This window comes from Sus scrofa, chromosome 14 (assembly GCF_054392235.1).
Source record: "Sus scrofa isolate SSC_HxYL_T2T_F1_AM1 chromosome 14, Sscrofa_HxYL_maternal_Yorkshire_Landrace_v2.0, whole genome shotgun sequence".
NCBI lineage: Eukaryota > Metazoa > Chordata > Mammalia > Artiodactyla > Suidae > Sus > Sus scrofa.
This window is the reverse complement of record NC_139396.1, coordinates 139,452,121-139,740,478: the sequence shown is the minus strand read 5'-3', so window position 1 is coordinate 139,740,478 and position 288,358 is coordinate 139,452,121. Positions and strand designations below refer to the sequence as shown.

Below are 288,358 nucleotides of genomic sequence, written 5' to 3'. Positions count from 1 at the left end.
AGGTAAACTGGATCCTCATTTTAAAACACTCAAAGTTTTTTTCTTATTTAAAACACTAAAATAATTTGTTAAAGATAGACTTTTGAAATGCTTAATATTCAGTTTACTAGTTTTGTTTCTTCCTCAGATTCTCCTCCAAGGGAGGAAATACTACATTGGAATTTGTTTCATTTAATCAGTTAATGATGCAGAATCATTCTTTTCCCCAAAGTGGATCTTAACAGTTTGTGAATCTCTTCTCTGCTACTTTCTGGTTGGCATGACTAAAAAAGTTTCTAAGGATCTGGGGGATGGGACTGACGTAGGGAGCACAGAGATAAATAGGCCCCTAAGAATTTAAGTGAGTACTAACTTAAATCAGGCATGTCACTTTGCTGGGTTTATTGTCTTTATCTATTAAAGAAGTGTCTTGATCTAGGATAATCTCTTCCAGTTCTAAAATCCTGTCCTCTCCTTGCAGCTTGAGGCTCTTTCTACCCACAGTTCTCCCTGCTCTTGAACCATCACCACATATAGACATAGAGGAAACCTCCAACTGCAGGGAAACCACTGGGCCCAAGATACAGAAGCATGATCACACAGAGATGTTGGGCTGCTGCATCTGCACGCAGGTTTTGGTGCCATGGGGATCTCACATGTCCACACCTCTCATGGGAATGCAAGATTCTCAAATACTGGCATGTTTCCAGAGTGTCTGTGTAAGGGGATTGGGTGAGAGAGAGAGGGAGTGATATATGGTAGGAAAGGAAAAATAGAAGGGTAGGATACAGTTGGATAGTTAGCATTCTTTAATATAGTAGTTCTTTTTTTTTTTTTTTTCATCTTTTGTCTTTTTAGGGCTGCACCTGCAGCATATGGAGGTTCCCAGGCTAGGGGTCTAATTGGAGCTGTAGCCACTGGCCTGCGCCAGAGCCACAGCAATGCCAGATCTGAGCCATGTCTGTGACCTACACCACAGCCCACGGCAATGCCGGATCCTTAATCCACTGAGCGAGTCCAGGGATTGAACCCGCAACCCCATGGTCCTAGTCAGATTTGTTAACCACTGAGCCATGATGGGAACTCCTAACCTAGTAGTTCTTAAATCCTTACAATATACCAGTTACTGTGCCATGAGCTTTCAATTCCAAATTTAACCATTAGAAGAAAACTTTGTGGAGTTCCTGTCCTGGCTCAGTGATTAACGAATCTGACTAAGAACCATGAGGTTGTGGGTTCGATCCCTGGCCTCACTCAGTGGGTTGGGGATCCAGTGTTGCCATGAGCTGTGGTGTGGGTCGCAGACATGGCTTAGATTCCGAGTTGCTGTGGCTCTGGGATAGGCAGGCGACTACAGCTCCGACTGGACCCCTGGTCTGGGAACCTCCATATGCTACAGGTGCGGCCCAGAAAAGACAAAAAAGAAAAAACAAAACAAAACAAAAAAAGAAAAAGCCTTTGTTTTAAGTACTATTTTAGGTCCCTTGTACATACAAATGGAGAAATTGAGGCACAGGGAAGGGAAATAACTTGCCAAGTTTATACATTTTAAGTGGTGTGAACGGTAGGCTCAGGCAGTCTGACTCCAGGAGCTAAGTTCATAATCACTAACCTAGAGAGAAAGAGTGTCTCACATTTGCTAGTTAAAAACAGTCAAAATTCAGTAAGAGAAGAGGATCTGAAAGTTTCCTACAGACTCAACCTGAGCAGCAAGACCTGTTTCCAAGAAGTTTTGTCTCCCTGGTTATTGGGGCAGTGCATCCACCTGAGGAAAGCCCTGGTGTGAGAATGCAGGATCGGCTCCAAAATATAGGTCAGAGAACTTGAAAAAGCAACAAACAATAAGATACAATTTCCAGTATGCTGGTTAATAAACATTCTAATATAATTGAAATAAAAGAGACTTCTACAGAAGCATAATTTTAAAACATCGATTTCTCAGTGATCCCTATGATGTATAAAACATCTCCTTCCCTTTGTTGTTACAGGAATTTTCAAATACTTTCTCTATAATTTGATACCTTCATTAATTTTATTGAATGTTTTGTATGGATCAGGCAGGTTAGCTTAATGTGATCATATAGGTGAACATTTAGTACTGTGCCTGACACATAGCAGATGTTCATTTAATGATAGCCATTATGCTAATGAGCTATATACCATTTAGGATTTAGCTTCAAAACAACCAGGGGTATGATTCAGGAGCTATGGGGTAGAAGTGGAATGGTCTATATAAGAAAGGCTTTTCTAGCTGAGGGATCTGGAGACACACTTATAGGGCAGTTGCCAGGTATAAGAATGTGTGCCTATCCATCCTGATTCTGTCTCCACTCTGTTGTCACATGGACTTTATCCCTCTGTGCTGGTGTGCCTTCACAGACCTCCTTATAAGGACACCAGGCATTGAACTTCAGGTTCATCCTAATCCAGTGCAACCTCATCTTAACTAATCCTATCTGCCAAGACACTATCCCCCCAAATAGGGTCACATTTACTGGAACTGGAGGTAAGGGCTTCAGCTTATCTTTTTGGGGAATATAATTTAACCAAGAATGCTACCATCCCATTTTTCTTTATTAGGCATGCTTCTCTAAGAAATTATGTTTGAGTTACCTCTCTCTTGACAAATTATTATAATTCATGTAGGATGCAAAAGGGGACAATACAAATTAAATAAATTAGTGAATAGGATGCAATTTTCATTGTCTCATATTTCTTTAGGCTGTCCTTTAAGAAAATGTATGCTCTGTTTACAAAAAAAGGGCAGCAGAGAGAGGTTTATTGTGTACAACTGTATTCCACTATTGGAGAAGGAAAGAAAAAAAAATAAAATTATATATAATTTTGAGAGGGTAATACAGTGTTACTACTTAATGATTGTTAAATGAACTAGGGCCAGCCTGTCTTTGGAAAGTCTTGACATAGCGTGAAGAAGCCTGAGAAATATCATATCATGTCACCATTTCATTTGTAAGTTTCTATTCATTTATTTATAATCTGCCTTGTTCCAGCAAATATTTAAAGTGATATAAAACACAGTAAAAAAAAAACATATAATACATGTAAACTAAGGAAGAAAATGAGGGGACTTAGGCAGCAATATTTTGGGGATTGAGTCCTCCAAAAGAGATGTGATTTTCTCCCTTTAATCATTTTTGTGTCACATTATTAGTAAAAAAAAAAAAGTATATTTTAAAGCTAGAGTAGACTGATATAACTTGAAGATTGTGTATCTATCCAGGTACTACTAGGAATGCTTTAAAGGGAGTAATGCATTCTAAAAGGATTTATGATTCATTTTTGCCTAGACACCCTCAATTTTAAATGCTAGGCTACTTGCAAAGAAAGAGCTGGTCCTCAGAAAGTGAGAGCCCTGTGGTCGTCTCTCCAGGGCAACAATAGGATGGGCTCCTATCTATTGTAGACAACCACCATCCATCTTTTGAACTCTGCTGTTTCTCTTGTAGTTACACAGGTCAAGATCCAGCTTCCTTGGTGACCAAAAAGCAGAAAGCCATTAGTCTTCCTCCTTCATTGTCAACATTTGCCATACCTCTTCTACTATGGTGAAAATCTCTTAGTTGAGGATCTTTCTCCTTCTTCCTGCTTGGTTTAGGGAAAATAATAGAGCACTAACATTTTTTTATTTCTTTTTTTTCTCTTATTTTTCCAAAAAAAGTGTTGTCTTTTTCATTGAGAAAAAGAATAGTGCCTCAAAGAAAATTATTCATTACTGTGATAGAACCATAGGCATAAACCAGGATTGTCCCAAACAAACCAGAGTAGATACTTCATGTAAGGGTCAGTAAACGTAGGTTTATAGGATCATAGCAAAATATCATTCAGTAAAAGTAGTTCTCTGGTGAGCAGATGAGAGGGGTGATACGGACAGTGTAATACACCTTACGTTTGCTTCTCAGCTAGTCCAATTTAATAGAAAGGTACATTTCAAAGAGTCCTGTCTACATTTAGAGAACAAACTAGTTGTTACCAGTGGGGAGAGGGAAGTGGTTTGGGAAGGCAAGATAGGGTTATGTGTTTAAGATATATACACTACTATGTATAAAATAAATAAGAAGGATATATTGTAAATCACAGGAAAATATAGTCATTATTTTACATTACCTTTCAATGGAGTGTAATCTATAAAATATCGAATCACTCTATTGTTTACCTAAAACTAATATAATGTTATAAATCAACTATACTTCACAAAATTAAAGAATCCTGTCCAGTCAACAGGCAGTGTATCCTTCAGGCAGCCCTCTGTCAATACTTTCTTTCTGTTGAGTTTAATAGCTGAGCTACTGGGAGTTTGAGGTTATATTTATTAAAAAACTGTTTGTATTGAGGCTATTCTAGATTCACTGTGAAATGCAGTATCTTACTCTTGAGTACCAAAATGTGATAAAGTACAAATTGACATTTTTAAAAGAAACATAGGGATACTAACATATCAGGATAGGAGGTTATGTGCTCCCATATGTGCTGAAGGTGAACCACAATTTCTTCTGCATTGCAAGCAGTGAAATATTTCAGCTTTTTGGTAGCACACTTGTCTACTTGTTTATTAGGGTGCTGAACAGTGTCTGTCTGTAATGTATATATGAGATAGTCCATCATCTTTCTATAATTGTCATTAAAATGTGGCTGGTGACTCAGCTTTCAATGCTGATAGCAGACCTGCCTGATGGAACACCTATCCTCTTAGTCACCATTGGCTCTTTGTACACTGACTTCCTTTTTTGTTAATATCATTAGAGAGTCCATCCCATCCACACTATACCAACAAATTTTCTAGTTTGGAGTAATATCAGGGTTCATTGAGCTCACATATTTTTCCTTAAAAAAAAAAAAAAGACTTAGAGAAATTTGAGTGTAGAGGTCATACGAGCTCTTGGTAGCAAAGCCAGTTATAGAATCTAGGCATCTTGACTTCTAGTTTAATCTATTTTATGTTTTCGTGAATTTCAGGTGATTTTCCTGAAGAGATTTGAAGGACTCAATCCATGTATCTTGCTTACATATCTTTTTAATGGGTTCATTTCTGTCATTAAAAAATTCTTTCCTGTGTCTCCCCAAAGGTATCAAGAGCAAGCAAATTCAGGTGAAAATTTCATTTGGTTTTTAATTGATTCACACAGATATGACTTATTGACCAGATTAGATAATACCTGAGATAGTATATCATTCAAGAATTTGTAATGCACCTGTCACCACCTGTTAAAGCCAGACTCTGTCCAGCAGCCAAATAACCAAGTACACAAATGTGCTACAATAAGCTAAAATATTTCACTGCTTGAAAAGCAGATCCCCTCTAATCTGAGAGTTTTGATAAACAAAAGTCCTTGAGCCAAATCTGGTTGTCTGCCTGTTTTTGTAAATAGTATTATGAGCCAGACTCATTTGTTTGGACAGGCTGCTTTCACACTACTAGAATGGAGTTGAGTAGCTCAGACAGAGGATGTTTGGCTTGCACGGTTTGAAATACTTAGAACCTTTACCAAGAAAGTTGGCCAGTTCTGCTAGGGAAACTAGAAACATTACTTTTTATAATCAAGATTATGCTGGTTAGGTTTTCTTTCTTTCCTACTGGTCTACCAGAAAAGCATTAGGTAACTATAGATTCATTCTAAAATTTTTAAATAGATGACTTATTCCATGCCTTCCAGAACAATCAATGACGTTTTTGTTGCATGGATGATTCTTCCTATGTCCTTGAATATTCATTTTTTCTTGAAAGCCGACAGGTAATTGTAAGTGAAATGACATATCCTACATAAACCTGGATGCATTTTTCCTTTTAAAGTAAGAACCTGAAAATACAAATGTGTCTTTGATTTGTAAACTGACATTTTCAGTCTTTTAATGAATTATCTATGAGAAGAATATAGGAGAAATCAGCATCTACTTTCAAATTACTCTTGCCTTTTTGTGCAAGCTCCTGTTCTTAGTGGAGATGCTGAAGTGATAGATTTTTTTTGGGGGGGGGGTTCATGGATATAGTCATAGAATTAGCTTTGTAGTAAATTGAAAAATCTGAGTTTTTTTTTTTTTTTTTTTTTTTTTTAGAAATCTCCAAACAAATCCAATAAATATCCTGGCATCATTTGTAAAGTTGACTTAACTATCTTAACTTAGGTTCATTTCAACACTTTGCCTAATCATGTTCTAAACAAGTGATAACTATCTAAAAATTGTTCACTTAGTCCTTTTCAATTTTGTCTGGGAACACTGATGAGTATTTATTTCAATGACTTTTGTTTTTGTAATTTTTCTTGTATCGTCATCATGTTATAAACTTCTATGATGATTAATCACTATCATTGTGAAACAGTATTTCACCATACTCATGACTAAAAGATATAATCATGTATTTAAAAAGCTCTATTCCATATGACTATAAATTCCACAAAGTTAGCTATAAACTATATACTATTTAGCATTGTATCCGCATAGTAATAATTTATTTATTCACAATATATTACTGGTAGCTACTAATACCATAAATATGTTAACCCTGAAAATGATCAGTATGAAACAATCATATCATAAGCTACCCAGAACTTAAAGTTTAGCTCCTAGAACAGAAGTGAGCACATATAAATTGTGGAGGGATATTAATCTAAGTAATGAATTAATAAAGATTATTAATGTTTAGTACCAAGTCATTGAGAATTTCTTTTATTTCATAGCTATCTGCCTCTAATCTTGACAAGTAAGGCTGTTAGGAATAAAGAAACCAACATGAGAAATAGTGGATGATTCAACACCCCCCCCCCACTCCTGTAAAATTACACCTAACAAGTTAACTACAGTGAGTGCCAAAGAAAAGATGAACTTCAATTTAATTGGGATTTTTTTAAAGTGCAAATATGGACTTACTGAGTCTTAAATGCAAAGCCCTTTACCCTGGCCTCCTGGGACCCCTACAAGCAGGCTCCTCTAGAAGTGGGATCCATGTCCTACTTCTTTCCTCTTTTTTCATCCTACTCCAGCCACGTTGCTCTTTTGGTTTTTCAGTTATGTCAGGTGTGCCTCTGCCTCTGAATCCACCCTCCTCCCCCCTGCCCCTGGCTGAAGCATTTTTCTTTAAGGGATCTAGGTGGCTTTCTCAGCTCCTTTTGCAAGACCTTATTTTACTCAGGCTACTTTTTCAAAGACAATTTCTCTGACTTTCTCCTTTTTCTCTCTCTTATTTTCCCTTTCTTTTCTTTGCTTATTTCTCTTTCTTTCTCATTCATACATTCATTCATTACTGAGTTATTCATTCACTTTCTTTACTCAATGACACTACAGAGTTAAGAAGATGCATTTTAATATATAATAAGAATGAAATTTATAACAACAGGGGTAAAGCAATGGAGAATACTCGGCAAAGCACAGGTGTAATGGTACTTATATTTATAAAAGATGGGGACTATGGAATATCTCAGAAATAATAGTTCTGGTCTCTGTTTCTTAGGAAAGAACTACTGTGAATGAAAGTTAGTGACTCCTGAAGTCTATACAGACAGGTTTTGTAAATACTTGTTGACGTACTTCTATACAATAGTTTAGCAATGCTACATGCAAATGACTTGTGTGCTTTTTAGATTTCCCTAAGGCGTAACCTTTTAACCTGATTTCAAAATTTCAATTGGTTATTCTCATTTCAGTATTGTCCAAGTTTGAAACATGTAAAAGTGAGCATATTCAGTGCTTTAGCTTGTCCTATCTCAATGTAGGAATCACTACGAGCATCTTTTATAATTTATTAACTCAAGAACCAACACTTCTGCCATACCCATGGCAAATGTTTTGAAAATCCTTTACCCTCAGAGCCAATGTCATCAGTTTTAGGACTAACAACTCAGGCATTCATGTAAGAAAGCTTGTTGCCTCTTAGAATTAAACATTGTAGTACATAAATCTCAATATTTATGTGGAGTCATGTGACTTTCATTGAGTAACTAAGGTTACAGTTTCAAAATTCAAAAACACTGCTTTGTCAATGATAAAAATTACATTAGAGGAAGCAAGTTACATGAATACAACTAGGACCCCCTCCAAAAATTGCCCTGTGATCTTCAGGGCAGAGGAGCTTCTTGACTCTCAGTTCATGAGAAAATACAGTATTCAACAGTTGAAGGAAAATTTGACTTTATCGTAAGAAATTAGCCATTTAGAAAAAAAATAGTACTGATAACGAAGGATTGTAACATTTGTCCAGGAACACGTTTTCTCTCTCTCTCTTTTTTTAAAGGGTGCACCCAGAGCATTTGGAGGTTCCCAGGCTATTGGTCCAATTGGAGCTGTAGCTGCTGGCCTACACCACAGCCACAGCAACACAGGATCCAAGCCATGTCTGTGACCTACACCACAGCTCACAGAAATGCTGGATCCTTAACCCACTGATTGAGGCCAGGGATTGAACCTGTAACCTCATGGTTCCTGGTCGGATTTGTTTCTTCTGTGCCACTATAGGAACTCCAGGAACACCTTTTGAATAAAAAGAAATATTGTTGGCAGAAGTGAAGTATTCAAAATTTATGAAAAGTATACAATGTTTTTGTTTGTTTTAAGAAAGTAAAACCTTAAGAATTTACTTGCCAATTGAGATTTTTGTCTCTGGAATTATGAGCCTATTTTGGAGGTATATTGATTATAAAGGCAGATTTCCTCTTCAGTATGTATGTATGTGTGTGTATATATGTGTGTACACACACATATATGTACATACACATACTAACCCCACTGTGTGTGTATATATATATATGGGGGGGAGAGATGGTTTTCATATATATTAGATTTTTTTTGTATAGAAAATAATCTAATATTCACATATATTAATCCTTGCTTATTTTCATGCATAAAACTGAGAGTACAGTGCAACTTCTGAACGTGCCATGGAACATTTTCCTTTCCAAATCTAGCTGCTATGTCTTTTTTTTTTTTTTTTTTGTCTTTTTGCCATTTCTTGGGCCACTCCCACGGCATATGGAGCTTCCCATGCTAGGGGTCAAATTGGAGCTGCAGCTGCCGGCCTACGCCAGAGCCACAGCAATGCAAGATCCGAGCCACGCCTGCAACCTACACCACAGCTCACGGCAATGCAAGATCCTTAATCCACTGAAGAAGGGCAGGGATCGAACCCGCAACCTCATGGTTCCTAGTCGGATTCATTAACCACTGCACCACGACGGGAACTCCTGTTATGTCTTTTAATCTCCATCTCAACCATCCCATGTTCTCTTTGGTTGCTGTTCTCTTAGATTGGTGCCACAGTCTGTGGCCATAGACTCCATTCTCTAGGGAATGTAGAACATGCCCTATCTCAGAGGACTATTGTTCACAGGTATAAGCAGAACAGGTTTCCTTAAGCTTCTTAAAGGGCTTTATGATAGGGAGGAAGTTAAGGGGGGTGATGTGGGCAGAGAGTCCAGCGATTTGCAGCTCCCCAGTCCTAGTGTTGAGAATGTATCAGTCACCGAGGTCCCCAAGGGCAGCTTGTTGCTATGTCTAGTCTTTCAGCTCTGTCATAATATGTTTTCTACTCTAAGTTTAAAAACCTAATTGAATTAATTTCTGCTTTCCCTGTTTATAAATTGCCAGCAATTTGTCTTTCATCTTAATACTAACTTTCTTCATCAAACAAATATGTAATTTTACTTTGCTAAAAGCTATAAACTTCTTCAGTGACCTGTATTTTGCCTTGGATTGTAATAATCGGTATCTTATTAGAAATCTTAGCATTTTACCTAAAGATACATTGAAGACTTAGGACCTAATTAGTCCAGAACTTGCAACTAATGATTAAGCCAACAGAGATGGCAGAGTCATGTCAGTTACATAATCAGAAAATTTACGGTAAATTGATCTCTCATCCTTGATCTTAGACTTAGCACTAGCCCCATTGTTTTTATTTCACAGCGACAGTCTGTTTCACTGTCCTTGATCTTTTCTTCAGGATCATGCAAAAATTTTATAGATAAACTCAGCAATCTCTGAAGATTTTGATCAGGAGGCACAAACATTCCTCTCCCATGTTATTGTCATTAGATTTATTATGAAAATCATTGAGATTGTGGAAGCAAAACAAACATGTCATCCCTTCATGAATACATTATTAATAGGAAGTCAAGTTCCTGGGTTTAGTCTTGAGAAAATACTGCAAAAAGATGAAGCTAATGCTTTATTATCTGGAAGATGTTTCTACAAATCATCTCCTCTTCTGTTTCTAGAGCTCAGGAATACACCCAACATAGCTCCAAATTGCCATGCCTAAAACAGAGAACTGAAGCACAGGAAAACCGCAGGCTAACTAATATTGACTTAGGTGAAACACATGCTATCTCAATAGCTTTCTCCTATATGCTGAGTTTTAAGTGACAATAGATAATACAGTAAATAAAATCAGAAATTTCATTTTGAGCAAAGAGCACCTTTGTAGCAATAGGAACAGAATCATTATAGCTATAGTAACAGCAAAGTAAGGCTTCTTGTATTATGTCCCATGGCAGTGTTTTCTTTATTCCTCTGGAAAATAGGATCAATAAGGAACCACCAGAATTATACTCTAAGTTGAGTTAGAGCTCACCTCATATTCTTGAGCCATTTGAATAGACTAGGGCAAGTAGAAAATAGAAAAATGTGCTAGTCTAAATTGAAGGCACTCTTGGAAGCCTGATTTGTGGGCAATGCAGAAACATGAAACCATCATCCCATTGTATACAAACACATTTTTTGAGTACGTTGTGTGAAGGGAGGCTAACTACATATACATCTTATATCCTGAGAATTCATAATTCTGTCCTAATTTGTGATACTGAGTACCAAAAAAAGTTTAGTCTTCCCCTGTGACCTGATGCAAGATGCAGAGAATGCAAACATGGTCATGTTCAAGTGTTGACAGCCAAGTATATCCTTTAGGTACCTTATCATCAATCATGACCTCCTATCTCAGCACAAAAGGGGCAGAATTTGGATAACTAGCTAGTGTGGGTAAATTAATTTTGTTGAGAATGTGGAGTTTCAGAGACTCTTCCTCCTATTCTTTCATCTTACAACCCCTAAGTCTATCCCTTATTCTTATGTTTATCACCACCTTAACAGAGAGGATAAGAAATGAATTTACTGCATTCATTCCCTATGGGCTGATACATAGCTGAAATTAGAGGTAGAAAGAATGAAATATGATGATATTAGTGCACGGGATTTGAAAGGAAATGCTTCTGTTTGAGGGTTTGGAAAGATATTCGGTAGTCTTAGAATGTAATGCAAGGTATGTTTTTTACATGTAATACAAGGCAAGTATCTTCATAGATCAATGTTACTTAGCATCCCTGGGAAAACAAAAGTTAGGACTACAGAGCAACAACAATAACAATCTCTAAGTAAAAGGATTGTTTTTAATCAGTTAATACATCTGCTATATCCTTCTACCTATCTCTCAAGGTCAGTGGTTGCCTTATTTAATCTGAAATAACCAGAGATTCTGAAAATTTTCAAAGACCATAAAGAGGTAAACCAATGAATAATTTTGATTGTATTTTTACTGTAAAGAGCCAGATTAAGAGAAACAAGAAGATTGAAAGGAAATGAAAGCATTAAGAAATCAACATAAAATTGTAAGAGCTTCTCAGTAAGTCTGCCATTCAAAGAGTGAAACGTTCTCTACAACATCGTATCAATATGTGGCAAACAATATCTTGAAATTTATGTACAGGTTGTTCTCACTTGACTCTAACCTGTTCTTTGAAATCATTAGGCGTGATGTTAACTACAGTTTTTGTTGTATTTTTCTTTTCAAACTGTTAGGCATCATTAGTAAATACATGGATAAAGATGAAAAGAATTTATGATTATTAACTGAGTGTAGAAGTCACATATATACGTTGTTTTTTAATTAACTCTATTTATATCAATTAGAAAATCATGGACTTGAAGAATAAACTTGTGGTTGCTCAGGGGGAGGGGGAGGACGTGGGAAGGATTGGGAGCTTGGAGTTAAGGGATGCAAACGATTGCTTTTGACCGGATTAACAATGAGATCTTCCTGTGCAGCAAATGAGAACTGTGTCTAGATACTTACAATGCAGCATGACAATGGAAGAAAAAATTATGTATACATGTATGTGTAACTGGGTCCCCAGGCTGTACAGTGAAAAAAAAAAAGTGTGTTGGGGAAATAACAATAAAAATAAATTTTAAAAAAGTTATTTATAAACAGTTCTTCTGTGGAACATCAAGCCTGAAATATGGCTTAAAACAAAACAAATATTCTGTGAGTCAATGAGTTTTAGAAGAACTGCATTTCTGAAATAAGGACTCGTGATGGGATTAGGATTTGGTGATAGTGGAATTAGAGTTACAGATCTCTTTGGGTCGAGAGATGTGTGGTTGGGGATCAGAGCTAATTTATTTTTTACAGGAAACCTTGAAATGAAAAGTTAAAGGGATAACATAATTTCCAGGGTGGTAGTTAAAGGGGTTGCTTAAGGATCACCATAAATCCTGTTCAATTGATTTAACTAAGAATTTAATATATAATTTAAAAAAACCCAAACATTATGAGGGGAAAGTGTAGATTACTTAATGAATTATGTGAAGAAAACTGGCTAAATATTAAAAAAACAACAAACCAATACAACAAATGGACATCAACACACTCCAAAATGATTTAGACACAGATTCCTAAACATCACCCCTCAAAATGAAAAAAAAATGTAAAAAATGATAAACTACAGCATTATTTGATTTTAATTTTTAGAATAGACTTTTGGGGAAGAATTTTAGATGATAGAAAAGTTGAGAAATTAGTAACAGAATTTCCACATACTCTTGTTTTCCCTATTGTTAATCACTGACATTCATATGCTAAATCTGCTACAATTAATCTGAACCAATATTGATACATTATTATTATTTAGCACTCATAGATCATATTTGCTTAGTTTTTTATTCAGTTACCCTTTTCTGTTCCAGGATTCCATAAAGACACCATATTATACTTAGATGTCAAAGACTCCTTAGCCTCTTTGGCTGAGACAGCTTCTCAGATTTTTCATGTTTTTGATGACTTTGGTAGTTTTCAGGAGTCCTGGTCAGGTATTTTGTAGGATGATCATCTGCTGGGACTTGTTTGATGTTTTTCTCACAATTAGACTATGGTCATAAGTACTTTTTGGAGGAAAACTATAGATGTATGTGCCATCGCAACATTATATCAAGGGTACAACAGCATCAGTGCTGACGTTGATCTTCATCGCCTGGATAGGGCAGTGTTGTTCAGATTTCTCCAGTGTAGAGTTTATGTTTTACCTCTTTTCCATCCTAAAATGTTTGGAAGTTTGTCACTATGCACAGTCCATGCTTAAGGAGTGAAGAGCTATCTTTTTCCCCTTTAGGGTGAAGTATCTACTTAAGATATTTGAAATTATTCGGCATGGGAGATTGTCTTTTCTCACCCACTAATTGATTTATTCAATCATTTATGTATGTCACTATATATATTAGTATGGACTCAAAGATACTTATTTTATACTTTTCATAGTAATTCAATACTACTTTACTGATTTTGTTGCTCAAATTACTCTAGTTTTGTCCAGTGGGAGCTCTTTTAGTTGGCTCCTATGTCCCTTTAACATTCCCCCATCAGGTGGGGGTTTTCTTTTAGCACTTCCTTACTTTCTGGTATTATAAGATGCTCTAGCTCAACAGGTCTATTTCATGCCCTAGCACAAAAATCAGCCCGTTTCTCCAAGTAGCCCTTTCTCCTTTTGTTAGATCATGGTATTTGAAACCAAAATCTGGATAATAGGTGTGCTTTTATTTGTTTGTTTTAATCCATTAGAGAGCAATGGATGTAAAGAAATCTAAAAAGCCAAATTCAAAAGAGGTGATAGCTCTTCCTAGATGAGATGAGAAGTATACCACCTTCCTTTGCAGGCAATTGTCTATCCTTGGCATAGATGGGCAAAGTGTTCTGCTGAAGCAAAGAAACATGAGCATATATTTTTTTAAATTTTTATTATGATTGATTTACATGTTCTGTATATTTCTGCTCTGCAGCAAAATGACCCAGTCATACATATATATACATTCTTTTTCTTGCATTATCTTCCATCATCTTCCATCATGTTCCATCACAAGTGATTAGATATATAGTTCCCCTGTGCTATACAGCAGGATCCCATTGCCCATCCATGACAAATGCAAAAGTTTTTATCTACTAATCCAGACTCCTAATCCATCCCATTGTCCCCCACCCCCAGCAAACATATGTCTGTCCTACATGTCCATGATCTTTTCTGTCCTGTAGGTAGATCAGGTGTGCCATATTTTAGACTAAATATATAAGTGATATCATATGGTATTTGCCTTTCTCTTTATGACTTACTTCACTTAGTATGAGAGTCTCTAGTTCCATCCACGTTGCTGCAAATGGTGTTATTTCATCCTTTTTATGGCTGAGTAGTATTCCATTAGATATATGTACCACATCTTCCTAATCCATGTATCTGTCAATGGGCATTTATGTTGTCTCCATGTCTTGGCTATTGTGAATAGTGCTGCGATGAACATAAAGGTGCATATATCTTTGTCAATGGAAATTTTGTCTGGATATAAGTTCAGGAGTGTGATTTCTGGGTCATATGATAGTTCTATGTTTAGTTTTCTGAGGTACCTCCATATGTTTTTCCATAGTGGTTGTACCAGTTTACCTTCCCACCAACTGTGAAAGAGGGTTCCCATTTCTCCACATCCTCTGCAGCATTTGTTGTTTGTTGATTTGTTAATGATAGCCACTCTTAACTAGTGTGAGGTGGTATCTCATAGTAGTTTTGATTTGCATTGCTCTAATAATTAGTGATGTTGAACATTTTCTCATATGCCTTCTGGCCATCTGTATGTCTTCTTTGGAGAAATGTCTATTTAGGTCTCCTGCCAGTTTTTTACTTGGGTTTTTTTTCTCTTTAGTCATAAGAGTTGTTTGTATATTTTGGAGATTTATCTTTATCAGTTGAGTCATTTGCAAAAATTTTCTCCCGTTCTGTAGGTTGTCTTTTCATTTTTAATGGTTTCTTTTGCTGTGAAGAAGCTTTTGAGTTTAATTAGGTCCCATTGGTTTATTTGTATCTTGATTGTCTTTATTCTATGAGGTGAATCAAACAAGATGTTGCTGTGATTTATGTCAAAGAGCATTCTGCTTATGTTTTCCCCTCAGAGTTTTATAGTATCTGGCCTTACATTTAGGTCTTTAAACCATTCTGAGTTTATTTTTGTGAATGTTCATAGAAAATGTTCTAAATTCATTCTCTTACATGTGGTTGTCCAGTTTTCCCAGCACCATTTATTAAAGAGACTATCTTTTTTCTTCACTGTTTGTTCTTGACTGCTTTGTCATAGATTAATTGACCATAGGTGTTTGAGTTTATTTCTGGGCTTTTTATCCTATTTCATTGAGCAATATTTCTGTTTTTGTGCCTGTACCATATTGTTTTGATAGCCATATTTTTGTAGTATTGCCTGAAATCAGCAAGCCTGATTCCTCCATTCTTGTTTTTTTTTTTTTTTTTTCATGTTCAATATTTCTTTGGCTACTCAGGGTCTCTTGTGTTTCTACACAAATTTTAAATATTTTGTTCTAGTTCTGTGAAGAATGTCCTTGTTAATTTGATAGGGATTGCTGTGAATTTGTAGATTGCCTTTGAGTAGTATATTCATTTTGACAATATTGATTCTGCCAATCCAAGAGCATGATATGTATTTCCATCTATTTGTGTCTTCCTTGATTTATTTCATCAGTATCTTATAGTTTTCAGAGTACAGGTCTTTTTTCTCTTTAGGTAGGTTTATTCCTAGGTATTTTATTCTTTTTAATGCAATAGTAAATGGGATTGTTTCCCTACTATGTCTTTCTGCTCTTTCATTGTTAGTATATAGAAATGCCATTGATTTCTGTGTATTAATTTTGTATTCTGTGAATTTACCAAATTCATTGATGAGATGATGAGCTGTAATAGTTTTCTGGTGTTGTCTTTAGGATTTTCTAGGTATAGAATCACAACATCTGCAAACCGTGATAGTTTTACTTCTTCTCTTCCAATTTGGATTCCTTTCATTTGTTTTCTTCTCTGATAGCCATGGCTAGGACTTCCAAAACAATATTGAATTAACATTGATGAAAGAGGACATCCTGTCTTGTTCCTGATCTTAGTGCAAATGCTTTCAGTTTGTCACCATTCAGAATGATGTTAGCCATGTGTTTGTCATAAATGGCTTTTATTGTATTGAGGTAGTTCCCTTCTGTATCCATTCTCTGGAGAGTTTTTATCAGGAAGGTGTGTTGAATTTTGTCAGAATCTTTTTCTTCACCTGTTGAGATGATGCAGAATATGCTTTTTATTTTTAAGTTTGTTAATGTGGTGTATCACGTTGATAGATTTGTGGATAATGAAGAATCCTTGTTTCCCTGGGATAAATCCTACTTGCTCATGGTGGATGACCTTTTAAATGCATATTTGTATGTGGCTTCCTCATATTTTGTGGATGATTTTTGCATCTATGTTCATCAGTGATATTGACCTGTAATTTTCTTTTTTGTGTGGTATCTTTGTCTGGTTTTGGTATCAGGGTAATGGTGGCTTCATAAAATAAGCTTGGGAGTATTCCCTTCTCTGTAATTTTCTGGAAAAGTTTCAGAAGAAGAGGTGTTAACTCTTTTGGTAGAACTCAGCTTTGAAACTGTCAGGTCCTGGACTTTGGTTTTTTGGAAGTTTCTAAATCGCATTTTCAATTTTAGCGCTTGTAATCGGTCTATTCATATTTTCTGTTTCTTCTGGGTTCAGTCTCGGTAGGTGGTACCTTTTTAAGAATCTGCATTTCTTCTAAGTTGTCTGTTTTACTGGCATACATCTGCTCATAGTAGTCTCACATGATTGCATTTCTGCAGTGTCAGTTGTAACTTTTCCTTTTTCATTTCTAATTTTATTGATTTGAAACCTCTCCCTTTCTTTTTCTTGATGAGTCTGGCTAATGGTTTATCAATTTTTGGGGGGATCTTTTCAAAGAAGCCACTTTTGGTTTCATTGATCTTCTCAATTGTTTTCTTTGTCTCTGTTATTAATTTCTGCTCTAATCTTTATGTTTTCTTTCTCTCTACTAATTTTGGGCTTTGTTCTTCCTTCTCTAGATGTTTAAGGTGTAAGGTTAGGTTGTTTATTTGAGGTTTTTTGCTCCTTTCCTGAGATAAGCTTGTATTTCTGTAAATTCCCTCTAAGGACTGCTTTTTCTGTGTTCCATAGGTTTTGGATTGTTGTATCTTCATTGTCATTTGTCTCTACATATCTTTTAATTACCTCTTTGATCTCTTCAATGATCCATTGGTTGTTTCGTAGCATATTGTTTAGCTTCTAAGAGTTTGTGTTTTTTGCTGTTTTTTTTTTTCCTTGTAGTTGGTATACAGTCTCATGGCATTGTGATCAGGGAAAATGCTTCAAATAATTTCAATTTTTAAAAATTTACCCAAGGCATGATCTGTGGCCCAAGATGTGATCTATTCTGTTCTGTGTGCACTTAAGAAGAAAGTATATTCTACCACTTTGGTGTGAAAAGTTCTTTAGATATCAATAAAGTCTATTTGGTCTAGTGTATCATTTAAGGCCTGTGTTTCCTTGTTCATTTTCTGTCTGGATGATCTGTCCATTGCTGTAAGTGGGGTGTTAAATTCCCCCACTATTACTGTGTTACTGTCAATTTCCCCTTTTATAGCTGTTCATAGTTGCCTTATATATTGCGATGCTTCTATGTTGGGTGCATATATATTTGCAATTGTTAATTCTTGTTCTTGTATGGATCCTTCGATTGTTATGTAATATCCTTCTTTGTCTCTTGTGACCTTTATTTTAAAATCTATTTTGTCTGATATGAGTATGGCTATTCCTGCTCTTCTATAATTTTCATTTCTGTGCAATATTTTCTTCCATCCCCTCATTTTAAGTCTATATGTGTCCTTAGATCTGAGGTGGGTCTACTATATATAGACAGCATATAGATGGGTCTTGTTTTGAATCCATTTAGCTAGACTTTTTCTTTTGGTTGGAGTATTTAATCTGTTTACATTCAATGTAATTATGGATAAGTATGTACTTACCATTATTTACTTAGTTTTTTTTGGATTGTTTTTTTAGTTCTTTTTTCTTCCCTTCCTCTTTTTGTTGTCTTCTCTTGCTATTTGTTTCCCATATTTAATGTCATGTTTGGCTTGTTTTTTCTTTTTTATGCATGTGACCATTATAGTTATTTCATTTGTGGTTCCCCTCATATTTTGATATATCCATCTCTATGTGTGCAGAATTATTTCTGCTTGTTGGTCTCTTAGTTTCAAATGAATTTTCAATGTTCTACATTTGTCCTCTCTTCTTCTCCTGCTTGCTAGTTTAGATATCATATTTGTCAATAGGTGATTTCCTAATTTTAAATTATCTTTGCCTTTACCAGTGAGTTTTTCATTTAGTATTCTTTTTTCAAATTGTGGTTTTGCCTTTTCTGCGTCAGGAAGTTCGTTTAGTAATTGCAGAGTTGGTTTGGAGGTGCTGAATTCTCTTAGCTTTTACTTGTCTATAAAGCTTTTGATCTCTCCCTCAAATCTGAATGAAAGCTTTGCTGGGTATTCTTGGTTCTAGGTTTCTCCTCTTCATCACCTCAAATATATTTTGCCACTCCCTCCTGGCTTGTAGAGTTTCTGCTGAAAGCTCAGCTGTTATTCTTTTTTTTTTTTTTTTTTTTTTTTTTTTGATTTGTCCTTCGTATTTTTAGGGCTTCACCCCTGGAATATGGAAGCTTCAAGGCTAGGTGCTGAATTGGAGCTACAGCTGCTGGCCTACACTTCAGACACAGCAATGTGGGATCCGAGCTGCATCTGTGACCTACCCCATAGCTCATGGCAATGCCAGATTCTCAACCCACTGCACAAGGCCAGGGATCAAATCTGAGTCCTCATGGACACTAGTTGGGTTAGTTAACCTCTGAGCCATGACTGGAATTTCAATCAGCTGTTATTTTTATGGGGGAGTCCCTTATATGTCATTTGCTGCTTTTCCCGGGTGGATCTGAATATTTTTTCTTTGAACTTAATTTTTGTCAATTTGATTCGTATGTATCTTGCTGTATTTCTTCTTGGGTTTATTTTGTATGGAATTCTCTGTACTTTTTCCACTTGAGTGACTGTTTCCTTGCCCATATTTGGGAAATTTTCAGTTATAATCTCTTCAAATATTTTCTCTGGCCCTTTCTCTATCTCTTCTCCTGGAACCCCTGTGATGAGAATTTTGGTATATTTAATGTTGTCCCAGAGGTCTATTAGACTCTCTTCAGTTTTTTTCATTCTTTTTTCTTTATTCTTTTCTGTAGCAGTGATTTACACCACTCTCTCTTCCACTTCATTTATTTGTCCTTCTGCCTCCAGTAATCTATTATTTGTTCCTTCTAGGTTACTTTTCATTTCAGCTATTGAACTCTTCATCTTTCTCTTTAAATCCTCTAGATCTTAATTAAACATTCATTTTAAGTTCTCCATCTGTGTCTCCATTCTTTTTCCAAGATCTAGGATCATTTTTATAATCATCACTCTGAATTCTTTTTCAGGTAAATTTCCTGTCTCCTCATTATTTAGGGGTTTTTGTGGGTTTCTGTCTTGTTCCTTTGTCTGAAAGCTACTTCTTTGTCATCTCCTAGTGTCTACCTTTCTGTTAATCATCCCCTTGACAGTTGGTATGTGGATGTTGAAGAAGGTGCCCAGTAATGGAGTTCTCAGGGGTGGAGAAGTTCGCATGTACCCAGAGCATGTGTTAGGAACAACTGTATCACACTTCTTCTCCTCTAGCTAGGGGGCTGCTAAGGATAGGGATAGGTTCTGTGAGGCAGATGGCAGTATTTCACCATTCACAAGATTGCTTTTGTAGCTTGCAGGAGTAGCAGTGTCTCTTACAGGCCATCCTGCTACCAGGTAGGTTTGAGGGCTATTTTTTGTAGCTTACAACATCAGCAGTTTCCTCTGCTTCCTCTCCCTTTATGGGGTAGGCTCTAAGGACTGCTCTCTATAGGTACAGGAACAGGTACTGCTGTTCTGCCAGCTTTCCCCTTTCTTGGCCACTCTAGGGATCTCTCTCTACAGCCTCAAAGGATGGAGTCCTTCTCCCCTAATTGTTGCTCACAGGCTCTCTCTGAAGCTAAAAAATGTGTTTCTGGTGGTCCCGACCCCCACCTTACTTGTGGTATGAGTACTCTCTGTAGCCCTGCAGATTGGAATGTGGGTTAATCGGCCTCCCCTGGCTCCCTTGGTGTGGAACAAGTGCCGCTGATGTGAACCTTCACAGGGCTGCTGGTAGGAGCCCTGTATCTTGGGCTTTTCTCTCATTGGGCAGCCCACAGCTCTGTTAGGGAGTGGGCACCAGTAGCCCTTTCATGGGAATGGGTGCTGCCACCAGCTTCTCTTCTGGTGCTGATGGGGTGCCACAGGCACAAGCCTCTGCAGATTCTCTGGGTAGAGCTAAAGCACCTGTGTGCTTTCTCTGATGGATAGGGAGTGGGCACGCCTAGCCCTCTCACAGGAATTGGCATTTCCACCAGCAGCTCTTCTGGTGTTGCTTTGCTGGTGTGAGCCTCTGCAGATTCTCTGGGTTGAGCTAAGGTGCCTGTGTTTTCCCTAATTGACAGGGACTGGGCACTGGGAGCCCTCTTGTGGGAATGGCTGCTGCCACCGGCAGCTCTTCTGGAGCTGATCAGGTGACCCTGGCGTGAGACTGTGCAGATTCTCTGGGTAGAGCCATGATCCCTGTGCTTTCCCTGATCTCTTGGGGTATGGGCAACACCACCACCAGCAGCTCTTCTGGCACAGGTTGGGCTCCACTAGCACGGGGGCCCCTGCCAGCAGGAACCAGGAACTTGTGTTATTCCTCCAGGCAGTTAACTCCACCTGCTCCAAGAAAGCTGTACCCCTATAGGAAGGGCTCTGCTTCCCAGCTACTGCCAGGCAGCCACTATGGCCAAGTGGTTCCCTAAGCTGGGGTAGGCAGTGTCCTTCAGCTTGAAAAGTGGGCACAGGAAACAAGGCTGTAGGGGTAGATCCCACCCTTCCTTCCAGCACCCCTAAGCAATGGCGCCTAGTTTCTAAGCCCAACTGGGTCGCCTCTGCTTAGATGTTCTCCACTGTGGTCACCTTAGACTCTAGCCTTCCCAGGCTATTTCTGTACGGCCAACCCCCTATTCCCCCCACATAGCTGGCCCCAGCTCCATCTTTGAATCTGATCTCTAAAGCCAAAGTTTTAGTTCCCAATACCTGTTGGCACCTACCTACTGTTGCCTCTTGCCCAGAACACTGGAGGTTTATGGAGGACTGACTCCTATTTAACTGCTTCATAACATTTGTCTAGAGTTCCTCCTCCATTTTTGGCTGATCTCATCACTGGTGGAACTTTCTGAGGTGCAGGAGCTATTGCTCTTTCCAGTTCCCTCCTGGGAGACAAGGTCCTGTCTCATTTACTCTCATTTCTTTTTCTCTTGTTCTTCTTCTTTCTTATGTCCTATCTGGTTTTGTAATGTTTTTCTTGTTCTATCATAATCTTGAGGTGTTTTGTCAGGTTTTTGCAAATTTTCTGTGCAAATAGTTCCACATATAGTTGTATTTTCAGTATATTTGTGGGAGTAGGTGAATCTTATGTCCTACTCCTCTACCATCTTAGAGCTCCCCACTCTGAGCATATTTTTTTTTTTTTTTGGCTGGGTATGAGTCATCCTAAAGAATGTATCCAATAATACTACATACAGGGCTAGGTTCCTGCCTGTTGATTTGATTCTTTCCAAGAGATTTATACTGAATGTTGGACAGCATGGGAAATTGAGAACATTACTCCAGATCCTGCCGTCATTGAAAGAACTGTAAGGTTATTATGAAAAACTTCATGCCAATAAACATACCAGTATCAATTTGATAAAAATTGATATTGTGTTTTGCAAAATATAACATAATAAAAGCTATAAAAGAAGAGATAAAGAATTGCAGAGTTCCCATTGTGGTTTAGTGGGTTAAGGACATGGTGTTATCTCTTTGAGGGTGTGGGTTCCATCCCTGGCCTCTGTCAATGGGTTAAGGATCTGGTATTGCCTCAATCTGTGGCACAGGCTGTAGATGCAGCTTGGATCTGATATTGCCATGACTGTGGCATAGGCCACAGCTCCAGCTCCAGTGCCACCCCTAGCCCCAGAACTTCCATATGCCTTAGGCACAGTCATAAAAAAGAAAACAAAAAAAGCCAAATATCTGTTAAAAGCAATAAAATCATAATTTAAAAACATGTCACAAAAAAATGTAACACCGATATCTTTATGGTGAGCAAAACATTTAGAGTGATTTAAAAGAAAAGTCAAAAAGAAATTTTTTTTTGTTTTGTTTTTTTGCCATTTCTTGGGCCGCTCCCACAGCATATGTAGGTTCCCAGGCTAGGGGTCCAATTGGAGCTGTAGCCACCAGCCTATGCCAGAGCCACAGCAATGTGGGATCCAAGCCATGTCTGCACCCTACCCCACAGCTCACGGCAATGCCAGATCCTTAACCCACTGAGCAAGGCCAGGGACTGAACTCTCAACCTCGTGGTTCCTAGTCAGATTCATTAACCACTGCGCCACAACGGGAACTCCAAGAATTTTTTTTCTTATTTGATAAGCAATCACAATTATTCATAATACCACCTAGATAGTTCATAGTAAGTAAAGAAAATTCTCTTTCAGGATCATGAACTCAGAAATGTTAAACAAGATGTTAGCAAATTGAATCTTGTAATATACGGTATCATCAAGTGGAATTTATCTCAGTTAAGAGAATTCGGTTTCATATTAAACAATTTATTATCAAGAAAAATAGATTTTTCGCATTGAATAAAGAAGAAAGCACTTAATAGAGTTAAACAAAAGTACATGGTAAACATTTTCAATGTAGCTGGAAACTTTCTTAATATGATAAAGTGTTTCAACACAAAAGCATTAGATAACATTATTCTTCCTAGTTAAGAAAATGTTAAACACTGAGTTTGGGAAAGAAACAAGGATATCTACTTTTTTGTGCTGGGTTCATTCATTTGGCATGATGATTTTTAGATTCATGTACATTGTTTTGTGTCAATAATTAATTCTTTTATTGGTGAATGCTAGTTCATTGCGTGGATAAGGCATAATTTGACTATATATTCACCTGTTGATGGAAATTTTGATTGTTTCCAGTTCCTTTTCATTTTTAATTTTAATTTTAATTTTTTACTAATATGAGTATAGATGCTATATGCATTTTCAAGTGTCTTGCATGGAAATGTTTCATTTCTCTTAGCTAAATATCTAGGTATGGAATTATTGGGCAGCGTAGTGTTCAGCTTCATGGGAAACTGACAAACTCTTCCAAAGTGGTTATACCATTTTTATGTGACAGTTTTATCCATTTATCACTAAAACACTGCTTTAACAGCATCCCCCAAATTTTGATAAGTTGTATTTTAACTTTCATTCAGTTGAAAATATTTCCTAATTTCCTTTGAAATTTTCTCTTTGTCCCATGGGTCATTTAGAAGTGTCTTGTTTAATTCCACTTGTTTGGATATTTACATATAATCTTTATGTTGTTGATTTATACTTTAGTTCCATTATGGTCATTGAACCTGTTTTGTATGATTTCAATTCTTTGATATTAAGACTTGTTTTAAAAATCAGAGTAGGGTTGTGTTGGTTAATATTGCATGCATACTTAAAAACAATGTATTTTGTGGATTGGGGTGGAGTATTCTATGAATATCTGTTAGAACCTGTTGGTTGATGATATAGTTCAGTTTTTTTATATCTTTGCTGAGTTTGTCTACTAGTTCTCTTTATGACTAATAAGAAATCCACAGCTATAATTGGGATTTTTTTTTAACTTCATTTTTTTTTCAGTTATTATTTCATGTTCTGAGGTTCTCTTCTGTTCACGTACATTTAAGGCTGTTATGGCTTCTTGATAGAGTTAACCTTTTTCCATTATGTAATTTTCTTTGCTCTGAAGTCAGTTTCGGTATTAAGGTACTCATTCTAGCTTTCTCTTGATTAATGTTTTTATGCTAAGTAGATTTCCATCCATTTAATTTTAAACTGACATGGGCGTCTTGTAGATACCATGAAGCTGAGTAAATTTTTCAAACCCATTTTTTTCAATCTCTCTTTCTGTTAGTGTTTGTAGGTCATTTAGAGCCAGTTAGTCCATTAGCAACTGAATGGGCATGCAGTCCCTTGCTTCTCCCTCTCCAAAATTTCCCTAGTACTTTCTGGTTCCTTGGTATTTCCCCTTTTCTGTCCTCTGGCCTGAAAGATGGAGCTTTAGCCACTCTGCCTACCATGATCTTCCCATGACTATACCAGCATCATGGGCATGGCAGGATACAATCAGAAAACCTCCAGCTTTCTGATTAGGGGGAAGACAGAGAAAACACCACTGAGGTTTTCTTCAACCTCCTTGGACCACAGATCCTCCAATCAGAGAGAAAAGGTTTCCTCTCTCTAAGTTGAGGTGTTCCAGGGTATCTACATTTGTGTAGACATTTTGAAGGATGTTATGCCCGACAGTTTCTAGTAAACATGAGGATGAACAGTCCTGCAATTCTGCTTTTCATCATATACCCTAAAGAACCTCTTCAATGTTTGCAAAAAGAGGCAAACACAGGTGATCATTCTATATTTTTATACTAGCAGAAAATTAAAATTAACCTAAATTTTCATCAGCAAGAAAGCGAGTGTTTTCCTTTGTCACTTGATTCATGTCTCTGCTTTAAAGTAGCCTCTTCAGAAAGGCCTTTCTTGATCACCTTCTTAGAGTGATTCAGGCCTCCAACCCCAATCTCTCTCCATCTCCTATCCTGTTTTAGTCCTTTAATAGTTATTATTATCTGATACTCTACTGTGCTACTGGTTTATCTCCCACTGATCTTTCTCACTAGAATTCCATAAGAATGTGTATTATTTATTGTTCATATCATTACCTCATAGTACATATTTGTTTGTTAAAAATATTTGTTTATCCTCTCTTTCCCACTAGAATATAAGTGCCATGAAGCTTAGACAATTTTAATCACTGCTGTATCATCACTATCTGGGAAAGTGTGTTATTCAGTAAGTGCTCAAAATATTTGCAGAATACGTAAATGTATGGATTATGTAAACCTGAGTAAATAATGCAAGATGTTTAATAACTGTCTTTTTTACTATTTTTTATATTTTATAAATGGTTATATTATAAATTATTTTATGCTTGTTTTATTTTTCAAAATTTATTTGGACACACTTTATTTTATAAGTAGACTAATAGCTATTTATACTAGTAATATTGTATTTTTAAATATGGTAACAACTACTTTGCTTAGCATTCAAGACCTGTTTCATTTTACATTTACTCTTCTGGAAACCTGCATTTTTAGCCAACTATTTACTACTCATGAACAATTTTCTTCATTCAAGATAATATTATGCTCTCTGCTTACTTGTATAGATCCTGACTCTGTGCAAGTGCTATTTTCATTTGGAAAGACAAACCATAGTTCGATTTCATGGTAACTAAATTTTTTGGAAGACCGTGTTTAGAAAAATTTAAATAGATTATTTTAATTGCAGATCTGTTGAACACATTTTATTTGCTAATGTGCATTATGAATCTTCCAGAGGGATCTACAATATACAGATTCAACTCGTTTGCTCATAGATCTCCTTTTTAAAATTTAATGTTTTCCCTCTAAGCATTTCTTTGAATAAGTGTTTCATAATGTGGGCTATTGCATCCTGATATATTTCATACTTTCTTCAGGGAAATAACTCTTTTTACCTTCGAAATCCCCTCCCCCACAATTGATTCACATATTAGATAATATATAAGCATTAGATGAACACATAAGCACTCTCTATTAGAAACTATTTAGAAACTTGAGTTTAGCACTTTAGTACTTTGTCTAATGTGGCCCTTTAAGTATAATAATCTTTTTTAAAAAACCTCTTGAAAATGAAATCCAGCTTGTTAAATGGACTCCCACTCAAATTCTTTTCTACTGTCCAAAGTGAGGAGTGAGTTGATAGGGCATCTGTGAAAACTTTGTCATCTCTTATTACAGCTGAATAGCTTACTGTGTTCTGTACATGTGAGTCAAAATCAACTTGACAGGTAGAAGTTGCCTTCAAACTTTTGATGGGAATGAGATGAGAGAAAGCAACCTGAATTTTTCTTTGCCCTTTCAATGTTTTTTGTTTGTTTGTTTGTTTGTTTGTTTGTTTTGCTTTTTAGGGCCACACCTGCAGCATATGGGAGTTCCCAGGCTAGGGGTCAAACAGGGGCTGCAGCTGCCAACATATGCCACAGCCACAGCAATACAAGACTCAAGCTGTGTCTGTGACCTACATGGCAGCTCACGGTAATGCAGGATCCTTAACCCACTGAACAAGCAGGGATCAAACCCACATTCTCATGGATGCTAGATGGGTTTGTTAGTTCTGAGCCATAATGAGAACGCCAACAAATCAATTTTTAAAGATTAAGACTCAGAGATGGTGGTTTTAGAGAAGGAAGGTGTTGGAATTTCACTTGGTTTCATGAGCAAACAAATTGACTCATTTGGATTAAGGCTGAGTTCTGAATATAGGCTAAATGTGCTCTCATAGAATTTCAGTGTTCCGTCCCCTTCAAGATGTAGTCAGAGAATGAACCAGTGTCACTCTATGTGTTTGACTTTTGAGAAGTGTAATCCTTTTAGAAAGATTTCAGCTGAAATTATTTATTAACTATGAAAAAAAGCTCTCTTTGAGCTCTATAATATATATCATTGACAAATTCCCAAATCTTGAAATGTCTTTTTGTGATTCTCTCTGCCAATTGACATAACAATTTTTTGATGATTGAGGAATGTTTTCAAATTATGCAGTGATATTATTGTATATAAAACCTACTTTGTACTAAGTACTTATTAAGTACTAGGGATAATTCTAAGTATTTTATATATGTAGTTTCACTCAGTCATCCTGATAGTTCTATAAAATTTATAGGAATGTTATACTCTTTATTATCTCCTACCAATAAGAAACTGGAAATGACAAGAAAATAAATTACTTTGTTCTAGGACACAGAGATAGCAATGGTCCAGCCTAAGCTGCAAACCCACATAGTCTTTGTTCAGACCCTGGATATCTAATTATGGCTGAACAGTACACAAGTAAATTTAAAAGTATAGGGTCTGCAGTAAAAGGCACCCCAAATTCCAGGCTTTACTCTCTATTAGTTGTTTGGCCTTGAGTAAATTGCTTAATCTCTTTAAACCTCAGTGCCCTTAAATGTAAATCAAGGATAAAATAGGTACACATCTCATCTTGGAAAGATTAAGGTGTTTATGCATGTGCAGGGTAGAATCAGGTAAACCATTAGTAATTGTTACCTGTTATTCTAACATCTTACACTGTTATTCTATGTTGGGAAAGTTTCTCCAAATAAATTGGTTGGTTTCCCCATGGAAAGTTTTATCAAAGGCTTAGCTGGAAAAAAATGTACCCATACAGTAAAAGTTTTGTGTGTTTCTATCACAGACAAGATTTCCTGCAAGAACACACTATTTTAAATCACTCTTGAATTAATCTTTCCCTTTTCAAAAGGATAGCCATTCAATACCATCATCATAAGCTTCATCATCACCAACCATCATATTCATGATCAATAAAGGCATAAAATAGTGTTTTAAAATGTGCTCTTATCAGCAAAGAAATAGCCACCCTGCCCTCTCTCTTGACTGCAGGGAGTCTTACTGACAGATTCTTCCTTCAATTTTCTACCTAGTTCTAAGCAGCTTCACAATCCATAACATCGAATCAAGAGTTTTACTTGTGTAATGGATTGTCTGATTAGTGAGAAGAAAATGTATGCATTGGCTTACCTTTCATTAACAGACACAAAGCAGATTTACCTTCATAAGAGACCTGGGAAATAATAAATTCCTAATGAATATTCTGAATTTAATTCATTCACTAAATCTACTGTATTAAAAAGTATACTTCTATTCTAAACAAGTTCGTAAATTCTGTTCATTTATCACAGTTCTTTGTAGTCTATGTACGCACACACACACATATATATATAAATGGATTTCTAATTAAAATTTAGATTTAGTGATAATCTGTTTAAACCTTTGACCTAAGTTGCTGTGTTCTTCAGGTCATTTTCTAGCTTTACAGGTGAATCACCCTTGGTAGAATTTTGTAGCGTAAAATACATTACTGCACATTACAGTCTCTGTCTGTAATTCCCTTTTTCCTTCAGTACCTAAGTATAGGGTTTACTACAGTACCTAAACCCTTCAGTTTATATCCCCTTATTGAATTGTCTGTTTTTGTCCCCTTCCTTTTTAGACGTAAATTGTCTTGCTTATCCAAGTTATCCATGAGATTTCATCCTTCTAAGAAGAAAAAGTTCACATATTATCAAACCATGTCCTACTCTACCCTCCTATTCTCTCTTTAGCCATCAGCCAAGAGGGTTTTGGAGGCTCCAGATACCACCCAGATACCTTAACAATGTTAAGCAGTCAGCTACAACATATATTGTTTGCATTTTTTTTTGCTTGCTGATTTTTTTAATGGGACAAGGAGTATCTGGATTAATCTTCTTGATGCTGTGAATATGATTGAGAAAAATAGATACCTTCTAACAAGTATCTCCACTTTCTGGTCCATCTTCTTTATTTCCCAACACCTTTCGTTTCCTCCATTTTATTCCCACCCCTAACTAAACGGCTCTTTTCAGTTGTCAGATCCAATGGCCATTTCTCCTTATCTTGCTTAACTTCTCAGCATTTAACACAGTTCTTTGTGGCACTGGACAAGTTCTCTCTCTTGCTCTAGCATCGCAAACCTCTCTTAGGTTGTAGGATCATTCAATTCATTCTCAAATATTTCTTCTCTCTCCTTTCATAGTTGTTCCTTCTCTATGTGCCTTGTGAATATTGGAAAGTTGTCTTCTTTTTTGATACACTGTATATATTTCTAAGCATCTCATTTAGTTCCAAAGCTGGAAATACTCTGTATGCTGATGACTCTCAGATTTGAAGGAAGTCATGTAGTTTCCCTGGAGCTCTGGAGTTATCAATTAAAATGTAGAAAAACCTGATAACATATTTTAACATCTCAAATCAATATGTCCTCCAGTTTTTTATAGAAGTATGTTTCTCTACGCTTCCTCATCTCAGTGAATGAGTTCACATTCTGCTCCATTTTTTTCACTTCAAAATATAGGTAGTTATTCTTAATTTCTTTCTATATTTTAGAGACCATGGAGAGTTAATTTTGATCAGACTCAGGTTTTTACGGAAAAATATTAAGGGGAAACTGAATATAATCTTCTATCTGGCTTAAGTCTTCTTTATTCGCTTAGCTTGGGTGTCATTTTATTATCCTATCAAGGAGGCTTAGGGATTCTTAATTTTTATTACATTTTTATATTGCATGCTTAATATTGGGACCATGCATAGAAGATAATGGTGTTCAAAAATGTGTCTAAAACATAAATAGCGGAAGGAATAAGAGAACATTTCCAGATTTACAACATCCCTCTTCAAAGAACTCTTTTCATTTAAAAATCATTATAGTACTGACTGCCATTTTTGTTTAAGAGTTGTCAGTTGACACCATAGCATCAGGCTCACTGACAACCATCCTGAGAGGGTGAGGTCAAAGGTAAAATGACTGATTAAGTCTGCCCATGGAATCAGAGGAAAAACATTTTTATCACAACCATTTTGTTCTTTTTTTCCAAACTTAGAAATTGATTCACTTTTATGTAAGAATATGAAATAATGATGTATGGAATACCAGATATCTTTGTAAATAAAGTAATATATTTAGAGTCAACAAAATTCCAAAGTGGAAGTGAGTAAGCTATTCCTAACTCGAAATTTTAATACAATTTTGATCTTAGAAAAAAGAAAATCATGGACTTGGAGAGCAGACTTGTGGTTGCCAAGAGGGAGGGGGAAGGAGTGGAATGGATTGGGAGCTCAGGGTTAATAGATGCAGACTATTGCCTTTGGAATGGATTAGCAATGAGATCCTACTGTGTAGCACTGGGAACTATGTCTGGTTACTTATGATGGAGCATGATAATATGAGAAAAAAGAATGTATACATGTATGTATGTGTAACTGGGTCACCATGCTATAAAGTAGAAAAAAAATAATGTATTTGGGAAATTAAAAAAAATTAAAAAAAGAAAAAAGAAATAAAAGGTTTGAAAAGCAAAAGGTTCCTATAAATGAGTGCTTGAGAGAAAAATAAAAAAAAACTTTTGGCATGTCTAGAATCATACACCTCTGAATAAAGGATGGATTCTGGAATTCCTGTCATGGTTCAGTAGAAAAGAATATAACTAGCATCCATGAGGACACAGGTTCCATTCTTGGCCTTGCTCAGTGGGTTAAGGGTCTGGCGTTGCCATGAGCTGTGGTGTAGGTTGCAGATGTGGCTCAGATCCCACGTTGCTGTGGCTGTGGCATTGGCCAGCAGCTACAGCTCTAATTTGATCCCTGGCCTGGGAACCTCCATTTGCCATGGGTACAGCCCCCAAAAGACCAAAAAAAGAATGGATTCTGACCAAGGCAACTTCTGGCTTCTTAGGGGTTGGCAAGTGCAGGGTGCAAAGGCAGGGTTCTTGACAAGCTTCACCTAACTCTGGAAGAGAGCCTGTCACAACTTTTGAGGACAGAGGTCAAGTATAAGTACCCGTAAAAAAACAAAGAGTTACTATAAAATTTCATTGAAGTACTTACAGAAGAAGGCTATGTTCTATATTAAATGTAAGATTCCTTCTGGAAAAGTATATGTTTACAAAGCTACACTGGGAAAAAAAGAAAAGAAAAATAAATGTCTGGTTATAAGGCAGCAGAGGAAAGACTGTTCTTCCTCTCTTCTTCCTTTTCCTCCTCCTCTAACTTTATCAGACATCCCATGCTCTTCACTTTCCTTCTGTATTAAAAAATATAAGATGATTTAAAAAAGGAAAAAGTACTCCATTCTCCATGTATCGTCTGAAGACTTCCAATGCACTTATAGATATTCAAAAGAAAACGGCATTTTTGGAGGCAGATATATTTACTTTGAATGAAGTTACTTAAACTAGGGTTTGACAGTTTTTTCTTCAAAGGGCCAGCTAGTAAACATTTTAGGTTGCGTGTGCCATATGGTTTCTGTTACAGCTGTGTAACTCTGACAGGGTTAGAGCATTCATAGGGTGGAAGCATTCATAGACTATATGTAAACAAATGGATATGGCCATGTTCCAATAAAACTTTATTACAGAAACAGGTGGAGGGCCAGATTTGGCCTGCAAGCCTTTTACTGCTGATTCCTGCCTTCAACAATTGAATAATGTAAGTGTATGCTTAGCAGAAAAGTGGGCAGATATTTAGCACAATGTTTACTCGACCTCTAGTTTAAGGAGCCTCACTCAGGTGTTTGGTTCATGTAAAAATAACAAAAACCAAACATACAAACATTTCTAATGTAATTTTAGTTTTCAGTTGTAAATTAAAATATAAAAATGCATATTAAAACATGATGAGTTATTTACATCAATTGGGGGAATGGTAAATAGACTTTCAAGATCTGAACCTCAGGTTTTAGAGCTGCACTGAAAGGAAATAAAGAGTACTTAAATGGCTATTTGCTATGATCTTCTTGGAACAAATTGAGTTATAAATCTGGCATTCTTCCAGTCAATCTTCTGCTGAAAGAGTAAGGCTCATTTCTAAACCTGCTGAGAATTCTTGGGTCATGTATGAAACCCTAAAAGTTTTATGTTCAAAGGCTGGGGTAGCTGAATTTGGGGAACAATTGAAATGTTTACTCATTTACTCAGTATTTCCCAGCAGCCCTGTAATAACATCCTTGCCTGTTATGGTCATTATATTCTAAAATGTCATTCACCAAAGAATCAGCTTGGTAGTCATTGTAGATTGGACAGGGAAAGATGTGAAAATCAGTCTGTCATTAGCAATGTTAAGGCATACACAAAGTTCACAGAGTTCCCATTATGGCACAGCGGAAATGAATCCAACTAGTATCCATGAGGATGTGGGTTTGATCCCTGGTCTCATTCAATGGGTCAGGGATCTGGCGTTGATGTGTGCTGTGATGTAGGTCACAGACGTGGCTCAGATCTGGTGTTGCTATAGCTCTGGCGTAGGCAGCAGCTGCAGCTCCATTTGACCCCTAGCCTGGGAACTTCCACATACTTGGGTATGGCACTACAAGAAAAAAAAAAAAAAGTTGTGATGCAAATTTTAAGCATATAATAACAAGAATGTTGTTTTGAAGAAACAGGGCCAAGGCTCTGTTTCAGAGGAATTAAAACTTTAAACATGCCATAAAATTGACTCTCATCTTGAGGAGTTGATTAGATTTTAATTTAAAAATAATGATTTGTGAGGTGAAATGTATATAACCAAGGAATCACCAGTGCCATTAGCTTTTGTGAACAGAGTATGGCTCTAGATTGTAAGCGAGAAAGTAAAACCATTGTAAGACTGTAATATGCTGGATGAAAGATTTATGTATAGAGTGTGGGATTTTTTATAATCTGAAAATTGGAGGATTTTAAAACTATCTTCTGTACATGTAGAAAAAAAGGCACTCTTTGGCTTTAGAATTCAAGCCATTTTTTTAACCTCTGCAGGTGTGTAAAATAAAGTCGTCCATAAAGCTATAGATCCTATATGAATAAAAAGCCCCAATGATTTGAAAAGATATCTGAAAGAGATTGTTTTGTTTTATTTCATTTGAAAGTTCTATTTTCTCACTGTGGAAGCATGAACATGGGTGGCCCCCTAAGGAAAAACATCATGATCTTAAGAATGTAAAGTCTAATTATTTTCTCATTAGGGTTTGGAGAAATAGAAGTAAAAATTCGTTTTAAGTTAGGGTCGGGCAGCTCTTAAATGTTCACCTGGAGTCTATAGGATGGTTTCAATTAGTCACTAAATCCTAGCTCCAATCCCCTTACCAACTGTCTAAAACACACATATGTAACCCACACAGCACCACAGTAGCTGCACATGATTCTAAGTTATGCACTATGGCTTGAAAATCCTTTGTGTCTTGCTTCCTATAGCAACCTTAGTGAGGATAAAAGAGTGCCTTTTTATAATACATACTGTGATGTGCATAATGTTTCCTCTCAAGTCGCTACATTGTAGACGGTGCTTTTACAGTGACATATAGCATACGATGTAAATGAGCTGTGGAGTAACAAACAGCTTTTATAGAATCCTCTAATTACTATTTATGGCTCCCCAGGTACTTCCTAAACTGGCTACTATGAAAATAATTACAAGTTCTTCAATGAGAGTGGGGGGTGTGCATAGTTGACTTACAGCAGATGCAGGGAATAGCGTGATTTATTATTAAGGGAAATCCATAAAAGTAGTTTTTTGTTTGTTTTTGTTTTAATCTGTCATACTCTTTCTGTGCATTGCCTGGCAGACAGAAAAAGGGCGTTTTTAAAAATGGTGGCCTATTTCAGCCCTGCAGCTGTTCTTCTTGGATGAGGACTCCTCAACCCGGCCGTATTTCTTTAGCACACAATATCAATATTATAAAAAAGTGAATAGTTATGCTCCTTAGTCATCAGTAACTTAAGCATCATAAAATTTGCATTGCATTTGTACATATACAATCAATATATTTATTTAGACCTACCACTAGGCGAAGCACTATACTGCTGTCTTGTTATAAAAGTCATTAAAATTGACCTCAAGGGAGTCATAATTTGGTACATTCATCTTTGTAATACCATTTCCTAAAATGATAAAATTGTACAAATTTGTAATCCAATATTTATTGAGTCCTTACTGCTTGTCAGCTATTGGTTAGACTCGGGTACAAAAATTAATGTCCTGGCCTCTACATGTTTATCATCTAGTAGAGGACAGAGAAAGCTACACAAATAGCCCTGCTGAATGGCAGAGAGGGATAAGTCATCTGATTTCAAATCCATATGTTATGAGAATAAGGAGGTGGGAGATTAATTCTGAGTGGAACTGATGGAAAGACATCTGGGATAAGGTGAAAGATGAACTTGCTTGAAAGAACATCTAAGACTTTAGCCTGACATGAAAAAAAAGAAAAACACTTGCATGTAATGTCTTGATTTGAAAAAGAAGCATACAAAATATTCAAAAAGATGAAAGTGGCAGAAACAAAGTTTACAGAAGAGGAAATCAAACACATGTATTGTTTAGACTTCTGTTTGATGGGATGCTATAGAGGTAAAATTAAAAGAAAAAGGATAATTATTATTTTTATACTGCTTACAGTCTCTCTGGAGAGTGAGAGCATCTACTTTGCAGGATCAGATTTGTTTACACATTTTGGTATAATTGCAAAAACTCAGATTTTGAAGCACAACTATCGTACCTAGTCTAACTCTTAGAGATTGTGTGGGTGTAAAGAACACACTTGCAATTGCTTTACAAATTCTAAAACTTTAAAGAAATGTCACTGTTCTGAAATGACTTAAGGTAGACAGACACATAAGTTTAGGTACTACTTCTCCCCAAATATCACACAATTGACTTCCTTACATCCCCAAAAGCTGCACTGGATGGAGAAGACACTACTGTCCTTTTGAACTTGACTACAAGTGACAAAACAATGTCAATGATGCTGCCTCTTTGGAATCCAGGTGGCATCATGTTTCACCATGCCGTGAAACTTGTTTTTGCAGCTGGTGATCGAGAAGTCCAGAAAAATAAAAAAAGTTGATAGTGTCATGTATTGAGATTGTCCATGCAGGTTGGGCAGCCTAGCTCTACCTCCATCAGAAAGCTGAGAGACTTGGAATGTATCTGCAAACACAGCAATTGTGGAAATCATAGCAGCAGCAACAGCACAAATGGGCAAGAATCCCAGGCTTGTGTAGATTCCTGGGTAAGACCTAGTGCCATTCTTGACTTGAACCCCAGACTTTGAGTGGTAGTTATAGCACTCTCTGATACTATAATGTATCCCACTATTGGTGAGTCCAGGCTGAGTACAGCCAACTAGTAAACCCTCTGAAATGTGGGATTATAAGAGGAAGAATGCACCCAGGAGATAAGGAAAGTATTAATTTGTAGAGTGGAACTTGAGGTCAACCTTAATTGATGATGTAAAAGTTGGCTCCTTCATATGCAGCCCAGGCTAGTGTTCCAAATTTCTCTTTCACTCACCCTCACCACCCACATTTTATTTTGTAAAAAAATATAAATTTTACTTTTTATATCAATCATAATATAACTACGTGTACCCTTTAGCCATTACACTGTTTGAAAAGTAGATGAGCCCTCTATTTGATCACTTAGTCACCTCACATCATTTTCCCATCCCTTCTCATGTCTTAGACTCCATAAGTATTTGGGTTCTTTGTTTAATGCTACCATATGGCTTTTCTCATTTGTCTGGATTTTCATTCCCCATCTTTGCACAGATAAACCCAGTGTTTGTATTTTACCATTACACAGTATTTATAAAATCAGTAACTATGAAGACCCCTGACATTTACTGTAACAGACTTCTCTATTGGCAGTCGTCATAACCTAGGGAACAAGGAGGGGCATGAGAAGGAGACTATTCTCTCATACTTGGAGTTCACTCAAAGCCCCAGTTGATTCTATGTTCTTAAAAAATTGTCAGTGTGTCCTGTACATTGTCATCTCTTCTTACTCTCCAGACAGAATTTATCCAAATTGATGCATTAGTGTCTAAAGAGGATGAACAAAGTCTCCAATGAGACAGGAACACATAACTCATTTACCCAGTTTGTAATACTGGAAGACTGGTGAATAGTATTTCAAAACTTACATCCAAATGCCTTTACCCAAAGTTGAAAATGATTCAAATATTCATATAATTGGAAATTCCTATTATTCCACTTTGCTGTATGCATAGCAGAAGGTCTCTAAGACCTAATGAAAATCTTTCTATTTGTGCAAGTTAAAAGATTCTGCATTTTCCCATTTTCCATGATGGTGTACATACTTTAAACACCAAAAGATTAAGAAGCTTAGAAAAATTGTATAGGGGTGACCTGAATAGATAAATAAAAGTGTTAATCTGTGAGAAGAAAGTTTGAATTAGAAATTGGCTCATTAGAAGTGATGGTATTATGGAACACGTAAGTAGATAAGGATGGAAGATTAGGTCCACCGACAGCAGAGTCTTAATAATTTGCCATACTATCACATTGATCAACTTAGTGCCTACAAATTGTGTATTCTTAGTGGAAAATGTAGAAAGTCTATCAGTAATGTGTAAAATAGAAAAGCAAACTAGCACTTTACTTGGTACAATATAATGGGGCCAATGACCAATGAACCATGATAGTAGAAACCACATTTTAAAATTAATAAATGAAAGAATTGCATACCCTTTAAATGACCCACGTGTCTTTTTTTTTATTATTATTACTTTCATGGCTCTTTACATCCAAGCATTTGCTCATTTTTCACAGTTTTAATAATGAGTACTAGTCAGCATTGCTTAATTTGTGCACAGGGGAGGCAATACTTACAGCAAAGCAATAAGGGAAACAATTCCTGTTTTTGTCATGGCTCCTTTTTCGTGAGGTCTAGGAGCAAATTGAGGATCATAATTCTTTTGGAATGGATAAAATAATATTTTAGCATCTTTTACTCTCAAATGCCAGATGTGATTATTCTGTCTAGTAGGAATGGGGTATTCTTGGCTTTATCTAATTATATTGTTCATATTGAAAAATACACCAAATTATTTTTTAGATATTGCCACTACTCTAAAAAGACCTCATTCTCTCTCTCTCTCTCATTGGCAGTTTTTTCCTTTTGATTCCTTTTGATTTCTCTATTCTGTTCCAAACTACTTAGAGACCCTAATAGACATTGCTTTTCTTTGTCACAATGGAGTGAAATTTATATTTCATTAATCTTTTATTTTCCAAATCCTTGATAAACAAAAGCTTTTCCAAAAATATTTAAATGATTCTCAAGGGTTATGTGTGTTCTATGGCTATACCAGAGAACTTTTTGACTCTCATTCAAATAAAATTCCAGTTTGGGTGGATGCTTTTTTATTCTGTTTTCCATGACTTGAATTAAAGTTACTGAAATGTTGATCCTAAAATAAGCATTAAAAAAGTTCTGTGTCATCTGGTCGATTTAATAGTAGTGAAAGGCACTGTCCCTGTTAGGATCTGGGCTATTGTGTCTTACCCTAGGTGACTTGTCTTATAAAGACAAATAGAGATGACACTCTCTGCCTGGTTCCTTATACCTGAGGGTAAGGCTTGCAAAAATGAGAAAATATCTGTGAAGTGTTTTGAGATCTCTAGGTAAAAAGAAATCTATAGGTGAAAGCCATCCTTGTTATTATAAATGGAAATATAAAAGATACCAGGGAGGTAATTATAGAATCCAGATCATTTTCCAAAAACATGGCAGTGCCCTTTCCCTCCCACCACCTACAAGAAAAGAGAAAACTCTGCTTTGAACCACTAAAGTGGGTGTAGGGAACACTCCTTAAACATCTGTGCTTTGGATAATATTATTACAGACATCAATAGATTTCCCCACTGGCTTTATATAAATGAACATTTACTTTGACAGGTCATTCAATATGCTCCATGCTGTCCAGCCAACATACACTATGGGATGAAATTAGAGAGCAGTCAGTTTTTGTCAGCAGGAATATATAATTACGATGTGTACCAAGTGTCTACCTGGGAGCTCCATTAAATTACTGTGTAATTAAAAGGCAGTTTGTTTCTTACTCAAGCTACTACTTTTCTCAGAGTATATGGAACATTCCTACGGCAGTTATAGGAATCCTGATATTTTATAGAGGAGTCCAGAACACGATGAATAACCTCAAGGTATATAGATGCCTGTTGCCTTCATTAACCATTCATTGAGGGTCAATTAATTCTCACCTATTTTTATTTATTTATTTTCTTTTTTGGCTACCCCTTGGCATATGGAGTTCCTGGGCCATTGTTCAGACCCGAGCCACAGTTGCAGCCTTTGCCACAGCTGTGGCAAGGAAGGATACTTTAACCCACTGTTCCTGACAAGGGATCTAACCTGTGTCCTGATGCTGCAGAGACACCATCCATACTATTTCGTCACAGCAGGAACTCCAATTCCCATATAATTTGTTTTGCTATTTCAAATAAAAAATGCTTTGCTCTTTCTAGTGGCCAAACACTTAGAATTGGATAACATAGCAAATAGTTTATCACATTTATAAAAATGATACAACATCCTGCCTCCACTTTTTCATTTAGTGAAAAGTACAGTGCCTTTTGGAAAATGTGCTCCTGAAAATGCCAGGCTTACAGTCGATGTTGGATCCTGTTCCACCTCAGAGACTCCAGCTTCAGTGATAAAAGCACAGCAGCAAATTGTCAGATTTGTTATTTATTTATTCATTTGTTGGTCTTGCCTTTGGAACATGTAAGTTCCTAGACCAGTGATGGAACTTGAACCATAGCAGTTACCTGAGCCACAGCAGTGATAACACTGGCTTTTTAATCACTAGGCCACCAGGGAACTCTCTTGTTATGCATTTAAATAAACAGATATTAAGTAGATAATTGATAAATAGTGACAAAAGAGCATTCAGTAATAGTTTTTTTTATTTTATAATGATTTTTATTTTTTCCACAGTAATAAAATCTAGCCAAAGTTTTTTAATGTTTTCTTCACATTTGGTTATAACTATAAGGCAGGGACTACAAAGATCTTGACTGTGCTTCAAAGTGCATATGACTAAGGACAATACTTTTCAATTGGAGATGCTTATATAGTCCAAATTTCAAGTCACCCTAGAAAATATTAAGGGGAAACAAATGGCTGCAGCAGAAATTTGCAATTCAAATAGTGCCATTTTCTCTCTTGTGCAGCAAATTCTTCTTTCATTAAAAAAGGGGAAAAAAAGGAGAAAATAACCTCATGCTGTGAAAACCTACCATACAGATTAAGGTTGTAATAGGTGTTAATTGCTTTATCATAGAACTATTGTTTTTCATGTAATTTTATCAATACTTCTCAGAGTTCAGTTTATGTTTTAAAATATTTTGCATTTAATCATAATTACCTGCACTTTTCTCATACCCTTTTGCAATTCTGGTTATTAAGGTCCTCTGTGTAATGAAATATGTGTGTTAACATTTATTGGGTATTGCTTTTTATCTTTTCTGCATTTATACTTGAGCCTTCAGTAAAGCAGTGCAGGGGTACAGCCTCATGAAATTTCCTCATGGGGATTTTTTGTCCTTCAAGAAAATTTTAAGATTTACATTGTTAATTTTTCTATCAAAGCATATATCAAAATGTCACATGTAGATCTTGCTACAGTGCCCCAAGTCAGCTGAATAAGAGGTGAGTTCAGCCACCTAAAAGACATAAAGAGATGGGTGCAAAAGGGAGGAAATCATGGAAGGTAATTTTACAGTTCTGCAAAAGAGAGCTAAGGTATGCCCTGGAATTCTGCATAGGAGGTGGAATTTATTTTCCAAACATCTTCCAGGATTCATCCTGTGGTGAAGATTGATTTTTCAGGTGTAAAGAAACTTTGGCAGAGAGGAAAATAAGTGCTACATAGAAGATGAAAATAGGAGGTAGAGGATCTGTCCATATCACTCTAAAACAAGTTTGCACAGTAAAAATAAAGGCACCTGAGTATTACGGCACATACATTGGGCTGGGCACAAATTTGATTATTTTTCTAAACTAACAGATTTGCTTTGGGATTACACGGACCGAGTCTGAGTAGATTATAAGGGAAAGTAATGCCTCACTTCCCTCCCCAGCACATACACAAGTTGTGCATCTGATATACACACATGCACAGGCAAACACCTTTTTTATAACCAACATACGATTTGCATTTTGAACAGTGAATGAAGTTTGGAGAAATAGAAAATAATTACACTTATGTTTAAGCTCCAAGAAGGACATACACACACATATAACGCAATGAGTGTTTCACATACCTTCTTTTCATCTTCGTTTGTATATATATATCTTCGTTTGTATATATATATATGTATATATATATTTTGCTGGAATTTTTGTTCTTGCTCCCTACTTCTCTTCCTACTGTTGTGTATGTGTTGCCTTAGAGGAGGGATGGAAGGTAGACAATGTCTAAGTTCTCCTGGCTTTGCTTTCTGCAAACTAAAACTTTGTAAAAACACAGAGCTTTTAGAACCTCAGTAAAATGGTGGGGAGAAACAGAATGAAAAAGATCCTGCTGTCTTAGGAAACAGATTCCCTATGAATCAGAAGTAAGGAAAGAAAATATGTTGAAATGCTGAAAATAAGGTTCCCTTTCCCTTTCTCACAGGAAGCCCATGAAAACCTGTTCATGATATTAATTAGGCAGGACCACAGAGAGTTTTCAGTGAGTCCTAGGTCTTTGGTAACACCATAGCATCAGAAATAACCCCATTAATCCAACATTGGCTGGGCTACGTCAGAGCTGGTAGCCCTTAAGGTGTCATGAAGACAAATAGTGCAAATGAAGTTGCTGTTAATCTATGCTGACTAATGACTATAAAAATAAATTTCCCATTTGCCAATGCCTTAGCTCTATGTAGCCTTCCCAGTAACATGATATAACCCCAAAGAACTCTCAGAGACTATGTGTCAATTTTCCTGAAAAGGGAAAAATTTCCCCTTTTCTCTAACCCTAGTAGATGAAGGCTTGAGACTGAAATAATTTTATAATACAAAATACAATATACAAAGTTAAGAATACAGGTAATGAACATGAAAAGAGTCTAAGCACAGTAGAAAAGAGGATTAGTGAATTGAATGACAAGGCAATAGAATTTCAACTGAAGCACAAGAAGAAAATAGAAGAGAACAGTGAGTAAAAGACATGTAAGCCATGGCCATACCTTCTAACATGGGTGTAACTGGAGTCCCAGAACAAGAGGACAGTGGAAATGAGGAAGAAGCAACGTGTGAAAAGATTATGATAGAGAAATCCACCATATGATTTCACTTATATCTGGAATCTAATATATGGCACAAATGAATCTTTTCACAGAAAAGAAAATCATGGACATGGAGAACAGACTTGTGGTTGCCAAGAGGGAAGAGGGGGAGTGGGATGGACTGGAAATTTGGGGTTAATAGATGTAAACTATTGCCTTTGGAATGGGTAAGCAAAGGGATTCTGCTGTATAGCACTGGGAAGTATGTCTGGTCCTTTGTGATGGAGCATGATAATGTGAGAAAATGAATGCATACATGTATGTGTGACTAGATCACCTCATTTTGCAGTAGAAAATTGACAGAACACTGTAAACCAGCTATAATGGAAAAAACAAAAATCATTATTAAAAAATATAACAAAAAAAATAGAGAATTCCCCCAGACTGATAAAAGATCTCAGCCCACGTATTTCAGAAGATCAGTGAAACCTAGATGGGAGAAATACAAAGAAAATCACACAGATACTTCATAGTTAAATTGTTGAAAATCAAAGTTAAAGAAAAAAAGCCTTAAAGCAGACAAGGGAAATAGATACATTATCTTCAAAGAAGCAGCAGTAAAACTGATATCCAACTTTTCAACAGAAACTATGAATCCAGAAAACAATAAAAAGGCATTTTTTAAAGTGCTAAAAAAAAAAAAAAAGAATTTCAGCCTTGAGCTCTATACCTAGTGAAAATGATCATCAATGATGAATGCAAAATGAAGACTTTTTCAGACAAACAAAAGCTGAGAGAATTTATTACCAGAAGGGTCACACTGGATGAAATCCTAAGGGATTTTTTTTTTTTAGGCTAAAGAAAAATAATTCATACAGAAGCTTTGAACTACATGAAAGAATAAAGGATTATAGAAATGATAAAGATGGGAGTAAATATGAAAGAACACTAGCTGTGTAAAACAACCCCTATCTCATGTAATGTATAGAAGGAAATTATAAACGGCAAAACACAGACAGGAGAGGTTACATAGGCTTAAACTTTTTAAATTTTCTTGTGTTATTCTAGATGTGAATATACTAATTTAAGTTAGATAATAATAAGACAAATATGCACATCTATGATATCCACTAAAAGAACAATACAAAAGTGCACTGAATAAAATACTTAATCAATTCTAATCCCCCCCTCTGGGCACTAGGAGTATATTGTTGAAAAAAGCACAATTCTTGTCCTATTGAGAAGAGACAGAAACTAATCTTAAAAATAATATATAACATGTTAGGTGATAAATGCTATAGGCAAAAATAAAATTTAAAAATTCCTTCTATTTCTTGACTATCTTTAGATTTGGGCATTGAGTTAAGGGCTCAACATGCATAGCTGTCTTTTTCTCACCACAGTCTGATGGAGATAGCACTATCTGTATTTTACATGTGAATAAAATAAGACTTATAGAAACTACGTGATTCACTCAAGGATACAACATTAATAAGTGACATGTGCAAGTTTATAACTTCTCAAACATCATAGTGAAAGTATTTTTCCATGTTATTACCAGTTCTCTTTAAATATTATTTTTAATTTCTATGTAATATTTTTTTTGGACATCCAAGACACAAGCTATAACAGACAATACTTTCACAAGTAATTCCTCTCTTGTGGTTATAGCATGTTGGTTTGAAAACAGACCCCCTACATGCAGGGCAAGGATAGACCATAGAAAGAGGCAGACCACTCCAGGTTGATAGGTGGCAGATTTAGCAAGCAAGGGAACTTGGTAGGCTTGTTCAGGGTGGGCACAAGATGAATGTCTCTGCATTTGCCCACTAGAATTCTAAAGTTTATGCAGAGGCTTTAACTGGGTTGTTGTGTATACCATCCAGATGTTTCCACAACACCTTGGTTTCTTAAGCCTACATCCTTGAAGCAGCTATTAGTTTGGGGATAGTAGGTAGGATATACATTCCAAGGTTGGAGTGGGGTGGGGAAAGCCTCTGAGTGCCAAATCCTGCTCCTGGGTCAACTGATAGTATTGTCCTCTCAGCTGCTGCCTCCAAGCAGCAGTTTTTAGTGCTCTTCCACATATACCACGACATTTAGCGTCCTCCTTTTACTCAGGTCAGGAGACGTGACTAATTTAGCCTGTGAGTAAAATCATGTGATTCACTTCTGGTCAGAAGCAATCAAGGTATATGTTTCTACCCTGCTTTTTGCCTGCCACCATCCTAGATTTGAGATGGCAGAATGACAGGATTGAGTGAGTCTCAATCACTAATCAATGGATGGAGGAGGACCCCTGGACCTGCATCTGGATGTGAGGGAGAAATAAACTTCTGTGTGAAAAGCTAATGTGTTGTAGCCTCGAGTTGGTTATCTGGACTGATGTATGGGATTGTTTTCTTAGGCTCGTTTTTTGGAATATGACATAAATACTGCATTGAAAATAAGTATGGATTAAATACTTTCTCTATTTTCTTACTATAGGTCATCAGATGCGGAAGTAATGGTTTAAAGTTCTGAGGCATTCCAAAGGGTATTTTCTAACAAAGCCTATTGAGATTTTGAGGGCCATTTTTTCCTACACCATCAGTAATCATTAATATCAAAACCGTATATTCAGGTACATGAAATAGGGAAGAACCTCATTGTTATTTTTTGATTCATATTTATCTGATTATTTGTAAAGGTAAACTTCATACATTTATTTTTAATAACTTTATTGACATAATTGACATAGAATAAACTGTATGTATTTAACTTATAAAATCTTATAATTTCGACGTCTGCAAATGCCAGTGAAACAGTTACCTCAGTCGGGATAATGTACGTATCCATCACCCTCATGCTCCTTCAAATTCCTTCATTCTACTTATCCCAGTTTAAAAGATGATTTTCTACTATCTTTGGCTGGCATGTTTTATGATGAGACACACTGCCATCCCTATCTTCGTTCCTTTGTATGTGATATGTCTCATTCTCTGGTCATTTTTAAGATTGTCTCTTTATCTCTGGCTTTGAGCAATTTTATTATGATATATCTTATAGTTTTCTTCATGTTTCTTATGTTTGGCGTTCATCACTCTCAGATCTATAGATTAATCATTTTCATGAAATCTGGGAATTTTGAGGATATTATTTCTACAATTACATCTATATTAAGCTGATTAAAGTTGCTTCACATTTTAATGGATGCTCTGTTAATTTAAAATATTTTGCTTCTGTTTGTACTTCATTTTAGACAATTCTTATTGCTATATTATCAGGTTCACTTTTTTTGGTATTTAGCTATAGGAGATGTTTATATATTTTGAAGATTTATCCTACTAAGTCACTTAATTTGCAAATATTTTCTCGCATTCTGTGGGTTGTCTTTTCATTTTGTTTATGGTTTCCTTTGCTGTGCAAAAATCCCATGCACCTATGGTCAACTAATCTTGACAAAATAAGCAAGAATATACAGTGGTGAAAAGAAAGTCTCTTCAATAAGTGATGCTGGGAGAACTGGATAGCTACGTGTAAAAGAATGAAATTAGAACACTCTCCAACACCATATACAAAAATAAACTTAAAATGAATTAAAGACCTGAATATAAGACTGGATACTGCAAAACTCTTAGAGGAAAACATAGGCAGAACCCTCTCTGACATAAACTGTAGCAATATCTTTTCAGATTCATTAACATAATGAAAAAGAATAAAGAAATGAAATACACTGCAGTTAAATATAGTCACCATGATGTACATTATATCACCATGACTTATTTATAACTAGGGATTTTTATTTTTTGATCCCCTTTACCAATTTTGTATGCACTCACCCTCCACCCCTTGCCTTTAGCAACCACCAATCTGTTCTAAGACCTTGTTTTTGTTAGTGTTTTTAGATTTCACAAATAAGTCAAATAATTTGCCTGACTTATTTCACTTAGCATAATACCCTCAAAGTCCATCCATGTAGTTGCAAAACAAGATTTTTTTCTTTTTTATGATTAATAATGTTAATTAACATAATATTCCACTATGTATATATACAAATTTTTCTTTATCCATTCATCCATTAATGGATGCTTAGGTTGTTTCCATATCTTGACTATTGTAAGTAATGCTGCTGTGAACATGGGAATATAGATACTGCTTCAAAGTAATGATTTGTTCCTTTGGATATATATGCATAAAAGGGGTTGCTAGATTATACATGGTACTTCCATTTTTAATTTGTTGAGGAAACTCCATACTGTTTTCCATGATGGCTGTCCCAGTTTACATTCTCAAAAACAGTCCACTAGGGTTTTCTTTTCTCCTCATTGTCACCAACAATTATTGTTTGTCATTTAGGTAATAATCATTTTGATTTGTGGGAAGTGATATCTCACTCATGGTTATTTTGGTTTTCATTTCCCTGATAAAAAGTGATATTGAACTTTTTATGTACCTATTGGCCATTTTTATGTCTTCTTTGAAAAAAAGTCTATTCAGATATTCTTTCCATTTGTTTTCTATTAAGTTATATAAGTTCCTTTACATATTTTGAATACTTAATCCTCATCTGATATCTATACATTTTCTCTCATTCAGTAGTTTGCCTTTTAATTGTGTTAATAATTTCCTTTGCTTTGCAGAAGTTTTTTAGTTTGATGAAGACTCATTTGTATTTTTCTGCTTTCGTTGCCTTTACTTTTTGTCTCAAACCCAAAAAGTCATTGATAAAAGACCAGCATCAAGGAGCTTACTTGCCTGGGTTTTCTCCTGGAACTTTAATAGTTTTCTATCATACATTAAAATATTTAATACATTTTGAGTTATTTTTGTGTAAGACAAATAACTCTTTTATTCTTTTGCATGTGGCTATCTGGTTTTCATAATACCATGTACTGAAGGCTGTCCTGTCTGCATTGTATAATCTTGGCTTTTTTCTTGCTGTAAATTAATTGACCATTTATATATTGGTTTATTTTGGGGATCTGTATTCCCACATGTTGGTCTATATGTCTGTTTTTATGCCAGTGCCATATCATTCTGTTTACTATAACTTTGAGATTATTTTAAATCATGGAGCATGATGGCTTCAGTTTTGTTCATCATTCTAAATATTACTTTGGGTGTTTTGAATCTTATATAGTTCCATGCAAGGATTGTTCAATTTCTGCAAAAAATGTCATTGGAATTTTCATCAATATTGCATCAAATCTATAGGTTATTTTGTGTAAAATGGACATTTTGACAATATTGTTTTAATACAATAGCATAGATAGATTTCTTTTTATATTGTCTTTAATTTCTTTCATAAGTGTCTTATACTTTTCAGTGTACAAGTATTTTTCCTCATTTAATTTAATCCTATATATTAGTTTTCGATGCAATTTTACATGAAGATGTTTTCTCAAGTTCTCTTTCTAGTAGTTCATCACTAGTGTATAGAAAACAATTTATTTTGTATAATGATTTTGTATTAGGCAACTTTACTGAATGTATTAGTCCTACAGTATTTTAGTGGAGGCTTTAAGGTTTTCTCCTTATAATATCATGTCATCTGCAAATAGTGACAGTTTTACTTCTTTCTTCCAAATTTGGATGTTTCTTTATTTCATTTTCTTGCCTTTTAGCTGTGAGTAGTACTTCTATAACTGTGTTGAATAGAGGAGAATGGGCCTGGTCTTAGAGGAAAAGCTTTTAACTCTTAAGTAGTAACTGTGGGATTATCAAATACGGCCTTTGTTATGTTGGAGTACATTCCCTCTAAACCCACTTTGTTGAGAGTTTTTTTTTTTAAATCATAGATGTATGTTTAATTTAATTCTTATTTTGAAGTCAAGTATGGAAGAAATAGCCACAAGGTATATCTGAGGGCTCGTTCCCGTCACTGTAAGATTGAATTTGGCATTACTTGTCACCTGTCTTCCATGAGCCTCCAATAAAATCAAGGTCCATGATGGTATTTTGAGTCCCCTGGCATAAGTGCCAGCTGAGACCCTGCAGTAAGTACCCCTTCTAAGTTCTCTCCAGTATATCTTCTGATAAATTACTGAAGGTCTCTTTGAGAAAGAATTGATGGGATGTTTACTGTATTAACTTTTAGTGGCATTTCAGAGTTCCTATCCATGTTGGAAGTAGCTTCCCATTCAATTCTTGGGAATTGTGTATCAAAACTGGGAGAAAAATACTTTTAAAGTTTTTGACATCATCCTTCTTACAAGCCCTTTATTTTTTTCTGTTTAGCTAAGTCAAGTAGTACCCTTATCAGCTGACTCACTATCTCACTCTTTATAGAAAAAAAATATATAGCCACATATCACTAGATAAATAAACAACAACAACAACACAGTCTGGTTGCTGATTTGTCCTTACTTTACATTAAAGAATGTCTACCTTCCATCAAATGGTGAAGTTTCACTACCTAGCCTCTTCTGTTTCCATTGACACCAGGGAGCTCTGTTCCATGGCGGCACCTCCTAATACCAACATTGGCCTATGTAGGACAGTCATCGCTAGACCAGAGATGCAGTAGAGGTGTGCTTGAGCCAGTTTAGAGGATTCCCAGAAATCCACTCAGGCATTTCCACTTTAATTACAAATATTGGGGTCTCATCTAAGGTTCTTCACTTTACCCTGCACTGTCAAGACTGTACATGCTCTTCTTTGCTGCTCTCGTTACAAACTCTCAGCCTAATTTTTAGCACAGCACTGTCCTCATTGGAAGGATTTCTTAAATTATGTCAAGATCTTCAGGATTTTATGGCACATTCTGCTCATTGGCAGCCCAGAGGTTGTCATCTCTTTCTTCAATTATTTTAAGAAATATAACAAAAGCTAATCAGGATTACTTCCTGATCTTTATAATTACTAGTGCCCCATGCTATTCAAGTGCCAGAGCTATTGTATGAATTAATGAGTTCTGTCCTAATTTTACCTCATTTCAAAACATCACAGGTGGTATTGGTGATTGTGCTACCGCATTACACATCAGAGGTTATCATCACTCTATTTATTATCAGTAACAACTGATATATAAGCAATAAGGGAACCAGTTCCAGAATCCCATCCTAAGGATACATTTTCTGGGACAATTTCTGGAAAAAAAATTGTCTGTTTAGACTTTCCCAATCAAAGAGCTTGAAAGAAGGGAATTTGTGGAGGCAGTTTATTTGATAGATTATTTCACGAGACAAGAACAATAGAATAAGTAAGTGAAAATAAAAAAGACAAATTTAAATTAAGGGTGCTATTTAAGTTGTTGCTGAGGGCAACAGGGCTAGATTCCACTGGTACTTGTGAGAACAGTGCCTCCCTGTGTTAAGTGGTCAACAAGCATGGCTGCAGCCAACAATTGACAGTTGCTCTTTGGGGATATTAACACCAGTGCACTTCAAAGCTGTGCAAAAATATGTGAACTAAGCCAGTTCCTTGTAAGGACAATGCCCTGATATTGACAAAGAGAGATGAATGTGTGTCTTTCAATATGAAACTACCACAGTTCCAGCTGAAACCAAAATTATGCAGAAAATAAATTCATTTGCTGCATACATGATTTAGGTTCTGTCTAACTAGGGTTCTCTTGAAAATATAGTTTGAAATAAAGTTTACACATTAGTAATGTGGCAGAGGGAGGAGGGAATGAGTTGGGTCATATAATCCTAGTACCTAGGAATAAAGAATTGAAGATGGCCACAGATGTAGGCAAAACATAGTGGTCTCTAAGTCTCATGAGATTACTTGGGGCAGGCTGTATATAACTATCACTTACCTGTTGAAGAAATTGTTAAAGAGAAGTAGAAATATCTTTTCCAGCTCTCTTCTATCTCTTCTCTCATCAACATTTATCCACAGAGCTTACCTTTTATTTCCTTTATTTTTCATTGGTTAACAGATTTATTAAAATGTTATTCACATACCACACAATGAGCTCATTTTATGTGTACAATACAATTATTTTTGATAAGTTACCTTACTGATTTTTTAAAATTGCAGCAAAGTGTATTTTGCTTTCTGTTTTTTTGTTTTATTTTAGGGGACGCATCTGTGGCATATGGAGTTTCCCAGGCTAGGGGTCAAATTGAAACTTTAGCCACTGGCCTATGCCACAGCCATAGCCACAGCAACACTGGATCTGAGCCATGCCTGCAACTTACATGATATCTCACTGCAACACCAGATCCTTAACCCCCTGAGCAATGCCAGGGATCAAACCTGCATCCTCATGGATACTAGTCAGATTTGTTTCTACTGAGCTACAATGGGAACTCTGCAGTAAAGTGTTTATAACAATTTTTTTCATTGTAATCATTTTTAAGTGAACAATTCAGTGGCATCTACAATATTCACTGTATTGTGTGACCATTTCTACTATTTCCAAAACATTCATAACCTCAAACAGAAATTTGCAAAAATTAAGCAATAACTCCATTTCTCCCTCTTCCTTCCTCCTCGTAGCCTATTTTCTGTCTCAATCAATTTTCCTAATCTCAATAATTTAAATAAGTGGAACCATGCAGTTTCTTATTTTACCTAACATATGTTTTCAACTATATTGTAGCAGGTATTAGTATTTCATTCCATTTTAAGGCTGAATAACATTCCCTTATATGGATAACCACATTTGTTTATCCATTGTTTATTCATTCATTAATGAACATTTGCATTATTTATACCCTTTGGTTATTATAAATATGCTGCAATGAATATTTGCATACAAATATCTGAGTCCCTACTTTCAAATTTTTGGAGTGTTTTTATTTTTGATAGATACAGAATTATATATTAACGATTTAATTTTTTTCTTTCTGCACTTGACATACCTTACTTCGTTTTCCTTAAGTCCTCACTGTTTCTAATGAGCAGTCAGCCTTGAGTTTTATTGTTGCCATGTATGTGATGTGTCGTATTTGTCTAACTGCTTTTAAGATTTTGTCTTTTTTTCAGATTTATTGAAATGGAGATTTACTTGATATATAACCTTGTATAATATGATGGTTTGGTGTAAGTGTATATTGTGACATGGTTACCACAGTAGGGTTAATTATCACATTCATCACCTCACAAAATTACCATTTTTAGTTGTTGTTTTGTGGTGAGAACATTTAAGCCACACAATTGAAAATCTGTGTATAATTTTATAGTTGGCCATCTGTACTCACAATTCTGCACCCATAGATTCAATCAACTGCAGATCATACAGGAGTGTAGTACTTATTTATTGGAAAAAAGAAAAAACTGTGTATAAGTGGATCCACACAGTTCAAGCCCATGTTCAAGTGCCAACTGTACAATACAGTGTTGTTACTGAGAGTAATCAAGGGCTTTAAATTATTGTATTTCCAGGTGTGTCATCAGGCCTCAGGCCTCTCTGAATATGAGTTATATAAACTAGATCTCATACTTAATGCATGATGAATTTCTGAATCTAGAATTGGATAGAGGTTATAGCCTCTGTATTATTCATTGTCTTAATTACTAAAGCTGCTTTAGCTTGCACTATAGTGGGTGTAAAGAAAACCATGCCAGAGTGTACACTCACTTCAAGGTCCAAACCAGTTTTAGCATGCTTCCTCCACGCTATTCTGCATGCCCTTCACTAGTGGAGTCTCAGTTTATTTCCTTTCCTTCCCCTTTCCTTCCCCTTTCCTTCCCTTTCCCTTCCCTTCCATTCCCTTCCCTTCCCTTCCCTTCCCTTCCTTTCTCTTTCTTTCTTTTCCTTCCTTCCTTCCTTCCTTCCTTCCTTCCTTCCTTCCTTCCTTCCTTCCTTCCTTCCTTCCTTCCTTTTTAGGGCAGTGCTTGTGGCACATGGAAACTCCTAGGCTAGGGATCCATCAAATTGGCGCCACAGCTGTAGCAACTGGAATCTGAGCCACATCTGTGACCTACACCACAGCTCGTTGCAAGGCTGGACCCTTAACCCACTGAATGGGTCCAGGGACTGAACCTGCATTCTCATGGATACTAGTTGTATTCATCACCACTGAACCACAATGGGAACTCAAAGAGTCTTGGTTTCATACAGCCCCCTACTAAGGCCCACTCATTTTCAGACAAGCTAAGGAAAGTTGTCTTCGTGGTATGGAGTTCCCATTGTGGCTCAGTGGTGATGAACACAACTAATATCCATGGGTTATTTGTTTTTATTTTATTTTGCTTTTATATTGGGTTGTATGTATTCCTATTATCTTTTAGATATTTTGCTTTTGGATATTTGGTTTGCAAATATTTCTCCCATTCCATACATTGCCCCTTCATTTTGTTGACATTTTCCTTTTCTGTAAGAAGCTTTTTAGTTTCATGGTATCTTACATATTTTATTTTGCCTTCGTTGCCTTTGGTTTGGGTGTAAATTTTCCATTTTGAGTTGATTTTTGTTCATGGTCCAAGACAGTGGTTCAATTTTATTATTTTACATATTTCCAATCATCATTTTTGAAGAGACTATCATTTTCCTATTGCAGATTCCTGGCTCCTTTGTTGTAAGTGAATTCAATATATGTTTGTGGAATTTATTTCTGGGCTCTCTATTCTGTTCCATTTGGGCTCTCTATTCTGTGCCATTGATCTCTGTGTCCATTTTTATGCCCATAGCATACTGTCTTGATTACTGTAGCATTGTAACACAATTAGATGTCTTCAGATTTGTTCTTGTTTCTCAAAACAGTTTTAGATATTTGGGTTCTGATATGGTTCCATGCAGACTTTAGAATTGTTTATTCTATTTCTGTGAGAAATTTCGTTGGAATTTTGATATGATTACATTGATTCTAGATTTATTGGTTAGTATGAATCTTTTAATAAATTTTTCTAATTCAAAAATACAAAATATCTTTCCATCTATTTGTGTCTCAGTTTCTTTCATCAATATCTAAGAGTACAGGTCTTTTATATCCTTGGTTATTATTCATCTTCCCAAGTTTATTGTTCTTACTGCTATTGAATTTTTTAAAAATTCCTCTTTCCTAAAGCACATCGACGGAGTTTAGAAATGCAAATTTTATTTGTATATTATGTGTCTTGAAATTTTACTGAATTCATTCATTACTCCTATATTTGAGTGTGTGTGTGTTTGTGTGGAATCTTCACGGTTTTCTATCTATAATATTATGTCACATGCAAATAAAGACACTTTTGATTATTCCTTTTCATTGTCTTTTCTTTTATTAGTCCTTTTGCTTTGGCTTTACCTTCCAATTCTATGTTAGAAAAACAGCAATGAGAGTGGGCATCCTTGTCTTGTTCCTGATCTTACAGAAAAATGTTTCAGCCTTTCATCACTGAAAATATTGTTAGCTCCGAGCTGGTCATATATGGTGTTTATTATTTTGAGCTATATTCCCCTTATGTACAGTTTGTTGGTAGTTTTTATCATAAAAGAAAGTTGAATTTTGTCAAATGCTTTTTCCTGTACTACTGATATGACCGTATGATTTTTGTCCTTCATTTTGTTGATATGATGATTCATATTTATTCATTTGAGAATGTTCAACGATTCCTGTATCTCTGGAATATATGCCAGTTTACTATGTTTTTTCCCCTTTAATATACCATTTAATTTAATTTGCTAATATTTTTTGATGATTTTGTATCTATGTTCATTAGAAATTGGCATGAGCTTTTCTCTTCTTGCAGCATCCTAATTTGGTTTTAGTATCAGAGTAATGCTGGTCTCATAAAATAGGTTTGGATATGTTCCTCCTCTTCTATTATTTGAAATGGCTTGAGAGCAATTGGCATTAGTTATTTTAAAAAATATTTTGTAGAATTTACTAGTGAAACCATATGGTCCTTGATTTGCCTTTGTTGGGAGCCTTTGATTACAATGTCAATCTCCTTACCAGTAATTGGTCTGTTCAGATTTTATATTTCTTCACAATTTCTCTTGATAGGTTGGATGTTTCTAGGATTTTTTTCTTTCTTTGAGGTTATCTAACTTATTGGCATATAATGGTTCACAGTCTTTTATGATCATTTTTTATTAGCATGGTATCTGTTGTAATACCTCTTTTTCTGTCTAATTTTATTCTCTTGACTCTTCTTTCTTTCTTTTTTTTCTTGGGAAGCCTGTGTAAAAGATTTGTCTATCTTATCATTTAAAAAAATCAGGCCTTAGTTTCTTTGATATTTTCTATTATCTTTTTAGTCTTTATTTCTGCTCAAGTTTTTGTAATTTCTTTCATTATACTAACTTTGGGTTTAATTTTTTTTTTCTTTTTATCTCAAGAGTAAAGTGTAAAGTTATCTCAATTCTTAAAGTAGGCATTTAATATGATGCATTTTCCTTTTAGAACTATTTTGCTTGCATCACATAATTTTTAGTATATTGAATTTCCATTTTTGTTGTATGAAAATATTTTTTACTTCCTTTGTGATTTTCCTTTGACAAATTCTCCATTTTTCTTTTTTTTCTTTTCTTTTCTTTTTTTTTGCTTTTTTTTTTTTGCTTTTTAGGGCCACACCTTTGCCATATGAAAATTCCCAGGCAAGGGGTTGAATCAGAGCTACAGCTTCCAGCCTATATCACAGACACAGCACTGCCAGATCTGAGCTGTGACTGCAACCTACACTACAGCTCCTGGCATCACCAGATCCTTAACCCACTGAGCGAGGCCAGGGATTAAAACCTGCATCCTGGAGTTCCCGTCGTGGTGCAGTGGTTAACGAATCCGACTAGGAACCATGAGGTTGCGGGTTCGATCCCTGCCCTTGCTCAGTGGGTTAACGATCCGGCGTTGCCGTGAGCTGTGGTGTAGGTTGCAGACACGGCTCGGATCCCGCGTTGCTGTGGCTCTGGCGTAGGCCGGTGGCTACAGCTCCAATTCAACCCCTAGCCTGGGAACCTCCATATGCCGCGGGAGCGGCCCAAGAAATAGCAACAATAACAACAACAACAACAACAAAAAGAAAAAAAGACAAAAAGACAAAAAAAAAAAAAAAAAAAAAAAAAAAAAAAAAAAAAAAAAAACCTGCATCCTTGCGGATACTAGTTGGGCTCATTAACTACTGAGCCATGAAGGGAACCTCTCAGTTTTCTTTTTGTAATCTATTTCTAGTTCTATACCATTGTAATCAGAATAAATATTCAATTATTTCAATACCATTAAATTATTTAAGGCTTGTATTTTTTGGCCTAACAAATGCTCTACCCTGAAAAATGTTCCATGTGCAACTGAGAAGAATGTGTATTATGCTGCTATTGAATGAAATATTCCATAAATATTTGTTAGGTCCATCTTGTCTATTATGTCCTTTTGGTCCAATATGTCCTTATGTAATATCTTTATTTTTGAAATTGGGTATTTACTACCCTAATATTATTATATTGATATAATTTTTCTCCCTTTATGTCTGTCAATACTTGTTCTATATGTGTTCATGCTGCTATGTTGGGTGCATAAATATTTACAAAAATTATATCCTCTTATTGCATTGACACCTTTATATAATGACCTTTCTTGTCTCTTATTACAGTTTTTGGCATACTATTTATTTTGCCTGATACAAATACAGCTATTCCCTTATTCTTTTGGTTTCTATTTGCATGGAATTTTTTTTTTTACTCAGTGAATTTATTACCTTTGTAGTTGTACAATGTTCATCACAAATCCAATTTTATAGGATTTCCATCTCACAACCCCAGCTCATCCCACCATCCTCCAAACTGTCTCCTTGGGAGACCATGTTTTTCAAAGTCTGTGAGTCAGTATCTGTTCTGCAAAGAAGTTCATTCTGTCCTTTTTTCAGGCTCCATGTGTCAGTGAAAGCATTTGATGTTGGTGTCTCATTGTCTGACTGACTTAGCATGATAACTTCTAGATCCATTCATGTTGCTAAAAATGCCAGTATTTCATTCCTTTTAATATCTGAGTGATATTCCATTGTGTATATGTACCACATCTTCTTGATCCACTCCTCTGTCAATGGACATTTAGGTTGTTTTCATGTCTTGGCTATTGAAAATAGTGCTGCAATGAACATTGGAGTACATGTGTTTTTGTGAGTCATGGTTTTCTCTGGATAGATGCCCAGGAGTGGAATTTCTGAATCAAATGGTAGTTCTATGTTTAGTTTTCTCAAGAATCTTCATCCTGTTTTCCACAGTGGTTGCATCAATTTACAATCCCACCAACATTGTACTAGTGTTCCTTTTTCTCCACACCCTCTCCAGCACTTATTGTTTGTAGATTTTTTGATGATGGCCATTCTGGCTGGTGTGATTTAGTACCTCAGAGTGGTTTTGAATTTCATTTCTCTAATAATGAGTGATGTTGAATATCTTTTCATGTGTTTTTTGGACGTCTGTATGTCTTCTTTGGATAATTGTTTGTTTAGATCTTCTGCCCATTTTTTGATGGGGTTGTTTGTTTTTTGGTATGGAGCTGCAGGAGGTGTTTATAAATTTGGAAATGCACCAACATCCAGAAAGAGAAGAGAGACAGAAAGGGACAGAAAAAATATTCCAAGAGCTAATAGCCAAAAACTTCCCTAACATGGGAAAAGAACAGCTCACTCAAATCCAGGAAGCTCAACAAGTACCATATAAAATAAACCCAAGGAGGAATACACCAAGACACATATTAATCAAACTGACCAAAATTAAAGACAAAGAGACAATCTTGAAAGCAACTAGGGAAAAGAAACAAATAACATACAAGGGAACCCCAATAAGGTTATCAGCAGATTTTTCAGCAGAAACTCTGAAGGCCAGAAGGGAATGGCATGATATACTTAGTGTGATGAAAGGAAAAAACCTCCAGCCAAGATTACTTTACCCAGCAAGGCTCTCATCCAGATTTGAAGGAGAAATCAAAAGCTTCACAGATAAGCAAAAGCTTAGAGAATTCAGCAACACTAAACTAGCCTTACAACAAATACTAAAGGAACTTCTCTAGGCAGAAAAAAAAAAAAGGCTGCAACAGGAAACAAAAATACCACAAATGACAAGGATCACCAGTAATTGTATGGAATTTTTTTAATCCCTTCATTTTCAATGTATCCTTAAAGTGAAGTGAGTCTCTTATGCACAGTATACAGTTGAGTATTGTTTTTCCTCCATTCAGCCTCCAAATTGATTGAAAATTTAGTCAATTTACATTTAAAGCAAGTGTTGATATGTTTGGACATCCTTTTGCTAATTTGATACCTCTGGGTTTTTTTTTTTTTTTTTTTTTTTTTTTTTTTTTTTTTTTTTTTTTTGTAAATCCTTTAATCATTTTTCCTTCTCTTGCTTTTTCCCTTTGTGATTTAATGATCTTCTATATTGGTATGCTTTGTGAGAATTTTTCTTTGTGGTTAATATGAAACCTATGTAAAAGTTTTTAATAGTGTAAGCTAATAACGACTTCACTTAAAACACATACAAAAGCTAAATTTTTAGACTCTTTCTCCAATATTTTATTTTTCTTACGTTGCAATTTGTATCTTTTTAGATTGTGTATCTATTAACAAATAAATTTAGTTACTTATTTTAATAATTAAAGGTCTTTTAACCCTTCTTTTAAGTTTTATAGCTATCACCATCCCAATCTTAGAGTTTTCTGAATTAAATGACATATATACATTTAGCAGTGATTTTTACATTTTCACAAGATTTTTCTGTTACTAATTTTCTTTTTATTTCAGCTTGAAAAACTCCCTTTAACATTTCTCCAAGGCTGCCAATTGGTGGTGACACTCCTTCAGCTTTTGTTTGTCTGGAAATCTTTCTCTTATTTAATACTGAAGTCTGGCTTTGCTAGGTAGAATATATTTAGTTGGCAGGTTTTTGTCTTTCAGCACTTTGAAGATATCATGCCGTTCTCTTCTGTTCTCTGAAGTTTCTCCTGAAACAAACTATCTATTTGATAGTCTTATGGACATTTTCTTGTATACAAGTTGCTTTTCTCGCTGTTTTAAATTCTCTCCTTGTCTATAACCTTTGAAATTTTCATTATAATGTCTCAGTGTTGATCTCTTTGATTTCATCTTATTTTGTAATCTGGGGTTCCTGGATCTGGAATTTCTGTTTCTTTCTCCACTTTAGGGAAGTTATCGGCCATTACTTCTTTGAATAAGCTTTCTTGCCCTTTCTGGGACCCCTGTGTTGTGAATATTTTTTGACTAGATGCGTCTCATAAATTTCTTATGCATTCTTCACACCTTTCTGTTCCTTTTTTCTTTTTGCTTCTCTTACTGTACTAGTGCAAATATCTTCTTGTTTGCATATTCTTCCTACTCAGCTGTTGATTCTATTACATATTTAGTTCAGATATTGTATTCCTTCAACTCTGCAATTTGTCTTTGATATTTTTAATATATTTTCTATTTCTTTGCTGAAATCCTCACTTTATTCATGCATTGTTCTCCTCACCCAAGTGATTAACTTTGACTTTTAGTTTGAATCTATATCAGATAAATCAGTTATACCTGTTTCATTAAGATGTCTCTGAAGATTTTGTAAACATAATCTTTCTTTATTTTCCTTGAATATTTGTATAAATTTTTGCACATTAGATAAAACATCCACCTCTTTCTGATTTTACAGAGTGGTTTCACGTAGGAGATGAACCCCATCAATCAGCCTTCTTTCACTTTTTAATATGGACTTAAGCTTTTTCTGTGTCTCTTCAGGACTTAATGGATAACTTATTTTTAACCCTGAATAATTCTCCATTATCTGGATGTACCACATTTTTTTTTTATCCATTCACCTAATGAAGGACATGTTGGTTGCTTCCCAGTTTGAGCAACCATGAATAAAATTGCTATCTATATCCATGTGCAGGTTTGTGTGGACCTAAGTTTTCAACTTCTTTCAGTAAATATCAAAGAACGATTGTAGGATCATATGGTAAAAGTGGATTTAGTTTTGTAAGAAACCACCAAACTGTATTTGAAAGTGACCATAACATTTTGTATTTTCACCACCATTTTATGAGTGTTCCTATTATTCTGCCTTCTTGCCAATATTTAGTATTGTCATTGTTTCAGACTTTGGCTGTTCTAATAGATACGTAGTAGTATCTCATTTTATTTTAATTTACATTTCTCAGATGACATACAGTGTGGAAAATATTTTTATATGCTTATTTGTTAGCTTGTCCTCTAAATCACTTGAGCCTTTCATAGAGCAGACATTTTTAATTTTAATGAAGTCCAGCTTATCAATTATTTCTCTCATGGACTGTGTCTTGGTTATATATAAAAAGGCATCACCAGAGTTGCTGCTGTGGCTCAGCACGTTAAGAACTCAACATAGTGTCTGTGAGGATGCAGGTTTGATCCCTGACCCTTCAGTGGGTTAAGGATCTGGCATTGCCACAAGCTGTGGCATAGGTTGCATATGAAGCTCAGATCTGGTGTTGCTGTGGCTGTGGCATAGGCCCCAGCTGCAGCTCTGATTCAACCCCTAGCCTGGGAATTTCCATATGTCACAGGTATGACCCTAAAAAGGAAAAAAATTAAAAAGCATCACTAGGGAGTTCCCATTGTGTCTCAGCAGAAATGAATCTGACTAGTATCTGTGAGGACACAGGTTTGATCCCTGGTCTTGCTAAGTGGGTTAAGGATCTGGTGTTGCTGTGAGCTATGGTGTAGGTGAGCAGCTACAGCTCCGATTTGACCCGTTGCCTGGGAACCTCCATTATGCTGAGGATGCAGCCCCAAAAAGACACAAACACACACACACACACAAATCACAATTTCAAAGGTGTATAGATTTTCTCCTGTTATCTTCTAATAATTTTATGTATTTTACCTTTTACATTTAAGTTTGTGGTTCATGGTTCATTTTGAATTAACTTTTGTGATGAGTATAAAGCCTATATCTAAATTCATTTTTTAGCATATGTATGTCCAGTTGTTCCATCATCATTTATTTGAGACTGTTTTTGCCCCATCCTATCGCATTGACTTGTCAAAGGTCAGTCATGGGGGTATATTTCTAGGTGCTCTATTTTGTTAATCTATTTGTCTATAAACAATATTACATTGTGCTAATCATTGTAGTTTTATAGTAAGTCTTGGAGTGAAGTAGAGAAAGCCCTCCAAATTCATTTCTTTTCCTGTTATTATTTTAGTTTTAATAGGTGGCAATATGTATTATTTTTAAACTGGGAACTTAAGAAAACTTTTCTTGTAATGAAATCAAAATTATATGTATTCTTTCAAGTATAATTTACCCAACTTGAAAACTCCAGAAAGTCATATTGAAATCTTGCCAAGGCTCATGTTAAATAAAGAAGATCCTTGGCAGTGTACTAACTTGAGGAAACGAAATCACACTGAATGGAATTTTTATGCTTGTCTAATCCTGTTTGAACTTGACATTAGGTCTGTTTATTACAAAGGGGCATATTTGAATCCTGTCTCCTATTTTATGATAGAATATGTAGACCTTAAGCTGTCCTCATAAAAATCTTCCTTGTTCTAAAATATTGCAAGTCAAATTCAGCCTGGCATTTAATCAGATTCTATAATTTTAGGAATATGCCTGTCATCTTTCTGATGGTTCTTTCTTTAAGATCTTCATTGCTTTTTGCTTTTTTTTTTTTAACCAGTGGAATAGCAATTTATTTTTTTTCTCATTAAAAAAACTAAATAACTGTGTGTTAGAAATGAGAGAAGAGAAATTCAAACCAGGTAATTATAGATGATATTACCAACTTTGAGATTCTCTATATTTAGCTCAAGTTCATTAGTGACAGGTTGAAGCATGTGTAGAATCATCCAGAAAACTAATACTACTGTCATGTTCTTTATATTAATTTATATAAAGGCCTTAGTACAATTATTAAATAAACATATGTTCCTTTTCTGATTTTATCTCATTTACTCCTCACAATAACCCTAATCAGTATTATCATTATCTCGGTTTTACAAGTAAAGTACTGAGGCACAGAGTAGAAAGTTGACAAGTCTCATAGCTAATGACCCAGAGCTGAGATTCAAATAACACTCACACTCAACCACTGGGCTCTATGGTCATGTGATTATTGCTCCAAAGCCAAATGCTTATTCTGTGACATTGGAAAGGCAGAAGATACTAGTTAATATATAGTGATTGTTTGTTTTCCATGTGCCAGAATTATTATAATAACTTTATACTTAGTATCTCAAAAGACATAAGCAGTATTCAGTGTTTTCTCTGTTAATAGTACCATTCTTCTCCCAGTCAAACATCATGGGTACTGTTATTCACATCATGCATTTTATTCAGTTTAAGGCACAGAGCTTTCCAATACAACTTAAAAAAAATTTACTATAATATCCTAAATATTTTTATTTTGAAATATTTGAAATATATAGAAACATTTATATAAAGTATAAAAGATAATCAAATGGCCACATGTGTACTAACCACTCAGATTATAAATCAGAGCACTGTTGAAGCTCTGTGTTCCCTTCTGTTCATGTCTTTCTTCCCTTACACACAGGAATAACCACTATTTTGAGCAGTATTTATCACTCTCTTCCTTAAAAACAGTTATAAAATATAGACAAGTATCCCCCTATGAAAATAATCTTTAGTTTGTATTGTTTTTAAACTTGATATAAATAATAGTGTTAGACTCTGCGTATTTTGTATTCTATTACAACTTCATTTTATCAAGCAATGTTGTTCATAAAATTTATTCACATTAATGCATGTAATCATAGTTCATTCATTCCCAAAGCTATAGCAAAATATGCCTTAATTTATTATACATTCTGCTTTCACTGGATATGTGGTTTGTCTCCAGATTTTGCTGTTATAAACATTTATCATGTCTTTTGGTGCACTGATGCTAGAGTTTCTCCAAAGCGTAAATGATTAAAAGCAGAAATAATAATTGGTAAGATATGTGCATTTTCAACTTTGCAAATAATGCCTAATTATTTTCCAAAGTCTTCCAATTTTCATTTCTCCATATACTACTCCACATTGCAATCACATCTTTATCAACACTTGATATTGTCTATCTGACATATATCTTTCTCTATCCATCTATCATGTATATTATATATATATATATATTTGTTTAAAAGTCTATATCTACATTGTTTGTACATCTATATCTGCATCATCTATATCTGTCTGTGGAGAGAGACTGAGTAATTGACTCAATACCTATGTGAAAGTGTTGATGTTTGGAATACAGATTCATTCAGAAAATATAAAAAAATTGAGAGGAGAGGTGAAGAGGAATTTGAGGGTTTATGTAAAGTTAAGAACCCTGTGGCAGTTCCTGCTGTGGCACAGTGGGTTAAGAAACTGACTGAAACGGTTTGGATTGCTGAGGAGGTACAGGCTTGATCCCTGGGCCAGCACAGTGGATTAAAGAGCCAGAGTTGCCACAGCTGTGGTATAGTTCCCACGTTCAATCTCTGGCCTGGGAGCTTGCACATGCTGTGGGTACAGCCCACAGTTGCCACAGCTGTGGTGTTGGTTTCACATACAGTCTCTGGCCTGGGAACTTCCATATGCTGTGGGTACAGCCATTAAGGAAAAAAAAAAATGACCTGAGCACAAATAATATGGTCATGCAGTAATACAGAAAATTCCTCAGTATCAGGAAACAACAACATCAACAATAACAACAACAACAAAAAAACAGATCGAAAGCTTCCATGAGCCTGTAAAATCATTCAGAATCAGGTAGTTTTCTTGAGAGCTGGTACTTTTTCTTTGCAAAAGCAGTAAATCAATCTCTACAAGTGAAGACTTTCAATTTTTGTAAATCAAATAGTGGCATCAAAATCAAAAAGATATTAAGGAAAATGTAATGCTTTATTTTTTCAGGAAAACTTAATGCTTAAATTTCTTTCTATATATCTAGTTCAAATCCATGAAAGACATATTTATCCAATTAGGTATTTTTTTATCACTCTAATTGGTCAAAGGTCCTCTGACATTACACCTCATAATTCTTTTGTACAAATATGAGATCAGATTGTGTATTCTTATTTTTATCGGCTTTTTGCACTTATTACCACAAGTCCACATTGTTAAAATTTCTTGCCTATAAAAATCTTCATTATTCTTATTTTTGATTCCATCTCTTACTTTGTTCTTTAATGGAGCCATTTTCCATACAACACTGGCCTCAGGAGCAGCACCCTTGTATTATTTGTTCTGAAACAAAGAAAAATTTTCGGGTGTACCATTCACACTGCCCTCCTCCACCTTCTGACCGTTAGTGTTTCTGTTATTCTTCCTCCTAACGCTCAATCAATTAGAATTCCCCTTTGCTGGATCCCAGTCTAATTGATTACTTCTCACACACAGGAGGAAATTTTGGGTGCTCCTTGCATAAGTTATCTCTGCATTTCTGTCCTGTAACTAGAAAAAATATCTCAAGTGTAAGAAACCGGGATTTTAATAGCACTATGGCAGGATAGAGGTAAAACCATTTCACTTTCTTAACTGCAAAATAAGGTTCAGCATCTTTACCTTACATTTGGAACCAGACCTTTATGTGGGTTTTAGTTTTAAACAATAAGTCAAAGTATTAACTATAGATAAAAGTGCATCATGAAAGACTGATCACTAAGGTAAAGCTTTTATTTTTATTTTTTAACATGTGAGTCTAAATAACATTGCAGAACAGAATTGATGGAATGAGGGGCTTTTAACTTTCTTAGGCCAAATTCAGATGTAACTCCTATCTATAGTTTAACTTCTTTATTAAGGGGAAATGAACAACTTATGCTTGATCCTCTTTTGAAGAAAAATAGCCTTAAATATTATTACTGTAGTTCTGATGAAACAATCACACAGTATGGTGCTTCTTGGTCTTTGCTTAGTGTGAAGAGAAAGTACCAACATCTCAAGGTCTCTCTGAAATACATTTATTCCTTTATCATTTTTTAACTTTTATTGAAAAGAATCCTTATGCAAAATGATATGAAAACTGAATACATTAATAGTTTCTGGACTATCTGATCATTATAATAAGTGCTGAAAACTTCTAAGAAGATAAAATGCAGTTGTAAATATCCTCTTCCAGCAATAACTGAATGAGTATTAAATTCAGTTTGAATCCAAACACTAAGGTCTCTGAGTAATTGTACGGATGTTGAAGCTTCATTCTGCTACCATTTCTGAAACCCCTAGATTTTCTTTATTGATCTTGCTATTCATGCCCTGCAAAGCTCATAAATATTGTTCAGTCCAAAACTACCCATCGATGACCTTCAAATGACTTGGGTTTTATTTGGTAATACAAAAATCATTTGCATACGCCAGCTGCTGCCTCTCATGAGCACGCTATACACACAGAGTGTATGTCTCTATTAGGGAGTTTTCCTTTTCATAAATCATTTAGTTCTATTCCTTATCCTCCACATCCTATGATAACCTGGACTTTTATGATCTGTACTTCAAACCAAAGCAATAAACTACTTGAAATTATTGTTAGTGATCTCTTTAGTGCTGCAAGAGACTAGATGAAAGCTGAAATGCATGAAGTCAGCTTATCTCATCTATGCTAATAACCAATGCCAATTAGTGACTGCCTGGAGGAAATCTGCCCTGAAGAAAGCAACATAAGGTGGGTAGATGGGAGGATATTTGAAACATTATTGTTGTTCTCTCTTTGGAGGTGCCATTAAGGTTAGGAAGAGTCCTGACTATAAATTTTAACTGTAGCACATAAGGATAGAAGAGACCCAAATTATCTTTTTCAACTTCTTTGGGATTCCTTTATTTTTCTTGGATAGAGAGATTCATTTTGGGCATATGTCTCATTTGCTGAATACAAAATTTTCTTGCTCTAATTCTACTCCTCTCTGCCAGACATTGGGGCTAGTTTATCACCTTGACTGTAGTTGCTAGTAATAATCTTGGAACAGTTGCTAATCAACAATGTTTAGTTGTAGGAACCAGATTATTAAATCCTTAAATTGCTTAGTAACACCCAATCTCTCCTAAAAATAATCATTTTTTAATTGAAGAATTTTATAATAAGATTTAGTAAGAAGTATCAATGATAAGCCATTGAACCCATAGGATTTTTGACATTGGAAATATTGCGACTTTTTTTAGATGACCAGTAGGAAATATGAAATTATACTTTATTCTCTTGTAATTTTTCTCAGTGTATTGCACTTGAACCCTGTATCCTATCTTTCAGTGTGCTTCCTAAAAAGCCAGAATTCTGTACTGCATTCTGAACTCACTGAATTGGAATTTCAGGGATAGGATGGAAGGAATGTGCATTTTAACCTATGTTTAATCTGCATTCTTATTTCATAATTATTTTACTGATTGACATTGGAAAAACACTAATCTGGAGCTAATGAAAATTCATACTTTAGCTCCTTTTATTATGAATGTAAGATCATTCTATTAAATCATTTATAGGATTTGCCAGTGCCCCCAATTCTGCCATTCCTTTCCTTGTATAATGTTGACCTGGATAATTTTGGTACATTAGAAGGAAGTGGGGAACTGAATCTGGTCCTGCAAGATCTAGCTCGCTTACCAGCTCAGAAAATACATAAACCAGAAAATAAAACCTTCCAAATCTCAGTTGCTTTATCTGGAAAAAAAAAAAAAACAAGGTTAGACATAGTGCTTTTCACTTAAAGTAGTTCTTTCATAACTTTACTGATGTTGGGATTTTTTTTTTTTTGAGACCTTTTACATGCTGTAGTGAGAAAAACAGGTGATTTTCCTTAAAGTCTTTGGTTTTTCTTTAAAATGGAACCAGGAAACAAATTGTAAAATTATGAGTACTCTGAAAAACTGTTTAATAAAGGTATTCTCTTTTATAATAAAGAAAAACTTAGAGCCAATCCTATGAAATGGCTCTAAATGCCTCTACAGTGTCTCCTGTTGCTGTTGAAGATGTGGTATGCAATAATTTTGCTAATTAGTCATCATATGGTTAACAGATGGTGAAATTTAAACTTGCAGGGCAAGAATGTGCTTTAATCTCTGTAGTTACCTGGAGCTATATATGAACATTTTAAGGATCTAAATACATAAGCAAAGTTCTATTTGTGAATATGTCAAGGTATTGTGATTTCAAGAAAAGAAGAAATATAAAATTAAAACATGAATCTTACAAAATATTTATGAGTTTATTCACTAACAAAGATAATGCTAATGGAATCCATTTGATGTTTCTTAATGAGAACCAGAGACTGTATTTAGAGTATTGAGACTACTCTTGGATTATTTGCTGTTAGTCTCTTTCTGTGTAGGTATTAGTTCTTATTGTTCATCTCATTATAACACATATTTCACTCTGAAGTAGGCTTTAGTGATTCTGAAGGAAAATCAGCCCAGTTAAAGCATGTTATACTAGCAATTAATATCTAAAGAGAGAAATTTAGGGGTGATTAAAAAGTGAGAGCTATGTCGTTTTGACTAATCTTAACTAACAATATGCATAGTTTCTGAAGTTTATTTTAATTCTAGATAACTAAGTATTCTCAACATAATTTTGAAAAACATCACATTTGCTTTTGTGTCAGTGTCACTTAATTCATATTTCTTTAAGAGCTGGACTACTATAATCATCGGAAGAAGCAGGACAATTTGTCACTCACCTCCTAATAGAAGATTCTAAAAGAGAATTATCTTTCCTTTCAGGATTCATGAAAGGCTGTTCTTGGCTGTGGCATAGGTGACCCACAAGAGAATTTGGTATGTTGTAAATTATAGGCTACAACTAATAAAAACAAAGTTTCACAGTCCCAAGCTTTACCTGTAACAATCTTATTCTCAACACATACTTTATGGTGTGCTTCCTTAAGCAGAATAGGAAAGGATAGATTTTTACTTCCTGTAAATATTAGCCTTGCCTTATGCATAGTTCTGCTGTGTGCATAGCTCACATGAATTGAACATGTATTACATGGTATGTGTCAGAGAATACAAAAAAAATTTCAAACCACTTGGAATTGTATTTTTGCTTTCTGAGAACACAGAGGAAAAGTAGCAGTTTAGTGACAAAATCTCTGTAACTGATCCTTTCCTGAAAAACTATACACTGTACTTTAAACATAAAGATCAAGAGGCTTTTATGTTTTCTTGGGGCTGTTTGGATAAACCCTTTGCATTTGCTTCCTGTTTGTTTCTGGGATACTTACTGATATGCTGGTTCTAAAGTTAAGGTAACTTTTTATAGAATTTAGGGATAGGGTTAATTAAACCACACTCACACAAAAAAATGGTAATGAACCCAGGCATCAGCAACAAAGTCTAGCCATTACCATGATTAGGCTCCTTAGAACGAAAGAAAAGAGCTATACAATAGAAATGCTTAAAAAGTGTGGAGCCATGAAAGAGGGATCCCACAGGACCTATCAATAGATAATGCATTTGCCAAAAAATGGTAGACAATCAGTAAAGGAGTAGGGAGGAATAAGCATCTCAACATCAATCTTCCCCTGTAGCCCTGGTGGTCTAGTGGTTAGGATTCTGCCCTCTCTCAATCTTCCCTGTCTTCCAATTCCTGAAGTGTCTCTCATTGGCTAACTCAGCCAGAAGTCAGAGAGCAAAGGAGCCAAAGTGACCCAGTCCAGAGAGGTCAATACCCCAGGGCACAAAGAAGACAAAAAATGGGCAGAGTGTAGGTCTGAGATAAACATAAAAGGTCTGAGATAAACAACAAAAGCGTTACCTTGTTAGATGTGAAGCAAAAATAAAATGATCAAAATAAGATTTTTCCTCTTTCCTCCAGGTAACTTTGCCAACTCCTGATTTCTGTGTATTCAGGGGAAAGAAGTGAACAGACACATCATGCTGGGAAACTGCAGCTAACATATTATCTATTTCCAAATAGTTCTATGACATGTTTTTGATTGTGATGACTCTTGGTAAGTCAAAGTTTTACTTTGAGTATTTTAACTTTAATCAAGAGAGTGTAGGCTAAGCCAGCTCTATGCTATTTCTACATTAAAATCCAGATGGGAGTGGCACTTTTCTTTGATGGCTGATCTGCCTTTGTTGGTGCTAAGGAAGACAGACCATCAAAAGATACATTACTTTATCTGCTTCTGACAAGTGCGATCCTCTATTTCAGTGTGTGCCATGATTTCTGTTCCTAGAAACAAAGGAAGAAAAATTATTAAGCCATTAAAAAACCTTTTGAATATTCATAACAATATGCCTGTACATGATTATTTAGAACAGGAAGTCAGTATGAGATAAATAAGTTAAAAATGAATCATTTTTCTTTCTTTAACCTTATCCAGTCAGTTTCAAGGCGATTATTTAGAGTTAATCTTTATTATTGCTAAATTAGTTTTGTTTGTAGTCTCTACTTGAAAAGGTGTGTATATTATGGGGCGCTGTCCACATCAAAATTAGTACTTGAACAAATAAGATAGTATATGTTAGCCATGGATTAATGCGGTATGGAAAGAGATTTGGCTTAGTAAGTACCAACATTTTTCTTAATTGAAATGAACTTGAAAAAGGCTTTGTAAGAGAAGATATATTAATGATTAAGATTTTAAATTAAGGATTTAGATTTCCTAAATACAACGAAAGAAGGATATGCCTAAATGTTAGAATTTTAAGGGTTTATGGTATTGGAGACTTGGCCAAGAGAAGCTAGACCAAATTTTCTTGACATTCACTGCAGACGTCTGCCCAGTAAAATGAAAAACAGAGTGTATATAGAAAGTTTAATATATATTTTATTGTATATTCAATGTGGATATAATTACAAACACCCACTATGGGCAAAGACAATGAAGTAATGAAGATTAGCTAGCACTACTTCACCAGTTAAAACACTGAAATGCTAATTTTAATACATATACACGTATATACTCAAGGCATTTAAAAAGTTTATTGTTTGAAAAATTATTGGTCCAATTTCCCCAAAGTCTTTTAGTTAATATGCAAATATAATTTATTGTCAATATCTTTACCTAGCTCATTACTCCTCATTAGACTATACCTACTTGACTGTGATAATAAATCCCTAATATATAATGGATTCTGGGTCATAAAAATTATTTTAACATCTAGAATGACTAATGCTTTGAATATAAAAGAAGTTGTCAGTTAATGTTGAATAAGTATATAAATGATATACCAAGTTTTGGTTCAAAACAAAAGTAGTAGATATATATATAATCTCACCGGTTTTGGTAACTCAAGAATATCCTGATTTTATTTTACCAAAGGGAGAATATACTAAGAGCAGAATTTGTCACTTGCCAGTTAGAAATATATTAGGCTCCAAATAACAACAACAACTTGGGTTCTCCCAGTTTAAATAAATAGGAGGGTTATTTCATTATTTATGTCAGTCAATAATGTCAACACCCAGGATATCTTCTCTTCTACTCTACTGTGCTTGAGGAGATGCTGTTTTGCTTCATAGTCATAAGAAAGACACTCTAGTGTTATCATACATTTGTCTAACGTAGGAGGATGGGAGCAAAGAACAGAGCCAACTGCCTCTGTACCCTTTAATCAGGAACACAGAACGTTTCTCAGAAATTTTTCCTTTCTCAAATTTTTTCTAAGACATTTTTGCTTTGCTTATGCTGACTACAATGGGCAGTTGGGTCATTTAAGTATATGTCAAATGAATAGGTCTGAAAATACTAGAAAAATATAAAAGCTTAGTCTGATAGGTACTCTGATAGGTTAAGAGAAAAGTGGGATCCTTGGGTTCTAGGTTTTTTATTAAGATATTCTTAATTTTCTACCCAATATCTATCCATCCCTCCCCCTTCTTCCTTCCTAACAAAATCCTCAATCTGTTTCTAAGACCAGATCTTAAACAAAAAAGAGTTAATGAGGATGATTCAGGCAATGAATCAGTGAGATGTGATAGAATATCTTGGTTTAGATGCCGAGATGTCTGGATTTCAGTTCCAATGAGTTCGATAAGTAGCGTATTAAAATATTAAAATGTCTCATTGTGCCATCTATAATATTTAAAAGGTTAGAAAAGATTATTGGATTTCAAAATACAGATAACCCCTGATTTATAATGGTGCAGAAGCCATGCACATTCAGTAAAAACTGTACTTCACATTTTGAATTCATGTTTTCCTAGGCTAATGAGGCATGGTAAGATATTCTCTCATGATGCTGGACAGTGGGAACAAGCTACAGTTCCCGATCAGCCAGGAGACCTTGAAGGAAAACAACTCATAACACTCATAGCAATCACTGTATCTATACAACCATTCTAGTTTTTTTTTTTTGATTGTTTGTTTTTGCTTTCAGTAGAGGGTTTGATAAATTATATGATATTCAACACTTTTTTATTATAAAATAGTCTTTGTATTAAATGATTGCTCATATAAACATTCTGAGCATGTTTAAGGTAGGCTAGACTAAGCTATGATGTTCACTATGTTAGATTTTTTTCAAATGCACTTTTACCTTAAAAAAATTTCAATTTATTATGGTTTATCAGGATGTAATTCAAGAAAGATTTATGTGTTCTTCAGATCAGAGCTCTGTATGCATATCTAGTGTTCCCATGGAAATAAAAGTAAGGGAAAACTGAAAAAGAAAAGCTATGTGTCCCACTAAAGTGTTTTAAGGAAATTCCTTCGTGGCACAGCAGAAACAAATCTGACTGTCCTTGAGGATGTGGATTCAATCCCTGGCCTTGCTCAGTGGGTTAAGGATCCAGCATTGCTGTGAGCTGGGGTATAGGTCACAGACATGGCTCAGATCCCACATTGCTATGGCTGTGGCTGTGGCTGTGGCTGTGCTATAGGCCTGAAGCTGCAGATCTGATTCAGTCCCTAGCCTGGAAACTTCCATATGCTATGGTTGTGGCCCTAAAAAAATAGTTTTAAAGATGACTGGGCAATATGCTCTCTTAGATCTTTCCATTCAATCTACATTATGCTTAGTGTACTTAATCATATTTTTTATAATTTAACATTAATTAGAAGATAAATTAATATACATATCATATATACGTGTGTGCATATATACATACACACACACACACGTGTGTGTGTATGTATATATATATAATCAAATGTAAAGACTTCCCTAATCTAATTATTCCAGGAAGAAAACACAAGTGTATCACATGATATGTTTTCACTAATTTTTTTTTTGTCTTTTTCCCTTTTCTAGGGCCACTTCCACGGCATATGGAGGTTCCCAGGCTAAGGGTCCAGTCGGAGCTGTAGCCACTGGCCTACACCAGAGCCACAGCAACATGGGATCTGAGCCGCATCTGCAACCTACACCACAGCTCATGGCAACGCCGGATCCTTAACCCACTGAGCAAGGCCAGGGACCCAACCCGCAACCTCATGGTTCCTAGTCGGATTCGTTAACTGCTGAGCCACGATGGGAACTCCTCACTAATTTTTTATAAGTGTGAGTAGATTCTGAGGAAACAACTCAAACTTTTATAATTGTGACTGAAATATAAATTAAAATCAACTTCCATACCTAAAGGAAAATATATATATATATGTACATATCTGTATCTATACACAATTGATAGTGTGTGTGTATATATATTGACAGTAGGTACATATGTATACATATGTATACCACATATATACATGTTTATATCAAATATATATTATGTACACACAATGCATGAGATACAGATATATACCTGGGATATATATTGATATATATACTTGATATGTATCTATCATATGAGTTAGATACATTTGTGATATTCTTGGGATAAATATATATATTTGTACTAAATTTACATATATAATTTTAGATATACTTGATATACACATTTTCTTTATACATATATATGAAGAATTGATAACTTTAGAATACATATAATTGGGAAAACTAATAGAACACAAAGGATAGAAATGGAGAACCTAGAGTTTGGGGGCAAATAACATAAAGTCGTACTTTATGTAAATGGGTAGATTATTAAGTAGAAATGAATGCCTTTAAGCTTTGAAAAGAGTATAGATGTCATACAGGTGTATACTAATGTCATACACGTGTATACTCAAAGTTTTGAACAGTTTGGATTTAGCAACTAATTTGATGTTTCTGACATTACTCTAAAAATACATACTTAACAGTACAGGTGTTTGTTAGTCACTGGCCTCTTCTAAAGAAAAATTAGTTGGTGTTAACTGTTCCACCCCAAGAACACATTGGTTAAGAGATTACAATACTGATCCAAATATACGTTTCTAACAATTTAGTTTCTAACAATTTTGTAAATTGAATATATTTAAATCTCACATTCTGTACAATTCTCCATGCTAAGCACAGTAAAGCATATAGAGAAATATAAGGTGTGATGCCTACCTTTACGGATGCTTAAAATCAAGTTAGAAAATTAAAATACAGACATTCAGTTTAACATTTGGCACACAACCTGAAACATTGAAAGTGTTCGACAGATGTTAGCTATTATTTAATTCTCACATCTATCATATAACATTATTATTATCATCCCTGTTTTGCAGAAGAGATTGGGTTTGGGATGTAAATTGCTCAGTATTACATAACAAATAAGCAGTGTCAGGGTTGAGATTATCTCTTTATCTTCACTTATTGAGATGTTCATGCTCTGAACCACTGTGCTATAATACATTTTCGATGATAAAGTTAATCTAAACCTTTCTGTTTTCTCAAACATTTTTTGTCCCAGCAGATGACATCATCTCCTCCTAAAAAAGAAAACTGAGAGCTTGAATGAAAACCTCTAGAATCTGCAATTTTTTTCTTCCTGAAGATAGGGAGGTAGAAGGAAATAAGGATGAGTACAGATGTGTATGTATGTATAAGTGAATCACTTCATTGTACGGCAGAAATTATCACAACATTGCAAATCAACTACAAATTTTTTATTTAAAAATGCCTTGCCAAATAACTCTGTCACAACTACCCTTGAGACCTACTGGAGATCTTTGTATTTTTTTCTCTCTTTCCCTCCTTCCATATTCCTTCACTTCTCTCTCTGGTGTGAGTACTTTACCTTTTCATTAAAACATGAACAATTGCTCTGTTTTACCTAAATAAATATAACACCTCAACATCACTTTAATGTTAAAAGAACACAATCTTATTTTCCATTCCAGATTTGAATGATTTTTTGTTTCCTCTTAAACCTCAAGATTATGGGCCTACTCCACCAATCTATTAAAAATGTCTTCTAAGAAAGATCTTTGAATTGCCCAATTCCAAGAAAAACTGAGTCCATATTTACCCAACTGTTGATGTTTGACACTGTGGATAACAATTGTTTTTCTTGAAATTTTCATCTTTTTTCACTTGAAAATGAATATTTTATCTTTAACATCTCACAGTCTTGAATAATATATACCATTCATCTTTCTATATTTCTCTTTGTTCTGCTTTCAGATGCCAGTGCTCTCCTGAAGTCTGTCTATCCTTTCCTGTCTTCCCTTCTGGATGATTCCATGCATACCTCTACAATGTAATCTCTATTACAGTGAATTTATGTGGTTGGCTCTGACCTTTCTCTGGAGCTCAAAATCAGCCCTCCAGTACCCTCATTCTGATTGTTATTTTGAGCCTGAAAATCAGTATGTCCCTTACAAAAATCATATGTTTTCATCCAAATCCTGTTTGGTTTCCTCTTTTATCCATTACTCATACTTTGCTGTTTTTCTCCTTATGATCTATTCTTTGCCAAGTTAAACATGTCACTAGCCGTATCTTCCCTATGCTTCTTATTCCAAATTTTCATGAAGTATATGATCATATTATATATAAATTGCATAAATATGTATCATATATGTATATATATAATTATGTATGTATTGTGTGTAATATATTTATTATATATATGTATTTCTGTTACAAAAGCTCACTTCCATTTCTATTGCACTTCATTGCTATAAATGCGCCACCTGCTAGGAGTGCTATCACCAAGGTGGTGACATAGGTCATTCCTGACTTTGCGCTACCTTACAGGAATAACAACTAACAACTATTCATGAACAAGACACCACTCAAAGAATCCTTGGATATGGAGGTGAGGCTGATGAACCCCTGGTGTAATACAGACAAGGACAGCCTCCATCTGAAGGGTAAGAGGAGCCACTATATGTTGACCACAATACCATGCTGAGAGGTCTTCCCAGACCCTACGATTCCACCAGTGGGAAACAGAACCAAGGGTAGACATCCAGTCATCCAGCCCCATCCCCCCTTCTGCATCACGTGTCTTTTCTTGGGAATCCCACTCAGGTTTCAGCCCATAGGAATTTCAGGAGAATCTCTGCGGCTTTACCATTAGGGACCTCATTATGACTGAGAAAAGAGAGGGGCTTGAAACAGTCAGCAATTAGATCCCAGAAGACTGAAGTTCTACCTGCTATGACCAAGTAGAAATCCTGACCAACAGCTTTGCTTATCTGCAGAACCAAGTTGGTGGTATATTATGACCAGAGAACTAAGTGGGGTATAATATGTCTATTTAATGTCCTCGGAAAAAGGAATATGTTGGTCCTGGAGCCTTGTCTGACCCACCCAGGGAGGTGAGCTGAGTTATATAACCCCATGTTTTGCTGAGTGAAACTCCCAGCCCTGCAGACCAGAAAACTTAGACAGAATGCGTGGAAAGCTATATACTCCAAAACACTTCCAGAAACCCTGGAAGCAGAGGTGATAGTCTCCAGAGCAACACAAGTGACTCTGTTTGCCCAAAGATCTTAGGATATGGGCTCACTTAAAAGCACAAACAAAGAACCTTGGTAGCCTTAGAGCTAGTTCTTCCACCACCCTTGGGCAGGAAAACTAATTTGTAAACTTGCCCATTCCTGAATACATATTTCAGCTTGCCCAGTCATGGAACTTAGCCAGAGCACATAGGAAGCTACATAGCACTTCCAACAGCCCTATTTACAGTGGCACCTGAAGAGAGAGCACAACTGTTTGCTCTCTCTATCTGCAAAGCAAAATTAGTGGCCCTATCTTAGAAAGAGTCAGTGTAAAATCTTGACTGACTTAATTAGGATCCCAAAAACATGTTGCACAGACCCTGGTGGACTCTCTGCTACTGTGTAGGGCAGAGAAAGTAATTTATAGCCCCACTTATTGCTGAGTATAGTGTCCTGACTAGACAATCCAGGTCTCTAGAACCCTCATGGGAGCAGGAAACCAAGCCAGCAATCTTGTACAAATGTTTTAAGTCAGGGACATCCCCCACTCCAGAGCTTATATAGTTGCCTCCCCCAAAATATACCCCAATAGTAGGCTCTAACTGCTTAAGGCTTTACCAGCAGATGCATCTATAGAAACAAACTGAGCTGAGTGGTAGAGAATTGACTCTGACAAAGCAAAAAAAAAAAAAAAAAGGAAACTGCTTACTTAAATATGCAGGTACCAACATTAGAAATTATCAATCTCAAAACATCTGGTAAACATGAGATAACTAAAACTAATAAAACTTAGTAACTGACTAAAAAATGATCAGTGAACTGTCAGAAAAAGATTTCAGAATAATTCTTAAAGAAGTTCATAAGAACTACAAAAAACAGACAACTAAATGAAATTATGTAAACAATGCATGAAAAAGTATTTCAATAAAGAAATTGACATATCAAAAAATAACCAAAAAAACATGCAGAAATCCTAGAGCTGAAAAATATAATCACTCAGCTGAAAAATTTCAATAGAGAGTTTCAAAAACAGATTCACCATGAAGAAGAAAGAATCAGTTAAATAGAAGATAGAACATTTGAAATTATCCTGTAAGTTATCCAGTCAGAGAAGCAAAAAATAAAAACAATAAACAAAATCTATGGGACTTATGGGACACAATCAAATAAACAATATCCACATGATGGGGATTCCAGGGGAAGAGAACAAAAAAAGAGAAATGTATATTTAAACAGTAGTGAATGAAAATTTCCTCAGTGTTGGAGAGAAATACATAAAGCCCAAAGGACTCCAAAAAGGTTGAACCTAAACATGCTATAACTGTCAAAGTACAAGACAAAGACTTTTGAAAGCAATAAGAGTAGAGAGAAATTTTCTCAGGAGAAACAGTTCACACTGAAAAGAATGGGATCATATTTTTAAAATATTGAAAGATAAAATTGTCAACCAAGAATTCCATACCCAAGAAAGGTACCTTTCAATAAACAAAGTAGAAGTAGCAGTGGTGGTATAGCAGTGGTGGTATAGCAGTGAGCATAGCTGTCTTCCAGAAATGAAGGCAAGATAAATTCTGTCCCAAACAAACAAAAGCTGAGGGGTAAGCCTACTATATAGCCTTAAAAGAAGTGATGAAGGGATTTCTTTGACTAGAAATAAGGATGCTATTTAACATTATAAAAACATAGGAATGTAGCATAAAACTGATAATGATAACTATATAACCACTTTTTGATTCTACAGCATGGTAATAATGGTATACAATTCATTTACAACTCTAAGTTAAAAAAATTAAAAACAGGAGTTCCCATCATGGTTTATTGGAAAGGAATCTGTCTCGGATCCATGAGGACATGGTTTTGACCCTTGGCCTTGCTCAGTGGGTTAAGGATCTGCATTACCATGATCTGTGGCATAGGCCAGTGGCTGCAGCTCCGACTGGACCCCTAGTTTGGGAAACTCTATATGCTGTGGGTGCAGCCCTAAAGAGACAAAAAAAAAAAAAAAGAAATTTAAAAAACAAATATAGGAAATTTTACCATAGGTAAAATAATGTGATATTAGTAACATAATGCTAAGTAAACTATAACATGAGTAACCTAAAATGTGAGAGCAGGAGAATAAAGTGTAAAGTTTAGGAATGCTATTGAAGTATTATCAATTTAAAATGGGGTGTTATAATTTTAATATATTTTTAATAATCATCATGGTACCCATAAAGCAAAAACTGGTAGTAATTATCCAAAAGAACATAGTAAAGAAGTCCAAGAATTCTGTTACAAAGAATCATCAGTACAGGCAAAGAAGACAATAGGGTATGAAAGAAAAAACAATGGATTTACAAAGCAGAGAGAAAATAAACAAAATGATAATAGTAAATTCATAGCTGTCAATAATTAGCTTAATGTAAATAGATTAAATTATCCAATCAAAAGCTATAGGAATCTCTGAATGGTTTAAAACAAATTAAAAAAAAAAAAAAACAAGATACAGTAACATGCAGCTTCCAAATGTCACTTTAACCTAAAGGCACAGATAGAGTGAGAGTGAAGGGATGGAAAAGGATATTTCAAGCAGGTGGTACACAAGAAAGCATGGGTAGGTATACTTATATCAGATATGACAAATTAGACTTTATGCTAATAATGGTAAAATAGAGACAAAGAAACTTATGTATTGCAAAGAGTGGTCAATCCTTCAAGAAGATGAAACTGTTTTAAATATTTCTGCAATCAATATCAGAACACCCCTATATATAAAGCAAAGAGAGAAGTAAAAGGAGAAATATAGTAATAGTTAGAGATTTTAATATCTGACACCAGTAAAGGGTAGATCATCCAGGCAGAATCAATAGGAAAAGAGCATATTTGAAAAACGCTGTGAACAAATTAACTTAATAGACCTATACAGAATATTCTATTAAACAAAAGCAGAGTACGCATTCTTCTCTAGTGCACATAGAACTTTTTGTAGTTTATGCCATAGAGTAGGTCACAAATCAAGTCTTAGCAAGTTTGAGAAGAGTGAAATCTTTCCAGGTATCTTCTCTGACCACAATGTTATGAAGCTAGAAATCAACAGGATAAAAACTGAAAAAAAAAATGATACATGGAAATTTAACAATTTCCTCAAAAACCATCTAGTCAAATTAATGGTGGAGTAAAATTGTATCTTGAGAGAAATGAAAATGGAAAAACAACATACCAAAACTTTTGGGTTGCAGCAAAAGCAGTTCTAAGAGAAAGTTCATATCAATAAATGTTTACATTAGCATGAAAGATCTCAAACAACCTAACTCTCTGCCTTAAAGAATTAGAGATAATAGAACAAACTGATCCCAAATGTAGCAAAATGAAGGAAATAATATATAACAGAGCAGAAATAAATGAACTACAATGAAAAAGAATTAACAAAACTAAGAATTGAGTCTCTGAAAAGATAAAAACAGAATTGAAAAAATCTAGACAAATCAAGGAAAAAGAGAGAGCCCAAATCAACAAAATTATTGAAGAAAAGGAGACATTACAACTGATGCTATAGAAATACAAATTAAATTAAGAGGCTGCTCTGAATATCTATATGCCAACAAACTGGACAACTTAGAAAAAATGAAAACAATTATTAGAAACAGACAACCTACAAAGACTGAATCAGGAAGAAATTTAAAAATCTGCACAGACCAGCTACTAGTATCAAAAATCTCTCAACAAAGAAAAGCCCAGGACCAGATGGCTTAACAGGTGAATCTTGCCAACCATTTAAATAATAATGCCAATATTTCTCAAAGTCTTAAAAAAAAACTTGAAAAGGAACACTTCCAAATTCATTTTGTGAGGTCAGAATTACCCTGACAACAAAAGCATAAAAGGGCACTACCCAGTAAAACAAATTTAAAAGAAAATCCAAAAAACTATAGGCCAATATCCCTGATGGATATAGATGCAAAATTTCTCAATAAAACATTAGCAAACTGAATTCATCATCATATAAAAATACAATTCACTGTGACCAAGTGGGATTAATTCCTGGGAATTGAGGATGGTTCAACACATGCAAATTGATCAATGTGATAAATCATATTAATGGCATAAGAGAAAAAAATGATTATCTCAATACATGCAGAAACATTATTTGACAAAATTTAATATCCATTTATGATAAAACAAATCAGGTATGGAGGGTACACACCTCAACACAACAAAACCCATATATGACAAGCCCACATTTAGCATTATACTCAACAGCTCAAGGTATAATGCTTTTCCTCCAAGATCAGGACCAAGACAAAGTACCCACTCTCCTCACTCCTACTCAACATAGTAGAGCAATTAAGCAAAAAACAAACAAACAAAAAAACCCCAAGAAAATGCATCAAATTTGAAAAGGAAAAGTCTATTACATGTTATATGTACTCAGTGAATTCAATAAAGTTGCAGGAAACAAAATTAAAATGCAAAAATCAGTACTGTTTCTATATACTAACAATAAGTTATGTACAAAAATAAACACAGTAATTCAATTTACAATAGCATTTAAAACAGTAAAATAATTTGAAAAAAAATTAACTAAGGTGAAAGACAAGTAAGAAAACTGCAAGACCTTGATAAAAGAAATTGAAGAAGGTATTCTGTGTTCATGGATTGGAAGATTAAGATTGTTAGAATGTCCATTCTACCAAAAACAACCTACAGATTCAATGCAATCCCTATTGAGATTTCAATGGCATGTTTACAGAAGTAGAAAAAAAATCCTAAAATTTTTGTGGAACCACAAAAGACCTTGAACAGCTAAAGCAATCCTGAGAAAGAACAACAAAGTAACATGTATCATGCTTACTGATTCCAAGTTTTATTTATTATAAAGCTATATTAATCAAACAGTATGGTTCTGGCATGAAAACAGACAAGTAAACCAATGGAACATAATCAAGAGCCCAGAAATAGACCCAAGGAAACAGCAACTAATATTTGACAAGAGAGCCAGGAATACTCAACGGAGAAATGATGGTCTCACCAATAAATGGTGTGGGGAAATATGGATATTCATATGGAAAATAATAAAGCAAGACCCTTATCTTACAATATACAGAAAAGATAACTTGGAATGAATTAAAGACTTAAGTGAAAGCTTGAAAACCATAAACTCCTAGGTGAAAACATAGGACACAATCTCTTTGACATAGGTCTTGGCAAGGATATTTTTTTGGATGTGGCACTGAAAGCACAAATGGCAAACTGAAAAATAAACAGGTGAAAACACATTGAAACTGAAAAGCTTCTGTATATCAGAACAAATGTTTAAAATGAGAAAATAATATTTTCAATCCATATAGCTGATAAGGGATAAATATCCAAAATATATAAATAACTCTCAGAACTCATTAGAAGAAGAAAATAAAATAATCCAATGAAATTGACCTGAATATTCTTTCCAAAAATATATATGTATATTCAAATAGTCAAAAGGTCCATTAAAAGATGTTCAACATTGCTAGGGAAATGCAAATCAAATCACAATGAGATATCACCTCTCACTTGTTAGAATGCCTAGCATCAAATGACAAGAGATAACAAGTGCTGGAAAGGATGTGGAAAAAATCATTTTTGTACTATTAATGAGGTCGTAAACTGACATGCCCACTAAGGAAAATGCTATGGATGTTCCTCAAAAAATTTTTTAAAACTAGAACAACCACAAAATATAGCAATTCCACATGTGGGGCTGTGTCCAAATAAATTAAAACACTATATTGAAAGGATACCTGTACCCTCCTGTTTGTTTGCAGCAGCATTATTTATAGTAGCCAAGACACAGAAACAATATAAGTGCCCAGTGATGGATGAATTAATAAATTATATACATACATTTATATATATATATATATATATATATGTACACAAGTGCATATTATCAGCTATAAAAAAAGGAAATCCTGCCATTGGTGACAACATGGACCTTGATGGCATTGTGCTAAGCAAAATAAGTCTGACTAAGAAAGACAAATACTGCATGGTCTTACTTATATGGAGAGTTTTTAAAAACTTAGAAAAAGATTCAATTTGTGGTTACCATTGGTGGAAGGTGGGGAGAAGGGAAAAGTACCAAATTCCAGTAATAGTATAAAAAAAGTACTAGAGAGGTAACATACAACATATGTAGCACAGTTAACACCACTATATGGTATATATGAAACTTAGAGTCAGTCTATCCTAAAAGTACTCTCCAGAAGGTTAAAAAAATTTTTTTATCTATCTATATGAGATTATGGATGTTAACTACTTTTATTGCAGTAACTATTTTACAACATTTTTAAGTCAAATCATTATGCTCTACAAGTTATACAGTACTTAATATATCAGAATACATGGAGTATTTGTATTTTGTATTCTGTAGTATTGTATAATACAATACCATATGTGAATAATATCTCAATAAAACTAGAAAATAAATCTAAGTGCCCTACCATATTTATCCCTCCAGCTTAAAATCTCTATTGTATGGCATTTATGTTCATTTAAAAAATGTGAACAAGCCAATGCATTTTTTACTCCTTTCTGTTTCTCGTATTCCTATTTCCACATTCAGTTAATTTCCAAGTGCTTCAAGTAGCTTTACCTCTTCTTTTGAACTGGGGTTATCTTTCTCCATATATCCATTGCCAGACCTTCACTGTCTGTATTGCAGTAACTTTTTATCTGATTTCATGGTTGTCAGGCTCTTTGCCTTTTATATGCCACAGATGACTTAATGTAACTGAAACATAATGGTGGTCACATCCTTCATGAAACTTAATTTTTTCTTTGGTCACCATTCCTCTATGTCCTGCACCTATGTTATTTCTATATTTCTACTTCCATTATCCTTCTTCAACTTATATGTGAATAAATAGATGATAGATCAATAAATAAAATGATTTTTATCTCCTTGTTGATTTTGTACCCAATTTTTACTTTTTATTATCACATACTATCTATGTAAATCCAAATGATCTCCGCTTTTCAAAGCTCAGTTAAAATGCTTCATGAAAATGTTCCTTATCTATCTACCCAGCGGCAACACCTTTCTTCCTCAAACTTCAATGACACATTGAATTTGTAACAACATAATGTGTTGTTGCTTGTCCTTTCTATGTTGATTTTATCTACTTATTTGAGCATTATTTATTGAGTACCTGCTATGTGTCAAGCAATGCTAGGTTTGCAAGTGGTCAAAAAGATTGAGAATATGGTCACATAAAAGTTTATAAGCCAGTGGGAGACAGATATTACAATTGTCAAGATGCCTGCAAAAAAATAAATGGCTAATAACTAATGAGAAAACTGATCTAAAAAAATGACATTTGTTATTTTTAAGGAAAGTTTTGTCTGGATGTATGCCCAAGAATGGGGGTGCTGGGTCATATGGTAGTTCTTTGTATAGTTTTCTAGGTACCTCCATACTGTTCTCCATAGTGGTTGTACCAGCTTACATTCCCACCAACAGTGCAGGAGGGTTCCCTTTTCTCTACACCCCCTCCAGCATTTGTTATTTGTGGACTTATTAATGATGGCCATTCTGACTGGTGTGAGGTGGTATCTTGTTGTAGTTTTGATTTGCCTTTCTATAACAATCGGTGATGTTGAGCATTTTTTTCATGTGCTTGTTGGCCATCTGTTTGTCTTTCTTGGAGAAATGTCTATTTAGATCTTTTGCCCATTTTTCCATTAGGTTGTTGGCTTTTTCGCTGTTAAATTGTATAATTTGTTTGCATATTTTAGAGATTAAGCCCTTGTCAGTTGCATCATTTGGAACTATTTTCTCCCATTCTGTAAGCTGTCTTTTTGTTGTCATTTTGGTTTCCTTTGCTATGCAAAAGCTTGTCAGTTTGATTAGGTCCCATTGGCTTATTTTTGCTTTGATTTCTGTTGCTTTGGTAGACTGACCTGAGAAAACATTTGTAAGGTTGACGTCAGAGAATGTTTTGCCTATGTTCTCTTTCAGGAGTTTGATTGTGTCTTGTCTTATATTTAAGTCTTTCAGACATTTTGAGTTTATTTTGGGGCATGGTGTGAGAGTGTGTTGTGGTTTCATTGATTTGCATGCACCTGTCCAGGTTTCCCAGCAAAACTTGCTGAAAAGAGTGTCTTTTACCCATTTTATGTTCTTGCCTCCCTTTTCAAAGATTAATTGACCAAAACTCTCCTTAAAAAACACATGCACCCACATGTTCATTGCAGCACTATTCACAAATGCCAAGACATAGAAACAACCCAAATGTCCACTGATAGATGATTAGATCAGGAAGATGTGGTATATATACACAATGGGATACTACTCAGCCATAAAAAAGAACAAAATAATGCCATTTGCAGCAACATGGTTGCAACTAGAAACTCATACTGAGTGAAGTAAGTCAGAAAGAGAAAGACGAATACCATATGATATCGCACAAATGAAACTTTCCACAGAAAAGAAAATCATGGACTTGCAGAATAGATTTGTGGTTGCCAAGGAGGAGTGGGATGGATGGGGTGCTTGGGGTTAACAGATGCAAACAATTGCTTTTGGAATGGATTAACAATCAGATCCTGCTCTGTAGCACTGAGAACTATGTCTAGTCACTTATGGTGGAGCATGATAATGGGAGAAAAAAGAATGTATACATGTACGAATAACTGGGTCACCATGCTGTACAATAGAAAAAAAATGTATTGGGGAAAAAACAATAAAAAAATTTTTAAAAGTCACATTTGTGTTGCAATATGTCGAATGAATGGATACAATTATTTTCCTTGATAAACTTTGAATTTATACAGGCAAGGTCATTATATACTTTGTGTTTTTAATCTCTTATAGCTACCAACTCTGCTTTTATCTTGGCAAAAAAAGTATTTGTTGAATGAAGACATTGAAACATTGCCCCAGTACATAGCCTATCACTCTAAAGACTATAATTTTGGAGGTGCACTATGAGGGGTGATCCAAAATGAGGATACCTGCCAGCCCATGTAAATAAGATGCTATCTGCCTTCTATGATAAGAACACCTGTTTCTAATTAACATTGGCATATTCTTTGTAGATGGTGGGGTTGATGGTGACCCATGCTGTGTTCTAGAAAATCATGTCATATTAGCTGACACAACTGAGGTGGGTCGAATAACATAGGTGTCACCTTCAATCATCATCCCTAAGTAATTTTTTCTTCAAGAAGCTAGAGAGCCTGGTGTATCAGTGCCCAAGACACACAATCCAGCTTGTTCTTGTCAGCGAAATGAAATGTCACAAAGCAGTATGTTCCTTTTGCTCGCTCAATGCCACACTCTTGATTTTCCCTGCTCTCATAGTGCTACAGTTTTCTCTCATTGGGGCGTTTGATGCAGATATAAACATTCAAATTCTTAAATGCCATTCCTTAACATCGTTACTGAGAAACGATTCGTTTAATAGATTGACATCAAAAGCAAGAGACTTAGCCACCCAAGAATCTAAATCCAAAAATAGAAACCAAATAGTTTTTCATCTAGAAGGTACACCTGTATCAATCAGTAGTGACTGCCTAGGGTATGATTTGGAGAAAGTTGTAAGTTTATACCAGGCTCAGCAAAAAATAGGATTCTACTCTCTCCCCTCTTTCAAGCACTTATCCTTCCCTCTTACCCGCTTATTTTAGGCCATCTTCTTAATCTTCTGTTTTTATCAATATTTCATTCCAATATTGCAATCCTTGCTACAATTAATTCTAAACTCAGCATGGACCCTGACCAGTGGTGACTCCAACTGCTCTCTTACTTTCAACTCCTTTTTCACTTTATCCTTCTATCACTCCTGGTCACCCAAAAGTCTCCCCCACCCCACCTTCAAAGATACACATTGCCATCCATATGGTTTAACTCTAATCACCTATTCATAGCTTAATTAGGGTGAGAGTAGAATTCTAATGAATCCCACAGAAGTTAAATATGAATATTAGTATGACAAGAAACATTATATATAATGTTTCTATGATGTATGCCAACATTATATAACCTTCCTGAAAGATAAATACATTGTATAAGTGTTTAGAAACCATTCCTAGCTGCTGTTTGAATAAAAAAAATCTTTCAGGAATTGGTGTGTTTTCATACAGACGTTCAAAGAGGAGGCTTGTGTAGGATTTTCTGAATTGGAAACATTTCTAGACCATTTGGGTCAACACATCTGAACTATTCTTAATTCAATTTGCTCAAGGCAAAAGATCAAATAGTGTGTATCTCTAATTAGCTGTTGGTTGGATGTAACATGTGTGCTTGGTCTTGTATCCAGGAGTTGTCAGAACTTTTCATATAGTGCTGTGTGCCTGTGTGAGAGATGGAGGGAGAGGGGTAAAAGAGAGAGAGACAGAGAGACAGAGGGAGAGGGAGGGGGAGAAAGAGAGAGAGAGAAAGAGATGTAGTGACCAAAGATAAATTTATTTACTCACATGATACTGGTTGCATCTGTTTTTTAATGAAACTTGCCTTCAATAAGAAAGGGAGCTCTCAAAAATTTCCAGTAGTTTTCCTTTAGACATTGGCTAATCTAATAGTCAACTTACTAGAACTTTTATGAGATATCGTACAAATATACCCTAAAACTGAAATGACTTAATTAAAAAAAAACACCATATTAGTGGTCTTAGATGAATCTTCTAACTATATCTCATTTCATTTTGTCTATTCAAAGGATTTAATTTCATACATTTTTCAACTTAAAAAGTAAATGAACATTTTACATGGATGTTTGGTATATTAAGATTGTATTTTAAAGGACACATTCATATGAAGAAGCATTCTAACCTAAGATACAGTGATACAAGTGTTTGGCTTATTTTTGAAAAGATGAAGAAGCATTAAGAAGCTAAATAGAAAAGAAATCATGGACTTGGAGAAGAGACTTGTGGTTGCCTGATGGGAGGAGGAGGGAGTGGGAGGGATCGGGAGCTTGGGCTTATCAGACACAACTTAGAATAGATTTACAAGGAGATCCTGCTGAATAGCATTGAGAACTATGTCTAGATACTCATGTTGCAACAGAAGAAAGGATGGGGGAAAAACTGTAATTGTAATGTATACATGTAAGGATAACCTGACCCCCTTGCTGTACAGTGGGAAAATTAAAAAAAAAAAAAAGAAGTATGCCGTGTGAACAACAACAGCTAACACTGAAAAAAAAAAAAAAAAAAGAAGCTAAATAATTGTCATGAGGGCCCATGAGCAGTATTTAGTTCGTATTGTTAACTCTAGACATTAAATCTTACAGATCATGAAAATAAGTAAAATAATGAAATAGGGTGGTATTAAAGAACACACATAGATTGTTCTAAGGCTACTGAGACAACTTGAAAACATGACTCTTTGGTAAGAACAAGTTGAAAGACAGAAATTCAACAAGGTTCTCCTATACAAACAGCTCTATCCAAGTCTTCTAATGACATTTTGGTCATAATACTCTCCTCACTTAGGCTGCTAGATTAGACTTGCCAGTTCCTTGTCAGAACGCTCAAGATCCTGAATTGAGCACATTGGAATACTTTACTAGCTATTCCCCAAAATGAATTTTAACAGATTTCAGGCATTATGCTGTTGGAGCATCTACTGGGCATGCTAAATAACAAATTTTACCTCATTTAATCATTTCATGGGAAAGTAAGAAGCATGATGGTATGTAAATCTAAAATGTTTGGATTTTCAGTGTAAATGTTCAATAGAAGTACAAATAAATATTAAGTGCTACCTGCAAAAAATGACGTTGATGGTTATTAACAATTCCTACTCAAATTGAGTCTACTTCCATCATTTAAAAACTAGCTATTTCATTAAACACCACCTTTTTTCTACATATATTGAATATTTCCACAGTCTCCATTTTATCAACCTCCAGGTGACTTTTTTTAAATATCACCAACGGGGCAACTGGGGAGGTTAATTGACTTTTCATTGCAATAAAGGATGAGTCAGTGCCAAAGCCAGAAATAGACACCAAGGTTTCATCTCTTCTCATCTTGGTTCACATCATGAGAAAGAGCTTTCTGCTTATAAATATATTTAATAACATGGTTCCTTGAACTGTTAATTAGGATAGTTTTTAAAACCCACCTGGTTTCAGAAAGAGGCATTTCCAAAGTTGGGAATGTTTCGATGAAATATTTGGGAGTTTTGTGTCAATTTTGTGAGACTCAAGAACTTTGTGATGGACTTACAGCAACTTAAAAAAACTAGAATAATATATGTGTGTATAGATTTCTCTACATATACTCACTAATTTTGCTCAAACTTGTTTTCCTAAGTGAATTACAAAAGTTTTTTCTTACCTTCTACACCAGGAAAGACCAACTTTATTTTTTGGGAGCATATATATGAAAGACATACATGTATAAAATGGAGAGAAACTGGTACAAAGGGAAGATAATTAGATTATTTTCATCTGTCTTAGTGGCATATTTGGCACATAAAGAGTTTCTATCAATTATGAATTATAGAAGAAACAGTGAGTAGATAGACATCAGAGAGGAGTTGCTGCCAATCATAAGGATAATAATAATACCACCTAGCCTTTATTAAATGTACGTATGCAGATTTTTTTCTCTACTGAGAAAAACACACAGTACTGGTTAAGTTAGAGAATTCTAACTTAAAATTGTCAAATTTTTAAGTGTGAAGCAACAGGAAAGATGTTTAAAAATTATCAATTAAAAGTGGAAAGTACTTAAACTGGAGAATGAAAGATTAATGAAAATATTAATGTTTTATGAGATATTATTTGGAAAGGGCATTAGGCCGAGGGAGAGAATAAAAACAGAATGGGTGAAAGGTATAATGGTGCAAATTTTAACTCCAAACAAGGGAGAGATTTTTAATAAACAAGTGCAAAATTAGAACAGACTCCAGATTTTTCTGGAGGTGAACAAGCCTATACATTATTGTTGAAGGGATTCAACTACTGGATGAATTGTTGATTTAGCTGAAATTTAAGGCCCTTACAAGCACAGAGAGTCCATTACTTTTATTGACAAGATATGTAGTGAGGCAATAATTTCTATGAGGAACTCAGGACAAAGAAGTAGATAAACCAATGTGGATAGACTGGGATGATTGGAATGCAAATGGAAGTTAGAGTTTCCATAGATGAAAAGAAACACTGAAGCCGTTTTAAGGATCAGCAAGAAATAAAGGGGAAAAAATATAGTGTGCTTATAAGAAATTGTCAAAAGAGCCACATTGAGTTAAAGATAGTACACATTCAGATTGATAAAAAAGGAATGAGATTTAAATATCAAGAATATCATTTTAATTAACAAGTAATATGTTATAAAAGATAAAGAATATAGACTTTGGGACAAGAAAGATTTAGATTCATGTGCAGATTAAATGATCATTATCTCTGGAAGAGTCAAATTCTCATCCGAAAACTTCATGGTGTTTACCAGGGACTGATACGTAGGGGAATAAAGGAGTTGCTGTTTAATAAGTATAATATTTCAGGGTTGTAAGATGAAAAAGTTCTGTTTCATGGCAATGTGAATATATATAACACTTCTGAACTGTACATTTAAAATGGTAAAGAGAGTAAATTTTACAATATGTGATTTTTAGCATAATAAAAAAATACCCCCCAAATCTCTAAAACCTGTGTTTAAATTCTCTGAAAACTCAGCTCTCTCTTCTGTAACAACTTTGCATGCTTTTTAGCCCTCCTAAGTGAGTCCAAATAAATGAAATCATGACTCTGTAGAGCAGCACATAGAAAATGCTAAAAATATTTCAAAGGTTTCCATTTTCTCCCTCTTCCTAGCTGGTCATGAGTTTTATCAGGAAAACATAAGGAGTAGATAACATGAAATTATCTTTTGTGTACATGATGGCAATAAGTGTTTAAGTTAGTTTCTAAGATAAAAATTGCATATAGGAGTTCCCATCATGGTGCAGCAGAAACAAATCTGACTAGGATCCATAAGGAGGCAGGTTCGATCCCTGGCCTCGCTCAGTGGGTTAAGGATCCAGCATTACCCAGAGCTGTGGTGTAGGTGGCAGATATGGCTCAGTTCTGGCATTGCTGTGCCTGTGGTATAGGCTGGCATTTGTAGCTCCAATTTGACCACTAGCCAGGGAGCCTCCATATGAATGGGTGTGGTCCTAAAAAAGCAAAAAAAAAAAAAAAAAGCATATAATCAGAAGTTTCTTTGGACAACATTTTAATTTTGTGGAATATCAAACAATGCATTTTCTTAGGAACTATAGAGCTATTTTCTTTTCTTTCTTTCTTTTTTTTTGTTTTTGTTTTTGTTTTGCTTTTTAGGGCCATACCTGCAGCATATGGAAGTTCCCAGGCAAGGGGCTGAATTGAAGCTACCACCACCAGCCTATGCCATAGCCACAGTGACATGGAATCTGAGCCAAGTCTGCGACCTACACCACAGTTTACGGCAATGCTGGATCCCCGACCCTCCGAGCAAGGCCAGAGGTTGGACCCACACCCTCATAATACTAGTCACCTTTGTTTCTGCTGGGCCACAACGGGAACTCCATATTTTCTTACCCAAAATTTAACATTGTTTTTACCTTGTTTAAACATGACTCAAAATAGTTGGCTTGTGTGTAACAAACCATGTTGCCTGGAACATATAAACTTGATTTTCAAATGAGAAATCACATTCAGCTCACACAACAAGGGAACAAGACATCCAAGACTGAGGCAACCCTACACAGACATCTTCAATCACATGCTCATTCCAAGTCAGTGGCTCTCCAACTTTGTGCATCAGCATCACCCAGGGTGGTGGTGGTGGGGCGATAGTTAAAACCCAAAGTGCTTGATCCCACCCCTAGAGTGTGTGGTTTAGTGGATGTAGGGTGGGCCTTGATAATTAGATTTCTCACACATCCCAGGTAAAAGCTGATGCTGCTGGTTAGCACTCCATATTTAGCACTTAAATAATCACTGCTCAAATTCATACACTGACAAGGTGAAATAGAGGAAAGTATCTCCCAAACAATTAACACACACACACACACTCTCTCTCTTCCTTTGTCTTTCTTTTTCCCCTCCTCCCTTCCCTCTCATAAACAAAATCACACCTGTGGGATAAATGGCTTTTCAGACTCAGTTATACCAAGCTCCTAAGCAATTATATTTCAAAAGCTAAGGAAATAAAATTAAAATGAATAAAAACATACATGAAATCAGCACATCTTTTATGAACGAAGTTTTTTGGCCACTTGTGAAGAAACACAACAATTCCACATTCCAGTATGGGTCAAAGATAAACCATCTAGTCTAAGTCAGTCATGCTGATTTGACTGACAAAGTTCAAGCAATGACAGCTTTGGTACTGTGGATATGGAAGAGCACTGAGGTGGCAGCTGGGCTGGAATGGAGGGCTAGGGTCTTTACTTGGACTCACTTTTGAGGTCTTATACTATGCTAAGAATCCTCCCAACACTTTTTACCTCTTCTAATATCATAACATAGATGGATTTAAAGGATACCCACTTCCTTTAATGACCACACAATTTAGACAAATAGAATGAAGACACTGGCCTGCTTCCCTGGCAGTGATCCTGCCATCACAACTCTGTCCTTTAAGCAAGAGATCAAACACTGAAACCATATATGAAAGTCTGATTTATCTGTGCCAATACATATATATATTTTTTTCTTGAACATATCCACTTTTCTAACTACTTTATTCAATTTACTTGGTAAAATTCAGCACTCTTATTTAAAATTGCTTTTAGTATACATGGCCCCAGATTGTTCATTCAGGTCTCAAGCTTTGCTTTTCCTTTCAGGCCTCTCATTCCTCTAGCCATCATGCACACTCTCTCTGAAAGGATCCTCTCTTGGGAGGGTTGTTAGTATGTCTCTCTTAATGGTGTGGTTAAGGCTGTGTCAAAAGGGTACTTTCATGCTAGGCTAAACTATTGTTTTGTAAGATTTGCTGAAATAAAAGTAATTATTTCCAGTTGCAGTAGTGTCATGGTGATCCCAAACGGATTCTCATGCATTAGGGAATAGAAGAGGATTGGCTTCTAGATTTTCAGGAATATAAATTGTCTTTCTTGCATTTTGTGTTTGTGCCTTGTGTATTAAAAAACTACAATGAATTAATTAATGAATTATTTAAATAGACCTAGGATGGCATATTAAGGAGGGGAGGAAGAGGGAAAACAAGCTTGTTCAGGCTTTCAGAACAGGGTGTGATCCCGTTTATGTATCCTCAAATTTTTGTAGAGTGCATTAATGCCATCCCTAGTTTGATAAAACACAGTAAGAGGGACCACATCTTTGTCTCAAGTTTTACCATTATCATTCTTTTCTGAATTATAGTATGAGACATTCTTCCTTGTGACAAGAAAGGGATAATAATAGGAGTTGTATTGCACTGTTTTTATAGCCAAGGAATATAGAACGATCTTGTCAAAATCACAATGCTAAGAGAGAAACTGACTAATGTAATATGTGCTTAATACTACATGCACACAAACACACATACCTTAAGTCCTGAGTCTACTGAGATGAATGAGATAGAACATAAAATGATTGTTTCCAGAGTTCACACAGTTGGTTGTGATAATAAAACCCAATCAAAGAGATAGTACCTATCCATTTCTTAATAAATAAAAATGTATTAGGTTGCCAAGAATTCAGTTTTACCAGTTTATGTACCCATAATGAACGCTAAAAGAATTAAAAAAACTAAAATTTGTGTAAACTTCTACATAAAAGATGATGTTTTTGTCTAAATATTTTCATGCAATTTCCTCATTGTTATATAAATGTCCATGTTTTTCAATATTGGGATAAAAACTGGCATTTGGGTACCCCCAACTCTATTTACATTACTAATTATTTTGAGACTCTTTAAAAAAATCACTACATTAATAACTCCTCCATAATGGGCACAATTAAGAATGAGGTGAACTAAATAAAAACGGAATCCTTGTTCTTAGGGGATTTTTAAATATATTCAAAATAATTATGTGGGTCAAATAATCCCAGTTCAAATCAAGAAACACTTACGTGCCAGTGATTGTAAAGATACAGTGCTAGCCAAGTGAACCTGTCTGTAGAAAAGAAACGACCTCATGGACAGGAAGAACAGACTTGTGGTTGCCGAGAATGAGGGGAAGGGGATGGGATGGACTGGGAGTCTGGGGTTAGTAAATGCAAACCCATTGCATTTGAAAGGGATGAGCACAGAGATCCTGCTGTATAGCATAGGAAACTATGTCTAGTCACTTGTGATGGAACATGATGGAGGATAATGTGAAAAAAAAGAATGTATATGGATATATAGCTGGGTCACATAGCTGTGCAGCAGATACTGACAGAACATTGTAAATCAACTGTAATAAAAAATTAAAAAAGACAGTGCGAGGCACTGTACTGAATAATAGGTATTAAAGCAAGTTCTTTTCTTCATTAAGCACACAATCCTGTAGAAAAATTGATTCAATTTGGGTTCCTCATGGTGATTAGTATAATGTGAAATAATAAATTTTAAGTTTTACAGAAGTGTTAGGTGAGTATGTAAAAAGAAAGACTGAGTATCACCAAGAAGCCCTAAAGGAAGTATCTCTTAAACAATGGATAGGTCATTGTTTAAGTCTTCTAACTCAATGGAAGGCCATAGCTCATATTTTGGTATGTCAAAGGCATAGAAGAAGGAAAGTCCAACTCTCTTATGGAAAGGGGGTGAAGAGTCCACTGCAGTTGGAAAGTGTATAGTGAAATGTATTTTGAAAAAGGCTTGAAAAAGCAGGTGGGGTGAAAAATATATTCAATTTTTAAAACCACCTTTTGAATCAGCAGAGACATCGTTATACCTACTTCATAAATGAGGAAACAGAATTTAAAATTTAGAAATAACTCAATTGTGAAAGTTGATTAAACACACTGTATAAATCTTCCTCCTCTGGGGTTGAAATCAGCAAAGCTAGCAGTCAAGAAGGGGAGATAGAAATGGAGTGGAGAGTATCAGGGGAAAAAATCTGGATCTAGGAGGATTGTGTCTGTTTCTCACCTCCTCCATCTCACTGATGGTGATAAGGTCTAGGATAAACTTACACATTTCATCACAGAGCTTCACATACAGCTGCCCCTGGATTCAGAAAAGGTAAGAAAGAAATCTGGTAGAAGCTGTGGGAACTGTGGGCCCATGTATTGCCTTGCTCTATAGGCAAGCAAGCATGTCAATGACAAGTATGAGTTTCCACAGCACTTGTGCTACAGTGACCTTCAGAGAATAAAATGTGGCTATTACTCTACCTTCTAAGTCTCATGCAAATGTCTCTTGTGGCCAACAATTACTCAGAATCATACAGGGAAGGGAATTCTGGAAGAGCAATTCTAGTTTAGCTGAATTGGCATGTACAAAGCCACCACAGTAATAGAGATTCTGGATACTGTTATATTCCCCTGAAGAGTGATTTTTGTTCCAGCAGGTTATTGATTACACTTAATTTACATACTCTGTTTCCTGGGCTTGGGCTGCAGTGGAAAATCTATATTTTTCAGTTTTTTGGGGTCATGGTGACACCTGTGTTGTTCAGCAGTAAGATCTGGAAATATTTCATATGTTTTCTTCTGCATCTCCCTTTTTTTCTGGAATCTCCTCACATAAATTTTAGTCTGTCATACCATCGTCAAACTCTGTTCTCTGATATCTCAGTCCAGTAAGGTTGTAGTTTTTCTGATAACTCAAGCTACACACTATTTGAGAATTTCCTAAAAAGAAAAAAAAAAAAGGCACCAACAGGCCCATTCTCATTAGTTAATTAAATATAATTCCTTTCTTCCAGGGGTAGGGATATGGAGTGAATGTTTATTTTCCCCCAAATTCATCTGTTGAAGCTTTGACCTTCAATGTGATGGTACTTGGCAGTATTGCCCTTGGGAGTTAATAAAGTTTGGATAAAGTCATAAGGGCAGGGACCTCATAATGAGATCAGTGTCCCTATAAGAAGAGGAAGAGAGACCAGAGCTAGAACTTTCAGAGCACACACACACACACAAAAGAGATCACATGTGCACACATGAAGATAGAAGCCACTTAAAAGTCAAGAGAAGAGGTCTCCGCATGAAACCTACCTTGTTGGAACCTTGATCTTAGAATTCCTAGCCTCTAGAAAGGTGGGAAATTTTTACCGTTTTAGCCCCCCATGCGATTTTGTTATGGTGCTGCAACCAGACTAAGACAGATGTTGGTAACAAGGAGTAGGGTGTTTTGTAACAAATACTGAAAAATGTGGAAGCAACTTTTGAACTCAGTAATGAGCAGAGTCTAGAAAAGTTTTGAGGTGAATGCTAGAAATATGAGCATTAAAGACAACCCTGTTGAGATCTCAGATGGAAATAAGGAGCATGTTATTGGACCCTGGAGAAAAGAAAATCATTGTTATAAAGTGACGAAGAACTTAGTTAAACTGTGTTCTAGTGTTTTATGGAAAGTAGAACTTGTGAGTGATGAAAATGGATATTTAGCTGAGGAGATTTTTGAACAAAGTGACTGAAAGAGAGGCTTGATTCCTCCTGACTGCTAATAGCAAAATATAAGAAGGGAGAGATGAATTCAAAGAATTCCTAAACAAATAGGAACTAGAACTTAAAGATTTGAAAAATTCCCAACCTGTCCATATCGTAAGAAAAATGAGACAGCATGTTTAGAAGAGAACATCAAAGGTGTGGCTGAACTATTAATCAATAAAGAGATTGTGGCTATAGTTCAAGGACTTAATGAGCTATCTCAACAGAAGCAAAGACTAGAGATGGAAATGTATCAGCAAAAATATCACTCTACTGGCTAGTAATAAAGTCCCATGGGTAGGGCCCTAAATATAGCCTCAGTAGAATCCTAGCAGAGAGACATACAAGTGGTACCCCATGGAGCCAAAGAGATGGGTCTGCCCTGCAAAGCCATAGGGGTGACATTGTCATCCAGGGGAATTTGACTTGCCAAGTTTGGACTTAGTTGGTATCTTTCAACACTTCTTTCTTGTTTCCCATGTTTGGAATGAGGATGTCTACTCTATGCTTGTTCCCCCGTTAAATTTTCAGTGTTTAGCCGTCTGATCAGATAGTCTCCACTACAGTTTCAGCTTTCAAATACTGTGTTATGCCTTTTTTTTTGTTAGAGTATATAACTCTTATCTGTACGATGGTTAGTTTGATCAAGCCATTCCACTATTATCAGATATCAGAGACATATTTTTGATAGAACTGTATTATTAATTAAATAAATCATGTCAAAAGTCTGTTCCATATATGATGCCTTTCTAAGTTTCTGAAGAAACGTATTTATACACACATAGAAACAAAGATCTGGAGGGATTTTCAGCAATATATTGAGGGGTTGTAATACAGTGTTGAGCTTATGAGTATTTTTTTTTTCCATTCACTCATCACATTTTCTCTATTTTCTTATGTTTATCATGTAATGCTGGGTACTTTTGAAACTAAATATGAGAATAAGTTGAAATAAAGACCAGTTAAGCAGAAACATTATGCCGATGTCAGTTCACATCTGTAATATTTTTGTCTTAAGACTAAGCAAAATCAAATGAATAAATTTGTTTTATTGATAATTTGTGTGCACCTAGTAATTTCATTCATTGTTAAAACTCAGCAAATCTGGCAGTATTCACTTGGATAACATCTAACAAATGTTAGAATCAGCCTGAATGTTTTATTTTGTAATCATGAAACTAGGTAATTATATATGAAATAATCCTTTGCAAGTCAGTTTAATCCAGTGGTATGTATTAGTAATTTTTATTTTCTTAAAAATTGGAATCCCCATTTTCTTTTCTTTCTTTCTTTCTTTTTTTTTCTTTCTTTTTAGGGCTGCACCTGCCACATGTGGAAGTTCCCAGGCTAGGGGTCGAATTGGGATTACAGTTACAGGAATGTAGGATCTGAGCTGCATCTGTGACCTGCATCGCAGCTGGGGGCAATGCCAGATCCTTAACCACTCAGCAAGGCCAGGCAATGAACCCACATCCTCACGGATACAGTCAGTTTGGTTCTTAACACTCTGATATACAACAGGAACTCCAGAATCCCCATTTGCTACATTAAGTGCCACCTGATTTTCTCTCTCCCTCCATCCCCTTCATTTTTTCCCTTCCTTTCCTCTCCCCACCCCATTTTCCCCCTTTTTTTTCCTTCTAACATTTATCAAGTTTATACTCTGCCAGATATTGTACTGGACTCTAGGAATTCAGAGTCAAATAAACTCAAGTTTCTCAAGGGGCCTTTTTGGGATGACAGGCAAGCGGATGAGTGATAGAATGAAGGCTAAAACAGGAATGCACAAGGGGATGAGGAAAGTATAGCAGAGACACAGAGCATCCCTAAAAATCAGGACAGCAAAGGCTCACTGCTTCTGAAGGGCTTTTATAAGAGCAGATATAAACAATACGTTCAGGTAGTTTATTTCCATTTTTTCCCTTACAGATTCGCATTTAAATGACAATTTTTCATTTTAAGTTCTCTTTTAGTAGGTGGCAACAAAGGAGAGCTTTTATATCAAGAAATAGTCTTTACAATAATTGTAATTTATGTTTCAGAGCTTTTTTGTTTACTTTTTAAGGTATTAAAAGAACTCTTTTACCTAAGGGCTGATTTAGTCATGATTAAGATAAGAGTGACAGAATCACATTTTTCCTGTAGTCTCTAAACTACATGAAAGTTGAGAAAAATCAGTGGCTTTTAGCCTATAAGGGATTTGTAAGTATCAAAATGCCTTTAGCATTAGCATTTGGATCAAGCCTCATTTAAAAAGACATAAAAATAAAGGTTTTCACAGTAGTTTTAAATGACTTACAATGAAGCTGATGGATCTCCTACATTAGGCAGAGAAAACTAAAATCCCCCAAGGAAACACTTAACATGAGTTAAAAAAAAAAGGCATATGAATACTCCATGTCTATGATTCCTGCGTATTTTATTTCCTTCATACTTCATATATTGTTCACTGAAAACATTGCTCCTTCACTCACATTTGAAGTAAAACTCCCCTCTGAATTCATAAGGTAAAGTCTGCAAGATAACAAATGCATTTAGCCTTTAAATGAACTCATCAGAAGTGATGGCTTCTTTAGAACTAGTGATGGGCAGAGCTTGGGAAGTCGTGGAGGTTGGCACAAGTTTGAATATTTTATCTAAATCTAATCTGAACTATTTGATTCAGCATTACTGGGTGGAAAGTCTCATGAGAACAGGAATTAGCACATACAAGAACACTGCCATAATACACAAGGTAACATTTGTTGGGCAGACAAATTTTTTGTGTCAAACATAAAAATAGGTTATTTTCCTGTAACCTGCTGTAGAGACCCATGAGGAACCATAAATATGAAATACTGTGAATTTTGAAAAGTGAACGTCAAAGATTAATTACTTCTTTGAGAACAGTACAGAGCTTTTGTATGATTCACATGGGCAGAGAGAATATACCCTGTAATTTGAAAGGGGGAAAAAGAACATTTCTTACATATAGTAAGGAGAAAAATCTTGACCCAATATGACACAAATTTTTAAAGATACTTGTTTTTTGGAAAAATAAATGGATATATAGGTATGCCTTTTTATAGCCACATGTATTCTTTAATATATGAGATATTCAACCAATTAAGGTTTTATTTATAAAATATGCAAATTCCATGACTTCTAGTTTCCTTTTACCTCCCAACAAATATCTCCCTTTTTTCTTTTTCATCTTTTTAGTGCTGCACCCATGGCATAAGGAGATTCCCAGGCTAGGGGTCAAACTGGAGCTGTAGCCGCTGGCCTACACCACAGCCACAGCAACACGGATCCAATCCGTGTCTGCGACCTACACTGCAGCTCAGAGCAATGCCAGATCCTTAACCAGTTGAGCAAGGCCAGAGATCAAACCCGTGTCCTCATCCACAACTAGCTCAAAACATAAATCAGAAGAAGTCCCACTCTGACAATTTTCTGGGACAACAGAACCAGGTTACCTTCATTTCAGCATCTCAGTGCCCCATATATCCCCAGAAACTATGGATACAAAAGTGGAGAAATAAACATGATATAAAATACAAAGATCAGCTCCATTCCACTATAGAAAACTTACTGTCATAATAACTCCTTCCACAATAGTGTTTATTTTTTAGGCATGAAGGAACATTTGCCATAATGCCAAGAAGTCCCTTGTCTTGGTTCATCCCTAAATATGTGTGTGTGTGTGTGTGTGTGTGTGTGTGTGTGTGTGTGTGTGTGTGTGAGAATTTATAATCTGGTCTTTAAGGAATTTCTGGGTGTCCTTGAATTAGTGTCCTGTATTAGTTCTTAAGGAAACGGCACATTGAGAGCCACTGAAGGAAGCTAGGGCATATCTGCACCCCACATATAGTATTAACTATGCTGTTCCTTCAGAAAAAGTACTGCATTTTTGAAGGGTCACTTAATCTAAGCAGAGAGCAAGTGGGAGAGGAAAGGGAAATAGGCAAGACAATCAGTCTTGGCTTGGTACTGCTCAGGAATGATTTTGGAGGGCTGGGTTGAGGACATATAAGAAAAAAATAGAGCAGAAGAGAAGGAAACAAATGGACTTTGGAAGATTGCAGCCCCAGTTTTACCGCTTGCTTCACCACTGTATTCTTTTGGTCTGGGTACATCCCATAACCCTTTTAACCGTTTTAAGTTCCAGGATTTTATTTTCCACCTACGCACTTGGCACATTTACAGTGTCTTTTTCATATGATTATTGTGAGATTTAAAAAGAAATAACAATAGTAATAATAAAGCTACATTATAGTACTTAATAATTATACTTTTAATATGGTTACACAGTTCCTGGCAAATATTATGATCTTCAACATCATTATTTTTATTAGGGTGCTACTCTGATGTTTATATCGGGTCTGCTTTTGTCTTTGCAATACTGGTTAGATGAGTCCCCTAATTCTCCAGACCTTCATTTCTCATCTCAGAAATGGCAAGGATTGGTCAACCAGTCTCCAGGGCCTCATCAAACTCTAACAATCTATGACTTGGTCTACTCTTACAGACTGCACTTCTGAGAGTCACCAATTATATTTATATGCAATTTCAAAACGGGGGAATTTATGTGGTGAATAGAAATGGAAAAAATATCTAAGAAAATAATTATAGACAGAACATAATGATAGAAAGGACCCATAAAAATCTCTGCCTATTTCTAAAGTCTGTTTTTACACTTCCGCATTCCCCATGAGACTGCCCCAGATGCAATTTAGTGAGACACTGAATTGGATTCAGAAGGTTGAGTGTTTTATGAATTTTTGTCTCTAAGTGACATATGCCTTTCTGCAAAATCAGAAAATAGATTTGTTCAGCGCATGGAGTGGAGTATTACCGATGTAATTGGGTAAGGCTGGCGAAATATGTTCGATTTTAGTTGATGACACTGAATAAATCTCCTGTCAGGAATAAATTGAGTATTCATGGAAGCTTCAATGTACCTGTGAACACAGACCTGCACAGAAATCTGAAAGCTTGATCAGATTTTCTTATATAGATTCAAAAGCATTATGAAAATTGACTCAAATTTAGAGGAAAATGCAACAGTTGAAACCCAGAAGTTTATAAGAAAACAGCCTCCCTGGAGATGAAAAAGGAGCCCTTTGGAACTGTGTGTGGATAAGCTGGTGTACAATGCTATGATGCAACAGTTTACCAGTGAGCCTCCTTTCCTTTGCACCTCTTTAAAGTTAGCTTGAGAAAATTATAACTAGAACAGAAGATGCTGCTGCCCAAAGGATGGAAGGAGCTTTAAAATCTCTTGGGGTAGAACAGGATAGGAGATGACATGAGAAAATATATATACACATATATATATATTCTAGTTATGACTAGTTACTATGTATACAGCAAAAATTGACACAACACTGTAAATATACTGTACTCTAATAAAACAATAAAAAATAAAAAATCTGTAAATCCCTTGGCTGCAACTAACAGCACTAACTACCTGACCAGATTGAGTGGTTGGCTTTACACTTGAGACAAGGATCACGATTTTTTGAATCCTCCAAAAACGTCTATAATGAGAGAGGACAAAATACAGTCAAAAATATTAAGGAGATTTCTGGTCCTTCTTGCCCAAACTAACAAAAATTCTAATACATTTTATTTGACAGTCAAGAATGGTACGAAGGTCAAAATTTCATCCTTACAGACTCCTAACTAAGAGGACCGAGGATGTATTGGGACTTAAGACTGGCATATAATAGTCATAGCACATAAAATAATATTATACCACACCAGGAAAGATCCAGACTGATATGGCAGGACTTAACCTTGCATCCAGTGATCCCCAGGATGCAATACAAGTAGCAATAACTCTTCAGAGAGTTTATGAATCCACGCTAACCGATTTTATCCCAACTCCCTCAAAAATCATTATAATTGGAACTTGTTTCCTTTACCTTCTCCTTATTTAGTATTTTTATTTTTTAAATTCTCTTTCTCCAAACATGTCTTATTTCTAACTGTGGAAAATGTAGATATTTGGGCCTCTGAAAGAAATTTTGTCCATGACTCAGGTCTGCTGCAGACTCTTGAGGCAATAAAGATATCTGATTACAGAGTGATATGTTTAATGCTTCCACTTTGCCTTGACAATGAACAGATTCAAATAGAATGGTCTGCAAGTCTTTTCTTATTTAAATAATGAGTGTTGATAGCATGAACACAGATCTCCCTTGTTGTATCCATTCGACAGTATTTAGGAAGCAGCCACTGTGCCAGTCACAGGGAATGCAGTGATGAGCAAGATTGATACATTCCCTTTGCTTATATAGTTTACATTCTGGTATAAGAAGTGTCAGAGTATGATACAACAGCTACCTTACTCAAGAAAAAGACACACTCTGAAGTGGACTATTGCCTGAAATTGCACCTTGCTTGACTTTTCCCCCTTTCCTCTTCTGCTTCCTCTTCCCTTACTGTTTTCTTTAGACAACTCTTCTTTAATAAGTCAAGTACACAAATATTATCATTTAAGGTGCTATTTCTGGGGAATCTAACCAAAGTATCTAAGAGGAAAAAGTAAACAGGCTTATGGATATAACATCATGTCTTCCTGAGTCAACAAGTGTCACCAAATGGTTTAACCTAACAACTTGTGAAAATTTTCTTTTGAGTGTTTTGTTTTGTTTTGTTTTTATTAAAGTGGTTGGTCAGGAAGTTAAACTTACCTCTAGGAGAGTAAACAGTCCCAAACTAACAGATGCCAGAATAGCAGCATAGGTATAGGGAAAAAGTATTCTCTTGGTACCAATAGAATGACACCCTCTTTTGGAAAATCATACTTTCATCACAGAAAATAGAGTGGTATTTCATAATAATAACATAACATTACAATGACAGGATTTTTTTCTGGCACTTTATAATTATCAACTCTCTTAGAACTATTAAAAGACCCCCGAACTCACTATCATAACTCTGACTTTATCAGTGGAACAACAGAGACAGAGAGAGATAAAGTCACTTGCCAAAAGTTACATAGCTAGTAAATGGAAAAGCTGGGATTTGAACAAAGGTATTTTATCTCTGGAGAATATGCTAGTAGTCACACATAATATACTCTTTCATATAATGAAACAATGGAATGATAACCAATATTAGCATCACCATCAACAAAACAGCATCAATAGCATTGAATGTGTGCTGTGCGTCAATAAGACCAGGCACTGTTCTATAGGCTTTGCATATATTATTTTATCTAAACCTCATCAAGAACTAGGTGATAATATTATATCCATTTTAACAATTGGAAAACTGAACCAGAGAGAGGTTATGCAATTTACCCAAATTCACAGTAAGATCTAGGCAAAGTCAGGTTGTAAGTAAACTGTATTGCATTCTTAGTAGAGAAATATGGGACATTGTAATGCAAAACCAATTATCTTACTCTTTGTTTTGCAATAGCTGAATTATTTTAGAATTAGAAAAAGCAACTTTTGAAATTTTAATTAGAAATAAATTATCTAAAACTTCTTACTACTTGTATTTACTACAAATAAGAAAAAAGAAAATGTTCTATCTTTTAAAATCATTTTTACTTTAGTTGCAAAGACTTTTATGCTCACCTAGAGAAACTAAAATTTTATTTTTTTAGATTTAGGCTTATGATCCATTTGAAATAATTTTGTATATAAGTGGAATTTCATGTTTTTTCTTCTCATATGGATATTCAATCGTTAAAAAAAAAAGCTGAAAGTTTGTTTCCCCATTGAATACCCCTTACCATATATATGTATGTATGTCTGTTTCAGTATTTTTGTATGTCAATCCGACTCTATTTTATTATTGTAGCTTTATAGTAAGTCATGAAATTTGTAATGCACCTCATCCAAATCTCTTCTTCATTTTCAAAATTGTTTTGGTTACTCTAACTTCTTTGCCTCTCCAAATGAATTTTAGAAGTAACTTTCAATTTCCTACAAAAGACCTATTGTGATTATAAGAGGGATTGGTTTAGAACTATAGATCAATTTGGGATGAATGGAAATCTTAACACTGTTTTCCTATCCATGAATTAGGATATCACTATATATATTAAAATATCTTTTTAAGGGATGTTTGTGGTTCCATGCACATTTTAGTATTGATGTTTATTCTATTTCTGTGAAAAATACCATTGGAATTTTGATAAGGATTGTACTGAGTTTATAGATAGCTTTGTGTAGTGTGGACATTTTAGCAATGTTCACGCTTTTCATTCCTGAAAACCAAATGCCTTTCATTTTGTCTTATTCAGTTTTTCTTTTTTTAATTGTTATTTCCCCAATACATTTTTTTTCTACTGTACAGCATGGTGATCCATTACACATACGTGTATATATTCTCTTTTCTGCTATTATCATGCTCCACCATAAGTGACTAGTCATAGTTCTCAGTTGCTACACAGCAGGATCTCATTGCTAATCCATTCCAAAAGCAATAGTTTGTATCTGTTAACCCCAAGCTCCCAATCTATCCCACTCCTTCCCCTCCCCCTTGGCAACCACAAGTCCATTCTAAACTCAAAATGGCTTAAAGACTTAAATACAAGACAAGACACCATCAAACTCCTGGAAGTGAACATAGGCAAAACATTCTCTGACATCAACCTTACAAATGTTGTCTCCGGTCAGTCTCCCAAAGCAACATAAATCAAATCAAAAACATATAATGTCAGAAAAAAGAATGCATACATGTAAGTGTAACTGGGTCACCATGCTGTACAGGGCTTTTTTTTTTTTTTTTTCTAATGTTTGGTAGAATTAATCTCTGAAACCATCAGGTCCTGTACTTTAATTTGTTAGAAGCCTCTTGATAACTGATTTAATCTCCATACTCAGTATCAGTCTTTTCAAATTTTCTGTTTCTTTATGATTCAGTCTTAGTAAGCTGTATATTTCTAGCAATTTACCCCTTTCTTCTAGGTTGTCCAATCTGGCATAAAATTATACATAGTAGTCTCATTATCTAATGAGATCCAGTTTCTGTGGTATCATTTGTAATGTCTCCTCTTCAGCTTCTGATTTTGTTTATTGGAGTCATCTCTCTTTTTTAATTGGTCTAGCTACTGATTTGCCATTTAAATAAGTCTTTCCAAAACAGGAACTCAGTTTCCTTGAAGTTTTTTATTGTTTTTCTGGTTCCTATTTTATTTCTTTTTGCTCTAACCCTTTTTATTCCCTTTTCTTTCTGCTAACTTTGAAATTAGTTTACTTTTTACTAGTTCTTTTGAGTTGCAAAATTAGGTTGCTTTTAGATTTTTTTCTTAATTTAGCTACATATTGCTGTAAACCTACCACTTAGACCTGCATTTGCCATACCCCAAAGGTTTTATTATGGTGTATTTCCATTTTCATTTATTTCATGATACTTAATTTCCCATTTAATTTTTCTTTGACTCATTGGTTATTAAGGAGTGTGTTAATTTACACATAATTGTGAATTTTCCAGTTTCTTCTTATTGATTTTTATTTTCATGCCATTGTACTCAGAGAAGATATTTGGTGTAACTTTAATCTTCTTAAATTTGCTAAACCTTTTTTTTTTGCCTAATATATAATCTATCCTAGAGAATATTCTATGCACACTTGAAAAGAATGTGTATTCTGCTGTTAGAATGGAATGTTCTTTTTTATTACTCAATGAATTTTATTACATTTATAGTTGTACAGCAATCATCACAACCAAATTTTATAGCATTTCAATCCCAAACTCTCAGTGCATCACCCCACCCTCCAACCTGTCTCATTTGGAAACCATCATAAGTCTTTCAAAGTCTGTGAGTCAGTATGTTCTGCAAAAAAGTTCACTGTGTCCTTTTTTTAGATTCCACATGTAAGTGATAACATGTGATGTCTCATTGTCTGACTGACTTCACTTAGCTTGATAATTTCTAGGTTCAATGCATATTGCTGCAAATGCCATTATTTCTTTCATTTTAATGGCTGGGTAATATTCCATTGTGTATATGTACCACATCTTCTTGATCCACTCCTCTGTCAATGGACATATAGGTTGTTTCCATGTCTTGGCTATTGAAAATAGTGCTGCAATGAACATTGGAGTATATGCATATTTTTGAGTCATGGTTTTCTCTGGATAGATGCCCAGGAGTGGAATTGCTGGATCAAATGGTAATTGTATTTTTAGTTTTCTGAGGAATCACCTTACTGTTTTCCATAGTGGTTGCCCCAGTTTACATTCCCACCAACAGTATAGGAGGGTTCCCTTTTCTCAACACCCTCTCCAGCACTTATTGTTTGTAGACTTTTTGATGATGGCCATTCTGGTCAGTGTAAAGTGGTACCTCATAGTGGTTTTGATTTGCGTTTCTCTAATAATGAGTGATGTTGAACATCTTTTCATGAGTTTTTTGTATGTCTTCTTTGGAAGACTTTCTATTTAGATCTTCTGCCCATTTTTTGATGGGGGTGTCAGAATGTAATGTTTTTTATATAAGTTATGTCTAATGTTCTTTGTATAAGTTAGGTCTATTTTGTTCAAAATATGTTTCAAGTCCAACCTTTTCTTCATTTTCTGTCTTAATAATCTGTTCATTTCTGAATGTTGGGTGTCAAGGTTCACCACTATTATTGTGCTGTCTATTTCTCTTTTCCAATATGTTGGTATTTGCTTAATATATTTAGATGCTCCAATTTGGGGTGTATATATAATTACGATTATTATATCTTCTTGGTGAGTTGTTGAACCTTTCATCATTATGACAAAATGACCTTCTTTGTTTCTCATTACTATTTCTGGCTTAAAGTTTATTTTGTTCAAATATAGGTATAGCTACCCCTGCTATCTTTGGTTTTCACTTGCATGCAATATTTTTATTTATCCCTTTGCACCAATGTTGTTGAAGAGAATTGCTTACAGGCAGCATATAGTTGGGTCTTATTTTGTTTGATTTTTAATCTAGCCTGCTCTCCTGTGCCTTTTGATTGGAAAATTCATTTTTATTTAGAGTCATTTTGATATGCAAGGAATTACTAATGCCATCTTACTGTTGTCTGTATGTTCCATAGTTTCTTTGTTCCGTTTATCCTATCTTGCTGATTTCCTTTGTGAATTTGTGATTTAATACGGATGTATGCTCCAATTCTCTTGTCTTTTTCTTTTGTAAATCTACTGTAAATTTTTGCTTTGTGGTTGCCATGAAAGTTATTTCAAATGCTTGTAAATATAACAGTCTATTTTATGCTAATGACTTAATTTTGCTAGGATACACTCTACCCTTTTATTTCCCTCTTTACTATGATTTTAGTGTCACTATTCACCTCTTTTCATACTGTGTATTTGTTAATAAATTATAATATTATAGTTATTTCTGCTACTCCTGTCCTTTAGCCATATTCTACAGTTAATTATTTAACACAACATCATACTAAAGTTTTAGAATTTTTTGAATTTGACTACATGATTACCTTTACCAGTGTGTTGTATATTTTCTTGTTTTCATGTTACTGTTTAGCACCCTTTCATTTCAATGGAAAGAATTCATTTTAGGACTTTTTGTAAGGCAGGTCTAGTGATCATTTCTAACTTTTTCTCCTGAAATAGTCTTTATGTGTCCTTCATTTCTTTCTCTCTTTTTTTTTTTTTTTTTTTTTTTTTTGTCTTCTTAAGGCCACACCCGTGGCATATGGAGGTTCCCAGGCTAGTGGTCAAATTGGAACTGTAGCTCCTGGCTTACACCACAGCCACAGCAACATGGGATCTGAACTGCATCTGCCACCTACACCACAGTTGATGGCAATGCTGGATCCTTAACCTGCTGTGCAAGGTCAGGGATCAAACCCTTGTCCTCATGGATACTGGTTGGGTTTGTTACCCACTGAGCCATGATGGGAACTCCTGTCCTTGATTTCTAAAGGATAATTTTGTCAGATAAAATATTTTTGGTTAGCATTTCATTTCAGAATTTTAAATATATAATATTACCCTTCCCTGGACTGTAAAATTTCTACTAAGAAATTTATTTTTCTAATATCCTAATGGAAGAAACCTTGTAGCTGACAATCTTTTTTTTTTCTGCCTAGCATTTTTTCTTTGTCATTGATTTTTGATAGTTTTATTTTAATATTCCTTGGAGAAGATTATTTTGGATTGAAATAATGGGATAATCTCTTAACTTCATGAACTATATGTTCAAATCTCTTCCCCAGGTTTACAAATTTATCAGCTATTATTTCTTTTTTTAATTTTTTTTTGTCTTTTGTCTTTTTAGGTCTGCAACTGTGGCACATGGAGGTTCCCAGGCTAGGGGTCTAATTGGAGCTGTTGCTGCTGGCCTATCCCAGAGCCACAGGAAAACCAGATCCAAGCCATGTCTGCCACCTACACCATAGCTCACAGCAACACCAGATCCTTAACCCACTGAGTGAGGCCAGGATTGAACCTGTAACCTCATGGTTCTTAGTCAGATTTGCTTCCACTGCACCACTATGGGAACTCCTATTATTTCTTTAAATAAGCTTTTTATCTTCTTGCTGACTTTTCCTTCTGAAACTCTTCTGATTTATATATTTTTGTGCATTTGTTTTTTGGTTTGTGTGTGTGTGTGTGTGTGTGTGTGTGTGTGTGTGTGTGTGACCTCCATAGATCATGAACACTTTATTAACTCCTTTTTTATTTGTTTTATTTCGTTCCCTTCTGCCTCGGTTATTTAATTGTTCTATCCTCTATCTCATTGAGCATTTCTTCTGTTTGGACTATTCTACTATTGATGCTTTCCTTTTCATATTTCACTTTTTGAATATTTCAGCTCCAGAATTTATGTTTCGTTCTTTTGTTTTATACTTTATTTTTTAAAGTGTAGTTGATTTACAATGTTCCTTCAATTTCTGTTGTACAGCAAAGTAGGGCCTCATTGCCCATCCATTCAAAATATAGCAGTTTGTCACCAAAAAACCCCTCAAATGCCTATCCATCCCACTTCCTTTCCCATTCCCCCTGGGAACCAAAAGTCTCCTCTCCTTGTCTGTGATCTGTGTCTGTTGTGTAGATAGGATCATCTGTGCCATATTTTAGATTCCACAAATAAGTGATATCATTTGGACTCTGTCTTTTGCTTTCTGGCCTGCTTCACTTAGTATGAGAATCTCTAGTTCCATCCATGTTGCTACACATGACATGAGTTTATATTTTTTGATGGCTGAGTAGTATTCCATCGTGTATGTACCACATCTTAATCCATTCATCTGCTGATGGGCGTTAAGGTTGTTTCCATGTCTTGGCTATTGGGAATAGGCTGTGATGAATATAGGAGTGCATGTATCTTTTTGAATGAAAGTTTTGTCAGGGTATATGCCCAGAAGTGTTATTTCTGGACCATATAGTACTTCTATATTTAGTTTTCTGAGGTACCTCCATACTGTATTCCATAGTGGTTGTACTAATTTACCTTCCCATCAACAGTAAAGGAGGGTACCCTTTTCTCCACATCCTCTGCAGCATTGTTATTTGTTTATTTGTTAATGATGACCATTCCAACTGATGTGAGGTAGTACCTCAATATAGTTTTGATTTGCATTTCTCTAATAATTAGTGATGATGACATTTTTTCATGTACCTGTTGGCCATTCATATGTCTTTGGAGAGTTATCTATTTAGGTCTTCTCTTCCTTTTTTCAATAGGGTTTTTGTTTTTGTTGTTGTTGAGTTGTATGAGTTGTTTGCATATTTTGGAGAGTAAGCCCTTGTCTGTTGACTCGTTTGCAAATATTTTCTCCCATTCTGTGCGTTGTATTTTTGTTTTTTAATGGTTTCCTTTGCTGTGCAAAAGCTTTTGAGTTTAATTAAGTCCCATCGGTTTATTTGTGTCTTTATTGTCATTATTCTAGAAGGTAGATCAAGCAAGATGTTGTTGTGATTTATGTCAAAGAGCATTCTGCCTATGTTTTCCTCTAGGAGTTTTATAGTATGTGGCCTTACATTTAGGTCTTTTGTGGGGAAAATCTGTCCACCATCTTCCCCTGACCCTGATATCTTGCCCCAACTCCCTGTTTGTGAAACAGCACATAGCTAGCATATGATTAAATATGAGACTTGGGCTGAGAAGGACAGGACAGCAGGGCATATAACAACTGAGAGAACAAAGTATTGACTTTGGCAAGCCAAGACAATGCAAGCAGTCATGTTCTTTTCATAGACACATATTGCTTCTTGAGATGTGATACACAGATAACTGTCGCTGGTCTTCCTCGTGCCCTATAAATAACAATCATATGCCTAAAGGTTAAGGTTAAAAAATAACTTGCTATGTGACTGGAGGTGGTTATGCTCTGAAACCTTTTTCCCCTACTCACATTTTAAACATACCAATGACTGCAATAAAAGCAGTGAGGGACTGATATTCAGGGCTCTTGATCTTTGAGGTCTTGAGTCCCCCAGGCCCACCTTTGATTTGAGTCTTGTCTCTGTGTCTTTTATTATGACCTAGCTTTCTTTCAGATTTGCAGTGCCTGTCTTTCATCCCCAACTCACTGAGCTGGTCTCAGCAATCATTAATCCATTTTGAGATTATTTTTGTATATGGTATTAGATAGTGTTCTATTTTCATTCTTTAACATGTAGCTTTAAAACAATATATATAATGTATAGAATCTCTTTGCTCTTGTGTCTTTTTATTTTATTGATTTCTGATTGTCTATATTATTAGTTGTAATCTAATTATCTCAGGCTTAATTTGCTCCCCCATTTTTTATGTTTTTACAGAGAAAATAGAAACCACTGATATAAAACATTTTCCTTTTCTAAAGAAAAATCTTTAACTGTAAGTTTCCTTTTCAGCACTACAGTAGTTTCAGGTAAAATTTTTGATATACTCTATTAGATTATCTTCCAGTTTAAACATCTTCTAATTTTTTTGCTGTTTTTCTCTTATTGATTGATAATTTAAAATCCTGTTTAATAATTTCCAAGTATTAAAATAATTTATATGTATATTATATGTTACTGATTTATAATTTTGTGCAGTTTTACTTGGATAACATACCTTGTACTGGTTCAATTTTTTGAGATTTGTTTTATGATGTGCTGTATGGATTATCTTGGTGAATGTTCCATGTACACTTAAATAAACAATATAGTATATATTTGTTGAGTATATTGTTCTGAAAATGTCAGTTAGGTCAAATTGTTTGATGGCATTGTTTAGACCTTCCCTGTTTACTACTGTCTTTTTTTTTTTTTTTTTTGGTATACTGAGATTTTATTCATGAATAATTCTAATATACTTTTTTAATATGATGATTTTTATTTTTTCCTTTTTCAAGTTTTTCTATTAATTACTGGGAGAGAAAGGTTCAAATCTCTCATTATGATTTTAAATTTCTGTCTCCATTTAATTTTAGTCAGTTTTCTTTCTTTCTTTTTTTTTGTCTTTTGACTTTTTGGGCCACATCCATGGCATATCAAAGCTCCGAGGCCAGGTGTTGAGCTGGAGCTACAGCTGCTGGCCTAGGCCACAGCCACAGCAACTTGGGATCCAAGCCACACCTGCAACTAATGGCAACACAGGATCCTTAACACACTGAGCAAGGCCAGGTATCAAACCCACATCCTCAGGGATATTAGGTTCATTGAGCCACAATGGGAACTCCTCTGTCAGTTTTCTTTTAATTTCTTTGAAGATCTGTTATTATATGGAAATGCAATTAGGATCTTAAGTCACACAGATTTCTCATTCCTTTTATCATTATGAAATAATATTTCTTATGATTAGTATTTTTTATTCTGAAGTCTACTTTGTCTGATAATGATGTATTTATATCAACTTTGAACACTTACTGATAGCAGCTATATATTTTTCAACTTTACAACCATACTTCATCTTTCTATATAAAGTGTGTCTCTTTCACACATATATTTTTTGTCTTGCTATTTTACTTTCACCAAGTTCAATAATCTTAACCTTGAAATTATGACTTTTCTTCCATTAAAATTTAATATAATTATTGACATGTTTGGGTTTATGTGTACATTTTTATTATATTCTTTTGCTTTTGTGCCATCTATTGTTTGTTTCTCTGTTCTTATTTTCTGATTTTGAGGGAAATAATAAAAAATTTTAGAATTTTTCATTTTATTTTCTCTATTGGACTTTTAGCTATAACTTCTTCCTTTCCTACCTTTTTGGTCACTTCTCTAGGGCTAACAATATGCATCTTTAACCTATTGACATCTACTTAGAGTTAATATTATCATACGTTAAACTTCACATTTCACAATCCCTAACATGTTTTTCTTCACATATATATTAATAAAAAACACTAGTAAAAAATTGAAAAAGCAAGAAATGTTAGAAAAAATATTATTTATAGAATTCCCAGCAAAAAAATTAGAAAAATTATGGCAGATGCTAGATTAGCATCTGACAAAATAATTGTTTCTAGGATATACAAATAAACCATGGACTGGACAATAAGAAGATAACCCAATTAAAATATGTTCAAATAATTTGAATGGATACTTTATCAGATAAGATATAAGGATGGCAAATAAGCACATGAAAAGATATTTAGCATCCATAGGCACTGGACAAATAAAAACTGCAACCATGTGATACAGATACAACTGTAAGTCAATTATACTGTCTAAAATCAAAAATAATACAAATACCAAAACATCTAGGATGTAGAACAACAGACACTCTCATACACTGCTGGTAGGAATTTTCAATGGTATAACACTCTGTAACCTTGCCTTTGAAAGATTCCACTCATCCTAGTTCAATCCCTCATACCCCAAAACTTTTTCTTCCAATCCACTTCAGTGTTCCCAATTTCGCAATTTTATCCCATGTCACAAAAGAATGAGAGAGAATGGGATAAAATATTTGCAAACAAAGCAACTGACAAGGGATTAATCTAAAAATATATAAACATCTCATGCAGCTTTATATATAAAAAAACAAACAAGGGGGAGTGAAGGGAGCGGGATGAATGGGAGTTTGGGGTTAGTAGATGTAAACTATTACATTTGGAGTGGATAAGCAAAGAGATCCTGCTGTATAGCACAGAAACTATATCTAGTTACTTGCGATGAAACATGATGGAAGATAATGTGCAAAAAAGAATGTATATAACTGGTAACTTTGTTGTACAGCAGAAATTGACAGAACATTGTAAGTTAAGTATTAAAAATGATCTACATATACATAATGGAATACTACTCAGCCATAAAAAATGAAATCATGTCATTTGTGGCAACATGGATGCAGCTAGAGATTATCATACTAAGTGAAATAAGTCACAAAGACAAATACCATATAACATCACCTATATGTGATGTGGAATATTTTAGATATGTGGAATCTAAAATATGGCACATATGAACCTATCTATAGAACAGAAATAAACTGACAGACATGGAAAACAGACTTGTGGTTGCCAAGGGGGAGGGGGAAGGATTAGAATGGACAGGGGTTAGTAGATGTAAACTAGTACATTTAGAATGGATAAGCAATGAGGTCCTGCTGTATAGCACAGGGAAGTGTATCTAATCATTTATGATGGAACATGATGGAAGATACTATAAGAAAAAGAACTGGGTCACATTCCTGTATAGCAGGAATTGACACAACATTGTAAATCAACAATATTAATTTTTTAACCCCCCCCGGAAAATAAAACCCAATCAAAACATGGACAGAATATCTAAATAGACATTTCACCAAAGAAGGCATACTTATGGCCTGAAAGCACATGAAAATATGCTCAACATCACTAGTTATTAGAGAAATGCAAATCAAAACTACAATGAGGTACCACCTCGTACCAGTCAGAATGGCCATTATCGAAAAGTACACCAACAATAAATGGAGAGGGTCTGGAGAAAAGGGAACCACACTATACTGTCAGTAGGAAATGTAAATTGGTGCAACCACTATGGAGGACAGCATAGAAGTTCCTTAAATTAAATATAGAACTACCATATGATCCAATAACCCCACTCCTGAGCATATATCTGGAGAAACCATAATTTGAAAAAATGCATGCACCTCAGTGTTCACTGTAGCACTATTTACAATAGCCAAGAGATGGAAGCAACTTGAACATCCACTGACAGAGGAATGAATAAAGAAGATCTATGTTCCACTATATATATATAATACTAATTTTCCCCCTGGGTAATGTGGGGATTTTGATATTTTGAGTGCCCCAGAGGAAAACTTGAGTTTCATTTCTTTTGTGTACAGCACATTTGTAGCTCTCTGTCTAGCCTACACTGCAACACATTTTCTCTCCTCCAAAAGATGGAACAAATATAAAAGTACATTTGCATTAGTTTTAGAATCTTTCAACTGACAAAAAGTTTCCCAATGACATTATCTGTATTAAAATATTTCATTGTAAGCATCCTTCATATTAGTCCATTTGACGCTCTGCAAATGTATCTTTGCTGTCAGGGAATTTGGGCTTCAGTTTTTATGAAATACAATAAATTATACATATAACATATTTTATATCCTTATAGCTAGAAAGTAAACCTGTCACCATTCAATTGAAAATAGGTCTCTGATTGACATAGTACCTTGCAGAGTAGCCTCTTTGAAGTGACTGACCCTCTTGTGACTTCAAAATCTGTGCATCTCAGCAGTGATTATTCATTTATCCATGCACCCATTTATATTACATTGTTTTGTGTTTGATTTAATTTAATAAACCTATATTTAATCCATGCTGTGCATCAGGAACTGTGCTTTTCTGTGAGAAGAGACTAAGAAGACATTGTACCTGTGCTTGCAGAACTCACAATCTAAAGAAAGAATGAGAGAGGTACAAATGCCTATAATACAAACAATGTTATAATAGAGATAAATGATAAATTTCAGAAAGCTAACTAAAGTAAAAATCTTGTTTGCCTGAAGATGGAGAATAGGAAGTTTTATAGAGGAATAAAACAGGCATTAATACTGACCTGGGTTTTAAAGATTATGTTGAAGTTTACCAAGTGGACATGAGACAGGGAAAAGGTGCTCAGGTTTTCCTGAGAACAGTATATTCATCTGCACTGAGAAGTTAAATGACCTGCTGTATTTGTGGAATTCAAGTGTATCCACTAAGAATAGATTAGAAAAAAAAAAATGGATAAGGATGAAAAGAAGGAATGTTCCTAGTTACAAAGGGCCAAGTAATTTGGAATTTTTCACAAGGTGCCAGATGTTACAAGTAACACTATACCTGCCAAGCTACCAAGATGTTGCTAAAATTAGTTGTTTTCCTCCTAGGCCAGTAAAGACTTTTTTTTTTAACTACATCCTTTGTTCAAAAAAATTCAGGAATAAAGCACAAAATCTCTAAATTTCACTCTTGGGAAGAAAAGAGAAACTTCCCTGGGGAGGGAGTAGACTTTTGAATACCAAACTACCCCAATGGCCAGTATCTTTGACACCAGTAGGAAAACAAAAACAAAAAACAAAAAACAAAAAAAAACAAAAAATAACAACTAACTGGTCCCACCCATTGAAGTTAAATAGTTATCTTAGAATAGCACTGTTACTCAGTTTTTATACTTATTTAAATAAAAATAAATAAAAAATAAAAACATTTCAGCACTTGTAAGTTTGTACATTGAACCTAACTTTAGTCCTTGGAAGAACAGCACTTGTAAGCAGATTTCTCCAGAAAGGATAGGAAAGAGAGAAAATGAAGACATAAAGTCAGTAAGTGAATTCATGAGCTCTGCCAAATGATTCTGTTTCCCCTTGAATGCTGCATCTGCATGAAATGCACATTGATGACAAATGGAATACCCCAATTTACTGGCAGGTCAATCCAGAGAACTCACAACTTCTGATGTATAGTTCCAATTTTGGTGCTCTGAGAAAACTTTCCTTTCCTTCCAAAGCAGTTTACAACTCTCCCTTTGGGTTTTGCTCCTTTAATGATGAAAAGACAGGCAAAAAAAGGAAACATCAAAGGGAACCCAAATGATGAGAATAAACATAAAGCAAGTTTCCAAGGGCTATGTGTTGCTAAATGAGTACAGTCACGTGTTACTGTGCATATGCCATGCAATCCAGGTTCAGCCTAATCCCAGAGCTCAAAATGCATCACTAATCAAAACAGTCTGAGAAATCATGCTGCTACAATCACGTGAGTGATAGTAAGTGACTTTTATTGTACTCTCAGCACTGACAGCCAAAGAAATGCTTCGAACCTAGGAATTGGTGGAAAGGATAATAATCACCTAACATTTGGAGGGTGTTCTTATTTTCCAAACTAACATGCCTATGTGCAGAAACTTCCCGAGAACAATATACACGGCCGAGCACTCCAGTTCTATTTTACTTCTCCACATATAACTCCCATTGTGGGTGAATTCTGGGGTGCTTTTCTCAATTAGGAAGAACTAACTTCTTATAAGGGAGTAAACACTGAAGATCCAGTCTCTTTTCTTCTCTCTCTTCCCTAGATCTTTGAGGGAGAGTGATTGGGAATCTGCTCTGCAGAACTCACATTTTTCCTCTCATGGGTTGTCCCAAAGCTAGATTGGGGAATGGGTGAGGCCAATGATCTAAAGTCAGGGGAGGAGAAAGCTTTGAGGAACTCCTTTGTCCTCAGTCTTGAGACACATTCCCCAATCAGCATTATCTGTCATGCGGATGGTATTTCAATATTTATTTTCAGACTCTATTATCTATGCCGACATTAATCCAAACTGATAGAAACTCTAGAGAGTTTAGGAGTATAGGATCCTAATGAATATCATTGCAATTCAGAAGTAGTTCAATCTTTACTTCCTTCCTAATAGTGTGTGTTTATCTGTATGTGCAAAGCTAAACAAAAAGTTTCTAAATTTATAAAGTCCAAGAAAGTGTAGTATAGTGGAAAAGATAATAAATTGAGTCATAGTTATGCTATTGTATGAGTTGGGGAACTCGGACAAATGGCTTAAACTCTGTTTTCCAATTTCCTCCTCTCTAATATTTATTGAACATGATATATTTAAGATGCTTAGCATTTAATTCCAAAATGCTAGTTCTCTGCTATTTAAATGACTTACTTTTGCTTTCCTGGGTTACTGATAACTGTGACCTGTTGGTAGTCATATATATTAATGTTTAGTGAATGAAAATTTGAAAAATGATGATTTATACTACCAATAAATTAAAACTGTATTGAATAGGTTTATTCATTTATTTGACAAGAGCACCAAAGCAAGGGAATTCTGTCATCAACATTTGTATGGTAGGAGACTGATGGAGCAATACTGAAAACAGTAATCTAGAGACCATGAAAGACTAGATTATTAATTAGCAAATGTTCATTCTTCCTTCAGTCATCAAGAGATGAATGCGCTTTCCAAAATCAAAAAAGAGATGAATGCGCTTTCCAAAATCAAAAAAATTTAAGCTTGGTCATATGAATGATTTGGGATGATTGAAAATGAATGACAATGACAGTTTAAAGTTCTTCACTGGGGCCATTAGAGAATGTCGTGTTCCTTCTACCTTTTGTTTTTGCCTCTCCACTAGAAAAACATGACTTGACTATTTTCCCATTCAATGAGACCCAGCCCCAAACCAGACGCCAAGCTAAGATGAGCCCAGCCTAGAGTACAGTTGAAACTCAGCTGATTCCACAGATAATAGATTAAGAAACAAAGAACTAACATTCTACATTTCTAATCTATTGTGATTGTTTTTTTAAAGCAGCATTAAATAGCTAATGACAAATGTTAGTACGAATGTGGAGAAAAGGGAACACATATACCGTTAGTGGGAATGTAAATTGGTATAATTTAGCAAGCTTGAGCCAAGACTCAATAAGTTCAATTATATACTTTACCGTTTATAAAATTCTAAGGCACAGTATAGTCAGTGAATGTATTTAGCATCTTTACCTCTTTTCAAGTAATTTGGCCCACCATAGAAAATGCCACTTGATCTGGAGGACTACCCTCTTCCATCACACTCATCTCGGAAAGAATTTCATAATTAATCTCACTTTCTTTTACTTTCAGTAACCATGGGCTTTAGACCCATTCATTAACAGAAATTTCACCTATCCCCCACCTAGACTCTAAAGAGCCATTACTAAGTCTCAGGGGAGAAGGTTGCCTTATTCAAATACAACTTATTGCTTCTTCATGACATGGTGAGTCCCCGAAGCCTTGAACCTTCCATAAGTAGTTTTACCAAACCAGCAAAAGATTTCACCTTGATTGAGTGGCCTAAAGAGAATTCATAATTTTCACATATTAGAGTGTTCTGTTGTTTTCATCAGCTACCTGAAGTGCTAGGTTATTTCTATCAAGGAAGACTCTGGATTCCTTCCTTTGTAAGCATTAAAACACTTCACAGGTATGCTTCTACAAACTTATTTATTTGTTTGTTTATTTATTTGTCTTTTTGCCATTTCTAGGGCCGCACCCGTGGCACATGGAAGTTCCCAGGCTAGGGGTCCAATTGGAGCTGTAGCCGCCGCCGTACACCACAGCCACAGCAACGTGGGACCCGAGCTGCGTCTGCGACCTACGCCACAGCTTGCGGCAACGCCAGATCCCTAACCCACTGAGTAAGACCAGGGATGGAACCCGCAACCTCATGGTTCCTAGTCAGATTCGTTAACCACTGAGCCACAATGGGAACTCCTACTTCCACAAACTTTAAACCATTTCCAGAGCTCACAAATCACAGGGACTTAAATGGACATTTACATGTTTTGCCTTTTCTATGAAGTGGATAGGTATCAGATTTTAAAGGCCAAGCAGCTTTGAGTTGTATTGTAGCTCTTAAGTTTATTAATTATGTCTTTGGACAAGTCGCTTCATTTATCTAACCTCATCTATAAACTGACCATATAAATGGTCCCTAAATCATCAACATGTTGTGAGGATAAATTGAGTTAATAAATGTGAAGACTGAAGCACAAAATAAGCCCTTGGTAAATGTGTGCTAAAATTGCTGTTATTATCTTGGAAGAAAAAACTGGATCTTCAGTAGAAGCATTTTTAATTTTTGGCACGATTCTGAAGGACATAAATCTTTTATCAATTATTGGAAATTAGAGTAAATGATATATAACCATATAGGTTTCTATGTAATCCATAACATGATCATTTTCATCTTTCTACAATTCTTTCAAGATGGCACCTTCTTAGAAGGAGAGGACTGGCATTTGTTGAGATCCTGAAGAGTGGTAAGACAGGAACTAGGTTATGTACATGAAATAATTAACTCTCACAGAAAGTCTCACACTCAACAAATAACTGACCTGGGATTGGCTTGCAGTTCTACTTTTAAGGCATGTTGCCATTATAAAATATTCCCTTATCCACAAATTTGTCCTTGACACCTAGTCCTTTTATTTCCTCTTCTTTGTTCCTATCATAATCAAACTATTAACTTTTGTCTATTGCCTAGATCACATATACAGTATTATGTCTACACTTTTGTGAAATAGTAATTGTCTTATAAATAGTGGCATGTGACAGGAACTAAAGATAACTCCATGATTGAGGGATAGATTACACATTTGTTTGAAAGCTTGACCACCAGAGAAAATTAGCCCTGGAAAGCATTCACTCTTCCTTCCCAAATAAGGGGTGAATTAGGTTTGTCTGAACTTAGAATAGGAATTTCTGCTACCCTAAGTAAGATCTAACTGGAAACATAACTCCTTATATCTTATTCTATCCCCCATCAGGCTTTAGTATGTTTACAAGATATGTGGTTCCAAAGATCAGGACTCCCACTCTCAACTCTATTGTATCAGAAGCTGAGACTACAGGACTTCTAGCAACTTCATAATAATTACATTAATTATCACCTGGATGTTGGTACCTTATCTGTCACCAGATGATGTGTAAGCATCTTCCTTACCATTGAAGAGTCTAGAGTTTTCCAAGTGATATAAGGAATACTATGGAGGCTGCCTCCCTATTCCATAGTACTTGATGAGTTTTGCCTGCATTATCTAAAAGTCCAGAGGGAAAATGTTATTGATTACAATGGTCAGGCTCAGCACAAAACTGACAATTTCAATTGGACTAATTTGAGAAGAGTTTAATAAAGGGATTCTTTAAGGCATGAGTAAAGATTTAGGAATCTAACAAGATACAGTATGGTATCCCAGTGCTAGGTTAGTATCAGCTGGGTAAACTTTAAAACTCTCTAGACCTGATAATGCATGTGAGAAGAGCAAAAATGAACTTACAATACTTTGCTCTCTATAAAGAATTGTTTGGCAACCACTGGGAAGAGAAAAAGCTAGGGAATAGCTACCCCAAGTTCACTTTCTTCTAACTGTATTCCTTAATTTCACTATGTTTTTCTCACCTTGACTGAAGTATGAGATCAAGGAAGTATGTTGATGCAGCCCATATGGGCAAACTCCTAGAGTACAGAGAAATATGGAGAACATGAATGAATGGATCTGGAGAGACAAATGGAATATATCCTTCATACTGATTGGGGTAACATTTTGGTAGAAAAAGGATAAAGAAAAATCCATATATGTGTTTTTTTTTTTTTGTAGGAAATCTGGATAGAACTGATTGGACAATATATCTTATTTGTGCTGAAGAGTGTAACGTGTAAGGCATAGCTGCTAAAAGCAGAGCAGGCTAAATAAGGAGAGGCAGAATGTGAAGTGTTCATACAAACATGACTACAAAATCAAGGTGAGTCAAGGGTATAAATGGAATTCAAACAAATAGATTAGAAGGTCCAACTGAGACAGAGATATAATTTCCTAGGTATTGGTTATGGGTACCCTCTCATCAAGTTAATTATGGTATAATTAGATATGCACTATGCAAATGAACTAAACTGAAGTTAGGACGAAACATGTTAGAGAATTTTCTACTCAAAATGTCTGCACAGCATTGATATCACATTGAAGTTAGATATTCAGAATTTTGGTCTTCAACCTAGGTATTACTGAGTCAGAATCTGTTTTTTAACAAATATCCATATGATGCCTATGCATCAGAATTTGAGAAACACTAACTGAGTTATTTCTTCTTTGGTGAGCTGGGGGAAGTGACGGTAAAGTGAGTAATGAGTAAGTGATAAGATGAGAGCAGTGACAAGGTCCTATATTATAAATTTAAATTATTCTATTGACCCTGTGAGCTTAGAAGATTTGAGGTATAAAGATCTCTAATACTACCAACTAGATGAAGTCAATGTAATTACACCAGGAGTTTATGAATACACCTGGCCTCACTTTGTTCTAATGATTGCCTTTGAATCAAGGGAGAAAACTTCAGGACAAGGGCAAGGTTATGATCATCCCTTTGCTGTTTTGATCAATTACCCTGCATCTTTCAGCCATTTAAGAGTGATGAGACATCTTCAAAGGAATTAGGGTGGATAGAAAGAACAGTAGCAGGATAGGTCTAGTGTATTTATAAATCCCCCAACTATGTCAAATTGTTCCTGGTATCAGAACTGATTTTTCAGAAATTGTGACCAGTTGGAGGGACATGTAAAGAGGTATTTCATTGATGTTATATCTTCAGAACACGAAAAACAGATTTAGAAGGGTTTCTATCTTGTCTGAAAGGATACATTTTGATTGAAGTTTATTGCTCCACAATAGCAGATAATTATCGTTTCTGTTTACTGCTATTTAGCACCTAAAAAAAAATCCTGGCACAGTCTAATAGAAGCTTAATGATATCAGTTGAATTTATATATTGATTTGAAATATTTTTCCAAAACTCACTCAAATCTTCACACCAAATCTGGACCTCACCCCTTTCTACCAGTTTAATAAGAGATGTTATCATATAGTGTATACAGATGATCAGATACTGAGATCTTGGTCCAATATCCAGGCTTCTCTTGATTTTGTTGTAACTTGTTGAAAGATTGTATCATTCAGCACTTGCCTATTAAAACCTAAGGATTCTAACTTTAGTTAACATATTGGCCATAGTGATATTACTACTGCCCTTCTCCAAAAAGAATATAAATAAGAAAAAATATCAATCTTGAACAGATTTTTCATATCAATTAAGAGAAAAATGAAATCTCAAGTAAAAGAGAGTACGGATTTTCACACTGACAAACCGGGGAAGCCATCATTGCTGAGTTTACCCCCAGAAAATCTTAAGTATTTAAGAGGGAGTGTTATTGGGACTGAAAACAGTCTTAATAGGTAAACACTGTAACTTGCACATAGTGTGGTCTTAAAAATATCTGCTGAATAATTCCATAGAAGGAAAGACATATTTTGTTTAGGATGAATATAAAGGATATTACTCAGCCATGGAAAGAAGTGCACCATGTACAAAAACACTCCATCAACTTCCATACCTGATTTATTAAAAAAAGTGTACTGTGAGGTAAGTACAGCTTTAGTCCTAAAAGTGTGGTCCACAAATCAGAAGCAACAACAGTTCTTAATAACTTGCTAGAAATGCAATATTGGGCTCCACCTAAATCTACTGAATCATATATTTTTGCAGCTAGGTGTCAGGAATGTGTGCTCTTTTTTAAACTTTTTTTTTTTTTACATTGAGGTATAGTTGATATACAATATTATACACCTCATGGGTATACAATATAGTGATTAACAATTTTAAAGTTAAATTTAAAATTTTATACTCCCATTTATAGTTACTACAATGTATTGGTTATATTAATTGTGTTGTACAATATATCCTTTTAGTTTATTTTATACATAATAGTTCATACCTCTTAATCTCTTACCCTTATACTGCCTCTCCTCATTCCCACTCCCCTCTGGTAACAACTAGTTTGTTCTCTATATTTGTGAGCCTGCTTTATTTTTTGTTATATCCATTATCTTGTAGAATTTTTTTAGATTCCATATATAAGCCATTTCATACAATATTTGTGTTTCTCTGTCTGACTTATTTTACTTAGTATAATACCCTACAAGTCCATCCAATTGCTACAAATGGCATTTTTTTTTCTTTTTTAATAGCAGAGTAGTATTCCATTGTGTATATGTTTACCATATCTTCTTTATTGATTCATTGATCTTTTGATGGATACCTAGGTTGCTTCCATAATTTGGCATTTGTAAATAATTCTGCTTTGAATACTGAAATACGTATATCTTTTCAAAGTAGTGTGCTGTTTGTATTTTTTTTTTTTTTTGGTTTGTTTGTTCATTTTTGTTTTGTTTTGGGACACATACCTAGGAGTGGAATGGCTGGGTCATATTGAAGTTCTAGTGTTAGTTTTTTGAGAAACTTCCATAATGTGTTCCATAGTGGCTACACCAATTTACAGTCTCATCAAAAGTACATGAGGTCCACATCTGAACTACGGGCACAGTCACCAAAAATTGAGATGCCTGGGAGGGACTGGGCACCGAGACCTCTGCTCCAGAGATTAGTCCCTGGGCTAGGGGGGCGGGGCAGAGCGGAAACTGCTTGGGAGGTCTAGAAACCATTTGACTGGGCAGAGACTGCCTGGGAGACTAGAAAACAAAGCTGTCGCAGAGGAAGGGAGCAATACTCTAGGAGCGGGGAAGTGGAAAGCCGCATCAGAGGGAACCTGGGAGAAGAGCCTGGTCTGCGCCTGTGCTGGGGAGGGGAGAGAAGAAGGGGTGGGTCCCCATAGAATACCCCCCACGCCACAGCAAGCTTACAGGCCTGCTAGTTAGCTGAAAACTCTGCTTCCCAGTGCATCCCCTCCCCCCACCCCCGCCACGCCCTACGCTCTCACCGGACCTGGGGCTGCCTGCCATCCAGGAGGGCTGGCCTCAACAATTCCCTGAAGCCTACCACCACAGGGGCTGTCCCTGCACAGGCCTGCTTGCCCTTTGGAGGGGCTACACTTCTGCAGAGCAGCACCAAACACCACCAGCCCCCGAGAAAAGGCCTGCAGCCCAGAAAAGCTAGAACAAGCTTAGCCAGGCTGTGAATAGATGAGGCTAATTCTCCGACGGTTTTTCTGAGTCGGGTTGCCCTGGGGAGGAGCCTCTTAGGTTTCCAATGGTCCTGCTACCCGCCCAAGCCCCCAGGGGATGCTCTAGTGGACCAGCTGCATAGGACTGCCAGCTCCAGGCAGGACCCCCTGCAGCCCAAAAAATCTGCAACAAGCCTGGCCGAGTTGGGAAAAGATCTCAGATGGTTTTTCTGAGTTGGGCTGCCCTGGGGAGGAGCCTCTTGAGTCTCCAAGGGCCCTGCTACCTGCCCAAGCCCCCAGGGGGTGCCCCACGCCTGTGAAATAACTGCTCAGCACCACCAGCCCCCTGGAAGAGCCCCTGCAGCCCAGAAATGCTGCAACAAGCTCGGCCAGACTGTGAAAAGATCCACCTACATTCTCAGGCTGTCCTTCTGAGTTGGGCTGCCCTAGGGAAGAGCCTCTTAGGTTCTCAGTGACCCAGATAGCTGCTCCAGCCCCCAGGGGGTGATGCACCCCTGAAGAGCAGCTGCCCAACACCGCCAACCCCCTGCAAGAACCCCACAGCCTAAAAACACCAGAGCAAGCTCTGCATGACCAAGTGAAATCTGCTACCATCATGGTGTGGACCTCCCAGTCCTGTCTGCCCTCAGGAAGTCCTCCTTTGCTTCAAAAAAACACTGTTAGCCCCATCAACACTCCAGAAAAGCCACACTGCCTCAAAAAAGATTGACCAACAACACCAGCCCTCAGGAAATATTCCACGGCAGTGAGAAGGCAAACACTGCCCATAACGGAGAGTACAACTCCCTCAGGAGAAAGAAAACAACAAGCAAGATGAAGAAGCTGAGAAACCACCCCCAGTCAAACCAACAGGAGAACTCACCTCAAACAGTCAACAATGAAACAGATCTCTGCAGTCAGACAGACCTGGAGTTCAAAAGAGAAATACTGAAAATACTGAAGGAATTAAGAGAAGATATGAACAGTAATGCAGATACCCTCAGAAAGGAACTAGAAAATATAAGGAGGAGCCAAGAAAAACTAGAACATTCATTTGCAGAGATGCAAACTGAACTAGGGGCAGTAAAAACCAGAATGAATAATGCAGAAGAACGAATCAGTGATATGGAAGATAGAATAATGGAAATCACTCAATCTGGTCAACAGACAGAAAACCGAATCAAAAAACTGGAAAGCAATATAAGAGACCTATGGGATAACATAAAGCGGGCCAATCTACGCATAATAGGAATTCCAGAAGGAGTAGAAAAAGATAAGGGAATGGAAAATATATTTGAAGAAATTATCGATGGAAACTTCCCAAGTCTAAAGGATACTGGATTCAAGATGCAAGAAGCACAGAGGGCCCCAAACAAACTGAACCCAAACAGACCCACACCAAGACACATCATAATAAAAATGGCAAAAGTTAGTGATAAAGAGAGGATCCTAAAGGCAGCAAGAGAAAACCAGAATGTTACCTACAAGGGAACCCCCATAAGAATATCAGCTGATTTCTCTACAGAAACACTACAGGCCAGGAGGGAATGGCAAGAGATATTTAAAGTGCTAAAAGGAAAAAATATGCAACCTAGAATACTCTATCCAGCAAGAATATCATTTAAAATAGAAGGGGAAATAAAAATTTTTCCCAACAAACAAAAACTTAAAGAATACAGCAACACAAAACCCAGGTTAAAGGAAATATTGAAAGGGCTTCTCTAAACCAAAAAGAAAGGAAGGAAAGGGAAGAAAAAAGAAAAGAAAAAAAAAAAAAAGAAGAAGAGGAAGACATAGGACTGAGGAAACCGCAATCAGAGAGCAGTCACTCAAATAAGCCAGCATACAGATTTAATCATGAACATGCTTCAAACAAAATAAAATTAAAAAGAAAAAAATAAAAAAGAGTCATCAAAACCATAAAATGTGGGCAAGGGATGTTAGGAGGTAAATAACCCTTTTTGTTTGTATGTATGTCTCTCTTCTTAATTTTAATATAGTAATGAAGTGTTTGAACTTACAGGACCATCAGGCTAAAACACACAATTATGGGAAGGGGTTAGCATACTTAAAAAACAGGGCAACCACAAGCCAAAACCAAATATTGCATTTGCAAAAAATGAAAAAAAAATACACTCAAGCAGATAATAACAGGAGACGATCCAATCAAAAAAAAAAAAAAAAAAGGAAGAATGGAGAACCATAGAATCAACTGGGACATGAGGTTCAAAATGGCAATAAATAATCATCTATCAATTATCACCTTAAATGTCAATGGACTGAATGCCCCAATCAAAAGACACAGGGTGGCTGAGTGGATAAAAAGGCAAAAACCTTCAATATGCAGCCTACAAGAAACTCACCTTAGGACAAAAGATACATAGAGATTGAAAGTGAAAGGGTGGGGAAAAATATTTCACGCCAATAGACATGACAGAAAAGCAGGAGTCGCAACACTCATATCAGACAAAATAGACTTTAAAACAAAAGACATAAAGAAAAACAAAGAAGGACACTATTTAATGATTAAGGGATCCATCCAAGGAGAGGATGTTACTATCATCAACATATATGCCCCAAATATAGGAGCACCCAGACACATACAACAAATATTAACAGACATAAAGGGAGATATTGACGAGAATACAATCATAGTAGGAGACCTTAATACCCCCCTCACATCAATGGACAGATCCTCTAGACAGAAAACCAATAAAGCAACAGAGATCCTAAAGGAAACAATAGAAAAGGTAGACGTCATTGATATCTTCAGGACACTACATCCAAAAAAAGCAGAATACACATTCTTCTCAAATGCTCATGGAACATTCTCAAGAATCGACCACATATTGGGACACAAAGCGAATCTCAATAAATTTAGGAGCGTAGAAATTATCTCAAGTATCTTCTCTGACCACAATGCCATGAAATTAGAAATCAACCATGGGAAAAGCAAAGAGAAAAAACCTACTCCATGGAGACTAAACAACATGCTACTAAAAAACCAATGGGTCAATGAGGAAATCAAGAAGGAAATTAAAAACTAACTTCAAACAAATGATAATGAAGACACAACCTCTCAAAATCTATGGGATGCTGCGAAAGCAGTGCTTAGAGGGAAATTTATAGCAATACAGGCCTTTCTCAAAAAAGAAGAAAGATCCCAAATGGACAACTTAACCCTCCACCTAAATGAATTAGAAAAAGAAGAACAAAAAAGTCCTAAAGTCAGCAGAAGGAAGGAAATTATAAAAATCAAAGAAGAAATCAAGAAAATAGAGACCCCCAAAACCATAGAGAAAATTAATAAAACCAAGAGCTGGTTCTTTGAAAAGGTGAACAAAATTGACAAACCCCTGGCCAGACTCACTAAAAAGAGGAGAGAAAGAACCCAAATCACCAAAATTATAAATGAAAAAGGAGAAATCACAACGGATACAGCAGAAATACAAAAAACCATAAGAGAATACTATGAACAACTATATGGCAATAAGTTTGACAATCTGGAAGAAATGGACAATTTTCTAGAATCTTACAGCCTGCCAAAACTGAATCAAGCAGAAACAGACCAACTGAACAGACCAATCACTAGAAATGAAATTGAAGAGGTCATAAAATCACTCCCTACAAATAAAAGCCCAGGACCAGATGGCTTCACAGGTGAATTTTATCAAACATATAAAGAGGAATTGGTGCCCATCCTCCTTAAACTCTTTCAAAAGGTTGAAGAAGAAGGAATACTCCCAAAGACATTCTATGAGGCCACCATCACCCTCATTCCAAAACCAGACAGAGATACCACCACAAAAGAAAACTATCGCCCAATATCATTGATGAATATAGATGCAAAAATTCTCAACAAAATCTTAGCCAACCGAATCCAACAACATACCAAAAAAATTATACACCATGACCAGGTTGGGTTCATCCCAGGTTCACAAGGATGGTTCAACATACGCAAATCAATCAGCATCATACACCAAATTAACAAAAGAAAAGTCAAAAATCATATGATCATCTCAATAGACGCAGAAAAAGCATTTGACAAAGTTCAACATCCATTCATGATCAAGACCCTCGCCAAAGTGGGTATAGAGGGAACATTCCTGAATATAATCAAAGCCATTTATGATAAACCCACAGCAAATATAATCCTCAATGGGGAAAAACTGAAAGCCTTCTCACTCAAATCTGGAACAAGACAGGGATGCCCACTCTCACCACTGCTCTTCAACATCGTTTTGGAAGTCTTAGCCACAGCAATTAGACAAACAAATGAAATAAAAGGCATACATATAGGAAGAGAAGAGATCAAACTGTCACTGTATGCAGATGACATGATACTATACCTAGAAAACCCTAAGGACTCAACCCCAAAACTCCTTGAACTGATTAATAAATTCAGCAAAGTGGCAGGATATAAGATTAACATTCAGAAGTCAGTTGCATTTCTGTATACCAGCAATGAAACATTAGAAAAGGAATACAAAAATACGATACCTTTTAAAATTGTACCTCACAAAATCAAATACCTCGGAATATACCTGACCAAGGAGGTAAAGGACCTATATGCCGAGAACTATAAAACTTTAATCAAAGAAATCAAAGAAGATGTAAAGAAATGGAAAGATATTCCATGTTCCTGGATTGGAAAAATCAATATTGTGAAAATGGCCATCCTACCCAAAGCAATCTACAGATTCAATGCAATCCCTATCAAATTACCCATGACATTTTTCACAGAACTAGAACAAACAATCCAAACATTTATATGGAACCACAAAAGACCCAGAATCGCCAAAGCAATCCTGAGAAACAAAAACCAAGCAGGAGGCATCACTCTCCCAGACTTCAAGAAATACTACAAAGCCACAGTCATCAAAACAGTGTGGTACTGGTATCAAAACAGACAGACAGACCAATGGAACAGAATAGAGAATCCGGAAATAAACCCTGACACCTATGGTCAATTAATCTTTGACAAGGGAGGCAAGAACATCAAATGGGAAAAGGAAAGTCTATTCAGCAAGCATTGCTGGGAAACCTGGACAGCTGCATGCAAAGCAATGAAACTAGAACACACCCTCACACCATGCACAAAAATAAACTCCAAATGGCTGAAAGACTTAAATATACGACAGGACACCATCAAACTCCTAGAAGAAAACATAGGCAAAACACTCTCTGACATCAACATCATGAATATTTTCTCAGGTCAGTCTCCCAAAGCAATAGAAATGAGAGCAAAAATAAACCCATGGGACCTCATCAAACTGAAAAGCTTTTGCACAGCAAAGGAAACCCAAAAGAAAACAAAAAGACAACTTACAGAATGGGAGAAAATAGTTTCAAATGATGCAACTGACAAGGGCTTAATCTCTAGAATATATAAGCAACTTATACAACTCAACAGCAAAAAAACCAATCAATCAATGGAAAAATGGGCAAAAGACCTGAATAGACATTTCTCCAAAGAAGATATACAGATGGCCAACAAACACATGAAAAAATGCTCAACATCGCTGGTTATAAGAGAAATGCAAATCAAAACTACCATGAGATACCACCTCACACCAGTCAGAATGGCCATCATTAATAAATCCACAAATAACAAGCGCTGGAGGGGCTGTGGAGAAAAGGGAACCCTCCTGCACTGTTGGTGGGAATGTAAGCTGGTACAGCCACTCTGGAGAACAGTTTGGAGATACCTTAGAAATCTATACATAGAACTTCCATATGACCCTGCAATCCCACTCTTGGGCATCTATCCGGACAAAGCTCTACTTAAAAGAGACACATGCACCCTCATGTTCATTGCAGCCCTATTCACAATAGCCAGGACATGGAAACAATCCAAATGTCCATCAACAGATGATTGGATTCGGAAGAAGTGGTATATATACACAATGGAATACTACTCAGCCTTAAAAACGGATGACATAATGCCATTTGCAGCAACATGGATGGAACTAGAGAATCTCATACTGAGTGAAATGAGCCAGAAAGACAAAGACAAATACCATATGATATCACTTATAACTGGAATCTAATATCCAGCACAAATGAACATCTCCTCAGAAAAGAAAATCGTAGACTTGGAGAAGAGACTTGTGGTTGCCTGATGAGGGGGGGGGAGGAGTGGGAGGGATCGGGAGCTTGGGCTTATCAGACACAACCTAGAATAGATTTACAAGGAGATCCTGCTGAATAGCATTGAGAACTATGTCTAGATACTCATGTTGCAACAGAAGAAAGAGTGGGGGAAAAACTGTAATTGTAATGTATACATGTAAGGATAACCTGACCCCCTTGCTGTACAGTGGGAAAATAAAAAAATTAAAAAAAAAAAGAAAAAAAGTACATGAGGTCCAAAAAAGTACATGAGGTCCAAAAAAAAGTACATGAGATACAAAAGTACAAAAGTACCTCCTTTCTCCACATTTTGGCAACAAGGAAAATACAATCTTCTGAGTGGGAGAAAATATTGGTAAATAATATTGAAATGTGGTTAATATCCAAAATATATCAATAGTTCATACAACTCAACATCAAAAAAATAAACAACCCAATTAAAAAATGTATCTGAATAGGGAGTTTCCATCATGGCACAGTGGTTTCCAACTAGGAACCAAACCATGAGGGGCAGTTCAATCGCTGGCATCGCTCAGTGGGTTAAGGATCTGACATTGCCGTGAGCTGTGGTTAGGTCACAGACACGGCTCAGATCCTGCATTGCTGTAGCTGTGGTGTAGCCTGCAGCTACAGCTCTGATTAGACCCCTAACCTGGGAACCTCCATATGCTGCAGTTGTGGCCCTAAAAAAGACAAAAGACAAAAAAAATGTATCTGAATAGACATTTTTCCAGAGAGGAAACGCAGATAGCCAACAGGCATATGAAAAGATACTTAAAATCAACAGTCATCAGGGAAATGAAAATCAAAGCACTATATCCAACACAATGGAATATTACTCAGCCATAAAAAGAAGGAAATAATGTCATTTGCAAAAATATGGATGGACCTAGAGATTATATAAGTGAGGTAAGCCAGACAAAGACAACTTACAATTCCCAAAGAGTAAGGAGGGTGAGAAGGAGTAAGTTAAGAAATTATAATTAACATATACACACTACTATATTCAAAATAGATAATCAAAAAGGACCTATTGTACACAGGGAACTAAATATTTTGTAAGAACCTGTAAGGGAAAAAAAATCTGAAAAAATATATATATAACTCATTCACTTTGCTATACACCTGAAACTAATATAACTGTAAATGAACTACACTCCAATAAAAGGTAATAAAAAAGCTAAATGCCAGATGAGGGACTAAAACAAATAAACAAAAAAACACAGTGAGATATCAGCTAATATTTGTCAGAATGGCTAGCATAAAAAAAAAAAAAAATCTGTGTTTTTAACAAACCCTCCAGGTGATTCTGATGCATGCTAAAGTTTGAGAATGCTTGGAATAGAGTACAAGTTTTGGAAAGAAGGCCAAATGGACAGGCTGGGGCCAAGCTGTGGAGGAACTTGTGGACGGCTCAAGTAGCCTGGACTTTGCCACAGGCAATTGTGTAGAGCAGCGATCAGGATACAATTGCCTGATGTTGGAGACTGCTGAGCAGAGTAGCAGTGAGTTTTCTACTTAATTTCTGTTTGAAGTGTTTCTATGATTTGGTATTCTTCCTTTAATAAACTGTTCATTTGTGTGTTAAATTTATTGTATTTTTGTAAGATTGTAGGTTTGTTATAAATCTTTGCTCTTTTAACTTGAATCTGGTAAAATTCTGAGATATTATTGATAATAATATTCACCTTATTGAGTTAATAGCTTGGAGAAGTAATCTAATATTTTCACCCTTGAAATTTTTTTATTTTTATTGAATAATAATCTTATTTGCCAATACTTCTTTGTAAGATACATTTTTTTTTTTTTTTTTGCAGTTTAGGATGATTCATCATGTATTTCTACATAAATGGACTTCTTCAAAAGGTTCCTAAAAGGACACTGTCAAGAAAATATCCACATGAACTTTATTAGCTTCTTATAGGAATCCACACTTTGAATATAGTATAATCCACATTTCAGTATAAAACAGTCAAAATCTACACTCTCCATGATAGAATAAAATGCACTAATGCTAGCTAATGATACCCTATTATTCCCAAGGTAAGGCAGTAAAAGAAAAAAAAATATCAAATACACTTAAAGCTCTTATTTAAACAGTAAATACCTGCTTTCCCAAATGGAGAGGCTTTCAAATTAGCGTGTACTTATTTTTCAGTATCTTTTGGCTGCCATTTCAGAAAACATGAAATGACTTTTACAGCAATTCTGTGAATCATTCTCCCACTGCATCTCCCTATCCTTTACCTCTTATAAGGAATTAAATGTAAGACTGTTAGGGAAACACACCTACTTCAAAAAGACCTGTTTTGTTGACTCTGCTCTATGAAGTGTGAGGGCTGTAATGTTTTCTCTGCCCACCCTGGTTTTTGCTTGTATGTCTGTCTGTCTGTATTTGTCTGCCTGTTTGTTTTAGTGAAAATGACCGCGGTGCATTTTCTGACTTCCTTCTCTTTTTTCTCCATTTCTCCTTTTTTCTCCTTTAGTTCTAGTCTTCACTCAAGAAGTATCTACCAGCAGGGTTTTATTGTCAAACTAACAGTAGTCAGTGTTTGAGAAATATAATTTAAAATAAAACCTCTTCTCAATCCAGAGAGCCACTCTCCTCAAAGAAGTTTACCGCTCAAAAATTTTAATCAAATAAGCTTTAAGCCTGGTGTGTATCACTGACAATTCAATAAAGAGATTTCAAAGCAGAAAAAAAAAACCTTCATCTTTTCATATAGCCAAGCAGATACAACCCATTGCATGCACATTCTAAAGATAAACAATAATTAGTGCTAAAAGGAGTTTACGGTGATACTTGACACACACAGTTTATCTTGGATCCATTTGGTAGTTGGGGTAGCCATCTATGTTAGCTAAATGGATTTCTGAAGTGAAAATGAACTCAGATTTTTATGACTGGAAGTAGTTGGGGAGAAAGGTGTCATCCCCACTAAAGGTGTCATCCCCACCTTCATACAGAAACTGGAAGGTAAGGATGTTATTTTCCTTGATGATTACATTTGAAAGATGTGATAAGAGACTACAACAGCAACTATATGCCAATAAAATGGAAAACCTAGGAGAAATGGACAAATTCTTAGGAAGGTACAAACGTCTAAGGCTGAACCAGGAAGGAATAGAAAATGTGAATAGATCAATCAGAAGTACTGAAAATGAAACAATTATTTAAAAATTTCCAAAAACAAAAATCCAAGACTATATAGCTTCACAGGCAAATGCTATCAAACACTGAGAGAAGAGTTGAACACCTAGTCTTCCAAAACTCTTCCAAAAAAAATGCAGAGAAAGGAAAACTCCCAAGCACATACTACGGGGCCACCATCACCCTGATACAAAAAGCAGACAAAGATGGTTCAATAAAAAAATCACATTCTTTTTTCCTGGTTTGGTATCAGGGTGATGGTGGCCTCATAGTATATGCTTGGGAGTGAAACTTCTTCTGCAATTTCTTGGAAGAGTTTCAGAAACTAACTACAAAACAGAAACAGACTCAGGACATAGGGAACAGATCTGTGGTTGCCAGGTGTGAGGCGGGGAGGAAGTGGGATGGATGGGGAGTTTGGGGTTGGTAGATGCAAATTACTACATTTAGAATGGATAAGCAATGAGGTCCTACGCTATAGCACTGGGAAGTATATCCAATCTCTTGGGATAGAACATAATGGAAGAGCGTGTGAGGAAAATATGTGTATGTATGTATGTATGACTGGGTTACTATGCTGTGCAGCAGAAATTTACACAACACTGTAAATAAACTCTACTCTGATAAAGTAAAGTAGCAACAACAACCATGAAAACAAAATTACAGGCCAATAACACTGATGATCATAGTCACAAAAACCCTCAATGAGTTATTAGGAAACTGAATCCAACAATATTATATTAAAAGGATAATATCATTATACCAGGATAATATCGTATAATATCACAATATTATACACAAGGATAATACACCATGATCAACTGGAGTTTATCCCAGGGATGAAAAGATTCTTCAATATCCACCAATCAATCAGTGTGATACACCATATTAACAACCTGAAGAATAAAAACCAGATGATCACTTAAATAGATGCTGACAAAGATTTTTGACAAAATTAAACACCCATTTCTGATAAAATCTCCAGAAAGTGGGCATAGAAGGAACCTACCTCACCATAATAAAGGCTATATATGACAACTCACAGCCAACATCATTATCAAATGTGAAAAGCTAAAAGCATTTCCAATTAGATAAGGAACAAGACAAGTATGTCCACTTTCACCACTGTTATTCAACATTGTTTTGGAAATGCGAGGCCTGACAGAGAAGGAAAAGAAATAAAAGGAATAAGAATTGGAAAGGAAGAAGTAAAACTGTCACTGTTTGCAGATGACATGATACTACACCTAGAAAATCCTAAAGACAGCATCAATGAATTTGGTGAAGTTGCAGGATAAAAATTAATACACAGAAATTTCTTGCATTTCTATATACTAACAACAAAATTTCAGCAAGAAAAATTAAGGAAACAATTCCATTTACCATCACATCAAAGAGAATAAAATACCTAGGAATAAACCTACCTAAAGAGGCAAAAGACCTATACTCTGAAAACTATAAGACACTGATGAAAGAAATCAAGGATGACAGAAACAGATGGGATATGCCACAATCTTGAACTGGAAGAATTAATATTGTCAAAAAGAATATACTACTTGAGGAAATCTACATATTCCATGCAATCCCTATCAAACTATGAATGGCATTCTTCAAAGAATAGAATATTTCTTATTTTTTAATTTCTTTGACTTGTCAATTTTTTTAATCACAAAACTTATTTATTTATTTATTTGCTTTTTAGGGCCGCACCATGGCATTTGGAAGTTCCCAGGCTAGAGGCTGAATTGGAACTAGCTGCCAGCCTAAGCCATAGCCCCAGCAATGCCAGATCGAAGCCATGTCTGCAACGTATACCACAGCTCATGGCAATGCTGGATCCTTAACCCACTGAGCAAGGCCAGGGATCAAAACCACATCCTCATATTTCCTAGTTGGTTTCGTTTCTGCTGAGCCACAATGGAAACTCCTGTAGAACAGAATATTTTAAAATTTGTATGGAAATGAAAAAGACCTTGGATAGCCAATGTAATCTTGAAAAAGAAAAATGGAACTGGAGCTATCTGGCTACCTCACTTCAGACTATGCTACAAACTATTGTAATCAAAACTGTATAGTACTGGTACAAAAACAGACATATAGATCAGTGTCACAGTATAGAAAGCCCCCAAATAAACCTAAGCACCTATGGTCAACTAATTTATGACAAAGGAGGCAAGAAGATACAATGGAGGAAAGACAGTGTCTTCAATAATTGGTGCTGGGAAAACTGGAGAGCTACATGTAAAAGAATGATATTGGAACACCATACACAAAATTCAACTGATAATTTATTAAGGACATAAGCTCAAGGGCGAATTCTGTAATCTTCCTAGAGGAAAACATAGGCAGAACATTCTTTGACATAAATCACAGAAATATCGTTTTTTGATCCACCTTCTGGATAATGATAATAAAACAAAAATAAATAAATGAAACCTAATTAAAAATCTTTTGCACAACAAAGGAAATCATTAGAAAAAGATAAGACAACCCACAGACTGGGAGAAAATCTTTGCGAACAAAGCAACTAATAAGGGATTAATCTCCAAAATACGTGACCAACACATGGAGCTCAATAAAACAAACAACCCAATAAAAATGAGCAAAATATCTAAATAGACATTTCTCCAAAGAAGATGGACAGATGGCCAAAAAACATATGAAAAGATGCTACACATCACTAATTATTAGAGAAACACAAATCAAAACTACAATGAGGTGTCACCTCACACCAGTCAGAATGGCTATCATCAAAATGCCTACAAAGAATAAATGCTCTAGATGGTGTAGAGAAAAGGGAACCCTTTTCCCTTTGCTGGGAATGTAAAATGGTGCAAACGCTCTGAAGGACAGTGTAAATGTTCCTTAAAATAAGGAATATAGAACTACCATATGATCCAGCAATCCCACTCCTGGGCATATAACATATATCCAGAGAAAACCATTATTTGAAAAGATACATGCACCCCAGCATTCATTGTATCACCATTTACAATAGCCAAAGACATAGAAGCAAGCTAAATGTCCACTGACAGAAAATGGATAAAGAAGCAGTTGTGGTACATATATACAATGGAATGAGAACAAAATAAAAATAACAAAACACGAAAAACAAAATAATGACATTTGCAGCAACATGGGTCAAAAGAAATTCAAATCAAAATCATATTGAGATATTGCATTTACTAGGATGGCTATTATTTAAAAAATAACAGCAAATGTTGGCCAAAAAATGTGGAGAAAATTGAAGATTGGTACACTGTTGTTGGGAGTGAACATTGGTTAGCTTTTATGAAAAGCAGTATGAAGGTTATCTAAAAGATTAAAAGTAAGTCTACCATATGATTCAGCAATGCCACTACTGGATATTTATCCAAGGGAACTGAAATCAGAACCTGAAACAGATATCTGAATTCTATATTCATTGCAACATTATACCCAATAAACAAAATATGGAAACAGTTTATGTGTCCATTGATGGATGAATGGGTTTTCTAAAAAAAATTGTATTCACATAAAATAAAATATTTAGCCTTAAAATAAGGAAATCTTTTGATTTGTAACAATATGTATAGACTTTGAAGGCATGATGCTGTATGAAACAAGATAGCTGCAAGGAAAGAAATACTTTACTACCTCGTTAATATGTGCAATCTAAAATAGTCAAACTTGTAGAAGCAGAAAGTAGAATGGTTGACCTGACTGATGGGAAGGGAAAATAGGTAAGTAATCATTAAATGGCACAAATTTTTCAGTTATTTAAGATAGATAATTTCTGGAGATTTACTCAGTAGCATAATATCTATAGCTAATAACACTTTATTGTATATTTAAAATTTTATTTTAAATGTTATTACCATATGAATGAAAATAATAATGGAGGTGAGTGAAAAGTTTGGGAGGTTATGGATATGTTTATGGCTTGGATTATGGTGATGATTTTATGAATACTTATATCTAAATTCATTAATTTACATACATTAAATATGTACCAATTTTCTCTATATCAATTATACCTCATAAAGTAGTTGTAAAATAAGGTAGAAAAATAATTATAATTTATAGTACAAGAAAAGAGAAAATATAATCATATAAAATGTCCAATTAAAATTAGAGAAAACAGGTAAGAGTAGAATACAAAAAAAAAGAAAGACATAAAAAATGCAAATTATGGAAGACTGTTACCAATATGGCAGATATTAAGCCAATAATTATTATACATATCAGTGTCTTAGTACACACAGTGGACAAAAGAAAAGGATCCAACTACATGTTGTCTATAAAAATGTGCTTTAAATATAAATACACAAATTAAAAGGAAAAGGGATGGAAAAAAATATGCTAACACAAAGCAAAATAGAGCAGAAATAACCATGTTAAGTTTAGACAATTCAGGTTTCAGAGAAAAGAAAAATCAGGGAAAGAGAGGGGAACAACATAATAGTAAAGGAATCAATTCTCCAAGAAAACATACCAATTCTAAATGTGTAAGCATTTAACAACGGAGCACCAAAATACATGAGGCAAACCTAATAGAAATAGACAAATTCGCTATGATAGTGGCAGATGGAGATGACACTCACTGATTAGTAATGGATTTATCCAGCAGGCAGAAAATCTGCAAGGATGTACTTGAACTGAACAATACCATCAATCAACTATGTATAATTAACATTAATAAATTATTCTATCTTACAACAGCAGAATACACAATCTTTTCAAATTTACATGGAATTTACCGAGATACACCAGTATCTGTGCCAAAATACAAGGTTTATCAAGTTTAAAAGAATATAAACCATACAAAATGTGTCCTCAGGACGGAGTATAACTAAACCAGAAATCAAAAGACAGATACAAAAATCATTACCCCAGGAGTTCCCGTCGTGGCGCAGTGGTTAACGAATCCGACTAGGAACCATGAGGTTGCGGGTTCGGTCCCTGCCCTTGCTCAGTGGGTTAACGATCCGGCGTTGCCGTGAGCTGTGGTGTAGGTTGCAGACGCGGCTCGGATCCCACGTTGCTGTGGCTCTGGCGTAGGCCGGTGGCTACAGCTCCGATTCAACCCCTAGCCTGGGAACCTCCATATGCCACGGGAGCAGCCCAAGAAATAGCAACAACAACAACAAAACAACAACAACAACAAAAAGACAAAAGACAAAAAAAAAAAAAAAAAAAAAAATCATTACCCCAAATGTGGAGATTAAACAACCTGCTTTTAAACACCTGGATCAATTAAGTTTCATGAAAAAATTTTTAAACATTTCAAATTAAGTGAAAATGTACTGTATCAAAAATGATGAGATACAGTGAAAGTAGCACTTAGAGTGAAACTTAAGGAAAGAAATCGTATAATTAAAAAGATCTAAATATATAACCTAAGGAAACTAGATTATACATTTCACCTTAGGAAACTAGAAAATAAAGAGAAAATCTAAATCTAATGTTAGATGAAGACAAGGAATATTTTCAAAAATAGAGCAGAAATCAAAACTGAAAAATAAAATCGAGAGAAGATCAATGAAATAAAAAAACTGGTTCTTTAAAAATGTCAAAAAATTTGTAAAACCTCTTTAGATTAAACCAACCTATCCCAAAAATAACCATACACAAATACAATTCATTAATATCAAAAATCAAAGAGAGGCCACCATTACTGATCCCACGAACATTGAAGGAATAATTTAAAAAACATAAAGAACAAGTGTATGTTCCAAAATTTGATAACCTAGATTAAACAGACCAATTCCCTGAAAGATATAATCTAGCAAAATGCACAAAGAAATTGATAATATGAATAGGCTTATGACTCTTAAAGAAATTGAATCAATAATTAATATTTTTTCAAAAAATGCAGCAAGCCCAGATGGGTTTACTGGTGAATTTTTCAAAATATTTAAAGAAGCGATACCAATTTTCTCTGAACCGCTCCAGAAAATACAAAAAAAGGCGAACAATTCCTAACTCGAGCTATAACGTAAGCATTACCTTAATACCAAAACCAGACAAAAACTTTACAATAAAGGAAAACTACAGCCCAATATATCTTATGAACATAGATGTAAATATCCTTAACAAAATGTTAGCAGAAGAATTTATACCATGATCCACTATGATTTATCCACATTATGCAAAGTTATTTCTGCCCTGAAAAATAAATTAACGTAATCTATACTATACGTAATCTAAAATTTACATATACTAGCTAAAAAAAAAAAATACAGCCATATAAAAAAAATGCAGAAAAAGGCATTTCTGCTGTGACTCATCAAGTTAAGAACCTGACATAGTGTCCTTGAGGATGCGGGTTCAATACTGACTTTGCTCACTGGGTTAAGGATCCAGTGTTGCTACAAGCTGCTGCAGAGGTCACAGATGCAGCTAGAATCCAGCATTGAAGTGGCTGTGGTATAGACTCCAGCTGCAGCTTCAATTCGACCCTTAGCCTGGGAATAGCCATATGCTGCGGGTGCAGCCATTAAAAGAAAAAAAAATGAAGATAAAGCATTTGAAGCAACCTAACACCCATTTATGATTAAAAATAGCAGCAAACTGAGAAAGGAGGAAAAGGTCTTTAACTTGATTTTTAAAATCTACCAAAAAATTATATTTAATATTGAGAAATGGAGTATGTTCCCACTAAGATCAGAAGTTAGGCAAGGACTTGCAACAATGCTCAACATCACTAATTATTAGAGAAATGCAAATCAAAACTACCATGAGATACCACCTCACACCAGTCAGAATGGCTATCATTAATAAGTCCACAAATAACAAATGCTGGAGGGGGTGTGGAGAAAAGGGAACACTCCTGCACTTTTGGGGGGAATGTAACCCGGTACAACTACTATGGAGAACAGTATGGAGGTACCTTAGAAATCTATACATAGAATTACCATAAGACCCATCAATCCCATTCTTGGGCATATATCCAGACAAAACTCTACTTAAAAAAGACACATGCACCCGCATGTTCATTGCAGCACTATTCACAATAGCCAAGACATGGAATCAACCCAAATGTCCACTGATAGATGACTGGATCAGGAAGATGTGGTATCTATACACAATGGATTACTACTCAGCCATAAAAAAAGAACAAAATAATGCTATTTGTAGCAACATGGATGGAACTAGAGACTCTCATCCTGAGTGAAGTAAGTCAGAAAGAGAAAGAAAAATACCATGTGATATCACTTATATCTCAAATCTAATATAGGCACAAAGGAACCTTTCCACAGAAAAGAAAATCATGGACTTGCAGAATAGACTTATGGTTGCCAAGGGGGAAGGGGAGAGAGTGGGAGGGACTGGGATCTTGGGGTAAATAGATGCAGAAGGTTGCCTTCTGGATGGGTTAGTAATGGGATCCTCCTATGTAGCACTGGGAACTCTGTCTAGTCACTTACGATGAAACACGTAATGTGAGAAAAAAGAATGTATACATGTATGTGTAACTGGGTCACCATGCTGTGCAGTAGAAAAAAATATATATAAAGAAATTTTTTAAAAAAAGGAAATTAAGCGAGGATGCCCACTCTTACTACTCCTATTCAATATCATACTTGAAATTCTAACCAATGCAAAAAAAAAATCAAGAAAATAAATAAAATGTATATAGATTAGGAAGAAAGAAATAATGGATTTTTAAATTCCAAACTGGTCTATTGCGCCATTTAAGGCCACTATTGCCCTGTTGATTTTCTGGCTAGATGATCTGTCCACTGAGAAAGTGAGATGTTAAAACCTCCTACTATAATTACATTGTTGTCAATTTCTCCCTTTATGTCTGTTAATATCTGCTTTATATATTTAAGTGCTCTTGTATTGTGTGCATGTATTTTACCCAATATTTTATTGACTCCTATATCATTATATAATATTATTGACCCCTTTATCATTGTATAATTATATGATTATATAATTTTATTGACCCCTTTATCATTATATTTTTATGTTTTGTGTTTTGTTATAGACACAGTTTTAAATTCTATTTTGTCTAATATGAGTACTACTACCCCTGCTAACTTGCAGATTCCATTGTATGAAATACATTTGTCCAGCTCCACAGTTGTGGTCTATATGTGTCTTTAGCTCTGAAGTGAGATTCTTATAAGCAGCACATAGAAGAGCCTGATTTCTTTATACAATTAGCCACCCTATTTTATTGAAGTATTTAGTCCCTTTACATTTAAAGTAACTATTGATAGGTATGCCATTTTATTACTTGTCTTCTGGTTGTTTTGTAGTCCTTCACTATTTTTTTTCTTCTTCTTGTTTCTTCCTTGTAGTTTGATGATTTTCTATAGTGGTATGCTGCTGGAGGCCAGCTCCGGAAGCCAGGGAGTGTACACTTTCCCGAAGAAGATGGACGAATGTACAAATACGGAGACAGCCTCTTTGTCCCTTCTTTCAGGGTGCTGGACTGCTCAAACTTTATTGGCAACAGTGGTTGATTATATAGACAGTTTTTCACTACGATTACATCACAGTGTTAAAAGTACATTGGTTAACTATCACATGGTATAGCAGCTATACATCCTGTTGTAAGATCTCTATCTTAACTAAACTTAGTACTTTGAAGAGGCCATAGACACAAGAATTCACAAACCTTGTTTGTAGACTGGTGCTTATCTTCAAAGCGTTATGGCAGGGAGATAGTGTAAGTAAATATAAACCAACTTAATTAAACTAGCTATCACTTAAAAGCCTTTAAAATCAAAGACAAAACTCACAGCTAGGTTTTTTGGATAAGATATGGCTAACTTTTATGAAACTCATTGAGATCCTAACTCTAAAGTTTACTATATAACTAGTTAATAGATAAACACTATGTTTTAACTAAGTTGGATTAAAATAGGGGAAAGTCCTTCAGGATGAAATTCTTATTATATTATTGTTGTAATTTTGTTAAATCACAAATCACCACAGGAAAATAAGAATGGAAAATAAGAATAACAAATAATCAGGAAAGACTGAGGAAAACTGAATAACAAATAAAACAATAGGAAAGACTAGGTCATCTGAGAAACAATCCATGTTCTCAGGTGCAAACATGGAAATTGTTTTCCCAGGAAAGCCCCAATCCTTCCCCATCAACATCAAAATGAGAGCTGTGTAACCTGAGGCTTTCCCTTAGCTTGTACCATACAGGCAGGTCTCATCCTGACCAGAGGCCTACCTTCAGCATGCACCATTCAGGCAGGCTTTTTATCCTGACCAGAAGCTCACCTTCAGCATGCACCATTCAGGTAAGCTCCCTTCCTTGGTTAGGAACCTGCCTTCAGGTTTTTCTGCCGTCAGGCAAGGTCCTTTTTTTGAGCCTCTGCATCTTTTCAGCTACCCGCATCATGCTTGTGTTCCTTTATTTCTACTTTTTATGTATCTATTGTAGGTTTTGATTTGTTACCATGAGAATTTGTATATGTTTATATAACTATATAAATATATTTGTTTTAACAAGTCCTTTAAGTTCAAATGTATTCTTTTTTAATTTTTTTGTTGTTATTTCCCCAATATAATTTTTTTTTCTACTGTACAGCATGGTAACCCGGTTACACATACATGTATACATTCTTTTTTCTCACCTATCATGCTCCATCATAAGTGACTAGACATAGTTCCCAGTGCTACACAGTAGGATCTCGTTGCTAATCCATTCCAAAAGCAATAGTTTACATTAACCCCAAGCTCCCAATCCATCCCACTCCTTCCCCTCCCCCTTGGCAACCATAAGTCTATTCTGCAAGTCCATGATTTTCTTTTCTGTGGAAAGGTTCCTTTGTGCCCTATATTAGATTTGAGATATAAGTGATATCATATGGTATTTTTCTTTCTCTTTCTGACTTACTTCACTCAGGATGAGAGTCTCTAGTTCCATCCATGTTATTAACAAATAGCATTATTTTGTTCTTTTTTATGGCTGAGTGGTATTCCATTGCGTATTCTCTAAGTGAAAATGAAAATCTATAACAAAATAAGTATCTATAGGAAAGGAAAAATTCCACTGGTAAAGGTAAATATACAGTAAATGCTGAGGACTAACCATTTAAATAAGCTAGAATAAAGATTAGCAAAATATAAAATGAAGTATAAATGCAGTAAATAGTAGAGGGATAAACAAAGATGTGAAACGTGACATTAAAAATGAAAGGTGTAGGGGAATGGAGTAAAAATGTAGATCTTTTAGAATACATTTGGTATATATACTCCCTATACTATCTACTGTTTTAATTACTATGATGATCTGTTTGATTTTATCTTGTTTTGAACCTTCTGTGTTTAACGGTCCTGGATATCTCACTCCTTCTTCAGCCTTGGGAAGTTTTCAATATTAAGAGAAAAGAACAAAGCTGGAGGTATCATGGTTTTAGACTTAACACCATTATACAAAACTACAGTAATCAAAGCATTATGGTAATAGGAAAAAATAATCAAAGGTAGTATAGAGAGCCCAGAAATTAACCCACATAATTATGGTGAATTAATCTACAACACAGGAGACAATAACATACAACTGAAAAAAGATGGTCTTTTTAATAAGTGGTACTGGAAAAATTGGAAAAATATTCCTCACACCATTTACAAAAGGAAACTAAAAATGGATAAAGGACTGAAATGTATGACCTGAAACAATAAACTCCAAGAACAGAACATAGGTATAACACTCTTTGACATAAACCATAGCAATATTATTTTTGGATCTATTTTCTAAAGCAAAAGAAATAAAAGCAAAAATTAAAAAATGGGGCCTAATTAAAATTAAAATCTTTGCACAGCAAAGGAAACTATGAACAAAAATGAAAAGATAGGAGTTCCCATCATGGCTCAGTGGTTAACGAATCCGACTAGGAACCACGAGGTTGTGGGTTCGATCCCTGGCCTTGCTCAGTGGGTTAAGGATCCGGTGTTGCCGTGAACTGTGGCGTAGGTTGCAGATGCGGCTTGGATCCCTCATTGCTGTGGCTCTGGCATAGGCCGGTGGCTATGGCTCCAATTCGACCCCTAACCTGGGAATCTCCATATGCCATGGAAGTGGCCCTAGAAAAGGCAAAAAGACAAAAAAAAAAAAAAAATGAAAAGATAGCCTACTGAAGGGGAGAAAATATTTGCAAATAACGTGACTGATAAGGGGCTAATATCTAAAATTTATAAGCAGCTTACACAATATCAAAACCCAACAACCCAATTAAAAAGTATACAGAAGATCTGAATAGATATTTTTCCAAACAAGACATACAGATGACCAATGGGTTTATGAAAGAAAATGCTCAGCATTGCTAATGACTAGAGCAATGAAAATCAAATCCACAATGAGGTACCACTTCTTACCTATCATCAAAAAGTCTATAACAGCAAATGTTAGTGAGGATGTGGACAAAAGGGAACCTCAGTACACTGTTGATGGGATTGTAATTGGTGCAGCTACTAAGGAAAACAGAATGGAGTTTCCTCAAAAAAACTAAAAATACAACTATGGCATGATTCAGCAATTTCATTGCTAGGTACACTCTCAAAGAAAACAAAAACGCTGATTAGAAAAGATACATGCATCTCAATGTTCATAGGCATACTACTTATAATTGTCAAGATATGGAAGCAAACTAAGTGCCCATCAACAGATGAATGGATGATGAAGTGGCATATCTAGACATGGATCTATACATAATTGACTATTATTCAGTTATAAAAAATGAAATTCTGCCATTTGTAACAATGTGAATGGACCTATACAGTATTACACTTAGTGAAGTATGGCAGATGAAGAAAAATAAATACTCTATTACCACATATGTGGAATCTAAAAAAATTTTTAAAAATGAACATATGTAAAAACAGACACAGGTATAGAGAACAAACTACTGGTTACCAACGGGGAGAGAGAGGGGGGCACTGGTGACATAGGGACATGGGATTTAAAGACACATACTACTGTATATAAAATAAAGAAGCAATAATAGCTAGTGAAATATAGCTATTATTTTGCAATTACTTCAAATGGAGTATAATGTATACAAATATTGAATAACTATGTTGTATACCTAAGGCTAATATAATATTTTAAATCAACTATACTTCAATAAGAAAACAAAATAAAATTACCTGTTTCCCTATCTAAAATAAAATTTAAAAAAAGACTGTTTCATTCACAGATGCCGTGACTCTTTATGTATAAAATCCCAAAGAAGCAAGAAAAACAGGAACATATCCTGGGTTTAGTTTCCTTGTTAAGATTACAGAAAACATGGTTAACATACAAAGGTCAAATGCTATCATACATACCAGCAATAAACAATTATAATTAAAAGTTTAAAATACTGCACCATTTATATTATCACCCCCAATAAATATTTATTTATATTTAGATGCAACTCTAACATGTACAATATCTATAGGAGGGAAAGTATAAAATTAAGGTGAAAGAAAACAAAGATGTAAATAGATAAATATATCACTTTCATAGACAATACTTAATATCTTTTACGTTGTCAGTTCTTCCCAACTTGATTGCATACTCATTATAATATCAATAAAATCTATAGTTGTATCTACCTTTCATTTAAAATATTGTGTTCTCAATGTTTTCCTTTATGACTGGAGACTTATCAATTATATTCCTTTCAAAGCTTTAGTTTCATTGATTTTTCTACATTTTTGTTTACTTTTTCTTTGATCTTAGTTCTTCATTATTTCCTCTCTTATTTTTGCTTTGGATTTAATTTGTTATCCTTTTGCTCATTTCTTTTAAATTTTTCCTGCTCCAGAATTTCCCCTAATCTGTTTGAAATTCTAATTATACATATGGTAACCTGTTTGATACTGCCTTTCAGCCCTTGGATGCTGTGTTTTCTCTCTCTCCCTCTCTCTTGCCCCCTCTCTCCCTCCCTCTCTCCTTCCCTATTATGTATTGTACTTACATTTATAAGATTATTATTTGACTTTTAGTTTCCATTCATTTGATGAAATTCAAATCTCTATGCATGTCCACCTTTTCCACTATATCTTTAAACATTAGCCATAATTATTTTAAGGTGTATGTCTAATGAATGGAATTAGCAGGTTATAACTAAATATGGTCCTTCCTTTTTTGTTGCATTTTTGGCACAATGGAATCTTTATTTCTTCTTGTTTTCTCTTGTGTCTTTTAGTTTCTGATGGAATGCCATACATTGTATCACCAGATGAAGTAGAGAATAAAATATGTAATATTACATATGTAGTTTTAAATGAAAATATACATATCTTTTCCTAATCAATAAGTGTGTAGATTCAATAAATATTTTCTTATCAGATATTTAGCAAAGTAGATTTCATTGTTGTTCTGTTTATTTTCAGTGCACTTCAAACTTCAAATTTATGCCTTATATTTATATAGGAGGCTCTGAGAGTCGAAGAGTTCTCAATGTCTTTTTCCACCCTTGTCTGTCAGTCATCACTGTACATCCCTGCTTCGTAATGCATGTCTATGTTCTTTAGTATTCCATAAGTAATAAACTCCTATTCCAGGTACCGAATGCTTGCCAAGCTGACGGTGGAAGACTGGCTCCGTTTTGTCCTGGTCCAGCCTCAGCATTATGTTTTCCCTGTGTTCCTATGCCTTCGTGATGGGTTCCCTCAGCATCCTTGCCACCTTTAACGTAGTAGGAAACAAACCTCTGCCTTGTATCTGCAGTGTCTTGTACAGGAGAGTTGTTACCCTCTCCTCTAGTGGTATAAGACTTCAATTGGTATTAGTGTGGGATCCTGGGTGCTGTAAACTTTCCTGTGTTTATAATAAAGAGTAATTTACTAATGGCAATAGAAGCCATGTTATATTACACAATTATTGGTAACTATTCAGTTCTTTCTTAAGTCCTTTGGAAAGCACACTGAATGAAACTTCGGATATACAGAGATCCAAACCATTTGAACAAATCACACATATCCCTTCCCATATAATGAACCATAATCAACATTTTCTTGTCTATTTTGTCCCATTTCTAGCTCTATAACTTCCCTGAAACAACTTTTCTGGAGCCTGGACATCATACTTAAATTTCAGTTGTAGGACTGTTTTGCTTAATTGAATCCCATGCTGCCTGAGAGTGGTTAATTATCAGAATAGGCCCTATGACAAGGATTCCCTGGAGTATTTCTGATGTTTTCCAAATCGCTTGTGTGAATGGCTTTTTTTTTTTCGTGTGGCCAAAGAAGTCAATCAAGCAGAACAATGTATGTGGATAATTTAGAAATTATATATGAGAAAAGGGGATCTATATACAACTACCATTCAAGATCTTCCTCTCAAGGGTACTAGTCTAATCAATTACGTCTACATTCACATAGTCTATTTATCTCTTGTACTGAAGTGCTGAAAGACAAGATTAATGATGGCAATGGGGAGTGTAGCTTTTGCAAAAGATGGTGACAAGATATCCTTGGAGAATCTTCCCTGCGTTATCCAATGTTTTCTAATAGAACTGGTATGAAAATAGAAATATTGTGGTTACTTAACTTTCTAATTTGTGTATAAATGTTAAAATTACATAAATTATTCAGACAGATGATGTCTAGTGTTATTTTCCCATTAGTTGAATGGTTCATTAATTTATATCTGCTTTATTTTTTTCTGATACAATTGCATAGACTATAACAAATCCATTTGACTTCTTTTGGCTTTGTTTATAATCCTTCATTACAATTTGCTCCATCTTGTTTGGAATTAAAAATTATCTGACATTAAATGATAAGATAGTAAAAAATGATGATCATGTTAATATATTTGTGTTACCACCGTTCTGCCCAGTCTTGATTTGTTTAAAGAATGGTGATAGTAAGAGTAAAGTCACCACTATAATACCCATTTGGGCACTGCAAAGAGAAACATAACAAAAATGAAAGTGTTGTTTCCTGTCCTGTATATGCCTTTGTACATCCAGCTATAATATATATGCCTAATAAAAAAGATATTTTTTGTCACACCACTAGCTATGAGGTAAAGGGCCAGCCTCCTAACAGGCATGACATAGAAAAAGCCCATGTTAATCTTACTCTTGCCTATCTCTCTACCCTCACCTGATGTTTTGGTTTCACAATGCAGTACTCCTAAAATTCTGAACTCTTGACTAATCTCAAACAATTGATGCCTTGACAGACCTCTACCTAGGTATATGCCACTTTTCTGTCACTTTCTTTCCTTGGAATATCCACCCTATTCCTGTTAACTACTCAGTCTTAGTATCTGGTTCAGATATTACACTGTGTTCCTGCCTTTTAGTAGTCACTTTTTCACCATAGGATATCCATTCTTCTATTATAGAATCTATCACATCATTTTGTAGTTTTTGGCTTATATTTATATTTTATAAAAATTTTATTCTGTATTTCTTCCCTACTATGTTGACTATTGGAAGAGCAGTATTATACCATTATTTTATAGTATCAGTGTCCTAGGACATGACTTCTCATCAATATGTGTTCATTTAAATATGAATGACTAAACTACATATTTTATTATGTGTTGACTGAAATAATAAATAAAAAAGTGAATTAGTAGTAATTAGTGGATTGTGAAGGAAAGTATGACAGGAGCGCATAGTTATGTGTCTACTGGAAGAAGAAAATATGGTATCTTTCAGCAGCAACAATATTGTTTATCTTTAAATAATTTTTTTGAAAAATTTAAGAAAACAGGAGGGGTAGATACCAAAGATTGTTTTCCTTCATCTCTCTCACCCCAAAGCACAGAAGTTCAAGAATTTTATCACATTTTTTGTTTTTACTTTATTAATTAGAACTTATTTAGTACTATGTTCTGTGCTATGTGTTGTGGGGCACTTAATTTTTTAATAACAAACTATGATCAGTTTATTAATCTGACAAATATTCAATAATTAATAAATGTCAGAGCCCAGGTGGCCTTTGTCAATTGATCTTAAACCCAGATGTATCCACTGATAGCCTCACTGAGGTCCCAGAGTTGCTTGGATTCAAAGATGCTTGCTCATGTTAACAAAAATAAATCAATATGTGAAATCATAATAACAATTTGCTAATTTACCATGAGATATATAAAAATCCAGATCAATTGATAGTCCTTTCAGTCTAATCATGATTGTCTCACTGTAGACTAGTAGCATAAAAGCCAAAGTATCAGAAGCATGTTTGGTGATCAGTATCTGATAAAGGGAAAATGCAAGTTATAATTTAGGATGTATACTTGATAATTTGGATTCTGATGGGTCTGCCAGGCAGCCCAGGTATTAACTTCAATCTGATAAAATATCCTCTATGGCTAATCAGTTTGAATATCCATTGCCAATGTTTTACCTTGTTACTTTTTAATATTTATTTATTTATTTTTAATTTATTTTTGTCTTTTTGTATTTTTTTAGGGCTTCATCCATGGCATATAGAGGTTCCCAGGCTAGGGGTCCAATCAGAGCTGTAGCCACCAGCCAACCCCAGGAGCCACAGCAATGCAGGATCCTAGCTGGGACTGCAAGCTTCACCACAGCTCATGGCAATGCCAGATCCTTAACCCACTGAGCGAGGCCAGGGATAAAACCACTTCCTCATGGATGCTAATAGGGTTTGTTAACTGTGAGTCAGGATAGGAACCCCTACCTTGTTACTTCTTATGTATTCATTCCTTCAATGATAATCTTTATCCTTGATCACAGTCTTTCTCTTAGTATGATTATATTTTTACTCAAGCTTATTCTCTCATCTTGGTGCCCAAAAATCTCCTCAAAACAGTCAATTTTGAACATCTCCTACAGTGAGTTGACATTTAAATTAGTCATGAGCCAGGCACTGTACCAAACATTTTCTTTTTTAAAATATAATTGTCAGAACCACTTTGAAAGAGATGCATTTTATTTACCCCTGTCTTACAAATGAGAAAACTGACTTTAGGGAATTTTAAAAACCTTCCTCAAGAACACAAAAATATGTGGAGAAGTCAAAGTAAAAACCAAGTTCTATGTGTCTTCGAAGTCTGAGTACTTAACATTTAGATAATCATGAGTTGGCTTCATTACTTAGCTTCCAAAGGGAAAAATTAATTCTATCTTCATTGTTTTGAAGAAATGCCATTGTTACCAACCATGTGCTTCCTACAGCAGCTATTTTTGGTCCCTTTTTACAATAAGGAAAGTAATGCCTAGAGAGATAACTGAACATCCCAAAGTCACACACCTAGGAAGTGGCACAGGAGGCTTTTAAAATTGAACTGCTTCTGATTTCAACATCTTTGATATTTCTACTCCATGGTGTTGGTGAAAAATTTGCCAGTATACTCAAATTAACTAAGGAAACAGAAATATTTTTAATATTCAGCTGAAGAGGGGTTGTCTTCCAGTATCTGAGTTGCCTGGAGGTACACATCATAGACTCTTAGAAATAGGTCTTTTTACATGATATGACCTGTGTTTCTCATTCACCTTAGATACTTTTATTTAAGAATTTAAGATCCTTCAGAGGAAAATAATGAGCTGGTGTTTCATGTTGTAAATAAGTAGACTGGGAAAAATCATTTGGAAAATATAACAATATACTACTTTCTAGAAATAGAGTCAATATCGAATAAAATGAAAATAAATTTGATCACTTCTCACAAAAGTCCATATTCCTCCTTGTATGTAACAGATTTCTCTAGGATTTAATGCATAACATATATATGACCCTGATTATTCTTCATGTACCTTAAATTATCTACAAATATTATTCCTAAATATTTAAGGGTCTCAGATTTATTAATTTGTTGAAAAAATATACACAGACTTGCCTGCTTGCATTATTTTTTGCTGAGCTTTCAGATGATAAAATGGTTGGAATAATCATACTTCTTTGGACCAACAGTGGTGGGGCAGGGAAAAATACACATCAGTTCAAAACTTAAGTGTTGATTTTCATTCCAGTGACAACAACAGCATATATAACAAAAATTAATACCATCATAAGGACAATCATCTAACAGTTATGAGTTATTAGGTTCCAATTATATATCAGAGAAAGTTATCTTTCATCTTCATAGTAGTACCATCAACAACTATTATTCATTCCATTTTTAAAGTGAAGGAGTAAAAAAAAAGAGTGAATCATAACATCCTTTAGTAACTTGCTCAAAATCATGCAGTTCTTGTCCAAGGCATGGTTCCACAAGGAAAACAGAAATGAAAATAATTGATCACATTAGAAATGGATTGCACAGGAAGCACAGGTCAGGTGGGGCAGTGAGGCAGCCTAGAGATTACTAGTAACAGGAAGCCACTCTCATGGCCAGGCTCAAGGGACACATGAAGGAGGCAGTGTTATGGATGAATGATGGAACTACAAAAGGACTGGCTGCTGGAAGCTAAGTCTAGTTACGATTCTGCTGTTTAAGATATTGTCCAAGTCAGAGAGAACAGGGAGAATTTACTTCTGTTTTGAGGGCAAACAGGCCTAATAAGATACGATAGATAAATACGCAATACTTGTGATTGTTTTTAAGACCTGTGTTCTTTCTAGGGCACCATGCTACTTCTGTGTATTACCAAAATACTAACTATATGATTTTGGAGAAATAGTTTAATTCTCTGGGCCTTTTATTCCTTGTTTTGAAGAACATTTGTAGAGATAATTGATGATAGAACTGTCATAAAACTCAGATCTCCTGAAATTATCTATAGAATTTTCCTCTGCCTCAATTTACCTCTAAGGCCTTAAGAGGACTAATGTTTTACATTTTAATTGAAACCATTTTCTTCCCACTGCAACAGTTTCTTCCTTAAATAGTACCGTGTAATATGGATAGCAGATTTGTACAAAGCTAAAAAAAAAAAACTCAATAACATTTAGAAGCTTAAGGATGGAAAATAGCTTGTTAATCTTAAAAGACTGGTAGATCAATTCAGTAAGAGCTGTATCCCCAAGAAAGATCCCTGTGTCATTGGAATCACACACACCTGGAACAGAGTCTTTTTTTTTTTTTGCCATTTCTTGGGCCGCTCCCATGGCATATGGAGGTTCCCAGGCCAGGGGTCGAATCGGAGCTGTAGCCACCAGCCCACACCAGAGCCACAGTGATGCGGGATCCGAGCCGCATCTGTGACCTACACCACAACTCACGGCAATGCCGGATCCTTAACCCACCGAGCAAGGCCAGGGATCGAACCCGCAACCTCATGGTTCCTAGTCAGATTCGTTAACCACTGTGCCACGACGGGAACTCCTGGAACAGAGTCTTAAGAATAATTTAGCAGCAGTCTAGTTCATGAAATTGTTAATGACCACAAAAACTTCAGTAGCTGGACAAACAATCAAAACAGAGTTGTGTTCCAGAATAAGAATTGGATGATTTGTTACAAATTATTTCCAAGAATTCAACTGGACTACAACTAACCCGTAAATCTACATGGGCAGGCAAAACCCAGGAAAGAGGAACAAACCATAGATGGATTTCTGCCAGCATTAGTTCAAGTGAAACCCTTAAACTGTAAGTCAGTTTGAATTCTAGGTTATATAAAGATCCAGACAATGGAGATCTCTTATGATCCCAATTTTTATTCTGAGCCTATGTTTCTTTACTCAGAGGAAATGACCAGCAGTGGTTTCTTGACATCAGGCTTGCTAAAAAAATAACGAAGACCAAAAGAGTTGCACAAACTAGATGATAGACAATAGATATTCAAGGAGGAGAAGTTAGATGCTTGGCTATCCATTCCAATCTGAGTCCACCGATCCCTTCCTATTTTAAGTGTGATAGGAAAATTCCAATGTCCCAAAAAGCAGACCAGATTAAGCTCTGGGATATTTATGTCCTCTTTGTGGGTGATAGGGCAGAAAATGGGATATAGAATTTGGAGTACTCAAAGGAAGAAAAGAAAGTCATACAATGTAATCATGTTATTAATTCATTAGTACACAGATAAGGCAGGCCATTAATGAGGTATGATAATATCAAAAGAGATAAGAATGAAAGATGTATTGGATTTATTTGGGAATCAATCAGCAAAGCATATTTGTCATTGATAAATATCTAATAAAAATGTATGAAAGTCATCTTGATAACTCACTTCCAATAAAGTTTTGCTGTGATAACATAATGCCTTGTCAATATTCTTATTGTACAGTTGGAAAGATCTACCATAGGACAGTTTATAGACAGTTTGTGCAATAGATAGGAAGGTGAGCAGGAAGTAAATATTTATTCTAGCATCTTTGCATGGATAAAGTCAGGGATTCTGTTTTTACTTCGGCATATTTAGTTTTCTTTATAGGGCCTAAAATAGGCCCTGTACATTTTCTATCTGCACAGAAGAAGAAAATCAGAATAAAAGATAGCCAGATCTTGAGTATAATTTTAATATGAATGTATATTATGGGACTTTTCTTTTTCATAATTCTTTATCCAGTTTTTATCTAATGACAGATACATGAATATAAACATTCTGTTTGAAACTTAGAGCGAAGGCAGCGGAAGGAACTATTTTGAAAGACTATAATATAAAATATAAAAATAATTACTGATTCACTTAGGGAAGAGACTTTTCTTCATGCCACGTTCAAATAATTTAATTTCACCTGACATTTTTTACTTTGCTGTTTTTATTTTTCATTTTTCGAAGTATTTTTATTTTTCACTATTTTAAATGATTTCTATTTTTTCATTATAGCTGATTTACAGTGTTCTGTCAATTTTCTTCTGCACAGAGATCTGACCCAGTCACACATACATGTATACATTCTTTTTTCCTCACATTATCATGCTCCATCACAAGTGACCAGACATAGTTCCAAGTACTATACAGCATGGTCCCATTATTTTTCCATTCCAAAGGCTATAGTTTACATCTATTAACCCCAAATTCCCAGTCCCTCCTACACCCTCCCCTCCCTCTTGGCAAACACAGTCCAGTTCTCCATGTTTCCTTTGCTGTGCAAAAGCTTTTCAGTTTGATTAGGTCCCATTGGTATATTTTTGCTTTTATTTCTGATGGGAGACTGTCCTGAGGGAACATTTGTAAGGTTGATATCAGAGAAGGTTTTGCCTATGTTCTCTTCTCATACCAAAGAAAGAGAGAGCAAATATTCAAACTCACTCATCAAAAATAAATAGTAACACCCCACAAAATACAAAGAGGTGCTCTTGCATAGAAATAGCACCCCACAACTACAGTTTGGCTTCCCTAAACTCACAGAAAAATAAAAACACAAGCAAGATGATGAAGCTCAGAAATCATTCCCAGTTAAAGTAATAGGAGAATTCACCTGAAGTAGCAAACAATGCAACAAACTTCTGCAGTCTGACAGACATTTAGTTCAAAAGGGAGATGGTGAAAATACTGAAGGAATCAAGGTTGAATATGAATGAATTAAGAGCAGAGATAAAAAGTAATGCAGATTCATCTACAAAGGAACTAGAAAATACAAGGCGGAACATAGAAAAATTAGAAAATTCATTTGCAGAGATGCAAATTGAGCTAAAGGCACTAAAGAGCAGAATGAATAATGCAGAGGAAAAAATTAGTGACTTGGAAGATAGAACAATGGAAATCACCCAATCAGGACAACAGACAGAAAAACAAATGAAAATACAAGAAAACAATAGAAGAGATCTATGAGATAATAGAAAGCAGGCCAGTCTATACAAAATAGGAATTCCAGAAGGAGAAGAAAAAGAAAAGGGGATTGAAAATATATTTGAAGAAATTATGGCTGAAAACTTTCCAAATCTAAGGGAATCTGACATCAAGATGCATGAATCACAGAGGGCCCCAAACAAGTTGAATCCAAACAGGCCCACACCAAGACATATTATAATAAAAATGGCAAAAGTTAAAGATAAATAAAGAGAGGATTCTAAAGGCAGCAAGAGAAAAGCAAAGCGTTAATTATAAGGGAACCCCCATAAGGCTACCAGCTGATTTCTCTTCAGAAACACTACAGGTCAGAAGGGAGTGGCAAGATATATTTTAAGTGCTGAAAGGAAAAAAAATTGCAACCTAGAAGACTCTACCCAGCAAGAATATCATTTAAAATAGAAGGAGAAATAAAGAATTTCTCTAACAAACAAAAGCTGAAAGAGTACAGCAGTACAAAACCCAGTCTAAAAGAAATAACAAAAGGGCTTCTCCAAATAAAAAAAAAAAAAAAGAAGTGAGAAGAAATACGATGTCAGAAAGCACAACTGGAAAACAATCACTTAAATAAGCCAGCATACTGATATAAAAAAGGAAGAAAAAAAACCTACTGTAAAAGTGATGATTTACAAAAGGAATAGCAAAAGGATAAACATGGTTAAGAAAGGAATTCAAAAGCATGGAATATGGGGAAGGAAAGTAAGAAATATAGATTCACTTTTTTAAAATAACATGTTTGAGCCTATATGACTATCAGGCTAATGCAAGGAGATACAGGAGGGGTTAACATACCTATAAAACAGGGCAATCACAAATCAAAACAAACATTGCTTCACAAAAACTAAAAAGTAGTCAAGCGTAAATGGAAATCATTTGACAAAGTTCAACATCCATTCATGATAAAAACTCTTACCAAAGTGGATACAGAGGGAACATAGCTTAACATAATAAAAGCCATTTATGACAAACTCACAGCAAATATAATACTTAAATAAGCTGAAAGCTTTCCTACTAAAATCTGGAACAAGACAAGGATGCTCACTCTCACCACTGTTTTTCAACATAGTATTGGAAGCCCTAGCCACAGCAATCAGACAAACAAAAGAAACATAAGGTATCTAAACTGGAGGAGAAGAGGTAAAATTGTCACTGTATGCAGATGTCATGATACCCTAAGGACTCAACCCAAAAACTACGTGAATTGATCAACAAATTCAGCGAAGTAGAATATAAGATTAATATCCAGAAATCAGTCACATTTCTATATACTAACAATTAAATATTAGAAAAGTAATACAAAAATAATTTGTTGTTTTTAAATATTTGTTAGAAAGGTTACTTACCTAGTAGTGTATGGGCTTTTGAAATCTAGGTTCTTTTAAATTTTAGAATTTTTAGCATATTGTACAATTCTGTTTCCAGAATGTTAGAACCCAGAAGACTTTGAGGATCTGGTCCAACTACGTCATTTTCTTATCAGGAGAGAAGAGATTCTTTATCTCAAGTTATTAAGCAATTGGGATCAAGAGGATTTTCAAAAGACCATGAGTTTTGAAGTGTTAGACTAGCAGATGTTTTAGCAGGAGTAATGCCTAGAATCTCCACAAATATTAACACGAGAGAAAAGAAACTAGTAGTCCTGCTAGAATACAAGAAACATTAGACAGGGTGAGAATCAGGGATTGGTGGTGACTCAGGTGGTTAATACCCTGAGAGAGTAATTGGTCAGTCAGAATGTGCAAGGTACTATCAACTTCTGCCTTGAAGCAGCCTCTATCTAGTATCTGGGATACTGCCTGTTTGGCCTCATCTTCTCTCAGCTATAAACCTAATCTCTTCTCTTGAACACCGTGTTTTTAACTACTGACTCTTCCCAGAGCCCAATTTGTATAATTCTGAATCCAGATCCCTTCAGTTGAGTTTGGTGGTCAAGTTAAAAAAACTGAAACAAAGCTTTCAACCATTCCTAGACTTAACAGGAAGTTAAATGCTATGATTCAATTGCCTTCCCAGATTTACTATACCTTTCCCACTTACATATGACCTATGAAGAATTCTGTGATATACTTGGCTCCTCTATGAAACTTGCCTTGAGAGAATTTCTGTTTGGAGAAAACAGAGATTGTGTTTAGAAACTGTAAATGTCCAATGCTCAATGCTTGGGCCCTTCCAAGTCTAATTAGGCATCCAGTCAGATGAACTGCATAACTCCATTCATTACATGGCTTTTTGAGCCTCCGAAATCCCAGGATGACCACTGGCTGGCAAATAAAGCTTCTCTCTTCCTTTTAATAACTGCCAACTATCATGTTTATACTTCCAAATGCAAATGATACTTCGGCTATCCATCAGCTGAAAGCCAAACGTGAAGTTCACCCAAAAGCAAAACAGGCAGTTAGCTAGGCAATCGCTTCATTTTCAAAAGTTCTACATTAAATTTAAATGTTATTCGAGGTTCACTGCCATTCAGATTAAACTGACATTTAGAAAGAAAATATGCATTCTTTCCTAACCTTTAAAAATAACATAGGATTTAGACATTTCAATCTTGTTTCTTTCTCCCTTACTTGTGTTTCATATCAGTTTATTCATTGCCCAAACAATTATTTCTTAACCTTTGATAGGAAATGATGAACTAGCCTAAGAACAATGAGTAGAGGCACTTCAGTGTTGCAATAGAGCTCCTGAGAGCATTTTATCTCTTTTTCCCTAGAATTTTATTTATGCCAATTTTTTGAAAATCAATTAAAATGGAAAAAATAACAGGTGATTTTCTGTTGTTTGTTTTGGAGGGTGAATCCCAACATTCTTTAGGACCAAACAGAAATATTTACTGTATGAGTAAAACAAAGAAATAAAACACAAGTTTTCACCATTTCTATTTATCAAATTACTCTCCCCAGTTTTTAACCAAGGGTATAATCAGAGCCAACTACTTCGACGTGAAATGTTAAAATTGGTCAGAATATTTCCTATGCAAAATGGTGAAACTATAAAATTAATAGTGAATATTAGCCAAGCACATCTTTAAGAATGATCATGGAATACAGACAGGGTCAGGAGTCAGATCTTATGTGAAGTTCATTCATGGATTATTCATGGAGAAGAATGAGAGTATTTTAATTTGATGGCAAAGGAAATTTAAAGGAGAATGTGGTGTTTGCTCAATAAGATAACTGTGCAACTGTAGGGCTGAGAAAGACATGTGTAATGACCAAAATGACTTTTGGTCATTATATATGATTTAAAAGCACAAAGACAATGATTTAATGCATAATTTAAAAGTGGCAGAGTAGAATGATATGAAAGTTCTCCAGAGGATATAAATCCATTTATCTGTAGACCAATTTCTTTAACCACATGCAAAAATAGAAAGAGGCCATATTGGTGCAATATTCAAGCAGAGAGTACAGGTTAAAAGGACCTGAGTTATGACCCTTACTGTGTCACTGACTGAGTGTTAGCCCTTGAGCAAATTTTCTGTTTTGAAAGTGGCTACACTTAGTGCCCAGTACCCTACTGTTTTCTATTAGTATTTTCTCAAAGAAGAATTTTTAAAAATTTTCAAGGAACATATGAAAACAGAAATACAATGTACTAAATCTAATAGATGCTGAAAAAGCAGTTCTAAGAAGGATACAACAATACAAGACTGCTTCAAGAAATAAGAAAATTTCCAAATAAACATTCTAAAGGAACTAAAGCAAAACAACAAAATAAAATCATAGAACAATGAAATCCAGAAGTCAATAGACAGGAAATAAAATGATCATAGAAGAAATAAATGAAATAGTAAAAAAAAAAAAGAAGAAAATATCAATGAAAATAAGAACTGGTTCTTTGAACAGATAAGGAATATTTACAAACCTTAGGCTACACTAACCAAGAAGAAGAGAGGCCTCAAATAAATCCAATCAGAAATGAAAGAGATGTTACACCTGATACTACAGAAATAAATTATCATAAGAGACTACTGTGAATAATTTTATGCCCCAAATTGGACATTCTGGAAGAAATGGATAAATTTCTAGAAACATAAAACATAAAACTTAAAACATAAAACACAAAACTTCATTATCCAAAACTGAATAATGAAGAAGTAGAAAATCATGAAGAGATTCATTACTGGTAATGAGACTGATAAAGAAATTTAAAAATCTTCCAACAAACAAAACCCAGAACCAGACACCTTCACTGGCAGATTCTGCAAAACATTCAGAAAAGGTTTACTACCTATCCTTCTCAAACTCTTCAAAAAATTAAAGAGGGGAAAACCTTCCAAATACACTTTATGAAGCCAGAATTATCCTGATACAAAAACCAAACAATGGAACCACACATACACACACAAATATAAGTCAATATGCTTAATAAGTACATGTGCAATATTCGACAGTTAAGTAGGATCATATACTAATATTAATAACACTTATTCCAGGGATGCAAGGATGTTTCAACATGTGCAATTGATTATATACATCACATTAACAGAATAAAGAATAAAAATCACATAATTTTCTCAATAGATGCCAAAAAGGCATTTGACAAAATTCCACATCCGTTTATGATAAAAAATCTCAACAAAGTCGGTATAGAGGGAACATACTTCAACATACTAAATGCCATAATTGACCTTTAGCAAATTTAGCGAAACTCACAATTAACATCATACTAAACAGTGAAAAGTTGAAAGCTTTTCCTCTAAGATCAGGAACAAGACAATGATGCTTGCTCTTACCACTTTTATTCAAATTAGTATTGGAAGTCCTAGCCATACCATTTAGCCGTACCAATTAGGCTACAAAATAAAGACAAATCATCCAAATCAATAATGATAAGATAAAACTGTCACCATTTGCAGATAAAATACTGCACATAGAAAATACTAAAAACTCCATCAAAAAACTGTTAGAACTAATCAATCAATTCAGTAAAGTCACAGGTCAACTCTAGTATACAGAAATCTATATTATTCCTATATACTAATAATGAACTATAGGAAGAGGAAATAAGAAAGCAGTCCCATTTATAATTGCATCAAAAAGAATAAAGGACCTAGGAATAAATTTACCCAATGAAGGGAAATACTTGCACACTGAAAACTATAAAATATTGATGAAAGAAGTTGAAGAAGATACAATTAAATGGAAAGCTATATTCATGGACTGAAAGAATAAATTATTGTTAAAAATGCCCATAGTACCCAGTGCGATCTGCAGATTCAATACAATCCCTATCAGAATTTCAACATGTTTCACAGGAATAGAAAAAAAAATAATTCTAACGCTTGTATGGAATCACAAAAGATTCTGAATAGACAAAACAATATTAGGGAAAAAGGACAGAGCTGGAGGTGTCATGCTCTCTGATTTCAAACTATAACCTAAATAGTATGGTACCAGCACGAAATAGACATAGAGATCAACAAAAATAATTGTGAGCCCAGAAATAAACCCAAACATATATGGACAACTAATTTATGACTAAGAAGCCAAGAACATGCAATGGATAAAGGAAAGTGTTTATTAAAGTACAACTATATGTAAAATAATAAAATAGACCACTATTTTACATCATACACACAAACTTAAAATGGGTTAATACTTGAATATAAGAACTGAAACCACAAAATTTCTAGAAGAAATCATAGGCAATAACTTCATTAGATACTGGTCTCAGTGCTGTTTTTTTGGATCTGACTCCAAAGATAAAGGAAACAAAAGCAAAAATAAACAAGACATTAAAGTGACAATCTCCTGAACATGAGGGAAACTATCAACAAAACAAAAAGGAAACTTACTGAATGGGAGAAGACTTTTGCAAATCGTATAGCCAATAATGTTACTATCCAAAATGTTTGAAGAACTTATACAACTCAACAAGAATAAAAACAACCTGATTAGAAATAGGCGGAAGATATGAATATTTCTCCAAAGACATGCAGATGGTCAACTGAAACATGAAAAATGTTCAACACAAGTAATTATTAGGGAAATACAAATCAAAACTACAATGAGGAGTTCCCATCTTGCTCAGCAGAAATTAAACTGACTAGTATCCATGAGGACACAGGTTTGATAGCTGGCTTCACTCAGTAGGTTAAGGATCCAGCGTTGCCATGAGCCATGGTATAGGTTGCAGACGCAGCTCAGATCCTGCATTGCTGTGGCTGTGGTGTAGGCCAAGGGCTACAGCTCCCATTTGACCCCTAGTCTGGGAACCTCCATACATAGCAAGTGCAGCCCTAAAAAGACAAAACAAAACAAAACTATAATGAGATGTCACTTCAGTCGCATTAGAAATTCTAGTAAAAACAAAAACAAAACAAACAAACAAAAGAAATAACCAGCATTGGAGAGGATATGGAGAAAAGGGAACCTTCATATACTGTTAATAGAAACGTAAAATGGAACAGAAGCTCTGGAAAATAGTATGGAGATTCCTCAAAAATTAAGAACATAACTACCATATGACCCAGCTTTACTTCTGGGTATTTATCTAAAGAACATAAAAACACTAATTTGGAAAGATATCTGCACCCCTCTTTTCAACTGGGGTGCATTTGTGACAGAAATACTGCCATTTGCAAGAACATATATGGACCTTGAAGGTATTATGCTAAGTGAAATAAGTCAGGGTAAGAAAAATATCATATGATTTCACTCATATGTAGAATCTAAAAATATAAAAAAAAAAACAAAAAATAAAAACAAACTCATAGATCTGAAGAACAGATTAGTGGTTACCGAGGTGAAGGGGTTGTGGATGTGATAAATGGAGGAAGGCATCAAGCATATGGTGATGCATGATAACCAGACCTCTGGTGGTGATAACTTTATAATATATACACATATTTAATTATGATATTATACCCTGAAAACTATATAATAAACAGAGAATTATGAACCAAATTTTTGGTTAAATTCAGTTCTCATTTTTGAGTAACTATTAATATATGCCTAGATGTTTTGAAGATATATATATATATTTAAAATGCATGGAAATTCTAAGGCCCTCAGAATTCTTTGGATTTACCAAGTACCATAAATCCTAAGATTAGAAGCACTTAAATCAATCATTAGATATGTCTATTATTCTGAAGTTGTGAATTATAGTTAACATTTGTTTTATTGTTCTTTAGCCACAGAATTATTTTAAATACCATTATTTTGAACTTCACATAACTGTGTTTTATTAGCTATGATCAAAAGTGCGTGAAAATAACTTGAGACATAATTTGGTGTTATTTACTATATTTCAGTTTGCTTACAATAGAGTTTTTACAACCAAATACAATAACCATAAACTCCATAATCAATATTTCAAATGATTTGGGGTTAGCTAATTTAGATCTGTTACTATTAAATATATACTTAGTTAACCAGGTATTAAAATATGTAAGTAATGTCAAAATCTGAAATAGCATGGATTACTCTTTTCGATTCTGTTTACTAATATGACATAACATGATATTTTAAGTTAAAAATTAATAAATATAATTTCATGTACACATAGTAATTATATTAATAAATATAATGAAATCTTCACTGTGGCCTTAGCCAAGTGACTTCTCAGCCCATCAGTTCTCTCATATGTAACATGAAGATAATATTAATAATTCTATAATGGGAATGTTATGAAAATTGAATAAGATAGAATGGACAAGTATTTAGAATGAGACCTAATATGTAGTAAACAATAAATAATGGTTGTTGTGACTATAATTCTATTAGTTAAATTTGAAACTTGCTGTGCTCCTTTTGTCAGTTTAATTCTTATCTTTATTCCCGGATGCAACGACTATCATAATTTGGTGAAAACCTTTGTAGTAATTTATTATATCTCTATCTACTCATTTTTTACTTTGTACTTCTGGTCAACCCAAATTTCAATGACTCTTCCTAATTTCCCAGAAAGTAGGCTGCATTTTTACCCACATATTCTAACTTTAAAGAATGGAAAATTGCTTGATGCTACAATTTTGGTGTAAATTCTGATTTCCATATGCATTTTTATAATTTGTTTATGCTTGATTAGATCTTAGGGATGAAGAGTTCACTTGTAACTTTCAGCTATTTTTTTTACTATAGTAAAAAAAAGTATGATCCTAGAGAGCTTTTTCACAAGTACAAATATGTAAGAATACATGATCCTCATTGTTAGTCTTGATTGTTTTCTCATCAAACATTGGTTTATGAAGATAAACACTGGATAAGTGACTTCCAGAATTATCTTAATCTTTTAAATGGTAATAAAAACAAAAACTACCCCAAATACTTTTGCTCTCTTGGGACCCAGTAATTATTGCCATAGATATAGTTAGCAGATGTATCCAGGATTTTATCCAATTAAGAAACTCTACATAAATATAAAATTAATCCACACTCCCATTTTCCCCTTCCAGTCTTTAAATGAAGAGAAATATCAAAACCTAGAAATTAGGGAGAAATACATATTTCTAAAGAAAATATTAAACTATCTACCAATTCTCTGAAGCCTCCTTGTTTTAAATTAGATGCTCCTTATAAAATTTCATTTGTATATATTAAGGAGAATAAGGAAAATTTCACATAAAAACCCACGCAATATATTTGACACAGTCTTCAGAGGGAAATGATTAAATAAGTTTTAAAAACATACATAAAGCTGCTGGGTTGGTAATTTAACAGGCATGGGAGTCTGTTCTCATTTTCTTTAGAGCTCAAATCATGTTTACTGCTTCTATCAGAAAGAGTTTAAATATCAGGGCTAATCTAGGGCTTGAATTCTTCAAATACATGGTGGGATAAGAATAAGGTTTAGGTCATTTATTGCTGCCATTTCAATTGGGGACTTTATTGACACCTTTAACTCTCTGGGTTCTGAGCTATGCTTAGCTCTCTGATGATGTGCCGGTCTAATACATTGTGAATAATACAATTTCTACCACAAGCCAGGGGATCCACTTTAAGATGGATTGTTTTTTTGGAATGGTGGAAGCAAACTTTGGAGAATAGAAAATGTGGTAACACAGAGAAGCACTTGATAGAGCTCTTAACTTCCAAGTTCTGGAGAAAATGCCATGTGCTAGCTTCACACAGATGAATGAAATATTTCCTCTCATTGAGGAAAGTGAAGTACAGAAGTAAAAATAAAGAATTAAACAAATAGTTAAGAGTAAAATTTGTGGCTAATATAGAGATACACAAATTGACACAAGCACATAGGAAGACATTCCAACTCTGCATGGGGAAATTCAAGATTTCTTGAGGAAATGATGGCTGATATTGAAAGAGGAGCGGACATTTCACCAAGGGAGAAAAGGACAATAGGGCTGGTAAGAAGTCTGTGGAACAAAAGCCTGGAGGCTTGAATATTTATAAAATCTGGCATTCTCAGTTGTAATTCAGTGTGATTGATGAAGCCAGGGAGGAAAATAGATAAAGCTAGGATGTTAGCTTGGGAATGGATTACCAAGAGCCATGCATATATGCAATGATTAGGAGTGCTGTGGCAAGTTATCGAAGGTTTTTGTCTAGAAAGAAGTTTTTTTTTTAATTGGTTTCAGAGATATTATATTGAATATAGTATGAAAAGTATATTACAGAGGGGAAAAAAACCACAAAAGTAAGTTTATTTTAGTCATCTAGGCTAGAAAAAATGGTCTGAATCTGAGCAGTGAGACTAGAGAAAAGAGTCTAGTCTCTAGTCTCACTGCTATTTTATTTTAAAGAATATATATATTTGGGAAATTAAGATACCGGGCCTTCACTGATTTATTGTGAGAAAGGTAGAAAGAGGCATCTATTTGGGGCTAGGAATAATGACACAGGAGAAAACGAGAGCATAAATGGGAGAAAGTTCAGTTGCAGAAGGATTGCATTTGAAATTCTATAGGAATATCTGCAGGAAAAAAAATATATATATATATTCTAGGCAGTTAGAAATCTGGATATGAAACTCGAGAGATGGCTGGAACCTGGAGTCTCTGATTTTAGTGTGGTTGGTTGATAGACACCCAGTGAATGGAGTATGGTTCCCCAGGGAAAGGAGAAAGAGGAGGAATATTATTAGTATGACTTACATCAGAAAGCCCAGGTTTGAGTGTCAGGTTTGGCCATTAATTAGCTCTGTAACCTTGGTCTGATATTCCTGACAACTCATTTACATAAAACATTCAGTAAATTGTTAATGTGCTTTGGAAATCCTTAGGGTGTTTTCTACATTTTTGATCATGATATATTTCTAATAGCTCCTATAGATTAAAATGTTCACTGCAGCATTCAAATGAAAAATGGGAAATAGCCTAAATGACTGTAGCTAGGGATAGTTTATATTAAAAAAATCATCAATTTACATGTAATTATTATTATGCTACTAGTAATTTGGGTTGCTACAGAGATTGTAAAATCACGTAATTGTCTACATTGTTTCGTCGAGTGGAAAAAAGATAAAAAAATGTGTGTATATATGTATACACATCATACTCATTACTCTGAAAATATATACATAGAGGAAAAAATCTGGACAGAGATTTCTAAACTCTTAGCAATTGTTGCTTTGAGGAGGTGATGAAGCCTTTCCATGTTAGCCTTTCCATTAAGGAAAACTTAAATGGTTCTTAATTAATTCACCTGTGAAGCAAATGAACAGGTCTGCTTTTGTTCTTAGCAGTATTTTTTTTTTTTTTGCATTTGGTAGAATGTAGAATGCCAGTTCCAAAAACAATTATAAAATCATCACACCGACCCAATTGTTTGTATACCTCAACTACAGATAGAAAATTTAAACCTCAAGAAAGGATGTTATACCTATCACAGATTTCATGTCAGAGCTGAGCTCTAACCCTAGGAATTCTGGAGTCCTATTGCAGCACTAAAGTAGATTAGGCTAAAAACTCCTAAATAGGGCTCCTTGGCTCCTTGTACTGAAGCTAGTTATTGAATAGACAGGACAAAGGCAATTGCAGGCTGTGCCACAAGGTATGAATTGGGATTTGCTTTTCACATAAAAGTTGTGTAGGAGTGCATCAGCTAAGAGGGAAAAATCAAGACACAGATGTAGAGAAGTTTTTCAAGGCGACTCTTTCTCTCTGAGTCACCTTGCCAAAAGATAACACTGTCTTGTGCAGTTCTAGTTCTGAAGGGTCAATTCCAAGTAGAAGTTTTCTCCTGAAGGATTTGAACAGCTCCAGAAGGTAGTGTTTGTTGTTAGAAGGCCTAGATTTGTTACTTAATTTTCTGTGTGGACTTGGGCAAAGTACTGACCCTGTTCCTACTTCAGTTTTATCATTTCATCATTTCGTCTTTAAAATGATAATAATAATACCTACTTTGTTGAGATTTCGAAGATCATGTTTTTAAAGCTCTGAATAGAAGGGATTATTGTTGTTATGGTGGTGATGAGGAGGAGGTAGAGGAGGAAAAAATGGGAACAACGGTAGCAAGGATGATAATGTTGACAACAACAACAGTCATCAGGAAGATGACGAGGAGGATAAGGATAAGATGACATGATGATGAAAATGAGGAAAGGGATAAAGAGGCGTTTCTCTTAAATTCACAAAGCAGTTTTAAGAGATAAGCCTGTGTTTTACTTATGTACGTCCACGGCTGTCTTGTCTGCCTGACTAGTAAACTTTAAGAGTAGCATGTCTTTTCTTCTTAGATATTCATTCTGTGCTTACGGACAAACGAATGGACTGCAGTAACTCACAACTGCTTGTATCTATTACAGAAGATAAGAAAGCAAGCTGCTTTCTTCAAAAGGCCATTTCACTTTCTCCTGCAGGGGACAGATGAGGAAAACACCGCATTTAATTTAGCTGGCTGCTTCTGATTTCTTTTTCGTGGATTTTTTTTTTCTTGAGGGTAAAAATGGTTTTCTTTTATATTTCTTTGATGGATTCATTCTGGTGTTCTCTTTAAGGTTTTTAAACTTGGTTTTTGGTACAGTAGAATTGCCCTCCAGACATTTTAAGAAGGCTGACTGATAAGGCTAGGGACTGGCTATCATTCTGTATCTTGACAAAAATTGAATGATTTTTAGTAAATGCAATGAGAAGTGGTCAAAGGATTAATTTTAAAGGATGTTATTTGAGGTGCTCTTGGCAACGTGTATGATGTATGTTACTACAGCCAGGAGTGTGTTTGTAGAACTTAATTTACATAGAGGTAGAGGATGTCTGTCTTCACATTCACAGGTCTATAAGAAAATAGAAACCATAAAAACTGCATCTAAAATTATCACAGAATTTATCTTTATGGCTGTAGCTTCAGAGATACTGGTATTTGATAAAGTAAACATTACTGAAAGAATTACAATTCTCTTGTTTTACTGTTACAGCATGGATGTGTAAAAAGTGAAAAGGCACCTGTTTTGCAGGTTTTCTGCATTAGTACCCAGGAGGGACATGGGTTTACTGCAGTGTAACAAGTCCATGCCTCACAACTATGCTTCAGAGCAGTATTTTTACTATAGTAACTCTTGGTTTATGACTTAAATCACACTGTGAAACAGAACATTGAATAATAGCACACCAAATCTCAAATCTTATGCTTTAAACATTTATACATGACAACTTTAGAGATGGTAAACCTTCAATATCACGTAGTTATCAAAGAAATAGCATTTTCTATAATACGTCTTCAATAGAAGGAAACAACTGCTATTTTACAGATTAAAAAAACGGAGGTATTGACTACAATCTGTTTTCATAATTTATGGGAAATCATAGAAGATCAATTCTCAGTTCCCATGATCCAAAGTCATTTAAAAACTTGATCCATTATCTCAGAATTCTGCGGATGTATTGCCTCATATTTTAGTCATCCATTCAATCAAACAAGTAATTATTGAGACTGTGCTATTTGCAAATTACTTAGCCTTCTAGGGGAGTTGGATATTTATGATCTTACTGATGATCTAATTTACAAACCTTATTATTGTTTAACATTTAAATGTTATGGTTAAAATAATGTTTGTTGTAAAAATTTGGAGTAGTGCATGCATCATTATAAAATTAAAAATAACAGCCCATTCCTTATCTCTAGTCCCCGTAAGTAATTTTTATTAAAATGTTTACATAATTGTCTTTATCTTAGTGGTATCATATGATACATACTATTTTGCATATTGCTTTACTTCTCTTAATAGGAAATGATGAATTTCTTTACATGTCACTAAGTGTAGGTGGAATTCTCTTGCTATTTTTTTTTTCTTTTTATGGCTGCATCTGTGGCATATGGAAGTTCTCACGCCAGGGGTTGAATGGGAACTGCATCTGTCAGCCTATGCCACAGCCACCAGCCTCAAAGACATCAATCAGAGCCACATCTGCCACCTGCACTACAGCTTGCAGCAATGCTGGATACTTAATCCACTGAGGCCAGGGATCAAACCTGTGTCCTCATAGAGATTATGACAGGTCCTTAACCCACTGAGCCACAACTGGAACTCCCTCTCTTGCTATTTTAAATTTATGTTTAGTGGGTTTTTTTTTATAAGAACTACATGTATTTTACAAGTATGTTATTTATTTGACTCTTTTTCACCTTTTAATGTCTCTAGATTTAATCTCCTATGTTTAGCTCCTAGTTAAGGCCAGCATTATTTCAAGATCTAATTACCTCAAATGTGTATGGCCCGTAATTTTTTCCTGCTGATCTACTGACCTCTGAAATTTCAGCTTTCATTCTGCTTGCACATGGCTACTGAGATTATCATATAGAGTCCCAGGCTAATCAAGAACTCATCACTCGCCACTATGTAAACTTCACACCTCTAGTGTAAGATTCAGTGCCTCCTAAACCCACACATCTAAACTGAAAAACAAACAAGCAAACATAAAACCCAATTAAAAAATGGGCAGAGAATCTGAATAGATATTTTTCCAAAGAAGACATAGAAATAACTCACAAGTACAAATGCAAGTGCTCGACATCACTAATTATAAGGGAAATGCAAATCAAAATACAATGAGATATCACCACACACCTGTTAGAATGGCTATTATCATAAAGACAAGAAATAACAAATGTTGGCAAGGATGTGGAGAAAAGGGAATATTAGAGCATTGCTGGTGGGAATGTGAACTCTTGCCACCACTATGGAAAACAGTATGTATTTTCCTCAAAAAAATACATAATAGAGGTAATGTATGATCCAGTCATTTCATTTCTGGATATTTATGTAAAGGAAATAAAATCACTATCTCACAAGGATATCTGCACCCTCATATTTATTTCATCATTATTTACTGTAGCCAAGACATAGAAACAACCTAAGTGTCCATCAACAAATGAATGGATAAAGAAAATGTAAATATATGTGAATATTATTCAGGCATATAAAAGGAAATCCTTATATTTGCAACAACATGGATAGATCTTGAAGGCATTATGCTAAGTGAAAAAAGTCAGAGCAAGAAAGACATACATCATAAGATCTCATAGGAACATGAACAAACAATAAACTTATAGATTCAGAGAACAGACAGTTGCCAGAAGCAGGGGGCAGGGAATGGACAAAATGTGTATAAGTACTCAAAAGGTACAAACTTCTAGTTTATTATAAGTCCTTAAAAAAATTTGGTGCCTTTTGAAAACTATTAGTTTGATTCACCCTCTGAAGAATTTCCTATATTTGAGTCAAACTAAAATCCATTCTTCTTTTTAAAAGCATTTTTGTTTTTCTCCCCAAATTCTTCCCCTTATCCTGAACACTCCCTTCAGTCTCTGAAATCCTTACTGCCTTTCAAACTACAGTTCAAATTATAGACCCTTACAAAGATTTTCTTCCTCTCCCTCAGTTATTTATTTACTTATTTATTGATTTAAACCCATATAGCAAGTACTTAGTCTTTACAGTTCTGGGCTATCAAGAAAACTATTTTGTACACAAGGTCTCTGTCTACTACCTAGGAACATAAAATTTAGCAAGAGAAGACGCGCATATCACATACAGCTATAATACAACACTCAGAATGTCTTCTGTGTTTCACATATCTTCCATCAAATTTTTAGTGTAATGCTTGTTACACGTACTAGATATCACGTCCAAATTGTTAAGTAACAATCTTATTTAATCCTCACAGCAAGGATAGGTGCTATCAATGTTCTTATCTTACAAATGAAAAAATAGCCAGAGAAGACTCAGCTACCAACCAAAGTCATTGAGCTACTACTTAGTAAAGCCAGGATTTGAATCTTGGTTGTCAGAATTCCTAAACTTTATTATACTTCTTCCCCTAAAACCTATAAATTGATTCAATAAAACAGTCTTGCAGAATTAAATTAGTAGGTCATGACTTAAGGTTCATGACACAAGACGTATGGAAATTCAATTAAAGTCAAGCCTTGGGAAAATATCGTTTATAGACTGATTATTAACCAATAATGATATGTCTTTGCTTAATAGCAAATTAAAAGAATTATATCCTTAAAAGATTAGGTAAATTTCCTAGTAATTTGATTAAAAAGCATTTTCTTCTACACATCCAAGGTCTAGACAGCTTTTCTTTTTTCTTTTTTTTTTCTTTTTTTTTTTTTTGCTGCTGAACCATTTATTCTAGAGCTAAAGGAGCATTGTTCTTCATTGAAGGATATTGACTGCAAATGGGTAATTCATCTTTGTTCAAAGCAAATTATGTTTCATATCCTTCTGGAAAATTTAATCATTAGGGCAAATTCTGCCTGTATTTACTCTTTCTAAGGAAACCTTACATTTGTCAAAATGAGTGTCATTTTCCATGAAATATTTTATTTGATATGGATTACAGTAGCTTCCTCATTTATCTTTCTGCCAGCAGTTTCACCATCTGTATTAGTTGTCTATGGCTGCTGTAACAAATTACCACAAACTAAGTCCTTAAAACAACATAAATTTATTTCCTTATAGTTCTTTAGATTGAAAGTCCAGCATGGGTCACACTGGGCTAAATTCAGGGTTTTAGGAGGACTACTTCCTTTCTGGAGCCTCCAGAGATCAATTCCTTTCCTTACCTTTTCAACTGTCTAGAAGGCATATGCATTCCTTAATTCATGGCTTTCTGGTTCTTTCCTAAACTCTCGCACAAGAAGTTGAATTTTTCTTATATCACATCACTCTTACATCCTATTTCCTCAAACAATTTCCCCATTTCAAGGTCCTTAACAACATTTGCAAAGTTGCTCTTGCCTTGTAAGGTAACATATTCATGGGTTGAGGGGACTGGGATGTGGACATCTTTGGGCATTATTCTGCCTACCACACTATCTGTTATTGCAGTTCATTCAATAAAACATTATCAGAGTAGACTTTCTCAAATTCATATTTGAGTGTTCACATCCATGTGCAAAATACTTTAATAGCTGGCTTTTGTATGCATGGAAAACAATGTACTTAAAAATTTGGCTTATTACTTGGCCATTCTCACAGTTCACTACTCTTAGTAGACCTCTTTGTTAATACTTTCATTCTCTTCAATCACTGAAATTTTTATAAGATGTTAATTTACCAAGTATTTCCTCCTCTTTGACCACTCAAAACCCCCTATTGCTTCTTTAATTATTAGCTAGAGGTTTGCTATTTCCATAAATCCTTCTCTGACTCTCCTCAGGGAGTTTTTAAGAATACTGCTAAGAGGTTTCTCTTGATTTACAGGTGTCAAGGAATGCTGATGACTAAGTCACAGCTGGCTTGAGCAAGATGTATAAAAAGTCTTACAGGGAAGACATACTCTCATTCAGTAATTGATGATTGGCTGTTAATATTACATGGATCTTTACTGATTAAAAACTGCAGCCCATCAGAGATATACAAAGGAAGGTCATATTGGGTTATATACTCATGTTCCTGTTTTGACATTATTGGCTCATGACATATTAAAAAGAAGTCAATCATTCATTCTCAAGACAACTTACTGCAGCACTGGGGATACAATTCAGAATTGAAGACTTGGTATGTGTATGTGGCATCAGAACTTTAACCTCTTGCCATTTTTCCCACATTTCCTAGAGGTCTAGGATCTTTTCTCTTTGGATCCTTAAATACTAAGGGCAGCTACCTTATTGCCTTTAGTTTGGATGTTTCTGTTTCTTAAAATCAAAGTGAAAGTTATGACTACACTCTGTTTTCTGGACAGTAAAGTCATTTGCCTACAATCCTATAAACAGATATTCTCACTGTTTTCATATAGCTTCATGATATCAAGACTACTACTCACACTAGGGTTGTAAGTTATTTTATGTTTCTCAAATAATCAAGGAAAATTTCTGGTAACAGTCTAGTCACAGCAAAAATAAATAAATAAATAAGGCAAAACAAAACTACAAAACAGGGAGTTCCCGTCGTGACGCAGTGGTTAATGAATCCGACTAGGAACCATGAGGTTGCGGGTTCGGTCCCTGCCCTTGCTCAGTGGGTTAACGATCCGGCGTTGCCATGAGCTGTGGTGTAGGTCGCAGACGCAGCTCGGATCCCACTTTGCTGTGGCTCTGGTGTAGGCCGGTGGCTACAGCTCCGATTTGACCCCTAGCCTGGGAACCTCCATATGCCGCGGGAGTGGCCCAAAGAAATAGCAAAAAGACCAAAAAAAAAAAAAAAAAAAAAACTACAAAACACAACCACAGCGCAGAGGAACAAAGCTCAAACTTTTTAGGGCCCTTCACTATAATATCATATACTGATTCAGCAACAACTAGCAGACTGTGAGTCCCTTTACATAATATAACTTGTTTTCTTTGTTAGAAATCATTAGACTCTAGAACTATATCTGAAACAAAGAATGAGATCAAGTAAAAAGAGTACATATATAAATGAATTATCTTGAAGCAGGTAATTAAATAATGGACAGAGGCCATAATTCTCTCCCTAGATGATCTTTAACACTTGTATTTGTAAGGGGCTATCTTATGACAGCCTTTACCTTGTAAGTCATAGCCACCTTGAATGAGAACTCTAATGACTTGTTTAATCCCAATAATTAATGCAGATTTATATTATAGTTGACTGGAAATTATAGTATCTCAATCCAAGTAGAATGGTGGGGAAATATGGATGAATTATATATAAAAATTTACTTAGAAAAAGACAAAAAAAGACCAACATAATTCCAATGAAAAAGAAGATAAAATGATTTGTTCTATTAAACAACAAGACTAATATAAATTTATAAATATCCAGACAGTCTGTTATCACAGGGATAACCTGACAGTGTACACTTACACAGAAATTCGATATATTTTAGGATGTCACTAGGGATACATGAGGAAGGGATTATCTATTCACAAGCAATGTTGCAACTTGGTTAGCCTAATGTGAAAAACATTGGGCCCCACCTCATGGCATATATAAAATTTATTACTAGGTCAATCAAATGCTTAAACATAAGCTTTCACACATACATATGAAATATTCACACACACATATATATATAATATTCTATGAGCTGAAAAATGAAATGACTTAACTAAATAATTCAAAAGATAGAGAGCTTCAAAAACAGACTAGATCATCCAAGAGAAAGAATTAGTGAACTACAAAATAGAACACTTGAAATTATCCAGTCAGAGGAGCAAAAAGAAAGAAAAAGAATGAAAAAGAGTGAAGTTGCCTACAGGTTTATGGGAAACAATAAAAAGAAATCATATTATATTTAAAGCAATAATGTCTCTACACTTCTCAAACCTGGGAAGACCATGGACATCTAGAACGACAAGGCCCAAATAACCTGAAATAACTTGAACTCGAATAGGTCTGCATCAAAACACATTATAATTAATTTGTCAAAATTAAAATACAAAGAAAGAACATTGAAAGAAGCAAGAAAAAAGTTAGAAAAAAACATATGAAGAAACACCCATAAAACTATCAGTGTATTTCTCAACAGAAACATTTCAGGCCAGGGGAATAGAATGATTTATTCAAAATATTGAAAGAAAAAAAAAAAACAGTCAACAAAGAATTTTACATCTGGCAAAGATGACTTTAAGAAATGAGAGACAGCCAAGTCCCTTGTGCTTAAAACATAAAAGTGAGGGAGCTCATCACAACTAGTTCTGCCATAAAAAAGATGATAAATGTGTCTTTGAGAGGAAGTAAAAGGATGCTAAAATTTGTAAAATTTTCAAAAATATAAGAAAATGAGATAAACACACAGTTAATATTAAATATACATTTAAATTAGAATTTGGTGATGTAAAAGTCACTTATGACTCTAGTTTAAAAATTAAAAAACAAACAGTAAAAATAACCATAACTACAATAATAATAATTATTTTTATTATTGTTATTATTATTGTTATTAATTGCACAATGTAAATATATATATATATATATATATATATATATATATATATAGAGAGAGAGAGAGAGAGAGAGAGAGAGATATTTTAACATTAATAACCAAAAGGAAGTGAAAGATCTCTACCGTATAAGATGTTGATGAAAGAAATTGAATACAAAGATACATGGAAAATTATTCTATGTCTGTGGAGTGGAGCAATTAAGAGAGTTAAAAAGTCCATTCTACCCAAAGTCATCTGTGGAGTCAGTTTAACTCCTATTAAGATTATAGTGGCAATTTTACATCCTAAAATGTATATGGAACCACAAAAGACTTCACATCATTAAAGCAATCCTGAGAAAGAACAAAGTGGTAGGTGCCACACTTCCTGATTCCAGGCTATATTACAAAACTATAGTTGTCAAAATAATATGGCATGAAACTGGCATGAAAACAGAGACATGGTCCAATGAAACAGAACTGAAAGTCTAGAAATAAATCCATGCATATAATATCAATTAATATTTGACAAGGGAGCCAAGAATACTCAATGGAGAAAATAATTATTTCAGTTAATAAAATTGGATATTCACAAGCAAAGGAATTGAACTAGACCTGTATCTTAAACCACTAACAAAAATTAACTTGAAATTGATTAACGATTTAAATGTAAGCCTGGAAAACATAAAAGTCCTAGAATAAAATGTAAGAAAAAAGGCTCATTAACATGGGGTTTGGCAACAATTTTTTGGATATGACACCTAAGGCAGGAGCAACAATATAAAAAAAATCAAGTAGAACTACATTAAATTGAAAAGATTCTACACAGTAAAATACATAATCAACAAAATGAAAGAACAAACAATAGAATGGGGAAATATTTGTAAAAATGTTATAAAGGGCTAATATCTAAAACACATAAAACGTTTCTATCAATAGCAAAACCCTCACAAATAATCCAATTAAAAAATGGGCAAAGGACCTGAAAAGATATTTTTCCGGAGAAGATATATGAATAGCCAACATGTACACAAAAAGTTGCTCAACATAACTAGTCATTAGGGAAATGCAAATCAAAACCACAATGAGACATCACTTCATACCTACTGAAATTGAATAAAAGACAAGGAATGGAGTTCCTTTGTGTCACAGTGGGTTAAAGATACAGCAGCTTTGATCGCTGCTATGGCATGGGTTCAATACTTAGTCCAAGGACTTCCACATGTAGAAAAAAACAAAACAAAAAAGACAAGAGAGAACAAATGTTGGTGAGAATGTGGAGAAAAAAGAAACCCTGTGCATGTGCACTATTGTTAAGATTGTATATCAGCACAGCCACTACTGATAATGGTAGAGAGAGTCTTCAAAAAATTAAAACTAAAACAACCATATGATCTGGCAATTCCACTTCTGAGAATATATCCAAAAGAAATGAAAACACATGTCAAAGAGGTATCTGCATCCCCCTGTTCATAGTAGTAACATTTACAATATCTAAGACATGATAAAAACCTAAGTCCATCAAGAGATGAATGGATAAAGAAGTTGTGGTATACACATATACAGTGGAAAGTTAATCAGCCATTAAAAAGGAGGAAATCCTGACATACGTGACAACGTGGATGGACGTTGAGGGCACTATGCCAAGGGAAGTAAATAAGACAGAAAATGACAATATCGTATCATCTTATATACAAAATCCAAAACAAATGAATTAACTCAGAAAAAAAGAGATTGTATTTGTAGTTACCAGAAGCCAGGGGTGGGGGAAGAAGAAATTGAATTTGGTCAAAAGTGAAACTTTCAGTTATAGGTTAAATAAAGACAAGAGATGTAAGATACAATGTGATGACTACAGTCAACACTGCTCTATGGTATTTATGGAAGTTGAGATAACAAATCCTAAGGGTTCTCATTAAAAGAAAAAAAATATTTTATTTTTAAAAATTTACATTATACGAAGGATAGTAACTAAACACTTATCAATTCATGATATATGTAAGTCAAATCATGGTGCTGTACACCTAAAACTTATAAAATAATGTTTGTCAGGGATATCTCAATAAACTGGGAAAAATATCTGTACATCAAGGAAAAGAGAAAAGAAGCAACAAACTTAGAGTATAAAAATTTGGAACTCAGAATGAATAAGAACTCTCATAAATTCCTAATAAAATGACATCCAATCCAATAGGGAAAAAATGGCAAATATATGTCAGTTATTGCTTCAATAATTCTGCATAACAAACAGGTGTCAGAACTCAATGGCATATAAGATTAAGTATTTATTTCTCACTCATATCTGCGGGTGAGCTGAGGCCACTCTGCATTCTAGGGCCCAAATTGGTAAATGAACCATGCCTGCTTGCATTCTTTATCTCTTCACATGGCTGAAAACTGCAGTGGGCCATGTCAAACACACAAACACATTTCAAGGTGTTATTCACATTACTTTCATTCATATCCTACTGGCCAAAACAAATGAATAACCAAGACAGGTGAGAGGAAAGAAAGCACAGCCCTCATAACAAGAGGCTATGTACATCAAATAAGGACACCTATAACCCCAATATAGGGGACTGAAAAAGTGAAGCAAAACTCAGTCAACATACAAAAAAAGGCATTTTACAAAATAGCAAATCAAAAAATGAGGAATACATGAAAAGATGCTCAAAACCATTACCATCAGGAAAAAGTGAATTCAATATCAAATTGGTATCTTACATCTTTCAGTTTGGCAAAAAATGAAAATTTAAACACCAAGTACTCATTAGGATAAAGAACTATAGAAATTCTTGCACACTGCGGCTCAGTGTGTAAAGTTTCTCAATCCCGGGAAAATGTTATTATCTACTATAGTTGGGGCTGGTCATATTCCACATCCAGCAGTTATACTTCTGGGTGTATATGCTAGAAAAAATCCTTGGCAGGTATCCCTGGAAACATATACTATAAACAAATGTTACGGCGCTTGTGTTTGTATTACACATACACACACACACAAACACAAAGCAAAGCAAAAATACTGGAACACACTAGGTTTTCACCATGGAAAAACAGGTAAATAGAAAAATATACTATGGCAAATTAATACAAAATTCCGTTCAGGAAGTGAAAATGGAATACTTCACAAAGCAACATGGATGCAATTCACTGGTATAACACTGAGAAAGTCATAACGTAATTCCATATAAAATTAAAAAATAGAAAAGCAAATAATCTATAATTTAGACTATATAAAGTAAAACATTTATAGAGAAAAAAAAATATATATATATATTATATATAGGGTTAGGGTTAGGGTTAGGGTTAGGGTTAGGGTTAGAGTATGTGTGTATAATATATACACACATACTCCTGAATACATATAGCAATTCTTAGGCTATGTGATAATAAATGCCAAAACCAAGTGGGGAAAAAAAAATCAGGGAGAGGGAGTTCCCATCGTGGTGCAGTGGTTAACGAATCCGACTAGGAACCATGAGGTTGCGGGTTCGGTCCCTGGCCTTGCTCAGTGGGTTAACGATCTGGCATTGCCGTGAGCTGTGGTGTAGGTTGCAGACATGGCTCGGATCCCGCGTTACTGTGGCTCTGGTGTAGGCCAGTGGCTACAGCTCTGATTCGACCCCTAGCCTGGGAACCTTCATATGCCGCGGGAGCAGCCCAAAGAAATAGCAAAAAGACAAAAAAAAAAAAAAAAAGATCAGGGAGAAACACATGGTAGATGTGTTGATGAAGTTCATGCTCATTAACTGGGGAGATATAGGCCTATCATCATCATCATTGTTATTAATAAAATTATTCTTGTCATATATGTTACAAATCTTCATTTTTTTCTTGTGATTTGAATATATAAATGATATGAGGTGGTTATTGAGGGCATCTCATTCATTTATACCCTTAAATGAAAATCTAAAAGTTATTTTTTAAAGAGTTCTTTTGAATTTGTTTATATTTTCACAAATTATCCAATGTAATATCAAATAAAAGATGATTGAAATACAAACATGCAGCTAGTGTATTAGTAATCAGGGAGTTAAAATTCCCCTCCTATTAAACATAATCAAATACAAATGTCAGCTCAGTTCATTGTGTGTTTCTACTTGAAATGTACAGGATTTCTTTAATATAAGAGTCTTAGTTATTCCTCTGTGCCTCTTTGACACAGTCCTCAATCACAGCCACCTCTTCCCTTTTATGGCCTGAAATTTTAGGTCAAACATGTCTTTCTATCCTTTCTCAGCGGATCTTTCAATCCTTTCTCAGCAGAACTTTCATTCCCATGGGTAAGTTGCTTCTGCTGTTGAACTATATTTTCAGAGGCTTCAGTGCTCCTCAATGTGCTTGCAGGACCAGCCCTTTCATGAGAGGGCATGAAGCCCATTACAGAAGGAGAATTGTTCCTACTGAGGTTTTGATGGTCAAAATTTATAGAGTCTGCTTTGCAGGTCACAGATCCATCGTCTTATGTGTGCATCATCCTCTATCCCAGAGTTTTATTATCCTCCAGGGCATTTTGCTGAAAGCTTCAGTTTTCCCAAGTGTACTTGTCACATCAAGCCTTGATGCTGGAGAGCAGGTTACAAACCATATATAATGTGAGATTTATCTCAAGTCCTCTTTTTATTCTTATGGTATAATCACCATAAATTAACTTTCATGTAGAAAACAAAACAATGAATGGTATAGTTTTCAATGCTAAGGAAGAAAAAACAATAAGTAATATATACAGACACACTTATAGATAAATGTCAGACCATCATGGGAACTCCCATATGCTGGGGGCGCAGCATAAAATGATTTAAAAAAAGATGAGAAAACAGAAACAGCTGATGCGAGACCAAAAGGAACATATTTTCAGAAATTTTCTTCCACTGCAGCTTTATTTGTATTGAAAAAAGTTAGCAAAATAAAAATGTACTCGGTTTGCTATGCTCAAGCTTTTCAGGAGATACCGTTACATAAATGAACGAGAAGTTCTTAAATATGTAAGATGTCACAACAACACATTAACGAACATACATGCAAATTTCTTAAAATGAGAGTCACATTATGAATTTGGGGCTCTAGGTTGACATTTTTACTGAACTAGCAACTGGATCATTAAAAAAAAAAAAAAAAAGTCTGAAAGATTGCAGAGGAAAGAAGCGAATTCTTTACCCTAAAGACTAAAAGGCGCTTACCTATTCAGAATGTTTTTCTGAGGGACCAATAAGCACAAAAGTCTGTTTTATCATATTTATGTTGTTAGTGATGGACAGACCAATTGCAGCCAAAGCACCTACAATGTTTTTTTCTTCTAAAGAGTGGAAGCGACTATCTTTCCCAAGCACATTCTAGGAAACTCAGAGTTTTTTCTCTTAGGATTCAGTCAAGAAATAAAAAGGCTCCAAACCCCTCCAGGACCGTCAGGAGTGTGTTGGTTTGCTGCATTTGTTTTCTGGTTTCACAAACCAGAATGAAATAAAAATGCAACAGAAACAGTGTACTCTGAAATGCAGATTATCTGTCAGGGGTCTGGGTTCAAACTCTGTCTTACATTTCAGCCATGAGACATCAGGAGATTTACCAAAACCTCTACAGGTTTCTATTTTCTCATTTTAGAAGACCTGCGTGGATTAAATGACCTCTAAGATTCCTCCAGAACTAAATGTTAGGATCACAATCACTGTGTTGTAAAAAGAGTCCTAGTTCTAACCAGTGCAAACTTCCCTCATGAATACACATCTCTCCACATTATCTATTAAGTAATTATTTAAAAATTCATTGTCTATGAAATGGGGACTTTATTTTTACAGGTACTGAAGCCTCTGACCTGAAGGAACGTGGCCATCACACATCTAACTTTAAAACAAGTGAGTGATACACCTTTGGAGATTTCTCTACTCATCCTTCTGCCTTTTCCTTCCTGAGTATCTAGTAGTTCTATGAATGCTATTCTATTTGTAAAAAATACAGCCTTCCAAAGATTTAATAAGCTGATATCACACTTTGATACAGCAAGATGAGCCATATATTCAAGATGTTATCTTTTTAACATGGATTTTTAGATGTTCACCTTTCTTGGTAAAATACAAATTTTCTAAACATCTTTCGTAGCTCCAAATAGGCAGATTAAAGTCAACAGGCAAGGTTAAGTTGAAACCAAGGTGGATATTTTTTTAAGTTTAAAAAATATTGTCACTAATAGCTCTTCTCAGAGTTCAATGTATTTTTTTTTGACAAAGTGTGAATTAATTACAAAGAGGAAAATCCAATTATTTGTATCCACCTGATGAACTAATGCTCTCTAGCCTAGATTGAACATAAATTCTAGTGCTTTTAAGGAGAGAAGCCACCTAGCATTCAGATACAGCATGATTTAATTTCTTTCTTCTGGTGTGTATGTATAGTAACCAAGTGCCCAGAAATTACTATGACAATGTTAGAGGATATTAGATTTATATAAAATTGAGTATATAAGCCCAGTAGATAACATTTGTTATTGTCACTGAAATAAAGGTAGCAGGTTTTAATTATAACAGTAAATGTTCTCATTACTTCAGGTAGTGGTAGGTGGACCTTTCCAGAAAAAGGATTTATTACAGTATCTGATGAGCTCTGCTAAAGCTATGTTTGAGGGAGCAGTTTCATTATATGTCCCTTGTTATTGGGGTATGTACTTTTTTTCCTTTTATTTTTTGTAATACTTCAATCTGAAACTTCATATTTTGCTTTGCCCTGAAACCGGGAGCTGAAAAGTTGGTAATTCTCCTTTCGAGTTTACTTGAGGAAGAGCAGTGGAAAGAGTAGGTTAAGTTTCAATAGTTCCCTATTGTCAAATATTATCTCTTAAAGCACAAGGATTCTAGCCTTTATGTAGGAAGTCATACTCTATGGCTGCATTGGTTTACATTGGTTTGTTGTTCCACTGGAAGAAAGCAACTTACTATTAAATCACTTCTTCTCACCTTACGTATTTTAATAAGAACATCTGCATATTTATTTTTTGAGCTATGAGAAATGTCAAACATCTACAAAATTAACATTCTGATTATGGGAGTAATTAGTTGGGATTTTTAATTGCTGGGAGGAAATTTGGGGTGGACAAAAACGTTTTTTAAATATATGTTTTTGTGCATTTTAAAACTGTTAAAACAGCTCATCGAACCCATATTTCCATAGATATTAAAGTGAAATTTAAATAGTATTTTAGATCATTTTTAAATGAGCTTGTTTAGAGATAAGTTTCTGCCAAATAAAGTACATGTCATACACAGCTAGAGAAATATCAATGAAGATAATTTAACAATGACACTATTTTAAGAACCACTGATATAAGAACTTAGTGATCACTTTGGTAAATCCCATCATTTTGTAATGAGAAATAGATGTTCAGGACCTGAAAAAATTCTTAAGGTCATGGAGCAAGGGGCAGATGATGGAATGCATGAGCAAAGAAATCAGATCATCCACGACAGAGTCACACACTCACAAGAGCAAATGAAGACACAGGCACACCTTTGCAACCGCCTATTCTTTTGGGAAACTATTTGATCTATTTATCATCAAAAGGTACCCTACAAAACAGATAATTACCCCTATCTAAATAAACATGGAGTGGAATTCCTGCTCTCTGACTTAGCCCTCTACTACAATAGCATTTTTTTTCAACAACTTTGGTTACAACCTCTGGGTTTATAGATTTTTCCCATTAGTTAATATTTTCCTCTTCCTCTCGTACAAGACGCCCTTTTGATAATGAATTTAAGCTGCTCATATGTAATCTTCAAGAAAGCAATGTTTCATGGAATTCAACATATTTGTATTATAAGGATATCCTTTAAATCCTTTTATTAAGGAATGCTGGACATTCCTCCATAGTCTTAACATGTAAATGGATATCTGTTTAAGGCCAGGGAGGGCAGTGGAAGTCTCTTTCTGTTTCTGGCTTTGAGGGTGGGAAAGTCTGGAAACACTTTAATCACATAATAATACAGTATGTTTGGGGAAGACTTAACTCCATAGACTCTTGTAAAGCTACAAATCTAGTCAAGGAAGTTGTTCCAACTCAACCCTCTGGTGTGTAGAGAAAATTCCTCTGGAAAAGAAGGTTATTGCTTCTAATTAGACCTTATGAATTGGGAAAATCAGAAAATCTGGACTAGCAGGAAGGTTTACTATGGTGGATTTTGGATAACACATGTGTTGTGCACTAAATTTTTACTTCCAAAATTAAAAAAAAGAGAAGGAAAGCCAAGAACATCTCACAAGTTTAAAGACATTTTAGAATTCTGTACTGAATGGCCCACTGTAGGCACAGATACATATATATATTTTGAGCCACCTAGGACTCTATGATTAGCACAGACTTTCTGTATACAATTTTTCCTTGTTTTAGGTCTAAAAAGAGACTCCCCATCCTTTGTTTTGTTTTGTCTCATAAAGGCCTTTCAGGACTCCTCTGAGACCAAAAGGATGGCTAAAGGACAGGAATAAAATCCCTAGCTGCTCCTCCATGATAGAAGCCTTTTTTATTCCCAAGGTTACAAACATACATTCAAACAGTCACTTACTCTTTCTGAATTTTCCTCTCTCCAAGCTGCCCCTTTGACTATCACTGGGGTAGGACAGAAGGAAGGGCCATGAAGAAGGGACTTCCTGTGGCCATCATATAACACATGAAAGAGTGTTCGTCTATTGATCTCTGGGCCGTGACATACTGGTTGAGCGCGTGGGGTCTCTGAATTGATCTCCTGCAGGAGTGAGACTGAGACCAAAATGAACTGTACCAAGAAGAAGGAAAGCAACTGCCAGAGTCAGAGGGTGCTCATTCCAGAGTGTTGGACTGAATTCACAAGGGTTCACTCTGTCCCACTTCAGATCTTTGAATCATACAGTTGCCTAAAACTTATTGCTGACAAAATAAACTTTTTAAAGTACTTTGAGCAATTATTGCCCTATACCCACATGACTTAGTTGAGAAAGGCATAAAGATCTTAATCATTTCTTTAGATAAGATTTTTGAGTGATTACTGATGGAAATGTGGAGAATATACAAGCTCTCTAAAAGTACATTAAAGCTGATATGTGAGCAGGAGGTGGACATCCTACATGGTTTGAATCACCTATTCTCTTCTTCTCTTGTTCCCTCTTTCATCTCAAAGAGATGTTTTTGGTCTCTGTGTGTCCCTACGTTACATGTATTGCTATAAAGTTCAAAGGCTAAATAGTATGACTCACAAGCCAGAAAGTACAGTGCATATGGGAAGCTGTCACTCTGTGCAAACTAGTTTGGACCATCTTCAAATGCCATGAAATTGAACCTCAGATCTTACAGCAGAGGGAGAACTGACATCACCACTCCTGAAAAGTAAGCATTTTTAGCAAAACCATACTCTCCCTAGCTTCTTGGCAACAGACTGGCCTCCTCAGTTAAGAGGAATGAGTGATTAGTATAAGTAAATCAGTGATCCCTGAAAATTTTCCTGTTATATGAATGGCTTAAGAAGATGTGGTATATATACCCAATGGAATACTACTTAGACATAAAAAAGAACAAAATAATGCTATTTGCAGCAACATGGATGGAACTAGAGACTCTCATACCAAGTGAAGTAAGTTGGAAAGAGAAAGACAAATACCATGTAATATCACTTATATATGGAATCTAATATATGGAGCAAATGAAACTTTCCACAGGAAAGAATCTCATAGACTTGGAGAACAGACTTGTGGTTGACAAGGGTGAAAGGGAGGGAGTGGGATGGAGTGGGAGTCTGGGTTTAATAGATGCAAACTGTTGCATTTGGAATGGATAAGCAATCAGATCCTACTGTATAACATAGGGAACTATATCTAGTCCTTTGTGATGGAACATGATGGAGGATAGTGTAAGAAAAAGAGTGTATGTGTGTGTGTGTGTGTGTGTGTGTGTGTGTATGGGCATGCATGTGTGTGTGTGTGACTGGCTCACTTTACTGTACAGTAGAAAATTGACAGAACACTATAACGAACTATAATGGAAAAAAAAATCCTTATAAAAAATTTTTAAAAATCACCGTTAGGCAACTGATTTTACCATGTGCCTACTTGTAATTTTTGCAGGCATCTAGTTTATGTCAAATTGTCTAATTGAATTTTCCATGCAGGTTTCTTTGTGAGCTGCATTTGCTGTGATTGAGGATGAAGGTTGTGTAGAAAACAACATGGAGAAAGAACTTTGAAGTTCAAGCCTGAGCCACAGCTGGACTCTTACTTCTCTTGGGCTTAATTGTTAGTGAATCTAAGGTAGTACCTTCCCTTCATAATTTAATCCTCTTATCTCTAAACTCTGCTTAGGTCCTTTTCATTTTAAGAAGGGAAAAATTTCTGCTAGATGTCCAGGCATGGTTGCCATAGTTCAGGGTTTCTGGTGGGATGGGAATTATCCTCTAAGAGTTCAAGTGCAACAGGTACTACCATTCAAGGAACTCTAGCCCACTTGATTTGGAGCAGGGATTAGCGAAATATTATTTTTGATAAAATATAGCTCACTGCCTGATTTTGTAAACATTACTTCATTGGCTTACCACCATGTTCACTTGTTTACATATTGTCTATGGCTGTTTTTGCAGTAGGACAGCAAGAGTTGAATGACAGACTCTATGGCTTACAAAGCCAAAATATTTACTATCTGGCCCATTTCAGATAAAGTTTAAAGACTTTTGATTTGGGAATTCAATTGAAATCTGAAAGTCAATAAGTTGTCTAAATATCAGAAATGCTATTAAGGTGAAATTTGTTGGGGTATAAGAATTAATGATAGACATTTCCATTTTGTGCTGGATGAAGAGACTCAATTTCCAATGGATTTTGCAAATCCATTGTTAAACCATTGGTAACTTGAAATTGGCCATGGATATATTTGCACCATGGAAATCAGCACAGTGCCAATCTAGAGTTCAAGTATGTACATATGTATGTATATATGGAAGGATGGGTGTATTTTCTGGAGAACTTGTTTACTGATTCACTGCAATGTGAAGAAAAAAAAAAGGAGAAGACTAATGATGAGTTTAGAGATGAAACAGAATAAAGAAAATCTAACCCCACATGTCTTCCTCATGAATTGGCCATGCCAGTCGGAGACATAATTCAGAGAGGAGGTGTTTAACATTGGCATCAGTAGTATCACACATATTCAATACCTATAGAAACTAGGCAGGCTTCAAACCAGAAAGCATAGCTGTCAGAGCCTATGTAGTTTGTGAAGAAGTATAGTTATTTTCTATTTCTTAGGGTCAGAAGCATGCAGAAGAATTATATCAACTCCTCAGGGACATTCTGAATAAGACATTCCACCCATCTAATTCTCTCTCTACATTCTTGACAATATATATATATATTTTTTTTTCTAAAGTAGAGGTTCTCAAATTGTTATGAGTGTTATTTTTTATTTAATGATTTTTATTTGTCAATTATAGCTGGTTTACAGTGTTCTGTCAATTTTCTACTGTATAGCAAGGTGACCCAGTCACATATATACATATACATTCTTCACACATTAGCATGTTCCTTCATAAGTGACTAGATATAGCTCCCAGAGCTATACAGCAGGATCTCATTGCTTATCCATTCCAAAGGAAATAGTTTGCATCTATTAACCCCAAATTCCCAGTCCATCCCACCCATTCACAACCACAAGTCTGTTCTCCATGTCCATGATTTTCTATTCTGTGGAAAGTTTCATTTGAGCCATATGTTAGATTCCAGATATAAGTTATATCATATGGTATTTGTCTTTCTGACTTACTTCATTTAGTATGAGAGCCTCTAGTTCCATCCATGTGGCTGCAAATGACATTATTTTTTTCCTTTTTATGGCTGAATAGTATATATATCAAATCTTCTTAATCCATTCATCTGTTGATGGATATTTGTTTGGGTTGTTTCCATGGCTTGGCTATTGTGAATAGTGCTGCAATGAACATACAGGTGCATGTGTCTTTTTCAAGGAAAGTTTTGTCTGGATATATGCCCAAGAGTGGGATTGCTGGGTCATAGGGTAGTTCTATATGTAGTTTTCTATGGTACCTCCATACTGTTTTCCCTAGTGATTCTACCAATTTACATTGGCACCACAGTACAGGAGGGTTCCCTTTTCTCAACACCCCCGTCCAGCATTTGCTATTTGTGGACTTATTAATGATGGCCATTTTGGCTGGTGTGAAGTGATAGCTCATGGTAGTTTTGATTTGCATTTCACTAATACTCAGTGATATTGAGCATTTTTTCATTCTGTATATCTTCTTTAGAAAAATGTCTATTCAGGTCTTTTGCCCATTTTTAAATTGGGTTGTTGGCTTTTTTGCTGTTAAGTTGTTTGTATATTTTAGAGATTAGTCCCCTGTCAGTTGTATCCTTTGAAAGTATTTTCTCCCTTTCTGTACGTTGTCCTTACATAAAACATAAAAATATGATTTCCTTTGCTGTGCAAATACTTGCCAGTTTGATTAGGTCCCATTGGTTTATTTTTGCTTTTATTTCTGTTGCCTTGGGAGACTGACCTGAGAAAATATTTGTAAGATTCATATCAGAGAATATTTTGCCTATGTTCTCTTCTAGGAGTTTGATAGTGTCTTATCTTATGGTTAAGTTTTTAAGTGATTATGAGCTTATTTTTGTGCATGGTGTGAGGATATGTTCCAGTAGCATTGACTTACATGAGGCTGTCCAGTTTTCCCAGCACCACTTGCTGAAAATACTGCCTTTTTCATCTTACATTCTTGCCTTCCTTGTTGAAGATTAATTGACCACATGTGTCTGGGTTTTTTCTGGGTCTCTATACTGCTCCATTGGTCTGTATGTCAAGACCAGTACCACACTATCCTGATGGCTGTGGCTTTGTAATATTGCCTGAAGTCTGGGAGAGTTATGCCTCCTGCTTGGTTTTTGTTCCTCAGGATTGCTTCAGCCATTCTGGATCTTTTGTGATTCCATATAAATTTTTGGATTGTTTCCTCTAGTTCTGTAAAAAAAAATGTCATGGGTAATTTGATAGGGATTTCATTGAATCTGTAGATTGTGGTATGGCCATTTTTACAATATTAATTTTTTCAACCCAGGAGCATGGAATGTCTTTCCATTTTGTTGAATTCTCTTTGATTTCCTTGATTAACGTTTTATATTTCTCAGCATATATGTCTTTGACCTCCTTGGTCAGGTTTATTCCCAGGTATTTGATATTTTGGATGCAATTTTAAAAGGTGTTGTATTTTTGTATTCATTTTCTAATATTTCATTGTTAGTATTCTGACATGCAACTGATTTCTGAATCTTAATCTTATATCCTGCTACATTGCTGAATTTGTTGATCAGCTCAAGTAGTTTTTGGGTTGAGTCCTTAAGGTTTTCTATATGTAGTATCATGCCATCTGCATACAGTGACAGTTTTACCTCTTCTCTTCCAATTTAGATACATTTTATTTCCTTTGTTTGTCTGATTGCTGTGGCTAGGACTTCCAATACTATGTTGAATAGCAGTGGTGAGAATGGGCATCCCTGTCTTGTTCCAGATTTTAGTGGGAAGACTTTCAGCTTTTCTACATTGAGTATTATATTTGCTGTGGGTTTGTTACAAATGGCTTTGATTATGTTAAGGTATATTCCCTCTATACCCACTTTGGTAAGAGTTTTTCTCATGAATGGATGTTAGACTTTGTGAAATGCTTTTTCTGCATCTATTGAGATGATCATGTGGTTTTTGACTTTTCTTTTTCTAATGTGGTGTATGACGTTGATTGACTTGCGTACATTGAACCATCTTTGTGAAGATGGGATGAACCCCACTTGGTTGAGGTGTATGACTTTTTTTTATATGTTGTTGGATTCGGTTGGCTAATACTTTGCTGAGAATTTTTGTATCTATATTCATCAAGGATATTACCCAATACTTTTATTTTGTGGGGTATCTTTGTCTGGTTTTGGTATTAGGGTGATGGTGGCATCATAGAATGTCTTCGGGAGTGTTCCTTCTTCTTCAAACTTTTGGAAAATTTTAAGGAGGATGAGTATTAGTTCCTCTTTGTATGTTTGGAAGACATTGCCTGTGAAACCATCTGACCATGGTCTTTTATTTGTAGGGAGTGCTTTTTCTGATATATTCAATTTCATTTCTAGTGAGCAGTCTATTCAGTTGGTCTATTTATTCTTGATTCAGTTTTAGCAGGCTGTAAGTCTCTAGAAAGTTGTCCATTTCTTCTAGGCTATCAAATTTGTTGCCATAGAATTGTTCACAGTATTTGCTCTTTTTTTTTTTTTTTTTTTTTGTATTTCTGCTGTATCCATTGTGATTTCTCCTTTTTCATTCTTATTTTGTTTATTTGGGGTTTTTCTCTCCTCTTCTTGGTGAGTCTGGCCAGAAATTTGTCAATTTTGTTTACCTTTTCAAAGAACCAGCTCTTGGTTTTATTGATTTTTCTATTGTTTTTTAAATCTCTATTTTATTAATTTCCTCGCTGATCCTTTCCTTTATGATTTCCTTCCTTCTGCTGACTTAAGTTTTGTTTGTTATTTTTCTAATTCATTTAGGTGGTGGGTTGTCAATTTGAGATTCTTCTTTTTTGAGGAAGGCTTGTATTGCTATGAGTTTCCTTCTAAGCACTGCTTTTGCAGCATCCCATAGACTTTTGAGTGGTTGTGTCTTCATTATCATTTGTCTCAAGGTATTTTTTAATTTCCTTCTTACTTTCCTCATTGAACCATTGGTTTTTTAGTAGCATGCTTAGTTTCCATGTAACTAATTTTTTCTCATTTCTTTTCCTGTGGTTAATTTCTAGTTTCATGACATTATTATCAGAGAAGATACATGAAAATATTTCCATACTCTTAAATTTCTTGAGGTTAGCTTTGTCCCCCAGTATGTGATGAATCCTTGAGAATGGTCCCTGTGCACTTGAGAAGAATGTATATTCTGATTTTTTTTGGATGTGATGTCCTGAAAATATCGATTAAGTCTCTAACTTTTCTATTGAGTCATTAGAATTTCTCTTGCCTTATTGATTTCTATATAGAACATCTGTCCATTGATGAGAGTGAGGAGTTAAAGTCTCAAATACTATGATTGTATTCCCATCAATTTCTTATTTTATGTCTGTTAGTATTTGTTGTAGGTATCTGGGTTCTCCTATATTAGGGGAATATATATTAATGAGTGTGATATCCTCTTCTTGGATGGATCCTTTTGCCATCAAATAGTGTCCTTTGTCTTTCTTTATGGCCTTCATTTTAAAGTCTATTTTGTCATATATGATTATTGCAACTCCTGCTTTCCTGTCTTGTCCATTGGCATGAAATATTTTTTCCCATCCCCCCACTTTCAATATATGTATTTACTTTGCCCTAAGGTGGTTTCTTGTAGATGGCAGATTGTAGGTTTTTGCTTTTTCCTCCAATCTGCCACTCTGTGTCTTTTGATTGGAACATTCAGTCCATCGACATTTAAGGTAATTATTGATACATATGTGTTTATTGCCATTTTAAACCTTGTTTTCCTGTTGATTCTATGTTTCTCCTTTCTTCCTTTTTTTGGTTGGATGATTTCCATTTATTTTATGCTTGACTACTTTTCTTTTTAGTTTTTGTGAATGCAATGTTTGTTTTGATTTGTGGTTGCCATGTTTCTTAAGTATGTTAACCCCTCCTGTATCTCCTTGCTTTAGCCTGATAGTCAGATAAGCCAAAACATGTCATTAAAAAAGAATCTATATTTTCTTACTTTCCTTCCCCACATTCTATGCTTTTGAATTTCTTTTTTAACCATGTTTATCATTTTGCTATTCCTTGTATTTATCATCACTTTTACAGTAGTGCTTTGTTTTCTTCCTCTCTTATATCAGTATGCTGGCTTAAGTTATTGTTTTCCAATTGTGGTTTCCACCATCCTATTTCTTCTCACTTTTTTTTTTTGATTTGGAGAAGCCCTTTTGTTATTTCTTTTAGAATGCATTTAGTATTGTTGTACTCTTTTAGCTTTTGTTTATTGGAGAAATTCTTTATTTCCCCTTCTATTTTAAATGATATTATTTCTGGGTAGAGTATTCGGGTTGCAACTTTTTTTTCCTTTTAGCACTTTAAACATAGCTTGCCACTCCCTTCTGGCCTAAAGTGTTTCTGTAGAGAAATCAGCTGATAGCCTTATGGGGATTCCCTTATAATTAACATTTTGCTTTTTTCTCTTGCTGCCTTTAGAATCCTCTCTTTATCTTTAAATTTTGCCATTTTTATTATAATGTGTCTTGGTATGGGCCTGTTTGGGTTCAACATGTTTAGCGCCCTCTGTGCTTCCTGTATCCTGACGTCAGATTCCTTTAGATTTGGAAAGCTTTCAGCCATAATGTCTTCAAATATAATTACAATCCCCTTTTCTTCTCCTTCTGGAATTCCTATTATGCATAGATTGGCCCACTTTTTATTATCCCATAGATCTCTTCTATTGTTTTCTTGTTTTTTTTTTTTTTCATTTTTTTTTCTGTCTGCTGTCCTGATTGGGTGATTTCCATTATTCTATCTTCCAAGTCACTAATGTTTTTCTTCTGAATTATTCATTATGCTCTTTAGTGCCTTTTGCTCAGTTTGTGTCTCTGCAAATGAATTTTGTAATTTTTCTATCTTCCACCTTATATTTTCTAGTTCCTTTCTAAAGGAATCTGCATTACTCTTCATATCTGTTCTTAATTCCTTGATATTCAGGTTTAATTCCTTCAGTATTTTCACTATCTCCCTTTTGAATTAAATGTCTGTCACACTGCAGAGGTCTGTTTCATTGTTTGCTACTTCAGGTGAATTCTCCTCTTCTTTTAACTGGGAATGGTTTCTGAACTTCATCATCTTGCTTATGTTTTTCTTTTTCTGTGAGTTTAGGGAAGCCAAACTCTAGTCTTGGTGTGTTACTTCTATGCAAGAGCACAGCTTTCTATTTTGGGGGGATTAATATTTATTTTGGACAGGGGAGTTTGGATATTTGATATTCTTTCTTCAGTGTGAGCTGACTGTTATCTCCAGGTGCTGGGTGTGTTTCCAGAGAGAAGGATGCAATGGGTAGGACTAGGTGTCAGTGCCTGGTTGCTGGGATCTTAACAGCAGAAAGGACCTGCAGGAAGTTAGAGCAGGCTACTCCTAGTTGCAGAGAATTTTTATTAGCTTTAAAATAATTATGTTTGTTAAAAATTCATTTATTTCAAGGTAAAGTATTCAAAAATTCTGTTTAGTGGGAATTGCTCACAAGCCCCTAAAGTGGTTCAAATACCAGTGATCCAGGAATGGAATTTAAGCCTTTTATCTAACTTTGAAAATCTTTTAAAAACCATAAAAGAGCCAAGATGGTGCCACGTGTTGACTAAATACTCAGTATATTTCATTTTGCTCCCTTCTTCTCCTTGTTTTAAGACTGAAGCATCTTGACCATCTGCCTTTTCAAAGATTTATGAGTTTTTGTCCTCTGAGTATACACTCTATACTATATCAACCCTAGTCCACACTTTGATTACCACTGCTTAATATTTGTCAACATCACATGATAAGAATTCCCAAAGCCACTGTAAACAAGAGAAGTATATTGGTATGTGGTGCTTGAAAAAATTTTTTTCTGTTGTCCTTCCTTTATAGTCTAATTAATTCTGGGGTGCATCATGCAGATCCCACCCCTTCTGGATGAAGGACTTTATTTTTTAAGTACTAGAAGTAGTTATTGGCTGCTTACAGCTGAGTCCTTCTAAGTCTTTGGGCTAGTCTAGAGGAGCTGTCTTTCTCAAGGCTCTGCCTATCCCTTCAATCATTCTATATCCATTAATAAGGAAGTATTAAAAGGCACGCCCTAACCTTAAGACAATTCAGAAGGGCAACCATATATATAGGGTTTCAGTGGGATCAACTAAGAATTTTATTGCAGCTACATTGTGTAATTCCTCCTTTGGCCCACACTCACTTCCTTTATCAGCTACACCACCAAATTCTGTTGTTGAAAGCACTATTCAATTAAACCATATACATGTAAGTCTCTATCTCAGTGCCTATTTCCCTGGGAACCCAATCTAAAATATTATCCTCTAGCCTGGTTCTTAAGGACCAATTCTCATATTGAATGGCTAGATTCAGAACACAAGATACTTGCCAAGATTCCCTCACCCATTTAAAAACATTCTTGGATGGGAATAGGCAGTCAAAGAGAAAAATGTAGAAAGCCCCACCCTGGGCCTTTATCATAAATTCATTTATTCCTAACACAAATTTATATTAAAATAATACCATTTATAAAAAACTGCATCAAACCCTTCCGGAAATATAAGGATTTTTTTTGTTGTTGTTTTTATAAGAAAGCTACAGAGATTAACTCTAATGTAAAACAGAACTGATAGGTGCTAGAATGTCATAATAGACTTACTGCAGACAGAAAACCTTCTGGGAAAGAAGAGCTTAAATAGGGTTTTAAGGGATGAGTCAACATTTTGAATTCAGAGGGGGAAAAGGTATGACACTTCAGGCAGTGATAATATGAACACAGAAATAAAGATAGAAAAACACATGTTTTGTGGCTACTATAACAAAAAAGGAAACTACTCATTTTAAGACTTCTAAGAAAACATGAGTTCAAAATTCCCATTGTGCTAGATATAGAAGCTTCACAAAATCAGAATTCCAATCTGCAGAAGGCCCAAGGGAATGAATTAACATTGATTAAATTGAGTATTATTTTGACATGCTCCTTACTTTTTTAACACACAATGGAAGTTGTCTTTTTGACTAGCCAATCAATAATTCTACTTTCTGATGTGACTTGATTTGGGAAGCATGGTAAATACAAACTTGTCTTGTTCCATAAAGGAGTCAGAGTTTAAACAGGGATTAAGGGTTAGCAAAACTATTGCTCTAGTCTTCTATCTTGCCACTGTATGAAAACTCCACCAAACCTTAAGATGGCAGTCAAAAAATGTTAGAACAGGAAGAAGCTCTTGTTTTCTAGACTTTCATATACATAGTTATCATTGTAAACTTTGGATTCAGATTGACTGGAATTTAGATTTGCCACGTATTTCACATAATTTTGGGAAAATGACATAGTTTCTCTGAATGCCAATCTTACATTATTATGTTAACTTTTCAAATGATATCACTGAAAAGTTTAGTACCACAGAAGTTTGGTAAAGCATTTTGCATAAAGTAGGCACTCAATGTCCTTTTCCTCTCCATTATTGCATATATAAAGGATCAGAGACATGCCGAACATGGTTGAGAAAATCATACCAGCTAATGACACTAATTAATAACAGAAAAAGAATAAGATCAAGTTTTCTTGTCCTAAGATGACATTCTCTCATTTCTAGCATGATGCTTCTTGGACCAAATTGTCAGCAAAATTTTCATTTTCAGCATGTCAGAGCCCAAATGGAATTCATTAAACAGATGTCTATAGAACATCAGGAAAAAAGCACCCTTACCTATGACATCCAAGTGAAGGACAAATTCTTTTGTGGCTTTTTATATTTAAAATAAGAGTTGAACTACATTGGCCTAATTTTCCTTATCCTATACCTTAAATCTATTCAGTGCTCCTCGAGTAATAATATGGAAATGATAACACATCATATGTGAGAACCTGGTTTATTCTGAATCAGATACCATCTCCCTCATTTGCAAATTCAAACTAGGAAAGCACAGTGGATGTTTGACATCTGATTTTTTTCATAGATACTGCTTCTGCAGTCCCCGTCTCAAGCAGAAAGGAAGGCAACCAAGATCTACAAGGAACAAGGATAACCAGGGTTAACAGAAACTCAGAGCATCAATCAATTTTATTGCCCCCAAGGCAGTGTTTCCAATATTTATGCTGCTGGGTGATCTGCTATATTTATGATACAGAAAGTTGTCATGGCTTTAAAAATATGATGGATTCCTAAATTAATCCCAAATTCCTTGTCTTGGGCTTGAAGCATGGGCAGTCATAACAAGTACAGAAGTAACTCTAATCACAAAGTTAAATGTCCATGGGTTATGATGGAGGACTGACCATTATATCATGAACGGGTTTGTGTCAATAATGCTAAAATCCCTACCTATGCTTACGGATTGAGTGCTGAAATTCATTCTAACGATATTTATCAATGCACCGATATTTACACATTCTGTGGAGAATTTAAACATGAATGAGACACAGATTTAATTTCTCTATGTGTTTTGAGTCCACTTACAATTGAAATTTGAAAACACAGAATCTATCTTAAGAGAAGTAAAAATATAAAGTTCCAGAGATTTTAAAAAGTGAGCAAACACTTGTTGCTGAGATTAGGGGTGATGATAAAGATGGCTATGGCATTTGGGGAGATATGAGGAACAGAAAGTTATCGATGAGAAAAAATGTTTAGAAAGAGGCACAAGCAACGAGATAGCAATTGGAGAAAACAATTGAATGGTGCACAGGAAACTATTAAATTGAGGGTAGGTAGAAGCCAAATCCTGCAAGATCAAGAGAGAAGTTTTGACTTAATTCTAGAAACAATGACAAGTGTGGATGATGTTTTTACAAGGAAAAACTCCCTGTACCATAAGAAAACAAATTTACCCACAGAGTTAGTATGAATTGGAATGGGCAAGGACATGAATCAGGTTTATTCCTATTGCAAGAGCACGGGCAATAAGAAAGGACACAGTAGATATAGGGCTGAAAGATATTGTCATGTTAAAAGGAATGATAAAGAAAAGTATAGAGAGAATGGCATTTAAGATAGCTGTTGAAATTTGACCCTGTGTCAAAAAGCCAAAATTCTTACTTTGGCCTATGATAATCTATATGTTCTGAGCCTTTTTACATTGACAAACCCATGTCCTGTGACTTTTCCTACCTGCTGACTCCATGACAGACACACAGCCTCCTTTAAAAACCCTCAGACGTGGGTCTAGGATTAGGGCTTTTCCCTAGACAAGAGGAAGTGCTTTCCCCAAATAGCTGCATGGTTCACTCTCACCCTTTTTCTTTGTCTTTTCCAATACCTCATCTCCCTGAAGATTACCTTGACATCTTTACTTAAAATTGCAACCAGAGTTCGTGTCATGGAGCAGTGGAAATAAATCCGACTAGGAACCATAAGGTTTTGGGTTTGATCCCTGGCCTCACTCAGTGGGTTAAGGATCTGGTGTTCCTGTGAGCTGTGGTGTAGGTTGCAGATGCGGCTCAGATCCCACATTGCTGTGCCCTAGGCTAGCAGCTGCAGCTCTGATTAGACCCCTAGCCTTGGAACTTCCATATGCCAAGGGTGTGCCCTCCAAAAAAAAGCAAAAAAAAAAAAAAAAATTGCAACCCACCTCACTCCCATGCCATAACCAGCACCCTCCATCTTCCTACTCTCCTTTTATCTCTATCACTTAGTTTGATATACAAATGTAAACTAATATAACATACCTATTTATTTGGTGTACCATTTGCTGTATTTCTGTACGTGCTTGTATATAAACTCCACAAAAGGTAGGAATCTGTCCATTTTACTGATTAATATAGGCTAGGTACCTAGAAGGGTACATGACATATATGCAGCTAGTAAATATTTGTGGAAAACATAAGCCAGTACAACTTAACTACTGCTTTTCTCTCTCAGTGATTCTTGGATCTCATGGATCCTCCTCATGTTCTACCAGTCTAGGCACAGCACATGGGTCTCTACCAGTTTTTTGGATCACTCACAGCAGTTCCATGTTTGATTTTCTTGTATTTACAACTAGGATGAGAATGGAGACTCTGCAAGTATTTTTTTAAAAGAGCCTATTTGTCTGTATTATTGGGCATATCTCTTCTTCCTTGATGGCTTGTAGGCATTTCCTCTACTGCTTCATTATTTGACTCTTACATTATATTTAGGATACTTTGAATTAATTAGGAAATCTCTTTCAATTTAGTTCTAGGAAATTAATCACTGTGATTAGCAACTGTTTTCCATTTTCATATGTCTTTTAAATCAAGCTAAACATATTGGCAGAAATTTGGCAGAAACAAAGTAAACTATGTTTAGTGTGATTTGGAGCTAACCCCAGTAATTTCCATCTTTTCCTCAGCATCTTCTCCAGAATGGGGACACCATTCAACTTGACATCCCAGAATCTACTCAATACCAGGACATCAATACCCTAGACCCAGTCAGAATTATGGTCATTCCTCTATGTGCAGACATGTGAGTTAAAAGATTAGAAGTCATGAATAACAGTCTCTAAATTTTTGTATGTGGGCTTCCACTGATACTGTGCAATGCATTTTCTCTCGGCATGCACTAAACCAGAGGATTATACTCTTACATGGGATGCAAACTTTTATATTTATATAAACCTGTACAATAATATATGACATCTTGGAGATTTAAAGCTATTTGGTTTGATGTAACTTCTTTTCATACAATCTACATTCAAGGAATTCAAGAAAGCCAAAAAAGTTGACAATTAGTTGACAGGTAGATCCTGAGTACCCATCATGGTCACTAACCAAGTGCTAAAAAATGGGGAGTTATAAGAATATCTCCCCCACAAGTACTGCTAAACAAATAAGCAAAATATGACAAATAGCAAGGAAACGAGGAAAAAGAAATCATGGCAAATAGTCAAATTTTAAGTACTTTACATGAGGTTTAAAAATATACAAGTTATTACAGGATTCTGAAAGTTCATAATTATTTTATATTTTTTTATTTTATTTTTTTTTTCTTTTTGCTATTTCTTTGGGCCGCTCCCATGGCATATGGAGGTTCCCAGGCTAGGGGTCGAATCGGAGCTGTAGCCACCGGCCTATGCCAGAGCCACAGCAACACGGGATCCAAGCCGCATCTGCAACCTACACCACAGCTCATGGCAACCCCGGACGGTTAACCCACTGAGCAAGGGCAGGGAACGAACCCGCAACCTCATGGTTCCTAGTTGGATTCGTTAACCATTGTGCCATGACAAGATCTCCCATAATTATTTTAACAAATACATTTGGACAATCAAATGTTTAGAAAACATAGGTTTTTAAATGAAGAAAATTAAGTTTCTATTATAACACCACCCAGAAATCTTCAGTTTCAAAATTTTAGTAGGCATCATTTCAGTATATCACATCTCACATTCCTTTTGTCTTTACAGGCTTATTGAATGCTTACAAAAGTAAGAAACAACAATAATAAGGTCTAAGACAGTCTTTAAAAATCTCTGAAGGATGGCAAAGATTTGGCACACTTACTGTACTGACAGTCTTACAAGATCAATTCATTATTACCAGATGTTTTCTTGGAAGTAGGTTTAAGACATAAAAAAATGTTTAATGACTCTAGATTTGATGTCAAGTGCATTACTGTCATCATCAATGAGAATTTTCAAAGGAGACTTACGCACTCAGGGACATATATACAGGACATATATACCCTGAGTATACAGGTTATAGGGATAGAAATGGGATCAATGATAGATTTAGCACTTGGCAAGAGTCACTGCAGAACTTTTGGTTCACAAACTGGTAGCATCAAGCACATGCCTTGGAATTTGTTAAAAATACATTAACTCAGCTCCTACTTCAGATTCCACGAGTAAGAACCTGTTTTTGTTTTTTCCCCAAGACCCATAAGCAATTCCTTTGCACATACATTTTGAAAACACTTCCAAATATAAGTTGAAAATTTTTTTGGAGAAAGAGCTCAATGAAGCCAGGGAGGTTATAGATGCTTAGAGGACCTTCTAGATATACCAAATAATATCATTATGAGCTGTAAAGAAAACAAGCAATGATATCAAACTACAACTCAATCAAAACTGGATCTTGAGATGTACACGCACACACTGGAGACAATCATACAGGTGAGTCCCCCCAAGGGACCAATGGTTTAAATAAAAATTGTGGGTGACAAACCTGAAATTGAGGACAGTATCTCTACTCTTGAATTTTTTTCCTTGCAATTTTGGGGAAAGCTAGCCTAAAAACTATTTTAGAGATATGCCTGGAAAGTGCCAACCAAAAAAAAAAAAAATCACTGATTGAGAACACTAGGTTATGTCAAAGCTGAAAAAGAAAGTTTTTGTTCACTTTTAGAAAGCTATTTGTTCTTTAATTATGTGCCAACTTATTAGTTTAATTTGCAACTAAGAGAGAGTCAGTCAAAATATATAAAACAGGCTAGGAAAACCAGGCTCTTAGGACAGTTGAGACTGTAACACTTATGTTTTGTTGGTATATAGGAAGTAAATATTTAAACTCTCATTTTTTAAAATTTATCATTTTTAAAATTTCTATTATTGTTCCTTCTCCTTAATGTACATGATATTAGTAAATTTTAAATGCCTATATAGTCTTTGATAAACAATATATTGAGTTTCATATGAAAAAATGTTTCAGTGATAGGGATACACATTACAAAATTATATCTTTACTGATTTTAGTTTAATATTTTTAATCTCAGTGTTCCTCAAAAAGTTTGCCAATATTTTACAATTTTATTAGGTTCAGTAAATGAAATGTATTTTTTTTTTTGCATTTACATTTAGGAGAAGGCTATGTTTCCAAGGATGAACCATTACTTTAAACGTTTTTTGAAAAATCGTCATTGATAAATTTTGCCAATAAACTTTGTTCTTACCTTATTCAAACTCATATATAAGAATCAAAAGTTACCATTGTACTAGATAGAGCAGAGCAGCAACAGAAAAAGTGCAATTGAGTATTTGATATGCACATGTTATGAACTAATTGTCTCTAAATAAATGTTGATTGGTTGAAGAGTTGATTACTGAAGTAATTGCTCACCTCTGAGACGGAGGGAATAGCAGGACATTTTAAACCAGTGTTTCTTAAAGTGTGTTCCCTAGCTTGTCTGCATTAGATTCAGCTAGTGCTTTCAGATACACTAAATGGACACAAGACCACCACTACTCACTCAGAATATGAATGGAATCTAGGAATCTGTATCTAAAAGTGCACTCAAATAAATCTCATGTAGTTTAAAGTTTGAAAACCAATGAAATTCTAGATCTTTGTCTTGATATAAAGGATAACTTCCTTTTACTTCAAAAAGTATATCATAAAGCTACTGTAATATTTATTCCTAAAATTCCCCTACCTTTCAAATTCAACTATTCTGGAAGAATATAGCATACCACACTGATTATTGACATTTTGTTTTGGTAGTTATCCAGTTATCAAGATTTATTGTAGCACAGGGTAAATATTGACCTCATCATTGGCTTATCATTTGCCCATTAGCTGTGTCCATCTTCTCTGTGTCAGCAGGAAACATCTGATGCATCTTTGACTGTGAACACACCACTTTAACCATTTACCTGAAATATGTTGGAGAAATTGAAAAGCAACAGTATTGATGACCAAAAGAGTAGGAAAAAAAATTGATTTGTGTAGCAAGATAAATGGGCTACATTTAAAAAAATCAAATGCACTTGCATTTTAGGAAACAAGCTTGAGTCATCGCACTTAGATGCCAAAAAAATAAGTAAACAAAAAAACTGAAAAACACTTATGAGAAAAATCTAAATAAATAAAGTTTTTCTTTATGATGGAAGTATACCAATCTTTACAATTAAGGGCAGTGAATCTTTATGGAATAAGTGAACCCATTTTCAAAGGACAAGGTGTCTGTTCATATTAGCAAACACAAGTTTACTGAGGGGCAGTCCTGCAAGAAGAAACTGAAAAAGAAACACACACCATGAAGTTGATGAACACTATGAGTTTCTGGCAGAATCTCGTGGGGAAAGGAAGAAAATGACACTTTGGGTCAAGTAAGTCTGAGCAGAATAGTAGGAGGCTGGTGTGAGGATCAGTGTGGGACAGACCCTCAGGAGCTAAGAAGGGCAGGTGAAGTCAAGAGAGGTGGTGATGACAAAGCGAAGTCCTAACTCTCACATGCATGTCTCAGGTAAGTCACTTTCTTCTAACAAAATATAACCTTCCATTCAGAAGGGACAGAAACACTTTGGAGGGATAATTTTTGTGTGTTTGGGTTTAGGGGGTGTTTTGATTTGTATTTTCTTCAATACCAATTCATGTTAGACTCTTTCACTTTAAAAATCAACAAAGCAGCCTAGAGAGCCTCTAACTTCTCTTTGCAAAAAGGTGCATCTGAAACTTAGGACATTGTTGTCAAAACCATATTAAACACCTTTCAAGGATGGAGTTTTTCTTTCTGCTTTCTGTAGTAATGTCCCAACTTCCATTTGTGATGGAAGATGGATTTGTCCTCACAGTTCTTGAGAGACACTTGGGAAATCTGACTTCTTCTAGGTGAAGCTGCCAAATGAGGACGTCACCTGCATGTGACATGACAGAAGGGCCCCATGCTTGAGAAAAGGCTGCAATTACTATGTCCCCTGGAAGTTTCCCCAGGGGCATTTGTCTAGCATTTTATAAGCTGCTCTCAATAGTCAGTGTTTAAGAAGTATGTGCCTGGCTGTCAAGCCCCAATGCTGCCTAAATTACACAGATAAGGAGTTCTAATAAGATACTTTAGAAAGTCACTTATGCCATAAGGTATTCACCTTATCTCAAGACATTTCTATTTGGATAATAGGAACTGAAAGTGTGAATGAATGCCTTTCGCATGCCATTAAAAAGCAGAGAGGGAGAAGCCTCCTTTCAGCCACCAGGGACCTCCTTCTCAGGGTTGTTCACTGCTGTCTCAGCTAATCACCTTCCGTGCTTTCAAAAGCAGAGGATGAGTTTTGACTTCATAGAAAATGAGTTTAAATCAGAAGTCCATGTGGCCTCCAAATCTTGGATTCCTGCCATGGCACAATGCATTTCACCTTTGATTTAAAGATGGAGAACATGTGGCTTCCTAAAAATGAAAAACTCCTTTGCTAAACTCCCAAAAGCCTAATGCAAGCAACTGTTAAAGGAGAAATAAAAAGACAGACACCAGAATTGCAAATAAGCAAAACTTAGTGAAATTGGGTCACCGATCACCTTTCTGTAACCCTGAAGAGTCAGTGGCAATTATGTCTCCTTCTCTCTTTATCTGAACCATAACCAGATATACAGTTGTTGGGTATTACCATATGTGTAAATCCTATAGAATGTGAGCTTGGTGAAATTAATAATAATAATAATAACATAAACCAACATTTAGTGATTAAGAATCTGGTGCTGTGCTAAGTGACTTATATGTATTATTTAATTAAATTTTACCAAGCTTGTGAGGTGGGAACTAGTATCATTATTTTGTTCCCACTAGAATAATAGTAGGAACTAGTATTCTATTATGATAGAATAATATATTATTCTATATTATTATCTTATTGTTCTTATTAAGATACATCTCAAAGACAAAGAAAATTAAATTGCTAACTTAAGTCTCTACTACTGGTGAATGAGAGAGGTGGTATTAGGGGGAAAAAAAAGTTCATTCTGTAGCCCACATCCTCAACTGCATTTGAAAAAATAAAAGTGATCAGCAATTAATTTTTTTTTTTTTTTTTTTTTTGGTCTTTTTTTTTTTTTTTTTTTGTTGTTGTTGTTGTTGTTATTGTTGCTATTTCTTGGGCTGCTCCCGCGGCATATGGAGGTTCCCAGGCTAGGGGTTGAGTCGGAGCTGTAGCCACCGGCCTACGCCAGAGCCACAGCAACACAGGATCCGAGCCGCGTCTGCAATCTACACCACAGCTCACGGCAACGCCGGATCGTCAACCCACTGAGCAAGGGCAGGGACTGAACCCGCAACCTCATGGTTCCTAGTCGGATTCGTTAACCACTGCGCCACGACGGGAACTCCAGCAATTAATTTTTAAGCTAATTCTTGCATTATAAATTGTTTCCACATCTCTAAATAAAGAATCTCTCAAATATCAAGGGACCTGAGGGTTTTGATAATGAAACCCTTCCAGCCCTAACATGCTCTTTCTGTAAAGGAAATGATAATGACTCAGAAAATAGCTCACCTCTCAGCAGAGGTCAGTCACCTCCAGATGAAGGTGGAAAGTCTGTTCGATGACATTAAATGCTTCTCCAAGGTTATAAATCATGTGGACAAGGAAGGTAAGAAGGTTTCCATTTAGAATAGGGAGTTTGGGGATACACTGCTTTCTTATATAGGAAGGTCTTCTTTTCATTTCAGGTAACATAACCCGCATTTTTTTCTTCTGTGAAATACTGTTTTAGTTGATGGAATCCAGAGGCAAGAGAAAGTAAAAACTCACCCTACTCTTTCTAGAACCTAAATTAATGACTACTCTTTTCCCAAAGGTCCCTTTTATGTAATCCAAAGGACCAGAATTTGTAGACCATCTGCCACAAGGGGAATTTAGTTTTCCCCAAAATCTACTCCCCCCGCCCCCATCTTGGAGCCCTTCCTCCTTCAGGCAGCCAGACATCCTAGCAAAAAAAAAAAAAAAAAAAAAAAAAGTTGTCACTAACTTCTCAGTGAAGGAGAAAGGCCTCATAGTTAGGCTGTGAGCAGAAGCATGCCATAAAGTTACCAGCTTAATTAAGCCATTACAGTTTTTAGAGGTTTTTAAATACAGGCAGTTTGAATGTATAATTGAGTCTGAGTATAGTCTCATTCTATATTTTTCTTGGTCTGCTCAGAACCAGATTGTGAATGGAAAACATCTGGGATAACATCCTGTGACAACAAGGCCCGTTCCTCATTTTCACTGTGATTTCCACAACGAATTTATGAGGTGTTCCTTTTTTATTGGCTTAGCCTGGGAGTCAAGGGCCTGGACCATTGAAATGGCAAGCACAGAAGTCAACCCCACCAATAGTGCTTTGACTGTCAGTCTACCCACAGTGTTCTCAGGAATGATATCCCTCACATCCTCTGCAAACAAGGCTACAGAATGTTGTTGAAGGAAATATTTCCTTTGGAAAAATAATACTGAATTGGCCCTGCGGTTGGAGATGAAAACTAATAGAGATGAAAAACCCATGTTCTTCAAGTTTGATTAGGAGAGGATAAAGTCCATTGAAGCCTACCTTTGGGGGGAAGTGTACATTTAGGGAAAGCACAAGAAGCCTGTCGTTGTGCTGTAAACATCACTTAGCACTTCACAGCTTAGGTTTTTTTACTAGTTGATGGCTACTTTTTTTCTTTTTTTTTTACAAGAGATTATGTCTTATTTAATAATACATTCAGGATATTAGGTTATATCTCAGACTTACTCTAATCCCAACAGCTTACTCCCCACCCCAATCATACATAGATTTTAAGTACAAGCATATATTGAGATGCTAAGGGAAATTTGCTGTGCTCACTTCATCAGCACACATACACTCAAATTGGAATGATACAGAGACGATTAGCAATGGTCCTGAGCAAGATGCACACAAATTCATGAAGTGATCAAATATAAGACCTGAAACCACAAAACCCCTAGAAGAAAACAGAGGCCTAGGAAACTTGACATTGGTCTTGGTGATGATTTTTTTTTTTGACTTTATATCACAAGCAAAGGCAATAAAAGCAAAAATAAACACGTGGAATTAAATCAAACTAATAATCTGCATAACAAAGGGTACCATCAACAAAGCAAAAAGCATCCTAGTGAGAGAAAATATTTCTGCAAGTCATGTTTCTGAGTAAGAATTAATATTAAAAATATATGAAGAACTTATACAACTTATAGCACGAAAATCTAAGATTAGGCGAAATAGATGAACAGACTTAATTTTTTCAAACAAGTCATACAGGCCACTAACAGTTATATGAAAAGGTACTTAACTAATCATCAGATAAATGCAAATCAAAACCACAATGAGAAATTGCCTCACACATTTCAGAATGGATATCATCAAAAAGATAAATTATGAGTTGGCAGGGAGGGAAAGGGAACCCTGATGCACTGTTGATGAGAATGTAAATTGGTGCTATAACTATGGAAAACAATGCAGAGATTTCTCCATAAGATATATCTGCATTTCATGTTCATTGTGGCATTATTTACAATACCCAAGGTATGAAAACAACCCAAGTATCTAATGATGGATAAACAGGAAAATGTGATATGCATACACACATGCACATGTGAGCGCACGCACACACACACACACACACACACACACACACACACACACACAGGAATATTATCCAGCCATAAATAAGAAGGAAATCTTACCATTTACAACAACATGGATGGGCCTTGAGGTCAGTATGCTCAGTGAAATAAGTCAGACATAGACAAATACCATACGATATTATGTATATGTAAAATCCAAAAAAAAAACCCCAAAACATTAAAAAAAAAAAACAAATTTATAGACACAGAGAAAAGATTGGTGTGGTATCCAGAGGTTGGGGGACAGAAATGTATAAAAGGGGCCAAAAGGTACAATCTTCTAGTTCTAACATAAGTCATGGGTATATATGTACAGCACTGTGACTATAATTAATAATGTATGACATTTGAAAATTGCTAAGAGAGTAGAGTTTAAAAGTTCTCATCAGGAGAAAAATAATTTGTAAGCATGCATGGCGACTGACATTAACTGACATTGTTTTGTGTGTATATGTATACAATTACTGAATCATTATGTTATATACCTAATACTAATGCTATAAGTCAATTATACCTCAAGAAAAATTATAGATTATATGTCAATTATACCTCAGGTAAAAGACATTTTTGTTGGGTCTAAGAGTGTCCCAAATCCCATACCCACCCTTTCATCTGCTGGCAATTGCATATCCTCTCCTTAAAACTAGTTCAACCTGATAGAGAGGTGGGAGGGAGCTGAGCAAGCAGAGGAGAAGTATGGGATGGGGGAAGTAGCCTGCAATGGGTCACAAAGGAAAAAAAAAAAAAACGAGTATCAGTGATCTCAGGATACCTACAAGTTTCCTCCAGTTCCAGTAATTCTTTACATTGACAGAAAGCTTGTATAGTGATTGAGCAGTTTTTGTTGTTAGATGGTACTTATAATCCATTGAAGCTGGCATTAAGTCATGTCTAATTTATCAGAAGAAAATAAATCTCAGAGAAGAAAGTATGCATTTTAGGTCAAATGATATAAATAAGTAAATTCTCTCCCTTCCCCTTTTTCTCTTTATAGAGATTCTCAAAGAATTAGAACCCAAATCCTCTACTTTTAATATAATTCTAGGTTAATGTGGGCTTTACTTTCACTTATGTTGGTATATAGTTCTACAGTCTGCATTCCTCAACTGTAGCCTCCCAGGAAAATATTTTTATAATCTTCAATCAGGTGTCCATCTGCTCTGCTTCTTTCCTGTTAAATGTTAAGTCAATCAAATCATAAACTTGGTAAACTTGGTTGTATGATAACTTTGTTAAAATAAAACCTGCACTGTTAAGAGCATTTCAAACAGCTTATCTGGAATTTTTCTTTAGAGAATGAGTGCCTCTTATGAACTTAACGGCTTGGATGCACATTTAAAATGGATGCACAATTTTCTGAGTAAATATCCTACATTTTAGGAGGATAACTATGCCAGCCAGCACTGTGTAGTTTCTGTGTAGAGAAAGTGTGCCAAGCGAAGTGTTCATCCTTGTTCAGGAGACTGAATTCAAAAGTAGCTTTCCTGAGATATATTTGCTTGTGGTAAGTAACTTCTTATTTCATTGTCTTAAAATTACGCTTTTTTGAGATATTTATTTCTGTTGTATACCTTACAGTAAGATCTCATAAATTTGTGTTTTGAATCACTCTTGATGAGAGGAACATTAAAAAGCGCAATCTATATGATAAGATGCAAGGGAGAAAATAACAACTGAATATGAGTAGTGAAATATACAAGGATGAAGTAACTTCATGTTGCCCAGTCCCTCCCTTGAGAGTCCCAGGTTTTACCAACTCACATTTAGAATTCTCTGGTCTTCATCTTTCCTGGGCCACACGGAAGGACAACAGTGTATATTTCTGGATATACACAGCCAGCTATCCGAGCTTCTTCAAAGTTGAGTACGATTCCTTGGAAATGAGCTCATTGGCTCCCACAGTTCCTTATAAATTACTCTATGGCTTACAGCCAGTGCTATTGGTTCAGTTTCCCAGAACACTAGTTCTCCAACTTAAGCAAGCATCAGAATCACCTGGATGGCTTGTTACAAACTGGGTGGTGGTTCCCACCCCTTGAGTTTCTAATTCAGAAGCTCTGGACTAGGACCCAATGATTTCACGTCCAACAAATTTATGGGTGATGCTGCTGCTTTGCTGCTTATATAGGTATGAGGACTCCAATTTGAGGACCTCCGACCTGGAGGGCCCAATTGCCTATGAGATGAACAACAGCTGACATTTGTCAGCTAAGTTCTCTGTACCCTGGCTTCAGATGACTGAAGCAGGTATAATGGGAGGCATGGGCTCATGGGCTATAAGCAGGAGGTAAGAAGGTCAAATGCATTCAATTTTTATTCCATCCATTCCTAAGCTCTATGGCTGAGAACAACAGGTATTCTAGGTGCCCAGTGGGTTTTCAGGTTATTAAGCTTTTAAAGGATGAAGTCTGCCAGCTTACAATTTGAAGGCAAGCAGCCAAAAACTTGTGAGAGGAAAAAAGATATGGCCTTAAGGTGCTTGCCCAGAAGCTTTAAATTTATCTGATATAACCAAGTTATAAATTGAGGGGGAAGACATTTTGCTTGTTAAAATAATCAGTTATATTCCTAACACTTGGGGAAAAGACCCCAGGGAAATGCAGTTCTCTTTCAACTCTATAGATTTGTTGATTTTTCCCCTCACAGGTGTAGCCCTTTGAGACTGTGTAATTAGGAAGAATGGAATGGTTTAGGAACATCTGCATAAGGAATGAAGATGACTATGATGGATCACACAGCTTTCATGGAGGAACTGATGTTAGGCATATGTAATCATAACTTGATTGTGAAACAATTGTAAATAAAAATATAAATGGAACACATATTAAAGAGAAATTTCTGGGCCAACGATTGAAGGACAAATGGAAGCAGGTGTTCTAAAAAGATCTTTGCTATTGCATTTATCTACAATACTCAAGTAATTTGGAAAAAGACTTTTCATCGTGCAGTCTTTGTGGTAGTATGGTTTTATTTTCTTGTCCTCTTTTTTCTTTACATTTTATAGATACAACCTGAGTCTCTTCTATGTGCAAAGGAGTGTAACAGATCCTTTGCTTGATACAAAAATACGTAGAGAAAAAAACCAAATAAACAAAATAAGAAACGAAAAAGGAAAAAATCACAATGAATACTACAGAAATACAAAAAAAAATGAGACTACTATAAACAATTATATGCCAACAAATTTGACAACCTAGATGAAATGGACAACATTCTAGAGACTTATAGCCTGCTAAAACTGAATCAAGAAGAAATAGATGAACTGAACAGACCGATCACTAGAAATGAAATTGAATATGTCATAAAAACACTCCCTACTAATAAAAATCCAGGACCAGATGGCTTCACAGAAATTAAAGGCATAAAAATAGGACAACAAGAGGTACAACAGTCACTGTATGCAGATGACAATACTATATATAGAAAACCCCAAGGACTCAACCCAAAAACTACTTGATCAACAAATTCACCAAAGTAGCAGGGTATAAGATTAACATTCAGAAATCAGTCACATTTCTGTATGCTAACAATGAAATATTAGAAAAGGAATACAAAAATTACAATACCTTTTAAAACTGCACCCCAAAAATTCAAATACCTGGGAATATACCTGACCAAGGAGGTGAAAAACTTATATGCTAAGAACTATAAAACATTAATCAAGGAAATTAAAGAAGATATAAAGAAATGGAAAGATATTCCATGCTCCTGAGTTCTAAGAATTAATATTGTAAAAAAGGCCATACGACCCAAAGCAATCTACAGACTCAACACAATCCCTATCAAATTACCCATGACATTTTCCACAGAACTAGAACAAACAATCAAAAAATTTATATGGAATCACAAAAGATCCAGAATTGCCAAAGCAATGCTGAAGAACAAAACCAAGCAGGAGGCATAACTCTCCCAGACTTCAGGCAATATTACAAAGCCACAATCATCAAAACAGTGTGGTACTGGTACCAAAACAGACAGACAGACCAATGGAAAAGAATAGGGAACCCAGAAATAAACCCAGACACATATGGTCAATTAATCTTTGACGAAGCAAGAACATAAAATGGGAAAAAGACAGTCTTTTCAGCAATCATTGCTGGGAAACCTGGACAGCTGCATGCAAAGCAATGAAACTAGAACACACTCTCATGCCATGCATGAAAATAAACTCAAAATGGCTGAAAGACTTAAATATAAGACAAGACACAATCAAACTCCTGGAAGAAAACATAGGCAAAACAGTCACTGACATCAACCTTACGGATATTTTCTCAGGTCAGTCTCCCAAAGCAACAGAAATAAGAGCAAAGATAGACCAATGGGACCTAATCAAACTGACAAGCTTTTCCCCAGCAAAGGAAACCAAAAAGAAACCAAAAAGACAACTTACAGAATGGGAGAAAAAAGTTCCAAATGATGCAGCTGACAAGGGCTTAATCTCTAGAATATATAAGCAACTTATACAACTCAATAGCAAAAAAGCCAACAACCCAAGGGAAAAATGGGCAAAAGCCCCAAATATACATTTCTCCAAGGAAGATGTACAGATGGCCAACAAGCACATGAAAAAATGCTCAAAATCACAGATAATTAGAGAAATGCAAATCAAAACTACCATGCGATACCACCTCACACCAGTCAGAATGGCCATCATTAACAAGTCAACAAATAACAAATGCTGGAGTGGGTGTGGAGAAAAGGGAACCCTCCTGCACTGTTGGTTGGAATGTAAGCTTGTACAACCACTATGGAGAACAGTATGGAGATACCTTAGAAATCTATACATAGAACTACCATATGATGCAGCAATCCCATTCTTGAGCATACATCTGGACAAAACTTTCCTTGAAAAAGACAAATGCACCCACATGTTCACTGATGCTCTATTCACAATAGCCAAGACAGGGAAACAACCCAAATGCCAACTGACAGATGATTGGATTAGGAAGAAGTGGTATATATACAGAATGGAATACTACTCAGCCATAAAAAAGAATGACATAATGCCATTTGCAGCAACATGGATGGAACTGGAGACTCTCATACTGAGTGAAGTAAGTTAGAAAGAAAAAGACAAATACTATATGATATCACATATCTGGAATCTTATATAAGACACAAATGAACCTTTGCACAGATAAGAAAATCATGGACTTGGAGAATAGACTTGTGGTTCCCAAGGAGGAAGGGATAGATTGGGAGTTTGGGGTTAATCGATGTAAACTATTGCCTTTGGAAGCATTAGCAATGAGATCCTACTGTGTAGCACTGGGAACGATGTCTAGGCACTTATGATGGAGCATGACAATGTGAGAAAATAGAATGTGTACATGTATGTGTAACTGGGTCACTATGCTGTACAGTAGAAAGAAAATGTATTGCATAAATAATTAAAATTAAATTAAAAAATAAAAAATAAAATTCTAGTTAAATTAAAAAATAAAAAATAAAATTCTAATATACACTAAAAAAAATAAGTAGAACTTCTAAGACTTAAGAGGCAATGTTTGATGCCTATCAAATTATAAAGCATAGGCAGATGCTATCAACAAAGAGAAAGGTACAGGAGGTATTATCTGAGGAATGCGCTTAAGGTAATATTATTTCCTCTTACAAAAATTCTCCATTAAGATAATTACTCTGACTTGCTAAGAAGTTCAGTGAGACTAGAACCATATCTGTTGGTATTGATTAAATTAATGGTGCATATTCATGTTGACTCTATAATTCATGGGAGAGCCAGATAGGCCCATGATTCAGAAAGAGAAGATTGTATACCCTCCTCTTTAAAGTTAAGTTCCATGACCCTGGACTTTGATTCAAACAGGCATTCTAATCCTTTAGCCAACTTTTTCAGACTGTTAGACTCTAATCTAGTTCCTTAACTCAGGGGACCTGACTCTACTTATGCACATCATGTGTTTCTTTATGCTAGTCTTCCTTTCTTTGGATACAGAATCTCTTTATTTCTTTTATCCTCCTTTCCAAAATAACTTCTCTATTTTTTTCTTTGAAAGGCATAAATGTGACTATAGTTTTCTATGTAGTTTATTGTGTTCAGTTCTAGGGCTACTGTTACAAATTGCTAAACTTTTGGTGGTTTAAAACAACAGAAATAGATTCCCTCACAGTTCTGGAGGCCAGACGTCCAAAGTCAGGTTGTCTGCTAGCTTTGTTCTTTCTGGAGTCTCTGGAGTAGAACCCATTCCTGTATCTTCTCTCTGGTGATCCTTGGTGATCCTTGGCTTGTCGATGCCCCTCTGTAGTCTCTACCTGTGTCTTCACATGGTTTTACCCCTGTATTTCTGTATGTCAGCCTTTTTTTTTTGGTCTGATATATAGGATGATCTTATTCAAGAGTGTCACCTTAATTACATGAATAAACACCATTATTCCAAATAAAGCCTTATTCTGAGATCCTAGTTAGACATATCTTTGGGGAGAGTGGGGGAAGACACAAAACCCAACCCACTACAATTGTGAAAGAAATTTGAGAATTAAAAATAATTATTAAAAAGGAGAAATGTGGGAGGGGAGGAATAAATTAGGAGGTTGGGATTGACATATACCCACTACCATATGTAAAATAAACAAGTAGGCTCAGTGGTTAACGAATCCGACTAGGAAACATGAGGTTGCGGTTTCAATCCCTGGCCTTGCTCAGTGGGTTAAGGATCTGGCATTGCCATGAGCTGTGGTGTAGGTTGCAGATGAGGCTCAGATCCTGCATTGCTGTGGCTTTGGTGTGGGCCAGCAGCTACAGCTCCAATTAGACCCCTAGCCTGGGAACCTCCATATGCCACGAGAGTGGCCCAAGAAATGGCAAAAAGACAAAAAAATAAATAAAATAAGATAATAAAATAAAATAGATACATAACAAGGACCTACTTATGGCACAAGGAAATCTACTCAATACTGTATGATAATTTGTATGGGAAAAAAATCTGAAAAGGAACGGATATATGTATACGTATAAATGATTTACTCTGCTGTATACCTGAAACTAACACAACTTTGTAAGTTAAACATACTTCAATAAAATGTAAATAAATAAATAGATGTTAAATTAAATAATAACGAAAGGCAAGCCTTGAGACTTTCTTTTCTCAGAGACAAAACTTTTCAATCACTCCTTCACAAGAACTGAAATAAGTAATCCTAAATATAGATGTTAGGGGATAATATGAGTCCCCTTAACAATTTGGAATGATCTGGAGTCCTGAAAAGACAGAGATAGAAGATGAATGCAATCACACCAGCACATCCTGTAACTCTGTGCTCAAGAGAGCTAGGATTTGAAAAAGACTTCAAATGGTTAATGGCCTTTGAGATAACTTTAATACACACTGGAGTGGGGATATTTTCATAAGCAGATAGGCTTACTCATAAAGCAGGGTGGTGATTTCTAGAATCTGAAGGCATTGTAATTTTAACCTGATCTAGTCTTCAGGCATGGGCTACCCAAGTGACCTCAACTCAGTCTACACTCAAAACTTCTGTCTCTGCTCCTTGAAGCATTTAATCACCTTAGCTCTTTGATCGGTTCATTCTGTTGCCAGTTCTCAATTAAGAAAAAAAAAAAAAAACAGATCAGACTCACTTTCTAACATTCTACATAGGGCTTTAATTTTCTTGCGCTATTTTAGGAATTAGACTAAAATTATGTCCATGGCAAATCTTTTCTGAAGTGGAGTTGGGATAATTAAAAAGATTTCTGCAGAAAAAAAGTTTGCATAGAACAAGTCTACTTCTCAATTACATTGTTATTTTCGAGAAAATAGGGCAAGTGAGTTTCATTAGATGACTCAGTGACTAGCATTGTCATCTGGCTTGACAATTTCCAGTAATTAATGTTGTTTCCCAAGTATATCCTGATAATCAACCACAAAACAGCATCCGTGATTCTCATGTGTTCATATTGTTAGGGAGCAGTGGGAGACAGTCTCCAACTTTAGAACTAAACACAGGAAATGATTTCTCCTCACCACCTAATTTATTACAAAATATTCTTGCATGCAAAAAGATGCCATCTACTAGAAATAATTCTGGCAAGACATATGCCTTGGGCATAATCCTCAGAAATAGAGTTGAAGAGTTGATCCAGATTTAGAGATACAGCTTATCAATAAGGGCCTCTTCCCTGTTCCAGCTGCGTTCTGAACACTTCATTTTGAGTACCATTGAGTACTTCATCAATAGGATCCAAGAGGGAACCTAAAATACTCAGAATGAGATTGGCTTTACCACCCCTAGACTCCAAGCATCCCCATGTGCCAGTGAAGGGCTGAGCCTCAGATCCAGAGCCTTCCTTAATGCCCCACACTTAATAGCCTCATCGTGACTATATCAAGCATCAAGATAATTATTTCCTTTGGCTCTGTTCACATCAGTTACCAGAAGAAACCCTAGCCTCCCAGGTCATATAGCATAAACCACCATCAATTAACCCCGGATGATAGAAATAGTCTCCTAACTTTCCCCGCTTTCCCTTTATTCATAGCAATGTCTACCCACAGCATTCAGAGTGATCCTTTGTATAATTAGGTTACTTATGCCTCTGTTTAAAACTATGCCTTTCTCTGTAAGGCAGGGCTTTATTTATTTATTTATTTTTCTTTGTAACATACACTGCTGTCTCTATATGCATAAAACAGCATATAGGAGAACTCAGAAAACATTCGTCAGGTAGATAGACAGGGAGAGAGACAAGATGGAAATTTCTCCTCTTCTCAATGCTCTCTTTCTACTGCCTTACTTTAAGTTCTAATTATTTCATTTACCTTATTTTTTTTCATTTTGCATTGTACAGTAGTATGTGTATGTAGTTCCATTTTAAAAAATGGGGAAAAATAAATAAAAATGTATAAAATAAAGTTATATAACCCCACCATTCAAAGTTAATATTTTGGTTTATTTTCTTCTTGATAGGTTCTATAGTAATAAATTCTTCCATCATATTCCAACCCAAATCCTATTCCTACATGAAATACAGTCTTAATGCTGTCCCCAGCTGCATCCATTTCCTGTGGTTGCCATAACAAATTATCACAAATTGGTGGCTTAAATGGGATACATTTATTCTCACAGCTCTGGAAGCCAGAAGGCAGAAGCCCAAGTGTGGTCAGTGTTACACTTCCTCTGAGATTTTAGTGATGCTTTCTTTACCTCTTCCAGTTTCTTGTGGTTTCTGGCTCTCATGGCTTGTAGCCACACCCCTCTACAAACTCTTCCCATTGACTTTTCTTATATTTATCTGTTCTCCTTTTTCTGTCTTTTATGAAAACAACTGCCATCTGATTTATCCCCCAGCCAGATAATCCAGGATAAACTCATCTCAAGACCCTTAATTACATGTACAAAGATTCTTTTTCTAAATAAGATCACATTCACGGATTTTTAGGGATTTGCAGACATATCTTTGGTGGGAAAATCACCATTCAACCCACTAGAACAGTATTAAATTTCTCAAACAACGTAAATATATTTATGTCACTGCTTTGGGTTAAAAATCCTTCAGTGGCTCCTCATTATTTAAGTTTGAATGGCATGAAATGCATTCACAATCTGATCCTTGCTTAATCTTGCAAGAAAATAGACCTCATAATGCCAGACCATCCAGCATGGTCACTCCATTCCAATGATGTATAGAGAGAAAAACAGAGGGGGAGGTCTCCTTGGCAAAAATGGCCTGTTTCCTAATTAAACAGCTAGACACTGAGATTTGGTATTTTGTGAAAATGTGACAAGTTGAATTCAGCCATGGGTCAGAGCATGGATCATAGAGATTGGTTTACACTTGTATTTTTTCATCAGCTGGGACAATACATGGCATTAATAAATTATTAATTTGTTTACTGAAAAGAATGAATGGAGACAAGTATTAAATTCAAGGTTCAAAGACTCAAATCTCTTTTTCCCCACCCAGTGTTGCCTCTTTGTTTTTTCCTATGCATGTGCTTTTGAATCTCTCTTTTAGAAGAGTGTACATATTTATGTCTCATTGAATTAATTTCTCCAAAAAGGAGCCCATCATTCCTGTCTCTTTCTCTTGTTCAGATGTTGTATGAGTGCAAGATGATAGGAGCAAGACAAGCTGTGCTAAGTGCCAAAGTATGAAGTGTGAAATTCACATGTTTTACTTAGTCATTTTCCTTCTTTTGTCTCCTCTTAACGTATCAAAGGTAACAGTTTGAAGCAAGTCTCTGCAGTTGTTGACTCCTTTCTGACAGAATTAGCTGGGGCAGTTCAGTTGCTCTGATTTATTGTTGAGTCTCATCCACTTTTTATTGCTTTCAGGCATAATTTTTTCCTTTCATTTTCTTTAAAGAAAATTAAAATTGCCCACAGTCCTCCTTCATGGTTACTTGGTTTGACAAATTCATCATAAAAAAAAAAATGTAGAGAATGGCTTAGAGTGGATCATATTAGCCCTGGTGTATCTGTGATACAAGATCATTAAGCTCGCAGGGAATTGTTCTGAGATGGTGAGAAATGAAACCCCAGAAGGAAGCAGAGCAGTGGCTGGGTACCAAGGGCAAAGAGCGGAAGTGATCCATCCCAGTGCAGGTAAAAAATGGGAGTGGAGGATGTTGTCTTTGGTGAATTTAAAAACAATAAGAAAACCAAATAACATCAGTCTACACTTTTAAAAATTAATATACAATTTTTTAGAGCAGTTTTGGGTTGACAGCTAAATTGAGAGGAACTTATAGAGACTTCCCATTATAATCCCCAACTCCACAGTTATCAGCATCCTCCACCAGAAACGTGTATCTATTATAATTGATTAACCTGCAATGATACATCACAATCATACAAAGTCCATAGTTTATATATTATGATTCACTTTTGGTTTCGTACATTCTATGAGATTGGACAAAGGTATAATGACATATGTCCATTATTATGGCACCATACAGAATATTTCCACTGCCCTAAAAATTCTCTGTGCTCTGCTTATTCAATTCTTCAACAACTGCCCCATAAAACCTGACCTGTTTACTCTCTCCATAGTTTTGAATATTCCAGTATATCATATAATTAGAACCATACTGTATCTATCTTTTTCAGGTTGTCTTCTTTCACTTAATAATATAAATTTAATTTTCCACTGTCTTTTCATGACTTGATAGCTCATTTTTTTTTTTTAGCACTGAGTAAAATTCTATCATCTGTATGTTTCACAGTTTATTTATTGACTTACCCACTGAAAAACATCTTGGTTGCTTATAAATTTGGGCAATTATGAATAAAGTTGCTCTTAATCTCTGTGCAAGTTTTTGTGTGGACAGGTGTTTTTAACTCCTTTGAGTAAATCAAGGAGCATGACTATTGATTCATAAGAGTATGTTCAGTTTTATAAAAAATTGCCAAACTGTCTTCCAAAGTGCACCATTTTGCTTCCCCACAGCAATTAGAGTTCCTATTGCTCCACATTCTCGCCAACATTTTCTGGTGTCAGCATTTTGGATTTTGACCATTCTAACAGGTGTTGTAGGACATCTCAACCCACTTTTTGTTATTACTCTGAACCAACAATTCCAAAAATGTCAGTGATAAAATACTCCTAGAAAAATAATATATTTTGTTAGTCTAAATTCTAAATAATTGCCCCATTTTTTGCTATATTTTAAAATATATGTCTATATTATCCAAATTAGTGTATGTTTACTACTTATTCTTTAATAAACATTGTGTTCTTCATGGAAGGTAATCATACTACCCACACATATTAGTTCTGTGATTTTAATGTTTAGAATTGTTTAAGCTTGCTTCAGGCACAGTTCATCTCTAAGTTCTATGGCACTATATATTCCTGCATTTAAAAAGTAGATTCAAAGTAATGATAATACAGGTAATAAAGACTAAGATACTGAACTTGAGTTACTTCAATTCTGTTATTCTATTTCACTGCTTGAAATTCTTTATTTGTGTTTAACATTTTTCTATGAAAAAAAAACATTAAAAAGATCACAGAATCGATTTGAAAAAGAATGATATGAAATTATGGTGGTTTCTGGAATTTATCAAGAAAAGAAATTTTTATGACTCTGGCAAACGTATCCTAGAGTGAACACTTTTCTTAATTATTTGTATGTGTAGAGTTTCACTTGAAATCAACTTTTGAAATTAAAATTAATACAATCTTATGGTTGCCAGGGGGAAGAGGGGATAGAGTGGGATGGACTAGGAGTATGAATTAGTAAATACAAACTATTACATTTAGAATGGATAAGCAGTGAGGTCCTACCACATAGAACAGAGAACTATACCCAATCTCTTGTCATAGAACATGAAGGAATACAGGAAAAGAATATGTAATATATGTATATTATACATATATTACTGGGTCACTTTGCTGTATAGCAGAAATTGGCACATTATTGTAAATCAACTATATTTTAATGAAAATTTTAAAAATAAAATTAATACAACCTGTTCTTCAACTACCAGTAAAGACATATTTAGATTGACAAATCTAACTATATGGTCTCCTGAGCAAGACCATCAATTTTAATGAGATCATTGACTAATTTGCAGAAGGTAGGTGAAAAATCAGAAACTGTCTCATTATTATTCATTACTGTGTCTATTATGCAGGTACACATTTTTCCTCTTTTTTCTTAAAAAATAAACAAATGTATGTAACATTGTTATTATTTTTCCTTTTTAAATATTATACTGTTTTAATTATTTGTTAGCTACTGTGATTATATATGTATACTGTTAATATATGTATATGAGTTTCAATGAAAGATATATTCAGCTTGCATTTTCCTCCTTACAGCTATTATTATTACCGGCTAATCTTTTCATTTCATGATTATTACTAAAATGAAATACGATGTATGGAAAAGGGAAGTGCTACAAAAATTACTTTGTTCTGGCTTTCAAGTAGATACACCACTTAATCAGTGACATTAACATGGTTGCTAAATGCTGAGCTGGGAAGATAATAGGTTTCAAAGAACATCAATGTACAAAGATGTTATGAGAACTGCCTAACATAAATTAAGCAACAAAGAGTCAAAAGTGAGCTATGGTAGGATCTTTCATTTCTTTTTTTCTTGTTTTTTTTTTTAATTATATAACTTAATGCTCTTCCTGATATTATCATCCTACTTTCTTCTGCAATACAAAGCCTTTGGGGAATCTTGCTCTGATAGCCAACTGACCTTTGATTGCTCCCCTACAGATTTGTAGGTCTCTATTGGTTTGGGACAATTGAAATCACCTGGTAAATATAAAATAATAATTATGTGACCAGAACTATCTAACATTAATGATATATTGGGAAAAGAATCTGAAAAAGAATGGATATATATATATATATACACACACACACATGTATAAGTGAAGCAATTTGCTGTATATCTGAAACCAAGGGATCACTGTAAATCAACTATACGCCAATGTAAAATAAAAATTAATTTTAAAAATATTAAAAAAAATAAGGTTTATCCTGAGTCTTGCTTTTGAAACCATGCACTAGCCCCTAAATTTTTGTGTTTTGAAGTAAAATTCTTTCCTTTAGCCTCCCAGGCTCCCCTCAGTCTCAAAAGGCTGACTCAAGAGTTAATGATTAGGAAATATTGTTAGAGCTAAAAACTAGATAAAACAGTCTCCATTATATTATGCCCTGCCTTGGCCCACTAACTTATGATTAATATTTACTTTCTATTTAGAGTTATATTGCACCTACTGTCTGGCTTTTCACAAATCACCTCTTTCTTGCTCAATTGCTTTCTTTTACTAATGGTTACTTTCTAGTTAGAGTTATAGTGTACCTAGAGTTTTCTTTTGTAATTGAAACACTCCCTAACAACACTTTCCTGTAAACAATCTTCATTCTGGAGAGAAGGTCAGGAATGGTCACCACGAAGACAACCAGAACCATCACTGGACCCACTGATGCTGGCCTTGACGACTCTGAAATAATCTATGGATGGAGAAGATTATAGACACCTCAGTCAATTACCCTGTCTTTCAAGCTACACCTGTAAGAGCCCTTACTATCCCCTATCAAGGTAGGGCATAGTTTTGAGGCATTAGTTGGCTGGGTTCTCCTCTGCCTGGCAAAGCAATAAAGCTGTTCTTTCTCTTCCTCAAAACTCTGTTTCAGAGACTTAATTGGTGCTGGTGTACAGATGCTGCATTTCTGCTACACTTTCATTCAGGACTAAAGGAAATTTTTAGGTAAGAGGATACTGGAAGATTTTTTTAAAAACACATGTTTTTGATGTGTCTCTAAGTAAGTAGTTAATAAGAAGTAGTATCTGATCTAATGGAGAATTATTTTCTGTATGCCAGTGAGCTGGGACTAGTTCATTTCACACCCACTTCAAGGACATGGGGATGCTCTATAAAGGGTCAATGTGAGGTAGGTGAAGTGATAGAGATTTTGATCTCCTACCTCAGAGATTACCTGAGCTACTTCAAAATTAATCTTAATACTTGGCTGGTTTTTTTTGCTGTTTTTTTTGTTTTGTTTTGTTTTTTTGTCATTTCTTGGGCGGCTCCCATGGCGTATGTAGGTTCCCAGGCCAGGGGTCTAATCGGAGCTGTAGCCGCCAGCCTATGCCAGAGCCACAGCAATGCGGGATCCGAGCCGCGTCTGCAACCTACACCACAGCTCAAGGCAACGCTGGATCCTTAACCCACTGAGCAAGGGCAGGGATCTGACCTGCAACCTCATGGTTCCTAGTCGGATTCGTTAACCACTGCACCACGACGGGAACTCCACTTGGCTGATTTTTAGAAGAGCTAATGCATATAAACAAACAGGCTTGTCAGCATCTGGAAGGAAATGGCTAAAAGAATTTGCCAAACCCATAAAACAAGTAAATCTTTGCTTAAGACATGCTTTGCACATGTCATTAATTAAACATTTTTTTATTGTGTGGCTTTTTTTTAAGGGAAAAGTGAAATAAATGTTTTCCATTATGTGAACAGGTCTATAAATAATGAATTGATTATCCAATTTCAGCTCAATGTCAACAAATCCAAGCCAGGTCCAGCAGAAACACAGCTCCCTTTTCATTGCCTGTCATGAAAGGGAAAGGGTTTTAATACTTTCCTAAAGGAGAAGACAAACAAGAAAGAGTGTAGGTACTAGAAAGGATTGGTGAAAAGGCAAACCATGGAAACACTTTCTACATCTGAAAAATACATCGGTTTCTTTTTTGCTAAGTTCCAAGTACAGAGTCTAATTGTGACCATTTATCAAGGTAAATCCAGAAACTCTTTTAAGTGCTATAAAATATCTGAGGTAAGTTCCTTGAGGACAAAGATTAGGTTAGGTAGTTCTGGATAACATGCTCTATTACTAATCATTATCACTACTATCACTTGCCTGAGCTAATGTCCTGCTCTTGGTGATGCTTTATAATAATTCTAATAGCAAATAAATATTTATATCCACCTTGTACCATGCATTATGCTGAGAACTTTAAATGCTTTGTCTTAGTTTCCACAACACAGTTGTGAGCTAGGCAAGGTTCTTATGCTCCTTGAACAATTCATGAGAAGCAGTTGCTTGATAAGCTTGAGCCAGTTAAGATGACCTCTACATCTACAGTCTGATTCAGGATTCACAAACAAGCCTATCTGACTCCAGAACTGTCTATGTTCTGCTTCCATTTATTATTCAATTGCCAATAAATATTTTCCCACTGGTTCTCAATATCCACTGTGGTTGCCCAGAACTCCCCACCCTAATCTCTTGCTTGAGTCAGTTCATCCATTTTTCCTCAACTTTCTCACTCCTCCTAGACCCCAGAACCATCCTTATTTATAACCTATGGCTTGGGGATTGTCTACAAGAGAATAATGCCAGCCTATCATAAATATCTCTACTCTTCCATAACTGCCTATGAATAAATGGCAAGATGGTAGCAAGAATTTTCTTAAAGGAAACTTTTGGAATTAGTCCTCACTATTGCTGCTTCTATTTGCTTAGGGGTTCTTTTAGGTAACAAGTCGAATTATTTAAGACAATTTAACAAGCATTTCTTGATGAAACATGGAAGCCTAGTCTTGTTTTAAGTCAATATTGTTTTAACTCAGATAAGCCACGGTTAGTAATATTATTAAAACATTAGTATATTGTGTTGGAACCTAACTATCTTGAATGCTTACTATACAGTAGTGGATACTTTACATGAATAAAATCATGCAATCCTTTTACTCACCTGATAAGAGTGGTCCTACTATCTTCTTATATTTATAGCTAAAGAAGTGAGACACAAAGACAAAGCTAGCCTGTAGTGAATACCTTTAGAAATAAGGTATTCTTTCCCCTGCTTCTGAGAGGATTGGTGACTGACTGCTCAGAGCTGAGTTTTCTCCTCATCAGAGAAACAACCAAACCTAAAACTATGTCCTCTCCTTGGGGACAGCCTACTTCCCATGTCTTGTTTGTCACAGCCTATAAATCTGGTCCCCCTACCTTCAGAGATGCATTTGTGAAGCTTTGTTCCAGCTCTTAAATTCCCAGTGGGATGAATGCAGCCTCTGTTGCAAGTACAACATAGCTTAAATCTCCCCTCTGCTCAATATATAGACTTCATATCCTATAGGTGCCATGCCTGGAGGTATTCTCTGTAAACTTCTTACACTCAAATCTCCTTCTCTAAGTCTATTTCTGAGATATAAGACAATTGGTACCAGAAGTGGCCGAAAGAAGAAAACTCTAAAAAGGGCTTTAAAGCTAGACTGGCCATCTCACAGGCAATGAAAAGCCCTAGTGTTTGGTGGAGTGATGTTAACCCTAATATGCTATAATTGTTAAAACTTTCAGAATAATGATTTTGAACCAGAAATTGGTGAAAGATAGTGCTGGTAGGAGTCATATGAAATTTGATAAATAGTAATTATAAAGACAAGGTAAACTGATGGCTTTTCCTCAGTGCTTGATGTACGGCACAAAGCTAATAGAAGATAGGGAATGACTAATCACCAATTGAAAGGGAGTTTAAAAGTTAAAGGGCCTTATATTAAGTATATAAGTATACTCTCTTTAAAGTATACAAAGAGACTTATCTCCTGAGCCTGAAGGCAGGAAAATTGAGGCTCACCTTCAGAACTTAGGAGTAGTAGAACTTCAGAGAAGGTTGTTTTCAGCCTTAGCTAATCTGCTGTGCAAAGGTAAGGAACCTAGTTGGGAAAGAATGAGGCCCTGAGACATGTATATTCAAAACACTGGAACCACAGATTCCTCTGAACTCTCCTCACTTGCAGAAGTGGCATGTTTCTCCCTGTTAGAGGAAGAGCTCTTTACTTGCTTGAAGAAAATTCAGAGGTCACCTCCTTATGAGCTGGCTGTTAGCTCAAAAGCCAGGGTCCAACTAGTACATAACTTGGCCAGAGAAGGACTGAGTAGTCTAAGGAAGAAAGGGGATTATATCCTAAAAAAAACTTCAGAATACAGAAACATGTAGCAGTAGGAACCAGAAAAATATATAGGGTACAGGGTTCTGAGGATGCTAGGTCAGCAAGAGCAGAATACAGAGTTGGATACTGGAGTTGGTAGGTATATGATCACTCTTCTATCATATAGGATTTATTTTATATTTTATAATAATTGCTAAAAATTCCAAGAGATATTGCTAACTAGGATACTAGCTAGTGTTAGCATGGTTCTCAGAATCTTTTAGAAAGTGATACAGACATTACATAACTGGCCAGGTAAATAGTGGAAGAAAGAATCAAAAGACTCATAGAATGAACAGGATATAATGGGTATATATTTAAAGCTGGAAGATAGACCAGCTGAATAGTTCAGCATCAAGGCCCAAAAGAGATTCCATGTATGAAAGTGATAAAGAACGGGCTGGAAAAAAGCAACATGGAGTATTCTTGAGAATTCTTGATGGAAGCTGTCCTTTGAATACCAGGACTTATAATGGAAGATGCTTTTACACAACTGGATTCAATAATAGCAACAATAGAGGCTAGTTGGTAGATGTTCCATCAAAAGCAAGGCATACATCATCACTTATAATGAGTATAAATCTGCTCAGGCTGCCACAACAAAATTCCATAGACTGGGTGCTAAGAGAATAGAAATGCGTTTTCTTATAGTTCTGGAGCTAGGAAGTCCAAGATCAAGGTGCTAGTGGGTTGATTTCTGGTGAGAATTCTCCACCTGACTTTAAGATATACTCTATCTTACTGTTCTCGCATTGTCTTTACCCTGATATCTTTCTCTTATGAGGATACCAGACCTATCATACTAGGGCTTCATTCCTAGGACCTCACTTAACCTTAATGACCCTATCTCATATTAAAGGACTCGTCTTCAAATGCAGTCACCTTGAGCATGGGACTGTGAAATACGAATTTGGAGGGGACACATTTTAGTTCAAAACCATGAGCACTGAGGCCAGCAAATATAGGGCCTGACCTTCAGAAAGCTATGAAGATGTCAAGTAGAGCATGGCATTCTGGCAAGGCTGTTCAGATTCTGGAAGTGGTGTGTGTCATACTTGGAAATGCTGCTCTGACCCATTTGAAGTGATACAAAGACTACCCGTGTTGCCTGAGATTCAAAATAAGAAAGGATTATCCAGTAATTGTAGGCTATGGTATTAGTAGATTTGCCATGTGGGCGATAAACCCTCAGATCCTATGGCAATAGAAATATCTATGGAGAGTAAAGATGTCATGTGAAATTTTCTGAAGGATCCAATAGGAGAATAACAATATAAGGTGAGCCCTGGTTGAGTTAGGTGGCAAGGGTATGTGATGGGCCGTAAAATGACACATTTATTCTATTGTGTTACTAGGCCATAGAACTAAGAGATCCTAACAAGTAGGGCTTAAAAGTAACTGTGTGCCCATAATTATCCATCATGAGTTGGGTTCTGTCAAAGCGACCAAGTCATAAGTTGGAAGTAATACATCTGGAGAGGGCATGAGTAAGCTGAATACGCAGACCATTCCAACCCCAAATCAATCACTCTTTTAAATGGATTTCTCTCCTTTAACTCACACGTATGGTGCATCGGGGCATCATTTATGACTTTCTGACAGAGGAGGAACAAAGCTAAATGGCAGACACACTCTACAGTGACATTCAAAGGTAGTGGTGAAGGGAAATACTCCCAGTGGGCAAAGCTTTGGCCAGTGTACCTTTTCATCTTTCTCTGGAGAGATAAGTGGTCTGGCAGAATAAATGGACTCATAAACATGGACAAAAATCTTTCTAGTTGTTTAGGACTTTGAAAAAGTACTGAAAGATTGGTGACAATGAATTCAGGTAAGAGGAATGTTGTTGGACCTATGAGAGCAGATACAAAAGTATAAAATTCCTGATTGCACATGTTAATACCAACACTAACCGAAGGGCAGTTGGGTGCAAAAGAGATACCAAGCAACTAAATAGGAAAACCTATTACTATCAGTGTATTTACTTGGACAAGTAGTTAGAATAACATGACCAGTTAATGTCAATATCTCTTGGCCAGTTAATACCAAATCTTATCCTGGCACCAGGGATTTACAAAGTAGACATATAGAAGAAATGGAGAGTATGCATGAGCCCAACAGCGAAGCTGACTCAGCTACTACCAATGCCAAAATCCACACTTCCACTAACAGAAACCAATACTGGGCCTCCAGAATGACACAATCTCTCAAGTGACCAACAGGACACTTGTTGAAAAGTTGTTTACAATTGGACTTTTTCACCCTAGATAGAATAGATATTCATCTTGACAAAATAAACTCATATACTGGTGATGGATTCTCCTGTCCTGCCCTCTGGGTCTAAACAGCACCAAGATCTTTGGGATTACAGTGTATTTCCTTTGCTGACACAGGGCCCTGCACAACATCACAACAGGCCAACAATCCCACTTTATAGCAAAGACGTGGCAGTTGGCACAGGATAGTGGGATCCCTTGGCCCTATCACATACGGTACCACACAGCTGCATCTGGGATACATTGTAAAGGTTCCCATGTGGAGATAAAGCACCACTTTCAAAGGTGCAGAATACACACAAAATCAACGACATTTTTGCAGTTCTTTTCTCCAGCAGGCAAACACATCAGTCTTGGAATCAAGAAGAGAAATCGAAGCAGTGCTGCTTGCCGTGATTCTAGGTGACAGTCTTTGGGAGTGTATGCTTCTCAGACTCACAAGGCTGGGCTTGGCAGGTTTAGAGATCCTAGTTCCCAGGGGGATATGATTTCAGGACGGGACAGAGAAAATATTTTAATAAACTTCCTGTCATAGTTGTTGCATGTTACTTTGGTCTACTCTTACCAAGAGATGCACAGGAAAAGGGAGAGATCATTTACATGAGGTGGCATAGCTGTCACGCGTGATGCATAGAGAAGACTATCTTTGCCACCATATCCTCCTCCATAGTGCTTTTTACTAATTTTGATAATAAATGTATACAAGAGAAATGGCTACAGCCCAAGGAAAGCTGGGTGACCAAGGACTCAGATCCCTTGGACCTGATGAAGGTATTGCTTATGTCACCAAAGGAGCTCCTTATACCAAGAGAAATGAGTGCTCACTGAGGGTCCACAGAATTCAGAATCCTTAGTTGGGGAGAGACATGACCAGTTCCAGCTCTGGTTTCAAGTTCAGCTTCAGCAGAAGGTGCTATAGTTTATCCTACTAAGCTTTCTTTTTTTTTTTTTTGCTTGGGCCACTCTCGTGGCATATGGAGGTTCCCAGGCTAGGGGTCGAATGGGAGCTGTAGCTGCCGGCCTACGCCAGAGCCACAGCAACGCGGGATCCGAGCCACGTCTGCAAGCTACACCACAGCTCACGGCAATGCCGGATCGTTAACCCACTGAGCAAGGGCAGGGACCGAACCCACAACCTCATGGTTCCTAGTCGGATTCGTTAACCACTGAGCCATGATGGGAACTCCCCTACTAAGCTTTCCAAGTTTCCCCAGTAAAAGAGAATAACATACTTCTAACACTGCTATTTCCACAATTTATGTGAGACGATTGGATGTGAGTGGCACAAGTGGTGCCACTACAGAGGACTCTATTTTCATCCCCAAGATCCACCCCTCAAGGACCAAGGTAATTCTTCCCTCAGCTGTTGGAAGGGTGGACAATTGACAGCTGCCAGCTGAGACCTTCTTGAGAATTTTCTTCAAATGATAAACAAACATTAACCCAAAGGTAAGTGCTTCTTCAGGAACTGGTTGTGTCAAACGACTGACCAGTACAGGGATAGAAAGACTTGCATCTCTGCATTATTGGGCAATTCCAATAGGCCATTCTGACTCCAGGGTGATCTGCAGGATCCTTTGCTGTCCCTGTATCACATGTATCCAACTCCTCCTTCTGCCTCGCCATCCTCCTTAGTTCTCCTACAGATTTGATTCAACAGTGTGATCATCTCCCTGTATGAGAGTCTGATTTCCAGGCAAGTTAAAGTTGTGGCAGATGAACAATTGTAGCCCAGACAGTCTAGAACCAGATGTGTGCTGACCCCCCGGGTAGATGGATAAATCTCTGATTTCTTCTCATTTCCTTTTCAATTTTGACACCTGAGCCCTTTCTATAACATTCTCTTGATGTTTAATGGCACACTAGATACAGTTATTTACTCTGGTGTTGCCTACACGTTGCACTAGTTTCCAAAACCTACACTGAAAAACATTTAACCAGTTTTAACTGCCAGCTAAGGCCCCAAGCTCACTGAAGAGCCCTTCTGTGTCTCATGACAGTACATGGCACCTCACCCTCTGGCTAGATGATTTATTGTCAGGATCTTTGACCACTCTAGAGATTGAGCAAACAACTACAGACAGCTCTATGTAGCTATGTTATCATCAGCCACTATCTCAAATGGTCTTCCTACATGCTAGTGATTAGTAGTAGGATCTTTGCATGTGGAAGGCACCTGCTTAATAAGGATGCTAGGCATGTCAACACATATGAGAGTTAAAAGTTCTTCATACATAGGCAGATTAGGGGTTGGGCCCACATCACTTATTTCTCTGGTGGTTTTGAGAATAGCATAATGGAAAAAAACAAAACAGGGTTTGAAATTGAAAGGACTGCATCCAGTCCTGTCCTCTTGCTGTGTGGCCTCCAGAAAGTGGCTTAATTTCACTGTGCTTCCCTGTCATTCCCTCTACAACAGTGATGAGGAACAAGAAGCACTTCCTGGATTTTCAGGTCACTTGCACCCACCCCAGATCACATGCTCTATTCCCTGCCTCTTTGAAGAAAACCATGAAGGCCTCTCCCAGACAAGGCATGGTGTTTTGGCATTTTCCTACATTTGCTCTAAAGGAAGTAAAAATGAATGTTCCCAGCTAGGGTGGGTCAAGGAATAGAGAATAGAAGGAGCTTTGTACTAGGCACTATGTGCCTGGAAGATTAATTGGAAGAGACAGCCAGGAAGTGTCAACATGGGGTTCCACTTATTATGTTAAAAGGGCAGAAGGTCCATAAATGCTGCAGCAAATGGCCAACAAGGATATAGCCAGGGAACTATCCTCAATATTTTGTAATAACCCACAAGGGGAGAGAATCTGAAATATATATATATATATATATATATATATATATATATATATATATATATTTATATAAAATACACATATATACAAAAATACATATATATGTGTGTGTGTTTATGTATATATGTATACATGTATATATATGTTATATATGTGTGTGTTTATATATATAAAACTGAATCAACTTGCTGTAAACCTGAAACACAACATTGTAAATAAAATATATTTATTTTATTAAAATTTTTTTCCAACTATATTTCAATTAAAAAAAGTGGCAGCAGGTGCGTGTGGTGGAGTGAGTCAGAGAGGAATGCTAGAACTACTCATTAGATATTTTCCTGAACATACACTAAGATTTAACTCCAAAACATTTATTTAAAGTTCCTATAGGGATTTCATCCTGATACACATTTATATGTCCTCAGACTCTAGTCTTTTTTGAAGTGCTTAAGAAAAAAAACAAAACAAAACTGATTGAATCAGTTATCAAAATTCTCCGAACAGAGAAAAATCTAGGACCAGATGGCTTCACTGGTGAATTCTATCAAACATTTAAAAGAGAATTACTGTCGGTCCTCCTCAAACTCTTCCAAATAATTGAAGAGAACGGAACATGTCCAAACTCAATTTATGAAGCCAGTGTTACCTTGATATAAAAGCCAGACAAAGGCATCACAACAAAGGAAAACTGCAGGCTAATGTCCCTGATGAATAGAGACGAAAAAATCCTCAACAAAACACTAGCAAACTAAATCCAACAGCATATTAAAAGCATCATACACTATGACACAATGAGATTTATCCATGGGATTCAAAGATGTTTCAACATATGAAAATAAATTACTGTGATACACCACATTAGAAAAATAAGGGATAAAAATCACGTGTTTGTCTAGGAAGTTCCTGTGTGGCACAGCACGTTAAGGGTCTGATATTTCTCTAGCTGTAGCACAGGTCATAACTGTAGCAAAAATTTGATTTAGTTGGCCCAGGAACTTCCACATGCTCTGGGTATGTCCAATGAAAAACAAAACAAAACAAAAAACAAGCAAACAAACAAACAAACAAACAAAAAACCCCACGTGACTGTCTCAGTAGATGCAGAAAAAAATCCATCATCATGGTAAAACTGTCAATAAAGTAGGAATATAAGTATATTACCTTAGCATAATAAAACCATATGTGAAAAGTCCATATTTAACACCATTGATAACTGATATAAATTTTGAAAATATAAAAGTATTTCCTTTGAGATTAGGAACAAAGCAAAGATGCCTATTCTCACCACTTTCATTCAACATAGAGAATCACTGAAGACTCCAACAAACACTGTTAGAACTAATCGGTACATTCAGTAAAGCTGCAGGATACAATATCCACATATAGAAATCAGATGTGTTTCTGTACAGTAACAATGAAATAGCTGAAAAAGAAATTAGAAAAACAATCCCTTTTATAATAGCATCAAAAATATTTAGGAATAAACATAACCAAGCTGTACACTGAAAACTATAAAATATTGGTGAAAAAAATAAATGAGATACAAATAAATAAAAACATCTTGTGTTTATAGATTACTCAATATCAGAATGTCAAAACTACCAAAAGCAGTCTATAGATTTAATACTCAATATCAGAATGTCAAAATACCAAAAGCAATCTACAGATTTAATGCCATGCTTATCAAAATCCCAGTGGCATTTTTTTATGGAAATAGAAAAAGAAAACAATTTTAAAATTTGTATGGAACCACAAAAGATCAGAAATTGCCAAATCAATCCTTAGAAGGAAGAACAAAATTCCTGAAGGCAACACACTTTCTGATTTCAAGTTATATTACAAAGTTACAGTAATCAAAAGAGTATAGTACCAGCCTAAAAAGACACATGCAGCAATGGAATAACAGAGAGTCCAGAAATAAATCCATTCATATATAAGTAACTGATCTTCAACAAGGATGTCAAAAATGCACAATGGGGAAAGGATAGTCTCCTTAGTAAACAGTGTTGAGAAAACTGGATATCTACATGCAAAACAATGGAATTATACATTTACATACAAAAATCAACTCAAAAATTAACTTATATAAAAGATTTAAATATAAGATCTGAAAACATGAAACTCCTAGAAGAAAACAAAAGGGCAATCTTCATTATATTTTCCATGACAATTATTTCATAGATACTGCAACTAAAAATAAATAAATAAAAGGTTAACAAAAATAAAGTGGTGCTACATCAAACTAAGAATCTTCTGCATAGCAAGGGAAACAATCACCAGCATGAAAAGGCAACCCATAGGGCTAGAAAAAATATTTGCAACCATACATATGGTAAAGTGTTAGTCTCCAAAATATGTAGGAACTCGAACAAGTCAGTAGTAAAACCAACATCATCATCATCACCATCATCATCGTCGTCACGTCATCTGATTTAAAGAACAGGCTAAGGATTTGCACATGCAATTCTCCAAAGAAGACATACAAATGGCCAAAAGGTATATGAAGAAACGTTCAACATCACTCATCACTGTGGATTTGAAAATCGAAACCACAATGAGAGAACATCTCTGACAAAAGACAACTAGTGTTGGCCACGATGTAGAAAACCTGGAACCTTTGGGCAGCACCCATGAGAGTGTAAAATGGGGCAGCTGCTATGGAAAACAGTATGGGTTTTCCTCAAAACAACATATGTATGAAACTATCATATAATACGGAAGCCTCAGCTCTGAATAAATGACTATCCAGAAAATGAAAACCAGGACCTTGAAGCAATATTAGCATTCCTGTGTTCATTGATACACTATGCACAATAGCTACGTTCCGGAAACAAACTAAAATGTCCATAAGGAGATGAACGGAAAAGGAAAATATGGTAGATACATACAATGGAATATTATCCAGCCTTAAAAAAGATGGGAATTCTGCAATATGCAGCAACATGGATGCAGTTTGAGGTCAATATGCTAAGTGAAATAAACCAGTCACAGAAGTACGAATATTGCATGATTCCACTTATACAACATATCTAAAATAGTCAAATTCATAGCATCAAAGAGTGGAATGCTAGTTGCCAGAGGCCAGGTAAAGGGGAAGAGTGAAGTTACTAATCAGTGAGCATCAAGTTTCAGTAAAACAAGATGAATAAGCTCTAGAGTTCTGTTATATGACATGAACTGTAGTCAATGAGAACATAATTTACATTTAAAATTCACTAATAAGTTAGATCTCATGTTAATTGTTCCTTACCACAATAAAAAAAGAATAAACAAACAGACAAAACTCTGGTAGTCTTCAGGATCCAGGTTGTATTATTGTTTATCTTTCCTCATTAAAGATTTTTTTCTCTCTCCCTCAATGATACACTTCTATCTCTGTGTTACTATTGTAAATATTAAAGTGTTTACTTTTTCCCCATTTCTTCCTTTTGTCCACCATTCCTCTGCTCTGACTCATCTCTATTTCCTGAGGAGAGGTAGATGATGAGACATGGGCCAGAACACGGGGTCCATATTCTTGATTATTCTAACCTCTTTAATCATGGGTTCTTAAAATCCTGGGACCACAGTTTCCTGGCACAGTTTACCACTGAAGCAGGGATCAGTTCAGTTATTAAATACCAGAAGACAGGGATAAAAAAAAAAGGCAAATTATTTCATCAAATAATAAAACTGTCTCGTTAATACATAATTCAGAGGAGAATTTGTTCATTATAGATTCAATCTTATGTCCCTTCCTACCTGCTTTTAGCACCTGCTCACAAGAAGACCTCCTGCTTTCTCCTGTTTTCCCCTTCTTCTCCTAATACTAGTTTAAAAATGTGCTCAAATTAACCAGGACTCAAATGTTAATAAATCCATAAATCAAAAATACATTTAACTTACTTATTCTTGCTTAGAGGCATAGTACAATTACTAATTTACTAGAATTTATGGGTAATTCTTCCCAGGAGGAAGAGCTAGTAAGGAAAATGCTTCACTAGAAGAGTTTCTTTGCAAGGTACATATGAATAAGAGTCTTATTATAGTCATGCATGCAGACTCTTATTCCTCCAAACATACTGAATACCATATAAACCTTGCATAGTGCCAAGGTCTAAATGCCAGTTAGTAAGGAGAAGGCCTGGAATTCAGAGACGGATCTCTGACCCCCAAACCCATGGTCTCTTTCAGAGTATCAGTCTGTCCAGGATCTTCTCAACTAAATTTGTTCTGTAGATTATTTTGCTCACTGTTAAGTTCTAGCACCTAACTCAGTGCCTGGCACTTTGGAGATTTTCAGCATCGATAAATAGCTATGCAAGGAAGGAATGTTTTAGGCGTATGCCTCTCCTCTTGAAGGGGGCACAGTGACTTACCATCATGACTGACCCTCTGTAATCAGCAGTAGATTGTGCTTTTGTACGTGGTAAACACATTACCAGAAAAACACTGCTTTGGACCTGGATTCAACTTTCAATGTTATCCAATCTTACATCTTATATTTCAGATTCAGAAACTAGACCACCCAGAGAGAATGTGACTTGTCCCAAGGCTTATGGCTAACACCCAGAATGAAATTTTATTACAGATCACTCAACTTTGTTCAGAAAGATTTCTGGGGAAGACTGAGGATGACAAAATAATGGGCAACATTTCAATGTAGCCATTGTAGTTGAGGTGAACACTGAAAATATTTAATCAATAAATGATTTTAATGATTGTTATTTCAGTGTTTGTTTTTTAAGTTTCAAAAGAGTCGTTAAGGAATTAGGCACTATTACAATATTAAAGAATCTGACTTTGTGTATTTACAATGATCAGTGAGTTTTAAAAATACATTCGGATGTTGATATAACATTAATTAGCATCTTTTGCTTCCCACTTAAAGAATGCCATTTAGCATTTCTTGTAAGGCAGGGCTAGTGGTGATGAACTCTCTCAGCTTTTGTGTTTGTTCAGGAAAGTATTTTTCTTTCCATTTTTTTCTGAAGGAGAGCTTGCCCAGGTATAGTGTTCTGCTATTTTTTTTTTTCCTTTCAATACAGAGAAAAGGGAAGCCTTGTGCTCTGTTGGTGGCAATGTAAATTGGTACAACAATAAGAAAAACAGTATGGAAGTTCCTCGAAAAATTAAATATGGAACTACCATATGATCCAGCAATTCTATATTAGGGTGTATATCCTAAGGAAATAAAATCACCTCCTTGGACTAGATATCCACACCCCTGTTGGAAGAGATAATCAAGAGGATGTGATGACCAGCTTACCCACAAGCTGGACACAGGCAATCAGAGGCTTCTCCCTCCCTCCCCTGTCCTTGGAATGTATGTTCAGCCCACCATTCCCACACCTGGGGACTGTTGCAAGTACATAGTCTTGAGAGAGTCATACATTGTGGAGGTCACCTGGTGTAAGTACTCCACTGAATCCAGTTAAGGACTGTACATTCACTGCGAGATTCTGGCGAGCGGGTATAGGTATCTACTCATCTTACGGTCACCCAAGACAAGTCTCATATGTAAGTTTGCTTACTAAACCTGATACCTACTGACCTGGAGTTGTCTGCTCTTCCCCCTGCCCTTGCCTTCCATATATGGGGGCTTGTTTCAGATTTTACACAGAAAATTCCCAAACTTGTGAACAAACAAGCCCCATGTTCCTTGAAGCATTGTTTACAAAAGCAAAGACATGGAAACAACCCAAGTGTCCAATGACAGATAGATGCATAAAGAAAATGCATGTGAAGTTTGTTGTTCTCAAACCTACAATATGCAAAAGAGCAATGTTTTTTCCATGAGGAATAGTACAGTGAAGCTAGTAAGTTAAACAGATTGCTAATGAAATAAAGTTAAACCAGTTTGTTTCTGTCAAATTCATTCTGGCTCACTTCACACAGTTAGAGTCACAGGTGAGTGCAAGAAACAGAAAGCATTCTTCTGACCCTGACCAAGGGTGAACTTTAGGAATGACTCTTTCTGGGCTCATGAACAGACCTCACTGCAGGAGCAATGCACAGATGGATAAATACCTAAAAAAATTAAACATTTCAAACACCCTACAGGGAAGCTGCTCCAAGGCTTTTATATCATAAAAACAGGGAACCTTATCTGTGAGGAAAATTAAAACAGCAAATGTAGATTCCTTACCTTATGGCATAACATTTTTATATTTATTTATTTATTTATATATTTTGTTGCTTTTTTTTAGGGCCTCACCCGCAGCATATGGAAGTTCCCAGGCTAGGGCTGGAATTGGAGCTACAGCTGTCTGCCTATGCCACTGCAATGTGAGATCTGAGCTGCATCTGAAAACTTCACCAGAGCTCAAGGCAACACCAGATCCTTAACCCGCTGAGTGAAGTCAGGGATGGAACCTGCATCCTCATGGATAGGTTCATTTCCACTGAGCCACAATGGAAACTCCTTTTTTTTTTTTTTTTTATTTACTCCAAAGAAAGTTAGTTGGAAACAAAGTCGTCTGTAATACATTATGGCAAAAGAGAGTAGAAGAAATCTTAGCATTAAAGTGTGGGGAGGAAAAAGAACTGTTTTTCTCCAAATGACTATAGAGAAATATTCAAAATATTTCGAACACCTGAATGAAGATGATTTCAGTCCTAATGAGGTAACTTCTAACATGGTTGTCAGGAGTGCTTGGGGGCCCAGTATGGGGAGTTTCCCTCATCAAAGTTGGGAGTCAGATTTTAAGGAAAACACCTCAAAGTCTTCCCTGAATAAGTGCCTCATTCCTGATAGACTCTGTTTTTGTTTTTACTTGTTACTGTTTGGTTTTCCGTATTAGTTACTTGTGTGGGTGTCTACTCTCAGGTCCAGAGAGCTATGATCCCTTTGAGAATGACCTCAAGGTATCCAGTCTTCTGATAAAAATTGTTTGAGTAAATTGAAAAGAATTTTTTTTCAGAAGAAATGCAACCCTAAATCAAGATACTGATTAATTGGAATATCAGAAACATAGAATTTAAGTCTTGGAAGGGTCTATGAGAAAACTCTGACTCACAGTAACGACATCTCTTACAGGAAATTCCTGGACACCGTGTCCCTTCCCTCTCTTTGGTTACTTCTGAATCCAGAATCCAAATGACCCCGTGTTTATACCATTTTAATAACTGTGGTAAGATGCACATAACATAAAGTCAACAATTTTAACAATTTTAGATTGTACAATTCAGTGCCATGAAGTACGTTCACAGTATTGTGCAACCATTACAACTGTCTCGTTCCAAAACCTTTTCATCACCTCATTTGTTTTTAAAGCCAGACTCTTGATAACTCACTCTTTCCCTCCCTCCTCCTTCCTCTCTCTCTCTCTCTCCTTCTCTCTCTGTTTAACTGACAATCAGCAGGAATTTGAGTCTATTGCTGAAACAAAATAAGGATGAGCAGTATTCACTAAATACCTACTATGGACAGTTCTACCTTGACTATCAAATGGGGTTGGAGATAAGGACCCTGAATTCCAGTTCAGTTGATTTCATAACTGCCTGTCTTTAACCTCCCCCTCTTCAATGGGTAAAGGGTGACTCATATACAAAAGTTAACAATAACGATTCTTTGGTCCTCTTAGGTCCACCACATGGAGCAAATGTGATTATCTGTGTCAATTCTCTGTGAGAAGCATACGATGCTAGGTAAATTCAAGGGGAAAAGGGTGAAAACTGTTTTGAAAAATTAAAAATCTCACTTTATGGTCATCTGAAGGGAGCCATATCCAGAAGGTGATTAATAGACATGTAAAATATTGACATGCTAGTGAATTATCACTAATGAGAAGTCGTATCATTAAATGGTTTGTTAGCATCATACTGCAGATGGCTTTAGACTGGCATCCGAAAGATATATCCAGAGAGTTCCCTTCATGGCTCAGCAGAAATGAATCTGACTAGCATCCATGAGGATGCAGATTCGATCCCTGGCCTCACTCAGTGGGTTAAGGATATGGTGTTGCCATGCACCATGGTGTAGGTGGCAGCCAGGGCTTGGATCTGGCGTCGCTGTGGCTATGGCATAGGCCAGAGGCTAGAACTACAATTGGACCCCTGGCCTGGGAACCTCCATAAACTGTGGGTGTGGGCCCAAAAAGACAAAAAACAGAAAACAAAAGCAAACCCAGAAGATATATCCAGACCTTTCTAATTTCTGTTCTCATTTATAATTCAACTTAAACTTCCTTTTATTCCTCCTGACATGATTTTAAATCACACAGTTAGGGTCTCTCCTAAGTCTTAGCTAAATATCTATCTGTATGAATGAATGAGTGAATAAGTTCTTTGTAAGCTGAACAAATTTGCTAATAAAACAGTGAAATATTCACTACAAATCAAATTTTTCAATAATTTCTACGGAGAGGAAACAATGACCCATAAAATTAGAAGACAAGAGGAAACATATTTTCTTTTTTCATTACACAGTTTGAAACAGAAAACATTAGTTCTCTATGAAGCTAGTTTGTTTATGTTGACCCATTCCAAGGATGAGAACTTTGTTTCAGAACTGCCAAGTTTGAGGCAAATGGGTTTACTTTCAAAGAGAACTTCTTGCGCCCTCTTCTGGTCATCATAGGGAGTACATCACACACTCTGGACGCCTCATTTTTTTTATTTTTATTTTTTGTTTTGTCTTTTTGCCTTTTTAGGGCTGCTCCCGCAGCATATAGAGGTTCCCAGGCTGGGGGTCTAATCGGAGCTGTAGCCATCGGCCTACGCCAGAGCCACAGCAACACGCTCTGAGCCGCGTCTGCAACCTACACCACAGCTCATGGAAACGCTGGATCCTTAACCCACTGAGCAAGGCCAGGGATTGAACCTGCAACCTCATGGTTCCTAGTCGGACTCATTAACCACTGAGCCAGGATGGGAACTCCGAAGCCTCATTATTCTTAATGGTCTGAATATGGAAATCAAGGGCGTGCCTTCAGGATGCACCCTTTGTTTGGTTGAGATTGAGTCTCTTACCAGATGCAACAGAATAATCATAGAATACAATGATTAACATGAAAATAATAATAGCTAATATTGATTAAAACCGAGTGTGTTCCAAGCAAGATTTTAAAGTGATTTACATGCATTTTCCCACTGAGGAGATTCCTCTGTGGATAATAGATAGATGACCACAATCTGGGGTAGGAACTGAGGTATGAAAGGAGCTATTCTTTAGTCTCTAAGAACAACAAAAATAGGATTTTTTTTGTTTGGTATCAATTTTAGACCATTACCCTCAAAAGAGAGATTTTATTGTATTCTTGAAGATGCAGAAATAAATACTTTCTAAAAACCAAGTAGAACACATTCAGGTGAAAAGCTATAGTACTATTATAAATAGTGAACTTATTTGGTTGGGGTTTCTATTTGATTTATACCATCAAGGGCAGATCAGCATTTCAATTTTAAGAGACCAAGCTGATGTTAAAATTGGTGCTTCCATCAAAATTCATCCAACTTCTCAAAGCTCACATTGGAAAAGTTCCTAGATGGACCTCAGTGAAGAGAAACATTCTGCTGTTTGTGTTTTGTTTTTCATCAGTTTTTTTATTTTGTTCCAAAACTCAAAATTCTTTGGCAGGGGCTAGAAGAATCATGTTAATATATTTATGATGCAGGAATGTTTTATTTCATAAATATTTTGAGAAGAGAATCTACAGTTAAGAAGACTGTATAGAGTATGAAAAGATCACAGATTTAGGAACCAAGCAGTTGTGGGTTTGAATCTTCTGAAACAGAAGGATAATTTTAACATATAAGGCTGTTGAAATTACGAAAAATATGTTGTCAAACTCAGTTCCTGGCATATAGTACGTGTATCAGTAAGGGTCCAACCACAGGTAGATAGTTACTTGGGTAAGGATTTGGGAGGGGTGTCTCCTGCACGTATACTTGTTCTCTCTGGTTTAGAAGGGCAAGGGCAAGACACTGATGCTACTTGAAATTTTCAGGAAAGGCTTGAGATGGGCAATGTTTGACCACTGAACTCCAATCCATCTCTCAAGTTGCACTTCAGGCCCTGTTTTCTATTTTAAGAAGTCTCCACTCTGAGAGATAAATATGATATTCTTATGTTGCAATATGTTCCTCATAACAGTTGAAGAAGAGGTTCCGTGTAGGGCAGGAGGGTTTGCGATTCAAAAGGAAGGCCAGGATCATTTTGAAGAAGGCCTGAGTGAATATAAGGCTGGTCATGTAATGCTTGTTTTCTAAGTGGTACAGTATGGATTTTTCCAGAGGCCCAGAAGCCAGCAGTGATAGGCATGATGTTGGAGTCCAATCCCCTTTCTCCATGTGCAGCTGATGGTGAAGATGAAAATCAATAGGCAATAAAGGTAGTTCTTGTTAAAACTGAAATGCAATGATTGATTTTCCTCTGGATCATGTAGATTTCTTAAATCTGTGAGCCTCATTATGGAGATAAAAATATTTACTCTACACTGAAAGTTTTTACAACATAGAAATGAATAAAATACAAAGATCGCTGGGGGAAAATGCAAGAAAACCAGGGCTTTATGTGGCAACTCGAGGTAATCATGTTAATGTGCCCTGACTGCTCTGTGGACACATTTCATTAAAATCAACACTCAAATGCTTGTAAACCTGGAAGAGGAGGGGTTCTGACTTAAAGTGAATTAATTTGAGGTCCTTAAAAGAAAGTCCAGTGGGTCACTCTCTACCCACAAAAAGCTCTAAGAAATAAAGGGTGGTTGGGAGGGTTAGTAAGTACATTAGATTGTCTGATGGAGTTTATTTGGGACTAATATACACATAAAGAAAATCTAAATGTAGAAAAAAAAAGATTCCAATTGGATTAGAATCTTATGAAAAAATAAAGCTCACCTGACATTATCCAATCTCACTTATAAATGGAGATTAGAGCTAAACAGAGTTTGCTTAATTGATTTATACAAAGACCCATAATAGTCAATATTATGGCCAAAAATTGAACTTACTTATCTGGCAGATAGTTCTTCAAAATCTGCAAATAATAATAATAATATATTATATTATACTATATTATTACACAATTATCAGATAATACATACTTTAACAATATATAAATATAATAATACATAGCATATAAATACATTATTATTTTGGCCTGATTCCAGCATAGAATCAACCCAAATTATTGGTCTTTAACATCGGTTGCAACTGCAAAGTTCGGTAAGTTTATCTACCCTTTGTATACATGCGAAAAGTTTCTCTTAACATGAAAATGTGATTTTAATATTTCCTCCAGACCTTCCTTAAAAACTGAAGCATTTTATAGCTCTTTTCACAGAAGAATAATACAATCTATGTGCAATAATTCAAATAATAATGATTAAATTGTTACTCCTCATATCAACATCCCACTTATAACCAATGAGCTGCCAAAATGTCTTGAAATGCCTTTAATTCCAAAGAACAGTATAAGTGAATTATCACACTTCATAGCCAAAGATAATTACATTCATTTAAAAAATGAAAGATACTGTCAAATTGAAGGTTCAAAAAATCTAAAGTGTTAAATCCATTTCTTTATGATATATGGGGTATTCAAAATCTGGCTAGTAACATGCAATTAAAAATATTGAAAGAAGGGATGACCAATTTAATCTTTCTATACAATTTAGGAATCAAATGCAATAATAAGTATTATTGTAATTCATTGACATTATTGATATAACTATGTACGCCATGAGTTTAGAATATACCTTCCCATCATGAAGCTGTGAATGCTTTTCACTGCTTTTATCTTCTTAGGTGTTTTAGAACCACAGACAGTAGATACAGTATGTATCTAAAAACTGTTTCTCACATCTTGCAGATTAAAAACACCAATTCCACAAATAAATTGCAAATAGAAAATGGGTAAATAGCTGAAAAAAGGTCAAATATCATTGATAGACAAATAATGATAAATTTATGATGTAATAATAAGAAAATCCCAAAATTCCAATTTCAAAAGGGACTGAGGGATACAATTAACATTAGCAAATACAAATTAATATAAAAAAATCTGAAAGTCAAATAACAACGATACATCACAATTTTTTTGTTAGGTGAGTCAAGAGAGTAAAAGATAAAAATGCATTGGAGTATTAGGAATTCAAGTAAGATTACTGATGGGAATAAGTGTACCAATTTGCCTCTGTCTTATGAGAATTTCTCATACTTCCTGCACTTCTGATGACATTCTGACCCTCCTCCCACACATGACGTGATGGTTGAATTATTTTCAGATTTTTTTTTTCTGCTACTTTAAGTGGCTTGTGTTGGGTAAATGGAAGCAAATGTACTAAGTCTGCCAACCTCCACCTGACAGCATATGTTTATATTTATAAATAATTTGAAATAATGAAATAACATAACATAATATGCAATGTATTTTATACCATATTATACAATGTTTTTATTTTATATACATATTTATTTAAATGTATATAAATTATATTATTATTATAAAAAATAATGATTATATATACTGTTTGTGAAATATTATATTTAGCAACAGAATTTTTTTTTCAAATTCTATTTTATGCACAATGGTAAGGCTTAAAATAGATGCGTGAAACTGTTCTGTTTACTGTGGGCAATGGAGCACAGAGCCTTACATCTTGGCTTCTTTCTTACCTCCTCACACAGTGTGTGCATCACTCTTGGTGGCTGCCTTCCACAGTGGGAAGAGTGCCTAATAATAAATATGTAGGCATAAAAGGCATTAATCGATGATACCCATGGCGTGGAATTCCCATCATCCCCAATGTACCTATGCACATAAAATCAATGCTAAATGCTCTCTTGAATGATGGACACTCACATATAGTCTTTATAAAAATATTAGTGGAGGTATCAATGTCTAGTTTCCTCTTGACTCCAGATTCTCTTTATACAAGAGGCTAAGTTCAGCAAACTGACTTGCCAGGTTAGTCCTGGGGGATGGGGCTTGGAAGTTCCTTTCTGCAGTCATCACAATATTTCTTAAATCTCCTTCCCCATGTCTATTGTCTGTGCCCCAGCCAACACTGATTCTAATTTGGGTGTTAGGGAGTTCCAGCCCAGAATGCTTCTAATCTATGGGCATGCCAAATAAAGTGACTTAATGTTCTTCCAACCTTAGCTCTTCTTAAAATATGTATCTTGGATTGTCTGCCAACTTGGAAATCTCCATGCCCTTTGCTAATATTTCATTAATGTATGATTATAAGACCCTATCCAATATGACCAAATTACCCAATTCTCACATAACACAACTATCCAGAAGAGCAAAATGTTGACGTTAGGATGCCTTAAAATCATGGCCCAATCATAATTAATTTTCTTGGTATTTAAGAAAACAAATCCTGATGAACTAAATCTTTAGTATTAATATGGATGCCACTCTGTAGGACTTGCATAGAAATTTGACTTGAATTCAACCATAATTAACTAGGCCATTAATTTAAAGTACATGAGCCCAAGATAATAAAACAGCAGTTCATGTATAAAAGACATCTTAGCTCTCCATGAAGACAAAAGACTGCCTCACACAATCGCTATTTAATTTGTCTCAGTCACAAAAAAAAAGATAAAATCAGCCTAGATGAATTTGAAATATAACTTTCAGACCACATGGTTCTGCCTCTAGCAAGGTCCTATGGACACAGACATTTCATTTGCATTCAAGCAACATGAAATACCATTCAATCCACTAATTACATTTTTTTTTCTAAATTGATCTAAAATAGGTGTGGTCCCCCAGAGGTTTCAGAGGTAAAGAGAGAAGGTAAAGAAGAAAAACATTTATTTATTCAGCAATAAGTCAAAAGATAGCACATCTCAGGCCCCTTGGCTCCCCTGTATACTTATTTGCACCCTGTTTATAGTGGTGTTCAAACATCTCCAAGTTTCAACAAACCAACTACAAATTCAAAGAACTAGGGAATTTGATAAGCTGTTGACTGCTTTGTCCTATTGACTTTTCAGCAGGCCTAAACATACTAATTTCCTAATAAAACAAACTTTAAAATTTAAACTTAAAAAAAAATCAAATGGGATTTAAAGACGTAGGAGTACCATCAGAACATTGTTTTCTTCCTCTTTGCCTGAAAATGTCTCCACGTTGTCAATAGCGAATCTGGAGCCAGGGTGATCCCTGTTCCCCATCACTCACCATGCTCTACATAGCCATTGCCAGTATTAGATTAGCCATCTGGCTTCTCTTCTGCAAATTCAGCTCATCTTAATAATCTCCTCTGAATCCTTTCCAATCCTTTTGTGTCCCTGCATATTTCTGGGACACTGATATGGAATTAATTATAAAGTGCAAGAATATTTTGTGAGCCTAAAACGAAAATCACTTTATCACTGTATAGAGCTACGTAATTGTGCTTTACAAGGTTTTTGCTAGCTTTTTCTCCTACACGAGTTTGTTGTTGTGGTGGTGGTTCTGCCTTAAAGGATTGTCTAGTCTATGTTTAAATCAATACTCCCTGAAATGAACATAACATTTTCAGGTATGCGTATGTATACACATACGCTACACCACAAAAATGCATATAATGGAGAAGAATATTGAAAAATACCAATTTAAACAAAAAAGCCTAATGCACCAACTCTAAAGATCACACATCTGCAGTGACAAAGATGTTTTCATTTCTAAACAGAGAATTCAAAATAGAAAACAAGAGAAAGACAGGCACAGCAGCCAAAGAAATAGAAGAGAATGAAATGAGAGAGAGAGAGAGACTCAAAAAGGCAAGGGAAACAAAGCCTATTGTCCTCCAAGAAGCACTTTTAGGAGCTCCAACTTGTCTTTATGTCTGTGGAACTTTTTCCACCAGTGAGGTTTCTCAAATAATGTAAGTCTATAGACAACCTTGATCAAGGTGGCTATCATATTATGGAGGACATATCTAGCATTTTAAATACACTGCAAGGAGAAAAGCAGCTCTTAACAACTGTTATTTGATGGGGATTTCATACAGCAGAGAAGAGAGAGTCCTGCCTTTCATAAGTATGAATAAACGTGGTTTAGAAGCCTCTTGACTTCATGTGACATGCATCCAATTGTACATCTGTAACAGGATTTTATGACACAAGGGACTTAAAAGTTTAATCGCTTATAATCCAAGGCAAAGGGAACATGCTAACATTTTTTTTAACTCTTTTTTTGAAAATGGAGGGTCAGGGTGTTCCAACTGTGGCTCAGCAGTAACGAACCCAACTAGTATCTATGAGGACATGGGTTCAATCCCTGGCCTTGCTCAGTGGGTTAAGGATCCAGCATTATCATGAGCTGTGGTGTAGGTCTCAGAGGAGGCCCAGATCCCTCATTGCTATGGCTGTGGCACAGGCTGGCAGCTGCAGCTCAGACTGGACCACTAGCCTGGGAACTTCCATCTGCCATGGTGCGGCCCTAAAAAGACACTAATTAATTAATTAATTATAAAAAATAGAAATGGAAGGTCAGGGCAATAAGAATTCCACAGACACAGAATAGAAAGTTTGGAACCTGAAACCTTGGGGAATCCAAACATCTTCAGTGTACTCAAAGAAGTGAAAGATTTTAGATGTCTGGGTTAGTTGTGAGACTACAGAGGCACTTCCCAGGTTTCAGTGATCCTGAATTCCAGTCTATGTCCTGGCCAGCAGAGTCTCCTAACAAAGGACAGCAATGCATAGTGCCATGTAGAACTGGCTGGCCTTCTAAGGCTCCATATGTCCTGATGCATTTCCGAGGAACTGGATACATCCATAAACTGCTCTTCTCCAGAGCTGACACTATGTGAACTCCTACACTGCACAGTAAGTGTTTTATATCAGTGACCCCTGTAATCCTCCAATACTACATCATCATAGAACGCAGAAAACTGAGTCTGGGAGAATTTAATTTTGTTTTGTTTTATAAATTTTACTGGAGTAGAGGTCACATACAGTGTTGTGTTAGTTTCAGGTACATAGTGAGGTGAATTAGCCATACATATACATATATATATAGATAGATAGATAGATTCTTTATCAGATTCTTTCCCCATGTAGGCTATCACAGAGTATTGAATAGATTTACCCAAGCCTATAAAGAAGGGTCTTGTTCCTGATTTATTTTGTATATAGTCATGTGTATATAACAACCCCAACCTCCCAATCCATCCCTCCCCTCAATGTTTCCCCTTGCAATGATGTTTGGTTTTGAAATCTTTGAGTCTGTTTCTGTTTTGTAAATTCTTTTGTATTATTTTATTAGATTCCATATATAAACAACATCATATGATATTTGTCTCTCTCTGTCTGACTTCACTTAGTATAATAATCCTAGGTCATCCATGTTGCTACAAATGGCATTATTTTATTCTTTTTTACGGCTGAGTAATACTTCGTTGTAAATATGTACAATATCTTCTTTACCTAATCTTCTGTTGATGGATACTAGGTTGCTTCCATGCATTTGCTGTTTCAAACAGTGCTGCAGTGAACACTGGGGTGCATGTTTTGATTTCATTTTTTTAATTGTTGTTTCCCCAATACAAATTTTTTTTCCTACTGTACAGCATGGTGACCCAGTTACACATACATGTATACTTTTTTTTTCTCACATTATCATGCTCCACCATAAGTGACTAGACATAGTTCCCAGTGCTACACAGCAGGATCTCATTGCTAATCCATTCCAGCTAATCCATTCCAGCATCTATTAACCCCAAGCTGCCGATTCAACCCACTCCCCCCGCAACCTTGGCAACCATAAGTCTATTCTCCAAGTCCATGATTTTCTTTTCTGTGGGAAAGGTTCATTTGTGCTATATATTAGATTCTGGATATAAGTGATATCATATGGTATTTGTCTTTCTTTTTCTGACTTAATTCACTCAATATGAGAGTCTCTAGTTCCATCCATGTTGCTGCAAATGGCATTATTTTGTTCTTTTTATGGCTGAGTAGTATTCCATTGTGAATATATACCACATCTTCCTAATCCAATCATCTGTCAATAGACATTTGGGTTATTTTCCTGTCTTGGCTATTGTGAATAGTGCTGCAATGAACATGCAGGTGCATGTGTCTTTTTTAAGGAAAGTTTTGTTCAGATATATGCCCAAGAGTGGGATTGCTGGGTCATATGGTAGTTCTATATATAGTTTTCTAAGGTACCTCCATACTGTTCTCCATAGTGTTTACATATTATAGTTTCTCTGGATATATACCCAAAAGTGGAATTCCTGGATCATATGGCATTTCTGTATTTTTTAAGGTACCTTCACACTGCTCTCCATGGTGATTGCATCAACCTACATTCCCACCAGCAGTGTGGGAGGACTAGGAGAGTTTAAATAGGTTGCCCAGATGCCACACCAACCTAGGAATTTAACAACCACTATCTGCCCAGGTAGACATCTGATGAAAGACGTCTTGATGAACGATATTCTATTCAAAACATAATTTCATTAGTCCCAGGATATAGGGAATTCCAGAAGCTGACATTTAGAGGTTGTAGTATCAGCTTTGGCTTCATGTATTCATATAATTACCAAAGTTTACTGAGTGCTGTCCACACACCAAGTACTGTGCTAACTTTGATTAAAGTCTTAGGGAAGGAGACATATTGAAAACCCTTAGGTATGTCTTTCTAGCAGGTCTGCAGAGAGGATAGGCAGTCACTAGGAAGTGGTATTTGAGGGCCCAGAAGAATTTAAGGGCAATGTGAAATGAAGAGCCCATTCATAGATAGGGTGTTTATAAGTCAAGGATGTCTACTGCAGACTTAGGAGAGTGTGTCCTCATATTGAGGACTACAACAGCTTTATATGTGTATACATACACATACCTACAGAAAGAGGTGTTACCTTACAGCAAAGTATAAAAAAAGACAAAGAGCTCATTTCTTGGACTTCTTCAAGCAGCAGCTAAGGCAAGGACCTCAGTGTAATTGGCTTATGTTGAAGGTGATTACAAGAAGCACTCTTAGGAAGTGTGGAACTGAGACAAGGAAACATCCAGCATCCAGGAAGAGTCTTAATGAAAATGCTACAACTAAGAGCAGCTAGACCTCAATTTGCTGGAGATCTCTGAGAGAGAGTGGGACCATGCCTGAGAATTATACCCACGCTACCCCGAGGAGAGTGAGCTGGAATGCTGATCCTCTAAACGCCCATTGGCTGGGACTTACTTCCAAGCCTTCACTTTTCCTTCGTTTCAGATTGTTCCACATGCAGGATCAGAGAAGGCAGAGTTCCAGAAATTTTCAGCAGAAGGCTCTGAAGCTTGTATAGGTATAGGAAATGCATTGACAGCATTTGCTAAGAACCCCAGACCACTATCCTTGGGCGACTGCTTTCAACTTTCCTGTAAATGTCTGTGATTCCAGTTGTCTCTCAATAAATGCATTTAGCCATGCTTTCCTGTGATGTGCTCTTACTAGTTATTTCAAAAATATACCTTATATAACCATTTGAATAAAATAAATCTCTATAATTATAAGTAGCTACATAAGGTCTCATTATGAATGTGGCCCAGTTTCCCTATCATTGGATACTTAGTTTCCAGTTTTTCACTATGGTAAATATTAGTGCCATGAACATATTTTTAGACACATTTTTCCTTTTTCTTAGAATAAATTGCTGAATCAATGTGTATGCATATTTCAAAATAATTATTCTATCACATTCTACAAAAATGTTTCAACAATTTATGTAGTCACCAAAAATGAATGTGTGCCCAATTTATATCATCCTCAGCAATGGAGAATTCTGTCAGTCTTGTTAATATTATACAATTTAGAGCTCTGTGTATTTGTGAGGTTAAACATCTTTTTCATGTATTCACTGATTATTATATTTTTAAAATTTCCTTTCACATGTTCTGCCATGAAGTCTATTAATGTGTTCATGGTTTTTTACTTCTAACTGACATCTAAGACCTCTTTGCATTTCAGTGATATTGATCTTTTCCCTGTCACAAGCATTGCAGGTGTTTTTATAAAAAAATCATCCACCTCACAATTCTGTTTTGTACATGAAGTTTAAATAAAGACAGTTATTTTATGAGCCTTGTTAAGAAAGACTTATCAAAACTATGAAACTTCTCAGCCATATTTTCTCTGGGTATATTTTCCCAAACTGTTTACCAAGGAAGTGATTCTAGAAATATGAATAAATATATCAAGAAAATACATATGTGTGAATCAAATGATTTAAAAACCATGAGCTTCAATAATTTGAGCAAACTTTCTTACTTTAGGGTTACTAAGAGTTTTTTAAAGATTTTTATTTTTTCCATTATAGGTGATTTACAGTGTTCTGTCAATTTCTACTGTATAGCAATCTGACCCGACATACGTATATATATATATATGTGTGTATATATATATATTCTTTTACACACATTATCCTCCACCATGTTTCTTCACAATTAATTAGATATAGTTCCCTGTGCTATACAGCAGGATCGCATTGCTTATCCACTCCAAATGCAATAGTTTGCATCGATAAACCCCAAACTCCCAGTCCATCCCACTCCTCCCCTCCCCTTGGCAACTGCAAGTCTATTCTCCAAGTCCATGAGTATGTTTCTTTTATGTAGATAGATTCATTTGTGCCATTTATTAGATTCCAGATGTAAGTTATATGGTATTTCTCTTTCTGACTTCCTTCACTTATTATGAGTCTCTAGTTCCATCCATGTTGCTTCAAATGCATTATTTTGTTCTCTTTTGGCTGAGTAGTATTGCACTGTGTACATATACCACATCTTCTTAATCCATTCATCTGTCGATGACATTTAGGTTGTTTCCATGACTTGGCTATTGAGAACAGTGCTGTGATGAACATAGGGGTGCATGTATATTTTTCAATGAAAGTTTTGTCCAGATGTGCCCGGGAGCAGGATTGATGGGTCATATGGTAGTTCTATATCTAGTTTTCTGAGGTATCTCCATACCGTTTTCCGTGGTGTTTGTACCAATTTACATGCCCACCATCAGTGAAGGAGGGTTCCCTTTTCTCCACACCCTCTCCAGCATTTGCTATTTGTTGACTTGTTAATTATGGCTGTTCTGACTGGTGTGAGATGGCACCTCATAGTAGTTTTGATTTGCGTTTCTTTATTAATCAGTGATGTTAAGCATTTTTTTCATGTTTCTGTTGGCCATCTGTATGTGTTCTTTGGAGAAATCTCTATTCAGGTCTTTCGTCAATTTTTTTCACTTGGGTTGTTAAGGCTAACAGTAATTAAAACTCCAAGGGAAGCAAAGTATGATATGTGTCCAAAATGTAATTGACTTTGAATCATTTAAAAATGTTTTTTAAGATGCATTTGTTAACATCCAACAAAAGAGGGTTTTGTAAAATACTAACTGGGAACACTTTGATAAAAAGTCAAAATCATAAAAGAAGTAGGAATGATGTACTAGAAAAGATGTAAATCTTTATTTTTCTGGTATCTGACCCAATAAATTTAATAGTAATATGGTCATACTCATTAGAATAAATCATCCCACCTCACCATGACTCTAGTCCAAATGCCTGGTTACCTTATTTAAAATTTAGAAAAAAAATGAACTATTTAAGAATCCTTAGAATTCTGAGGATGTCTAATTTTCACTTTAAAATATTTGCATGTTTGTTCTCTCTCAGTAGTATTTTTAACCTACACAAACCCTTGGATTTATCTCAAGTTATTACTCTGGAGTGTTTTGGAATGGTCTACATTCTAAGAATCCAATAATGTCAATTATAAATCTTTAGTAGTACCTTCTTTGCTCAGTATTATTGCTTTCATTTAGGCTTATTTCATGGAGAAAAAAAATGTACTTGATGTGACTGTTGCACTCTTAACAAGTAAACAAAAACATGAAATAATATCCAAGAAACCTCAGGAAAGTAAATTTTGAGCTGTTGAATTTTAGTAGTTGGAAGCAAAGTTGAAAGTTGACCAGCCATCACCTTCTGCTCAGGTGGGACAAAATGGAAAATGGGTTAGCCTGCCTGGTCTGGCAAGATATTTTCAAGAAATATAGTTTCAAGAAAACTATATATATATAATTTCAATAAAGATAGTTTCAAGACATCCTCATGAAGAGAGGTCTCATTTCTTTTGAAGGAAGCTTTGGTGAAAAGCATTTTGCTAAAATGTAGAATTGGGACTGAAATAGTATTTAATCATTTTAAGACAATTAGTACAAACTAAATACTTTCAAATACTATCTAAAATTCTACCCACAAGTTCAATTCCATAAAACATCTAACATGTAGGAATAGAGACAGAAAAATCATGAACTCACTGCTCATTTCTTTTATTCAGATCAGCCCACTAAAATAACTCCAATGTCTTCCATCTCATTTGCCCCCCTCCCAAAAAAAAGGTGTCTTTGTGCCTCATTCATGGCAGCTTCAATGAACCTAACTACAGTCTTATACACCTTTTCTAGGAAGATCCTTGGAGGAAATGAGCAGAGAATTTACTTTAGGTTCTTGGACTCAGTAACATTCTCTCTCTCTCTGTCATATATATATATATGAGGCATAAAATATGTTAAGAAGATATCTGGAGTTCCTGTCGGGGCGCAGTGGTTAATAAATCCGACTAGGAACCAAGAGGTTGCGGGTTCGGTCCCTGCCCTTGCTCAGTAGGTTAACGATCCGGCGTTGCCGTGAGCTGTGGTGTAGGTTGCAGACGCGGCTCGGATCCCACGTTGCTGTGGCTCTGGCCTAGGCTGGTGGCTACAGCTCCGATCCGACCCCTAGCCTGGGAACTTCCATATGCTGCAGGAGCGGCCCAAGAAATAGCAAAAAGACAAAAAATAAAATAAATAAATAAATAAATAAATAAAGAGAAGATATCTTACTCGAAATTATGCAAGTAAATAAGAAAAATTCTGTGGGAACCACAAATAAATACTATTTAAAATTAAAAATGTCTTCCACAGACCCTCCTGTCTTTTGTGAATGACAAGTTGAGTCTACAAAGATGAAAGTTTATGAAAAATATTGGTTAATATCATATAGCATTCTTTTTTTTTCTTTGGCCACACCAAAGCATGTGGAAGTTCTAGGTCAGATATCAATCCCATGCCACCCAGGCCACTGCAGTGACAATGCTGGATCCTTAACCCACTGCACAACAGGGGAATTCCTCATACAGCCATTCTAAGCCCCAGTGTCATGCACCTTAAATAGCGTCAACTTCTCTGAAACCCTTTCATTACTAGAAATGAAGTTTCTTTTCTGAGACTACATACTAGGGGGAAAAATGTTGCTATATGTATGTATCTGTGTATGCAAATGCGTATTTCCCAGGTGTAAAAAATCAGTAAAGAAAAACAAATGTCCTCTTAAATGAAAGGGTGAATATGGTTTGAGATATATAACCACTTAACGAGACAGTTTGGATGTTTGTTTCCGACAGGCCTTTGTGTTTTCCTGGTGCTAGGATAATTCTCACTTAGCACAGATGAAGTCCTCTTCCAAGGGCATTTATGTGCTGTTTGCTATTTCTAGAGCATTCTGACTCCCCACCTGGGGAAGTGGTGCCTTTCAGAAATTGGGCTGATTTGTCCCATATCCCCTGGTGTGAGCTTTTCTGCTTAATAGGGTGCTGTCAACAGGAAGGCGGGAAGAGTTAGTGCGGTTTGCCTTGAAAATCAGATTTAATAATTGAGAATATGAAAATTTCACTCCTTATGACTCTGTAGATTTATTTTTATAAAGATAAAAAGACACTAACAATAATCTTTCTGATTCAGGTTAGAAATTCAGGAGAAAAGAAATAATAGCTAACATTGTTGAATTCTCTTCCCATTTGCCAGGCACTACACTGATTCCTCATTTGCCAGATGTTTTCCTTAGATATCCCACTTAAGCTCCCATCATAATTGCATAAGGCCAAACTCCTACTAAATTACCCTTATGTTACAGTGGAAAACTGAAGTCCAAAGAAGTAAAGTAACTTGTCCAAGTTTACCTAGTTAGTAAGTAGTAGAACTAAAATTGAAACCCAAATTCATCTCTGATGGTAGCTCAAATTCAACTATGATACTACACGGCCTCCACAGTGTGTGTGTGTGTGTGTGTGTGTGTGTGTGTGTGTATTCTTTTTCAGATATTTTTCCCTATAAGGTTATTACAAAATACTGACTATAGTTCCCTGTGCTATACAGTAGGTCCTTGCTGGTTATCTATTTTATATGAAATAGTATGTATATCTTATTGCAAGATGTCATAAATCACATAGTAAAGATAATTCAGAGTAGGGAAAGTAAGACTGGAATTTTGAGGTATATGGTCTCTGAGATATCTGAATTGATTCCATCTAGGGAGGCATTAATTTTTCTACTAAATCAAGCCTTCCACATTGAAACAATATTGCATAGCTCCATCTACTTTTCCTGAATTTTTCTGCCATTAGGGTTAATTCATTTGTTTATGAGTTTGTTCAATCCTCATATTTAACAGACATTCATATACAAAACAAAAAATACTGTCCTGCAAAATAATGAAACAACCATTTTCTTACCCTACATACAAAAATAAACTCAAAATGGAATTTAGACTTAAATGTAAGACCTGAAACCATAAAACTTTCAGAAGAACACATAGGCAGTATGCTCTTTGATATTGGTCTTAGCACTATATTTTTGAATTCGTCTCCTCAGGCATGGGCAACAAAACAAAAAAATAAACAAATGAACCAACATCAAACTAAAGAGCTTTTGCCCAGTGAAGGTAACCATCAACAAAACAAAAAGGCAATCCACTGAATGGGAAAAGCTATTTGCAAACGATATATCTAACAATCAGATTTAAAAGAAAAAAAAAGTGGCAGAGAACCTGAATAGAATTTTCTGTAAAGAAGATGTAGAAGCAGCAACAGACACATGAAAAGATGCTTAACATTACTAATCATTAGGGGAATTCAGATCAAAACCACAGCAAAATATCACCATACACCTGTCAGAATGGCTATCACCGAAAAGAAAACAAATAACATGTGCTGATGTTGTCAAGGATGTTGAGAAAAAGGAACTCCTGTGCACTGTTGTTGGAAATATAAATTGGCACAGTGACTATGGGAAACAGTGTGGAGGTTTCTCAAAAAATTTAAAATAGAACTACCATGCAATCCAGTAACCCCACTTCCGAGTATTTTCCCAAAGAAAGCAAAAACGCTAATTTGATAAGATATACACATACCCTTATGTTCATGCAGCATTTTTTATAATAACCAAGATATGTAAACAACTTAAGTGACCATCAATAGATGAATGGATAAAAAAGATGTGGTACAATGGAATATTAGTCATAACAAAGAATGAAATCTTGTCTTTTTATGACAATATGGACAGACAAAGAGGGCTTTATGCTAGGGGCTTAATGTAATAAAGGGATTTATGTAATAAATCAAAGTCAAAACCCCTATGGTTTCATTTCTATGTGGCTCTAAAAAAACAAAACAAATGAACAAGCAAAACAAAACAGAAACAGACTCACTGATACAGAGAACAAATGTGAATGCCAGAGGGAAGGGGAGTTGGAATTGGGCAAACTAGGTGAAGGAGATTAAGAAGTACAAATTTCCAGTTATAAAATAAATGTTATGGGGACAAAATACACAGCATAAGAAATGTTGCAATCACGTCAAATAGTGACAGAGGGTTACTAGACTTGGTGATCCTTCCATAATATATTTAAACGTTGAATCACACCGAATCACATATATTAAGTATATGCTGTACACTTGAAACTGACATAATATTGTACATCAATGATACTTCAATAAAAACAACTCCCCTAACACACACATATAAATATAATCCTTCCACCAAACATATACAACCCTTGCCCCAAGAGAACTTAACAGTCAGAGGCGAAGACAAATAAGCAATCAAAACAAACAAACAAAAGGCTAAAATGCAATAGGTATAATACTAGGTGGGCAATGAGCTGCCAGGGGGCAAGGGAGGGGGTTGTGGCTGAGACCAATCCAAGCTGATCTAAGAGTACCAGGACAGCATCCTGTAACTTATGATTTTTGAAATGAGATCTGAAGGATGAATGGCTAATCACCAGGCCAAACATACAGATGAGGTTGTGTCAGGCAATGAATCCTTCACCAGCTGGACCATTTATTTTTCCCCAAATAAAGTTCCATTTGGCTGCAGTGTTAAGAATAAGGTGGCCAATGATACATGGTGAAACTTGTTAAAAAAAAAAAAAGTTGGGAAGCTCCTGATATAAAATGATAAGAAATTTAGATCTTAACCTCAGCCTTGTGAATCCTTCTGATGGGTTTTTAACCCAAAATTGACATGAAAAGCTGCGTATCCTGGAAACACTGATCTGTCTGTACCACTCAGAAGGTCGGAAAGGGGCAAAGCTGCATTAAAGGGGCTCTGGGAGAGGGGCTGCTCTTCCAAAGGACTCCTGAGAGGTGACTGTGGTCTATGAGGGATCGACCAGGTTCCCACAATGGCTGACCTAGAATACAAACTTTTTAAGAGAACAAAGGTATCCTTTAAATCAACCAACCCTAATTCCATACTTATTCTGCATCAGTATCCTTAAACAGCTTGTCATAAATTCAATGTGACCCTACTTACCTTAGAACTTCTGTAATCACTTTTCATAGATGAAGATGATGTCCTTTGCCGGATGATGTTCATTTTTCATGGGAGAAGCATCTCCTTTTAATGGTCAGCTCTGCAGAAGACCTGGGGAATGTAACATCCAATTGTTATATCAATGAAGTTCCTGAATTTAGCAGCGTTAGCAAGAGCATAGAGTTCCCTTCTGGAGCCCAGAACACTCTTCCCCAGGGTGAGAATGAAATAGCAAATTATAAAAATCACCCTGTTATCCTAACAATAAGGAAGGCTGTAGAAATGTAATGCTGTACATCCGCTTCTCTCATATGTACAGCATGAGGCAAGCAGAGTTCTCAGCGTTTCTTGAGTAAAAGACATAATTTATCCTTCTGGGCCCTGGTCTTTATTTTTCTTTCATTTCCAGGAGGAGGTCATTTGCTAAATGGAACCCAGCTGCACTAAAAGGGGTAAAGGCCTTCAAAAAAGAGAGCAATCCATTCTCTTCTTAATTCCTTATTATTGCTGCTTTTAACGACTCCCTCCTGTGACTACTGCTATTATATGGTTTAGTGTTCCGTTCATGTGGCTGTGTATTGCTTTGTAGTGTTTAGAGTACTGTGTGTGTGTGTATGTGTGTGATGGGTGGTGGCGGAGGTACAACTGACATGGACAGGTGAGGAAATGTGAGTAAATGGATGAATGAAGGTGAAAGGCAATTCTTGAAGCTGGTTGAACAACACAACGAAGAAGAAAGAAGTGTCTTGGTTTAACTGCCGAGATGTTTTTCTAGATTTCTTCCCTTATGAGTTTTTAAAATCGATAGAGGCTCTGCCTGTGATCTAACCTGCAAAAGGAGATGTGGTCTCATGCGAATAGAAAAGTGCAAAGCTGCTTCCAAGAAATGAAAAATATCTGTAAAAGAAATGTTTAATGTAGAGCTGGCCCCGGTGGTTAGGGGTGGGCAGCATCAAAGAGATGTTGAAAACCCAGAGAGTAACTTATTTTAATGACAGCTCCAGTGCCTCACAAATTGACTAGCTATCTTAAATATTAACCCAAAGAAAGAGAAACGTTGGCAAGGCTGAAAATGTTGATGAAAAGAATTTTCCAAAGGATAAAAATGGCAGAGTGGATTACAGACCTGCCTTGTTATTTTGTGACACATACTTTGGGGACCAATTCAAATGTGTAAGTCCTATGGATATCGTTATATTTGCACGTGGTTGCTGTCTAAATAGCTGAGTGTTTATTGACACAAGCAGTTAAGTGAGGATGCACTTTAAAATATGTGCAGTGAAACTTGCCACCTGCCGTTTACTCCTGGGACGCCCAAAAGCTCTCTGATTGATGGGATGCTCTGCGCTGCACTTGAAAGACAGCAAAATGGTGTTGGAGAGAGTGAAGGAGAGGAAGCAGCTTGATCCACTTCCAAGTTTGCACTGAAATTGGCACTTGTGGTGTTTTTAATTCACATCTGGAGGAAAATAAATGTGGCCACAATTATTAACACATTCTGGAAGAAATAAGTCAAGAGCTACTTAGACTGCACAGGTGTCTGTTATCAAAATCTCAGCAGAGGAGTGTTAATATGGTGTGTGTTATTTTAGACTCTCCAGGTGGGCTGCAGCTAAGAACAGACGAGAAGAGCATTAAGGGGACACTTAAATACAAAATGTTAATTTTGCAAGAAAGGAAATCAGGGAATGAGATAAGAGGAATCCATTGGTACCTGAGCTGAGGGATGTCAAAAGACAGAAGAGGAAAGCCAAAAATAAATCACTGTCTTACTGAGAAGAAACTCACTAGAGAGATTTCCTGTGGCAGAGGAAGATGTCCTCATGGCTGTTGTTTCAGGAGGACCTGTGGTTGAGTCATACCCTTCCTGACCCTTATGCTTGACTAAAGGCTTAATGAAATAATTTCCCTTTGAGTTAAAAGCTATTTACTGAGAAGCTTTCAGCATGAATAAATTGTTTTCCTATTTTACATTATTGGAATCTTTAGGTAACTCTCTGCTTCTGAGTCTTCCTATATAGAATACAGAAGTTTGTCAGTTTTATGGGGCATTGATTTGGATGTAATATGGTTCCAGTGTTATAAAACTGGGAACATCTTTGGAGACTAAGTGGTAACCAACATAATAGAACCATCCAGCTACTGGGTAGAAGATCTCTCACCTGGGAGAATAGTGTAGCTTGTGAAGTTTGTCAAAAAGCAGATTGCTTGTGGCTGCCTGATGGGAGGGGGAGGGAGTGGGAGGGATCAGGAGCTTGGGCTTATCAGATACAACTTAGAATAGATTTACAAGGAGATCCTGCTGAATAGCATTGAGAACTTTGTCTAGATACTCATGTTGCAACAGAACAAAGGGTGGGGAAAAAATGTAATTGTAATGTATACATGTAAGGATAACTTGATCCCCTTGCTGTACAGTGGGAAAATAATAAATAAATAAATAAATAAATAAATAAATAAAATAAATAAAAAAGCAGATTGCTAGGCAGTGCCACATTTAAAGGCAGCTCCTATATTTTTTCATCACACTCACATGTAAAACCTTGGTATTTTATGTGATGTGTTTTACATCCTGAAACCTGCAATTGGGAGACAATAGGGATTTTTGTTTTCCCAAGTAGGGAATGATAATCCAGATATATGAAAAGAAGTTGTAGCCCATGGCAAAAGTATGAACTATACTGTGTTTTGAGTGTGTACATCATTAGCAGGGACTACAGAAGTATGGGTGGAGGAGGGTTTGCTTAGTATTGGGAAATGTGAGCTATTTCAATTAAGCACCATTAAATGTAGCTAGCTGGTTGACCTTTATTATTTAGCTTTTTCTATGTCACATGAAATCTCATCTGAAATTAGGACTTGACTTCTAGTTATTGTAGCTGTTGTTTATGGAAGTGATTAATCAATCTGAGTTAATCTGCTCTTTCTACAAGGAAGGGTTTCAGTATCTTGGAGAACTATATGATGATGCCATTCCCTAGCTTAGTAAAAAAGGGATACAATGATAGTGAAATAGATACCATGGAACCAGAACAATGATCTTGAAGGAGATGAACATCTACTAGCTCTACAGATTTCTCATATGAGTCAGTGCTTATTCAAAAAGAAGTCCAGATTATTCCAGATTTTCTTAGACAGGTCTGGTACTTAATTTTTTCCTTGGCAGACAACAACAAGCAACCTAGCAAGGAAAATTTACAGACCTCAGAAACAGGAAGGGAAAATGTCTGGATCTTGTGGTAGAATTCTACTGCCACTCAGAATTTGGCATGCTTGATATCAGCCAGTGATCGTACACCCCAGATAAAAATAAAGTAGATTGTTAATGAGTTCTGTCCTCAAATTGGCTCTGGCTTATCACTGTTGGCTAGTAAAATAAGTATCTTTTATCTTTGGAAATCAAAAAACACAGTTCTATTTCTGCAATTTTCATGGCTGCCTAACAAAGAAATGTAATGGTAGATACTACATACAAAATATGTAAAGTTTTCCCCAAAGGTAGAATGTGTGCAATAGTGGCTTATAATGAGGAAATCCAGAGAGAATTTCCCAACAAACAAGCATTACCATAGAGGAAAAAATTGTCCAGCCATGAGACCTAATTAATGGAGTCAAGTTCACAGATGAGATACAATTTAATGGGTTTTCAGGACCCCTAATAAATTATTTTTAAAATAAATTATTTAATTGTATTTAAATTAAAAGGGTGGGGTTAGAAGAATATTATATTTCATGATAATTTTAATAATAGCTTTACTAAGGTATAACACACATGCTATTTATGTGCTACTTTAAAGCATGCAATTCAGTTTCTTTTAATATATTCATAATGTGCTGCCAATAACACTATCTGATCCTGGCTATTAATGTAAGTTGGTGAAACCACTATGGAAAATAGTATGGAGGTTTCTTAAAAAAGTAAGTAGAGAACTATCATATGATCTAGCAATCCCGCTCCTGGTCATATATCTGGAGAAAACAATAGTTAAAAAAATACATGCACCTTGGTGTTCATTGCATCACTATTTACAATAGGCAAGGTATGGAACTAATATAAATGTCCATTGACAAAGAAATGGATAAAGATGTGGTACATACATACAATGGAATATTAGCAATAAAAATAACAAAATAATGCCATTTTCAGCAACATGGATGGGCTTAGAGATATCATTCTAAGTGAAATGTCAGACAGAGAATGACAAATATCACTTATATGTGGAATCCAACATAAACTGATAAAACATAACTTATTTATAAAATAGAAACTCACATATTTTGAAACCAAACTTATGTTTACCTTAGGAGAAACTGTGGAGGGGGATAAATTAGCAGGATGGAAATAGCATACACACATTACTGTATATGAAGTAGATAATTAACAAGGACCTACTCTATAACCCAAGGAAATCTACTCAGTAGTCTTTAATAACCTATATGGGAAAATAATGGATACATGTATACATATAACTGATTCATTTTTCTGTATACCTGAAAGTAATACAACATTGGAAGCCAAATGTACTCCAATAATTTTTTAAAAGTGCAGAAAATTTTTCTAACACAAACTTTTCAGTATTTTTTGGGTGTGTTCATACCATTTCAGATGGGGACTCCTCAACAGCCAAAGTTTGGCCAAACTCACTCTTCAATTAAGTTAAAAGGAAATTCCCTGAACCAAAGAAGAAACATGTGCATTATTGGATAGTTGCACTGATTTTTTTTTCCTGGTACTTAGACACTTGAAATTGTCTTAGGAAGAAAAGTAATGATCATGCTGTGACTATGGAAAGTTTACCAGGACTCTTGAAATCTGAGTTCTACATAAGCCACCCACTTAGAGGCTTAGCCAAGCCATCTAATCTCTCTGGACTAATGCATTTATTAATGCGTGCAAAAGAAAAATCAAATATTTGCTAAGAATCTGCTATGAAAACAGGGTGCTTGGACAACAATGGGGAACAATGGGTTATCTGGGATTATGTTAACAAAGCAAAACTGATATTTGAACTGAAAACTACATGTTGCAAAAGAGGGAGGTAAGTAAAAATCTGGGAGCAGATACCTGCATGTAGAGGATGAAGCAACTCTTAGGGCCCTGAGGCCAACTGGACTTCCTGTGCTGAGGGTCAGAAAGAAGCCCAGAGAGGCTAGGGCAGAATAATCAGTGGTGGGGGGAGGGAGGTTATGAGAGAAGAGTAGAAAAGTTTAGTCAGGGCTAGATCATGTAGGGCCTTCTATGATAGCTGCAGGGACTTTGATTCTATTCTAAGTTCCATGGATAGGCATGAACTGGTTCTAAGCAAGAAAGTCTCAGGTTTATGTTTTTAACAGATTGCTGCTAAATGAAGAGGGGCGTTAGGGAGGCCATAAAGGAAGCAGGAAGATAATATAGGAAATTACTGTATAGCCAAGGAAAACTGTGACACTGCTTGGACTAACCTGGTAAGAGTGAAGATGAGGGAAAACATAAGACCAAGTGTTTTAATAAGGTTCAAAGAAGCAAAAGGAAACATATTCATTAACTGTTAATATATAATAGGCCCTCTGGGAAAGAATATTTTTAAATGTTTTATTAAACATTCCCCCAAAGTCTGTGAGATTGGTAGCCAATGAATGAGAATAAAGCTTGAAAGTTAAAAGGGACTATAAAACCATAAGCAGATGGTTTTATTAATATTACTCTTATTGCTATGTTTGGGTCCAGCCATAGATGCTAGTGGAATCCTAAGAATGACTTATGTACCACACACCCTCTTCAAAGAGAAAATGCGCTGCTCTCTTATATTTGCCATAAATCTTTTTAAGCTGTCTTTGAAGAGGGCTTTGTAGTTAACCAGCTGTCAAGTTTAAAAAGCTAAATTTTGTACGTACATCATGTCCTGTCTTTAAGAATCAAAGAGCTCCATCCTTTCCTTTGTACAAATGCAAAAACTAAAAAAAAATGAAAACAAAAACCTATTGAATAAATTTGGATCCCACTGCATTGAAAAAGCTTCCATTTGTTCAACAGAATGACTAAGTAACTTTGGTGTACCAAACAATGAAATGCATTCTGCTGACAAGAAGTTCAGAGTCTAGTTGGGTGAGAAGGTCAAAAATTACAACAATAGTAGTAAGAATAATGATAATTAACATTTACTGAGCAGTCCCCATATTGCAGGCATTATTCCCGGTATTTTCCATTTAATATATTATGCAATCCTCACTAAAAACTCTATGGGGTTAGAGGTATGAATAGCCCCTTTCACAGATGACAATTTTCACATGACGCAGGGGACAAGTGATATGATAGAACTAAATCATTTTTCATATTATAAATGCATCTCTCCACAAAAATCCCCATTTCTTCAAAATATCTTAAACTACAGCACAATAGAATCATTGATAATCCATTGCACAGATGTGATGCTCTAACAACCCATTGATCATCATCAAAAGTGATTTGTTGGTTTAAACCAGCATTGAAGAACAGCAATCAGAGATTTAGGAAAAAGCAGAGTTGGTTACCAGATAAAGTAGTGTTTTGGTCATACAATTCATTTCTGATCCAATTATCAGGGGATCAGAAACTTCCATGTTATCCTCAATGACATATATATCTAACTGGGTTTATTATGCAGCAGATACATTGTTTAGATTTTTAATACCCCAAATAAAGGTCATCCCTTTGCTTTTAGAATCATGAAACTATACAGCCTTACTCATTCTTTTGATTTAGAAAGGATATCATTTTAAAGATGAAGCTAGGAGGTGGATCAGGATGGCAGAGAAAAAGACATCGTGCTCACCTTCTCCGACAAACACATCAAAAAAACACATCTACATGTAAAATGACTCATACAGAACATATACTTAATCTGGCAGAAGAACTTAAACCTCCAAAAAGGGCAAGAGGCTCTTGACATAACTGAGTAGAAGAAAAGAAAAAAAGAGAAAGAAAAGGAATCAAGATGGGACTAGCATTCCTGAGAGGGATCTGTGAAAGAGAAAAGGAACCCACATCCTGGGAAGCAACCTAACTGACAGGGAGATCAGCTGAGAAGGAAGGATCTCAAAGTCACTGAGACCATCACAGCAGCTGGACTGAGGAGGACAAAGTAGAGTGAGAGCCACACAGATCATCTGCACCACTACCACGGACACCACATCTGAGACACCTCTGGGGTGGTGATGCTGGGCACTGAGACTTAGGCTCCGGAGGTCAGTCCCAGGGAAAGGATTAGGGTTGGCTGTGTGGGGGCAGCCTAAGGGGCTAAGGAGTGCTGTGCCATGGGCAGGAGAGTGGTTTTCTATGGGCAGGGGAATAGAACACCAGGGCAGAGCAAACCCAGGAGAAGGTTTGGGCCCACAGGAAAAGCAAGGTGCCATTGTTAGGAAAGGTGAGAAGAGGGGTGGACAGCTATAGGAATCTCCCTGGGAAAGTGCACTCATGGGATCTCAGAGGGTGGTGTGCCTCTGGTACAGGCTATGGGTGGCAAGAAGCCACTTGCTCAGGGTTTGGGAGACTGGGCACTTCTTATGCAGGCTATGGATGGCCGGGCACCTCTTGTGTGGCTAAGGGCAACAGGGGGCTAAGTGCAATGTGGTACCTCTTATGTGATCTATAAGTGGCAGGGATAGACCAAGGCAGGTGACTTGGAGGCTAGAAGGAGGCATGGCCTGCCACCACTTGGGGCCTGTGGGTGGGCTCCATGTGCAGCACAAGTCACCTCAGGGGTCGGCAAAAAAAAAGAGGGCACTGCAACCAAGCACCACATGTTACTGCTCTTACCTCCCTGGGAACATACCCGCCCTATGGCTGCCACTGCCAAACATTCTAGGAAGTGCCCAGATGCTTGATCTCTGTCCCTTCCCAAGACCCTAAACTAAGAGCAGCTGCTGCAGCACTTCCTGCATGGGCTAAGCTGGACAGGGTGCTTCTTGAATGGTCTGCAGGTGGTGGTGGCACACCATCACAGTTATCTCTGACTCCAGAGGTGGGTGTGGCACACTGCCACTTGGGATCCCTGAAAAAGAACCACTTGCAGCCCCAACCACTTCAGAGGGAAACACAGAGGAGGACATTGCAATGGACCACCACCTGTTGTTGTTCTCACTCCCCTGGGAGCATACCCTCCCTGCAGCTGCCACTGCCAAATGCTCTGGGCAGTGCTCAGGCACTTGATCACTGACCCATCCCAGGAACCTACAACTAGGAGCAGCTAGTACAGCATTTCCTTTGGCAGCAAAGCAGGAAAGGTGCTTCTTTCATGGTCTACAGGTGGCAGGGGAAAACTACTGCAGTTATCTCTGATTCCAGAGGTGGGAATGACATGCCACCACTAGGGGCCATAAACAGGAACCACTGCAGCCCCAATCACCTCAATGGCACCACAGAGGAGGACATTGTGACTGAACACCACCTTTTGTTGCTCTCACACCCCTGGGAGCACACCGGCCCTGCTGCTGCCACTGCCAAATGCACCAGGCAGTGCACACATGCTTGATCTCTGTCACTTCCAAGATCCCACAACTAGGAGTAGCCTGTGTAGCACCTCCTGTGTGAGCTAAGTGAGACAGGTTGCTTCATGCATGGTCTGCAGATGGCAGCGACAAACCACCACAGTTATCACTGATCCCAGAAGTGCACATGGTCCACTACCACTAGCGGTCCCTGAACAGACACCACTTGCTTCTCCAATCACCTCAGAGGAAGTCACTGAAATCAAACACTACCTGCTGTTGCTCTCAATCCCCTGGGAACTCACACAACACTGCTACCAACACTACCAAATGTTCTGGGCAACTTATAAATCTTATAAATCTGGGCAACACTGGGAACTCACACAACCTGCTACCAACACTGCCAAATGCTCTGGGCAACTTATAAATCTTCCTAAGGCACATTACCACCTCCCAGGGTGCTGCAACTAGGAGTAGCCTGTGCAATCTTCCTGCAGGTCCTTGCTGCTTTTAAGAGCTCAGCAACCAGGCTCTGACCACTAGCCCTAACCATTGCCTCCTCCCTACCAACACACTCAGCATCCTGGAGATAATAGTCTGCTTACACCAAAGAAACAGATAGCAAATATCCAAACTCCCATGGCAAAAATAAATAGTAACCTCCCCAAAAAATAGAAAGGGGTACACTTTCATAGAAGTAGCACCCCAAGACTACATTTTGGCTTCCCTAAACTCACAGAAAAAGACAAACATAAGCTAGATGAAAAAGCTCAGAAATCATTCCCAGTTAAATGAACAAAATTCACATGAGGCAGCAAACAATGAAACAGACCTCTGCACTCTGACAGACAATGAGTTCAAAAGGGAGATGGTGAATACACTGAAGGAATTAAGGCTAAATATCAAGGAATTGAGAGAAGATATGAACAATAATGCCGATTCCTTTAGAAAGGAATTATAAAATATAAGGAAGAACATAGAAAAATTAGGAAACTGATTTGCAGACACAAACTGAGCTAAAGGCAATAAAGAGTAGAATGAATAATTCAGAGAAACAAATTCATGACTTTGAAGATAGAATAATGGAAATCACTCAATCAGGACAACAGACAGAAAGCCAAATGAAAAAACAAATAAAGCACCCTAGGAGATCTATGGGATAATATAAAGCAGGTCAATCAACTCATAATAGGAATTCCAGAAGAAGAAAAAGGAAAGGGGATTGAAAATATATTTGAGGAAATTATGGCTGAAAACTTTCCAAATCTAAAGGAAACTGATATCAAGATACAGGAAGCACAGAAGGCCACAGACAAGTTGAACCCAAGTAGGAACACACCAAGACATATTATAATAAAAATGGCAAAAGTTAAAGAGGGTACTCTAAAAGCAGCGAGAGAAAAACATGCATTAATTATAAGGAAACCTTCATAAAGCTATCAGCTGATTTCTCTACACAAACACTACAGGCCAGAAGAGAGTGGAAAGATATATTTAAAGTTCTTAAAGGAAAAAAAAATGCCACCTAGAATACCTTATCCAGCAAGAATATCATTTAAAATAGAAGGGGAAATAAAGAATTTCTCCAACAAACAAAAGCTAAAAGAGTACAGCAGTACTAAACCCATTCTAAAAGAAATACTGAAAGGGCTTCTCTAAATAATTTAAAAAATAAGTAAGAAGAAATAAGATGGTGGAACAACAACTGGAAAGCAATCACTTAAATAAGGCAGCATACAGATATAAAAGAAGAAAAAAAAACTACTGTAAAAGCAAGGCTAAACACAAGGAACAGCAACAGGACAAACATGAAGATTTCAAAAAGAAAGAATTCAAAAGCATAGAATTAGGGGAAAGAAATTAAGAAAATATAGATTTTTTTTATAATAATGTATCTGAGCCTATATGATTATCAGGCAAAAGCAAGGAGATACAGGAGTGGTTAACATAGTTAAAAAATAAGGCAACTACAAATCAAAACCAAACATTACTTTAATAAAAACTGAAAATTAGTCAAGCATAACATAAATGGAAATCATCCAACCAAAAAAAAGAAAGGAAGAAAGGAGAAATATAGAATCAAATGAAAAACAGGTTTAAAATGGCAATAAACACATATCTATCAATCACCTTAAATGTCAATGGATTGAATGCTTCAATCAAAAGACACAGAGTGGCTGATTGGATAAAAAAGCAAAAACCTATAATCTGCTGTCTTCAAGAAATTCACCTTAGGGCAAAGGACACATATAGATTGAAAGTGAGAGGGAGGGAAAAGATATTTCATACCAATGGACAAGACAGGAAAGCAGGTATTGCAATATTCATATCAGACAAAATAGACTTTGAAACGAAGGCCATAAAGAAAGGCAAAGAAGGCCACTATTTAATTGTAAAAGGATGCATTCAAGAAAAGGATATTACACTTCTCAATATATATGTGCCTAATATATGAGCACCCAGATACCTACAACAGATACTAACAGACATAAAAGGAGAAATTGATGGGAATACAATCATAGAAGGAGACTTTAACACCCCACTCAAATCAATGGACATATCCTTAAGGCAGAAAATCTATAGGGCAGCAGACATTCTAAATGACACAACAGAAAAGTTAAACTTAGTTGACAATTTTAGGACATTACATTTGAAAAAAATCAGAATATACATTCTTCTCAAGTGCACATGGAACATCCTCAAGAATTGATCACATACCGGGGCACAATGCTAACCTCAACAAATTTAAGAATATAGAAATTATTTCAAGTATCTTCTCTGATCACAATGGCATGAAACTAGAAATCAACCACAGGAAAAGTAATGAGAAAAAAATAACTACACGGAGACTAAACAACATGCTACTAAAAAACCAATGGGTCAATGAGGAAATCAAGAAGGAAATCATAAAATACCTCGAGACAAATGATAATGAAGACACAACCACTCAAAATCCATGGGATGTGGAAAAGCAGTGCTCAGAGGGAAATTCATAGCAATAGAGGCCTTCCTCAAAAAAGAAGAATCTCAGATTGACAACTTAACCCACCTCTTAAATGAATTAGAAAAAGAACAAACATAACTTAAAGTCAGCAGAAGGAAATCATAAAGATCAGAGAGGAAATAAATAAAATAGAGATATTAAAAAATAGGGGAAAAAATCAATAAAACAAAGAGCTGGTTCTTTGAAAAGGTAAACAAAATTGACAAACCTCTGGCCAGACTCACCAAGAGGAGAGAAAAAACTCAAATAAACAAAATAAGAAATGAAAAAAGGAGAAATCACAACAAATAATGCAAAAATTAAAAAAAACATGAGAATACTATGAATAATTGTATACCAACAAATTTGACAACTAGAAGAAATGGACAAATTTCTTGAGACAGTCTGCCAAAACTGAATCGAGAGGAAATATATCAACTGAAAAGACTGATCACTAGAAATGAAATTGAATACACAGTTAAAATACTCCCTACAAATAAAAGTCCATGACCAGATGGCTTCACAGACAAACATACAAAGAGGAAATTATACCCATTCTCCTTAAAATTTTCCAAAAGTTTGAAGAAAAAGGAACACTCCTGAAGACATTCTATGACACCACCATCACCCTAATACCAAAATCAGACAAAGATACCACCAAAAAAGAAAACTATTGGCCAATATCTTTGATGAAAATAGATGCAAAAATTCTCAACAAAATTTTAGCCAATTGACTCCAAAAACATATAAAAAGGATCATACACCATGACCAAGTGGGATTCATCCCAGGTTCACAAGGTTGGTTCAACACATGCAAATCAATCAACATCATAAAACACAGTAACCAAAGAAAAGTAAAAAACCACATGATCATCTCAATAGATGCAGGAAAAGCATTTGACAAAGTCCGACATCCATTCATGATCAAAACTCTTACCAAAGTGGGTATAGAGGGAACATACCTTAACATAATAAAGGCCATTCATGACAAACCCACAACAACTATAATACTCAATGGAGAGAGGAGGAAAGCCTTCCTGATAAATCTGGAGCAAAACAAGGATGCCCACTCTAACTACTGTTATTCAACATTTTACTGTAAGTGCTAGCCATAGCAATCAGAAGAAATCAAAAACTAAAGAAATCAAAAGTATCCAAATTGGAAGAGAAGAGGTAAAATTATCATCGTATACAGATGACATGATACTATATATAGAAAACCCTAAGGGCTCAACCCAGAACTACTTGAACTGATCAACAAATTCAGCAAAGTAGCAGGATATAAGATTAACATTCAGAAATCCTTTCCATTTCTGCATCCTAACAATGAAATATTGGAAGAGGAACACAAAAATACAATACCGTTTAAAATTGCACCCCCAAAAAATCAAATACCTGGGAATACACCTGATCAAGGAGGTGAATGACTTACATGCTGACAACCGTAAAATATTAATCAAGGAAATTAAAGAAATGAAGTCAAACTGGAATACACCCTCACACCATGCACCAAAATAATGTCAATATGGCTTAAAGACTTAAATATAAGACAAGATGCTAAACTCCTAGAAGAGAACATAGTCAAAACATTCTCTGATATCAACCTTACAACTGGTTTCTGAGGGCAGTCTCTGAGAAATAAAAGCTAAAATAAACCAATGGGACATAATCAAACTGACAAGCTTTCGCACAGCAAAGGAAACCATAAAAAAAGCCAAAAAGACAACTTAAAGAAAGGGAGAAAATAGTTTCAAATGGTGCAACTGACAAGGGCTTAAACTCTAGAATATACAAGAAACTTGTACAGCTCAACAGCAAAAAAGCCAACAACCCAACTGAAAAATGGGCAAAAGTCCTGAACAAACATTTCTCCAAAGAAGATACACAGATGGCCAACAACCACATGAAATAACGTTCAACAACACTGATTATTAGAGAAATGCAAATCAAAATTACTATGAGGTACAATGTCATACGAGTCAGAATGGCCATCATTAACACGTCAATAAATAAAAAATGCTGGAGAGTCTGTGGAGAAAAAGGAACCCTCTTGCACTGTTGGTGGGAATGTAAATTGGTACAATCACTATGGAAAACAGTATGAGGTACCTTAGAAAACTATACATAGAATTACATTACCATATGACCCAGTAATCACACTCTTGGGCATATATCCAGACAAAACTTCCCTTGAAAAGGACACGTGCACCCTCATGTTCATTGCAGCACTATTCGCAATAGCCAAGACATGGAAACAACCTAAATGTCCATCAACAGATGATTGGATTAAGAAGATGTGGTATATATACACAGTGGAATACTACTCAGCCATAAAAAAGAACAAAATAATGCCATTTGCAGCTACATGGATGAAACTAGAGCCTCTCATAATAAGTAAAGTAAGTCAGAAAGAGAAAGACAAATGTCATATGATATCACTTATATCTGGGATCTAATATATGGCACAAGTGAACCTTTCTACAGAAAAACAAATCTAGGACATGGAGAATAGACGTGTGGTTTCCAACGGGGAAGGAGGGGGATGAATGTGGAATTTGAGGTTAATAGATGCAAACTATTGCCTTTGGAATGGATAAGCATTGATATCCTACTGTATAGCACTGGGAACTATATCTAGTCACTTATGATAGATATAATAATGTGAGAAAAAAGAATGTATATATATATGTGTGACTGGGTCACCTTGCTGTATAGTAGAAAATTGACAGAACACTGTAAACCAGCTATAATGGAAAAAAATAATAATCATTAAAAAAATAAAAATAAAATACAGTTGAAGCTGTGGTCTAGAGAATTTTTTAAAATTTCATTGGAGTATGATTGACTTAAAATGTTGTGTATTGTTTTAGTTTCAAGTGTACAGCAAAGTGAATCAGTTATACATATACATATATCCATTATTTTTCAGATTAATTTCCCACATAGGCTATCATAGAATATTGAATAGATTTCCCTGTGCTATACAGTAGGTCCTTGTTAGTTAAATGACTTGGTGAAGATCACAGAACAAGTTTGTTTCTGAGACCTATCTGCAATTTGATTCTTCTGAATCAAATTGTGCTATACAGTAGGATATCAATGCTTATCCATTCCAAAGGCAATAGTTTGCATCTATTAACCGCAAATTCCAAATCCATCCCCCTCCCTCCCCCTTGGAAACCACAAGTCTATTCTCCATGTCCGAGATTTGTTTTTCTGTGGAAAGGTTCACTTGTGCCATATATTAGATCCCAGATATAAGTGATATCATATGACATTTGTCTTTCTCTTTCTGACTTAATAGTTCATAATGCTTTATCCATTCACCTAACACTCAATTATTCATATATTTGTTCCCACATTCTTTTGTTCATTTACTCATTTTCTTTTACTGAGCACTTACCATGTACCAGATTATATCCTAGGTAGAATGGTATAGACAAGAACAAAACCCAAAAGAAAACTCTCCTCTCACAAAACTTATGTTCTATGGAGTGGGGCAATAAACTAACTAAATACATACATGTTAGGTTAGATACTGATATAAATTAAGGATAATATTAAGTGGGTAAGCAGTAAGATTTGTTTTTGGCTGGGGGGCACAGAGCATGATATTTTAGGTAGGTCAACCAGGAAATAACTCACTGAGAATATGACTGTTGAGAAAAGGAAACATAGGCATGTATCTTCAGGGTAACTGAGGGAAGTTTCGGCATGATGAAAAGCCTTAGGCAGACATGCGATAGGTTGAGAAAGAAAAAAGAGCCCAGTATGGAAGCAGTGGGGTGAGCAAGAGGAAAGTAGTAGGAGAAAAGGGCAGATTCATAGATGGAAACCAGATGACAGTCAGGACGTGGACTTTTCATTGAGTGAGAAGGGGAGTGCATAGAGGGTATTCATTGGTACTATATCATGGTGTGAGACATAGATGCAATTTAATCAACAAAACAGCATTAGCCCAGTTACAGAAAATAATAACGTACATGGCCTTTCGTATTATAAAGCTGATAGCTGAATGACAAGGAATATTAAATGGAAAAGAAAAGCATGTAGAATTTATTTCGAATCCACTTTAAGACTTCAATAGGAAGTGATCATGTGCTTTCTTTGTTAGTTCTATCTCTAAGGGAGGCATAGAGCTACATTTCTAAATGTGGTAAAAATAAAGAACATTAAGGATATATCTTGAATGACTAAAAAAAAAAATCAAAGAAAGTTGGCATTAAGTCTTAAATTCTCATGGCTTTTTATTAAAAAATAATACTGGGAAGGCTTACTGCACATTTGTTCCAGCAAAATGAAATGTGGCATTTTAATGAGAAATGTCATTTTCTCGGGTTATAAAAGGACAAAGAAAATGATAAAGCCAGTCAACATCACTAGAGTTCTTTTCTTTTCCCCATCTCCTATATACCGAGTATTTTATTTTGACATACTTGTCGAGCCCTCTGGTTTCCTTTGTGAAGAAGAGATGTATGACTAAGAAATATTACTCAACATTTGTTTATGGCTGTCATTGTTTTTAATAATGAACTGACAAAGAATGATCTTTGTTTCTTTGTCTCTGCTGTTCTTTTTCAAAATCTGGTATAATAAACTTTAATTTTATCTATTTTTTTTTTCTTTTTGGATCCTAGATAGCCTTTACAAATACTAGTTGGTCAAACTTATCTTCTAGAGTGAGTAGCCTATCAATTGACATAGGAATTGAGGGACCAAGACTTTGCAATCAGTCACCAGTAAAGAGAGAGGAACAGACATAGGCAGCTGCTCTGTTCTTCCTAAGTTTTGCTTCAGTATGAAGCATACTTTACAAGTAGGTGTAATCATTCAAGAGATGGCAGGTGCATCTGACAGACAATAAGATATTTGGAGAGATATGGGGGAGTTTACTTACATCAGGAAAGACCAGAGCTGAGTGCACTATTGCCTATCAGTTCTAGAAAAGCCTTAAAAGGAGACATGTATGTTAATAAGGAAGCAAAATATCTTTCTTAAAACAGATTAAACTGAATTTTATATATCTTACTGATTCCCTTTTGAGTGGTTTGGTTCATTTGAGTCCTAGAGTGATTTATATAGTCTAATCAGCCACCTGGGAAATTTTTATTTTACCTGTGCAGCCAATGATATAGATAAGGGAGACTATCTCACAGGGGTTTACTTTTACCCAAGATTTATGGAGTTCACAAGAAATTTCTTCTCTCTGCCCAACACTTCTCCATTTCCCCTGATTTCAGCCCCTTAACCAAAAATAACACCAATAACTGCCACTTCATATTAAGGCCACAGGTGGCTGATATGGAGTGATGAAGGAAAACAATATCAGAACAGTTTATTTTTTACAAAAATCCTCTTTTAATTTTGGGAAATCCATATAAAGATTGAGCTTTAATGTTCCCCACAATTCACCCATAAAAACTAAAGATTCTAGTTAAGAAATCCAATATTGAGACTGTCATGGATAACACACATCTACGAGAAGAGCAATGAAATATTCTAAGACAACAGAAGGGGAGGTTGTCCCACTGGGCTGTGTTTGATAGATAATGAGACACAGGCCAGATAACTCTGAAATTACTTTCTGCAAAGTGACAGAGAGTTAATGTATGACTTGGAACAACCATATATTGCAGACTTCCATTGCTTAAGAGGAAACCTCTAATTGCATTATTAGATTTTTTTATAGATTGTTTAAGTTAGCCCTATGTAGTTTGCCCATCACTACATGCAAATAAATGTCTTGTCCTTGTGTTAATATTTACTCTTCTGAGAGTCTAATATTTCAGCAATAGAATAATCATTGAACCTAACTCTTACCTTTCGGGGAAGAGATTTATAGTAGTTACATTTCCCATTTGGAAGATGACCTAATTGGTTCCAATAAATGTCCGTGATATAGTATGAAATTATTCATTCATACATACATGCATGCACACATGTTTTAGCCTACATGCATTTTTCTTTCTTGGCAAACACCTACCATATGTTTAGTATTGCATGCCTTACACCTATTCTCTATCTACCTATTCTCCATTCTACCCACTTCATAAAACTCAGTTCAAGCAGTCCTTCCAATATTCTTTCCTGACCTCCAGTCTTTTTCAGCAATTCTTCTGTAATGCTCCCAAAGCATCAGTGGACATCTTTATTGGCATACTCATCACACCGGGATGTGACAATTGAGTTTTCTTATTTACATTCCTCTAAAACAGACTCTGTTATCCATAAAGGAATGAGCCATATTATTTATTGACACAAACTCCTTTTATATGATAAACAATTGAATTTAAATGTAATCCCCAAAGCATTGGAAAGACAAAGAGTAGTTTTGTGTTAGAAAGTGACATGAACAGATTTGAGTTTTTGAGTGTTCACAAATGCTGTGGTATGAATTATGGTTATTAAATGGTAATGAAAGGAGATAAGGACGGTTGGGAGATTATTTCCATGATTTAAGACTTAGGATGGAGTTTGAACCAAGGCAAGGGATTGCTATTGAAGAGGCGAGTAGGGGACAAAACATTTAGAGATTTGTAGGCTGAAGCTTTCCCTTCATTCTTTGTACCTGAAGATATGTCTTTGGGTTTCTAGTGCAAACTTTTTAAAGGTGATGATGGTAACATTGTCTGAAATAGGAGCTAGAGTAGGAATAGCCAAAGTGAGGTACATTCAGTTTTGAATATGCTAAATTTGAACTCTTCTATTTTTATGCCCCTCGGAAATCTCAAAATGAAAATGCACGTATGACCTAGGAAGAGTACATCACAAGGGAAATAGGGGTGCTTAAAATGAAAACACTAGCATGCTAAGAGATGAACAAGGAAACAAAGAAGCAGAGAATTATTCAACTGGAGGTAACACAAAGAGGAGAAAGAGAGGAATTGTTGGCTAACATTATATTATAATGTGTGTCTTTCTTTACCTGCATTGATCTCCTCCCAGGGTCTCACCCATCAGGAGCTCATCCCTTTCATTCTTAATCTATAACACAGACCTCAGTAACATGTGAAGAAAAAAACGTCATTTTCCAAGGAGCATAGAGCAAAAATCAAAGCTTGGGTCTGACACTTTTCTTTCTCGTTCTCAGCATGGTACTCTCATAGTAAAACAATTCTTGGCTTTCATTTTCCATCTGAGAAACTCAATTCATTGTAAATTGAAACAAAACCCTACATAATACAAATCACATTCAAGGTGTTCAGTGATTCCTTGGCTAGTGATTGGGAGAGATGGTTTTATTTCTGCTTTGACAGAAATGTTTGTCACCATTTTGTGGGCTGTGTCATTCATGTTTGGAAGCATCTCTTATGTTTAACTGAGGACAAAAGGCAAGGATGGAATAAAAGAAAAAAAGAAAAGGCAAGGATGGTTTCTTAAAATAAAGATGCAAAGGTAGAATCATTCTAGGCTTGGCTTAACCTCTCAGATAAACACAACAAAACGAGTGGATAATTCTGGTCTAAAAATAGCAAGGCCAAGTTGTTATGCCATGCCCTAGAACAGGTAGATGGTGAATTTATTTTCCCTGGGGGACTAAATGGAAAATAATCAGGTCATACTGGTAACAATGTCCAGGTGTTACTTCAAAACTCTTGGCAACTGAGAAGTCAGCCTAAAGTCTGTGACCTTTGTCTTCAGTGTGAAACTTCAGCAACAAAGCGGCTTGTACACTCATCATAGGCAAGTTACTTGGATGATAGAGGGACAGTGAGATTTTGCTTTAAAAGTTCCCAGAAGCTTCAGGAGAATCACACAAAACTATGAAAATGCTTAGAAGTGATTTCTAGATCCTTTGATGAATTGTGGTATGCTATTTCAACATGAGAGAGGGCTTTCTCTCCTTACAGAATTGGAGGAGTTGAGGCAAAGATGATGGCAGCTGCAGGATTTTAGGAGACAGTACGCCTACCGAGAATGGCAGGAAAAGTCTGCATGAAGTCGGATCCTCTGGGATAAATCAGGTCCTTGTACAGAGAATATAGTCACTCTGTTCCCATCAGTCACACCTGGTACTATTTACCCAGCATGGTTAAATAGCACAGTTTGCCAACTAGGGTTCTGCAGAGGGTGTTGTGGGAGTCCAAAGAAAAGATTGTTTTGTTGCCTTCATATAATCCGAAGCCAAGTTTAGGCAGAACTATTGTATTGCACTCCTTTGCTGCAATTGAGAAGGCACAGATGTCCATACCTCATGCTCTTCTGGTAGCTGCCCAAGCTCTTTTAAATTACTGCAAGCTAAGGGTAAAGTAATTCAGTCTTTGTCTCCTTGATGGCAAACAGCTGCTTAGTTTAGCCCCAAAGCTTAGTGAATGAGGGATGAAAAGTCAAACAAATCCATTTTCAGGATTATGTATGTTTAGAGCAGTCAAGGAAGGATTAGAAATAAATTTTTACTTAAAATGAAGGAAATGAGTCTCTGGAGAAGGGAAGTGGCATATTTAGAGTCACCATGTGAGGAAGTGTTTAGTGCCTTTTGCCAAATGTTTTCTGTTCCTCGTTCTCAAAGTTTCATGTTAGAATTTTATTTCCCTGCTTTCATGAGGACTGGTTTGGACAGGTGGCTTGTTCTGTCCAATTAAAATTGAGCAAAATAATACGTTTTACTCTCTTCCAGAAGCTTTAAGAATTATGTGCAAGTTGCTTTATCCATTTTCCTATCCAAGAAATGGTCCCTGAGTAATGACAGCAGGGAATAAAGCCTCCTAGCTGACCCATGATGAACAGATGGGATAAGCATATAATAAGCCTTTCACTCATAAGTCACTTAAATTCAGGGATTATTTATTTTAATTTTGTTCATTGTTTTCTTGCAGCACAATCAAGCCTATACTTATTGATATATTCATATAGTAAGTGGAGTTTCCAGAAGACCCACATTTACTTACATGCAGCCTAGTTCTTCGACTTTAATACAAGGCTATGTCCAAAAGAACATACCTATGCATGTGCCCAACCACACATGGTCAAGGAAATATGGCAGTAATTACATGTGGTAGATGAGAGATACTTAAGGATGCTTAGTCAGTTGACTTAGACCTTGGAAGTCGCATCTACAATTTAGATGTCAGGGAGAAATGTAACATTGTCCAAAACTATGATCACAAATGGAGTTATTCTGTTGCTCCTTATTTAGCCTTGCATTTCTCTCTCTATAACACAACCCTAATCCTCCTCCCCATGGAAATCTATGTATCTGCTGTGATGGCCTATGTGTATCCATTAGGGTTGAGTTTAATTATAAATAGCAACCATAACCAAAATAACCATGGCTGAAACAAATAGGAGGGTTTTTTTTTATTATTTTTGCTTTTCATTTATAATATTTAGAGGTCGGCAGTCATTCATCAATGTTTTTAAAGCCTGGATCCTTTCTTGTCTTTGGTCCATATCATGGTCTCCTTCATTCTTATACTTGATGCACTGTGGTTGCAAAAATGACTACTTTATTTCTAGTCATCACAGCCATATTTAGAGTAGAAAAAAAGGAGGAAAAGGACACCAGTATCAGAAGAATTCACTTTAGTCTCATTGGCCAGGGCTGTGACTTACCCCCCCTCCTCAGAGCAAGAGACACTGAGAAAGTACTAACCAGAATTTTCATGATTGGTTTTAACTAATCCATTATGTGAGAGCAAGCACACTCACTTCCAGAACAAAATCAGGGTTCCTGCTATCAAGGAATAAAAGAACAAGTATATACCTGGCAGACCATCTGTTCAAATTTATTGCATGTCATGAGATGGAAGATACCTCAGTACACCTGATAAATAGTGTATTGCTGAACTCACTGGTTGTCGATATAAGAGCATGGGAATAGAAAGCTCTTAAGGACAATGAAAATTGTTCATTGGGCCCTCTGCTAGAAGTTCATACCATTCTAGGTACTTTATTTTTTTTTTTAATGAATTAAGGCGCTTGAGTCATGTCAGAACAAAGATTGAGAGTGCTTGACTCCCTGGCTTTGTTAGAAAATGATAGGAATGTGCTCAGTGAGAGATATAGGTTATTAATACCTGTTCTGGCTAAATTCACAGAGGTGGTAGCAAGCACCAGGCTATGGATGCAATTAGAACTGTGTCTGACTCAAGAATCCACTCTTTGGCAGCTGTTTGATAATGGGTCTAGGCCATTTTACCTCAGTGATTCTCACCTTTATGTATGATCATAAATATAGAATTTTCAATCAAAGTAAAATATAATAGGTAATTAGCATCTATTAGTATTACTCATAGGTTTGTTGTAAAGTAAAATCCCTATGGATAACTTAGAAAGTGAGATAGAAGTGAAGCCTTGAAAATGTTGCAATTTGGGGTCATAAAACATCCATCCCTCTCTTCCACTAGGAATTCTATTGTGCTTCAATCCTTCAACTGTTCTCCACAATATAAGCTCTCCTTTGGATTAAAAAAAAAATTCTAAAAATCTCTCCTCTTTCTTTCAATTTCTCTGAACTTTAGCTATTGGTTTCTGATTCTTTGAATTATTTCTTATGCCATAGTGTTGTATAATTTATACAGAACACTCTCTCCTGTCTTGTATTATTTAATTCTCCAAAGTGTTTGGAGAAAGGATTTTATATGAAAGCGGTGACACAAAATAAAGCGGCATTGTACCAGTGTCTTGCATCTTTAATAAAGTTGCTCTCAAACAGCATTTCAGTAAATGAAATGTACCCGGGAATGACAAATTTTCATCTATCAAAGGTAGGTTCTGACCTGCTCTGAGACATAAAGCCTAATGCCATAATAGAGCCCAGAGGTTTGTATTTGATTTGATTTGGCTTTCTCTCTTTTCTTTTAAAGAAATAATACCTATTTCCAAAATAATAATCATAAGAGTAAAAAAAATCCATCTCATCCAATGACAGGAAAAAAGCACCATTAAAATTGAAGACATTTGGCTTTTTGGGGGTGGGGGTGTGGAATGCATGCACTCACATGCACACACACATGCACCAAAGAAGGGGGCCTTGTCAATTTTAATCATTTATAACACTTATCCAGGAATGTCCCAAGCCTCATTCTGTAAGGAATTGTCAAATAGGAAACAAAGAACAGGGAAAGAATCCCTGAAGTACTTAGTTTAGCATGAGTGAGATTTATGATTAGAGATGCTTGTGTGTAGACAGAGTGACTTCAAATGCCCCAGAGCAAAGGCAAATGGAATCGCCTGTATTGGTGAGGGAAATGAAAAAACAAAAACAAAAACATAACCATGAAATAAAAAAGGAAATCATGATAAATGGGACATTTCCTTCTTGACCATGTAACACTGTTATTACAAATCAGACTGCCTCATCATCATCAGGGTGAGCTGCTTATTACAATAGGAAAGAAGGGTGTTTCACGGCCACAATAAATTCAGTATTTTCTTTAAAGAGGAGAGTATTCCTTTTTTCTCAGGTAAACATTTCCATGCCAAAAATTAAAGTGCACAGAGCAGAGAGTTCTGCTCCCCTACAGCACCTGATGGAGACCCAAAGTAAACAGAGCAGTGTAATCCTGACCCATTTCAGGTGCTTTCTTAGGGAGTTCAGAGACATTAAACTCTAAGTTCCAGAGCCTTCTATGGAAAACTAAGTATGTCATGGAAGAATCACACCCAAGAGATTGTCAATTAGCAAACAGGATAAAGGTCTTATGATAGCCAGAGACACATAATGCAAAAATCAGAAAGGTACCTCTAAAATTTTATCATTTAACACATTTGAGGAGAACTAATCTTATTTAACAGTGGGAAGGGGAAACAGAGACTACTTTTCTATTACTGTTTTGTTTTCAGTTCTTTCTTTTCCACTAGCTCCTACCATTACAACTTCAATGACTTAGTCTTGCCAACTAAACCTGGAATTTTGAGAAAAGGAGGACTACTTCCTTATTATTTAAAACTGGGATAGAAATGTCACATTTAAATAAGAAGGTGCTAATGATCTTTGCGATGCCTGCTATGTGTTGGGCACTCTTCTAGGAATGGTTACATATGTTATTCCCTATTATCCTAAGGGCATCTTATCAAATATTGTTACTATAATTTTTAAAAAATAGTTAAGAAGACATGGTCAAATAAATTAATTTCCTCACGATGTCATAACTAATAGCTGGCCCGAAGGATTTGAAACCAAATATCCCCACAGACTCTATATAAATATCATTTTCAAGACGGGAGAACAGCATTGATAAAATCACTAGGGTACTGATAAACATCCTTTCTTTGTCAAAATGGATAGAATTTTCACAAGCCTATTTCCTTCTCCCCATCCTTTCTTCCAGGAAGTTTTTATGAATATTCACAAAAGCTGTGAATAGAATAGTGGATAAAGCAAAGGCCCACTCTTGGCATGCTTGTATTCCAGTGGGTGGGGTGAAAAAAATGAATGTACTTTGGGTAGCAATGAACTCAAGAGAGAAAGATAAAACCATAGATGGGGATAGAGATTGAGGAGCTAAGGCTGTGTTTGTGGGAGGTTGGGTGGTGTGCTTTAGGATATTTTCCTCGTAGCATAATTTTTTTATAAATTATAGTTGATTTACAATGTCTTTTCTTTTATACAGGAAAGTGACCCAATAACACACAATTAGCTGTGCTATACAGTAGGACCCCACAGCCCATTCATTCCAAACATAATAGTTTGCACCCACCAACCCAAAACTCCCTGTCCATCCCACTCCCTCCCCCTGGAATGCAGAAGTCTGCTCTCCTTGGTCATGATCTGTTTCTGTTTTGTAAATAGGATTATCTGTGCCATATTTTAGATTCCACAGATAAGTGATATCATATGGTATTTGCCTTTTTTCTTTTTAACTTACTCTACTTGGTATGAGAATCTCTAGTTCCATCCACATCGCCAAAACAAACAAGGACCTAAGCTCCAGATATACAAACAACTCATACAACTCAACAACAACAACAACAAAAAACAAACAACCCAATTGAAAAATGGGGAGAAGACCTAAATAGACTTTTCTCCAAAGGATACCTGTGGATAGCCAAGAGACACATGAAAAAATGCCCTACATTACTAATTATTAGAAAAATGCAAATCAGAACAACAATGAGGTACCCCCTCACACTCATCAAAATGACCATGATTTTCAAGTTAAGAAATAACAAATGCTAGAGAGGGTATGGAGGAAAGCGAACCCTCCTTCACTATTGGTGGGAATGCAACCACTATGGAAAAGAGTACGGAGGTATATCAGAAAACTAAATAGAGAAAAACTGTATGATCTAGCAATCACACTCCTGGGCATATATTCGGATAAAACATTCGTTCAAAAAGGTACATGAACCCCAATGTTCATCACAGTGCTATTCACAATAACAAAGACATGGAAACCTAAAGGTCCATTGGTGGATGTGTGATTTAAGAAGATGTGGTACATATGTATAATGGGATACCACTCAGCCATAAAAAGGACAACCTAATGCCATTCACAGCATAAAATTTAAGCAGAGACTTGAATGAAATGAGTGGGTAGAGGAAACAAGTGCAAAGGCCCTGAGATAGGAACACATTTGGAATATTTAAGAAAAACAAAGATTTGAATTATAATAACTGGAGAGTTGGCGAAGTAAGCAGAGAGTAAGAGGTAAGGTCAGAAAAATGGCCAAGGGATAAATCACATAGGATCCCACAGGCTATGGAAACACCTCAGCTCTTATGTTGACTAAGAGTCAAAAGCACTGGAGGATTTTGAGTGGAATAGGAATAAGATATAATGCAAAAAGTGAATGAAGCTGGCTAGAAGGGCTACAAGTCTGGATATATTTTAGAGCCCAAAGGATACAAAAATGAATTAGATGTTGTACATGAGAAAGAGGTGTCAAAAAAAAAAAAAAAAAACAAACTTGTGGATTTGGGCATGAGAGACTGTAAGCAAGGGGGACACCAAAAGTTTGAGTGAAGGTAGGAATATCCTGAGGACTTAAACCTGGCTATAGTTTTGGTCCCTAACATCATCCTACCAGCTTGTGCATTTTATAATCCTCTTTCCTTCAGTTTAGACCTCATATATTGGGATACTGAAGAAATTATTTTTCACCCAATTTGATATTGCATTATCAATGTGTTATTTATATAAACTTGTTTTAGGGCAAGATTGATTTAGTTTCTTTCCTCCTAGTTTGCTTGAAGTCTAAATGACCTGTTTATTAAACAATTAGGTTTATTTAGCATGCTGCAGCACAGGAGGTTAAGGTCTGACATTGTTGCAGCTGATAGGTCAAAGCTATGCCTAGGATTCAAATTCTGGCCTGGGCACTTACATATGCCACAGGTGTGGACATTAAAAAAAGAGAAAAAAAAATAGTTGTTTAAAGTATGAATCTCTGTAATAAACCTTTAGAAATGGAAATGACAAGTGTAATGGTACAAGTTATATCAGCTATATTTCCCTTTTACTATCAGGGAAACAACCATCATGAGGAAGAAATCTGGCAGTGATACTGTTACTGCTCAATTCCAGCCAAAAAACCTAATGCAAAAAGGCAGTACGTATATACAATGGAATATTACTCAGTTATAAACAGAACAAAATTATGCTATTTGCAGCAACATGAATGGCCTTAGTGATTATCATAATAAAGTGAAGTCAAAGACAAATATCATATGATATCACTTATATATGGAATCTAATAAAAATGATAGAAAATAACTGATTTATAAAACAGAAACAACCTCACAGGTTTGGAAATCAAACTTATGGTTACCAAAGGGGAAGCTGTGGTGGTGGGATGAGAGATAAATTGGGAGGATGGGATTAACCCATTCGCACTACTGTATATAAAATAACTGACATGCACCTATGTACAGCACAGGGAGGTCTGTTCAATGTTCTGTAATAATCTATATGGGAGAAAGAATGGGTACCTGTATATATATATATATATATATATAAAACTAATTCACTTTTCTGTACACCTATAACTCATACAACATTGTAAATCAACTATACTCCAATGAAATTTAAAAAACAAAGCCCAGAAATGTGGGTTTTTTTTTCTCATCAAGTAGTTCTATTAAAGAAGAAAATCTCTTGCTGCAGAGTAGAACTTTTCCAGGAATGGCCAGGCAAGGAAGACTAGATTCCAAAACTTTAGAATTCTTGTGACTCTAAATTTTCAGTTGATATCAAAATTTCCTATAAAAGGGGAGGCAATGACTTCTCTATCCCCTAAAAGCTAAATACTCTTATCTGATTATTGCAATGTTGTCTTGAAGTAGCATATGCCAAGGCAGAGTTGAATGCCCAGTTACCAACCAAGTTACCCAGTAGAGATTCCCAGATATAGAATCAGAGATTTTTCCAGTTTATTCATTTCTAGATACTGGCAGAGTAGTTGGTAGTCTAAGACGTGTGCCTTCTGAGATTTACACAAAACTGGTCTTGATAAAAAAGATCCTCTTTTTAACTCAAAAGTCTATCATTTGGGGCTTAATCTTCAGGAGCTTTCCCACAATTCACATCCATCCTCCTTATCATTTCTCTTTTATTTTTTTTCTACATGCTTTAAACTGTCTCGATCAAATCTTAAGCCCACATTTCATTAGCTGGATGACTGCAGGCAAGTTATTTAATCTCAGTGAACTTCAATCTTCACCCAAAATGGAAAATTCAGATGGGGAAGCAGGGCATACATAAAGCACATATGAACATTTTCACACTGATGGAGAAGCTGTGGACAGATATACACTGAAACAGTAAGAAGCAGAGCAATAAGAAGATGTGGACACTCTTCCCAGATCAAGTTTTGGGGGTAGGGAGATGCATAGAGGAAATTTCTGTCAGACGTGGGTGCTGAGTCAGGGCATTGGAGAGACCAGATTTGACCTCAAGCATATCAGGCTTTTATTCTAGAACTGGCTTGACAAATAAATGCTAATTCATTTGCAAATTCCAAGTGGTGGTTAATGGCTGCCCAGAGCAATAGGTTGAAAAATATTTTAATATGTAGCTCGGACTAATCAGGACCAAGACAGATTATTAATGTCATGGATCATACTGATGCCATGAGAACAAAGGGTGGAAAATGCAGACATTGAAGCACACTCTCTTTGCTGGTTCTCCCTAGCATTGGGGAATTGTGCCTTAAGGATTTTATATGCATTGGCAACATGACAAAAGTGTATGATTGGACATCTCCAAAGTTATTTTCTTTGTATGCATTCTTGAGTTTTTTATGTTCAAAATATTTGTCCTAATGCCTGTATAGTTGTTTTCTAGTGTGTACAAATAAGAAGCATTCATTATTGACTTAAATGACTCTACCTTCATAGCAAGGAGTACTATAATGCCTCAAGGTAAAAACTTTGACTTCTTAAAATTAGATTTCAATTGAAAAACTAACCTGTGGTCATTTACCAGCTTGAGGTGGCTACTGGCATTCCTTCACTGTGACTATTTTCTAATCCCTGCCTCTATTGTCACATGACCTCCTTTCTCCCTGTGTCTCTCCTCTGTGTGTCTTTTATAAGGACACTTGTCATTTAATTTAGGGCCTACCTAAGTAATCCAAGATGACCATCACTTGAAATATTTAACTTAATGACATTCGCAAAGAGCCTTTTTCAAATGAGTTCATATTCATAGGTTCTGGAAATTACCATATGGACATAAATCTTGGGGACCACCATTCAACCCATCCCAGGGATAAGGAAAACATAGGAGAAAAAAATAAAGAAAAAAATTAGAAAATCAATTTAAGAGGCTTAACATCTAATAGCAATTCTGGAAAAAAAGAAAATAGAAGCTAAGAACTTGTCAAATACATGAAAATTCTTAGACTTGATGGGTATGAATTTTCAAAATGAAAGGTGGTACTTTCCATTTTAGCTCAAAACATACAGTTTGTAAATCATCATCCCTATCTTTAAAACAAGAAAAAAGCTGAACAAACTGAAAGTCAATAACTTTCTTAGATCTATTAGGAAACTGAAGTTATAGTGTTAACTGCTACCCTGATATCTGTAGAAACAGACACATTAGAAAGCCACAGAGGAGATCTGTTTACCTAGAGTAGCTACTGGAGGCATAAACTGGTAGGTACACTTATAGGGTAATTTTAATAAATTGCTGGAGTCTGAGTGTGGACTAGTCTGAGAATGAGAAACCTCAAAGTCTCAATCTTAGATGAAGCCCCCATATTGCCAATGTCTTCCTCGCCAAGAACCTTACTAGGTTCTCGTGACCGGTGATCTGATAAAGCCTACAATATTAGCAGAGGGAGGGGAAGAGTGATCTTTGTGAAATAGACCATAGTCTTCTCTCTTTAAAAAAAAAAAAAAAAAGCCAACTCCCTGGGGACAGGGTACCAGCTCCATCCCAGAGCTGTGGAAGAGGATTCCTCTCCTTCCAGCTTTATCTTACTATATTAACTAAAAGGAAGTAGGGAAGCTATACAAGAAGAAATACTTATGAAGGTCATAGGCCAGAAACATAAGCCCACCAGAGGACTGAGATTTAAGTATAAAACTATAAAACACTTCCCTTCCTCCTCTATCTTACCACTACACCAACAGGACTCCAATAATATTATAAAGGGTTACAGCTTAAAGAGATACAAAATATAGACGCTCTCTGAGAAGGAATAATTAGAGAATCTCAAGTTCACATGGAACATTCATCTAGATGAACTGTATTCTGGACTGTACAACACACATATTAACAAATTTAAAAGAATAGGAATTGTATGAAGTACATTTTCAGGCCAAGATGAAAATCAACTAGAAATCATAACATAAAGATAGCTGGAAAACATTCAAATATTTAAAAATAAAATTATACAATTCTCTATAATGTAGAAGTTAAAGAAGTGTCAATAAAAAAGTTAAAATATTTGGAACTAAATGGGCAAAACTCATCAAAATTTGAGGGATAAGAGAAGACAGTGCTTAGAGGGAAATATATAGCATTAAATCCATAATTTAAAAAGAAGAAATATCTAAAATCAGTAACATCAGCTTCCACTTTAGGAAACTAGAGAAAGAGAAGTTTAGGCTTGCAGCAAGCAGAAGAAAAGAATGAATACAAATGGAGCAAAAATTAATGGCATGGAAAACTAAACAGTTGATAAAATCAACTAAACCAAAAACTAATTCTTTCACTGATGTTAATAAAATTAGTAAATCTCTATATGGATTGGACAAAAATAAAAGAAAAAAAGACACAAATTACCGCTCTCAGAAAGGAAATGTGTCATCATAATTGTATGGATATTAAAATGATAATAGAGAAATACTTAAAACAACTCTATACCAAAATTTTTGATTATTTAGGCAATATTGACCAATTTCTTTAAAGACACAAACCACCGAAATTCCAGGAAGGAGAAATAGATAGCCTGAGTAGCTCTTTATCTATTAAATAAATCAAATCAGTAATGATTAACTTTCCAAAAAAAGAAAACACAGTTCAAATATTTAAGGAATGTTTGGTTAATTCTACAAATATTTAAGGATGATTCATAATCTCATCCTGAAAATAGAATCAGAGGATACATTTCTAATTTATTCTATGAGGTTAGCCTTCTTCTAAGATCAAAACCAAAGATATTAAAAAAAGAAACAATAGATAAACATCTCTGAGAACATAAATGAAAATATTCTGAAAATATTCTTTAACAACATATTAGCAAATTGAATTTGACAAGTAATGCAAAATAATTATATACCACAACCAAAAATGTATTCCAAGTATGTATGTATTGTTCAATATTAGAATATAAATCAATGCAATTCTTCACATTAAAAGATTACTTATATTCAATATCATACTAGAAGACATAGGTAGTGAAATAAGACGAGAAACTAAAATAAAATGTAACCATACTGGAAAGAAATAAAAATCTTTCTCCTATCAGACAGAAAAAAAAAGAATTGGCAAAAATCTCCAGTGACTAATAAATAAGTACAGTAAGATCACAGAATATAAGATCATAGAATATAACTTCACTAATACAGAAAAGTAAATTGCTTTATAAAAATATTAGTAAGTTAGGGAGTTCCCATCATGGCTCAGCAGAAACAAATCTAACTAGTAACCATGAGGACGTAGGTTTGATACCTGGCCTTGCTCAATGGGTTAAGGATCTGGCATTGCTGTGAACTGTGGTGTAGGTTGGAGAGGTGGCTTAGATCTGGCCTTGCTGTGGCTATGGCATAGGCCAGTAGCAGCAGCTCCAATTAGAACCCTGGTCTGGGAACTTCCATATGCCAGGGGTGCAGCCCTAAAAAAAAAAAAAAAGTAATTTAAAATTGGAATTTTAAATTTAGGAATCAATACCATGTATCATAGCACCAAAACCCATGAAATATTTAAGTATATTAAATATGTATAGCATAGGATGTATCTATATATAAATCAGTAATTAACAAAATTCATATGCAGAAAACTAAAAAACTCATGAACAAAATTTAAAATCTAAATAAATGAAGAGGTAGTCTGTTCATAGAATATAAGATTCAATATTATGTTAATTTTTACTGACTTGATCTATAGATTAAACAGAACCCTAATCAAAATATCAGCAGACTATTTCATAGATATTAACAAATTTTTCTAAACTTCATGCAAACTGGTTGAAGATGTAGAATAGCCAACACAATATTGAAGAACCACATTGGAGGACTCGCAAAACACCATTTCAATATTTATAACACAAAAATCAAAACAGTATGGTGGTGGCAAATATATCAAGGTAACTACAAGAAGTCCATAAAGAAATCAATACTAATAGAGTTAACAGTTCCTTTTTTGAGGGGTGGGGGGTAAAACTGGAGCTTCAGCTGCTGGTCACAGCTACAGCCATGCCAGATCTGAGCTGTGTCTGTGACCTATATGGCAGCTCATGGCAAAGCTGGATCCTTAACTCACCGTGCAAGTCCAGGGATCAAACGCACATCCTCATGGATACCAGCTGGGTTCTTAACCTACTGAGCCACAGTAGGAACTCCTTAATGGGAGCTTAGAAGGAACAAAGAAACAAAGTCAGTTCAATGGACAAAAATTGCCTTAAAAAAAAATATAGGAGTTCCTGTCATGGTTCAGTGGTTAACGAATCTGACTACGAATATGAGGTTTCGGGTTCGATCCCTGGCTTTGTTCAGTGCGTTAAGGATCTGGCATTGCCATGAGCTGTGGTATAGGTTGCAGACACGGCTTGGATTTGGCGCTGCTGTGGCTGTGGCTGTGGCCAGCGGATACAGCTCCGATTAGATCCCTAGCCTGGGAAACTCCATATGCTGCAGGAGCAGCCCTAGAAAGGGAAAAAAGATAAATATATATATATATAACCTAGACACAGACCTTACATCTTACTTTATGAAAATATTAACTTAAAATGTAACATAAACTTAAACCTAAAACAGGAGGAAATCATCACCTTGGATTAGATGACAAGATTTTAAATATAATATCAGTGGTATAATTCATTTAAAAATGATAAATTAGACTTTACCAAAGTTAAAAACTTCTGCTCTGTAAAAGACATATTTAAGAGAATGAAAAGGCAAGCCACAGACTGGTAGAAGTATTTATAAAATATATATCTAAGATTTATATCAAAAACATACAAAAATATTTAAAACTGAATAATAAAATAAGGCAATTGAAAAATGAGCATCATCTGAACAGACACCTCACAAAGGATTTGCATATGCTAAATAATCACATGTAAAAATGCTCAGCATCATTTGTCATTAGGGAATTGGAAATTAAAATAGTAAGATGATACTAAACATCTAGTAAAATGTCTAAAATACAAGTCATTAACAGGCAAATGCTAGTGATATGTGGAAAAATAGGAACTCATCTCTTTCTGGTAAAAATACAGATGATATAGCCACTTAGGAAGGCAGTTTGTCAGTTTCTTACAAAATTAAACATCATCTTACCACATGATCCATAATCATGTGTCTAGGCTTACTCAGACTTGAAAACTTATGTCCACATAAAAAACCTTCTCATGAAAATTTATTGCAGCTTCATTTGTAAAAGCTCAAAACAGGAAGCAACCCAGATGTCCTTAAGAGGTGAATGGATACACAAAGTGTAGCATACATTTATAAAAGAATATTGCTCAGTAATTATTTTTTTTAAATGAGCTGTCAGTCATGAGGAGAAGTGGATGAATCTTAAATGCATATTACTAAGTTAAGGAATTTATTCTGAAAAAGCTACATACTATATGATTCCAACTATATGATAGTCTGAAAAAGGCGAAACTAGAAATGGGGGTGGGAGAGTTTAATACTGAAAAAGAAGGGAATTTTTAAAGTAATGAAACTATATATACAAAACAGTAATTGTGGATCCATGACATTGTGACTTTTTCAACCCCATTTAGGTGTACAATACAAATAGTAAATATTAATGTATACTTTTTTAATTGGATGTATGAGACACCCAGGATGAAAGATAGAATGTGATAAAAGAATCAATTATGTACAACATACTGAAAAACTCATTGAAGTAGTTAAAGGTATAAGGAACTGACCTAAATAACTAGAAATGATTGGATTCCAAAAGGCTAACGGTAAAAGGAACTATATATAATAATTGCACACTACAAGATACTCCCCTTTCCCCCACAGAGATATAGGTTAACACTTTTAAAATCACTGTATATGGCTACTGAAATTGAACTCTTAAGTACATACCTGGTAGATGGTAGGAGCCAGGATTCTCACGGAGGTTGAAGTTAGAGGTTATAGTTAGGTAAGTGAGTGGCTAAACTATCCTTGTGGTAATGGCTTAGAGTTGGAGACATCACTATGCATTCATGCTTAGCTTAATATAAACAAAGAGAGTGATACGTGTGTGTGCTTGCATATATTTGTACACGTGTTAGTATCCATGTATATATCTCCCAACTCTGTCATCAGAGAGCACTAGTAGGAAAAAGCATACTTATTGCCCCAATCTGGTTCTTTCTTTTCTTCTTTCTTTCTTTCTTTCTTTCTTTCTTTCTTTCTTTCTTTCTTTCTTTCTTTCTTTCTTTCTTTCTTTCTTTCTTTCCTTCCTTCCTTCCTTCCTTCCTTCCTTCCTTCCCTCCTTCCTTCCTTCCTTCCTTCCTTGCCACAACAACAGCATATGGAAGTTCCCAGGCAAGGGGTCGAATCAGAGCTGCAGCTGCCAGCCTAACCACAGCTCCCAGCAATATCCGATCCTTAACCCAGTGAGCAAGGCCAGGGATTGAACTGGCATCCTCATGGATACTAGTCAGGTTCATTACCACTGAGCCACAGTGGGAACTCCCCAGTATACGTTTCTAATACTATTCTTTGGATGATTGTAGGACTTGGGTCAGAAATATGCAAGCTGAGACTGGAGCTTTGTGTAGTGCCAGAAAGTAAGAAAGTGTTTACACACATACATACAATGATGGAAGTATGCTAAAAGGATACAGGAGGCAAATGAAGAAATACCCAATCATCACACATTTTAAGGGATTATAACCCAAAGTATAAAATGAATATCCATACTACACTTAGCTAGGTGATCAAAGTTAGTATCAAGAATGGGTCACACTTACAATATGAACCCTCAATATGATATGATGAAGTCACACTTTACCTCTGGTTGTCTTCTAAAAAAAAGCAATACCTTATCCTAACCATAGGAAAAACACCAGGCAAATCCCAAGTGAAGGCCATTCTAAAACATATCTCAAGGTCATAAACTCAAAACCCTCAAGGTCATCCAAAACAAGGAAAGCCTAAGAAATTAGACACAATTGAGAAGATTCTTAGAAGTTCTGATGACTAAATCACGTGATATTCTGTATGGAATCCTAAAACAGAGAAAAACTCTAGTGAAAAATTTAGGTAATGTGTATAAAGTATGGACATCAGTTAATAATGTATCAATATTGGTTCATTAATTATGACAAAAGTACCATCCAAATACATGTTGTTAATAATAAGAAATACTTGCTATAGAAGATAGAAATTTCTGTATTATATTCAAAATAATTTTGTAAATCTAACTGGTATAAAATAAAAATTGTACCTTATAAAGATACAGCAAAGTAAAGGCTTGACACATTGAATGAAAACATACGCAGACTAAAGCACATCATCACACAGTTCATAATATTGGGGAATATCACTGGCCATTTCAACAGCAGTATTGAAAGTCTGATGAAAATGGAACAGTATCTTTTGACTTCCATTATGATTTTCTCTATTTGTCAGTTGTAAAAAAAAAAATAGCAGAGTGAATTGAGGAGAATATCCTGATTCATGCAGATCTCATAAATTACAAAAGAATTGATCATCTAACCCATCTTTATCTGATACCTGAACAAGCATTTCTGAAAGCATGATTTGCAAAAAATGGAATCTTTTTTGGTATTTTGCAAAGAAAGGGTTCTGTGGTCCAATTAATTTGGAAAATGGTGAGTGAAACCCAAGGTAAGCTTTTGCTGTATCCCCCTGCTTTATGAAGGTCCAAAGGGAACACCAAATCCAGACAGGTATGATGAGGGAGCCAGGTTTCCATAGAGCATCTTCAGGGCATAACCTAGCACTTCAAAAAACACTGCCCTAATATACAAAGTAGTGAACACTAGTTAGCAGAAATACATATACATACACACACACACACACACACATCTATCTACATATAACATATGTATATGTTGTTATATACATGTAACATTATTTCTAGAATAACAGAAATTCTCAAGAATTCCAGAAAGGCCAGGATTTCTAACTATTATTTAGGAGTTAAATAGGAACAAACAATTCCAATAATAGGATTGAGAATTAAGTTCATACAGAGAATGGAAGAAGAAGGGAAAGGTAGCAGGAAGAGAGAAGGGATTCCATTAGAACCAACTCCTTTACCTGACCCCTCTGTCCACCCCATGAAGGCATTTTACTCTTTTCTAGAGTGTATAATGTATGCCATGAACTACAGCTGAAGAGATGAAATGCGATCTAAGTTCCAGTGAACTTGCACTGAGGATATTTATTTCTTTTTACATTTTAGTAATCTTTGTAAAGAAGTTATTATTTTTCTGTCAAAACGTTGCCACTTAATTTTGATCAACCATTTCTACACAACAAGGAAAGAGATGAAGCAAAACCTTGATTAAGTTTAGAGCCTTCTTGGATTCTGGTTTCACTTTGGTCTCAAATGTAAAATGACATGCTGTGTATTTTACTCCTGGTTGGTCAGGTTGATGCAGTTGAAAATTCTGGACCCAGTTTGAGTTTCATTTACATTTTCATTTTGGCATTAAATGCCTGGAAGGGAAAAAGCATTGATACAATTTCTCTATGCTTTGCCCCATGCAAGAAATTTTCATCTGCATCATTCATTTAATCATCACCAAAAACCTGGAAGGCTCTTGTAAAGGAGATTTGGTCACTCAGGAATGGTCTTTATTTGCTTATTGCCCTTTTCTATCTCCTGCTGGTAAAAGATTGGATAGCCTATCAATGTAAATTTCCTTTGTAATTGTATCCCTTTTGGTTTGAATGTGTTCTAGAAATCAGGGTAAAGTATCTGTAGATTGCCAATCCAAACCCTGACCTTAAACTCTCAGCCCTAGATTGTATATAAAATATCTTCCAATATCTGCTTTGATCTTAACAACACTTGAGTAAAGAAAATCCTCTGCCAGCTCTTTCTGAATCCAAAAACCCATATTCTTGAGAAATTCTTATTTTATTTTAATCCAGGGTCTCCATTAGAATGAGCTATGAGTTTGTTTTGTTTTCTTTTTTATTTTAATTGACAAGAAATGCCGATGCAGCATATCCAAGGTGATGATCTTACATTTGTTCTTCTAAGATATTCATTCCATGCTTCTGGGGACCACTACCCAGTAGACAGCACTAATTAAACCAGTCTCACTATGCTCAGGACCTCGGTCTACATTTTAGCAGAATTCTATCATATGGCACAGGAAAAGTCTGCCTGACAAGTAGGATAAGACAAATAACTTTACCGTTTGTGGCAAAGGGAACAGAGAACAAGAAGGAGCCTGTGAGACCCTGGAAGCAGTCTTTTTGAGTTTCAAACAGTGACATGTTGTTAAACATTCGATATATCTAAAATTGAGTGTATCTCCCAATGTGAACTGATGCAGCCTTCTGGGAGCATTTTGCCCAAGCCATCTTATACTGCTACTTGAAATCTGCAGCGAAATTGGATGGAAGGCTTTGTTTCAATCTGTTTCAATATTCCCTGACATGCACATGAATCCCCATGTAGGATAAATTAGCCAGAGAGAATAGGAGCTGAGTGAGCAGTACTGGAAGGCAGTCTTTTTGAATCATGAACCAGATCCATATTTACACTTCCTATTTGTCGCTTCTCTCATAGAAATCGACCCATGTTTGAAATGGGACAAATGTGGGCCTATCGCTAAACTCTTCTTTAGCTGACAAGAGAAGTGATGGATGGATGGGTAGCAGAGTAGCCTGCACAGGGTCCATTACCCAGAGCAATGAGCATCTCAACACAATGAGTCTCTCTGATAATTTGTGTTGCTGATGATTTGGTGGCCAATTAGAATCAATTAGTGAACATTTCCTTTATTTCTGTGCTCTGTTGATTTATCTTCTGAGATGTTACCGTTTTCCCACAAAGATTCAGAACATGGAGTCTTCCTTTCTTAATATGTGGTCTGTAGATAAGCAATATTATTATCATGAGGGACATTGTCATAAATGGAAAGCCTCAGATCCCATCCTAGGATTATGCAATCAGGATCTGTACTTTACCAAGATCTCCAGATGATCAATATGTTCATTTATATAGTTTCTGAAACACTGATCTAGTAGGCACAAGTGAGAGTGTTTGCTAAGTAGACCAGATTGCAACAATAAATGAATTACCTTGGGACCACATTTTTCCTTATTTTGAAATCGTGATATTTTGATGGTCAGTTTTTCCAGGAATGCTAAGCACCTAAATTATGCTTTTCAGACACCAGCCCAGAAATTTCTCATCTTCAGATGCATATTCAAATCTTCTCTCACCTTGATTCATGCTACATTATCAATGTCCTTACATTTTCTTTTTCCCCTGATGTGGTAAATGTCCTTTTTATGGTGCTCCTACAGAATCCCAGGAATATTTTTATTTATTTATTTTTGACCACACCCATGGCATGTGGAAGTTCTCAGGCTAGGGATCAAAATTAGACCACAGCAACGATTAATATGTGTTGTACTACATGGGAACCCTAGAGTAATTTTAGATAAAACTTTTCATAGCACTTAATCTCACTGTACTGAAGGTACCTGTCTATCAATATCTCCTAACAGACTACAAATTCTTCCATGATATAATTTCTACCTACATCATCTTTGCGTAGGACAGTAACAGTGACATGGTATACTAGACACTGGATACAAGGAGTATGCTTAATAAACGCTGCCTTAAGTGAACCAATAACTTCATCAACAGAAGAGGGTGAAGGAAAGACTAAATGAAAGGGCGACACAAGCTAGGGTACTGCTCAGGGTCAATGCTATACTGGCAGTTGTACAAAGATCTAGTATCTAAGGAAAGCAAAAATGCCCGTTACGTCTACACTATTTTCATCTTGTTTATTATGTCCAAGTCTGGGTTCTAATATCTAAGGATATTTGCATATTACTATTATGGCCTCAAGTCTGTATCCTGTTTCAATAAAAAAATCTTGGAGTTGGGCACCAAAGCTTTGGGATTATCTTTAAAACTCCTCAAGAAATCCTTGCCATCCATTTTTTTTCAGAAGATTGTCTAAAAACAGTATGTGGGCAGAAGAAAAACTAAGATGCTAAAAGTTTTAGAAATCAAGAAATTATATTCTCAGTTGGATTATTCTGTCCATCTTCATCCTGGAAAAAAAAAGTGGCTTGGAAAAAGCATTGTAGCTAGCTTTCAATTTCTATAGACCTGTCAGGTGGAAAAGGATATTTTTAATGATTTCAGAAGGTACAATAAAGATCAATAATGAGAAATTGGAGATGTCGGTTTTAATTCAATATATAGCAGGTATAACATTTTTCAAGACATGTGCTCAGGTGTGCAAGAGAAAAAAAGTAACTGTTTTTATCTTATTTTTTCTGAAACTCAATTTAACCTCTCTATTGAACCCCCATTTTAGTTGATGTCATAACCTATAATCTTAGTCATTTCTATGTAAACCCAGATGATACTGTATTTTCTCAGTTATTTCAGATTTAAAGTTCAGAGAAATTAGAATTTGTCCCATCTCCCTTCTCTTTCTTAGCTTCAGAGCTAGGTTTTGATGCTCTATGTAAAATCCTGGATTTAGGAAATACATCTGTTTCATGGTCCTTCCACTGTTAGAAACAGGTATCTGCGGAAATTTAACTTGTCTTCATTGGGCATTGGTCAAAGAATGGGTATGTCCAACAAAGTGTCCCCCTTTTTATCTGGCACTCAGTTTTATGATCCAATAGCTTCAAAGCCACTATGGATTTATCCTTTCTCTCAGCCAACCTTTGAATCCTTCTTAGAGGAAGAGGGAAATCTGGCTGTCCTGAAACTATTATAATGCTATGGGAGTTTCAGGATTGCTTCTTCTGCTTCTGGCTTCACATTCAATCAACTCTTCCGGTTTCTTCCAGAGTTTCAGATAGATGGAAACTCATAGAACCTTTATTTCTCAAATGCATCTGAGGAGTCACCTTTTCCCAAACACATTGAAGTGTAAAGGTCATCATGTAATAACTTCAAAAATATCACTTAGCCATGTAAAGGAAGACTTTTTCTCAAGCATAGCTATCCAAAAATAAAATTTACCAGATCAACCACTTTCAGGGAAATGACCAAGGAAATTCAAGGTTATGGTAAAAGATTGGATGACATCACTGGTTACTGAATGTAATCATGAAGTAGAATCTCCTAGAG

The 288,358-nt window shown here is 35.7% G+C and overlaps 1 long non-coding RNA gene and 1 other non-coding gene across 2 annotated transcripts; one reads left to right on the top strand and one right to left on the bottom strand.

The window, feature by feature from the left end:
• Window positions 1-60,150: 60,150 nt before the first annotated feature.
• Window positions 60,151-249,264, bottom strand: LOC110256696 (uncharacterized). Its single transcript, XR_002338579.2, has 6 exons — window positions 249,053-249,264; window positions 234,450-234,475; window positions 66,933-66,990; window positions 66,568-66,650; window positions 64,420-64,476; window positions 60,151-62,069 (listed from the first exon to the last, which is right to left on the bottom strand). It is a non-coding gene; the product is annotated as an uncharacterized LOC110256696 (long non-coding RNA).
• LOC146397042 (U6 spliceosomal RNA) lies at window positions 200,204-200,310 on the top strand. The gene has a single exon (XR_014828491.1). It is a non-coding gene; the product is annotated as a U6 spliceosomal RNA (small nuclear RNA).
• Window positions 249,265-288,358: the final 39,094 nt, after the last annotated feature.